Source organism: Pleurodeles waltl, chromosome 4_1, assembly GCF_031143425.1.
Source record: "Pleurodeles waltl isolate 20211129_DDA chromosome 4_1, aPleWal1.hap1.20221129, whole genome shotgun sequence".
NCBI classification, from domain to species: Eukaryota; Metazoa; Chordata; class Amphibia; order Caudata; family Salamandridae; genus Pleurodeles; species Pleurodeles waltl.
The window spans coordinates 368773446-369010255 of NC_090442.1; the positions used below are offsets into that span (position 1 = coordinate 368773446).

General features: G+C 44.7%; 1 protein-coding gene across 5 annotated transcripts; it reads left to right on the forward strand.

Annotated features, from left to right (window-relative positions):
- The first annotated feature begins 24005 nt into the window (after positions 1-24005).
- Positions 24006-183387, forward strand: PYROXD1 (pyridine nucleotide-disulphide oxidoreductase domain 1). Of its 5 annotated transcripts, none has more exons than XM_069228527.1 (13): positions 24006-24120; positions 44393-44473; positions 45960-46079; positions 51271-51399; positions 52811-52884; positions 77196-77356; positions 94549-94649; positions 108078-108216; positions 134099-134176; positions 141864-141976; positions 150598-150720; positions 166597-166734; positions 183122-183387. In XM_069228527.1, the coding sequence occupies exons 1-13, from the start codon at positions 24046-24048 to the stop codon at positions 183368-183370; spliced, it is 1581 nt and encodes a 526-aa protein (XP_069084628.1). In that variant the 5' UTR covers positions 24006-24045; the 3' UTR covers positions 183371-183387. The 5 variants fall into 5 exon arrangements, with proteins under 5 accessions (XP_069084628.1, XP_069084629.1, XP_069084630.1 ...); XM_069228528.1 differs by having other exon boundaries at positions 94552-94649; XM_069228529.1 differs by lacking the exon at positions 134099-134176.
- Positions 183388-236810: the final 53423 nt, after the last annotated feature.

Here is a 236810-nt window from a genome sequence, read left to right on the forward strand (position 1 = left end):
GTGCACAGTTGGGTAATTATATGTCAAGCACAAATTACTGCAGCAAACTTGGTAATAGAGGAATTTCGGAGAACCTGTTAAAAAATGGACATGAAGTATGAAAGAAATATGTTTTAAAAATGCTCCAGGAGAATCATGGCTGCTCGGACATAATCCAAACGGGCTTCGCTGAATTCACCTTTGTAAGAATGGTTATCACGTGCCCATAGATGGCAAAACAAAATTAATTGTGGGGCAGAAAATACAAGACAGTGAAAAGGTGCTCAGGGGAGCTATTTACACCCCGTAGTCACTGCAAACAACAAATAAATAACTGAAGCCCTATCCCACAGAAGCACAGTAAGACCTGGGCTCCAACCCCTTCTCCTGAAGCGACTGCCGTGCACCCAGAGACCTGCAGGGGACCCGTACACTATACCCACTGCCGAAAAGAAAGCAGTGACACCTCATGTATAGTGAGTGACCCTGCCCTGAGAGACTCCCCCAGTGTTGGCGATCGAGGGAGAGATGAAGCTCTTGGCCCTCAATGGCCCCAAATGACCACTGACGCTGCTCTCTACCTGCCAGCATTAAAACCTTATTGCTGATCCCCGCCAATTCCAGCCAGCCAAAGCTGAGACTCTCAGTGCCGTACCCCAAATACATAGCATGCTGAAGGCAGACCCGGCACGGAAACTTCTATCAAAACCTGTATGCGCGCTATCCCCGGCACTGTAGGCCCAGTTCCTCTGCCTGACCTAAACATGGCAGATGCGCCATGAGCTAATTAATCTGGTGAAGGTTTCCATCGCAGGCTCATCGATGGCACATTAAGAGAATGGAATACTGTTCATGACAGATCACAGGGGGCCACTGGGGGACTGTAGAAGACGTAGGAGCAATAAGATGCTGTAAACCTCTTGGAACTATAGCCAACAGACCCCACAGCACTTGCCTGTAGAGGAACATTCTATACCTGCCAGCTTTTCACCCCGAAATTTAGCATGAAGACCCCCTCAATGAGGTGATGGTTTCTTTTTCTCTTGTGGGGCACCCTTAGGATGCAGGAGAATCTCAGGCAAGTGCTATCCCAAAGCAGTGACTACAGGTGGCATTTTTACTTCTATGGCTACTAGTGGCCCTTGCAATAGAATCTGCTACTGAAGTGGCACTGCCAAACTGGGGAGAGGGCTGATACTGTATGGACTGCCTAACGCACTGCTTTTAAAGGACCACCTTCCTCATTTAAAGCACTTTACAACCAGCCCCTTATGTAGCGCTTCTTGGTTAAGGCTCCACCCATGGTGCTTCCATGAGCCGACAGGGAGTATTAAGTGAAGTTGCTGATGGGCTTTGAAATCTCTGCCTGCACGTCTTTGGTCCCCACTAGGAGGGCTCCAGGGAAAACTGAAGTTATTACCTCCCCGGGTACAAACCCACTTGTCTCCTACATGCCTCCAAAACAAATCACAGCCCGATAGAGTGTTGAGTTTTCATTTAAGTGAGGCATGAGACCTGCACATGCCTGCAAACGCAAACAGAGAAATGCCATTAAGAAAGGAAGATTTGCTCTCCTCTCTTCGAAACTTTAAAAAAGAATTGTGTGAAGCACTCAAAACAGCCCATGACACCTTCTTGGAAACACTACGCTTGGACCTTAACTCTAAGCTAGCAACACTACAGCAAGATGTGGACACGGTTTGTAATCACAAGCTTGATCCTGAAGCTAAATGTCAAACCCTTGAACACCAGGTGACCAAATTAGAAAGCTCCTCCACTAACAATAGGACCCATCTTCAAGCCACAATGTTTAAATGTGAGGATCTGGAAAATCGTTCACAACGCAACAATATTTGCCAGTGGAACCTAGAGGAGAGGCGGAAGGCCTGGCTTTGGAGGCCATTGTGGTGGGCTTGTTCTCAGAACTTCTAGGAGACAGTGGTATTATTAAGTTTAAGCTAGAGCAAGTCCATCAGGTTAGCCCTATGCTGCAGAGAGAGGAGAGGCGTTCCAGGAATGCACTGGTTAAGCTGCACTCCTATTGAGTGAAAGAGGCGATTCTACATGCGGCAAGGAAAGTGGAGGAGGTAACCTTCCATGGGTCAACATGCTCTCTATTCCAAGACGTAGCACCAGCTACCCTGGCCCGCAGAATGCAATTTAGGCATGTGACTGGCAAACTACACCAGAATTGCATCAGGTACAGATGGACATATCCCTTTGGCCTAGCCTTTGAATAACAAAATAAAATAAAACACTTCACTGGCCTGGAGGAGCCGGCATAACTGCTAGGTATAGCGCTACCAGCACCAGCCCACCCTGAAGAGACTCCTGATGACCCATCTGCGGCCCATAAGGCAAATATGGACGAAGGACAATGGCTTCCATAACGACGACTCAGACGATGTGGGAGGTGGGGATCCCCACGCTTAAACTCATGCCCCTAATGTGAGGACCAACAAGCTGTTCTTACCCATTCATTATTATATTCACTTTGGCCTTATATATCACCCCACAAGCCACAACCTAATGAGAGGGCACATGGGCTTCAATCTATTCAATTGGAGAGATTTTATTTTGTAAGGATCAACTAAGTAAGCCGTCCACCTGGCGGACTTACTCTCTGCTACAGTCCTTAGATATCGTGTTTATTGCTTTTCATAGCGTGAATGCAAAAGTGGTCTACGACTTGAATACATATAGTTATGCGACTCAATATTAACACATCGCAAAGGTTTGGGGACTACATTCACCAATGTTATTGTTTTAATGTTCAGTATTTGTTACCCTATGAGTGTCATGAGATTGCTGAGCAAGGGAGGACCCAGGCAGGATAAGGTAGTGAGAGGGGAAGGACCCTAGAGGGGGTTAGCACAAATTACGGTTTGGTGACTAAGATCTTGTGAGGCACATGTTGACCAAATTGTAACATGGTTTTGACCACGTTAACGTTGAATGTCAAGGGACCCAATTCCCCGGCTAAGCGCCACAAACTGTGGAAGTATCTATTTAATAGATGATACAATATAGTTGCCATGCAGGAAACACATTTCAAATGCAGTGAGGATCATAGGCTATGTCACAAATCATACCCCTTGATCTATCAAACCTACACATCGACAAAACATAATGGAGTTGCCCTCCTTTTTAATTTGTTCCTTAGGTTCGACCTTAAAGACAGTAAAGCAGACAAGGAGGGAACGATAATACTGGTCAAGTGAGAGATATTGTGTAGATTGTGTACAGTGGCTTTGCAGAAGGCAAGATTATTCTTATGGGAGACTTACACCTTAGATTGGACTCAGACTTAGATAGCACCCATCCACACCAATCAACCACTGGCAACTTTACCAAACCCATAAAACAATCAATTCAATCAATAGGCTTGATAAATGCCTAGAAAATGACACACCCCACTGTTTGAGATTACACCTTTTTCTCTTATCCTCAGGGCTCCTATTCGAGACTTGACTATGCATTTATAAGCTAAACCCTTGAGCACTCCATTCCGACTTCCACTTTCCACCCAATTGCAATCTCAGGCCATGTCCCCAGGGAGCTTACACTAGGTTGGGTATCTCCCATTCCCAAACTCTGCAGATGCTTCTTCCTGAGCTCTCTCACTAGGAATCACCTCTTTCAGGACGAGGTACGCACTACCATCAGAGAGTTTTTCCAGTTGAATGACCATCAAGATACTAATTTAGTGAATACATTGGATGCGTTCAAAGCAGTTGTTAGAGGGAGGTGTATTTCCCTACTGGCCAGGCTCACTAATCAGAAAAGCCACAATAGACTGGTACTTGAAGCGGAGCTCCAGGGGGCTGAGCGGGCTCATAACAATAATCCTATATTCGCATTACAAAGGAAGGTCACAGCTCCCAGCAGGAAATGGAATGCCAAATACATCAATAGGGTGGAGTTTAACTTGCTCTGCCTTAAACATGCAACATATGAATGAGGAAAAAATCTGGGTACTCATTTAGCACAACAATTATGAGTGAAACATGAAAAGGACAATATTGGCTACTTACTCAAAGATTCAGGAGACATGGCTACGACTAAAAAAGATAAAGGTAAAACTTTCCATGACCTTTATAGGAGCCTATACACATCTGAGACACCTAGTGAAATATTGCAAACAGAATACTTGGGAGGAGTCAAATTGCCTCAAGTGACGGCGGACCAAAACAGGGAGCTAGGTAGCCCAGTTAGGGATGAGGAGGTTCAACTTGCAATCTCATCTCTTAAATTGCACAAATCACTAGGACCCAATGGGTTTACAGCCCAATTCTATAAAACCTTTAGCTCTGACTTCATACCACACCTAACACATTTCTTCAACTATATGGCATCCATGCACATGATCACTTCCACTATGACTGAAGCCTTGATTACAGTCATTCCGAAACATGTAGAAGACCCCCATTGCTGTGCTTCATACAGACCAATTGCACTACTTAGATGCCAAACTATACACTAAAATCCTCGCCATTCAAATAGAAGGCATTTTGCCCGACCTGATCCACCCAGATCAGTCTGGCTTTATTAAAGGGAGGCAAACAGATGACAATAAGTGCAGAGTGGTCCACCTGGTCAAAAAGGCAACTAAAAAGAGAATTCCGGCAATACATCTGGTGCTAGACCGGGTGGACTGGTCCTTTCTTTTTCACACTCTCCACAAATTTGGCATTAGCAATCAAGCCATAGCCATGGTCCAAGCCAACTATGTGAATCCCCTCAAGGGTGCCAGTCAATAGAGTAGGATCAAACATCTTTAAGCTAGAACGTGGCACTCAATGGGGATGTCCACTTTCCCCACTTTTGCTTGTCCTCAGTATAGAACCCCTTGCAGGTAGAGTTTGGGCATCCCTTTTGGTCAGAAAGCCCAGAAGATTTCACTCTTCACTGATGATGTACTGCTCTCACTTCACTCACATCCTCCCCAGAAGCCCTACAGCAATAACTAGCTTGCTATGAAAGAGTGCCAGGCTACCATGTAAACCTCCACAAGGCATTCCTCCTTAACTTGACTCTACCCAAGGTGGGAGTGGAACAGCTGACAGACTCTACTCTCTTCACTTGGGTGAAGAAAGATTTCACTTACCTGGGAATCAGTCTAACCCTTAAAGTCTCTGACCTGTACAATGCAATCTCCCTCCACTCTTACGCCAATTGGAAGAGGACCTCAAAAGGTGGGCATCTATGTACCTATTTATGCTGGGTCGGAATAATGATGACGGTTTGTCCCAACTATTATATTTATTCCAAGGGCTCCCTATAAAGTTCAAAGAAAGGTTTTTCTCAGAGCTTTGCTCCCTCATACCGAGGCTGACTCCCTTACAAGCTCTTGAGACTACTGAAATAATCAGATGGACTATATCTGCCAGATTTTCTTTTACATTATAGGGTGGTGCAACTTAGGGTGATAGAGGAGCAGTCAGTGAGAGAATCAGACAAGCACTGGCTTCTTATGGACAGAGCGGTGGTAGGGTGACATATAAGGGATGTATTGTGGAAGCTGAAACCAGACCGAGTCCCAACAGCATACCTTAGCAGTCCCACAGGAACCATCCTTAAGGTATGGGATATTGTGAATCAAGCAACTGGGTGGGTGACCTTTCCCTCATCAACACTCCTATCAACTTCAACTTGCATCCCCACCGGCGCTCAAGCAGGGCACCTTTTATCAATGGAGGGTGGAGAAGTGCCTTACTATCTCGCATCTTTTCCACAGCTGTGATATCCTTACTTTTGAAAAATGCCAACAAGACTGGCCTACCAGCCTCACAGAGATACGGCTGTACACAATTAAAGCACGAGGACCTCCACCCGAACATGCGATGAGCAGCCCCTACTGAAACATTGCTCAACAGGCAACTGGGGCGAAGGGCATCATCTGCTTCCTATATGCTATTCTTTTGAATACCTCTCCTGCTACTCCACTGTGCAGCATCTTAGATAACCCCATATCCGATAAACAGTGGCAAAGGTTTTGGGGAGACTTAGCTAGATTGAACAACTCACTTGGAATGAGAGAAGCACTCTACAAACTACTGTACAACTGGTACCTCTACCCCACCGAACTTAAACTAATATAACCCAATACCTCAGGCCTATGCTGGTGGGGTTGCGGGCTACTTGGGGATTTTAAACATATATGGAGGGATTGTCCCCTCATTCGACCTTTCTGGTCCGAAATTTTTGCGCAGATCTAAACCATATTCGGATCCCTAATACAGGCTTTACCATATTGGGCTTATGAGATGGGACACTTAAAACACCAAACTTCAAGCGATTGTTCCATTCTGGGGTTGTGCTTAGGAGGGGCTAAGACCACCCTGGCGGCAAATTGGGAAAAACCCACAGCTCCATCTCTTTCCCAATGGCAAGCTAGACTCTGGCAAGGCCTAACAATGGAAAGACCGGCCAATATGTTATCGGACAACTACAAGAACTTTGAGTACAGATGGGGTCCCCTGATGAAATCCTCATCGGAGGCTTGTCCCTCATGGTGTTCCCCACTTGCACAAGGGCACCCCACCTTTTCCACCTCTAATCCCAGTTAGAGACTCATATGCAACATTTCTAGTCACCTACCCCATTTACAGATACTCCAGGCTTACTCATCTGGTGCCCACTCACTCTGCTACTTTGAAAGCTATTACATTCACATAGGGTTTTCTGGTTTGGTGGTGGGGGGTGTTAAAGTTAGGCGTAGTATCTAGGATGAAAACCTTGAGAATGTAACAAGAGATCTCATTGTTCTACTTTGTTCTGCTTTGGAGGTATCATGTTAAATGCAACTGAACATAATAATAGCTGTCAGTTTTAAGGGATTACTGTTTCTTTACTGCCAAAGAATCTCTGTATGACAATATGCCTGTTAAAAGTCAATAAACACAGTTTGACCAAAACATGCTCCAGAAGTAAGTAATGTTCAAATCAATTTGAACACAGATATGCATTTTCTGGTTACTTGGGTTTCATGTAGTGCTATTAGTTAGCAGCAACAATGTTGTAGTGACTAGACTGGGTTACATAATAATTCACTAAATGTACTCCACATCAGAGATCATAATGCCATTCTGGTTCTAACATAATGCAGCACTACTTCCATTAGTTACCCTTTTGTTCATGATTTAGTCAAAAATGTAGTTTTGCTCTAATCTCTACCCATTTTCTTTGACAAGCAACCTGAGTTACGGGAAGATAAAAGAATGTATTCAGGAATGCACATCATGCTTGGTCCAGTGACCAAGAAACATCACCTTCTGAATGGATACACATTGGCCTATTGTGCCCCGGTTGAAGCGGTAGTTCTGTAAGTGCCTATAAGAAATTAGATTTGTGATTGGGAGAAAGTCCCTATCAGGCAAAAACCACAATCCTTGTCAGGGTGAACCATAAAAGTCACTCAATTAACTTGTGCTTCACTTTCTAGAAGTTTGGCACAAAGCAGTCAAGCTTAACTTAGAAGCAATGTGTAAAGCATTTATGTAGCACACAAGCAGTAATAAGGTAGAAAAACACAGAAAAAATTGAGTCAATTTTAATCAATAAAATTATACTAGAATGACAAACAATTCAGTCAGTAGACCGGAAGATATGCAGTTTCAATGTTTTAGGTAGATATAGTGCCTAATAGCACAGACAGCCGCTCAAATTCATCTGGTTGTGCTAGCCCCGGGGAAAGTCACAAGTTCAGCCAGACTGCGAAGGAGCTTGAGCCAGATACAGGGACTAGGCTAATCAGGCTGAAAAAGTTATCTTTTCAAAGTCCAGGGCAGAGTTCTGTTTGTTGTGCAGGAGGATGGAAGGAACAGGGAGAACATCACAAATGGTAGTCACTGTAGCACAAAGAGAAGGCCTGGTGTATTGGATTGTTGTTGTTCTAGCATGAAGATCCTGTCAGGCATTGCAGATGGTCACAGCTGGAGCTTTGCTTTGGTAGTCAAGTCATCGCGGGCTGTTGTTGCTGTAGTGCGAAGTGCAGATCTTGCATTGCCATTTGTCGCTGGTGGTCGCTGTAACACAAAACATCAGGTTCACTGGAGCTTTGTGTTGGCAGTAGTCATGGGCAGCAGAGCCTCGACGTGAAAGGCTCATTCGCAGTTGGGAAGACCCCAAAACTTTCAGATTTCACCTTTTGTCACAGGAGGAGCTCAACAAAGGCCAACCCAAGGTCCAAGACCTGGGGAAGCACCTCTCAGGGATCAGGGACTAAATCCAGCAGAGGCCAGCAGGGCTCCAGTAGGTCCAGCTGCAATTCCAGTGCAGTAGGTCAGTGCCACACGGATGTCTCTGGAGCATCTTGTGAACCTGTAGCTCACACAGGAGGTCAGCCAACCTACCCTTTGAGTCACTCGGGTTGGCCTGAGATGAAGGGAGCAGGTCAAGCCTTCCTTCAAAGAGAGGAGGGCAGTTCTTAAGCAACAGGACAATCCTCTGGTAGCAGGGCTGTCCCCTGAGGGACAAGGCAGTCCATCTTCTGTAATGTCTACAGGTCCAGTAGTGTAGTTAAGAGTGGCTCTGGAGATTCAATATTTATACCATGTGTCAGCCTTTAAAGGGGGAGATTCCCAAAACTGCCTCCACATCTGGTTCTTAAAAGTTCTTTCCTTCCCCTGTCAAGGCTCCAAGAAGTCTGGGGGAACAAAGGACTAGTGTAGATTATTTTGTGTGTGTTGGAGGCATGCCCTTTGAAGTGTAAGGCAGGCAAGGTACAGCTCCTCCCCAACCATCGTAGCAAAAGGCTCATCCTGCTCAAACCTAGTTCCCTTTGTGTCATTGTCTGAGATGAATATACAAACGCTAACAGCAGACTTATTTATAGTCATGTGACTGGCAGAAGGCACAAATTGTTAGGACAAAATATGCCAAATTCTTAAAAGGTTTACTTTACCAGGTCAAAATGACAGTTTGAAATTGCACTACACTTTGTTTAATTGAGGAAGTACCCCTGTTTGATGAAAAGTCAACTCTTTTTCTGTAGAGTTGTTTTTCTTTGCATGACATTCGATTATAAACCATGAATTCCACTTCTACTTCACAGAAGTATTAAATTGGTGAAAACAATATATTTCAGATTGTAGCATATTGGCTTTTGCAGTGCTTGTTAAATGGTGTCACATATACAGATGCAAACCATTTAGATAGTGAATGAGAGTGCCAAGTCTTCGTCATTTAAAGTCCTTAAACAGGTTGTGGTGATGTCCAGCAATCTCAGATGTAAATTATTCATGCCTGTATGTTAAATCTTACAATCTACTATAAACACACTCCTGCCAAGTGCCACAGATCATGTTTTACTCTGAAGCAAATAAATGTCCATATGACCTAATTTACTTTGATTAGTTCTGTATATCAAATTTCAGATGACAACACCTTGAATGATATTCTGCAAGTAATGCAATACACATCTGTCAAAGTGACTAATGGCATCAATTAATGCTGATAAAGATCTCGCTGGCTTTCTCCTGCTGCCTGTACACTCCTGCATGGACGTTTATCTCCAATTTACTGGTGCTTTTCCCAGTTTGGCCAGCCAGGATACCTGCTGGGCAAGTTGCCTTTCACATTTTCTTTCACAGTCTTCGGTCCATAGTGCAGACACTGACACCTAAGAAGAATAAAATAAGCATCGCTCTTTGTTAGAAATGGGGTCTCTTGTTGGCAGTCAGTTTGCACTCTGTCCAAGCAGGGGCCCTCATTCTAGTCACAGTAGGGAGATGCACACCTAAGATAACCCCTGCTCCACCCCCCCATGGTAGCTCGGCACAAGCAGTCAGACTTACCACAGAGGCAATGTGTAAAGTATTTGTATCAACACACACAGTAATACAGTGAAAACACTACAAAAGGGACATAACACCAGTTTAGATACTTATCTAAATCAAACAAGACCAAAATGACAAAAATCCAACATACACAAGTAAAGATATGAATTTTTAAATTTGAAAGAGTCTTAATCCATAGAAATCAATGGACGCATGGTTTTTACACAAAGTACCTGGTATGCGTCAAAAATAAAGCTGCACAGACGAGCGTGCATCAGAAAAGGAAGTGATGCTTCGATTCCTGACTTGCAAGTGAGGCTGCGCATCGATTCTTCTCCAGTCAGATAGGCGATGCGTCATTTCTCTCTCCCGCAGAAGAGCAATGCGTCGATTTCCAGATGGGCAATCTCGGATCCGTGCAGGTTCACTGTGGTTTTGACGCCAAGCGACGATGCATGCAAAATCCTGGTGCATGGTGAAGAGCTGCGCTGCGTGGGGGATGCATCAATTTAGGCAGCTGCAAGCAGGTGTTGCGGCAACTTTTCAGCCGTGAAGCAGATGCTGTGGCAATTTTTCTCCCGCTTGGCTCTTGTGTGTGGATTTCAGTCTTGATTCCACCAGCTTCTCCTTTCAAGGGCCCACAGACTGGATTGGATACCACTTGGCAAGGTAGGAGCCTCATCAAGAGAGTCCAGGTGCTGGCAGAGGAAGTCCTTGATGGCCCGGAGACTTCAGAAAAGGGTGCAAGTTCAGTCCAAACACTTGGTGACACTTCACAATTAGGAAAATACAGCAAAGTCCAGTCTTTGTCGTCTCAAAGGCGGAAGCAGCAACTGCAGGCCAACCCAGCAAAGCACACTCAGAGGCAAAGGGGCAGTACTGCCCTTCCAGCTCTTCTCATTGGCAAAGGTTCCTCTTAATCCTGAAGCAATCTATAAGTCTGGGGTTTTGGGTCCACTACATATACCCACTTCTGTCTTTGAATTACGCAAACTTCAAAGGAAAGTCTCTGTTGTTGACAAGATCCTGCCTTGCCCAGACCTGGCCCCAAACATGAAAGACAGGCACAAGTCCTTTACAGGTGTAAGTGTCAGCTCCTCCCTCCCCACTCTAGCCCAGGAGACTCATTAGGATATGGAGGGCACTCCTCAGCTCCCTTTGTGTCACTGTCTAGAGGGAATTCATAAACAGCCCAACTGTCAGTCTGACCCAGATGTTGATTCCACAGACAGGCAGGGACACAGAATGGTTAAGCAAGACAATTCCCACTTTCTACAAATGGCATTTTCAAACTGACAATCTGTAAACCAACTGTACAAAAAGATGTATCTTAAATTGTGAGTTCAGAGACCCCAAACTCCACATCTCTATCTGCTCCCAATTGGAAACTGAACTTAAAAGATGTTAAAAGGCAGGCCCATGTTAATCTGTGGGAGAGATAGGCCTTGCAATAGTGAAAACTAAATTTGGCAGTATTTCACTATCAGGACATGTAAAACGCACCAGTACATGTCCTACCTTTTAAATACACTGCATCCTGCCCATGGGACATCTTAGGGCCTACCTTATGGGTGCTTAAACACGTACAAAAAGGGAAGTTTTGGGCCTGGAAAGAGGGTACACTGGCCAGATCGAATTGCCAGTTTGCAACTGCACACGCAAACACTGCAGTGGCAGGTCTGAGCCCTGTTAACAGGGCTACTCATGTGGGTAGCACAATCAGTGCTGTAGGCCCACTAGTAGCATTTGATTTACAGGTCCTGGGCACCTCTAGTTCACTTTACTACGGACTTACTAGTAAATCAAATACGCCAATTATGGACAAGCCAATTACACATACAGTTTAAACAGAGAGCACTTGCACTTTAGCACTTGTCAGCAGTCGTAAAGTGCCCAGAGTACCAAAACCAGCAAAAACGAAGTCCAGCACACAATCAAAAATACACATGGTGCAAAGGATTGCTGCAATAAAATGCTGGGCTCTTGCGCTATCAGGTCACAGACAGAACATCACAGAAAAACAACAGTGTCGAACCATGTATCACTTTCGACAAAACATATTTGAACTAAATTAGAGGTAGTGATTATTCCTATCTGTTAGAAAGACTACATATATTATATACACATCATCAAACAATTGTATCTGCATTGAACTTATTTTAAATGTGCACTATCGCAGCAGTGTTTGCGATCTTTGTACTTTAGGAGACGAGGAGATTGCCGCGAGATTGCCTGACTTCCGGTCCGCCTGTCTTCCGGTCGGAGCACCGAAGCCAGGTCCGCGCGTTCCGGAGCGGCGACACCCGCGGCACCCCCGACCAGGGGACAACGCACCCGCAGCCCACAATCGCTGGCCACCACGGACCACGGACTTCAAGACTCGCCGAGAGTCGGGGGTGCCGGGCAGGAGGAGCTGCCGCTGGACTAGGCTCAGCTCCCCGCAGCAGCCTTTCTCACACCTGCGCCGCGCAGACCCCGGGGCTGCAATCAATGTACTGTCTTCCCAGTAAGGAACTGACCACCACTGGCCCCCGCCCCCGCCCTGCGCTGCCCTAGAACCCGCTCCCACCCCAGCCAGGGGTGCCTGGGACTATTCTAAAGGCTGGGCTGTTTGGGGCTTCTTTCCTGAGGCACGCGGCTCCTTCTCACTGCGAGAGTCGGCAGTGTTGCTCGGTGCCTCTGCGTGAATTGTGCTCCGAGCGTGGCCCGCCGAGCCTGCCCCTTCCTCCAGCACCCGGGGACCGATCGTGGTACAGGATCACAGAGAGGCAGGGCTGTGGGGATCTGCTGGTTCCGCCGCATCCCTCTGTGGGGGACACGAAGCGCAGCCCAAGAAATCCACAAACTGCTACCAGCGAGGAGCAGAATCGCACAAGCTACCTGCTGCCCGAAGTCCCTTTCTCCCCCGGAATTTCCCGCTAGTTAGGAGTTATCTGACTCCACTCAGCTCTCTTTCTCGCCAAGCAAATTCGTGCAACTAGGATTGGATTGAAGTGGGGAAGGAGAGGCTTTTTGCACGATTAGCACACAGATAATCTAAAATCAATCACCAGTCGAAAGCACTCAGATATTGTCTGTCAACCCAGGGGTGGCAGCAAGGATGACATTAACACGTGGAAGGAAAAAAGCAGCAAAGAGACAAAGGCTAGGCTCACCAGGGGAAGGTCAGCACGAGCAAAAAAAAATTATCTACCGAAAGGAAAGCACCCCCAAACCCGGCACAAACTAAGAAATCGCCCTGCAAATCTCCAAGCAAGGGAAAAAAAGCAGGAAATAAGATCACAGATTTCTTGCTCACTAAGAAGGAATCAAATACCACCAGTGCCTTAATGGATAGCTCCTGCCAACGACTCCGAGACAACATGTGTGTAGGAGGCTGGACTGGCTTGTAGTGAGTACCAAGGGGTACTTGCACCTTGCACCAGGCCCAGTTATCCCTTATTAGTGTATAGGGTGTCTAGCAGCTTAGGCTGATAGATAATGGTAGCTTAGCAGAGCAGCTTAGGCTGAACTAGGAGACGTGTGAAGCTACTACAGTACCACAAGTGTCACTTGCACAATATCATAAGAAAACACAATACACAGTTATACTAAAAATAAAGGTACTTTATTTTTATGACAATATGCCAAAGTATCTTAGAGTGTACCCTCAGTGAGAGGATAGGAAATATACACAAGATATATGTACACAATACCAAAAATATGCAGTATAGTCTTAGAAAACAGTGCAAACAATGTATAGTTACAATAGGATGCAATGGGGACACATAGGGATAGGGGCAACACAAACCATATACTCCAAAAGTGGAATGCGAACCACGAATGGACCCCAAACCTATGTGACCTTGTAGAGGGTCGCTGGGACTATTAGAAAATAGTGAGAGTTAGAAAATTAGCCCTCCCCAAGACCCTGAAAAGTGAGTGCAAAGTGCACTAAAGTTCCCCCAAAGACAAAGAAGTCGTGATAGAGGAATAATGCAGGAAAGACACAAACCAACAATGCAGCAACTGTGGATTTCCATTCTAGGGTACCTGTGGAACAAGGGGACCAAGTCCAAAAGTCACAAGCAAGTCGGAGATGGGCATATGCCCAGGAAATGCCAGCTGTGGGTGCAAAGAAGCTTCTACTGGACAGAAGAAGCTGAGGTTTCTGCAGGAACGAAAAGGGCTAGAGACTTCCCCTTTGGTGGACGGATCCCTCTCGCCGTGGAGAGTCGTGCAGAAGTGTTTTCCCGCCGAAAGAACGCCAACAAGCCTTGCTAGCTGCAAATCGTGCGGTTAGCGTTTTTGGATGCTGCTGTGGCCCAGGAGGTCGCAAATTGGACCAGGAGAGAGAGGGGACGTCGAGCAAGACAAGGAGCCCTCTCAGCAGCAGGTAGCACCCGGAGAAGTGCCAGAAACAGGCACTACGAGGATGCGTGAAACGGTGCTCACCCGAAGTTACACAAAGGAGTCCCACGTCGCCGGAGACCAACTTAGAAAGTCGTGCAATGCAGGTTAGAGTGCCGTGGACCCAGGCTTGGCTGTGCACAAAGGATTTCCGCCGTAAGTGCACAGGGGCCGGAGTAGCTGCAAAAGTCGCGGTTCCCAGCAATGCAGCCCAGCGAGGTGAGGCAAGGACTTACCTCCACCAAACTTGGACTGAAGAGTCACTGGACTGTGGGAGTCACTTGGACAGAGTTGCTGGATTCGAGGGACCTCGCTCGTCGTGCTGAGAGGAGACCCAAGGGACCGTAATGCAGCTTTTTGGTGCCTGCGGTTGCAGGGGGAAGATTCCGTCGACCCACGGGAGATTTCTTCGGAGCTTCTAGTGCAGAGAGGAGGCAGACTACCCCCACAGCATGCACCACCAGGAAAACAGTCGAGGAGGCGGCAGGATCAGCGTTACAGAGTTGAAGTAGTCGTCTTTGCTACTTTGTTGCAGTGTTGCAGGCTTCCAGCGCGGTCAGCAGTCGATTCCTTGGCAGAAGGTGAAGAGAGAGATGCAGAGGAACTCTGATGAGCTCTTGCATTTGTTATCTAAAGTTTCCCCAGAGACAGAGACCCTAAATAGCCAGAAAAGAGGGTTTGGCTACTTAGGAGAGAGGATAGGCTACTAACACCTGAAGGAGCCTATCAGAAGGAGTCTCTGACGTCACCTGGTGGCACTGGCCACTCAGAGCAGTCCAGTGTGCCAGCAGCACCTCTGTTTCCAAGATGGCAGAGGTCTGGAGCACACTGGAGGAGCTCTGGACACCTCCCAGGGGAGGTGCAGGTCAGGGGAGTGGTCACTCCCCTTTCCTTTGTCCAGTTTCGCGCCAGAGCAGGGGCTAAGGGGTCCCTGAACCGGTGTAGACTGGCTTATGCAGAATTGGGCACATCTGTGCCCAAGAAAGCATTTCCAGAGGCTGGGGGAGGCTACTCCTCCCCTGCCTTCACACCATTTTCCAAAGGGAGAGGGTGTAACACCCTCTCTCAGAGGAAGTCCTTTGTTCTGCCATCCTGGGACAAACCTGGCTTGACCCCAGGGGGGCAGAAACCTGTCTGAGGGGTTGGCAGCAGCAGCAGCTGCAGTGAAACCCCAGGAAAGGCAGTTTGGCAGTACCAGGGTCTGTGCTACAGACCACTGGGATCATCGAATTGTGCCAACAATGCCAGGATGGCATAGAGGGGGCAATTCCATGATCTTAGACATGTTACATGGCCATATTCGGAGTTACCATTGTGAAGCTACATATAGGTATTGACCTATATGTAGTGCACACGTGTAATGGTGTCCCCGCACTCACAAAGTTCAGGGAATTGGCTCTGAACAATGTGGGGGCACCTTGGCTAGTGCCAGGGTGCCCTCACACTAAGTAACTTTGCACCTAACCTTTACCAGGTAAAGGTTAGACATATAGGTGACTTATAAGTTACTTAAGTGCAGTGTAAAATGGCTGTGAAATAACGTGGACGTTATTTCACTCAGGCTGCAGTGGCAGGCCTGTGTAAGAATTGTCAGAGCTCCCTATGGGTGGCAAAAGAAATGCTGCAGCCCATATGGATCTCCTGGAACCCCAATACCCTGGGTACCTTAGTACCATATACTAGGGAATTATAAGGGTGTAAGCCAATGTAAATTGGTAAAATTGGTCACTAGCCTGTTAGTGACAATTTGAAAGAAATGAGAGAGCATAACCACTGAGGTTCTGGTTAGCAGAGCCTCAGTGAGACAGTTAGGCACCACACAGGGAACACATACATATAGGCCACAAACTTATGAGCACTGGGGTCCTGACTAGCAGGGTCCCAGTGACACATAACAAACATACTGAAAACATAGGGTTTTCACTATGAGCACTGGGCCCTGGCTAGCAGGGTCCCAGTGAGACAGTGAAAACACCCTGACATACACTCACAAACAGGCCAAAAGTGGGGGTAACAAGACTAGAAAGAGGCTACTTTCTCACAATGTGCAGCTGACGTGAAGACCGCGCAGGACATCGAAAGGACCTGCGCGGACCTGGGAAAAATCAACACACCAATTCCCCAGCCAAATAAAACCGGCTGAACGATCAGCGCAGAAATTCACAGATGTTATCTAGATGATACTTTTTCCACTTTAAACCTCAGTAACTGGAACAACTGGGGTGAGAGTCTGTGCTACACTCCTTTTTCCCTCGCAAGTAGAGAACAACACAGACTGTATCATAATTGAGGAATTTCTGCTGATAGACCTTTCAGATACCTGCTCAGATACACCTCAGGGCACTCAGTTTGCAAACAACAAACAACAAAACAAAACAAAAATGAGATCTACCTGTATTACAAGCTCACCACGAAAATACCTCCCATCTTGTAATACATCAACTACAACAACAACATTCGACATGCATGCATTCCCAGCTGTCATGGCAATGGAGCAACCAAAGCAACTAGAGGAACTTGAAGACTCACTAGATCACACAACAGGAGCTAAAGCAAATGTAGAACCATCAACACCTGAAGACTCGTGGAAGTCCTTGCTAGCAACAATGGACGCGATATCATCAGCCATTCAATTTCAAGCAGATAAGCAAGACACTCAGGTAGATTTACTCAACATCCTGGCCATCCACATTGTGAGCATCGACAACAAGCTACAATCTTTGAATGATCTGATAAAGAGGGCTCAAACCCACTCATACACTCAGCAGGTGACATGTCAGTGCTCCATCACAGGCGATAACTCACATAGATCCCTGGATATCTTAAATGACATCTTGAAAGAGGTATAAATCCAGACCCTTAGAACTGAAGAGCATCTTAGTAGTTGTGGCGAGAAGACCCCCAAAAACCAAATGAAGAAGGATAACCCACAAAACGCAAAGATATCCCATGAGGAAAGCAATAATATCAAGGATAATTATTTATCCGAACAGGTAATGTCTCAGAGCAACATAGAGGGCAGATCATGCCTTAGCACACAAGAAATGGCACCCCTCAAGGGTGGATCGAAGGATTCAATTCCCAACAATTCAATAGTGGAGGAATCATCCCCTACAAAACGGGAAAAGAAACGAAAAATGAAGGCACGGAAAAACACAAAGGGGGTCCAGCAAAGCTGTATATGGAAATCGTTTGTTAAATCAAATGGCACGCAGTCCAAGGAATCAGAAAGCACTGAAAATAGAAACAAGATCTGCCAATCTAGACAGATCAGGGCAGAACAGCCAGCCAGTGAGGATTCCACGGGCGAACCAAGCACATTTGTTACTCAATCAACATCACAGCAACAATCTCCGAAAAAAAACCATTCCAGCAACAAGCAGGGTAGCAGCCTTTTGCAAGGAGAGACAGCCTTAAGAGAATTCCAGGGAAATGGAACTATCATCAGGCAGTGTCCAGAACAGGGAACTCAGCGGTCTTCTGACAGGCAGGAAATTGGCAAAACCTGGGAACTTAACCCTCAATGCACAAGCTCCTCACACAACATGACCATAATAAATCAACCCGCAGGCAAGAACAAACAGATATTAGATCATGGTTATCATCCTTGGTCAGATGATTGCACAAAAAGCGAGGCACAAAATAGAATCCCAGGACACCAGACAATGCAGGGCAATACGGCCCCAGAGGAAAATAAATGACTTTTCATCCCTTGCTATAACTGGAAGTGGGCATTTGCCCCTGGCTCACATTTCAACAACAGAGTTGATGACCGTGGAATTTACTCCACATTCAAACAATAAAGATAAAGAGGCAACGCTGACATCCTGGGCCACGTCGGCCATTATTGATCAAATTCTAGCACATCAAGACACGTCTAGCGCATGGGGCATCGCCCTGCAAAAACTAGAACCACCCAGATACCCTAACCTTTTGGTACCGCAACAAAAGAAGGGCAGCTCAATCTTAAAAGGAGCCGTGGGAGTAGAAACCTCCCTAAGCAGTTGGGACCACATTACAATTGTAAAGCACCAAAGCACGTCCCATCCTGGTGTGCACCAACAGATCTTCATTGGTACTCCCTCAACAGTCAAACAGGCTGGAAGGCAAAATTTAAATGACAACAATTACAAATGGTCCTGACAAAAACCCAGAATATATCCATATTTGCTCCTGGAACACTCACGGTTTTAAAAATCTGGTTACCAACAGGGCGGCTCTGAGTTTCCTTCAGCAGTTTGAAATCATCATGTTGCAGTAAACATGGTGCATGGAGCCGATACAAATTTTGGGTTATTCTGGGATAGACGTCTCTGCAAAACAACCTCAAAAACATTGACACCCCAAGGGGGGCCTCACAACGTATTGCTCCACAAAAATCAACTGGGTGATCAGACAGATCGACCTGGGAATTGACTGGCGGCTACTAATAAAATTGGAACATCAGGCGCCATCAGGCAACAACAGAACTTTACTATTGATCAACGTATACTTACACCGTAACAAAAATCCAAAACAGTGGAAACATTGAAACATTGACCAATATTCTAAAAATGCAGCAGAAACAAAATAAGGACGCAATCCTCATTTTATCTGGCGATTTCAACCTTGATTTGAGAAAAGGCAGCACAAAACACCCTAACGGAACACGCACATATATAAAATTTGAAACCCTGGGATTGAGCTGCCTGACGCCTCTCCCAGAGGACGCCTCATCCGCGCAAGTAACCTTTTCAAGCGCCACGAAAAAATCCAACAACGACTTTACATTAATAAACGAAAGCGCATTGCCACTGGTTTCAGCATATAGGATTCAACAACGCACCAAGAGCGATCACTTTCCACAACTTATTAAGATCCGGAATGAATGGAATCGGATCCCCACTGCTAATATCATAAGCCCCAGTGACTTATGATACAAAAAAACTGAAATGGAAGGGGCCGGGCCTCGACAAAGTAATAGAAGTAGTGTACCACAGTGCAGGCGCAACTAAAGAGCTCAAAGAATCACTAAGAGTACAGGCACTAGAAGACCACCCCCAAGGAGAATGAGTGATCGCTTGGAAGCATTTGTGTGATTCTTTAATAAATACATTTTCCATCAAAAAACGTCTCCCAATTGCGATCATAGAGTCAAAAAACAAAGTCAAGAGTCGCAAAGAAGAAAAGCCATGGTTCAACAGGACATTGCGCAATTTGAAAAATCAAGTCTCTAGAGAATCAAAAAAAGTCCTGAAGGACGTACACTGGGGGAGGAAATCTGATGACACAAGGCTTTCTGAATTAAGAGCCAAATATAAGAAAAACTGCTGGATGGCAAAACAGAGTTATCACGAGATTTGTGGACCAAGCTGCTCATATCCAACAAACAGAAAAATAACAAAAGGTTCTGGGAACTAATAAACGGACTAACTAAGGGACATAATCGACATACAAATGCAGGTATCGATGCAGCCACATGAGAAGCCCACGTACAGATAATGTTCTCACTCCCAGAGCACCACGCGAAGGAGGAGGCCTCACAGATAGCCAATGACTCAAGCAAGATTAATTTTGGCTTCAGAGTAACAACGCAAACAGACTTAACTCTAAACGGAAACGAAGGAAAGCATGCACTAATGACCATTGACATAGAAATGCTGACAAGCCTTATTAAGAAACTAAAAATGGAAGGGGCAGCTGGTCAGAACGGCATCCCAAATGCCTTGTTTAGAGGAGACCCTTCATTCTGGGCATATTATTTGGCGCTGCTTTTTAACGAGCTCCAAGGCACTACGGGTCTCCCAGATGCATGGAAAGGCAGCATTATTCACCCTATATACAAAGCAGGTAACCCCGCAAATCCTTCAAACTACAGGCTAATAGCATTGATAGACGTGGAAGCAAAACTCTACGCATCCTTCCTACTGCAACAGGCAGAATGGATTCATGACAGACAGTTAATTCCACAATGCCAGACAGGTTTCAGAGCTGGTATGGATGCTTCCACCAACCTGGCAACCCTGGCCCTGCTGGGAAACAAAGCCAGGCTTAAGAAAAAAAGGCTACTAGCGTGCTTTATTGATCTTAAGGCAGCTTTTGATTGTGTACCAAGAACCCGCCTATGGGAGAAATTGAAAGGGTGGGGCTTACCATGTAGCCTCCTTGGCGCAATGATGGACTTGTACACAGGTACTTGGGTGCAAGTAAAAATTGAAGAGGGCAGCCACCTCACCAACAGAATATTAACAGCAAAAGGAGGGTGTGTATTGGCTCCCACGCTGTTTAACTTATATCTTGCAGACCTAGCCGAGGCTCTAGCTCCCATAAATAGCCACCCGCCAGCATTGGCCAAGAAAGGAATTGCATGGCTACAGTACGCAGACGACATAGTTCTACTCAGCCAAACACCTGTTGGGCTACAACATAGCATCAATGCATTTTACACATACATCACAATGCAAGGCCTAGAATTGAATTTGAGTAAAACTAAGGTTGTCCGCCTAGTTGACAGGAAGTTTAAATCTGCTTCATGGTTCATAAACGGATCCCGGGTGGAGGTTGCACCCACATATAAGTACTTGGGATTCACTATGGACCGCCTCCTGACTTACAAGCCGTAGCTTTCCGTCGCTCAAGCAAAAGCCCTCTCATTGACCTATGGTTTTAAAGTTCTAAAACAAAAACTGAGCTGCCCTTTATACTCCCACCTGCTTTCTGTTATGGCAGTGTGGCTAATGACCACCATCACTTATGGCACCGAAATGATGCTGGGGAAGGAGGCACTTTTTTCAATCAAGTCCAGACGAAGGCCTACAAAACAGTTTTTCGGATACCACGCCCAGCATCTCCAGCTCAGGTTAGTTTAGAATTGGGTCTGAAAAACTATGAATTTCAGAGTAGATGTGCCTTCATTAAACTATGCTGGAGGTTGCGTGCCGCTGAGACTGGTACTCTAAACAACCTATGTTGGATGGAAATTGAGGAGCAACAGCGACACAATGATAAAAGCACCTGGGGTCATCGCTTAAATAACTGCATTAAAGCACTAGGTTTGCTAGAAGCCTGGGACCAGAACCCGGACAAAAAGGAGTTTTTTCAGAAGGCAAACGCTGTCACTAAGAAGAAATCTTTAAATTCTGATAAACAAAAACTGGCAAGCAGACAGCACACTTGGACTATAATAACATCGTACAAAACTTTACGGGCACAGGAATACCTAGCAGCAACCTATAACCAGTCGCTGAAACATCGGTTCATGCTTTTCCGCTTTGGGTTGATGGAATCGAAGGATATGCTGCCTTCATGCATACAGCAGGATCTGACACATTCCTGTCGACTGTGTGGGTACAGACAAGAGTCACTAGAATACATTTTTTGTGCGTGCCCGGCTTTGCTAGGCCCTCAGGATATTATATCTAAAAAACATTTTTAAGACACTGAACATAGGCTCATGCAGACCAGCCATTATAAGCTGGCTTAGCGGACTTTCAATCCCGTTTTCCTGTCGAGGTACCAAATTCAAGGTACAGAATAAAGTTGAAGCCGAGTGTGCAAGGGCCATTATTTTATGATTAGTAAAGCTCCGAAAGTTTAATTCCAGCCACGAAACAGCCCTAGGTACTACTTAGGATTCTCACTCAGCTTCACTCATTTACTATTTTAGTGTTTGTAAGGGAGTAAGAAAGTCCTAAAGTTAAGTTCTAGACCAAGGTTGGAATTAAGTGGAGAACATTTTAGCTATGCACAACTCTTTACCATGATATATTTTAGTTTCAAATAAGCTTTTATGTTTTTATTATGGGTTTCTATTAACATAATGAGTAGGCAAAGTATCTTTATTATTAATATGAATTTTGGAATTGCAATGGTTTTAATTAACCGAGTCAATAAACTTAAACTTGAACTTATTTTATAAAAATATATGCAGAGGAGACATTGAGAAAGATTAAAAATCTTAACATAATGAATATCAAAGGTCTACAAAAGAGATGGTGCTCTATAGAGTGAGTGAGCACGCGGTGCAGGTGGAAAACAACACCCAAAAGACCTGATAAAGTGTGATCAATAAAAAATTGCAAAAGACAAGAAAGACCAGCATGTCCAGTTATGAAGCAAGCCCAAAAGAGCATGCAGGGATAAAATTCTAAATAATTCAATGCTCCTTTAGTCAATATGATTCCAAAAAGTATTTTTGCCAAGGACTGTCAACAGCGTTCGAACCCTATTGGAGCTCCAGGGTCAACATCATGACGTAAACATTTCGTAGCACAGCATAGAGCCTAAGGCAGATACTTATAGGTGAGAATGCAGGAAAATTAGACACCAATCCTACTGCTTGGAAAATGATGGAAGACATTTTGCATTGCAGACAGTGCACATTCCAATGGTGCTGGTGTGCTACGATATTGGCCTCGGCTCCCCTAAAGGAGCCGAGACCCATATCATAGCACTGTTTCTGCCGGGCTGACTGGCGGGAACGAGTAGTACAACGTTCCCGCCAGTCAGCCCGGCTGGAACATTATAATATGCTTGGGGGGGGTACTCCCCTCGAGTTTGGTGGTTGGCTCGTCTGACTGCCAAACTCGTAATCAGGCCCCTAAAAGGTAAGATATGGATGATTCATGAGAGGGCTAGGAAGGAGTCGGGAAGTTTGTATAAACAGCCAGTACCAAACCAATCGATTCAAGAGCCCCGCCCACTCCTGTTGGCACATTTTGCTTAGAAGCAGGGAGGAAGACAAGGCAGGGAGCGATGATCTCAGTTGGGAGCACATGGACTTCTAATTATTTTTTTCCTAATATGAACAGCTTCTCTTAGGTCAAATGTTTGCAAGTACAGAATTAATGTTAGATGTTTATGAATAGTTTATTACGTTTTTCAGTTTCTCGTTGCATTCTACTACTTGCAGTTTTTTAGTCCCTGCTACAAATGCAAGACTACAGGTACCAGGATGCAAAATAAAAAGGTATTTGAAAAGGCGGTGCAGTCAAAAGTTTGCGCTTTGAATATATTTATTTAGCAAGTTGTAGGCTACAGCTACCACAAAATGCGGACAATGAATGAAGAGCCAAATTTGATTCATGCCCGGGCGCGATCTTAGCAAGGTCGGCTCTGCATGCAAACTAAAAATGGACACTTAAAAACGTGTCTGAAAGGCTGCGCTGGTGCTAAATGTGTGATACATTGGGTTTATTTTGTTTGCCTCTGTCATAAATGCCAGTTAACCCGATTCGGGCGGGATACTCCCGATTTTTTAAGCACAAAATGGCTTCATACCCCGATTAAATTGCCTTATTTGAACATAAATCAATGGATCCATTGTCCCGATTTTGTTTTAGATCTCCCACTTTCCGATTCTAAAATGTAGGCATATTTGCTCTGTGCTTTAAACAAGCATCAGAATCTGGCATACGCGAAAAGCCTCTCTACCAAGAGAACCTAGCCTATAAAACCGTCATTTTTTGAGTCAGAAAACTGAAGGATTTTATTTTTTTATGTACAAAAAATACAGTACTTCAACTAAATCGGGATTTACTGTCGTGTATGTTTCTTTTGAAGCGTAGGCTCGCCAATTGGCCCTACCCACCCTACCTACTACAAAATGAAGCGAAACCTGCGACCGCCGAAAGGAGAAAAGCACACAGTTAGTAAAGGGGGCACGCGCCTAAGTAATCTAGACTATTATGGACTCGCTAGATGTACCACCACTATTGAACGTTCTTAAAAAACGGGGAAGAGACTGAAGCTTCTTCCTGATCAAAGAGGGCGGAGCTAACAGAGAACTCTACGGACGCACGAGCGTCGAGCCAGAGAGCCAATCATACGCGAAGACAGTGGAGTCCGGAAAGGCAGCGATAATAATTCAAGAACGCATGCTCGGTTCTTTGGTTTCTATTTACACCCATCTACCCCCAACATGGCCGCCTTGTGCAATGCCGGGAGATTTTTGGTGGTGGGAGGGGGCATTGCTGGTGTTACCTGTGCAGAGCAGGTAAGACCGCGTGATTGTTGAAGTATTTGACGCAGAATCTGCGAGTTAAACGCACAATTAAGGACTGTATAACAGAGTTATGATTACGGGCACTTGCTATTCAAATCAGTTCGATACAAACTTTATCAGAAAAGTAATTGTGCAGGTCCTAAAGTGAAAGGCAGCAGTGGCTCATGAATGTACTCGGTGCTTGTATCCAATGCCTCGAAATGTTGCTTCTCTGTGTGTTTTTCTTCAGTATTTTGGACACTGTGTTCTGGAACTCTACTTGATGGTTAATCCTAGCGCACAAGCCGAAAAAAAGTGGGGGGTCTAAACAAGTTAGGCAGTATGCAAGTGACATCACGGTGCGTGACATCGGCCGTGGATTCACAGGAAATGGCATCACAACCCATCACCTCTAAGGAACTGATATCACGAGAAGTGACATCAGATCTTAAGACCTCACACATATGTTTAGCAGGTCTAAGATGAGTACATTTGAGCACATGACAATACTTGACAAATGAGATTTTGCGTCAGGGTCACAACCCAAACGCAAAATCTGGGGGCTCAATTTATACACATATTTTTTACAACTCTCCAAAAAAGAAATTGGAAACATGGAGAAACATAGCAGTACATCTGTTCTGCATAACTGGTTGCAAAGTGTGCATTTTAAAATGTATTATGGGGCTGCTGCAGAGATGTTTGTGTGCCAGCTAAATCTCAGGGAAGAATATTTAATAATGGTAAGATAACTCTAGAGGTTAATGTATTTGCTGGAGAAATCTGTGTTTTGTCTAGTGCTCGTTTTAAATCAGAGTAGCATAGTGGGTTAATATGTCCCTCAAAGCCCATTATGTAACATGCAGATAACAGATTTTTTTTATATGTTAATCAGTAATTGGGTTACTGCTTTTAACACTTAGATCCTTTTGTTATTTGCAGATCATAAATTGTAAGTCCCAGTGAGCTACAAAGGACATGTCACTCCTACAACTTGTAACCCTCACTGTCCTGTGTAACGCATCCTGTACATTGATTTACACACACGATTTAATGTTAATGCATAATATGTATGTGAGATGTAAAGTGCTCTTTCACCCTCCATTGGGATGAGTAGCGCTAAAGCGCTATAAACAAAATAAAACAAAATAGTGGTATTTAAATCTTTATTTGTATCAATACAGGGACAGACCAATGCATCTGAAGTTCGTACAGTGCATGCTTATGTCTTATATACAGGTGCTTCACAAAGCCCAAAACATCACTCTCAAGTACCTGTGAAGAGATAAGCCTTGTGCCTTTGTTTCCCCTCCATTGCTTTGAGGTGTGAGGTTCCTGATAGCTCCCAGCCAGGGTACTTCAACAAAAGGAGGCCTGATGGCCCATTAACTCTGGCCTTTGTTATGGGCCCAGCTGGAATCTGATAAACCCCTTCCCTGCCTGCACGTCTCTGCTCGGAATTAAAGCAGACAACGTGCAGGCACTGCTGAATGGGTCCTGGTGTCTACAAGTTACACCAGGACAAACTTAGCATATTTTTGTGGGTCCCACATTCTTTGCAGGGTAGACAGAGTCCACCCTCTGAAAAAATAGGGGTAGACACCATCTACCCATGTCTATTCTCGACTCGGGCCCTGGAAAATCCCTTGTGTATCGCCCCTTTAAGTTTATTTAAGTCTAGTGTTAGCAAGACCTTTTCATTTTACTAAGATCATATGCAGTGGGTAAGCCTAATTCAACCACTGGCTAGCTTCACTTTGAATGACTGCATTTTACTCTTTCACAAGGAGCACATCCACACACAAAGTAGTTCCATTCAGTGCCAGTGCCAGTGTTTGTGTTTTTTACTTTATACTACATCGGATTCTGTAATCCCTATATAAACGGCAGTTACACATTTCTTTATAATAATTAGCGACTTGTGGAGCACCAGGTCACCGATCATAAAAAATAAAAAAAGTACATCAGAAGTCGACTATTACAAACTTAGTACAGTTGAGTTCTGACATCACAATGCCTGCTGCCAGCACCAGCAGCTGAAGTGACAGTCCGTGGCAAAACACATTTCTCACTTACAGATTGACTTTGCGAAAATTCAAATCATACGAGATTTCACTTACTAGGGAAATGACGATATCAGCGGTCATTCATTCACGGATCTCACAAAACTGCTTAGCAGTCTTAATTTTACTCAACATGTGTTTTTACCAACCCATAATAAAGGCCATACACTGGATCAGGTCTGGACCTCTAACTTATCAGTATCAACTATATCTGTACTGCCCTGCGCATGGTCAGACCACTTTTTTTAATTAAATTTTCCCTCACTGATGTGGTCCTTTCTAAACCTATACCTGGCAGTTTTTAAAATAAATTTGTCCCAAGTCAACATTGATTCCTTTTGCAGCTCACTGGCATCCTCATTGCCTGACACAAATTCTAGCTTAGACCGACATTAGGAAAAGGTCATAAAATGGCTGACAGAAGTAAGCGGCATGTACGCTCTGCTCTGAAAGCTAGACCACCTAGGCGTCCCAACACAGGCTACTTCAGGTTAGTTTTGAAAGGAACACGCCAGAATTGGCCAAGATCCCAAGGTGCTCTCTCTTAAAACAAAACCGTTCCTTGCCGTACCAAAAACATCATCCTAGTACATTCTCATCAGCCTAAGTTGTTGGTGAGAAAGATTACGAAGACACGCAGAATAAAAACATGAGCAAAAAGCACATTGCATAACATGGACATGGAAAAATACTTGCAGCCTCTGCATTTCTAACATCTGCACCTCTTACGTGGAGGTGGCTAATGCTAAAATAAAGTCAATATGCAAAAATAAAGTTGGTGGTCACTAAAGTGACGGTGTGCTGCTAAGCAAAGTGCAACGTGGAGTCAGTGGTCAAAACACAAATATAATTACACCTACGTGAGGCAGCTGGCAAGGATACTATCCAAGCGCTGGTACTTCTTGATCTCTTGGCGTCCTTTGACATGGTTGACCATGAGATTCTGGTGGACCATGTCAAGGCTGCAGGTCTCCAGAGTCCTTCTCAGGAGTGGATTATTTTGTTCCTGAAGGACCCTGTCTGCATCAGTCGGGCTTTCTTTTCTTTGCTCTCCCAAGATTAAGTTAACTTGTGCATCCTCCTTATCCCCCTACCTTTTTAATTGAGATATACGTCCTTTAGTGTACTGCTTGAATAAAATGAAGGTTGAAGTTTACAATTACGCGGGCACATGCAATTTATTTTTACCCTCGACAGTTCATTGCCATCCTAAACATTTGTTCAAAGCACAATGTTATTTATCTGTGACTGGATGAATGATAATCAACTGAAACTAAATTCTGATAAGACTGAGATTGTCATAATTGGAAGCAAATTTGACTTCTGGAATTCCATATTTTGGCCTGTCACAGTGGGCTTCCCTCTGTAGCTCAAGAAGTCAGTTGAGAGCCTCGGAGTTGTGATTGATACAAATTTGTCTATGAAACCCCAATTAGGGTTGTAATCTCATCTAGCCTCTTACAACTTTGTAAAATCACAAAGATTGGTAAACTTCTTTTCTTTGAGGCTCTTCCTCATTTCAGCATTGCACTGGTCATCTCAAGGTTAGACTATCCTAACTCTCTTTACTTGGGCCTACTGCTCAAGGGCTTGAATCACAGACTCCAATTAGTACAAAATCAAGCAGCCAGTGTTCTGTACCAGCAACCATAGAATTGCCACATCACCCACCGATCAGCAAATTGCACTGGCTGCCATTAGAACAGTGTTCAATCTTTAAGGCCGGTTGCATCCTTTTTAAATCACTATGGAGTAGTAGTCTTGCTTTCATCTCAGTTCGTATTGAAAAGCATATTCTTACTATTCCCTCATTTAAAAAAAGACACATGGCTGCTCCAGATTCTCGGTACTAGCCCCCCACATTTGGAACGCCCTCCCACCTGACATTAGATCCGCCCCCTACATTTCTAAATTCAGGAAACTTTCCCAGACTTGGCTTTTCAGACTAGCATATGATTAAACAGTATGCTGTGAACAATGTTTCTGTTACCTCATCGCCATGAGACCTTTTGATGTGCTTGCGCGCTACAAATAAGTGTAGCATAACATAATGCTGCTGTATAGTCCTTTTGGCGTGGTCTTTTTATCTCATTGCTACTATTTTAGAAAATACCACATTATGTCCATTTGAATCTATTATTATTCATAAAGGTATTCTCTTTTTAGTATGTTTGCAATGAAGTGCATTTCTAACTGCACTAATATGTATTTTTATTGAGAACTAATGTTATACTTGTAAATCAGTTTAGTCTGTATGTCCTACCTCCATGGATATCCAGTTTGTTTTCAGAGCTCTTTTATGTTGTTCTCATATAGACATTTAACTATCATTTTATGAATTGAAGTTGTGCTGTTTATTCCTATCTATCTATCTATCTATCTATCTATCTATCTATCTATCTATCTATCTTTGCAAACCTCTCTATTTATCTTTTCAGCCCTCTCTATTTGTAATAAAGATTTATGAAAACATTACAAAAAAGCGTTAGCAACGATGAGGCTGGCAGCCAAAGGCAGACAGGTTGGCTTTTTTAGGGCAGGTGTTAGCCAAGACTTTTTGATATTACTAAAATTTTGTGTATCATAGTTTTGGAGCTTTTCAGACAGACTTCATCCATTAGTTTGTTGTTGTGTCATGCACATTTGTATTCCTCCTACTTCAGCATGCATCGTTGAGCAGTTGGTCAGCCCACTTCAGCCATTGGCTGACTTCACTGTGAGTTGTGGTATGCTGCCCTTTCACAAATAGCACATCCTCACACAAAGTAGTTTCATTCAGTGGCAGACACTACAACAGTAATGTGTGCTTTTTTTGGAGCCAAAAATAATTTTGCCTTTAGCCAATGTTTATTTTTCATTCAGGAAGGGCCTGGCAGCTTCCCTAACAATAATGTTTTGCAAAAACCAAGAGAGAACAAAATAGGAATTGCCAAAGCCAAACGGCTAGCAGCCACCTTCAGACAAATTGGCTTTGCACATGCTATTTGCCTTTACTTTTCTTGCACTGCTCGCTTGAAGCATTTTATGTTTATGTTGTTTCCCTGTTCTTTAAAGAAAGTATATGATACTGACTATGTCAGTCTGTGTAGTTTCGTTAGGACCAATACTATTGGACAGGGTAATGACATCAAAGCATAACTCAGATTTTGTTTTTCTTCATAACGTGCTTACAGTAGTTCTTGATTCCTTGACCTAACCTGGTCAGCTTAATAAAATCTTCCAAGTGGCAATGTGAAAGGGATTTTGTGCTGCAAGTACACCTTCTCTTACACTTCCTGAGTGAGTACCATCACTATTTTATCTTGGAATCACCTTGTCTCTTCAGTCAGGAAGAGTTGTGATCCAAAGTATAAGCCCTATTGAATTATTTTTATGAAGTATATTTTCATGCTTGTCAACATCTTGAATAAAAATGCAGGTGAAGTTAAACACTGAATAGGGTAATCTCATTAAGTGAATGTCCATGAAAAAAAGTGGGTTACATCCGCCAAATGTGAATGAGTCGACAGTTATATGATGGAGGTGCACCACCAGCACCTGTGATAAACTCCATTCAAAGTACACTGCAACCCACCTTTGGAGCCTAAGTAAAATGAGTGCACATTCTCACAGTGGTTGCTATGATTGGGACTTGGTCTATTCAAAATGTATTTTGTTTTTCTCCTCTTATCATTGATGTGTATTTTCTGTGAGTCTTGTATAGGTACGGAACCTGCATGCTTTCTCTTTTCAACACACTTTTCATTGCGATTCTGGGCGTTTGCCCTTTTTCATCCAACTATTATTTATAAGTAGAACACTCCTAATACTAAATCCTTCCCCCTCGTTTGTTAGGTCGAGCATACACATACAGCTAACACATGGTACCAAAGTAAGAGGAGCAGCAAATCATAGGGCACAAAAGTGGAGCAAGGTCCATCACTTCCTCCTCTCAGAATTCACTGGTGTGATGGCTTTGACAGTCCACTCACAGCTACCTCGACCTTGCAGATGCCACTTCCGGAAGCGCTGTCTAAAACAGCGCTCAGATAGCACTGCTTCCTATTTGAAGAGGTCCCACCTCGAGTACCCCCCACAGTCGCTGCCACATGCGCATAGTGATTCCCCATCACCCTCTGGAATCCTTTGTATAATATCACAGCCAGTCTGTAGGAAAGTGGCAAAATCACTCCCAAGATGGCGACCTTGTTGTGACCTCTCTCCTGCAGCGACAGGCCTGGGATGGTTGCTTTGGCACCTGGCATACATCCACTACACTCCAAACCCCCAAAAATATGTAAAAGACATTGTCATTTACAACGCCAATAGCTCTAATTCTCACAAATTTGAGACCTATTGCATTGCAAATGCTTGTTTATGTTGTGCAACTGACTTCATCCTAACAATTTCAGTTGGATTTTAAATACATATTTTGGCCAAAGCTTCCTAAGTTAAGTGTGCACCCAGTTACAAAGCGTCATTACATCTTTCGCGTCTTTGGTGTTTTCTTACCTGTAGGAGGCTGGCTTGATTTGTAGTGGGTACCTATGGTACTTACACCATATACCAGCTCCAATTATCCCTTGTTAGTGAAATGTAGGCAGTGTCTAGCAGTTAGGCTCTCTAGAGGTAGCTGTAGCTGAGCAGCCAAAGCTTATCTAGGAGACATGCAAAGCCCATGCAATACCACCGTAGTCACACAGTACTTACATACATGAAAGAATATACTCAGTGTTTCAAAAATAAAGTTACTTTATTTTGGTGACGCAAATGTCAAAAATACCATAGAGACTATACTCCATTAGGAGGTAAGTAATACACAAATTATATACACTAGTATGCAAAAACAGGTGTAAAAACAGTTAGAAAACAATGCAAATAGTGAAAATCACAATAGTTAGAAATGGGCCTGGGGGAACACAAACCATATACTAAGAAAGTGGAATGAGAATGTTGTTTTCCCACCCATGCAAGTGTAGTGTGTAGAGGGGCGCTGGGAGTATTAGAAAACACCAAAGGTAAGTAATAGAACCCACTCCAGAGCCCAGGAAAGCAGGAGGAAATCACAGTAACTTCCCTAGAGCATAACAGAACACAAGATAGAAGATAATGCAAGAACCAGAAGAGACCGCAAGACACCAGCAGTGGATTCCTGGACCTGAAGATGTGTGGAAGAAAGGGACCAAGTCCAAGAAGCACAGAAGAGTTCAGGGAGAACAAGAGCCCCTGCTAACCCGGAAGAAGGTGCAAAGAAGAACCACCGGTGAAGAACAACAGTCAGTACTGCACCCTAGAAGACGGATGCAGGTTCCTGGTTGGTGCAGATGATGTCCCACGTCGGATGGAAGATTACTCTCTTGTTTGCATCGCTGGACTCCACCAACAAGCCTTGGCACAAACAAAACTCGCGGTTAGCGAAAAATGGCACTGCCCGGGACCAGGAGGGACCTTGTGGACTCTACCCAGGAGGAGGAGTGAGAGGGGGCTCTCAGTAACACAGAGAGCCCACTGAAGACCAGGCAGCGTGCACAAGAGTCCCACAGCATAGGGACAAAGAAGGTGCAAAAGGAGGCCCGCGCAGAACTATAACAAAGGATCCCACTCCACTGGAGAACCACTGAGGAAGCTGTGCATTGCAGGATCGAGTGCTGGGGGCCAGGGCTGCACGGTCCACAAAGAACTTCGTGGAAGGATACCAACAAGCCTTGGCAACTGCAAAAGATACAGTGCATGGGGATACTGTCTTGCGTGGGCAGGCAAGCTCCTACCTCCACCAAAGTTGGACAGTAGTACGTCAGGACTATTGGGACCACTTCTGCCCATCACCCGTGATGCAGGATCCACAGAGCTTGTCAGGAGAGGGGACCCACGCAGTCGGTCGTCGTTGCAGAGAGGTGCCTGCTGAAGCTGGGGAGTGACTCCTTTACTCCAATGGAGATTCCTTAATTCTTCTGGTGCAGGCTTAAGACATGCTGTCCTCTGAGGATGCATGACCGGGAAACAGTTGCAGTTGCTGTCAGGAGCTGAAGATACAATGTTGCAGAAGTCGTCTTTACATCTTTGTTGCAGTTTGTAGAGTTCCTGAAGGGTTCAGATGCAGTTGCTTCAGTAAGAAGGTGAAGTAAAGGATGCAGAGGATTCCTTCTGGAGTCTTGCAATCTGAATCTGAAGAACCACCCAAGAGAGAGACCCTAAATAGCCCTGAAAGGGGCATTGGTCAGCTAAACAGGTAAGCATCTATCATGGGAGGGCTCTGATGACACCTGCTGGCACTGGCCACTCGGATGCTCCCAGAGTTCCCTGCTAACTTGGAATCCAAGATGGCAAAACCCAAAGACCCTCTGGAGGAGCTCTGAGCACCACCTCTGGGGTGGTGATGGACGGGGGAGTGGTCACTCCCCTTTTCTTTGTCCAGTTTTGCACCAGAGCAGGGACTGGGGGTCCTGGGGGGGGGGTGACTGGGGGTCCCTTAAATGGGGTAGACTGGATTATACAAGGAGGGCACTAAATGTGCCCTTCAAAGCATTTCCAGTGGCTTGGGGATGCTACCCCTCCCAAGCCTGTAACACCTATTTCCGAAGGGAGAGGGTGTAACACCCCTCCCCCAAAGGCAATCCTTTGTTCTGCCTTCCTATGCTTGAGCTGCTCATGCAACAGGAGGGCAGAAATCTGTCTGAGAGGTGGCAGCAGCTGGGGCTGCCTGGAAAACCTCAGAAGGCTGGAATGGCAATACTGGGGCCCCTCTATGGAGCCCCCAGAGTGCATGGAATCATACGACCAATGCTTGCAGAAGCATTGGGGTATGATTCCAACAAGTTTGATACCAAACATGCCTATGTTCAAAGTTACTATTATGTAGCTGGACATAGGTCGTGACCTATTTCCAGTACACGCGTAAAATGGCATCCCCGCAATCAAGACGTCTAGGGAAAATGGTCCTGGAGGTTGTGGGGGCACCTCTGATAGTATAGGAGTGCCCTCACGCACAGGTACTCTGCACCCTGCCCTCAGGGCTATAGGGCCTCCTATAGGGGTGACTTATAAGTGACCTGGTACAGTGTAAATGGCAGTGAATGGGTGCATTCCCCATTTTCTCGCAGGCTGCCATGGCAGTCCTGCAGAAGCCTTTGCATGTGCTCCGTGTGGGTGGCAAAAGAAATGCTGCAGCCCATAGGGATCCCCTGGAACTACAATGCCCTGGGTACCTAAGTACCATATACTAGGGACTTATAAGGGGGCACCACTATGCCAATTGTGGGTGAAATACTGGGCTACTAGTATGTAACAACCATAATTTAAGGGAGAGAGCATAACTACTGGGGTCCTAATTAGCAGGATCCCAGTAGACACAGTCAAACACACTGAAAAACAGGCCAAAAGTGGGGGTAACAAAGCTAGAAAGAGGCTACTTTTCTACATTTCCTTAGAAAGGCCGCTATAGAATCATGTTCCCCAACTTGTACTCTGCTGACCCTTGTGGATTAAAGTATTGCAGTGTTACATTCTTGTCTACCTTTCAACACAAAAATTAGGGTGATACTTGGTGAGGTTGAATATGCCCTCAGCGAGTGGTGGATGTAATAGCAGAGGTTGTTTCCATGGTGGTGCATTTCTTCATTCAGAAGTAGTATAACTTAAAGATTGCCTAGAACAGTGTCCACCAAAAGGGTTCTGGCAATGTTATGGGAATTGGGGCATTTTAACATAAAACAACCAAAAACATAAGGCATGAGTCACCACAGTGTCATTACTTAAGAAAGTTTCACAAACCCTCTGAAGACAGGTGGCTGTACATGTAGTGCCTAACCTCGCTTCTGGTGAAAAGAACTTTCATTGTCATAGTTCAGCTTGTAGTCGAGTCTGGTATCGTGTGTCATGGACTGCAGTGCAACTGGGCTAGGTCCCCCTACTAAGGTTGTCTTTTTATCTGGGAAATCTGGGATACCGTCTGTATTTTTATCATTGAGCAAGCAGTTTTTGTATGCAAGCCTGTCTCTCTCAGGGGTACTGGGGTTAAATTATTCATTATTTTAAAACAACATCTAACTGTGAATGGAAAAATCTAATTTTCTAGGTTTATTGATATTTAACTGCTTAGCAGGGTCATTTACATGGCCAAGTCAGGGATATTAATGTGGAAAAAAACAATAGGCTATATATAGAGATTTATTTATTTTCTTTTAAAAACTTTACACACAAAAACCTTGGGGTAGCAACCGTTTGCCATAGACATACACAAACCCGACCATTTCTTCATCATTTTAATTTCACCAGATAAAGGCAAATGAAGGAAATGAGAAGCAGAGATGTGGCCAAGTACCTAATTTGTAGACTTCGGCTTAAGAAGTGGTCTGAATCCTGGCCTCTCCGTATGACAAAATTGTGTGATCCTGAAAACATCTCACTATCCCCTTTTGCCTCTGACTCATTAGCGCATTGGAAGCCCCCTGGGGATGCTCAGCCTTTGTTTGTAGTAAGCAATAATATTTTCTGAGCGATCAATCTTTAGGCTGTGTAGCAGACATGAAGATAAAAAGATCCAAGGGAAGCAATGCTCCTTTCCATCTCTCACTGTACCCACCAGTGACTGCATATATTAGAACATGAGAGCCAGTGGTGGAAGTAGGGAAGGGGGAAATGAGATAAAAGAGAAAACCAAGTCAAGAGATCTGGTCTACATAGGCAGCAGGTTGTAGTGGTACTCTACAAAATCACCAAAAACACCCCAAATAACTTGTCAGTTACATACCAAGCATGGCTGGCAATTATGAAATGATATGACTTAGGTATTCAGAGATATTACTATCTCTGTATGCCTTAACCAGGTACTGGGAATCCTTAAAAGCTAAACATAGGGAGACTTGAACCTCTCTGTATGAATCAGAAGCCTTACCTTTGCTGAAAGGTTCTCAGCATAGGCAATCTCCGGGTACGTCTTCCTTGCACATACACCTGACATGACATTAACCAGTACTGCCAGACCCACATTGTGAAAGGGCTCCCACCACTCCTTAGAGTCTCCAGGCATATGAGGATATCTTCAATAGGAATCTAGCAGCTTCCGTAGAGCATGAAGATAGATAGCAAGAAGGTTTCCATGTTATTACAACAGGACTAAACCCTTTCCAATCCACCAGATATTGAGATTGTGGTGCGTGCCCTATTATGAAAAAGGACTGTGCGTTTGGTATGAAAAAGGACTGCAAGTTTGGTACAGCAGAACTTCATAATATGGAGACTGAGTCCTTCCACACCATTAGAAACTGTTGGCCAGGTTCCTGGCTAGTTCGCAGTGCCTCACCTGAACCCCTAACCTTACAGGGAGAAAGTGACTTGTGGCAACCTGAAACATGGCACTCTAACTCCCCCGGGAAGCCGTGGAAACAGATTTCATCCTTTCGTCATGTTACTTATTCATGACAAGGTGAAAACAAAAGAAAGATACATGCTGAGATTTCAATATATTTATTAAAACTAACGCAATCTTACATAAAGCGAATAAGCTGTGATATTTACGCAGACGGAACAGAGCAAAATAAACAGCATTGTGAACAGGGTAAAAACAATGAACATCCCCTCCATGGTTAAATGATTGTAGAAATTGTAAGTGATTCCTACTCTGCCATACTAACCTAAAGAGAGCATATTTGGGTGTACCTTCTGCCTGCCCATACCTGAAACTGGTGTCAGGAGTCTGCCTGTGTGATGAATGGCAATCCTCGTCAGAAGGCTGGTGGATCAATGCCAGTAAAGCTGCATTGTAGAGCACAGGGGTCCCAAGATGGTCGTGACTGGAATGCCTCCCTGACCCTTCCAGTCAGCGGATTGCTTGTGTAATAAAACTGCACTGTGTTAGAAGATGCAGCTCTGATGTGATGCTTTGTATCTTGGTATTAGAAGCTATTGCCAAAACTGACAACACAGCACCCGTTACATCTCGTTCTACATGTGGCCTTGGTCGGAGAGTTCCTGATTGTGTCTCATGAAAACCAACTTGAGACAAGCGTAATATACCCTGCCTTTTCAGAATAATATCATGCAAGCTTGCACATAAAAACGAATACTTCTAAAATGCGAAGTTTGTACAACGTGCAAAATGTGTAATGTGAAAAGCTAAAAACCAGGGGAAACCAACTCGGTCCAAGACTGACATCACTACAGTAGTTCCGTCTTACAAATGTGTTCAAAATTTTCGGTGCCTCATACTAATCAACTAAATTAAACTCATGAGGCATTAGACATGAAGCAAGACTTGTTTTTTCAGAACAAGGATTTAGCAGAGATATACAAAAAACTGGATATATTTTCATAGATTGGTAATTTCAAACTCACAGTAAATTTATTTACAGTTTGCCCATTACATTGGTCCCCAAAATGTAGGCTGTAATTTAGAGGTTCCTTTCAAATGCAAGTTCTTTGCAAGCGAGCACAATTTTCAACAAAATACTGAGTTACAGAACTTCTCATCTGCTCTGCAAAAAACTGAGAAGTGTATTGCCTTTTTTGAAGACCTTGTGTGCAGATTTCCGGATCTCAATTAACTAATTTGTTCTTGCACAGGTCGAGCTGAGACTGACATAGACATATCCAGTGGAAATTTGTGAGGATAATGTAATAAAGTCAAGGTGGGATCCCAGTAGATTAATGCTCTGAGATATTGTATGTTATCTCTGCCAGTCCCATGTTGCAGAATCATCCTGTGCTTTTGCATAATATAGTAAATATACTGCCACACCGTGATTCAATCTTTGAGTCTCTCCATCCTTCAGAGGATGCTAACTGGTGTACAGACAAACTTCCATAACCAACTTTTTAGAAATGACAGACCAAAACTTTGAAATGACCTGAGATTCTAAGTTGGTAATTAATATTTGTGGAACACTGTGTAAACGCAGTATATGATCCACTACCACTAGAATCAACTCAGGCAATTCTACAATAAATCCACTGACCATGTATGTATGCTAAGGTCCACTTGGAACACGTAAAAGTCTCAACAATCCTACTGTCTACTCTGCAAACTCTTGACTTCGGCACAAAGTGAACATGTTTACACATAGGGTTAATAAGTAGCATGTACCACCAAAACCATCTAACTGCTGCCAAAGTTTTAGCAGTTCCAGGTTGGCCCAATACTTTTAAATCATAAGCACACGTACAGCTAGTTGTCGTAGCTGATTAGATGATAAATACTTCACTGTTCCAGGACACTACAATCCATCTTTTTTGTTTCTATTTTCTTGTTCTTTTAACCAAACGTCTTTATCTGTAAATTGACCCTCAGTACATACTTTAACCAAAACTAAATCTGCAGTGTTTAATGCAATAGAATTATCACTCTGTCGATCTGGAGACCAAATCAGTGGTGGATTTCCAGTCACTACATTTTCATTATGTAGCTGATCTTGTCTCAATAAGGCACCTTCCTTCCTGATTCTTAAAACCTGATCTATAAATGATCACAGCCACTTGTGTGGCTAGGCTTAATGCATGGTCCCTGGATCAATCTGGTCTTTTAGCATGCGCAAGGCTGAATCACACAAGTGAGGTACCATTTTTATCGGGTGTGAGAACGCTAAGTTGGAGGAAGCATGTGAATCAGCACAGATTCCAGAATGATCACCCACAGAAATGTGAGGAAAATGTGTCAATTTAGGTAAATGTTGAGGTATGCTGGGAATTGTGAATAAGAAAATGTAGTAGGATCCATGTAAGGTACACCACACTGGTCTCCTTTGCTCTTCTATGTTTCAGAATTTCCTGGATTTGGTAGGTTTTCCTGGGTCACAGACGAGCCCAAGCCCCAACAGTGCAGCCATTCCCCATGGCAAGTAAGAGGACATTTGGCTTTACCCCAAATCTATTGGTATATATGTCAAAACAAAATCCTAATTGCCCCTGACTTGCCATGATGATGTGGATGCTCTGTGCCTCAGGGTGGCAGAAAGATTGTTAGGGCTTTAGGGGTGAAGGATAACACACCGTATCTTTTTTCCAGAAACAAAGAAAATCTCTCTGGTGTCTATTGGGCTTTTTGCCCACCTTGAGAGCACAACTGTGGTAAAACCCGCAATCAACCCATAGGGCTGGGGTGGGTGAATGAGTGTTGGGACTTTTCTAGGGTGATGGCACAAATTGATGCTATGGTGGGTCACTCTCGCTCTGTCTTTTACTTTTTTGGGTATTTTTTCCATGGTGTTTAATTGGATTTCTGCACTCTGCAGGGGAGAGGGGTTTGGGAAGTTGGGGTAAATTTCCCTGATCTGCTCCCGACAGGGGCATAAAGAATTTTGAGCCCAAGCTGAGGGAACAGCCTGATTCCTTGGTGGGCAGACACCCCCCTGTTTTTCTTCTCTCTGGTCTAGTAGGCAGATTTGGCATTAAACACCTGGATCTACTCCTGGGGGGTAGAAAGACCTTTGGATTGAGTCCCAGCCCTAATTTTTCCAGCCTTTTTTCCTTGGTGTCTAGTGGGCTTTCTTTCACCAAGGGGGGTAGATTGGGGTAAACAACTTCTATCTGCCCACCAGGAGGGTCAGGAAGACTTTAATGCCCAAGGAGCCACTCCCCAAGAGAGTGAATAATGATATTCTATATCTTTATTTACCCTCTACTGGGGGTCAAATTGGGGTAAAGAAGCCTATCCGCTTCCCTGAGGGGACAGAGAGACTACCATGGCCAACATCAGGGGTGGTGGGGCAAGGGCCCATGCCAGGGGGCCCCCCCAAACCATACAGTAAAATATTGCCGGGTGGCCTAATGGCCTTTCTGCCACTCCCTTGGAGCAGAATGGTAGCAAACACCCCTATATCCCCCTGGGGGGTGTAGAAAAGATGACCATGCCCAAAAGGAAATGCTCCTGGTGTCTAGTTGGGTTGATCTCTACTTCGGGATCACATGCACAGTGCAACCCACAAGCAAGGATCCACTAGGGAGAGAAAGTGTTGGAAAGGGTTATGCCACCTGGCACTGATCAGTAGTGAAATCAGGCCATGCCTTTAGAGCAGTCTGCTTTCACTTGTTTTGCTGTGATTCCAGCACACTGTGTGTGCTGGTGTTACAGCTAAATAAAAACAATCAATCTGAGGACATCCCAACTTTCTGTTGAAAATTTATAAAAATAAATGTTTGTGGTGTTTTCATCTGAAACACTTTCTTTTCAAATACGGCGGATGACCTGTTGGTGTCCTCTGCACCATAAAGGTGGTGAGGAGACATCAATGTGTTGTCCTCCACACTAAAGTGGTTAAGCAGAGGAGCATATAAAAAACAAAATAAACCTCCTCTTAATGATTTCCAAGATAAATCATTTGCTTATGGAACTTAACTAAGCCTGGGGATAAATTGGGACCATCCAATGTATTTACCATCCACAGAAAGGTGTTTCCTAATGACTTGAATTTGTGAAAATTGTGCGAACTTATCCATATAATTCCCAGAAGTTCCAGGATACAAAACCTTTGACACCACTTTTTACTCACCATCAGACAAAAATATCTTTGTGGGACTTACAGGCCTCAAAAAATCTACTTGCCCACTCGCTATGGCGAGTCATATTGTGTATCAGGTTGAGCTATTTTTAGGACTTACTTGCAACTTCTGGCGAGCTGACAAAGAACAGGTATTCTGCTCAGACAGAAAGTGAAAAAGATGCTTTTAAATCTTGTTCTTGTTACAATTGCTCTGTGTTCTGAGACAGAGGTCAAAAGTCAGTTTGTCTTTTCAAATTCTGACTGCAGAGTTCCAGGATTTTGTAAGGTGACTTGTCTGATCTGCTGTAAAAACTGTGAAATGAAAGGCTGTGTGGGTTTTTGCTAAAACACACAACATCTAAATAACTAAGTCAAATGTACAAACATTTCAAAATGCATGTGAGTAGCTGTGAAAGACCATTTTTTGTTCTTTAGTATAAGTTAGTGGGAAGGTTTGTGGACATTGTTTGGAAATTTACTGTCTGTAAATGACAGTGTGCTACCACATCATGCTTGAGTAATACATTTATTAAAAGTGAGTGTTTAAATATAAACTGTGAAATACTTCTGCCTTGATGGCAGTGCTATTAGTAAACTAAGACAAATCACAGATCATATGTAGACTATATGTGGGCTACATTCTTATTATACATGGAGCAAACGTTTAGTCTATTTGATCAAACAAAATAGTTTTTTGGTACAGCAGAAATGCTGAACTCACATATTTGAAGGTGCACTCATAAGGATAATGGAAAAGGTGACTGAAATAAAATGTTTGCCAAGCATCACACAATTTGAGACCCGTTTATGGGTCAGGTATATTACAGTTAGGTCAAGTAGATCATTCAAGTTACTCGGCCTGCAGGTCTTGCAACAATTTTATGATTTTTTTGAGGCCTGACGTATATGCACCACAGCTGACTGAATAGTATTCACAACACATCTGGAAAAAGACTTAAGTTCCTCACTCAACAAGGCAGGTCCTTTCATTTGATTGTTGGGGAGTCTGGTTTTCTGCTGGATGTAATTCATTTGTTGACAGCACTGCAGCCACCTGACGCTTAACAATCTTAACTTAATTTTGAAATCTTTTACAAAATGTTCTGACCTTCCAGAATATGAACACAAATCATTTTGAATGCCTTCTGTCTTTCTCTCTTCTAGATATTGGGTCTCTGCACCACCCATTCACATTATGTCTCAGATGAATTTACCTTACTGCTCTCTGCTTTCTGAGACTGTAGTACTGATAGTCTTGTCTTTTCTATTTTTTTTGTTCAGTCAAATGATCCAGTTGTACCACTAACTCAATAAGCTCATCACATTTGTTAGCTGGATTAGCCACCTGTGCTAAAACATCCTTTAATTCTCTCTGAAGACCTTGATAAAACAAAAATGCACTTTTGCTTCTGGCCAACTTTCAACTGATTAAATGTAGTAATATAACAATTCTTGTTTCACTGTTTTACATTTATTAAATCTGGGCCTGATTTACAAAAGTAACTTGCGCTTTTGAGTAAGTTCATACTTTTAGGCGCAATGTGGTCTGACTGCTATATGTCTAGCTACCAGAGGGTTAAGCACAAGTGAATTTTGTGGTTCACCCTGGCAAAGATTATGGTTGTTGCCTGAGTGGGTCTCTAACCAATCAATAGCCCTTCTTACAGCGTAGGCACTCCTGCAGCGTAGACACCCCTATGGATGTACCATTTTCCTAGGAAGTCTCTATGAAGTTGGATAGGCATTTGACGAGGTACCACTGAGGGCATTGGGTTTGGCAGGAAAAGCTCAGAGCAGGAGAAACTCAGTTTTCACAACCCAGTAAGTCCTCTCGCTGGTTGGATACTTTTAACAATTTCGCCTTGTCTAGATTTTTACCTTCAGAGTTACTCTGTTTTTTGAAGCTTTGAATCCTTCAGTGGGGCAGGACTGTGGCTGTATCAAACACTGAGTTCCACAGGGCTGGATACCTTCTCATAGAGGATCTGCTGAATTGGATTTGCTGCTGCATAAATGCTCCAAGTGGGAGAAGTCTGTTTTCTTAGCTCAGCGAGGTCACGCCTTGATCGGGTGGCCTGGTGTGGCTTGTCCTGATCTTCTGAAGCCTGGAAGTCCAAAAGTATTACAAGTCCCAGGTTTTTAGTGACAATAGGTCTCAGGACCTCAAGAAGAGTACTTGGGGGTCAAGGCGTACTCAAGCAGAGGCCACCAGTAGGATCCAGGTCATGTCCAGGTTGTACTGGTCAGCCGGGAACGTCAGGAAAAAGGCCTTGTGCACGTGTAGCTTTTTGTAGCCATTTATCCACACAGAATGTCAACCAAATTAACCTTGGTATCTTCTTCTTTGTCCTGGATACAAAAGGGAGCAGGTCTAGTCTTTCATGGCCCCTCTCATGTCACAGAGAATATGTCCATTCCTCTTCTGTTCTTCCACAGGTCCAGAAAGTGTTCTAAAGAGGGTGCCTTTGGGTGTCACATTTATGCTTTGCAGTAATTAGTGGATTAGGGTGACTCCTGACCCCTTCCTCTAGACAATAGAGTAAAGGTTTACAGTGGTTACCCTGCCTACTTTTACAGTAGTTCCTGCCCTCCTAAAATCCAAGATGGGGAAATGTTTCACCCCTTGTGCAGAGCTTGTGTGCCCACCCAGAGGTGTGGTCTAGGTAGGCAGCAGTCCCCTCCTCTGTGCTTTCTTCAAAACTGTTCTGGGCAACTTTCCACCCCACTGGGTTTGGTGCCTGCCTGACTAGGAGGTTAGAAGTTGGGGCCTTTCCAGATGTCACCCAACATCCTTCTTGTGACAGGTTAGGCCTTTTGAAGTAAATTAGGTTCCTGGGTGCATCCGAACTGGTTTTCCTGAAAGGGGAAGAGAAAACAACTCCCTTCCAAAGTCATTGTCTCGGCTCAGCAGTTCTCACACCTCATCAGGCCTAATCACCCACTTGACTACTGTGGAAAAGCAAATGCAGATTAGCCTCTAGGACCTTCAAACCCAGAATAGATAACTTTCTAAGCGTTACTTTTCCTTAATATTTATTCAAACCCAGCTTCCTCTTTAAGTTGAACTTTTAATAAATGTTAAAAACAGTGGTGTAATCATATTTCTACCTGTTCACAATCCAGCAATTGAAGAATTAACACTTAATCCTGCTTCCCAAATTTTTCTGTGGCTAGCCATATTCCTCTTACAGTGAAAATAGCTATTGGGTGCTAGTTACTGTAAGATCAGGTTAACCTTAAATTTCTACATGTCCTACTTTTAAATATCATGTAGCCTGACGTATGGACTGCAAGGTGTACAAAGGGGTGACAGTATTTAAAAAGAAGATTTTCTCTAGTCAAAAGGCTTATTTTTATAAGTCCCTTTTGATAGGACCCATTACAGGTTTTACACTAGTAGTCAGGCTACATAGAGTAGGCCTGAAGTCATGTTTGCTGTGCCACTGTAGTGGATAGCACTATAGGTGCTGCAGACCAAAAGTGGCATTTAACGTCCAGGCCCTGGGAGCACTTCCTTCACCATATAATAGGGATGTATAAGCATGTTAAGTGTGCCAATTAGAAATAAGCCGTTTCAACCATGTTTAGAGGGGGGCACAGGCACTTTACTACTGGTTAGCAGGTTTAAAATGCAAAGAGTTCTAAAGCCAGCAAAGCAGATAGGGCAAAATATCCTGGAGTGGCAATGTATGGTCATTTCCAAAACCGACCTTCTGGGACAAAGGTGTTCTTGAAATCACCTGCTCCTCAAGAACATTTCTTTACAATTAAATGAAGTCCACTTATCAGTAAATAGGACTCATGCCATATCCTGTAGTTACGCTTATATGTTTGTATTGTCTTTGATATATGAGGTCAGAAATGTTTTAAATTAGACTAAGCAGTTCTGAATGTATACTAGTATAGTGTGTGAGGGGCCCTCCAGAGTTCTCTATCGGCAGAGATGGTGAGCATATGGATTAATTTGAGGACTTCCTCCAGATGAAAATGAAAGTGTGGGAACAAATGTGCAGCTGCCATGAATTACGCTACAGTCTGTTCATCTGTATTTTCTACTCTATAAACGATCTTATTTTGCTTCTTACAAATACTCTTAAACATCTGTCAGATTAAGGAAGGAAGAAAACTTTAACTGTTTCTTAGTAAGGTTCCCATATTTTGTAACTTTTTCTTGGTACTACCAGATTGCTCAAGGGCTTGAGTACCTTATTGGCAAATGCGTGATTCATACTGCAGCTAGGCAAAAAATTTAATCTGTGTCATTACTTTGCTTCCTTATTAGCATAAACATGTTGTGAGGAGCTATTGATTAACGTTTTTGCATCTATCTCCTCCTGACTCATAGTTACCTAGTTGGAAGCTCCATCGTCTACGTTTTCTCTGTTCAGCCCGTCTTTACCTCCTCTTTTCATTAGACTTACATAAAATTCTACATCTTCTGATATTGTTTACACAACAAGTAGTTTCTACTGTGTTATGGAAACGAACATGCAAATATGTTAATAATTACATATACTTTGGTACTTTTGAAAGGCCAGTAGATGTGAGGAAGATACTCTCTCTTATCAGGGACTGAATGAAATCTGACTGACGCTTCTACATGTTTCATGGTCTACATGAGGTGAATACAGATGTTTGTTGTTAACCAAGTTAATATTCTATTTGTATGTCTTCAAAGTTCCATATCGGCCATACATACCTCTTTGTGAGTAGATTTCTGTATCACTCATGTATAAATTATCCCATTAATCGTGTTGTCTTTTTTTCAAGCTTGCACTGCAGTTTCCATCAGATGAAGTGATTTTGGTAACATCATCTCCTCTTATTAAAGCAGTAACACACTTCAAACAGGTAAGATATAATCATATTTACAGCTGGTCAATCTCAGAAAGTGTTTTTAAGTTTCATTATGTGTATTTTCATTTTATTATGTGCATTTGCTTGGTGTGCCGTAGCCCTAATAGCTGTTTTGTTGTCCCGGGCCTGCTTTCACTGCGTCTTCTTCTCATTTGCAGAGCTGTACCTTATGCATCCCTAAACATTTTTTCACGAATGCAGCACTTCCATATTTTGTAGTGTGTAAACAGTTTCATTTATTTTAGACTTGGAAGATGTGACTCTCAGTTACACTTGAATTAATTTGTTTTTGCCATAACTGGTGCAAAAGCTGCATGCACATAAAGGTTAGTTGGTATGTTTTGACGAGCAACAAAGTTCTATATTTGTATAGCTAAGCCGAAACACTAATGGGCTGAACGGTCATTTCTTTTTAAATTTTTTAAACGCCTTCCAAGGGAAGCTAAAAATAACTTGTACTGCATGACAAACTAAACAAATGTACAATGTTTTGCCTATTTGCTTTCAGGCTTAGGACACTGTGCTAGGAAGGCACACTCTACCCGCTTCTGTTCTATAGTACTGAATGCGCCTGTACCCTGTTAGATAGCCTCTTTCACTATTTCTCTGAGACATCTTTCTCCAGTATTTGCCTAGGTAGCAGATCCTTCAGTTACACGCCATAATCATGCTCTGCCACTGAACCCAGAACTTAGTTTGAGCCATGGCAAAATGCCTCATTTTACATTATTTTAAAGTCATCCCAAGCAGCACAAACATTGGTGCATCCTAATAATTCACAATATGTGGATCTGGGATGTGTTTTAAGGGGCACTTAAGTGGGAGGCTCAATCAGTACTGCAGGCCCACTAGTAGCATTTAATTTACAGACCCTGGGTATATGGTATACCACTCTACAAGGAACCTATAAATACATTAAATGTCAATCAGATGTAAACCAGTCTAACCATATTTAGGAGAGTGAGTGCAAGTACCTTAACACTGGTCATCAGTGGTAAAGGGCACAGAGTCCCACATCCAACAAAACAAATTTCAGCAGAAAAATGGAGGTAAGTAGGCACAAAGTGTGGTAGAAGACCACCCTAACGCTGATAGGTCTAAGATTTACTGCATCATGTACTAAAGTAAATATGTCTGCTCTTGCAAGGCTCCTCCCTTCTCACGTAGATCTTCTGCTCCTTTTGTTTGATTTGGAAAGCCCATTTCTTTCTCTTACCCTGACTCTTGTGTTTGCAAGATATGGAGATTTTTCAAATATGCTGATCACTGTAGTTTTAAGTATGAGCTTTTTATCTGAAACTAAAAGGACAATTACCTGTGTTGCTTATGGAAGGGGTAGAAGAAAGGTTGATTTTTGTGTTTGAAACTAGAAATGGACTCTGAAGGTTGTTGTTTTAGAACATAGAATGACAAATGCTTGACATTGAATATATTGTTAGAATTAAATAAAAATAAACTGTTTTTCTTCATTTTAATTCAGATTTCCAAAACTTTAGAGGAATTTGAAGTAGAAGAACAACCAATAACAATCCTTGAAAACAAATTTCCTAATATTAGGGTGATACAGTCGGCTGTGAAGAGGCTGGAAAGTGCACAACATGTATGTAAACTCAGTGATCATTGTGGAATATAAGGGTTGAATTTATTGCTATTTGTGATGAGAGTTTTCACCCATAAAGTCTCAACACTATTAGACAAATGATCTTCCACGAAACCATGTGTTCTAGGAACTACATCTTTCAATGGAAAGGCTAAATCTAGAGATATGATTGAGCCAGTTTGTCTTTGGAGCACTTTGTGGGGAACAGGTGGGTCTTTAAACATAATTTTAAAGCAAGAGAGGTTTTCAATTTGGCAGACACTAAATGACCTTATCTTCCAGATTTGGAGAGCTTGGCCAGAAAAAGATCTACAACCCATACACACTTTTGTAACTCAATTTACTTACAGAACATTCCAGTAGCCCACCTCCTGAATTTAGAGATCAATAGGAGATTTGCACATGTGGGACAGGGTTCTTGAGCAGAGCAGTTATGACTTTGATTTATCTCTTGAGAGACACAAGCAGTGAAAACCTACACAAAGATCTCTGCAGCAATCAGCCAACCTCAAATTCATTAGCTTAGTGTATTTTAAGAGCTGAATGTATCAACAAAATAAACCTTTTATTTTTTTTTAAATTAATTTTGTGTGTTCGGTATTATAGTTAAAGTGATCGTTAACTTTTATATTTTTCACTGTATGATGATTTTTATTCCTGAACCTTTTCGCCTAATCTGTGTCACAATACAGAATGTCACTTTTGTGGTAATAGGCTACTTTAAGGTCCATGCTCAATGTGATTGCAAAAAAGTCAGGGTATGATCAGCATTGCAGATGCTTCTACTCTCTGCCTACTCGTGCAACTGGCAGTCGTAAAGTTCAAACACAAAAAAGATGCCACCTCCATTAAAAGATGTAGACTTTGTTGGAAGATAAGATGAAGATGATGATGATGACAATAGTGAAGCTGATTGTAATGTCTACCTTTGTGATGATGACCTCTTTCCTTAGGTACAACTTTGAATTTACCACCAATCAGTTTCTGCCACATGACTGAAATTTTGTTTCCAACCTTTTGAATAGAGTTGATTCATTTTCTATCCACCTTTCTTCACTGGCCCCCGCTTTTGAAAGGTATGGTCAATACTTCTTGCAGCTGGAATGCAACTGTAGCCACCAAACCATTGCCTATTCCATTTGCTCGTTTGTGCTATTCACTTTCTTCCATGTTGTCAAGGTCAGGGATTATCCACCTCTGAATGGAACATACTATTGTGGTACTACAAGTTTTGGGGGCATCTGTTCAGAATTACACAATGAGGAGCTACCTACATCTGTATGAGAACCATTCATTTGAATTTATTTTTTCTGAATGAAATTTTACACGTACAACTGTTGGGTCAACACATTTTGACAAAATCATGATGAAGACAGAGATGTGGAATTGAATGCCATAATAAAAGCAACAACAGTCTTGTAGTTTGTGTCCATAGTATTTATTCCCATTACACCAAGTAAATTAAAAGTGTGCAAAACAGAGATAAGAAACCAAAAAAGGTCTGTTATGGTGGATGAAAGTATAGTGGTGGAGCCAAAATTGTTTGTAGTCTAATGTCCAAAATACAAATGTCCTCAGAAAAGGTAATTGTGTCCCAGTAATAGTCCACACAGTGAATGGTAAAAACACAGAGGAGATAATTTGGTACGGTGTCTCTTGATGGTGGTGGTGGAGGTCTTGCCCTCCTCTCCTGGCAGGCTGTCTGCCCCTTCATGGGAGGAGGGGGGGCACAGGTGCAGGGACTCCGTAGGGGTAGCACGTCCCTCATCTGGCAGGGTCTCCCTATCTGTGTCTTGCAGTGGTGTAGTTGGGTCAGAGGTAGAGGGACCACAGACAGAGGTTGATGGAATTGGGAAAGCCCTGTTCATGGGGTGGTAAATGTCAAATAACACCCCAGTTAGGGATCTCATTTTGTCGTTGTGTTTACGTATTTCCAACATGAGCTCCCTCTGCATGTCCTTGATCTCCTTGAGCTCAGTTACTACCCTGCTCATCACATCTTGGGACTGTTGTACTGCTCCCAAGATTCGGTCGATGGTGGTCTGGCTGACAAAGACCCCAGTGTCCTCTTGTTGATGGCACATGAATTCCCTCCCACGACCCCTACCCCTACTACACTGTGCCCTTTGAGCAGTGTGCCTCATCCCACTGTGTCCTGGCAGAATTTGAGGCAGAGTGGCTGATTGAACAACATCTGCCAGGACTGGGGAAGGCAGAAAATGGGTGTTGGGTTCCTTGGTACATAGGAAGTGGAGATGTCCTTCTACATTGATGGTGTTTCAGATGGGGTGGAAGGTGTAGGTGTGGGCAGAGTGTGGCTCACTGGGGCAGTCTGGCCTGACAGACCAGATGGACCCGCTGTCTCCAGATCATCCGGACTTGCAGGAGTGTAGTCCTCACCGAAGGCCTATTCCTGGTCTGAAGTGGAGGTGTCTTGGATGACAAATGGTCCACTGGTCCGGGGGGTTGGACGTGAGAAGAATGCAGAGAATATTTAAATAATATCTAGTTTGTGTATCCTATGGGTTTTGATTACAAATGAGGCAACCTAAAAAAGACAATTCATAGTAATAAAATGATTAGGGATTTGTGTGCTTTTCATGGTTTTTCACATTGAGGCTGATTTACACAGATTCAAACTCCAGTGATGATGTGGTAGAGATGTCCTGGAATGGAAAATGTTTTTTCTGAGTGAAACATTACAGGTATCATACATTCAAGCCAACACAGTGGTGAGTATGTTAGAGTACTAGACCATTCCAAGGCGTAGCAGGCTGAAAAACATTATACAAACTGTGGTTCAACTTAATATTCTGACTGGCCTTGGTCATCATATGGACAGTGTTTAAGTATGTTGTGTTTGGATATCATTTCTATTCAGCATGCCACACTACTGTACAGGTTAGTAAATCTGGGATGACATATATGTACATCAATTCAGTGTAGCTATGAGAAGGGGTAACCATGGTTTAGGGACACTACAACTGACATTTTCATCCATGGCATAATATTGTGACTGTCAAAAGCACATTTATTGGAGATGTGTGCACATATGCAAGTAAAGGATTGTGGAGTAATGTTGCCTCGAACTGTTGTTTTGCAGGTGCCACAAAAGGGGACCATGGTAGTTGTAGTCATCTGTTGACACCATAGACAATAGTTTTTAGGTGATTTGCACATATCTTTTTCGATGACTACAGTGGAGATGAACACACATTTACAACATGGACACACATATGGGTATGATGTGAATCAGGGAAATAACCTACTTACAAGCAGTATACCTTCATGTGCAAATGGATGGAGTTTTGTACCTGTTTTTTGTGCAGCATACATTGATATACAGCAAGGGACTTAGCAAATGCAAGGGATGATCCATGGGGAACAACACACAATCTAACTTGACGGATTGCACATTGTTCCAAAAGGGAGACAGCCATGATGCTAGTAATTGGTATGACACAAGATATTTTATGGCATCACGTTTAGGTATATCAGTTTTGATGAGGGTCTAGACCCATTCTAAAAGTCTATCTTAAGGGCAGAACTCCATTTGTGATTGATGAGATGTTACTAAGTTCAACTTACCAGACTCCACTCCACCAGGGATTCCAGTCAAGCCTTCAGGATGTAGGATCTGCAAGACCACCTCCCCCCCAGGGAAAGAGTTGGGGGGGCTGGGAGAACCACCAGCAGTCCTCAGGGTCTCCAGGTTAATCTTGGAGGCCAGGGGATTGGCTCTCCCCTGCAGGTCTTTCCACCTCTTCCTAATCTCCTTCTGTGTGAGCAGGTTGTTAGCTACAAAATTCACTCTGTCAACTATTCTGGCCCACCTTTGCCTTTTCTGAGATATTGTGGTATTTTGGAAGTGTGCTTCAATCAATTGCGGCTCTACCCTAATGATTTCATCCACCATGACAGACAAGTCTCCCTCTGACAAAAGTGGATTTCTCCTCCCTGCCATTGTGAAAATAGTGAAAATTGGAATAGTGAGCAGATTGGGTTGGAAAAATAAAAATAAATCTGGGGAAAAAATAACGGAAGAGAGCAACACAGAATTGTGGTTGGGGAGGACCCTGTGTCCTTGTTGTAAGGCTCAAGTTCAAAATGCTCTGCTGCAGTGGAATGGAAAAGGTTCATGCTCTGAAATGGAGTGTGTTTTGTAGGTGTTCACAATTGTCCAATATACAACAGGTGTGGGCTACTAGCAGGCAACCAATAACCACAGTCATTGTACTATACTGAACGGGTGCAGCAATGGACTCTTGCCGTCATGGGCCCGCTGCTGAGACACCTCCAGCAAGACTGTGTGATCTAAATATGCTCTGCGAGATCCCACTGTCAAGATAGCGAGTTCTCCGTGTTGACTGCCAACTGCAGCTTGCGCGAGAGAGTGGACTCTGTTGTGGCGGTATTGGGCTCAGCGGGCTAAAGAATCTCCACTTGACAGTCTTTTTATGGGGCTGCACCCGAAGCGACTTGGCTGTGCAACCGCCAAGATCTAAATCAGGCCATAAGTCACTGAACTAAGCCATGTGTCTGAAGCTAGTTAGTTTCTCGATGGCCTAATCCTGACAAAGTTAATTTCTCTTGCGTGCTGCGCGGTTTGGGAAATGAGGTGTAGAGTGCCCTATTTGCTTGCACTCTTGCTGTTAGTTTCTTGTATAAGAGGTCACCATATTTAATAAATGTAGACCCAACATTAATTTTATGTATGACCCCAAGTAAACAGACAAGATCAGAAAGGTTGAAGGCTCTAATGAGACCTGATAGTGATCTCTACAGTAGTTGGTCAGCTAAAAGAACATAGAAGTGTGTTCTTAAAATATAAAGTTGTTGTGAAAACCTGAAAAAGTATCAAATGAATAGTAAAATATGAGAATCAGACCTTTCAGCTCTGAGGCTAGAGCTGTTGCTCTAAACACTGTTTGTCTGATCTCCATTCTCTCTGTTCTCTGAAAACAACTGAATATTATTGATAGCAAAAGAGTTCCAGTGCATTGACAATCCCTTTAGAAAATGCCATTAAATATGATGGGGTTTAAAAATATAATTTTTAAGTGCGCTCTGGAATCGTCCCAGACATCTCTAAAGTTTATAAAGCATGTTAATCTATGAATTAATCCATGTTTCAGTAGTAATGAGCCCCATGTAGTCTGTTAACTATTTTATTTCATCAATCTTATTACAGATAGTTGTGACAGAAGATGGTAAGCAATATATATATGAAAAGCTTTGTATATGTGCTGGAGCCAAACCCAAGCTCATATTTGAAGGAAATCCATATGTATTGGGCATTCGTGATACGGACAGTGCAAAGGTAATATTTCCATTCACATGGTGAATTTATTTTGAAGGTACCACATTAGTAATTGTTAAATATATTATGATTGTTATTTATCAGTGTACATTTCAACTGGAAAAATCTTATTTGTCCAGTCTATGAACATATCGACCTGACAGATGTGTAGTGATAAAATTTAGTTTTTCACAGTTGTTCCAGGCCTCAATCCCACTCTACAGTATTTAAGGAGCAGGAAATCCTTTACCATGAATAATTTAAGTGTACTGTTTTAAAACATTTGGGGCTACATGTACGTACCATTTTGCACATCGCAAACGGCGCATCGGGGCGTTTGCGACGTGCAAAATGCACTTTGCCATGTACCAACCCATTTTGGGGATTCTGTAAACTATTTACCGAATCACAAAAAGGGATTGTGAGTCGCAATTAGGAAGGGGTGTTCCTTTCCTAATTATGACTCGCAGTCCCACGTATGATTGTTTTGTGACCGCGAATGCGGTTGCAAAACAAACGCAGTTAGCACCAGTGTCACACTGGTGCTAACCTATGCGCAAATGGTAAGGGGTCCCCATGGGGCGCCTTTCCCTTTGTGAATGTCTGTAAAAAACTATTTTTCGGAGCAGGTAGTGATCCTACGGACCACTGCCTGCTCTGAAAAAATGAAACAAAAATGTTTAATTTTTTGTTTTTGAAATGCATCTCATTTTCCTTTAAGGAAAACGGGCTGCAATAAAAAAACTGCTTTATTTAAAAGCGGTCACAGACATGGTGGTCTGCTGTCTCCAGCAGGCCACCATCCCTGTGTGGGCCGCCATTTCCAAGGGGGGTCACAAATTGCGAACTACCTCATGAATAGTCATGAGGTAGGCATTTGTGACCCCCTTGCGAGTCGCAAATAGTGTCATTGACACTATACAACATTCGGTTTTGCGACTCGCAAATTGCGAGTTGCAAAACCAAAGTTCGATACATGTAGCCTTTGGTCCTGCTTCACAGACGTTTTATATGTGTACAATGATATGAGAGTTTTTGGAAAGGTCCCAGGAAGCCTCCTGTAGCTACTGTAAAGGCACAGTGCAAAATAACAACAGAAGTAGGTGACAGGTGTAATGTTAAACCGAGGTTTAGGGAAGTGGGAGTCTTCATATAATAATTTTTGTTTGTAACATTAAAACATGGTGAAAGAAAACCCCGGTTCAACGGGACACTGACGAAAGCAATCCTGTAACCCATATTTTGTAGTTCACACTTATCCTACAGAACAGAGTTTACGGTTAGCTTACTTTGACTATTATGCATTGAAGTTGTATTTTAATTAACACATTTATAGGGAAAGTGTTACTGTTTGACCTACCCTGCTGATTTAAGATGTAAGTATAGGTACTTAGAAGTGGCCACCCTAACGTTTTTGTCCCTTTTAATGCAGGAATTTCAGAAACAACTGAAACAAGCCAAAAGGATAGCAATTGTTGGAAACGGGGGGATAGCTCTTGAGTTGGTGTAAGTATGTTTTTGTGTACGATATTTTGGGAAAGGATTGTACCGTTTGTGCTTTTGATAGTTGTCTTACATATTTTAGAGGTCCTTTCTAATTGTCAGAATGTTGTGAGTTAGATTAATACATGCTTTACAAAACATACCTTTTCATGGGGTCAGCCTAATTTATGTGTAAAGATCTCACTGCACCCTAGTTACCACAGGTGCATTCTTCCTATATGCTTAATATGCTGACCTGCACTGTCACTATATCAGAGGAAAAGTCCCTCTACACACTAGAACTGTAATTGGGAAGTCCTCATCACGTACACAAGGAAACATGCATGGAACCTTCATAAGTTTAAAATAAACTTCATTCTATTTCTATAGTAACTTGATTGTGTGGTAGTGACAACAGGATACTGACAGCACTGAGCTATCCAACTGCATCTTCTAACAAGATATTTTATTTAAAAAAATTATTGAAATTGGGGGCTATGATGATTTGTGCAAAGTATAGTTGGCAACAGAAATTGACAATGGAGAGCTAGGGATGCTTTCTAGCATGCCTGTGCACCACTAAGCATATTCAAGGAATAGAAATTAAGAAATTCTTCAGACAACCTTGATTTATGTCTTGAGACTTCAGAGTGCGCATTTGTAGTCCCAAATATGCAGTATGCAGTGCTAAACACCACATGAAACACAAAAAGAGAGTTATGGGAGTGATACCATCCCACACATACTCCCAAACTAAGTCTACATATCCGTCAACCACTGAAGGTGTGGGGTGGTAAAGGTCGAGGGTGGAACTTGATCAGTATGCCCTCAATTGTTGATACCGGCTAGGTGGGGGTTCGTGCTGTGAGAAATGTGTGATGAGTGTCTCTATCAGGGTGGTTGTATTCAGCAAAGGGGAGTTCCTTTTACGGACTAGGTGGTCTCACACACATAATAGTGTCATGCTTCATCCTTTGACCACCTAGCCCCACCCAGGTAATATTGTACTACCTGGGTGAACTCAACCTCTTTGTTAAAAGAACAAGAGGGAGTGCTGAAATGAATCTTACTGGATAAGTCTCAGGGATCCAGATAGGGTTAGAATAACATTACCATGCGTGTCACCTATTTCAATTGATCAAATTTAATAAAGGTGCATGCAGGTAAGGATAAAAATGGGGGAGAGACTCAATAGAGTATTATGTCTCTTAGGGTCTAAAAAATAACCATGACCAACATGTTTCTGCCCTCTCTATGTGCTGGAAGGTCAGGGGCATTCGTCAGGGTCTAGGATCCCTAGAGGACAGCTGCTAATGGGTGTGCTCACTAAGTGAAATAAAGGAGGTATGAAGGCCTACCCGAACAGTTGGTTCATTATTTGGGTAGGTCTGTGCGGAAGATTGAGAAACTAATAATTACAATCAAATAAAACAAGGTGGCACACCACAGCACACAACACAGCACACACGGTGGTGACACACAAGGTTAAAGATAAAAACACTCAAAAACACATGTAGTGGTGACTTACCCTAGAAATAGGGGCGATTAGCCTCAGGTCTGGGTCATTCTGGGGGAAGAGGGGGGTCCCTTGTAGTCACACTCTTGGGGGGAAGGGGAGGAAAGAAAAAGGGAGCCAGGAGCGTCAGATAAAGAGGAGGGGGGAGAGGTGAGAGGGAAAGGGAAAGGGTGAAAAACAAGAGAAAAACAGACAGAAAAGGAGAAAAAAAGGGGAGAGAAAAAAGGGGAAGAAAAGGGCTGGGACAAGCCCAGCAGTATCAAGATAGTGGCTCCATTGGTGATGTGCAATGGGGGTTGCCACAGAGCCGGGGATGGGGGGAGGATTCAACCTCCTGCCAGAAAACAACTGGAATCCATAAAGCAGGCAGTGGCCTGAATAAAGACTTACCACTCCAAAGGGAATACCGGGTGGGAGTACCTACATGCCGGTGCCCAACGGCTCTGCTATCGAGCTGTGAGTGGGCCCGGTATTTGTGGTAACTGGTGAAGAAGAAAACGTATTGCATGCTGGGCCGGCGGTGTCCGGCATCCAAGAAACGTATTCAGCGCTCCCGTAAGTACGTCAAGGAAAGGGAGCCATGGTCAAGGAATGTGCCGTGCCCAAAAGGCGCGTCTGTAGTGAACCTGGGGGTGCCGGGATCACTAGAATGGGAGCGCTACAGCCCCATACAGCTACAGTCAGAGACACGGGAGGGCGCATGCGGATGCCGCGTCGCGAGGTTCGCGGCGCGTCAACAGGCTCCCCAGGACGATGGGAGTTGTAGTCTCGTGGGAGCGTGGCTCCGTACGTGCCGTAGGCCTCACAGAAAAGATGCGCTGCGTCGGTCGCGGCGCGTCAAAGAGCTCCATGGGACGAGGGGAGATGTAGTCCCCCTGGAGCTGTGAAAAGAAAAAAGCCCGTAAGAGGAGAAAGGGAGGGTGAGGGTGTAAGTGTAGGGGCGAGGGGGGAGAGAGAGAAAAAGAGAAGACAAACAGGAGGGGGGAAGGGGAAAAGGAGCATATAAGCGGGGGAAAAAAAGAAAGAAAGATAGAGGGGGAGGGGCAAAAGGGGGGAGAGAGAGAGAAAAAGAGAAGACAAACAGGAGGGGGAAGGGGAAAAGGAGCATTTAAGCGGGGGAAAAGAGAAATAAATTATTATTTTTAGGACAGGGCCAGCCCTAGGGAGGAGGTGGTCCCCAGGGCCGAAAATGGCCCAACAGTGGGACACACAGCCTCCTCCCTAAAATTAAAATTGGCCATGTCCCGGGGAGATGGTGGTCCCTGAGGATGAATTTGGCCCGGAAGGGGGGCCCACTCCCCCTTTTACAAATACTGCCCCACAGGGAGGTGGTGGTTCGCAGGGCAACTTCTAATTGAGGAGGGGGGGGGCACGCAGTCCCCCTCTTATTACCAGGCCAAACCCTGGGGAAATGGCTGTCCCTGGGGCCGAGAAAGGCCTACATAGGGGGGTTGTGCAGCCCTTCTCCTCTTAATTCACACTGGCCAGGCCCCAGGGAGGTGATGGTCCCCGGGGCCCATGCTGATCATGGGGAGGGGAGACGCATGTGCCCCCTCACCATAATTTATACTCATATATGCTCCCGAGACCTGGCCCACCTGGGGGCTGAAATAGAAACAAGCGCATGAAACTGCACATTCCTTTTTTGTACATTTTTTGCAGGGATTCGCAGATCCTGCAAAAACTTTTCCAAAAATGCTTTTTGGCCCAGACTGGGTGCCTGCAAATATTACATTGTTATTAGCAATTATGTTATCAAAGATGTCATTAAGTGCTGTAATTTGTGGGTTAATTAGCAGAGTTATAGTTAATTGAGGGAACTCTAACTATAACTATGAATTTCTATTGTTTTGTACGTTTAAAATGTGAGCATAAATATAACGTACGTGTAACCTTTGGTTTTAAAGTGCAGTTCTATGTTTTAAAAAAAATCTTTTTCCTAGTTATAAAGTCCCTGTAACCTTTGTTTTTATCAGTGAATTTCTATGTTTTTTAAAAAAATATAGTAATTTTCATTACTATATGTTAATCCACCTTCACCTTCGGCCATGGGTGGCAGAGATTGGCTCAACCCCCTATAACACCCTAGTGTTGCACCGTGCACGGCCTTCACCCATGCACAGCAAAGGTTGCCTGCAAGACCTGGCCTGCAGCCAGACCCTGCGGCCAACCCCTCTAATCATCCAACCCCATACTCTGCATGGCCCTTTAGGCAGGCGTGGCAGGAGCTGGCCGCCACCTCTCTGGATGTGAGAATAGATGTGAGAGGGTGTATGTGGGGGGTAAGAGTGGCTCTGAGAGCATCTGGGTGTGAGAGTTCATTTATCGGTGTTTCAGTGGGTGCATCAGTGTGTGCGTGGGTCTGACTGGGAGCATGAGGGTGTCAATGGGTCTGAGTGTGTGTGTAACTATCTGAGTGGGTCTGTGAGTGGGTGCGTGAGGGTCTGACTGGGGCTGTGAGTGAGTGCAATCTGAACTGCCATGCAGGGTCCTCCTTGAACCAGAACACAAGCAACCTAGGACCAGTTTCTCCCTACATGGGGCTCTTCAGCCAGGTATAGCCCTAGGATTCTGACATTTGAAATTACATTATTTCTCAGAATGCAGTGCATAGTAAAGTGACAAAACCCTTTGGAGCGTGAAGCGTAGCATTGGCCTTCGGGCCCCTGAGACCCCTTCACTGAGGCCAGAACATGTATATTAAGAGTAGGGAGGCGTGCAGCCCCCCCTGTCTGAGCCTTAATTGGTCCCACTGAACCCATCGCCCTGGCCAAGTTCCAATAAAAAAGTGGAGGGGCAGCATGGTCCCCAAGCTTTACTAGGCACTGGAGACCCCATCTCCGTGGGGAGCAAATACAATATATAAAGAGGAGGAGGCCACGTGCCTCCCCTCCCTGAGCCTTCTGGGGCCCATTGAGCCCCCCTTGGGCCTAAATCTAAGGAGATAGATCATGCATCCCCCCTCTCTGAGCCTTAATTGGCCCTTGGGACTCCATCCTTTGGGGCCAAATACAATAAAAAAGATAATGGGGGCCACCGCCCTGAGCTTTACTGGTCCCCGGTATTCCCATCCCCTGGCGCCCTTCATTGCTATGGCCCTACTCCTTGAGTTTATTAGGAACTGGGGACCCCATCTCTTGGGGCTGAGTAATTAATAAGGGGAAAGGGCATGCGGCCTCCTTCCCAGAGCCTAATTAGGCCCTGGGGACTCCAACCTCCAGGGCCAAAATATAAATAAAAGAGGATAGGGGCCACATGCCCCCACCTTCTCAAGCCGCTATGCGCCCTAGGACCCCATCAGCCAGGGCCATACTTTTTTTAAATGGGAGCGTGGCCTCCCCTGCCCGAGCTGTTTTCGGCTTCAGGGATGCATCCCCTGGGCCCATGCATTTATTATGGCGAGGCCCCTCCTGATCAGGCTTATTTTGGCCCCAGGAACCCCATCCCCCATAGCAGTCTGTTTTTTTAAAGGGGGAAGGAGGCTGCATGGCCCCCTTTCTGAAGTCTATTTTGGCCCCGATGTAGGAGCCTGGCCTGGCTTAAAGTGGGTACCTGATGGTAATTACACCTTGTGCCAGGTCCAGTTATCCCTTATTAGTAGATTAGTAGTGTTCTAGCAGCATAGGCCGATAGAGGTAGCTATAGCAGAGCAGCTTAGGCTGAACTAGGAGACATGCAAAGCTCCTGCTATACCACTTATATCATATAGCACTATATCATAAGAAACACAATACTCAAAGTTACTAAAAATAAAGGTACTTTATTTTAGTGACAATATGCCAAAAGTATCTCAGAGGATATACTCCCTTAGGAGGAAAGTAAAGTACACAAAATATACACACAAACCAAAATCAGGTAAGTAAACAGTTAGAAAAATAGTGCAAACACTATAGAACACAATAGGATGAAATAGGCCTGGGGCAACACAAACTATATACTCCAAAAGTGGAATGCGAACCACAAATGGACCCTAGGCCTAGTGTAGTGTGTACAGGGTCACTGGGACTGTAAGAAAACATTAAGGGTGTCCAAGATACCCCACCCCAAGATCCTGAAAAGTAGGAGTAAAGTTACCCTTTCACCCCAGAAAGACAGTAAAGTCAAGATAGGGGATTCTGCAAAGGTAACAACTGACTACAAAGCACTGAAGACGGATTCCTTGACCTGAGGACCTGTAAAGGAAGGAGACCAAGTCCAAGAGTCACGCAAGTGTCCAGGGGGGGCAGGAACCCACTAAACCCCGGATGAAGGTGCAAAAGGGGCTGCCTCTGGGTGGAAGAAGCCGGGGATTCTGCAACAACGGAAGGTGCCAGGAACTTCTCCTTTGGTCAGAAGATGTCCCACAGCGTGCTGCAGGATGCAGAGTTGTTTCCACGTAGAAAGATTGCAAACAAGCCTTGCTAGCTGCAAGAGTTGCGGTTGAAGATAATGGGTGCTGCCCGGGTCCAAAAAGGACCAGGAGGTCGCCCCTTGGATGAGGAGACATAGGAGGCGCTCAGCAACAAAGAGAGCCCACGCAGAAGCAGTCAGCACCCGCAGAAGCACTTGAACAGACGTTCAAGAAATCTGAGCACAGCGGTCGTCTCAACACAACAAAAGAGGGTCCCACGAAGCTGGTGGTCAACTCAGCGAGTTGAGCAATGCAGGACAGAGTGCTGGGGACCTGGGCTGTGCTGTGCACAAAGGTATCCTTGCAAAAGTGCACAGTAGCCCTAGAAGCTGCAGATCACGCAGTACACAGGATTACTGTTTGGCATGGGGAGGCAAGGACTTACCTCCACCAAATTTGGACAGAAGGACCACTGGACTGTCGGGTCACTTGGCTCCAGCTCCTGTGTTCCAGGGACCACACTTGTCAAGATGAGAGGGGACCCAGAGGACCGGTGATGCAGAAGTTTGGTGCCTGCGTTAGCAGGGGGAAGATTCTGTCGACCCCTCCACTGGAGATTTCTTCTTGGTTTCCAGTGCAGGGTGAAGGCAGACAGCCCTCAGAGCATGCACCACCAGGAAACAGTCGAGAAAGCTGGCAGGATTAGGCGCTACAATGTTGCTGGTAGTCTTCGTGCTACTTTGTTGCAGTTTTGCAGGCGTCCTGGAGCAGTCAGCGGTCGATCCTTGGCAGAAGTCGAAGAGTGAGATGCAGAGGAACTCTGGTGAGCTCTTGCATTCATTATCTGAAGAGGATTGGCTACCTAACCAGGTAAGAGCCTATCAGGAGGGGTCTCTGACGTCACCTGCTGGCACTGGCCACTCGGAGGCCTCCATCGTGCCCTCACACCTCTGCATTCAAGATGGCAGAGGTCTGGGACACACTGGGGGAGCACTGGGCACCACCCCTGGGATGGTGATGGACAGGGGAGTGGTCACTCTCCTTTCCTTTTTCCAGTTTCGCATCAGAGCAGGGGCTGGCAGATCCCTGTACCGGTGTAGACTGGTTTATGCAAGGAGGGCACCATCTGTGCCCTTCAAAGCATTCCCAGAGGCCAGGAGAGGCTACTCCTCTCAGTCCCTTAACACCTATTTCCAAAGGGAGAGGGTGTAACACCCTCTCTCAGAGGAAATCCTTTGTTCTGCCTTCCTGGGACTGGGCTGCCCAGACCCCAGGAGGGCAGAAACCTGTCTGAGGGTTGGCAGCAGCGGTAGCTTCAGAGAAAACAGCAGAGAGTTAGTTTGGCAGTACCCGGGGTCCATGCTGGAGCCCCGGGGATGCATGGGATTGACACCCCAATACCGGATTTTGCATGGGGGGACAATTCCATAATCTTAGACATGTTACATGGCCATATTTGGAGTTACCATTGTGAAGCTACATAGGTATTGACCTATATGTAGTGCACGCGTGTAATGGTGTCCCCGCACTCACAAAGACCGGAGAAATTGCCCTGAACAATGTGGGGGCACCTTGGCTAGTGCCAGGGTGCCCTCACACTTAGTAACTTTGCACCTAACCTTCACCAAGTGAGGGTTAGACATATAGGTGACTTATAAGTTACTTAGGTCAGTGTAAAATGGCTGTGAAATAACGTGGACGTTATTTCACTCAGGCTGCAGTGGCAGTCCTGTGTAAGAATTGTCTGAGCTCCCTATGGGTGGCAAAAGAAATGCTGCAGCTCATGGGGATGTCCTTGAACCCCAATACCCTGGGTACCTAGGTACCATATACTAGGGAATTATAAGGGTGTTCCAGTGTGCCAATCAGAATTGGTGAAAATGGTCACTAGCCTGCAGTGACAATTTTAAAAGCAGAGAGAGCAAGAACACTGAGGTTCTGGTTAGCAGAGCCTCAGTGATACAGTTAGGCACCACACAGGGAACACATATAGGCCACAAACTATGAGCACTGGGGTCCTGGCTAGCAGGATCCCAGTGACACAGGCAAAAACAAACTGACACACAAATAAAAATGGGGGTAACATGCCAGGCAAAATGGTACTTTCCTACACCCGGGGACCCCATTCCCTGGACCTGCCATTGTTTATAGGTGGACGCCCACCAAGCAGAGCGTTGGGGGTGTACAGGGAAGGCCCAGGACCTCTGTGGCCCCAAGCAGCTCCCTGTATGGTGTAGGAGACGGCATTGCTCCTACCCGGCGGGAGCAGCTATTTATGCTGCACCTTCCAGACAGGAACATCAGTGCCAACAGGGAAACAGAACACAAGTCTGCTCCCAGCCAGCAGAGACATTTTTAAAGCTTAGCAAACACATATTTCCCTGCCTGCTTTAGTGCGGGCAAGGAAACTACTGTGTCCCGGGGATGGACTCCCTGGGACACTGTAAATGATCTGGCCCTGGGGAATTAGGTCGCCGGGCCATTAAAAGAGCAGGCGTTGGGGCACCTGGCCCCCTTCTTTTTTGTTTAAAATGACAGCCTTGGGGAGTGGGGTCCCCAGGGCCATTTTACGACTCGGAGAGGGAGTGGGGTCCCCAGGGCCATTTTACGGCTCAGAGGGGCAGACAACCTCGCCCCTTAGTAAATACATTGGGCCCGGGGATGGGGTCCACAATGCCAAAACCATCGGACACATATGCCCCTTCCCCTTATATACATTTGGGCCCCATTCGCTGAGGTCCTTTGGTCGAAAATGTCTCGGGATGGAGCCTGCATGCCCCCATTCCCTTTATAAATATATTGGGTCCCTGGGATAGGGTCCCTGGGGCTGAAAACAGCTCAGGGAGAGGGGTTGTGCACTCTTTCCCAGTAAATGTTCCAGGCCCTGGAGATGGGGTCCTTGGGGTCCGAAAACGGCTTGTGGGAGGTAGGGGGGGAGTTCACCCCCTCTCCTTAAATATACCCAGCCCCAGGTCCTTGGGTCCATGGGAACCTAAATGGGGGCCCCTACTGATGCCTCCTCCCCATATATATATATATATATATATATATATATATAATAAAATGGCTGCCACCATTTTTTTATTTTTTTTATTTGCCATGATCCCTCATGACTCTTGCGGGGTCACTGCAAAATTTGTTGTTATTTGTTTTTCATTTGGCCTTCTGGGTCCCCATGGGTCCAGCGGGGGCATGCTATCCCTACGCTGCCCCCTTATATAATTTTTTATTTTTAATTCATAACAGGGGACAAAGTCACTGAGTCCTGTAATGGCTGCCAGCAACATTTTTCTCATGTTGCTGGCAGCTAGTCAGGGGACTTGCTGCTACGGGAGTGTGACTCCTGCAGGAGCAAAATGGCCTAAGGGGAAAAAAGCTCCTTAGGCCAATAAAAAGCCTGTATTTTTTAATTGGTTCTCTCTGTGGGACTCTTGTGGATGCAGCCATCCAGATAAAGAAATCGTTTTGTATGCTTATTTTCCAAAAACTACTGACCGAATTGACACCAAATCACAAAAAACACGATCTTCGGACCAAGATCTAGCTTCCTGACAATTTTGGTGCAGTTCTTAAGCGCTGCTTAAATAGAAAATGCATGGGGAAATTTGTTTTTGGAATCCTCCCTTTTTCTCAGCCCCCATTTGACGGATCACTCCAAAACTTTCCAGAAAAAAGCTGGGGTGAATTCACTTTAAAAAAAAAAAAATGTTTCATGAAGATTCATCAAACAGCACCAAGGCTAATAGCAAACCAAAGACATTTATTTTCTGTGAAAAGCAATCCTAACTATAACTACCCAGTGACAACCGCCACTCGGTAATATATCTAGCCACTCTGTAATTTAGTTAGGGTGACTAGAGAGAGGTTTTTTTTGCATTCGTTTGACTAATGGGCATGACACTTTACAGATCTGCTACCCTTGTTTTGTTTTGGGAGGAATAACAGTTTTGCAGCATTTGTCCAAGGGGATGCAAAGAAAAAAACAGGGCGTTCCCAAACAGGCTTCAAATCCAGTGCACTTTCCATAGACTTTTGTATTTTGCATATCGCAAAACACATCAGCTGGATTTTTATTAAATTTACCATTATTACATATTATGGGGCACAGATATTTCTGTGGGGTGCTGCAGGTAACTAGAGTAAGTGAATGTTAAGTTATGAGGTTTTTCAACTTAGTGATATCTTGGAGCACAGTGCTACTGAAAGTAGAAAGGCAGCCCAAAAAATAAACTAGACTGCATATATAAATTTTCAGATTTACTACACGAACAACTAAAAAGCACATTTATAGTCATATGGTTATGTAAACCAATAAACAAAATACATAACAAATAAAATAGATAAAAATGAAGGAAATCACATTTAATCTGATTGCCACTCTGTAGTTATAGTTAGTATTCCCAAAGATAGGATTTACTCTGATATTAGCTCCTTAATAACTTTCCATCCATTTGAGAAATCACCACAAAATGTGCCAGAAATATAGCATTTTCCTCATTTTGAGACTATGTACATTTTTGTTATGATTTGTTAAGGGGTTGCAAAGATAAAAGGGGGTCCCAAACCGCATTTTCCACTGATGCATTATCCATAGCCTATTCCACTTGACATAGGACGAAAATGGCTGAATTGATTTACATGACATTTAGCGGGGTTATACATTATGGTGCAGAAGTGAAGTTTTTTGGCTACTGCAGTTAAATAGAGTAAGCATTTTTAAGTTATAAGGCATTTAAACTTAGTGATATCTGTAACCACTCTACTTTCACAGAATTTCACAAATTGTTGTGAAACTACAGAGGTGCATGGCCATAAGTGTACCTATATCCAATGTCCTAACTGAACACAGCCAAAATATAGTAAAAACAATATGGCTGCCTTTTCATTCTCTGAAAACAGCCATTACCCAATCATATACTGGCTTGTCATCGCCATCACCACAGTATACCGCAAAGTTATCATGGTATAAATGGCCCAAACTATAACTAAGGCCTAGCTGTATTGTTGAATTGGGGTACCCTTGCTTCACTGTAGGTGTTGCATGGGCAATGAAATACTTGTATCAGGTTTACAAAAGAACGCAAGGCCATCTTGCGTGGCTCTGCGTTGATTGGTAAATCTGGAGAAGTGCAGGGCAGCACAGTTTGCTGTTTTGTGTTACTCTGCACACCATAATCAACAGTGCTGCTAAATTTCACATACTCCTCTGGACTCTACTCCACTATATGCTATTCTACTCTTTGCCAATGTAAGAGGACGGTTCTGACTATCTGGTCCGCCCTGATTTTTTTGCTTTTGGATCAACAGTTTTTTTACCTTTTACTGTGAGGGAGCCTCATAGTTTGGAAGTCACCCACATTAAACTTATTGTAAAATGGACTGCACACATTTACCGCCAGTTCTGCCTTGTTAAGCAAAGGCTGCTGTGACACAGCAAGGGTAGGAAGCCTAGGGCTGGTTACACGTGATCACGTGCTCATCCGTGAGAGGGCAGTGTGGGGAGAATTTCTGGTGTGCGCAGCCCAAGAACTGCACTTAGGTAGCCTGGGGCAGAAGGGACCATGCAGAGTAGATGGTGACCTGAAGTAGGCCTTATGAGATAGGTATACACATGTGAGGATAGTCAGTGTGCTGTACTGTTTTCACTCTAGTGTAGTGTAGGCCAATGGGGAAGGCTGCCCTAGAGCGCAACTCCAGCTCCCTGGGGTCCACAGACTCCAGAGATGCACCAATGTACACTGTAACCAGTATGAAAAGAATAATGCAGTAGGTTACAAAAGCATATTTGTACAGCTTATTGGTCATCCAGGAATGTCATCTTTTTCTGACTCAGCTCAGGATTAGGGACAATTACTGCTCTGTCCAGCTGCCTGAGCAGGCCTTGCATCAATCTGTCATTCCGTGCCAGGCCTTGCATCAATCTGTCATTCCGTGCCAGGAACCGGAACTGAGAGGCACAGGAAGGAATGTCAGGGAGGAGGAGCTGAGCCTCTCTGAGCACATGTGGCAACTAACTCTTGGATGATGCCATTTTGAGCTATCCCAGAACACAGTGCAGGAAGGTTGGGACGGGAGGAGAAATGATGTGGCACATCTGGATAGGCCAGAGGTGCAGCCCTGCTGGACACTTCCGTCCCAACTTAAAATGTCTTACACAGGGGAGGGTTTTCTCTCTTGGCTATGCCTCCCTGCAGGACACTGGGACTGAAGACGAGCTTCATGGACAGCTGGAAAGAAGAACCCACTGACTGCCAACTGGGGCAAGGACCCTGCCCCTGACTGACTTCAGACCCAGAGAGGCACTTGCCAGAGCCAGGTTAGCTACCCTCTTATACCCCGTGAGTATCAGTTGGGGGAAAGACTGGGCCCTGGCACAAAGATGGTGCGCTGCCCAGAAGAAAAGAAGGCACCTGGAAGGATGCCTGGCTCCCTAACCCAGTTGGGTGTCTTGAGCCCAGGAGGCCTGAAGATAGTGCTCCCGGTGGCAAGGGCTCTCTACCAGGAGCAAAATGACACCAAGATTGTCCAAAACAGTCCACAGGGTTCGGAGTTATGGCTTCCAGAAGGTCTACGTCCTTTGACTTTTCTGGAGCGAGCGGTAAAGTGTGTGGGGCTCCAGTGCTGCTCTGAAGGGGGCCCTGAACCTTTTCCTGAGGCCGAATATGGCCGAAGAATGCCGGGGAGCACCATTGCGCTCCCCGTAAAGGTGTGGATGGGGCTGCCGGCCGAAGCAAAGCCGGGGAGCACCATTATGCTCCCCGTGAAGATGGAAGAGGAGCCCTGGACCCCATCCCGGGGCCCCGCAAAGAAGAGCGAACCCCCCCTGCAAAGATGAGATGCCCACCAGCTGTGGGTGGGGTTGGAGGCTGAAGTAAAGCCGGGCAGCGTTGTTGTGCTCCGGTGAAGATCCTGGCAGAGGAGGGGGCCAGGACCCATCCCTGGCCCCCAGAGTAACAAGAAGGATGGGGGGATTGCTGCCACACTCCCCGTGTGGCCCACCTCCTCCTGCTCCCAGTGCGGGGAGGGTGGGGCTGCTGCACACGTCTGCCTGTAGGAGCAGGCAGACTGGACTGAGGTTGTCGGCTCCGTGGCAGCCTGTGAGCATTGTGTGCCTGAACAGCCAGCGAGGGCAGCCGGGGGTGGGCTCCCTGAGCTGCCCTCCAACGAGGCAGCACCACGTGGGTTGTCTGGGTGGGACACAACACCCCAAGCAAAAGCAGGATGCGGCACAAGACCGCATGAAAACGAAAATAAAAACAAAAGCTAAGCGGCTCCCCCTGTCTCAGCCAGCCGCTAATTAAAGATGCACGCTCTAGAGAGAACACCCCATAATGGCTTGCAAAGCACATTGCTTTTGGCCCTTTCTCAGTTTGTGGTAGCCCCAGGAAGAAGGGGTCACCACTAACAGAAAGTGAATGGATATGGGGAGCTACTGGAGCAGGGCAACCTTTTTGCAACTGAAAGGTTTGTGTCCCCACCCTAGGTTGGGTGGGACTTTAAAATGAGAAACCCCCACAGGTTACAACATGTTTTTATCCAAGTCCCAGATGGAACTTTTGTTTCAGGGTGATGGAACTGCGCCCTCTAGGGGCGAAGATCATGGCTGCATTCTTTTTGTCCTGAATGGTGAAAACAACAGAAGTATTATAATGGTAAACACCCTCTAGAGGTGAAAGGCTGTAATTTTTTAGTGTTCTTACAGTAATGGAGTCCCTTAGGCACTATATCTAAATTGGTAGCATGTTATGCTACATGTGTTTCAAAATGTGACAACATCCTTTAGGGGTGGAAGGTGGTATTACATTCTGATTAACAACCAAGTGATGTTCTTTAGGGACTGTGTCAACTGTGCATCATTTTTATGTTGAATAATTTAATGTGGATTATAATGATCCTTGGCCCACATCCCTTAAGGGGTGGGTAGACTGCGTAGATGATGCTGAGAGTAATCCTAGCAATGTACACCACTCCAGCCTTCTCAGATATGTTCTTTGTAGATGCTTTTTAAGTAATGAGTCTGTCAGCCACCTGTGATCAAAGTAGATGTACTTTATTACCAGTATCGGGGGCTCTCATTCTCTGGTTACAGTCAAATATTGCATTGGACTACAAGTGAAGGTTCTGCCATGTAGGTTGTTGGTTTATATCTCCTCTTGGGAGAGACAAGAATGATTACTCAATGTTAGCCAAAAGTAATTCTGTCAACTTGTGTATATTTGTAAGTTGTTGCATAGTATTGAGTAGTGTGTGTGTAATAATTGTAATTTTACTGTATCAAAAGCCAATCCACTCTACACTATTACACAGTATGCAACTCTACACCTCTTCGGTATACGCCACTTCACTGTATGCCATTCCTCTATAGGCTACTCCAGTATATACTATTCCTCTCAAGGCCATTCCACTGTATGCCACTCCACTGTACCCTATTCCATTCTATGCCACTCCACTCTTCCACACTCCACTGTATAGTATTCCACTGTTCACTATTCCACTATATGGTACAGTAATCCACTCTACGCCACTACAGTGTATGCCGCCCCACTCTACGCCACTCTATTGTGTGACTCTCCTCCACTCTGTATAATTCCACGCTATAAAAGTCTACCACACTTAACTTTGCAACATTCTACTCCATTCTGTCCCTGTACACTCTATGCCACTACGACACTTTGCACCTGTCTACACCTCTTCACTCCACTGTATAACACTGTACTATTCTGTAAGCCAATGTACAACATTCTACACCACTCCATGATACTCTAGTCACCTATACAACAATGTACACAACTCTGTGTGTGCCACTGCACCCAACTTTACTCCAATCTACTGACACAGTATTCCACTCTACTTCACTACTCCAGCGTTCGCCACTTCATTCTGCGCCACTCAATGCCATTGTACTCTGTACCACTGTATGCCAATCCACTGTACCACACTCTACAACACTATACTGTACACCAGTCCACTCCACAAAAATCAACTAGACTTTATTCCACTCTACTCTACTGTAGTCTACATTACTTTCCAATACTGTACAACACTCCACTGTATAACACGGTACTCCAAATTATGACACTTTACTCAACTGTATACTATGCCACTCCTCTCTACTGCACTCCATATCACTGTAGTCTTCAACACATATCTACACTCTGACACTTTGCTTCACTGTATACCACCTGACTTCAGTGTACACCTCTCTGCTACACTTTATCCCAGTCTGCGTCATTGTACTATACTCCGCTCCACTGTCCGACACTCTACTCCACTGTAGGCACCTCCTCAACACTGTACTACACTCTATGCCCAGCCACTCCAAGCCACTGTACTTCACTGTATGACTCAACTTCTCTCCACGATACGCCACTCCACTATAAGATATGGCACTCCTTATGACACTCTCCTCCACTGTACTTTACGGCACTACACTTGACCATATTCCATTCCATGACACCCTACTTCTCCCTACTCAACTCTAAAAAAAACTCTAGTCCACTCTGTAACACCCTACTCTACTATTCGACACACCATTCCACTGTACAACTTGCTGCTTCAGTCTACAATACTTGACTCCACCATATGAGACACCATGCCACTACACTATATAACTTTGCTACTTTGTACGATAAGTTAATACATGCTACTTTACTCCGTTCCAATCTACAATACTCCAGTCTTTGACAATATACTTTACAGCACTCTCGTCTACTGTACTGTACAACATGCCACATAACTACTCTCCACTTGCTACACTGGACGCTATGTTTTGAAACACGTTTATATTAAAAATTGTAAAAAAGAAATCCTTGAAATACAATTTAAAAACAAAATAAGTTTAAAGCTTAGTTATAGTTAGAAAAACTTATTGTCCATATACATACCAAGTTTAAACTACTGATTGTCCATATACAGACCAAGTGTAAACTACACAAACTTTACATATTTTAAAGTTATGACTTTCATTTACAATTTATCCACCACTTTCAAATTATTATATACAGCTGACTTTGTTACATACTCTTTTCAGCTCTCTGACAAGCCCAAGTCCTGTAACTGCTTCCACAACATGTTGTCCATGCATGTTATGACCAGCCATTCATGATGGGTACCCCGCACATTGACCTGGGGTGTGCTCACCTTTATTTTTTTCAATTAATTTTTAGAATGCAGGGAGCATGTTTGGAGTCCTGTGATAGCTGCCAGAACATATTGTTCATGTTTTTACCAGCCAGTCACTATTGAATAGTCCTTTTTAAACTGGCCAGTCAGAGCATATCTGGTCACCAACAGTCCAGATATACCTACCTTTTTAGCCTCTCAATGGCCAATCCAAAACCCTCTTTAAATGCTAATTTCTCAAAAATGGCTCAACAGATTTGACATCAAATCACAAAACTCAGGCTTCATGAGTAAAGTTCTAACCTTTTGCCAAATTTGGTGTAATTCCACCATATTTTCTGTATCAGAGAACAAAGTTTTCTTTTGGAATTAACATGGGTAATCGTAGTTTAGGGACCCTCCCTTTTTCTTTGCCCCGCTTGACGGATCAGAGTGACACTTTCCATGATGAAGTCAAGATAGGGGGCCTTTTTCTTTTTGGATACTTTTGTACAGGTTTGTCAATCTGTGCCAAAGATATTAGCTAAAAAAAAAAACCTCTCTACCTATAGAAATTCTGACCCAACTATATCTATACAGTGGCGATCGCCACTATGCAATATAAATCAATATTTAGACTAATACATTAGTTGATCTGATATCTAGGAAGCGTGCTAATTGTTTTAAAGGTTCTGCTGACTTGGGTAGATCGATAATTTCATGTCACTAAATCAGAAACACATTAGTTTTAAAATGGATGATGCTTTTCTGTATCCTGATGGTCTACCTGTGTGTTGGAAAAGAAGTGCAATTAAGTTAAGCAGAGGCATTTTTTTCTCACAACGTGTGAGTGAGCTAGACTGATCAGACACACTGACTTTGATGAACTGACAATATTTTCATGTATGATATGAGTCCATTATGAAGAGCTAGTAATACATGACACTTCTCTCTTTCTTACTTTGACCATGCAGATGTATTTTGCCAGTTTGTAGACTGGCTTAATCTAGTAGCATGTGGTTATTTGGCTCTTGGCACATATGATTTTCAACATTTGTCTTAATTTGTCTACTATAATCTTATTGTACTCAATGCTGTGACTCCATACCATTCATCTTTCACTACCTGCAGTATGGTTTCTGGTTGACAACTAACCACCATATGATAAAACTAGTGTTATGTGATAAAACACATATTATTGAAGTATTTCTTAAGCCACTCACCCTGTATTTCAGGCAAGGTTCACATTTTTTTTTTTTTTTTTTAGCATTACAAACCCAGGCTTGGTGAGAGGGCAGTAAGGGTTGAATGCAACGCTAAATTGGAATACGTTTAATTTTAGTTTTTTTTTTGTTACTCCTTAATCAGCTAACACACCATTGTAGCTGTTGAGAATAGATAATGTTGAGATTGCTGATCAGGAGTCCAATACTCAAATATATGAAATATAGCTAAAAATAACTAGTTCCACAAATTTTGACTGGCTTGATGGTCAAGAAGATATACATAAAGTATTGAGCAACTAGTGTAAAATTAGCTATTGAGCATAGGCGCAAGATTTCTTGGTTACAAAAAAGCATAAGTATAATTCATTTCCTGCATGGATAGTACCTAATGTGTCTTCCTATTAGAAATTGGGCTTTCAGTGGATAGGGGTACTCAAAAAATGGACAAGTGAGCTGTATGTAGTATGTAGGTCGCACAGTACAACGCGCCTCACAAAGGAAAATAGGTACCAGTAAGAAATGCAATACAATTCAATTTATGATAAGAAATTGTTAACCATAATTAAACCTTTATAAGAAATGCTTTCTTTTACTGCATTGTCCTGCAAAAGCAAAATACGTATTTTCTGATATCTCTATGTTTCAGTGAAATGCAGCCATTTTTAAAATAACATACAATGAATGTAGAACAAATTCATCATTGACAAGAAGAAAGCAAACTAGAAAATACAGCAATCTCTTAACATTGTGTTCATTGTCTCAGTAGTGAGGTACAACTTGTAAGGAGGTAAAACCTCTAGCTGTCTGGAACCTTCAGAGGACTTCACTAAACAGCACTTTGCCATCAATGGCTTCACTGTGCAGACGGGCTTTTGATGTATTTAGCTTTTGCCTTTTTTTGGTCCTGATACCTAATTAGGAAGTAGTACTGACAGAGCAATGCTCTCAGGAGACATTAATATCTCCCATGTCCTATTTGATCTGGTAGAACTCAGCCTAAGAAGTTCAGCAAACGTGTTGAGTAGCTAATGCCCACCTTCTGCAGACATGCACTGAAAGCACAGTCATCAGAGAGTATTGATATGCTAGTGGAGAGAAGCAAGCAACGGAATGTCTGAAGAGAACCTCCTTACAAGGTAGGGCATGCATTTCCTCATCCGGCTGCTCTTTTTCAGGTGGATATCAGTACTGAGAGTATTTTCCAAAGTTCTTTTTCTACTTGTTTTTGTTCTACATGACAAAAAAAGAGTGGTTTAAGTTGTCCTGTCCGAGTAGAGAAGCATATCCTGTGCTAGTTTTATTTTCTCCATTCTCCTATCTGCAATTCTGATTAATTAGTGCAAATTTAGTGCAAGTTAGGGTGTTCAATTTATCAGCTCTGTTCTGACACCAGTGGGAGTAGCATGGACCTTCTCGCCACAGGGATGAGGGGAGGGTGGTTAGAAATAAGCTTGTAGTTTCAAATCTCTACCCAATCATGGATGGATTCCACTTCAGGTGCACACTCGCTGTCCTGTGGCCCTGACTGTTCCTCAAACCTTTGGTCTGTTAGCCTCTACGTCACTAGTATCTGATTCCCATGCTCCTCATTCCTGTTAGAATGATTGTACAGCTTGGCATAATGGGTTGCTCGTGAGAATGTCTCTGTCAGGTTTTTATAGATGAAACAATCCCTCATGTCATAATAACAGCTGGCATTTTTAATGGATAGGGAACCCCCTGAAATTGCAGTATGCTCAGTATTTTTTCTTATCTGGATATTGATTGCTCGTCAAACGTAAGTGAACTACCCGCAGTCTGGAAGTTGTACCAGCTATCACCCCCACTGATATCCGTCTTTCCAGTGATAGTTTTGACATGCAAGTGGCCACCACCTACATCATCTGACAGAACAGAAGATGTCAGGCCCTTGAAAATTTAACCCAGCAGATTTACTTTCTTTCTCAAAAGTCTTGCATACCCTGCACAAGATGAACAACTCAGTAAGTACTCTTAGATCACTGAGAAAACCCTTAGTATCTGGGTGACACAAACAGATGGTTTTTCACCAGAGAAATGTGCTGTAGATTTACCCAGCACAAAAAAAGCACAATGAAATTCCCAGATAAATTTAGAAAAATCAAGAAAAGGCTAATAAACTGTAAAAATTGGATTAGGAAACCTGAGATATGAATCTTTAAAGATTTAAGGCAAAAAATACCATGAAACTGCAGTGTGCCAATTAAAGTCAGTATTTGTCATTGACCAGGACCTATGTGCATTTTCAGGCACACTGCTTTGGGGCGGGTGTCAGGTAAGCTTTGGAGGTCATATTGCTTAAAAGTTTCAGCTTTCAACATAGGGCCTTTTTTAGAGTATGGCAGACTGAATCATGTCAAAACATGGCAGATAGCAAGTCTGTCCTATTAAAAGTGCTATATGCTACAGTGCTCTTTAATATGGTGGATGGTGCTCTGCCACGTTTATGACTGAATATCCTGTCTTCCAAGGTCTAAATAAGTCTGTAAGTAGTCTTTTTCTGGTAGTCCAAATTCTTTAACAAGACAAGACAGCTGCTGACAGCCCCTCATACACAGCTGAAGTCATGTACGCTGAGTCAGACTGTTGTTGAAGTCTTCCGTTTTTGACTCCAAAAGTTACGAGACAAAGCTTTATTCTGTAGCTGCTGAGGTTGCTTCAACTCTGATGCATCTTTATCACCTCACCCTGGCCCCAAAACCAATATTTGACCTTTGTCACATTTTTTGTTCTCTTGAATCTCCAGTGGGGCCGGAGAGGAGGCCGTAGCTCTTGATGGCTTCACAGGATTGAACACTTCTTTTTGGCAGTCTTAATGCAACCTAAATCTTCTCTGGTAAAAGCTCTAAGTAGGTCTAACAAACATTTAGTGGCTGACTATGGTATGTCTTTCTTGCAGCAATTTGGTCTTTGTCCAAGTTCTATAGTGGCCTAAAAATAGAAAGCTCCCTCTTTTCTGAAGAATATTGGAAAGTCAGCTAAGGTCTCCCACAGCTCCCTGGCTTCCAGAATAGATTCCTAGGTTCCAGGTCTCTCACAAATCAACGCTCCTACAAGGTCCATTGTAGTCCACTCCCAACTGCCCAGATTGTTCTCTTGCATTGGATGGAGCCCAATTTCAGCTTGTAGTGTAAGTGGAGGCAATACCCTTGGAGATCACCTCCCGATATTGGTACAAGTGGAGACCAGAATGCACCTTAGTCTTCTTTATGGTGGACGGTCAAGTAGAATCTTCCTCTTTTGAATTTTCACTAGGTCCATTTCTGATGAGCAGGTGGTCAGTTGCCATCCTTATCTTGTTCGTTAGTCAGTAAGTTATGACATTCTATGACCTAATCCCTGTAGCATTCCTATCAGATAACTATTGCACCTTTACAGCATATTCCAATTTCCTGCCTTCAAACTATTCCAGATGACTTTGTAGAAAATAGGAGTCGTCAGGCTGAACTGTCCAGAGCTCCTAATCTTCTCACACATCCTGTGGTATGTAAATCAGGATCCCTGCCGACTTAAAATTCTGGAACAGCGTTTTCCTCTTTGGGATCAGGGACGAATGTTTGAGGGATCCATGGTTCAAAGGCTTCTTCCTCATGATCCACTTGCTGATACAGCCTTGTCAACATCCATGACTCAGATTTTGCAGACTTCCATATTCCCAGATAATTAACCAGTGATCATTTCTTCCCAGTGTTCCTGTTCTCAGAAGCAGCCCTGATATTTCACTTGCAGAGAACATCTTCACACTTTATCCATGCTTAATCACAGTCAGGTGGCCACTCCGTAGATCTGAATTAATCTCTGTTAAAGCTGTCATGCTTCACAGTGTATAATTTTATAAAGTCGCCCATTCAATATACTTGCCAGAAATCTACCATTTCAATTGGAATAGATTACTGATAAATATGGTAAATGCAGTCATACTGTGTGGATAGTTCTGTTGTTTCTATGAGCAGCGAATGTGAAGTTAGGATATGAGCTCGTCGTTAATTACTCTTCTCTTGTATCCATAGCAGATAATTTGAGTATGTGTACGAATACGGAATGTGGAATGTAGAATTGTAGGCTTTGTGAATGGTGCTTGGTGAAAAATGTAAATGTCATGCACGACAAGTAAAGTTGAGCTATTAGACGATGTTTGTCATTTAATCATGCGGTTGGTGCAGCTTTTAAGCAAAGTTGTGCCCACATCATATCTGTGTAAGGGTAAAGTACTGGTATAATTGCTTGCTTTTCAAAACAACTGTGCCTTACATATGTACACAGTGGTGTGAAGCCATTATCTTATAATCTATTTATCCATCCATTCTCCCACAGATCCATCCATCAGCCCATTCGCACATCATTCCAATCGTGTGTACATTTGTTCATCAATTCATTTACTCATCCTTCCTTCAAGCCACCTACTCACTCACATCTACTCATACCGTTCCATTTACCAATTCCTCAGTCAAATCACATCAGTGCATTTATCTCAACATTCATCTGCACTATTCATTTGATAATCCACCACACCTATGTGTTTGTCTATTCAGAAATGAACCAGCATTCAGATCTCCATCTTTCCCTCCATTTAGATCTATATGCCCTTCTATCCATTCATCAGTATAGGCACCAAGACTTATGCATCCCAACCAACCATGCATCATTCCACCCTCAGTTATGAGACTGGCACTCTGTTGGTATTAGATTGATTGGATGTTTGTCTCCCGGTCCTTTTTGACTTATGCACAGGCTTTAGTAGACCAGAGTGTCTTGAGGAACACAGTGGTTTCAGTGTCAGAGTACTGGAGAGGTTCACCTCCTTCAGTAGTTTATTATTGAGTAAGTGGGGCTTTTCTAACTTGCCATGCAACTTAGAACCCTCCTGCATTCCAACTTGGTAAATTTGTTGCATAATTTCTGCGTAGCACCATAGGGGACTTAATTTAACAGTTTGTCATCCCCATAATTGGAAGACAACTAGTTATATCTGTAGGACTATGCAGTAGTGGACATTATGTAGTTCAGACACGCTACAAAGTAAGTGAGAGAAAGAACAGGATGACAAGGCACTTTATGAGACCATAACCCTGAGTGACAAATTTGCTGTTACTTTCTTCCCCAGAAGTAAACATCTCTCTTTCTGAATGGACCTTTTTCAGTCACCTCTTCCAACATTTTTAAATTCTTTGGTTTCACCCTTCTCTAAACATACAACAAAAAGAAAGGTGAAATGATTGGGTTAATCTCAGCTATTGATAGTAGGGGACCTGGTAGTTTGAGTTGAATTGTTCCTTTTAAAGAAGCACCCAGTCGGATTTGGAAATGATGTGTGTCTGTCTAGATCTGAATACGGGACAGACAAAACACAATGGACTGAAATGTGGCCATGGGCAGTTGCCAGTGGCTGAGATAAACTCAAAAATACCACGTATTACCTTTTGCTTTTCTACATGAGGTGCCCTAAGTGTGATGGGTATGTCAAAACCTAGGTCTAGAGCCAACTGTGCCATTGGACTCAAGCTGTACCTCACTGGCGATGTCTAAACAGGCTACAATACCTGCAACCATGTAATAGGAACCTAGCCTGGCAGTTCAGGCTGTACTGTTCCATTGAGAGCAGGACCAACTCTGATTTGTATATTTGGTCTCTGTTCAATGTGGGCAAAAATGATGGACTAGAATGTAGCCTGGAGTAATTAACCATGGCTCAGATTAATTCTAGCATTCATGTTAAAAGAAACCTGAACTATCGAAACATTCGTACATTATAATGAGAGTGATCTACATTTCATTTGTAGCAGTAACAAACACCAGGACTGCTACTCTAGCAAATATGACACTTAATGTCTGGCTTTAGCCAAGGCGATTTGATTTTACTAAAATTACATATATATCATTTCTGCTTGCCAGAATATACATTTCAGGTGTTGTTGTATGAACTACTCACATTTCCAATCAACCTCCTTTTTAAGGTAATATGTCAGAGTGGCATGTGAAATAAAGTAGGTATTTTCCTATGTAGTTTGGGTCCTCTTAAGTATTAAAACAGTGTGTCTGCAAATGATGGTCGCAAGCCACACTAGACATCTGCTTATTTCTTGCCTGATCAACCTTAGACTTGTAGGAAGCTTTGGCAAACTCAGTTTTCTAATTGGGTACACTATTAAAAGTCCCTAACAAGGTTAGTCTTATCCCTACTGGATGATCAGCAAACTCTTCTCAATAGTAATGTTCTTTAAGATTTTTAAGCTATTTAAAAGTTGACATTTGTGGCATGTCTCTCTCATATTAGTACGTTTTAAGTCAGGTAGTTTTATAAATGTATTCTGTTGAATTCATTATGTTTATGGATATCAGATGTATTAGATTCCACCTGCTTCAGCCCATCCCTGTTGAGTTTGTCAATAGAGTGGAAACCTTGATTTCTCGTACTGTCACTAAGCGTTGTCTTCTCTGCTCTTTGCTCAAATGAAAATGTGCTGTCTCCTGAAGCATAACTGCTTTGCTTATGGTCCTCCTTGTCTGGTTAGCTGGATCTCGATGAACAACCAACTTCACTTAACTCCATGTTTTTATGACCCTGCTATCTTTTTTTGGGTTCTGATAAATTGCCTAATTTCTACTAATTCCAAGTGTGTTATACCTTTACGATCCTTAGTTATCTACATTATTCCTGACACCAGGAGACTTTATGGGATGTGCCATTTTTGCAGGACGTGCTTCGCATGAAGATGCTTGGTGTGCTATCTCTTTTTGAATATCATACCTATCTGTTATGATTGTGTGAAGGGGTTTCAGGAGACAAGCAACAAACTATCCAAGGGTAGTCTGAGGGCCTAAATCTCTCTCATTCAAGTTCTGCTCCGTCATTTTGTCATTTCCTTACTGAGAATCTGTTTCAGGTGCTTGTTGTATTTGGCCCACTCCTCTTCTTCCATCATTTGCAGTGTTTATCTAGTTTTCCTACTCTTCATGTTTTTGCAGACTGGTGCTTTGATTGCCACCTACTCGTGGGCTCTGATAAGCTCCCAAATGTTTCCCAGAATAAGGAACTTTCTACTTGTATGATGCTTTTTGCTATGGGTATGTTAGATTTGGTCAGTAACTGGTTATCTCCATTACATCAGAATTGTACCTGGTAATTGTGCTTTTTTCTTTGTAGCTATGAAATTGAAGGGTGTGAAGTGATATGGGCCATAAAGGACAAAGCTATTGGCAATACTTTCTTTGATCCTGGGGCAGCTGAATTCCTTATTCCTCAGCTAAGGACTGAAAAGCCAGAGGCTCCAATGCCTTTGAAAAGAACAAAATATACCACTGAAGGTAATGCATTTTTGAAAACAGCTTTTCCCTTTGTTTGCTTCTGATTAACTTGAATGCCTGATTGTTCAATACATAGGCCCTCATTCTGACCCTGGCGGTCTTTGACCGCCAGGGCGGAGGACCGCGGGAGCACCGCCGACAAGCCGGCGGTGCTTCAATGGGGATTCCGACCGCGGCGGTAAAGCCGCGGTCGGACCGGCACCACTGGCGGGGTCCCGCCAGTGTACCGCGGCCCCATTGAATCCTCCGCGGCGGCGCAGCTTGCTGCACCGCCGCGGGGATTCTGACCCCCCCTACCGCCATCCAGATCCCGGCGGTCGGACCGCCGAGATCCGGATGGCGGTAGGGGGGGTCGCGGGGCCCCTGGGGGCCCCTGCAGTGCCCATGCCACTGGCATGGGCATTGCAGGGGCCCCCGTAAGAGGGCCCCTACAAGTATTTCACTGTCTGCTGCGCAGACAGTGAAATACGCGACGGGTGCAACTGCACCCGTCGCACAGCTTCCACTCCGCCGGCTCGATTCCGAGCCGGCTTCATCGTGGAAGCGTCTTTCCCGCTGGGCTGGCTGGCGGTCTGAACGAGACCGCCCGCCAGCCCAGCGGGAAAGTCAGAATTACCGCCGCGGTCTTTCGACCGCGGAACGGTAACCTGACGGCGGGACTTTGGCGGTCGGCCTCCGCCGCCCGCCAAGGTCAGAATGAGGCCCATAGTCACTTACTATTAGTTGAGATCCTTATTTCTTAGGTAAATAAGCTTACAAATATGACAACCTCCTCGCAGTCTACTTACAATGCTGATATCCTGGAAACTGCTGAAAAGGGGATTATGCCTCTTGGCCCATGCTACCTGTCTGTGTGACCTTATTTATATACTTGTATACAGTTCTCCATAAGAGACTTTGGGGCCAATTTAGAGTTTGGCAAGGAGGGTACTCCATTGCAAAGGCGACGAGGTACACTTTCTGCCAAACTGAAGGTCCGCCTGCCTGATTTACAGTCTAGTGAACCCTCAGTATGTAGAAGGTGGAAATGTACCCTGTCTCTGCTGCCTACATACCCCTCTAATGGCCCAGCAGAGTAAGGGCCGTTGGAGGTTTGGCCATGCGTCCACCCACTTCATTTTGTGGGCAGGCACATGGCCAGTTTTTACTTTTACTTAACGCCACCCAAAACATGGTGGATAACTAAAAGTGAAAACTTTTCGATGACCACCACTCCTTGGGAGAAAACTCCCATGGTGATGGAGGGTCATTGTTTTTTTATTTTCAAAAAGAAAATTATGCTTTGGGATTTTATTTGTGAAAATAAAAAGAGAAATTGAAAGTGTACAGTGCGACGCGGTCATGTTGAAAGACACGCAATGCACACTTTCAATGCATTCACAAGAACTGCTGTGAGTGTGTGCATTAGATGCACTGGGCGGCGGACTACATTTGACAGGCGGAGTTTCATTGCCATGGCAGGAGTAATATACTCTGCTTTGGCAACTGAACTAACTCTGTCTACCAAACTCTAAATCAGGCCAATAGAGTGTTACTGGATCTCCACCCTAGAGACAACAAATATATCTGTGTAATAAACATGATTTCCAGGGTAAGATTGGAGAAGGAACAACCCCATTTTCATGTTTATTGAGAGTTTATGGCAACTTATTTCTCCACAGACAATTAGTTTTGTGTTGGGGGGAGGGAGTGTGCATGTGGAAATCTTCACCTCCAGCAACCATGTCAAATACAGCCACGTCACTAAATTCACTTGGAGCGATCACTCCATCATCCACTTCAGCATCTCCAGCACCTGCACAACCAGTGCCCCAAACCGGAGGTGGAACAAAATTTCAGAGACCAGCTGAACAGACGCCCTCAACACCTCCAACACCGCCACCAACCTCGAACAGAGAGTTAACGACTTCAATGCCTGGATCACCAGTTGCACCTACAGAATCATCCCCATCAACATCCAGAAAAACCCTTCCAAACATGCCTCCTGGTACACCCAAGAACTCAGAACAGCGAAACAAGGCAGCAAACAGCTGGAGAGGAGATGGTGCAACAGCAAGGCCGTGTACATCAAAAAATATACACAGTTCCATTACCAGAATGTGTGCCACTAATTCATAGGTCCCTGAGAATTCATATATTTGGAGCAAGAGCCCTCACTCACCATCCAGTGACATGCTTCATCATAGGGCTTTGCTCCTCGCCAGGCCGGCACTGCAATGCCTGACTGGCCCCACAAGGGGGCTCTTTGCCGGAGATCTTTAGAAGTGGTAACCAGCCGGTCAAAAAAATATACTAGTACAGGATTGGTATAGAAAAGAAAAGATGCTGTTAAAAATGGCCAGAGGTAAAATGCAATTTTATTACGATATCCAACCTCTGTCATGATTAAAAACAAGAGTGTGGGTGGCTTCGGGCGTCAAGATGGCGGTCGCACTCTGAGAGTGCTCTGGACCCCTCCGTCATCAGCCCCAAGAAGCGATTGCCACAGCACACTAAAAATCACCCTGGGTGCTCCCACGGGCTCCGGAACTCTCAGTAGCCCTCTGGGGCTGGCGGAGATGCACTCCGAGCCGCGAGAGCTGAACGCGACCGGAGTGGCAGAGGCAAAGTGAAAACCAAGATGGCGGGTCAGCTCGGGACGCCCGGCCAGGCCCGGGACTGAGGACTGGCGTGGCGGCAGGATCACCGAGGGCGGAGCTGCTGTGTGTGGCTCGGTGGGCGATGGGGCCGGGACTGAGCCCCCCACGTGGAGGAGCGGTGCGGAAGAGACGGGCACCGTGGATCGGACAGCCACAAGTGCAGCGAGGATTGCCTGGGCCGGGCTCTGGTGCCCGAGCCCCCCAGGCTCGATAACAGCACCACCGGCGGGGGGGCGCTTCCCGACGACCTGCGCCCCGTGAGTCAGGTGGGCGCGGGCCTGGGGGAGAAGCACACCGCTCCAGTGGGGATTCCCTCGCCTGGGTTGCGGCGCCTACCGGGCCCGCAACTAAGGACTGGCTTGCCGGCGCGACTGCCGTGGGCGGAGCCGCTACGTGTGGATCGGTGGAGGCCGAGGCCGGGACTGAGCCCCTAGACGGAGGAGCGGTGCAGACGAGGCGAGCACCATGAAACCGAGCCCCCCAGGCTCGACAACAACACCACCAGCGAGCGGGAACCTCCCGGCGCCCCGCGCCCCGTGAGTCAGGTAGGCGCGGACCTGGAAGAAGAAACACACCACTCCGGTGGGGATTCCCTCGTCTGAATTGGGACGGAGGCAAGCAGGCACTGGGGTGAAACGGGCGGTGGGACCCGGCACTGAGGGAGCTCCCCCCCCCCGGAAGAGAGGCACTGAGCAAAATAAAACATTGACTGGCCCAGATGGAATAGTGGGGAAGGGGACGATTCCGGTCCCCCCCCTGTCAAAGAGACCGCACACAAAACTTTAATAAGCAAGACCCCATTAACGTCGATGCTAAATGCTGGGGAAGGACTCCTCTGAATACTTGAACTTATCGTAATTATATCAGCCAATCTGGCCAATGCGACAGGCCGATGAGGGACAGGAACAACCATAAGGAGAATTAACAGAAACTTCATGTTCTGGGTTAAGGGGCTAACGACTGCAGGAAGCCGGGGAAGAAACTGAGATGAAGACCACACGTAGGACCTAAAAGGTATCGCACCCGTAAAACTCCATCCGAGCCTCCCCCCCTGTGAAAGCGCTAAGGCTGCAGAACCTAGGTGAGGTAACGGTAAAAGCCGGAGAAGATACCTCCAACCCCCTGAGACAAAATGGGGAAAGACAGAACGAACAAACAACCCCCTTCCTCCCAGCAGCAAAAGATTGACCAATTTACAACACCAGCAGGCCCTAAGGGAGAAAGGGAGACAACCACTGGAGGCCCAGCACTAGATGGAGTAAGTGCTATTCTCCAAGCCATTCAATCATCGCAGTCAGCCGTAGAGATCAAAATTGGGGAAGTGCGTGAGGATGTGGGCCTCATCAGGCAAGATCTCAGAAATGCAGTGAGTAGAATCACTGAAGTAGAGAACCGAGTTTCCCAAACCGAAGACGAATTGGCTGATCTTTGAACCAAAGTGGCCCAGCTGCAAACACGAACATCCGAGCTACACCGTCGTGCGGAGGATGCAGAAAGTCGATCGCGACGTAACAACCTGCGCCTTGTCGGATTCCCTGAGGGAGTAGAAGGAGATAAAGCTTTGGACTTCCTGGAGCATTGGATTAGGACCTGGATGCCAGACCAAACCCTTTCGCCCTGGTTTGCGGTGGAACGCGCCCATAGAGCCCTGGCCCGCGTCCCCCACCGGGCGGCCCCAGGCGCCCGATGATTGCACGCATCCTCAACTTCAGAGATCGGGACAACATCCTTAAAGAGGCGTACCGAGGATCTTCAATGGGAAAACCACAGAATTTTAATATTCCCAGACTACACCCGGGAGGTCCAGATCCGTCGGCGCTCATACGAACAGGTTAAACAAAAATTGAGAGCCATGCCACTTTCATACATGCTTTTATTCCCTGCGAAACTCAGTCATCATGGCGGGCAAGACGTTCTTCTTCGAATCCCCGGAGGAGGCATGGGACTGGCTCACTGAAGAGGGCCTAGGGGCCCGCAAGAGACTTACAGCGCGAGAGGGAGTACCCTCCCACGACGATCCTCTGCCTACGGGGGTGCCCCGGAGGAGCCATAAACGTACTAGATCCCGTAAGGGAAGGAAAAATTACCTGGACGCCTCCGTGGAGGGGGGAGCAGCGGGGGGGGCCTGACCCCGAGAGGAGGGAACGCCCGACGAGCCCCTGGAATCGCGGGGCCAGGTGCGGACTGGGGACGATGACCGCTTGAGCCTGTCTCCAGTACTCGGCTGAGGTGCCGCGCGAAGCTCCGATGGGAGTGCCGGGGAGAACAAGGGGGTCCAGGTCGCCCCGTGGGGCCCCCCTTTGGGGGGCTTCGCCGGTGATCCGACTCCTCTCTTCTCCGAGGTTTGCCAAATATGGCCTGACTTCTTATGAACAATTGTAAGAGATCCGACTAACTGGAGGTGTCCACCACTCCACTCCTATGACAGCCTTACTGGCTGTTTTGTTCAGGTTCGGGATTGGGGCGACAGATGCTTCCGGGGAGGGAGTATGGGGTGGGGGGGGGTTGGGGGGTAAGAAGTTTGAGTTGGGGATAGATAGCCACAGTTTGCTGGCTGGTTTTCACGATTTTAGTAATACACTGTTACGGTTAGAATGGTCATCCCTGTGTCCGCTGGCATACACCTGACAACGTAAGACTCCCACACAGTTCACGCAGGGTCCTCCTTGACACAAATCATCTCCTGGAATGTGAACGGTCTATTGGATAAGATCAAGAGATCCGCAGTAATCAATACTCTCCGTAGGTACTCCCCCTCAGTGGTCCTACTGCAAGAAACCCACCTTCTGGGAACCAAATGCCCTATGCTTGCACGAGGAGGATTCGATCGAGTTTACCACGCAGGCTTCTCCAGAGGCTGTAGAGGTGTGGCCATCCTGCTCCACCGCTCACTGCCTATGGTGATCACATATACGTTGTCTGACCCGCAGGGCAGATTTGTAGTTGTTTCGTGGCTGCTTCGTGGCTCACCCTTAAATCTCGTATGCGTATATGCCCCCCCAGCAGGGCTTGACTCCTTTTTACTCTCACTTCGTCAGGTACTAGCGAGACTCCCCCAGGGAACCACGTTGATAGGAGGAGACTTCAACGCGGTCCTAGACCCCAGACTAGATGTATCCGGAGACATTACTGTGGGCAGGTCCTCCCGAGCCACACACCTTAATGACTGGGCTGAAAGCCTTGGCCTGTGTGAAGTGTGGAGAACTTGGCACCCCAAAGAACGTCAATATACACACACATCGGCCGCTCACCGGGCGCATTCTAGAATTGATCTGGTATTTATGCCGGCCCTTGACATCACCGGCGCCACGGGTGCAGAGATACTGCCCCGAGGGTTGTCGGACCACGCACCGGTACGTATCCGGCTGGGCGGAGTGGACCCCACTAGGCGCCCAGTGTGGCGTCTGAACGCATGGTTCCTGCAAGACACTGATTATACTCTTGAAATTAGGAAACACCTCGCACAATATTTTGAATTAAATGTAGGATCGGTGCAGTCCCCGGGCACGTTATGGGCCGCCTGTAAGGCTACCCTGAGAGGACAAGCTAAATACCTCATACGGGAGCGTGAGCGTGCTCGCGATTCACGAGTGACCGAGTTGGAAACTGAAGCACTAAAGCTGGAGCGCCAACAAACAACCTCATCTGAGGCCTCTACAATGAGACAATTGATTAGAGTTCGAGATGAAATCAAGCACTTAGTACTGGAGTCAGGGAAGCATATGTGGAGGGCATCATCCGCACGAATATACGGGTGGGGAGACAAAAATGGGAAGCTCCTCCATTGGCTGGCCACTCGCACCCTAGTTAACAGAACAATTCCCGAAATCAGGGATGACTCAGGTACCCTCTCTAAGACACCTTTTGAGATTGCCCAGAGCTTTGCTTCCTGCTATGCACGCCTCTACACAGGGCACTCTCGGCCCACTATGGAAAAAGAATCCCCCCTTCTGAATGACATAACTCTTGCCAGGGTTTCCCAGGAGACCAAGGCAAGGATGGATGAGGCAATTAGTATTACAGAAATACCTAGTGCGATCGCCAGCCTTGCCACAGGCAAGACTCCGGGGCCAGATGGATTCCCAGCGGAAATATACAAGAAATGTAGCGACATTCTGGCTCCATATCTATTTAAGATGTATGAGGAAGCTGAGCAGGAGGGTCACTTCCCTCCCGGGATTGACCTAGCTACAATTGCAGTGATCCCTAAAACCCAACCTCCATCACAAAACTGCTCGGCATACCGGCCCATCTCACTCCTGAATATTGAGATTAAAGTACTGGCCTCAATCCTAGCCTCTAGACTAAAAGACACAATGTCCACCCTGATACACCCTGATCAGTGTGGCTTCATGCCTGCCCGCAGCACTAGGCACTGCATTAGACGGTTACATTTGGCTCTGGCACACCGAGGGACTCTGACACACACCCCACTGGTATTGCTTTTACTTGACTTCGAAAAAGCATTTGATACAGTGGATTGGTCCTACCTTAAACAACTGTTAATAAAGAACGGATTTGGACCCAGATTCCAGGGCCTGGTGGGACTACTCTATTCTAATCCAACGGCCCAGGTCCAGGTAAACGGAGTAGTCTCAGATACATTCCCTATTAGCCGGGGCACTAGACAGGGCTGTCCGTTATCCCCCCTGTTCTTTGCGTTAACAAAAGAACCCTTGGCTAAACTGCTACGAGAAGACCCTCTGATAGAGGGCTGGCCGTGGCCGATGTGCCCAGAGGACCGAATGGCGCTATACGCGGACGATGTCCTGTTATACATCTCCAACCCGGCCAAGAGTGGCCCACGCATTCTGCAAATTCTAAATCTCTTTTCGGAGGCTTCAGGACTGACTCTCAACCCCAATAAATCCCTGCTGGTTCCCCTCCATCAGTCACGTGAATGTGTGGACTGGCAGCAAAACATACCGGTGCGAAGAAATAGCTTCAAATACCTAGGGGTACATGTTTCAATGCTCCCTGAATTAACATGGGAGCTCAATATTACTCCATTAACCAAAAAAATCAAAAACGATCTCCAACGTTGGAGGGATCTCCCTCTTAACCTACTTGGTAGAATCGCTCTATATAAAATAATGGTCCTTCCCAGGCTCCTTTATCTCTTCAAGAACTTCCCACATCCTATCCCCATGAAATGGTTTAAAGATATGGACTCGCTGGCTCGCCAGTTCCTATGGAGCGGTGCCCGACCCTGTCTAGCGCTTAAAACTTGTCAGAGAGATGTGTATGAAGGGGGTCTGGGAATGTCCAACACTCACTACTACCACCTGGCAGCGCAGCTGTTAGTGATCAATGACTGGATGGGGGGGGATGGACAGATCCGGCATACCGTCTGGAACTCCAGACACTGAGTTATACTAGGATTTTTGATGCCCTGTACGGCGGCCCGATTTCACGAGGGGTCCCAGAGGTAACCGGGGTGGTACTACAGGGATGGCGGACAGCCCAGAAGGTGTCGGGATGGTGGGGGCGACTTACCCAACAGACCCCACTGTGGCAGGGGACATACTTAAAAGAGGTAGCCGGCCTGGAGGGATTCCAGAGATGGGATAATATAGGTATCTCCACGCTTGGAGATGTATGGGAGAGTTCACACATGCGCTCCTTTCAGAGCCTGCAGGCAACCTATTTGCTAAACAAGACACAATTTCATAAATATCTCCAGGTCCGCCATGCCCTACTGATGCAGATACAGACCGGGGATAGCATTCCAGAGAGTAGCCCTATGGAGAGAAGGGCATTGATGGGGAACTTGGGTAAGGGAGGCATCTCACAGATATATCGTACATTGATTACTGCCACTGCATGCTCCTTGGAGGGACTGCGTCGGAAATGGGAGGGATGGGTGGGTCCTTTGGAGCAGACGAACTGGAATGAAGCGCTGGCAGCTCCTCATGCCCTAACGATGACGACTCGTCTCCGACTAATACAGACCTATTATCTCCATGCAGCCTACCCTACACCCGCCAAACTATACAAAGCGGGCCTCCGACCCACAGATGATTGCCCCCGATGTATGAGTCCAGACGCTGATGTGGTGTGGGTTTGCCCAGTGATTAAAACATATTGGGGGACTATATCGCGAGAGATTTCAGCGGTCTTGCAGGTAGATACGGAGTTGACACCATTGACATTCCTACTAGGCATCATGGAGGACTCGGGGTTGAGGAGACCGGATCGAACCTTCCTGGGGGTGGCATGCCTAGTGGCCAAAAGGGACATTATGGCTGACTGGAAGGCCAAGAAAGCACCATCTCTGGCGAAGTGGAAACGGGGGGTGGACTGGTGTGCGCAGTGTGAAAAGCTAGTATACGAGGCTAGGGGTTCCCCCCGGAAATATGACAAGATATGGGGGGAAGTGGGAAGCCATGATAGATTACCCTGCCACCACAAACTGAATGACGCACCAAGAGGGTGAGCCGGAACATACAGCTCCTTCCTCCTCTCCCATGCGGGACGAGTTAGTTATTTACGAAATACACTAACGTAGAGATGCACAATCTAAGTGTACGGGGGTTGTCTGGGACATTGGGATTGACCACTGTTTAGTGCCCGTTGGCACCAATTTATCAACATGTATAAATGTTTTATTTGTTTTTCAAATTTTGCAAAATCAATAAAATTTCTTTATCAAAAAAAAAAAACAAGCGTGTGGGGAGAAAATAAAATAAGGTCTAAACTCCCCCCCCCCATAAAAATTTTTTTTACAGGTTGTCACTAAATCCCTTAATCTTGGAATATAGCGATTGTAAGAACAGGATTCTCTGCACTTATTGGTAAATCATGGTCAACATGTTTCTCGCTAGTAGTCTAAATGATCTGGCGTGATTCGTCAGGACCAGTGCACCTACCTAATCCTTAAAGTGCCACCCATATTCCGGTAAATCATAAGTAGCGGGAACCCAGAATATAGGACAAAGTAGACATAATTTGTAAATAAGTATCACAACATTCAATTGTGTGCACGGTGCACACACATCAACGCCACATACTAGTGAGATCTCCCTTCCGTCATATGAATAAACAAAGGCAAATACACCGTACGTGCTTACCCTCCTCATATTAGTGGATAGACCCTATCGGGGAAAGCACGAAGCTTGCGTGGTCCAATATGGTCTAAGTATGTGAGCATGAAACAAAGTGTTATTAGATAAGGTGTAACTCTCATATCAATTACAGGTCGAGCTAGTAGTATCCTGGAGAAAATATTTATACTGTTGTGAGTAAATTGTACCTTCCAAGAACTTCAATAAAGTAAATCAACACTAAACAATATGGTCTTTGTCAATAAACTATAACTATAACAGATACAGCCTACCTTAAAAGACTAGACAATATGTTAAAAAAGTGTTACACAATGTGTATGTAAGTGTATGGTAGCTATCCCTAAAGGAAAGCCCAGGAAGAATCACTGGTAAAGTTGAGAGAAGAATCTCCCCAATTCAGACAAGAAAACAACTGCAAAGGCAGACTGGCACACTAAGCGGTCAAAATATCCACACTGCGTCAAACGAGCATGTGGAAATAGGTAAATCTGTGAACCGATGAGAAAAAGGAAGAAGACAATGCTCGTATAGCAAAATATTTTCATCATACATAATGCATTAAATTATGTTCACGAGGCCTCGTAGGGAGGTAATGCAGTAGGGATAGATATGTGTAAATTACAGCAGCGCGTCATAATGATGACCACAGGACCGCGGGTCACGGTCCCGAAAGCGCGCGTAATCCAACAGCCAAGCCGGTTGAGAGGAACCGGCTGTCTAAAACACTTAGAATCAAACAATGAAAAAAGGGTATGGTGTTACTTACAGAGAATGGTCCACGGTGTATTACTACACCTACAAACAGCTCGTTGCTCCCGGTACTACGGGGCTCGGTTGGTAGGCTGAGCTTAAGAGGCGGAAACCATGGACAGCGAGGAAGGACAAAAATAGTCTCAATCTACTGAAAAAGTGATAAAAACAGAAGAAGGACAATAAAAAGATAATCAATGCAAAAAGCAGAGGCCATGTTGGAAGAAGGGTAGCCCTAGTGTTCTGATGGTAACAAAAAGAGGCAAGAATCCAAAATGTATTGAAAGAGGCATAGCAATCACCCTTATCCCACAGAAATATGTTAAACTATTTATAGTTGGAATAATATCACTGATACCAGAGAGAAACACACAGGCATCTCCATGTAAGCCTCATTCCTGTGAAACTCTAAACCATGTTTTGTGTATTAATAGTCAATTAAAACAACCAGGGAATGGACCTATCTGTGGATGAAATTGGTCCAGGGAATATCATCACTAAGCCCCACCTGGTGTGTTCTCAATCTTAAAACCCAGCGCTGTTCCTTCTCCAAAAGCTGGGTGTCACAATCTCTATAGTCATTAATGGTTTCCAAGATGATCCATCTCGGGTAATTGGGAGTATGGTTCTTTTCAATATAGTGATTTGTCAGTTTTGTAGAGGACCTCAAGCGCCTGATGGTGCTGCGATGTTCGTTAATTGTATTTTGACCATGGTCGCGCCAATGTATCGTAAGTTGCAAGGACACATGATCATATATATACAGTTCTTAGTGCGGCAGTTAGTATGTTTTCTCAACTGCCAATTACTTGACTCACCTAAGTCCAATTCTTGAGTACTGGTAGTCAAAGAGCAAACATTGCATCCACCACAAGGGTGATGACCCCTGACTCGCAGCCACTGTTGTGTATTAGTGGTAATAGGGTACCCATGAGGCACTGGTCTAGTGTGTACCACCAGATCCTTGATGTTTTGGGTTCTTTTGAAAGCAAAAAGGGGGCATTTTAAGGACTCCCCAGCACTTTTAAGAATAGGCCAGTGTCTCTGAATGATCTTCTTGATACGATCACTCAAAGGAGTAAAAGTCGTCACACACGTCAGTTTAGACTGTTGATCATGCGTCCTATTTGTTAGTGAAGTCTCTCTGGGAATATTGCTAGCTCGTTTCCTGGCCCATCTGATGATAGGTTTAGGATAGTTACGTTCCATCAATTTACAACATAGAACGTCTACTTGTGAATGAAAGTCAGCTAGCTCTGAGCAGTTTTGTCTAATTCTCAGAAATTGACCGAAAGGAAGATTCGTTCTCAAGGCCTTGGGGTGATGGCTCTCATAAATTAAGAGGCTATTCCTATCCGTCGGTTTATGGAACACTGATGAGTGTAAGGCCCCATCTGTAAGAGTGATGCGTAAATCAAGGAAAGACAACTCTGTTTCAGAGAAGTTGGCACTAAAACGTAGATGGATATCTAAAGTGTTCACCCACTGTGTGAAAGCTAATGCCTGTTCTGCATCACCCTTCCATACAACTAGGATATCATCTATATAGCGCCGCTACAGTCTGATATTGGGAAAAAAAGGTTGTGTAGGGATCAATATATAGCGCTGCTCAAAGGTGTACATGTATAGGCAGGCTAGACTCGGCGCAAAAGTGCTTCCCATGGAAGTGCCTTGTATTTGGTGATAAAATTGATCTTCAAATTGGAAAAAGTTCTCTTTAAGAGCCAGGCTCCCACACTGCATAATGAAAATGATAGGTGTGTTGAAGGTCCAGGTTCCAGAATGAAGAATCTCCTCTACTGCAGTTAACGTGGCGTCCTGTGGTATGTTAGTATACAGTGCTTCAACATCAAGGCATATCAACATATCAGTGGTGCCTGTGTTGTTAATGTCATCTAATAATATCAAGGTGTCTTTGGTGTCTTTCAAAAAAGTAGAGGTCTTTTGAACAATAGGTTGGAAGAAGAAATCACAAAATTTGGAAAGGGGTTCCAAAAGGGATCCTGTCCCTGATACAATTGGACGACCAGGAGGAGGAGTGCCTTTATGAATCTTTGGGAGACAGTAAAAGTAGGGTACCTTAGGATTATTAGTATCTAAGAACTCTGCTTCTTGCTGGGTAATCCAACCAGCTAACTCTGCGTCAGTGATCATCCCATGAATCGTGCGTTGCAAATGACAGGTGGGGTCAGTAGATATGGGTTCATAGTACTTGATGTCACTGAGTAATCTGAGACACTCTTGTCTATAAAAGGCGGTGTTGAGTACTACAATTGCCCAACCTTGGTCTGCGGGCTTGATGGTAATATCTGGATTGTTGAATAAAGAACGGATCGCTACCCTTTCCAGTCTTGCTATATTCTGGAAAGGATGTGAGGATCCCAAAAGTTTGACTTCATGACGCACCGCCTTCTCAAAAGTGAGTACTTCTATCGGTACCGCTGTGGGGGGAGGCATAAAAGTAGATGGATTCCTCAGATTGGTGTCTCCCCTCAGGTCAGGTGGAGGGCGGTCTTTGAAAAAAAAAGTGTAACTGGACTTTCCGGAACAAAGCTGTAATCTCACAGTTCAATCGGAATTGATCCTCCTTGGGAGTCGGTACAAAGCCCAATCCTTTCTCGGGAACTGATAATTCTGATGGGGAGAGTACCTGATAGGTTGACCTCATTCAGCCTCTACCACTGCCTGCTGAGGGCAACAAAGAAGACAGCCGTAGCAGCAAGCATTGAAACCAGCACCAACAACAAAAAGGAACTTTTTAACATTAAGGAATTCTCCAACTTGGTCACCAGGGAAAACATCACACCATCACAGGAGCTGTGCGACAACCTCACCGACTTTGTCCAAGACAAGATCGCAACCATATACAGAAACTTCAAACCCCAAACCACATCTATGGACTTCATTAACAGATACGCCACCACCACATCTGACACAAACCACAGATTGACCACCTGGATCCTCCTCTCCACCAAAAACACACCCTCCACCATGAAATCCACCTATTCATGAGCCCCCCAGACCCATGCCCGCACCACATCTTCGAACTCAGTAACCAAAGGATCGGCCAGGAACTCGCCACCCTGCTCAACAACTCTCACCATTGCAACATTTCCCAACGTTGGAAACACGCTCAAGTCAAACTACTACTCCCCACTACCACAGCATAGTCAAAAACTACTGGCCAATCTCCCTGCTCCCATTCCATGCAAAGGTACTCGAAAAGATCATCAACAAGCAGATCATGAAACACCTGGAGCAGAACCAGCTTTTCTCTATGCCTCCGAATCCAGCTCTGAAGCAATCACAGCAGTGAGACTGCCCTGATCTCAGCCACCGATTACATCTGGACCCTCCTGGACTGAGGAGAAACAGCAGCTCTGATCCTCCTTGACCTTTCTGCAGACCTCAACACCATATCCCACCACACGCTGATCGAAAGATTCCACCATATTTGGGGCTCGCTCAGATGGATCATCTTCTTTCTCACAGGAAAAACCCAGAATATCCATCTCCCACCTTTCATCTCGGAACCCAAGGAAATTTTACTGGTGGTACCTAGGAAAGGAAAACATACATTAGGAACCACCAGTTAATCACTGGATGGTTTTGGATATTTCTTTACGTTATTTTGCTACACCAGCACATACACCTAAAAGCAGAAGCATTCATTACTAGGTCCTGAAGAAAGCCACAACACCTCGATGGAGAGTCAATTGGCTGAAACATGTTGACCTTTACTGACATTAACAGCGGGCACATTTTTTCCCCGCAGTGCCCTGTTTTTATACATGGTCCAAGGGTGTGTGAATAAAGGGAATAGCGCACCCTGTAGCTAATTTCAGCTCTCACTTTCACTTTTTCGCTATGCTGTCCACATCACCTAGTATTCAGCATTTTTGAATACATATCACTATAACAAAAACCTCCCTGAGTTCCTCCCTCTCAGAGAGGGGGTTTGTAGCCCGTAGCGTGACTAAGCATCATGATACGAGGAGATTCCCAACAATGAAGCTTGCCACCTTTGGTTGGTGAGGAAAATCGTCCTTTTAAATGGATATTCCCTCTTAATTAAGTCTCCTTTGGCAAGATCTATCCTTATAGACCCAAGGGTTCTTTATTTTGGTTGTTCAGATGAGCTGCTGGGATCTGCAAGTGCCTGGATACCCTGTTGGGTGATTAGCTGTGCTTTATAAATCACAATTGATGTACAAATGCACATTTGGTTTGCATTTCTGCATGGAGAAGTTTCTGCCCAGTGCAGCGTCTGCAGGCAGAAATGTTGCTTATTTGGATTGTTAGAAGAAATTAATCTAAATTTGTGTCAACATACGATAACCTTTTGGGAACGTTATTTCCTACTTTCTCACAGTGCCCTTTGTGAATTTGGCCCTCAGAATCATTTAAGAACATAAACCATGCAAAAGACTGGAAATGCCAGTGAAGGCCTGCTCTGCCCTGTGCTTTGTAATCCACCCCTATATATAATGGAATACAGTCTGAGGCTACGAATGAAAGCAACACATCAGACAAAGGACCACTTAATGAGCAACCTCACAGTGCCATTTCTAAGTAAACTGCTCCAGCTGGAGTATAGACACAAAGTATGTGATTGAGAGAATTATTATTCATCCTCCATTTGGATACCCAAGTGACAAAGACATTAAACATCAACCCTTATAAGAGGGTCAACTCAAGGGAAAGTATGAGAGAGTCTGTTAAGGAATACAACTGGTGATTTGTGGCATTTATAATGGATGGAATACCTTTTAAATGAGATGAAATGCCAAAAGTGCCTCAGTCTAGCTGTAGGCTTCAAAGGAGAGAATATGCTCTAAACGTAGCATCAACCATTTTTTTTTCTTCTATTTAGGGTTTTTGTGAATTTTTATACACGATGCATAACGTCATGGGAGCGGAGTGAATTACATGCGTTCAGAAATGATACATGGGATGTATAAATAGTAAACAATCTAATAAAGAATACGGCATGGAACTTATTATGGACAAGGCCTAATGGATTAAAGTATATGGATGGTCAGCCACCAAGCTGCTTACTGTCTTTTGCAATTAGGGAAGACTCTGGGGAATTGTTATTAGAGTACAAGCCTGCAAATATGGATTCATATCTGTGTGATACCAGCTTCTGATACAGTTGAGAACATTCTTCTGCCCCACATTGAAGTTTGGTATCTATTAGCATCTGGTTCACGACCAATCACCACTGGAAGTGTTGCGTGAAGTAGGATTTTGCAGTCTTTTTAAAGAGGGAAAATGAGGGATGGGTTTTTATGGCTGGGGATGGTTTGTTTTTGGAGAAAACACCTGGAAGGGTAGTTTCAGAGGGATTGGTTTGTTTTCTGCAGTAGGTAGTCTGCTGCCCTGCCCGGCAAGGCCTGGTGTACTATACAGGGCAGATCCGGTGCATTTCTGGCTTCAAATGGGAACCACTTTTGAGTAATAAGTATAGGGTAAATTTGATCTGATTTTCAGGAGCCGAATACTAGCCAAGGGTCCACAGTTAGGCCTGTTTTATAGAGCCCAAAGGATTTTGGTTATGCCTGTCAGTAGGGCAATGCCATATTGGAGCTTCAAAAAGGCATAGTGATTGTACTATAATTGCACTACAGTGTAGATGTCTTCTATTTGCAAGGAGTGACATGATTTCTCAGTGTAGTCTCACTTTGGAACTGGGCACCTTTTGCCAAGGTGCTGATGTGTTTATGAAAATTCAAGTCCTTGTCCAGAACAAAACCAAGGCTTTAGTGCTTTCACTAATGGCTTCCTTGCAGCCAGTTATATTTGCTGTATCAAACCAAGCTTGTACCAGCAATTTCTTGAGGTTGGAATGGTGGAGTACCATCCATGACTGAAGGTCTTCGAGGGTCTTTGTAAGGTCAGTTATGTGCTCTACCGAGTAAACTTTCAGCTGAATTGCAAAGAGATGTTTTATTGTCTCTGGAGCGATTTGAGAGGTTTCATGTACTGGTTAAGTAGTTCGGAGAAAGGATGTAACTGGTGGAACTGCTTATTAAAGAGATTAGAAACTGAGAGTGTTTAACAGTTTTATTCTCTGGCTGTGATACGGATCATCTTAGAACTGTACCTCTTATTGCCAGCCGTCGTTCCAAGATTTGTAAAAGGGAAGCATAGTTGACCATGGGAAACAATGCTGGCATGTCGATAAGTACTTGAATGTATAGTTTGCCATTGTCTAATATGCACACTGGGATGTGACATGTGCCCACTGTGTTTACCACGCAGGTAAGTGACTTTAATGGGTTTTTATCTTAACCCCCCATCCTTTACCATGCTGTACTTTAATGTGCAGATAAGCTTTTTTAATGACATTATGTTAATTTTATTTACTTAAAAGGGGGTTAAGGTGCAGGCAGAGGTGAAGGGAAGTAAGGGTAGCTTTGGGGTTACAGGGTTGGGTAGCAGTAAATGGAGGGAATTATGATTTTAGGGTTAAGGGGTGGGAAGAGGTAAATGGGGGCAAGGGGTGATATTAGGGTCAAGGGGTGGGTAGATGTAAAGAGGATAAGGGTGATTTTAGGGTTAAAGGATGGTAGAGGTAGAGGAGGTAGGGGTACATTTATGGTTTAGGGGTGCGTAGTGAAGTTACCCCATGCCACCTCAGTGTTGCGCCATAATATGCAACTTACATACATGAAGTCAATGTTGCTAATACAGACTGAGAGATGATGATACATTACGTGTACTTAACTGGTTTCAGAAGGTGATCCAGGTGAAGGAAGCAGCAGACGACCTGCAGAACCTGGAAGTGCCTTGGGCCCAGACTGGCACGGAGGCTTAGATCTGAAAGCAACCAAAGATGTAGGTTATACGTGATCCGATACATATTATTCGAATTTAGTTAGGTTTTGCATGTCATAGTAAGTTTTTTAAAAAGCCTTCATGAAAAATGGAGAACTGCTTCTCTCTGGATGACATATTCGTCAGTGTACTGCTATTACTATTAATTTGTGTCACAAACATTTTCTGCATTTTCTGAAATACCCTTTATTATTGGTTTAGAACTTTGCATATCATAGCATTTCTCGGTTGAACTATGGCTGGTCTAGCACTGAACTCAGTAAATGCAAAGGGACAGTGGAGACAGACGAGCAAAATACCTTTCAGGTAAAGAAAAAAAGAGTTGGGAGTGTACTGAAGCGAGATTGCTTTCAGGTGAATTCCGTGTTTAAAGAAAAAAGTAAAAGCAAATTACTCAGCAATTCCCACCTGACAGAACATGTTATCACTAAACTGTAAACAAAAAAATTGACATGAAGTGATTCTATGTCTTCATTTTCACATTTTACTATAGCTCCGATCTGATCACCAAGGTATATTTGTGGGGTGACCGGGAATATAAAAGCGAATTTAACTTTAGGGAGCTCGCGCACACATGCAAACCATAATAAGTCTGTTGTGACATTTGCAGTCACGTGATCAAAATCCTGTGCTCCTCTTGCTAAGCTGTACCTAATCATTCACAGGGCCTCCCCTCTTAACGCCTTAGCACTTTCCAATTCTTCTCTGTGTGACTTTCTATCTATTCTTAGAACGGTTGAATTTGAGGCACAGAAGTACATACGTTTGGTAGTAAGCAGATTTAAGAACATTCTGCTGCTAAGGTAAAACACAGGATTACCGGGGGATTTAATGTCTTGTCTTTCTAGCGGACTAAGGGCGGCAGTGCAGCTGCTGATCAGCGGCGTAGTTTCGGGGTGGATGCATTTGAGGGGTGGCGGGAGGGGTGTTTGGAGTGTGGCATTCACCCAAATTAATGCATTCCTGGCCTGCTAGTTGAATCAGAGGAACCTAAGTCGGATCTGTATAGGTTTTCGTTGTGTGTCAGGAATAAAAGACAAAACAGTGACCTGAGCTGTAAAACAGGAGAGCGCACGAGACAAATATACATCCCTTCTGAATTACAAAATATGAAACCAGATAATCTGGAATCAATACCGCCTTCCCTGCTTGTCCACGTTGTGTGATCCTAGCAAATATTTTATTTCGGAGCCTCCTTTTACTTATTATCACATACGAGACCACCTTTAAATACTTGAGTTCAAGATCTTCGCTGTAAAAGCACCTCTACACTATAATATAGCTCCATCTTTAATAGGAAGCTAGGCCACTTTAGGGTTTACGTGACTTATTTAGAGTTTACTTGAAGGGTCTGAGAGCTATTCAAAAACAACATTGCTAAAGTACTACTGTTTTTCCTGTAGTACTTTAGAAGCGCAGTTTGTGAGTAGTATTTTGTGTTATGTTTGTAGTGCTATTGTAGTGCTACAAAAAAGCACTACGAAATTAACTTTGTGAATAACCCCCAGGGACTCTAATTTGGTGGAAATATGTCAGTTAGGTAAATTTACACTTGAATTTTGTAAATAGCTAAACAATAATAAACTTATTTAAAAGTGTAAATTACTCAAAGGTGTAAGTTACCATGGTGAATCAGACCCATGTAGTGCCTAGTTAACCAAAAATATTAAATCTGCACCCACAGAAGTACTCCTTCAGTGGGTGCAAATGTACTCCTTTTTGGAATTCACAAACATTGGCACTAGTAGATTTGGAAAGCTACATAAGTATGAGGTTTCTAGCGATACTACTGGCAATCAAACCCCCGAAAGGTGATGGGATGAATACTTGCAAATAGTCAAACACTTGGAAAATGCTTTTCACCCTCTGTGCCACTATAGACAGAGGTCCACCGTATGGAAATCAGTATTGACCTTGTTCCTCATGGAACAGTCCATCCCAAATCTTGGTCATCTCACCCCTCCACCCTGTAGCACGCTGACATTTTAGTTTGGAAATTTGATATTGACACCCCCTGAATCTCAATGACTAAGCTACAAGCCTGCTGCCAATGATAGTTCTTATATAGATGACACCTAATTACTGCCTGTATATGTTATCTCATCATCATAAATGTTTATTTTGGAATATCAAAATCTGTAAAACATCATGCATTAAAATACAAATATGAAAATAAGGGCTGTGTAAAATCATTAAAATAAAACTAAGAAACAAGCAGCCAACCATGGCTCATACTACAATCATAAAATAACATAAATTCATGCATACAAGAACAAGGCATGGATAATAAAGTTAACTGCAAAGTAAACAGGGAGGGCCTTTAAAAGTGCGATTAAAAGGTACCATAAAAATAAGGCAGTAAAAAAGGCCTCAACAGCCACTTCAAAGACGTCAGTGCTGCATTCCACGTTTGTGGAAGAGCTAGGCAGCGTGCAGAAACTTGGTCATTGCGACCACAATCACCTCTCTTGCATCAAAGGGAAAACGCATAGTGCAGGTGTATATTGCCTGAAACCCAAAAGATTTCACAATGGTTTTAGCTAATGCTTGCGTGGCCTAGCATACGCAGGGCAAAAAAGGCAAAATGATGGAGAATTTCTTCTGCAGCATTGCAAAGTGAGCATCTACTCAAACTGCAATACTTCTCACCCCACTTTGTACAGAAACTGCTTACCGGGAGGATCCCATATCACCATTTTAAATAGAGTTGTAATGGGGTAACACCAGGCAGAGAGTCAAAAAATGGTTCATAAGCAGGACTGATCTTTGTGCCCAAGAATAGATCTGTTAAACCCCCTGTCTTAACGCATTTGAGTTCCCTCAGCCACAGATTCTCTTTTATGCAAACTTTTATCAATTGACGGGGGACTGACTTAGCTGAACCCAAAGAGGTGCACAAAGGGGACAACCCCATATCATGCAGAGAGGACTTGATATGAGCATGCCAGGAGATCTGCTCACACTCTGGAGAAATTAAAAAAAAAGTGCCTTTATCCAACTCTATAGGTTTCCAATTCTTCTGAAGACCAAATTCTGTGCCAGTACAAGGTGGTGCGTTTAATTGGGTAAAAACCCAAGTCTAATAGCTGAGGAAGACAAGGGGCACTTTGCGGTAGATTAAGAATGTTCTGCACAAACCTATTTTTTACTTTGCAGAGCTCAAGCAAGCCGGTAAACCCTCATAATTCTGCACCATAAGTTTCTGAGTTTCTCGCTTTTAGATTATAAATCTCAACCACTGGAGCAAGAGAGCTAGTATGGGTCCTCCTACTAATTTTAGACACCGCCCCTGCCACAGATTGGAATTTTAATGCACATTTACTAATGTGGGCGGACCAACTCATTTTGTGATTTAAGCATACTCCTAGATAAACAAACTCCTGCACTCTGAACCATGATCTTAGCCCTGGCAGATTGGTAGGGGTTTAACACCATAAATTTAGTTTTGTTAATGTTAAATTCAAGACCCTGATAAGTTATCTGCAGAAGCAGATGTGCAAGCTGGGTGTACCTTGAATCTCACCTTTTTTGCAAATTTACCTTATAGAAAGTACGTCCTACTATCAGCTGAAACGCACACGGGCAGTGCTGCCCTTCTTTTCATTCTTGGTTGTGGTCAATAGTTGCAGCACGTGAATGGCTCATTGATTATGGCCAGGCTAAGTTTTATGTTCAAAATATTAGTTAAACACATACCTCTGGCCTAATTCTCTGGACTTATGGGAGAGCGTTAGAGTGGCCATTAAATATAAAGACAAGACGGTCTGTACAGGAGATTGTCTCCCCTTTGATCAGTGTTAGAAATGGGATCTCTAGTAGGCAGACAGTTTACACCTTGTCCTATTTGGGACCCTCACCCAGTCAGGGTAAGGGAGTCCCACACCTAAGCTAACCCCTGCTCACCCCCTTGGTAGCTTGGCACAAACAGTCAGGCTTATCTCAGAGGCAATGTGTAAACTATTTGCACCAGTGCATACAGTAACACAGTAAAAACACCACAAAAGGACTCCACACCAGTTTAGAAAAATAGCCAAAATGTATCTAAATCAAACAAGGCCAAAACGACAAAAATCCAACATACACAAACAAAGATGTGAATTTTTTAAAGTAAAAAGAGTCTTAATCAATAGAAATCAATGGATGAATTGTTTTAGCACAAAGTACTTGGTGTGCATCAAAAATTAAGCCGCACAGACGAGCATGCATCGGAAAATCAAATGCTGTGTCAATTCGTCACTCGCAAGTGAGGCCATGGATCAATTCTTTCTCCGCCAGGTAAGCAATGCAACGATTTCCGGACAAGCAGCCTCGGGTCCTTGGGGTGATGTTGAAGATTTTGACACCCAGGGACTATGCGTGGAAAATCCATGCGCACAGCAGTGATGAATCCACGCTGAGCTGGCGATGCATCAATTTCTCCGGAGCTGTGTCAATTTTTCAGCAGCGGTGCAGGCGCTGCATTGATTTTTCTGCCGCTCGGCTCTGGCTCCGGTGCGTGGATTTCCACTCTTGTTCTGCCAGCTTCTTCTTCCAGGGTACCAAGGACTGGATGGGACTTGGCAAGTCAGGGGGTTTCATCAAGAGAGCCCAGGTACTGGCAGATGAAGTCTTTGATGTCCTTGAGACTTCGTAGAAGGAGGCAAGCTCAGTCCAAGTCCTTGGAGAATCTTCACAAGCCAGATAAACAGCAAAGTCCAGTCTTTTCACTCCCAGAGCAGAAGTAGCTGCAGCAGACCAGCACAGCAAAGCAACAAGCAAAGTGGCAGGTCCTCCTCAAGCATCCAGCTCTTCTCCCAGGCAGAGGTTCCTCTTGTTCCAGAAGTGTTTTAAAGTTGTGTGGTCAGCAGTCTAATACGTATACTCATTCTGCCTATGAAGCAGTCAAACTTCAAAGGAAGGTCTTTGTAATGCATAAGAACCTGCCTCTTCTTTGCCCTGCCCCAGACATACTCTTGGGGGTTGGAGACTGTATTGTGTGACACAGCCCTTACAAATGCAGGTGTCAGCTCCTCCCTCCCACTCTATCCCAGGGAGACTCATCAGGAAATGCAGGACACACCTCAGCTCCCTTTGTGTCACTGTCTAGAGTGAATTAGCAAACAGCCCAACTGTCAGTCTGACCCAGACGTGGATTCAGCAGCCAAGCAGAAGCACAGAATGGCTAAGCAAGAAAATGGCCACTTTCTAAAAGTGGCATTTTCAAGCAGGCAATCTAAAAACCAACTTCACTAACAGATGTATTTTTAAATTGTAAGTTCAAAGACCCCAAACACCATATCTCTATCTGCTCACAATGGGAAATTACACTTAGAAGGTATTTCTAGGCAATCTCCATGTTAACCTGTGAGAGAGATAGGCCTTGCAGTGGTGAAAAGCAAATTAAGCAGTATTTCACTATCAGGACATGTAAAACACACCAGTACAAGTCCCACCTTTTAAATACACTGCACCCTGCCCATGGGACTCCCTTGGGCCTTATTTAGGGGTGACTTACATGTAGTAAGAGGGAAGGTTTGGGCCTGGCAAGTGTGTACACTTGCCAGGTCGAACTGGCAGTTAAAAACTGCACCGAAAGTGGCAGGTCTGGGACATATTTACAGGGCTACTCAGGGGGGTGGCACAATCAGTGCGGCAAGCCCACTAGTAGCATTTGATTTACAGGTCCTGGGTACCTCTAGTGCATTTTACTAGGGACTTACCAATAAATCATATGGATGATACCAATATATATATATGGATAAACCAATATAATTTAGACAGAGAACACTTGCAGTTTAACACTGGTTAGCAGTGGTAAAGTGCCCAGAGTATCCAGCTGAAAGTGGGGAGAACTACCTAACCCCTTGAGAGTTCTCCTGACTAAGGCAGAAAAACCTGGAAAGACCATCAGCGTTGGCATGATCTGTTCCAGGCTGGTGTTCCACCATAAAGTCGATTCCCTATAGGGATATGGACCACCTTAACAGTTTAGGATTCTCATCCCTCATCTGCATTAGACATCAGACTGGCCTGTGGTCTGTCTCAACCCGGAAGGGAATTTCAAATAAGTAGGGTCTTAGCTTCTTCAGCGCCCAGACCACAGCAAATGCTTCCCTTTCTATTGTTCTCCACTTCTGTTCCCTGGGAAGTAACCTTCCACTGATGAATGCTACAGGTTGATCTAGGCCCTCTTCGTTCAGCTGTGAGCGCACAGCTCCCACACCATGCTCTGAAGCATCTGCCTGCCCCAGATACTAATTGGAAATGTCAGGAGCCTTGAGCACAGGTGCTGTGCGCATGGCCTCCTTCAAGTTGTCAAAAGCAGTCTGGCACATCTCTGTCCAGATCACCTGACGTGGCTGATTCTTGGAAGTCAGCTATGTCAAGAGGGCAACAATGGTGCCATTCCCCTTGACAAATCTCCTGTAATACCCAGTGTGTCCTAAAATGTCCAAAAAAGGCCCTCACCTCAATCTGGGTCTTGGGGTTGCCCAAGCCAGACTGGTGTCAAGTTTTGCTTGTAGGGGCGCCACCTGTCTGCTTCCTACTTGGTGTCCCAAGTACACCACAGGCCCCTGCCCTATCTGGCAGTTACTGGCCTTGATAGTGAATCCTACACTTTGCAGGGCCCTCAGTACTTCCTGGAGGTGGTGCAAGTAGTCCTTCAAGCTGGAGCTGAAGACAGCAGTGGTGTCTAAGTAGGTAACACTGAAGTACTTCAACCTAGCCAGGACCTGGTTGACCAGCCTCTGGAAAGTGCCAGGAGCTTTCGTCAACCCAAAGGGCATGACATGAAACTGGTAGTGTCTCTCTGGTGTTGATAATGCAGACCTCTCTTTTGCCCCAATGATTAAGGCAGTCTACCTGTACCAGACGTCAGATCAAATGTGCTGATGAACTTGGCAGCTTCCAACCAGTCATTTAGCTCATCAGCTCTGGGGATGGGGTGTGTGTCAGTCCTGGTGATGGCATTGAGCCCCCGGTAGTCAACACAGAACCTAAGTTTAGGTGTGACCCCAGGTGGTGGAATCCTTGGGGACCTGGACCACTGGGCTGCACCAAGGACTGTTGTGAGTGCTCAATCACATGTAACACCAGCATCTTGAAGACTTCCTCCTTGATGTTGTTTCTCACTCTGCCAGTTAACTTGTAAGACTTGTGCTTACAAGGCAGGCTGTCCCTAGTATCAATGTCATGGGTTCACCAGTGGGTGACCCCAGGGGTAAGCGAGATAGGGAGGCAAACTGCCCCAGCAACTGGAAACAGTCCATCTGCTGATCTAGGGTAAGAGTAGGGGAGAGGTTAACATTCTGCATTGATTCATCCTGCTCTTTAGAAGACAGGAGGTTGGGGAGTGGTTCATTCTTCTCTTCCACCCTATCATCGGTGACCAGGAGCATGGTCAACTCAGACGTCTCAAAGTGTGGTTTGAGGCGGTTCACGTGCAGGACCCTCAAAGGGTTCCTCGGATTCTGTCTATCCACCAAGTAGGGGACATTACTTTTGCGTTCCTTCACCTCAAATGACCCAGACCTATGGTCTTGGAGAGAACGGGGCTGTACAGGGGCCATTACCCACACTTTCTGTCCAGGCTGAAACTCAACCAGAGTGGTATTCTGGTCATACCATTGTTTGATGTCCTTCTTGCTAGCCTCCTCATTCTCTGAGGCGAGTTTCCAGAAGTGGGCTCTCTGGTTCCTGAATGCCAGCATGTAACTGAATACATACTGGGGTGTCTTCGTGGGAGCTTGCTCCCAGCCCTCCTTCATCAAACTGGGAGGCCCTCTCACAGTCTGCCCATACAGAAGTACAAAAGGGCAGAAGCCAACTCCCTTCAGTGGTGCCTCCCTGTAAGCAAACAACCGGCATGGTAACAAAATGTCCCACTTACACCTCATGGGTTCAGAGATGCCCATAATCATTCCCTTCAGGGTACAGTTGAATCTCTCAACCAACCCATTGCTTTGGGAGTGGTCCACATGACCTACATGTACAGTGACATGAAATTAGTACCCAGGTCAGATACCACCTCCTTGGGGAAACCCACACGGGTAAGGATCCCCATAAGTGCCCTGGCCCCTGTGGGTGCAGTCATTGTCCTCAGGGGGATAGCTTCTGTGTACCGGGTGGCATGTCCATCAAGACCAGGATAAACCTGTTGCTCATGGCTGTCTTGGGATCTAGAAACCCCACAATGTCAATGCCCACCCGCTCAAAAAGGGTGCCCACGACAGGAACGGGTTGAAGAGGAGCCCAAACCTCTTTACAGATTTGCCACTTGCATGGCAGGTCTGACAGGTCCTGCAGAACGCATCTGAGGGATTCTTCCTTTGGGGCCAATAAAAGTGGGTGAAAAGCCTGTCAAAGGTCTTGTCCTGCCCCAGATGACCTGTCAGTGGGACATCATGAGCCAGACCCAGTAGGAAGGCTCTGAAACACTGGGGCTCCACCAGCCCACAGGCTCACTATAAAAGAGATCATTCTCCTGGTAAATCAGGTGAGATCCAGAGGTACCACCAGCTGCCTGAGCCTCTGCCTGTTTTCGAAGTCCCTCAAGGGTGGAGCATGCTTTTGGTGCTGTGCAGAACACTTCCCTGGAGGGGCCTCCTTGCTGCTGCCAGTGGGTCCCCTCAGGCAGGTCCCCCAGTGTCTCTCAGAGCCTCCATCCTCCTCCTATTGATGGTCACCCACTGCCTGTACTTCTTTGTATTATCAGGCAAGAAGGTTCCCTGGACCACCTCACCTTTACCCAGGGAGACTAGGATTAACTCAGCTGGCTTCCCACAACCAACTGGGGCCAACTCCTCCCCAGGCGCTACACTGGCTACCCCAAGTGACTGCCAACCAGTGGGAGGCTGAACCCGCTTAGGACACTTGGGACTCCTTCTGATGTGCCCTTCCTGGCTACAGGCAAAGAACGTTATGGGTCCTTTCCCTGCAGGTTTTCCTGAAGGGAACCAGCCCTTTTTTTCAACAGGGGGCTGGGAATTATTTTCCGATGGAACTAGTTAGGGGCACTTTAGCGAACTCCTTACTATTATCCTTGTCCCCCCACCTCTCCTTCTTCTGTTGGGGACCCTGCCCACCCTTGGCTGAGTCTGCCACATTCACCTTCTTTTGGACCCTGGTGCTCAGCCAGTGGTCCGCCTTGGCAAGCTTCGTGGGGTCAGTAAGCTTGTCAGTCAAGTGCTGGTGCAGCTCTGGAAAATAACGACTAGACAAGTACTCCTATGCTATCATATTGTACCCCTGGTAGTCTGTTACCTTGCGGCCCTTCACCCAACCATCTAGTATTCTGCAGAAAGAATCCACATACTCCACCCAAGTTTGTGACCCAAGTTTGGAGCTCTTCCTACACTTGACCCTGTAGCTGTCTGGGGTGAGACCATACCTCCTGGTCAGGGCGTCCTTCATGGCAGGGTACCTTATCTGATCCTCTACAACTAAGGCCAACAAGGTGTCCCTCCCCTCCACTGAAAAATACTTCCACAGGCCTGCCCCCAATCTCTCTGGGACCCTCTTCATCCTCAGTGCCACCTCATAATCTTGGAACCACTGCTTTATTTCATCACCCACAACAAAATACTTCACCACATCCTTGGGTATATGTACCTTCCCCCTCAGGTTGCACTGGAGACGTGTTGCCACCATCTGTGTTAGACCTGCTCTTTAGATGCAACTCCTTCAAACTCCGCTCTTGAGCAAAGATTAGTTCTTCTCTATGGCAAGTTTGTCTTTTTCTTCTTCTCTTCTCATTCTAGCCAAGTACAGCTCCCTCTCTTGTGGGAGTCTGAGCACCTCCATTTCTAGTTGATGCCTACTGTTTTCCCGCCTTTCCTCCAGTTCCTCCTGGGTCAGGCCTTTTGAAGACACAGCTGCCTGCCCTGGAGGCCCCTTCCTCCAGGCTGGTCACGGTTATCCAACAAAACATCGTCTGTGCTCTGTACCTCCTCATCCACAGCAATAATCTCCTCTGCTGTGTGCTCCTTAGCCTCTTTTTCTGCCAATCAGGTCCTCTGCGCCTTTGCAGCTCCTCCTTCTTTATGGAGCTTTTAATTGGACTCTTGAACTCCTTGCAAAACTGCTTGAGCTGGGCTACTGTGTAATCTTCCATTTTCTCCAGCTCAAACACCACATTTGTAGCAACTACTGATGGCTCCCCAGACTGAGAAATGCTTGTGGATAAGGCTCAACAAAGGTGCAGAGTTTCAAAAGGCAAGGTAAATCCAAAAAAGAAAAAAAAATGCAAAAAATCCAGAGAAAAAAACAGTATGTGGTTGTATAACGGTCTGCATGAAACAGTATTGTACACCGGTCACTGTATGTCAAGTAAAAATACAAGTCTTATCCTCACGGCTGATCACCAGTGTTACAAATAGGATCTCTTGCTGGCAGTCAGTTTACACCCTGTCCAAGTAGAGACCCTCACTCTAGTCAGGGTAAGTGAGTCACACAATTAAGATAACCCCTGCTCACCCCCTTGGTAGCTTGGCACAAGAAGTCAGGCCTATCTCAGTGGCAATGTGTAAAGTATTTGCACTAACACATACAGTAACACAGTGAAAACACATTGAAAACACCATAAAAGGACTCTACGCCAGTTTAGAAAAATAGCCAATATTTATCTAAATCAAACAAGGCCAAAACAACACAAATCCAACGTACACAAGCAAAGATAGGATTTTTTTTAAGTAAAAAGAGTCCCAATCCATAGAAATCAATGGATGCGTTATTTTAGCACAAAGTACCTGGTGTGTATCAAAAATAAAGCTGCACGACTGTGTGTGTCGGAAAAGCACAATGCGTTGATTCCTTACTCGCAAGTGAGGCCTTGCGTCAATTCTTTCTTCGCCAGGTGAGCAATGCGTCAATTTCCATAGAAGCAGCCTTGGGTCAGTGCAGTGATGTTGGAGATTTTGACACCCAGGGACAATGCGTGGAAAGTCCAGACACACGGTAGCGATGAATCCGCGCTGAGCTGGTGATGCATCGATTTTCCTGGCGCTACATCAATTTTTCAGCTGCGGTACAGGCGCTGTTGATTTTTCTGCCACTCTGCTCCGGTGCATGGATTTCCACTCAGATTCTGCCAGCTTCTCTTTCTAGGGGTCCAGGGTGTGACACAACTTGGCAAGTCAGGGGTTCTCAGCAAGAGAGCTTAGGTGCTGGCAGATGAAGTCTTTGATGTCCTTGATACTTCTTAACAGGAGGCAAGCTCAGTTCATGCCCTTGGAGAACCGTCACAAGCAGGATACACAGCAACATCCAGTTTTTTCACTCCAGGGCAGAAGTAGCAGCAGCAGGCCAGCACAGCAAAGCAACAGGCAGAGTGGCAGGTTCTCCTCAAGCATCCAGCTCTTCTCTCTGGAAGAGGTTCCTCTTGTTCCTGAAGTGTTCTAAAATTGTGGAGTCAGTCTAATACTTATACTCATTTCTACCTTTGAAGTAGGCAAACTTCACAGAAAAGTCTTAGTAGTGCACAAGACCCTGCCTCTTTCTTGCCCTGCCCCAGGCACACTCTAGGGGGTTGGAGACTGTATTGTGTAAGGGCAGGCACAGCCCTCTCAAGTGCATGTGTCAGCTCCTCCCTCCCACTCTAGCCCAGGAAGACTCATCAGGATATGCAGGACACACCTCAGCTCCCTTTGTGTCACTGTCTAGAGTGAATTCACAAACATCCCAACTAACAGTCTGACCCAGACGTAAATTCAGCAGCCAAGCAGAGGCACTGAATGGCTAAGCAAGAAAATGCCCACTTTCTAAAAGTGCCATTTTCAAACAATCTAAAAAACAAATTCACTAAAAGATATATTTTTAAATTGTGTGTCCAGAGATCCCAAACTCCAAGTCTCTATCTGCTCCCAGTGGGAAATTACACTTAAAAGGTGTTTCTAGGCAATCCCCATGTTAACCTATGGGAGAGATAGGCCGTGCAATAGTGAGATACAACTTAAGAAGTATTCCACTATTAGGACATGTAAAACACACCAGTACATGTCCTACCTTTTAAATACACTGCTCACTGCCCATGGGGCTACCTGGGACCTACCATAGGGGTGACTTGGTAGTAAAAGGGAAGATTTGGGCCTGGCAAGTGTGCACACTTGCCAGGTCGAACTGGCAGTTAAAAACTGCACACACAGACACAGCATTGGTAGGTCTGAGACATGTTTACAGGGCTACTCAGGTGGGTGGCACAATCAGTGCAGCAGGCCCACTAGTCGCATTTGATTTACAGGCCCTGGGCACCTCAAGTGCATTTTACTAGGGGCTTACTAGTAAATGATAAAGGCCAGTCATGGATAAACCAATTACCAATATCATTTAGACTGAGAGCATTTGCACATTTGCACTGGTTAGCAGTGGTAAAGTGCCCAGAGTATCAAAATCAGCAAAAACGAATTACAGCACAGGCTCTAAAAACAGGAGGTCAGAAGCATAAAGTACAGGGAAACCACAACAAGAGCTGCCAGGTCTAACAATCTGCTTCCTATGTGATGTGCAGAAGTAGATGTGCACTCAGCAGGCATTGACCAGCTAGACAGTGTTGTGCTCATTCAGTACACCATGCTGATATGTTTGCCAAGAATTTCACCTGTCCACTTTACCGCCATTGAGTCTAAGGTTTTCATTCTAAATTGTGAGCTAAATCTGGATTCTGAGTGTTCTTTGCACAGTTCCCTGTATGTGTAAGGAAGGGATTTATTCTGGGAAAAGGGTTTGGACAGTGGGAAAATATACAGAAATTGGGTGCAGTAACACTGAAGAGTCCTCATGTTATGCCTCATTCTGCCCTCTAAAACCTGGAATCAAATGATAATATTGCCCCATTGAAAGACTGCAGTGGTTGGATTTGGAATTTCACCGGGATGTAATTCTGACAATCTTAGAACAAGGTCTTTTAGTAGTTCTGCAGATACAGGTTTTTGGGGTTCTCTGTCGATTTCTATTATCACTTGTCAGCACTATTGTCAGTAGCCTCTTCATAACTGTGTCCTTTTCTTTGCTATAGAGGTATTTCTACACTGGTAAGGGGGGGAATTTGAGTTCATTGAAATTTAGGCAAGAGGCTACAATACATAAAGGGGGTTATTCTAACTTTGGAGGAGGTGTTAATCCGTCCCAAAAGTGACGGAAAAGTGACGGATTTACCACCAGCCGTATTACGAGTCCATTATATCCTATGGAACTCGTAATACGGCTGGTGGTATATCCGTCACTTTACCGTCACTTTTGGGACGGATTAACACTCCTCCAAAGTTAGAATAACCCCCAAAATGTTTTAGCTCTTGGTCTCCGTTTGAATTCAAGACATCCAAACCTAAAATGGATGAACAAAATATTGTGTTATGTGAGGCTTTCTAAATCCAGTCTAATTTAAATGTTATATCTCTTAAAATTGTATTTACCTTTATTGCATATTTTGTAATTATATTATTTTTGATTCAGTTCTCTCATCGAGTACACATTGAGACCTCGTGTGAAATAAAGAATGTATATCTTCAGGATGATTTTAAGAAGCTGCAGATAATATCACTGAATTTTCCAAAACCTGAGCAGGATGACCAAGATTCTAAATCAGATACAGGTAAGTTGCAGAAAACTTTAACAAGCTCTTTAGTTCCCAAATAAAACAAAATATTTTAAAAGGTGAATTGCGATGTACCTGGGCATGACACCTGGGACAAAAATGATACATGTGTGCAAGAAATGGAAAAGCTCTGCCTTGCTAAATTTTGCATATTTATAAACCTTTGCTCTGTCAGAGGAGACCTGTACTTTGTTCGACAAATCTGAGAACGCTAATGTCGTGTTCATTCAGTAGCAGTAAATCGGTAGAAAGGGTAGTTTTCAAATTAACTATTGTTTACTTAACAGGATATCACAAGATTGAATTAACTATATTAAGAATTACTCATCAGAGATCTAAATTGAGCCTTCCTTGTAAAGAATACACGTTTATGCAAGCCCTCCTCTATTTGACTATTGGGAGTGGTATCTAACAGCTCTGCAGCTGCGGGTGGACATCTAAACAGAAGGCTCTTCTTCTTTTCCTGGACCAGCAGAAAACGTGGTAGGTCTCAGCAGCCTTTCACAGCTGGCCATAGACTACTGCATCATCGCCCACATGACTTTAGATCATCTAGTGGGCCAGTCTCAATGTGCCCTCCTTCTTGCAGCACTAGGAGAAGGTGTTGGACCTCGTTCACCACATGACTATCTGCTGCTGGATTCCAGACTCTGGCAAGGTCAGCTAGGAGGCATGGGATGTTGTGTGGGAGCATGGGGAGAACAGTGAAGCGGACGAAACCGGCAGGGAGTGTCAAGCAGAAGGTGGAGAGGGAAACAGAAGTTTACTGAAGTGATGGCTCTGCTGAGCACTCTGATGTGGGGACTCTAGCTCTGCGAAGAAGGGGTTCCTATGGGCTAACCGTGCATCTCCCTGCCTTGTGGCAAGCACTTTTGCCCATATATTCGAAGACTAGAGTAAAAATAATACAAGAAGTTCCTGGCTACCATTGCAGAGGTAAGTGCATAATCTTTGCCTGTTAGTCGAATAAACGTCTCTTTTGCACGTGCGCCTGGGCAAAGGTCGATAGTCTTGCTCGCCTCCTGAAGTAAAAGTAGAACAAAGGCAAAATATCAATGTTACCAACTTAAGCAGTAAAGGGCAGCCTATGATTTTTACAAGGGGCTTACTGTGTAAGCGCGGAAAGATAAACATTAAGGGCGCGAAGTTTCCATTTATTATTTTGCAGTTTTAAAATATAACAAAGACTCTTCTCGGCACGCTGTTGTCTTCTGCTATACGACGACATGTACTCACCACTTGTCTGTAGATGGCTGGTTGGCTATCCTTTCTTCCTACAGATCAGACTATTTTCACCTTCACATCACCACTTTGCATGTTTTGTGTTGCATTTTTTTGTTCGTATATGTTTTATTTATTACACTCTAACCGTATTCATCCTCTTTCTCACATTCAAACTATTTTTTGCAAAAAATAATTCTACCTTAATCGGTGTAAAGCCGAATCAGGCGTTTCTAAAATGAATCATTGGGGGTCGTCTGGAAACGTTACAGTGGCTGTTCGACTTAATTTTGGGCGGCCTAAAGTCGAGCGCAGTGACATTCAGAAGAGGTAGTTAAGTTGTTTTATAGATCTTTGGTGACATCTAGTGGTATTTTGAATACGTCAGTCGTTTTCTACATTTCCTTACAAGATGCTGAAACCGAAATAAAGCAACTAAGATGCAAAAAGAATTTTAAGGTGGAGCAATCAGTTTTTGATGTTAGTCAGTAAAACATGTATTGCCCCTCAGACACGGATGTAGCTCCAAAAAGAACCATGTTGATGATTATGGTAGTGCATTTGAGTTTTGTGAGTAAAAAAACTGAAAACCCCCTTGCTTCAAGTCTGAAGTGACCGCTAGGTAGGAGAAATTGAAGTGTGCCAATGAGGAATTCTGAATGTAGATCTATACGACTTCTACAGGGGTTGTACTTGTTATTCTGGAAACATCTTGTAGGTTATATGAAAAGGCATTCCTGTCCCGCCATTGGCCTAAAGTGTAACCTCAGTTGCGATCTTACTTTCGTTTTACTTGCTGAGCTATAAATTGAGAACTACAAAGTAGGGGACTATGTTTAAGTTGAATTTTAAGTGTAATTCTCGCCACTCTCGCGCGTTTGAGGTATTTATATATATAGATATGCAGTACCTTTATCTTGCGTGCACCACAGAGTTAATCTTCTGTTAGGGCTGAACATTTATTTCAGCTTGTGTTTTCCAGGCATAAAGAACTTACGCGAGAGATAGATGGAACTCATTCTCCTAGCCTTACAAGTTGCCGGCTTAGACACCGCAGGCCTTGAAATAGGGTGTCTCTTGTTCTTATCTGCTTCTTCTTCACCCACGTGGAACTGTTAAATGCTCCTTCATTGTCTTAAAGCATTTGAAGCTCTGTTTGGTGTGGGGTGTGGCCATATAATGGAATTCTTAATTCATTAAACTCTGAAACCCCTCACATGTAGGTGTTTTTATATATCACTTCTGAGTTTTTTTTGAACATGTGAGCACCAGTGCCGTACTGTCTCGTCAAGCATGTTATGTAGAAACACACGTAACATCTAAGTTCCCCTATGAATGCTGCATCTGTTGTCCCACTCCCCATTTGACTTTTTAAAATGTTGTTATTGTTATCATTATTATTATATATTATGTTTTACAAGGGCAAAGTGTAACCAGGCTGCTCACTTCCTTTGTTGCCGCCGCCATCCACTTTGTTTTGCACTTTTTTAGCTTAATTTACCGTTCTAAAACGGCCGTCGGGCCTCAAGATTCTGTACGTTTTGTCAGAATTCCATGTTAATCAGGAGATGGTGCTTCCTTGGTTCTCCCCAGAATCTGCGTGTTCCTGTAGTCAGCTGTTGCATTTCTTTCCTGAGCAACATATTATCCTGTCCATGTTCATTCTGAAAATTCCTAATTTCTCATTCGATACTTAAGAAGTTTTCAAAGTTTCAACTTTATTATCCATTCTTTATCTATAAGACCAGATAGTTTTTTTAGTTGTGACCCAGGACGAGTTTGTAATGCCCACACCAGTATTTTAATTATTATCACAGTTATCTGATTACAGCCTAAATATTTTAAGAATGTATTTGCATGAGCCGTCACATGCTTCAGGTTCTATGGTGTCTCTCACTTCCCCATGCCGTTTTTGCTTATTATATGAGGAAATAAAATGCAGACTCGATCCTACATAGAGTTCAGACTATCAAAAATTGTGCTTTCTTAAAATAGGCATGAAATGCAAGAAAACGTGTTAGATTCTGTGGACGAGTCTTTCTTGACTTCTTTGAAAGAAACCTTGCACGATTTGCATATTTGGGGTCTCTTTTGCATGCTTTGCTTTTCAATACAAACTCTAAGGCTTAGGGGGCCTTGTATTTGGGTATCAGACCCTATTCACCAACTTGGTAGTTAATCATCTTTCTTTACATATGAAAAGTTGTGAAAAATGTACTATAATTCTCTCAGTATCCAACTCTATTGCCACCAACCTAAATGAGATTTAAAGCACTTCACGGGCTATGGTAACATTTTTCATTGTTTTCTATAGCATCTATGTCGTCTTTTGCACAGTTCAGAGCTCGTGTTGGAGCAAGGAAACACATCTGCATGGAGTTAGAATCCCAGCACATCAGACTCTTGCCGTCAACCATCTACTTGTGTCCTATGGAGTCTTGGGGTCATTCGAGGAGGAGAGTCAGACACACTGTGTGGGAAGTGCCCACGCTGAACTTACGTCCAGAACTAGGGTGGTTTGCAGTGGATCTCCCTTAGGGATTGCTGATCAAAGCAGATCATGCTCCAAGGGCCCTTAACTAAGAGTGTGTCAACTCTTTTAAATTTTTCGCAAAATGACATGAAACGTCAGGGAAATCATGCAAAAAGAACACAGAGATAACGAGAGTGAAATTCGAATGCCAGGGCATATTTTCACCATGTTTGAGAAGGCCATGTGGCCTTGGAAGGTCAGCATCTATGGTGGGTGAAGGGCCTTGAGCCTGTCACCATGAATCCAACTGTAAAGGTGTGTGGCTTAGAGCCCAGCAGTGCTTGATCAGATTCTCACAAAAAACAATAACAAAGGCTTCTGTGGCTGCTGCTGATGTCCTGTCGAGGTTACAAGCCCCTGATGAAGTTGGCTGTGCAGACTCCACACAGATGGGCTAGAAACGTGCTCCCAGCTCACCTTGTGTTGCAGTATGTGATAATAGCTCTTTAGCGGGAGACCATGTGAAGACAGCTTAAACCATGTGGCAAAACGTGGCACCGTCTGAATTGATGGATCTGCTATGTCGATTAACTTGCACACTAGTGAAAAAACTAAAATTATTGCTTTGTTTAAAAAATGTATTGATGAGACAAACAATGTATTGTGTGATGAGTCAGTGCACTTCTGAGTTTATAAAAAAGTCACTCCTGGATTGCATTTCACTCACTGATCAGGAGGCAGAATGAGCACCTGTTCCTAGTTTTCAGGAAAATAAGGCTTAATATGCAGAATTGTTTCTTTAATACACTGAGGGGGTCATTACAACATTGGCGGTAAATGCCGCTTACCGCCGTGGAGAAGACCGCCAACACACTCCAGCAGCCGCGGAATTCCGCCACAGCTATTATGACCCACAGCTCGGAATCCGCCAAAATTTAGACACCCACACAAGTCCGCCACATCAAAGGTCAGTGATAAACTGGCAATAACAAAACCTCCACCGTCACGCCAACAGGAATACGCCCACACTATCACGACCCATTAATCCACGCGGCGGTCTTTCAACCGCAGTATTCCATTGGCGGTACACACCGCCGCGCTCAAAATACACACACATTTACAAAACTCATCCACATTGGACAAGTCGAAATACACACACCTGAGACACATACACACACCACTCCCACACATCCAATACAATATAAAACACACACCCACAAACCCTTACGACCACAATTGCGACTGAAAGCCAGAGAGAAACACCACCATCTACAAACTAGCATCCACAGGCACTCAACACCATCACTCACACAACATCCACACACAAAACACCACACACCCCTAACATCACCCCACACATCACAACACACACCACTCCACACATCACCCACACCACCCCATGGCACCGCAAAGACACCCCAGGTTCTCTGAGGAGGAGCTCAGCGTCATGGTGGAGGAAATCATCCGGGTAGAGCCACAGCTATTCGGATCACAGGTGCAGCACACCACCATAGCTAGGAAGATGGAGCTATGGCCCAGAATCGTGGACAGGGTCAACACAGTGGGACAGCACCCAAGAACACGGGATGACATCAGGAAGAGGTGGAACGACCTACGGAGGAAGGTGCGTTCCGTGGTCTCATGACACCACATCGCGGTTCAGAGGACTGACGACAGACCCCCACCTCCTCCCCCACAACTAACAACATGGGAGGAGCCGGTCTTGGCTATACTGCATCCTGGGGGCCTCGCAGGAGTAGCTGGAGGAATGGACTCTGGTAAGTCAAATCTTAACTATTACATCCCCCACCCTACCTGCATGCTATCACATACCCCCACTCTCACCCTTACCCCCATCACCCCAACTCCTCACATATGTCCCACTATTACAACCCACCCATCCCAACACCAAGCCCTGCATTCAACACCAAAGCATGGACACCCATCACCAATGCATGACCACTGCACATACTCACACACACCCCTAACCAATTATCACACAAGGTCCCACACAAGAATGCAAGCACTGGGGTACAGGGTCACCCACCCATTGCACACCATGGCACACACAGATGCAATAATAATGCCTTTAGACCCCTGCAGGACCCCTACCCAACGTCACCGAACAGGAGACAGGACAGGACATGTCCACTCCACCCACAGAAGAGGCCCACAGTGGTGACAGCAGCTCTGTCCAACTGGACCTAGATGACCAGCCCGGCCCATCTGGGACCTCAGGACAGTCTGTTCCCCTCACACTGGCACAAGCAACAACAGAGCCTCCCCCCTCTGGAAACACCAGCACAGCACCCACCCAGCGGGCCCATACCTTTGTCCCCAGGACACGTCAAGCAGCAGTGTGTCCACCACTGCAGGGAACCCAGGCTAACCCACCACCCCAACAACACCAGGGACCTGGGGGCAGTGGTAGTGGGCACACAGTTCAGGGGACAGAGGCCCAGGAACACAGGGGAACTGGGAGGGCTGCTGTGCAACAGGGGGAGGACAGGCCCAGGGAACGCAGTCTCCACGAGGCCCTCTCAAACATCATGGGAGCCTACCACCATTCCCAGGAGACAATGGCAACGGTACTGGCCAAGTGTCAGGAGACCCAGCGGCTGCAGGAGGAACAGTATTTGGGGTTCAGGGAGGAACTCCAATCCATCAACACCACCCTGGACATCATTGTGCGGGTGCTGAAGGAACTCGTCAACACCAGGAGGGACACTGTGGCACAACAAGGGACCTCTGACACTAGCCTCGATGATGAACTGCCCACCACCTCTGCCAGCGCTAGTGGACAGGAGGCATCGCCACAGGACCACGACACCAGCACCCCACCCCCTGCAGATGGAGAACGACCCCGCAAGCGGTCCCTGAGATCCAGGACAAAGACAGAGAACAATGCCAAGACCCCCGCCAAGAAATGAGACCACCCTGATTGTCATCCTTCTGTCCCACTTTGTCACCCTGTCCATCCTTAAACTGCCCCAGCTCCACTTCCCATGCCCCTTTGGACAATGCACCTGTGAGACTAATAAACTGGACTCTGCCATGGACATTCCTCCACCATCACCCCTGACCATTTTACAACACCCTCCAATATTTAGTACTTCAATAAATACCCTTAAAGCGCAAAACAATCTGGAGTCCATCTGTGCTTTCGAAAATGTGTATTTGCAATAACTGTGCAAAAATGCTATATCCATTGTATTGTCAACATACCTATGTCACACAGCCCTAGTCCATGCGGAAACAAAGCAGATGTCACACAGTGGGACCCACATCTGTGAAATTGAAAGGGAAAGTAACAACTCAGGGTCCATACACTGGGTGAAAATGACAGACAGATGAGAGGTAGAAGAATTAAATCAGATGTAGCAGGCAGTGATGTCTTCTTACCTGTGTCTCACTGGAAGTATTGATGAATCACTGTGTTTCTGTTGTCGAAGTCCTCTTCTTCTGCTTCCTCTTCTTCACTGTCCACAGGCTCCACAGCTGCAACAACACCTCCATCTGGACCAGCCTCCTTCAGAAAAGGCACCTATCGTCGCAAAGCCAAGTTGTGAAGCATACAGCAGGCCACGATGATCTGGCACACCTTCTTTGGTGAGTAGAATAGGGAACCACCTGTCAGATAGAGGCACCTAAACCTAGCCTTCAGGAGGCTGAAGGTCAACTCCGTAACCCTCCTAGTTCGCCCATGGGCCTCATTGTAGCGTTCCTCTGCCCTTGTCCTGGGATTCCTCACTGGGGTCAGTAGCCATGACAGGTTGGAGTAGCCAGAGTCACCTGCAAATGTCGAGGGAAATCTGTTAGACACACACTAACTCTTAGGGACATCCCCAGACTCAAACACCGAGTAACACTGTATAGGGTCCATGTCCTCACCTAATAGCCACACACGGTGCCTCTGGAGTTGCCCCATCACATAAGGGATGCTGCTATTCCCCAAAATGTAAGCGTCATGCACTGAGCCAGGAAACTTGACGTTCACATGGGAGATGTACTGGTCGGCCAAACAAACCATCTGCACATTCATTGAATGGTAACTCTTCCGGGTTCTGTACACCTGTTCACTCCTGCAGGTGGGGGGACCAAGGCCACATGTGTCTCATCAATGGCACCTATGATGTTGGGGATATGTCCCAGGGCATAGAAGTCACCTTTCACTGTTGGCTAATCCTCCACCTGAGGGAAAACGATGTAGCTGCGCATGTGTTTCAGCAGGGCAGGCAACACTCTGGACAACACGTTGGAAAACATAGGCTGGGACATCCCTGATGCTATGCCACTGTCGTCTGAAAAGACCCACATGCCAGGAAATAGAGTACTGACAGCACCTGCACTAGAGGGGGGGGATACCTGTGGGATGGCGGATAGCTGACATCAGGTCTGGCTCCAACTGGGCACACAGTCCCAGGATTGTGGTACAATCAAGTCTGTAGGTGACAATTACATGCCGCTCCTCCATTGTCGACAGGTCCACCAGCGGTCTGTACACCGGAGGATGCCGCCACCTCCTCATCTGCCCCAGCGGACGTGCTCTATGGAGGAGAACAGCGAGCAGAGAGTCAACCAACACTGAGGTACTTTAGCACAACTTTATTCCTCAATTTTTTAAAACCGCTATGTGCCTGTATTAGTGTGTATGCAAGGCCTAGATATGTGTGACACATTTAAAATGAATGCCATGTGCGTCTGCCTGACCTGTAATGTGGGACAAGGGGATATGAGGTAACTGCGCTGGCGTTGTACACCGTCGCGGTAGGCGGTCAAAGACCGCGGCGCAATTTTGCATTGGTTAACATTGGACCATATGGGTCCGAGGAGCCAATGACGATGTACGCCGGCAGTGACGGTACGCACCACCGCGTACGTGACTGCCATTTTCTCTCTGCTCAATCACTTGATACCTGATCTTCGACAGGAGAGGACCTACACTGCAAGTGCTGCTGTGACCTCAGTCTGGAAGAGACAATGGCTCATGTGTCTGGGGAAAGGGCCCCTGCCTTCAGCACGGAAGAGTTGGAGAAACTAGTGGTTGGAGTCCTCACCCAGTACACGCTACTCTATGGTCCTCCAGACAAACAGGTAAGTACACTGTGAGCATGCTGAATGGGCAATGCCTGTGTGGAGTGGTGTGGATGGAAGATAGAGGGGGGGAGAACGAGGCGTGCATGAAACGACGGTGAGTGCATGTGCGTCATGGCAAGGGTAGGGATGCGGGCCAATGACTGTGACGGTGCGGACGGTTATATCTTCTCCTTTTCCCCTGTACTATTCCTGTAGGTCAGTGCCCACCAGAAGAAGGATATTTGGCGTGCCATCGCCAAGGAAGTCTGGGCCCTGGTGGTCCACCACAGACGGAGCACCCACTGCTGTAAAAGATAGGAGGACATTCGCCGCTGGAGCAAGAAGACAGCGGAGGCCCAGCTGGGATGGCCTCCCAACATGGGGGGGGGGTGCCCGTCGCACCATGACCCCCCTGATGTTCCGGATCCTGGTGGTGGCGTATCCGAAGTTGGATGGGCGCTTGAGGGCATCACAGCAGCCACAAGGGGGTGAGTACACTCTCATTCAGCTGATTCTGCGCGCAGTGGAGGTGTCTGGGTGGGGGAGGTGGGCTGTGAGTTCCCCTAGGCCAGGGTAAGTTTAGTAGGCAAGGTCCCGTCGTAAGGTAGGCCGTGTGGCACCCCACCCGTGTTCAGAGCCAACTACACCTAGTCAGGCTCCTGTGACTTCCATGTGTGCAGCAATTGGGTATAGGCCTTGTAACCCATGTCCCTGTGATTAATTAGGGAACTCAAAGTGCACGGAGTAGTGCAGGGGGCTTCTGTGTCTGTAGTGTCCGCCAACAGTAGCTGTATTGCATGCACTCAACATGTCTTTCTTCTGTCTACACCACCCCCCCTTTTTGTGGTCTCCCTGTTCTTGTGTGCATTAGCATCATCAGGCGGAGGAGCAGAGGCACGGAGCAGGAGGAAGCTGCATCCCACATGGTCCTGGAGGGCGAGACAACTGAGTCTGAAGCCACCAGTGGGACGGAAGGCGAGGGGAGCTCCATGTTGGGGACAGGAGCTGAGACCAGCGACACGGACTCCTCCTCTGATGGGAGCTCCCTTGCGGTGGCGGGCCCCTCTGTGCCCACCGCATCTACAGGTACAGCCGCCACTTCCCTACCAGCACCACCCTCCCAGCAGCCCCTCAGCGTGTGCCCCGTGGCCGCTCACCCAGGAGGGTGGGCATCTCCTTTGCCCCAGGCACCTCAGCCCCTGCCCAGTCAGCCCTGCTGCCCTCAGTGAGGAGGCCATTGACCTCCTCAGGTCCCTCACTGTTGGGCAGTCTACCATTTTGAATGCCATCCAGGGTGTAGGGGGGCAGTTGCAACAAACCAATGCATACCTGGAGGGCATTAATTCTGGTCAGGCAGCCCAACAGCGAGCTTTTCAGACTCTGGCCTCAGCACTGATGACAGCCATTGTCCCTGTGTCCAGCCTCCCCCCTCCAACTTCCTCTACCCAGACCCAAACCCCTGTTCCTCAGCCTATCCCAAGCACACCATCAGACCAGCATGCACACACCTCAACACACAAGGGAAGCTCTGGCAAACATAAGCACCACACATCCCACAGGCACTCACACAAGCATCATACCCATGAACACATACCAACATCCACTGCCTCCACTGTGTCCCCCTCCTCCACGTCTCCCTCCTCCCTCCCTGTCTCGTCTCCACTCACACCTGCATGCACTACATCTTCATCCACTACGTCCATCACCAGCACACCCATCACCACAACCCGCTCACTTGCACTCACCACCCCCACTACCATTCACACATCCCCTGTGTCCTCTCCCAGTGTGTCTGTGAGTCCATCTCTCAAGGTACAGAAACGCAGCCATACACCCACCCAACAGCCATCCACCTCACGACAGCCTCCAGCCCATGCACCTTCACCCAAAGTCAGCAAACGTACACCTCCTACAACCACTACCTCTTCCTCCACTCCCAAACTCCCTCCATCTACCCGTCCCAGTGTGTCCAAAAAACTTTTCCTGTCCAACCTTGACCTCTTCCCCTCACCTCTCCCACCCCTTCAGTCCCCTAGGGCCCGCCTTTCCAGGTCCCAACCCAGCACCTCAGCCACAACATTAGCGGGAACAGTGGTGCCAGCAGTAACCGTCTTCTGGAGTGCGCCAAGCAGCAGGGCAGCCAGTGTGCCAAGGAGACAGACCACGGACAGTCCCCCACCTCAAAAGCATAAAAAGTTGGCCAGTGCCCGGCGGGAGAAAGCCAAAACATCTACCACCAAAGCCTCTCCCAGGAGTACAGTTGGGAGTGGGAAGACAGCTGCGCCACCATCCAAGATGGGGAAGGGGCACAGAAAAACAGGCAAGTCGCCGAAAACCTGCACAGCGGACAAGACCGCCACCAGCACCGCTGGCAAGGACACCGCCGCCACCAGCACCACTGCCAAGTACACCACCGCCACCAGCACTGCAGGCTAATGAGCGGCAAAAGCTCTGACGCTACTGGGGCCGCCACGAGCAGGATGAAGCACTATGGGCACCAAGCCCCTCCAGAACCAATGGAGAGATACATCCACTACCTCCGTCCTTGGCAGGATGAAGCACTCTGGGTACCAAGCCCCCTCCAGAACCTGTGGAGTATCCCATCCACTACCTCAGTCCTTCTCAGGATGAAGCACTCTGGGCACCAAGGCCCCTCCAGAACCAGTGGAGAGATACATCCACTACCTCAGTCCTTGGCAGGATAAAGCACTCTGGGCACCAAGCCCCCTCCAGAACCAGTGGAATATCCCATCTACTACCTCAGTCCTTGGCAGGTTGAAGCACTCTGGGCACCAAGCCCCCTCCAGAACCAGTGGAGAGATACATCCACTACCTCAGTCCTTGGCAGGATGAAGCACTCTGGGCACCAAGCCCCCTCCAGAACCAGTGGAGACTGTTATCCACTTGTGAGACTGTGGCTTTGCACTACCCAGGGTAAAGCAGTGCGCTAACCACCCACTGGAGAGACTTGTGAGACTGCGGCTTTGCACTCCCCAGGATACATCAATGGGCATGGAGCCCCCTCGTGGATCTGGCGTTGTGCACTCATCCGGCTGAGGTGCCCCCCCTTCCCTTCCCCCTGAGGTGCCTGTTGTATTTTGAACTGATGCCCCAGCAGTGTTCTCTCCGTTTTGATCAGGTATCTTGTGTGGGCCTCGCCCATGCCTTTTGGGCCTAGTGGTCCACGGACTTTAATGGTGGAATATCTTGGACTTGTGTTCTTGGTGTATATATTTGTTTATAGTGTGTGTGTGTGTGTATATATATATATATATATATATATATATATATATATATATATATATATGAGTACTGGATTTTAATAGATTACAAACGTTCAAATCATTTCCTTTTGTCTTTACGTTCTTCCGGGGGGATTGGGGGGTGTAACTGTAATGTATCATGATGTATTAGTGTGTGTGATGTCGTGGGTGAGGGTGGGGGTGGTGCGTGTCACTCCTTTTTCCCTCCCCTGTGTCATAGGTGCAGTACTCACTGTGGTCTTCGCCGCGGCGTTCGTGCTCCTGGTAGAGGAGCAGGAAGACAAAGGCAGGGAGTATCTGGAGTTCCGGTTCCATGGCGTCCTGGTTCCTCGTGGGGTGTGTAGAGGTGAGCGTTTTCCCTTCCAAGTCCTGTTTCCACCGTGTTTTTGTTCGTGGTGAATCTGCCCCGGAAAAGGTGGCGGATTAGACTGTTGTAATAGTGTGGGCGGTACATTGTCTTCCGCCTGTCTGTTGGCGGTTACCGCTGCAGTGTTTGTTTGTACCGCCGTGGCGGTCTGAGTGTTAAAGTGGCTGTTTATGTTGGCGGTTTCCGCCACAGTCGTGATTCAATTTTTTTTTTTTACCTCCGGTCTGTTGGCGGTTTTACTGCCGCTTTAACACCGACCACCAGGGTTGTAATGGCCACCTGAGTAACTTATATTTTGCCTTTTCTACCTGCATTTTACCCTACTGAACTTTAACAGGTTTGAATTGCCCAAATCTGTCAGGGGAAAACTGCGAGGGTGTCACAATTAACACACATCAGCCCAGGTCGATCCATGGAGCAGAAGGACCCGCTTCCCAAGAGACGGGAGTGGCACCGAATGGTTTCAGGAGACTAGAGGTACATGCCGAAGGGCTCCTTCCAATGAGCAGTGGAGGCAAGGGAGGGCTTCCAGACATCTCTCCACAAGCGCTCTGACTGGGGGGTGTCTGTTAGACTCGCTGGAGGTCACAGCTGGGGTCACGGGCCTGGGTTCATCTCTCGGCGGTCATTGTTGGGCAGGGTCTCTCGTTCCTGATCGGCCTTTCGGAGGGTTGGATATTGCCCAAATGGCATTGCAGGCCTGATGTGGAGCCAACGGGCTTAAGGGGAGGGCCTGGCCTGGTGAGGGCTTCCTAAACTACTGGTCCACTGAATGCTGACACTGCCCCAGACACACAGGTGTGTTCGGCGCCACGCAGACAGTGAGGACACGGAAATCTTTTGCCATTGCACAGCTTGTTCGGGGGTTGTCTCTAAACCCACAAGAGCCTGCGGTGAGGTGGGCCGGGCTGTTTTTGACACATCGCGGGACATGGAAGACCCCCTTCATTATTCATGACAAGAGCCCACCATTGTGGGCGGGGCACAAATCTCTGAGCTGATCATAATATACTGGAAGGCTTGATACTCCATTCTTGCACATGACTCCTATGAATTAATGCATCATTGCTCACAGGAGGGCCCCTGATTCCTAGGAAGGGTGGAAACGCAATTTGAATGAGGCTGGAACTACTAAGCTGCCTACCGAGGCACAGGCACTGTGTGGGTGCTATGAAGTTCCAGCACTCCCTGTCATACCTGGTCAGCCTCTACTGTCTGACACCTTTGCTCCTCATTGTTGCCCTTGGTCTGCGGCACAATTGAGCCACGCAGCACCTATAACCCCACCCCTGTACATGCCAGGCACCCATGAAGCAAGCCACAGTATAATCTTGAGGAGGCATGTGTGACTGTTTACCCCTCCTCCTAGTGGAGTGCCATACTGTAGTTGGGTGTGGCTCTGTGTCCTGGATTGGTTGCCCCCTTGCAGCGGACCCTGAGAAATGGTGGGGGTCCACATTGTCCAGGACTGACAGGGTGCATTGAGAGGCAGCAACTATACAGAGGGGAAGGCGGACTCACACAGGAGACAGTAATATCCATAACAGCAGCCGCCCTTGACCCTAAGACACTGGACAGTAGACTTTCACCCCAACTAATTGACTTCCCACTATGGCACGAGACAAACCCTCTGTCCCTACGGCACAGCAAAAGATAGATAAATACACTAAACACACAGCGTTGTCCAGTGAGGCTGGTTCGATGGGATGGGGAGAAATTAGGTCAGAAGGGCTCCAAAGAAGGGTTCCAAATGGCCTCTATAGTACAAGCCATTCAAGACCTAAAGGAAACTAAAAAAGGCAAAATGTTTGAACTGACAGTGGACTTATCCTTGATTCAGCAAGACATTCATAATACAGTGGATAGAGTTAATGAAGTGGAGGGTAGAGTCTCTGAAACCGAAGACACAGTCAAAACACAGGAGTCTCGAATCATCTCATTGCAAAGAATGGTTAGTAACACCCCTGTCCAAGTAGAGACCACAATCCTAGCCCGGGTAAGTCACAACACAATCCTAATTATCCTGTGCTCACCCTCTGGTAGTGTTGGACAGAGTAGACAGGCTTAACTTAGAAAGCAATATGTAAAGTAGTTATGCAATACCTCTTACAGTAACACAGTGAAAACACCAAAAAAGTACTCCAAACCAGTTTAGAAAAATAGATAATATTTATCTTAATAAAATAAGATCAAAATGACAAAAAATCCAATATCCACAAGTCAAGATATAACTTATTAAAGGTTTGAATGAGTCTCAATCCTTAAGAATTAGTGGTTATATCCTTGTAACACACAGTACCTGGGATGCATCAAAAATAACGATGCACGGGGTCACACAGGAGGAGAGGTGTAGAAAAATAAGGTGTTGCGTCAGATTTTCCAGCGCGGCACAGACAATGCTTTGTTTCGTTCCATGCTACAAGGTGAAGCATCGATTTACAGGAGCCTTGCCTTGGTTCCGAGGAGATGCTTTGAAAAAATAATGTGCAATGTCGGATTTTCAGGTGCGACACAGACGATGTGTTGTTTCTTTCCAAGCTGCAAGGGGATGCATCGATTTCCAGGAGCCGAACCTTGGTTCCTGTGAAGGGCCGTTGCGAATAGCAATAGACCCGCCTGATGTCTTGGCCCTGGCTGACCCTGCCACTGCCGACCCGGAAGGGGAAGGTGTGTCATCCAATCCCCTAAAACATCCGGGAGCGGAAGGGCAGAGTCAGCGGCTTCGCACCCTTCCCTGTTTAAAGTCGGAGAGGGTAGGAGGCATCGAGGGAAGCATCACCGGGAGCCCAGGAGATGCCGCGGAGAGGACGACGAAGGAGAACACAATGGAGAGACTCACCGGGAGCCGAAGAGATGCCACTAACGACGGAGGAGCCGGAGTACCACACACGGGTCCGAAGACCAGCACCAGCGGCGCGGGAGGTGCCCAGCGAGAATTCCGGCCACACTTAGGGAAAAGCGTGGCCTTTCCAGGTGCGTGGCAAAACTAAGCTGGGGAAAGGAAGGGGTGGACGGGAGGGGACTGCCAAACTACAGTATTTGTTTGCTTTATGTTAACCTTTTGGTTTGTTTAGGGGTATTCAGAGTGTAGGGTGTGTGGTGGAGGGGGCAGCACAGAGAAAGGGAGTAACAAACAGGGATTGGGGTGAGGGGACGGTACAAAACCAAAGAAGCCACAGAAGGGAAGAAGAGGGAGGAAACAAGACCCTGAGAACAGACACAGAAGTAGAAAAAGAAACAGGAGGCGAACAATAGTAATAAGAAAAGAAAAGGAAAACCCAGGAAACAGAGAGGCCCTAGCAAGAGGAAAAGGAACAACAAGGAAACCGGAGACAGTGAAAGTGAACCCAAGAAAAGAGAGAAAACACCAAAAGCCAAAGAGAGCTAGAGAAAGGGCAGAGAGGAGACAGAAAGGGAAAAGGGGAAGGAAGGAAAGGAAATAAGAAGAAAAAGATAAAACCCGTAACTAAGGACAGCCTACTTACCGGTTCTTTATCTTGTGTTTCCCACATGTGCCTCCTGGGAGCCCTGGAATGAGAAGACAAGAAGAGGAAAGACTGAAACAGACATCATAGATGCAGGACACATAACACTACTGGAATCATATCTTGAACTGTAAAATAAAACTCACCATAACATTCGACCACTGACTCCGTGTACTCATTGTGCCGCCCGGCCACAGTTCCTCACTGTGATGGGGGGATATTTTGATGCCCATTGAGGATGCATTGAAAATCTTTGAGGTGCTGGTAAGAAAGAGCAAGGGCTGTGTTGATCCAGTAGGCGATGCAGTGATTTTTCAGCCTTGAGGCAGGCGCTGCATGAATTTCTGCAGGAGCTGTATCGATTTTCTGAGACTCTGGGATTTTCTTCTCTTTGATGACGTCTTTGTGGCCGTGAGACTTGAGAACAGGAGGCAAGCTCAATGGAAGCCCTTGGAGAGTACTTGTGGGAATGCAGAATCCTTCCAGCAGAGTCAGGGCCAGTAGGCAGCAGGGCAACAAGCAGGGCAGCAGTCCTTCTCAGCAAAGCAGTCTAGATGAGTCCTTTGGGCAGCCAGGCAGTCCCTCTGACACAGTCCAGGTGTTAGTCTAGAAGTTTCTCATTTGGTGGGGTCAAAGACCCAGTACATATACCCAAAAATGTATTTAAAGTGAGGGAAACTTAAGAGTGGCTTTTAGGTGCACAAGTTCCCCTTTCAGCCCAGTCTTGTCTGCGAAGATCCTTGTAGGGGGTTATCAGTCCTTTGTGTGGAGGCAGGCCACTGGCCTTTGAACTGTAAGTGAGAGCCTCTCCATCCTTCCTGACAAAAGTGACTTAGTGTCCTGTGTTTATGGCTGTCAAGGTGGAATGCACAGACAAACCTGTCAACTAGCACAGCCCAGGCGTGGATTGGAGACAGGCGGTAAGTGCAGATAAATTGCCACTTTCTAGTGGCATTTCTAAAATAGTAATATTAAATCCAACTTCGCCAGTGAGCAGGATTTTCTATTACCATTCTGGCCATACTAAACATGACAGGGCTACTCTTTTTAGATCAGAATCTACCACTTAAAATTATAAAATGGCAGTTCTAATGCTGGCCTATGAGAGGAGCAGGCCTCATACTAGTGAGAAACAAATTTGTGAGTTTTTCACTACCATGACATGCAAAAGACATAAGTACACGTACACCTTTTACTTACATAGCACCCTGCCCTATGGGTTATCTAGGGCTCACCTTACGGGTGGCCTATATATAGAAAAATGGGAGATTAAGGCTTGGCTCGTAGTTTTAACTGCCAACTTGGAATGGCATTGACAGTGTACACTCAGGTCTTGCAATGGCAGACCTGAGACATGGTTAAGTGGCTATTTATTTGCATGCACAATCAGTGCTGTGGGCCCACTAGTAGCATTTAATTTACAGGCCCTGGGCACATATAGTGCACTTTACTAGGGACTTACACGTAAATTAGATATGCCAATTGGGTATGAGCCAATGTTACTGTGTTTTTAGGGAGAAAGCACATGCAGTTTAGCACTGGTTAGCAGTCGTAAAGTATCCAGAGTCCTAAAGTCAACAAAGCTGAGGTTAGAAAAAGAGGAGGAGGAAGGCAAAATGTTTTGGGTGACCGTTCATAGAGGGCCAATTTCCAACACTGTTATATACCTACCTCCAGGCAAGCGTATGGTTTGGCAATGCTGTGTCTCAATGGTTCAAGATTTGGAGGGGTACCCGGCAGAGGTGCTTGCTCTCCCCCTTACTCTTTGCCTTGGTGATAGAGCCTTTGGTGGCCTGAGTGAGGGTTGACACAGTGTTCTGAGGCTTTCAGTTGTCCCCAATAGTTGATGACAAGATCTTCTTGAATACGGACAACGTTACTGAGTCGGGCCGTCAGGCTCTGCACATTATTTATTCCGTTATTTCTATTTATAAAGCGCAACCATTATCCCCGTAGGGACATCCCGGTGCTAGACCAAACACACAGGAGCTCTGCAAACTGCATGCCACCAAAGAGGGTAAAGCCAGGTCTTCAAGCATTTACGAAATGCAAGGAGGTCCTCCATGAGGTGAATTTCCAGAGGTAGGGAATTTCATTGGAGTGCCACTAGATGAATAAATGAGCAACCACCCGTTCTGGCTTTCCTGACTCGTGTACTGCTAATCAAGGCTTGAGAGGAGCTCAGCACTCTAATAAGTTTGCTGAAAGAATCTTTGTTACGCAGTATCACTGGCCCTGACTTATGGATGGACTTATGGGCATAGCAAAGTCATTCAAAACTAACTCTTTTCGGCACTGGGAGCCAGTGCAGTTGATTGAGACAGACTGCAGCTGAACTTCTTTTGGTGCTATTACAGATCAGTCTGGCAACCTTATTCCGTATGAGCTGCAGACTTCTAAACAGATAGTCAGCCATCCCTATTTATAGGTCATTACCATAATCTAGTCTGCTCAAAATAAGAACCTGGGTAATTGTTTTGCGCCAGGCTATAGAGATCCATCTGAATAGCTTGTTCAAAATGTGTAGGAGTCCAAAACATCTCCCACATACCAAATTCACCTGATCTTGCATCGTGAGAGAATCCCCTAACACGAATTGCAGCTTCTTAGCAGCTCTTTTGGGTGTCAGGGCCACACCAAGAGAATTGGGCAACAAGGAGTCATTCTACACTTTTATCAGTCCCTCCAGGCAGCAGGACTTCAGTTTTCTCTCCATTCGGCTTCAGGCAATGTGATTGCATCCATCTAGCTACATCAGAAAGGCAGCCCAGTAAATTCTTGCGAGTTCCTGACTGGAGATGATATGCAGGGTGTCATGCGCATTAAGAGATTATCTTGAAGCCCCAGAACTTAACAATGCTCATCAAGGGAGCTGTTGTGTAGCCATTTTAGTTATAGCTTCATACATGTTATTTTAGCAAACTAGGCTAACTTAGACACATTTTATTCAGCTTCATTGTACTATTTTAACAGTAGCCACATTCGCGGTCTTGTTTTATTTTCTTTGTCTAGCTGTTCTTTGCCTAAGCCAGCACTACATTCTTAAACAAGACATTTCTTTCACTTTGTGCATTTCTCAAGGCTGCAGTAAGATAGTTTGCCGGTAAACGTGGTTACGCATTGTCTCTAGTGTTCATGAAAACATACACAGTCTTACGTAGGGATCCTTTCGTAGAACATCATCTGTTTTATTATAAAAACACTTCTCTGTCCCATATACATTAGAGGGAGATTCCAGCCAGATGACCACAACTGTATGTGTACTGCTGAATGCTTCGCTACAGCTGCTTATGTAGACTACAGGCCTCTTGCTCAGGTATGAGGGATGATGTCTTCCCAGGGGAACCTGAAGGGCAAAACTAGAGCTTAACATGCTGTGCTCTAACATAGCCTAGTTAGGAATTACTTTATTGATTCTAGTGACAATATGGTGGCATTATTTTTATGCCTTACTCTCCTCGTCATTATTTTAATCCTGTCATGCTTCATCGTCCTAGTTATTACAGTACATTCTTTATTATCTAAGATGCAGTTGCTTCATTAAAACCTTATTGAAACATATACTGCCTCTGATTGTCCTGGTAAATGTGAGACTAATGTAAATGAGAGAACGGATGCGATCTGAGTGACCACGATTTCCCTGAGGAATCAATTGTGCCATGCGCTCGGCTGCCCAATCATCCCTGCTCTTGGGTAGGGATGAGGCACTGCTAGTTAGCCGGAGCAAAACCCGGATTAGGCCGACAGGTGTCACCTGTGGTGGGTTCAGACTCAGTCCGCCACAGCGCAAGTGATTTTGCCATCCAAATCCAGTAGTCTCATTAGAATAATGAGAGCCTACGCGACATGTCTCCACCAATGTTTGGTCAGGCTCTAATTTTCGGGTCCTCCTGAGTATCTCTGCCTCACTAAATACAAAGCCACCTCTGTAATATACACAGAGACGTCTGTGGTATTGAGGATTTTCCTCCTCGCTAAAAAGGGAGTACCTAGCTAATGCTGTAGGTTGTTCAAGTTGGACCATTAAAAGGATAATCCCAATTTGGTGTACTTATCTCTGAACAAAATTAACCACTCATCATGGCGATTCTGCAATGGGTAGGAATTGCAGCCAATATGCGACCACCCCTTACTGCACATTTACAGGCACATGGCCTAACTCCCTGGGGGGTCCAGTTACATTTGTTGTTGAGGCTCATCCAGCCTATAGAACAGAATTTTTTTATTCTTTGGTCACATTTCCAGCAGCTGATAAGAACAAAAATACATTTCATCACTATATACCTGCAAATATACCTGCACAATACAGAGCATATGCATATCTAGAAATAACTACATCTTATCAAGAACATAATAATTGGCTTGATGGCGCCCTACCCTATACAGTTCAACATGTTAGGTCCTCTAATGATGGTCCTACCTGCCTTCTATTGGCCACATATACACCTCACCCCGCTGCAATGAACTTAACGGCAGCTGAAGTCCATCGCTTATATGCTGAGCTGACGGCAATATACAGACGATTAGTACAGTTTGTAATGCAAATATTGAATACAAACCCAGCAAATGCAGTAACGCCAGGTACTAATCAGGCGACAGTACAGTCCATCATGGGTAAAGTACCCGCCAAACGAGAAGAAATTCTGTTTTGGTTTGCTCAAAAAATAAATGCACTGGAAGCAGTATTTCCCCATACAGGACCTCAGGATAAGCATAGAATATTAACTATATGCTTGCCATTTGGTATGGTTCCCACAGTAGATAACTGTAATACTTGGAGCACGGTATTTGCCACGCTCTATACTACCGCACATGGTACACCGACACTTGCCAATTTACCGGAAGTGTTGAAACAAATTCAAGATGAATACGGGGCTGCCACGGCCCTGGACTTGGAGATGCAACTAATGTGCAATTTTGCCACTGTATCTTCAATGATATTAATTAACCTTAAAGGGAAAGCGGTCGCACTAGCTGTGCGCATGCGGCTCCGGGATGTTCCTTCACAGGATCAAGAATGTGAGTTTCCAAAGATTATCGCAAAGCCCTACTCTAGCATTGGTCGAGATAGTCTGGGAGCCAGATCCACAAAACATAAATTCCAGGGTAAATCTAATAAATATTTTACCAAGCAAGCTCCTGAGGGTACTAAGAAACATTGGGATAAAAAACAACAAACACCTAAAAAAACAGCGGGGAGAATCTCTGCATACGGAGACCCCACAGAATAGATATAATCTCAGAAATAGAGATAACATAAAAACGCCTGACATATATCAGTATACTGATGCATGCCAATCTCGTTTCTTTCAGGACTCAACGGAAAAAAGCAGTGAGAGAGGTGGGTGGTCATAGCGCAGAACGGAGTATGTGAAACTGAGACTGGAATCATGACGCTCAACTGAAGTTTCTGTTAAAAAAGAAGAAAAACTTCCTCAACAAAAAACCCAGTTCCAAAAGAAAAAAGTGGCAGCAGTTGCAGTTCGACACTCAAAAAGAGGGCTCGATTGAAGAATGAGAAGTGGGCATTAGCACTATTAGACAGCCCAACTGAGGTCACAATAGCTCACCGGAATCTTCTAGAGCATCTGGAGGTAAAAGCAACTGACGACTTCTTACAAGTTGAAACTGCGGACATGCCTGATAGGGTGTACAAAGTAAAGTTACAGTTTGAAGGAGACATTGAACGCACATATTTTCCATATTTAATTTAACGTGACAATAAACAACTAATGGCTAAGAAAGAAGCGACTTATGTCATGTTAAATATTGAAAAGTTAGAAAAGTTGCTTTTTACTGTGGCTGAAATACCATCTGCTGAGTGGTTAATACACGGGGTCATTAATCTGCCTATTTCAACACTTAAATTCACGTCCTGCTTAGAACACATTCCAATAGGCAGATATGAAAGGCTTGGAGATAGTTACATCCATGAGGATGTGGGTGCTGCCCTTCTCGTACAAATGTCTCAGTGGCACGAAAGAGGTCTTTCTTAGCGGTAGTGAATGCAAGACTTCTGTCAGCCATTCGATGGTTTGTAAACAGCTGTCCCTGCACAGACGTGTAATGCTTCGGCAGCAAACTTGGCTTGTTATCTGAAGGGAGTTCCAGTCCCCTTGATTAGACCTACATTCCAGGTGCTCTCAGATGGCAGCTATGTCCTCCTCAATAGTGAAAACTGTTGTGGGATGCGAGCCGGAAACGATTATGTTGTTTTGGTCTCTAAGATTGTTACATGCTGCGGGAACTTACTTTTTCCTCCTACACGACAGAAGGAAGTAGCTGAGATTTGGCCCCATATTGCTGCTTCAAACGTGAATTTTGACAAGTTGAGCAAACTCAGGGCTTTATTGTTTCAAAAACATGTGGTGCTCACATCTGCACGCAAGATCTATGCGCTTCAGGTGGCAAGGTCATCAGTAGAGATACAGTTCCTTTTAATTACCAACTTTCCGCAACACTTTGAGCTTGTGGGATGAATATTTAATGCACCCAGTACTACGGGAATTGCACATTTCTTTAGGGCTGTTGGTTCTGGTTTCGTTCAGACCTTCTCCTCTATATTTGGTTTAATATCATCAGCCATCCACTCAATGTTCTCCAGTATTTTCGGGGAATTTCCGATAACTTTGGCTATAATAGGTGGCATCTTGCTATTGCTACTGCGTAATGGCTGTCCCGCCGCAATGAGGAGGACTGAAAGCGCTCCCACCAGCACAGCTGTGTTTTGAACACATGATGCAGTACTTTGGAGCAAATCTCCTGGAGCACTTGGAATGTGACTGGTCTCTGTTATTCAGCCTGGTTTTACCTTGTGTGCAGCCTGTGTTTCGACACCTCTGGTGCTCGTTCAAACATGCACTGAAAGTTTGTCTTTCTACGCAGCGCTTGCTTTCATTGGACGCTGATCTGTTGATGTTCTCGCTGAGGGCTCATTACCAGACATGCGCATTGAGGGTACTGCAGTAAGATAGGTTGCCAGTAAATGTGGTAACGCCTTGTCTGTAGTGTTCATAGAAACATACACACTCTTACGTAGGGATCCTTTCTTAGAACATCAGCTGTTTTATTATAAAAACACTTCTCTGTCCCACACGTTAGAGGGAGATTCCAGCCAGAGAACCACGACTGCATGCTGACTGCTGAACGCTTCGCTACAGCTGCTTGTGCGTTGCCCTTTGTGGAGGATGCAGCTCTAAACTCATTGTTGGGCACCCCACGGAACACTGCTGCCTTAGCTGGACCTCAGGCTATGGAACACGAATGTTCCTTGGTTTTCCTTGGCGATGAACTTCCGACTTTACCATCTGCCGAAGTGGAAGATTTCCTGTCTTCAGTAATCCAGGATTCGATTGGCAACTTCTAAAATGACTCTGACTCTCGAAATTTGTCCTTCTTACACCACAGTTCACATTTTTAAATTGTCCTTTCTACACATGCTCGTTTCTTTTTAACTGGTCATCATTGACATTGTTATACAAGTGCCCTAGGTTGAATTTTAGTAGCTTTTATACATAATTAGGCTTTGAACCACCTTTGATCCGGCAGGGGGAGGGTGTTGTGTAGCCATTTTAGTTATAGCCCCATACATATTATCTGAATGACCACGATTTCCCTCGAGAAATCAATGGTGCCATGCGCTCGGCTGCCCAATCATCCCTGCTCTTGGGTAGGGATGAGGCACTGCTAGTTAGCCGAAGCAAAACCCCGATTAGGCCGACAGGTGTCACCTGTAGAGGGTTCAGACTCAGTCCCCCACAGCGCAAGTGATTCTGACGTCCAAATCCGGTAGTCTCATTAGAATAATGAGAGCGTCTACGCGTTAGAGCGACATAGATATTAAACAATGACAGGCTTAGGGAGAACCCCTATGAGACCCCACAATTAGACCGAAGGGGAGTAGATATAAACAGAGCCAAATTAACAGAATGAGATCTGTTGGACAAAAAAAGCTATAAACCACTGTAAAGTTGTAGAGTATAGTCCTGCTTTGTGTAACCTGTGCACTAATTGGGAGTGTGAAACAGTGTTGAAGGCAGGGAACAGATCTAATAAGATCATGGCCACTGCCTTATCTTGGTCAGCCTCTGATTTAAATCTGTACACTACTGTCAACAAGGTAGATTCAGTGCAGTTGTTGGCTCTGATAACTGTTTGAGACACATCCAGAATGTATTATTTTCCAGGAACTGTGAATGCTTAGCATTGACTTGTCTTTCCAACACTTTCGCCATATATGGCAAGAGTGATATGGGGCGGTAGTTGGAAAGTACAGCAACTTCCGCTCCAGCTCTTTAGTAACGGCAGCACTAAAACATATTTTCAGGTAGATGGAAAATTGGTGTTTTTCAAGGGAGACTTGAACAGCTAGATGATATAAGGGCTTAGAACTGAGGCTAACCTTGAAAAAAGTTAAATGCTTGCAAGGATCCAAAGGTGAACCCAATTTTACCTCCTTCGTGATTGTCTCCACCATTTCTGGTGTAAGTTCCTGAAACTCACCCAATGGGTGGACGTTCAGGGATGCGGGTTAGCCTTTTTAGAAAAATACTTTACCAAATACTAAACACATCAGGCCTTCTCATGAATAAGGTTAAGCCCTTTATACCCCATTGCCCAATGGCCCGTGGTCATGCCATGCGCCCGGAGTTGCGGATGATCCCGACCAGATTCAAATATCAGGGGGTGTTCATAAGCGAAAACAGAACCTTGACGTATGAAGTCAAGCTTCATTATCAGTTGATGGGATTGGCCAGGAATGTTAGGTTTTGGACCTACCTTCCATTGCCCCTGCTTGGCTGCTTGGCCATCTTTAAAATGGTCCTCCTCCCAAGACTTTTGTATCAACGTAGAAATGTACATTTTCCAGTAAAGAGAGGCTTCTTCACCATGGCTAAGTGACCTCCTGTGGAGCAGGGGTAGCCCAAATTGCCCTCGTAAAGTGGTAAGGCCTACCTTTGAGGGTGGAATACCCACCCCGATCTGACATTATATGATAGAACAGCACATCTTTTGGTGCTCAACGACTAGTTGATCGAGAGGTTCGGGGACCCAGCCTTCAGGTTTGGATAATGGGTTAACTGCCACTCACATTTGCTGTATTGCGGCGACTTACCGCAGTCTCTACCCTCTTCAACTTGAGTGGTGTTGACCACTTGGAGAGTACATACAAAAGCTGCTGGTTAACACTGGAGACCTTGCTATGAAAGGGACCAGACTCTTTCAGATGTCTGCACTCCGGGGCTTTGCTAAATGGGATAGAAAGGCATACCAACACTGGGAGACGTGATTAAACTTGGGTCCATGGTGCTGCATGAAGAATCTAAAATTCATCATACCCGTTTTTTTTGCTACCTTCAGATTCAGCATTTGGTTACACCATACTTACCGTCGGATATCGAAATCCTGGAGTACTCACCCCTGGAAGTGAAAATCTTACTTAGAGACATCAAAGCCCATAAACTGTTGATTCTGTACCAGACATTACTCTGCTCCTAATCAGATCCATTGACTTGGAGGTGCGCAGAGGCCCCTTCCCTGAACGGTTGGGCAAAGGGCATGGATTACTGCATGGGCCTAGAGCGCCCAGTGTACCAGGCCAGTGGGTGCCCACAAAAGCACTATAAAATTTGGAAGTATTGGGTTGGACACCAAGGGATACATATTGAACCATGTCAGTCCAAGCCATGGCCCATAGGCAGTGATATATGCATCTTTGAAGCCACATTACACTGAGACCCCGGGGGTGCTTACTGCTTGTTCTAAAGTGTATCTGTACTACACATTGTGCAAAATTATGTTGTGACTGCAGCAGCTTCTGTGTACTGTAATGAGTGCTTATGTGCCAGGCTTGGTTTGCGTTATTGATAAACCCTCAATAAAAAGTTAAAAAGAAATCACACATCTAATTCTGATTCCTAATTTAGCTCTTAACTTGTACTGAGGGTTGTAGTATATTTTGTAGGATTAGTAACAGTAAGCCTTGCTCTTGCAGATAGCAGCTTGGTCAAACAAGAAGTAATAGGAGGAAAACCGCACTCTGCTACCTCTCAAGACCTTCGCCTCTGTGCAGGTAGTCCTTTTACAGAGACTTGATTTGAAGTGCCTATGCTGACAGGACACAAAAAGGGAACAAGCATTTGCAATGCAATGGGTCTTGTGTTTGCTCGAGTTAGAGTTATTAGCGTTGTAAATATCTAACTGGAACTTTTTTGCCACACCGACTGAAAATAAAAAGTAAAACAGTTGGCATAAGCGCACCGATTCAAAGTGCCGCTGTGAGTGCGAAGAGAGAGACAAAAGGTAAAATACGTTTTCGCGCAGTCAAAGTTATTGGCAGAAGTGTAATTATCAATGTAAACGGGTTGATGGCCAAGGCGTTAACTAAACCTCCCTAAGCAGGGACAAACGTAAAGTATTTACCAATAATAACAAAGAATACATAGTAACACGTCAGAAAAGCAGCGCTTGCACGCTGCTATGCTCGACCTGAAAAAGTGTGAACAGATAACAAAAAAACTGTTCCCATTGGAGCAGGGCCAGGACTGATTTTCATAGAGCTGGGTCATGGTGTTCAAAATTACGATGGACTGTAATACTGCCCTTAATTACCAGTGGCTGAGATTAATCCAAGTATTACATCCATCACTTGTTTGTGTACTTTTCCTGGAGGGGGTTCGAACTAAAGTTTTATGTCACCCGGAAGGACGGTGTTATGTAACTTTAACATTATTTGACTTACAGCTGCTATAATTTTGCATAGAAACGCAAAGGAGCTCTTGGCAGGTCAATACACTGAAAGGAAATAGTGTGAACCATTGTGATTTTTCCCAGGTGAATGCAAGAGATTTTGCGTCAGGCGTAAGTGGGAGTGAGGTTTATTTGTTTCCTGATGATTTGGGCACTGTCATTTTGTTGTGGTGAAAAAATAATACATTATGATATTTTTTAATCCTGCATAACACACAGAGCTACCTGTCGCTGCATGTCCGGTGTGAATATTTCGTGGAACGTATGGTACTGTGTATGGTTACCATAGTATCTTTGGGGAACTGTACCTTCCGGTTTTGGAGAGCGCTAGGTGCGCGTGCGCTGTTGTATATAGGCTGCATACTCGCCACCTTAGAAAAACCCCACAGGCTCAGAGAAGTGAGGGACTGGTTATGCGTGCACACACTCATGAAGGCACATGCTTATTCACTTTCCTCCCAAAACTCAGGACACATTTGCCAATGCAGACGTTTTGTAGAAAGTTACGAGCAAGTCAAACCTAATGCACCTGCGAAAGCCTCTTCGTCTAACTTTAGGGTACTTTTACTGAGGGTACATACGCGGCAGCACAACTAAGCTTTACTTATTTATCGGATGAGGAATGAAGTAAATATGAAAAATAATACTTATGATGCACTTCAATGAAAAATTTCCTAGCTAACGAGAAGGAAAGTTTCAATTCTATTAAGGAAACGGAGGAGAGGATTATGCATAACTTTCTTCAAATTATTTCAACAGCAGATTCAAAGAACGTAATAAAAGTAAAACATATGCAAAGACTACAAATCCCATGAGTCTTATAGTGTTGAGTCTGTAATAGTCCTGTGGAATCGCATTTTACAGTTCTTAGGTATGCTATGCCTAGTGGCCCCTGTGATACACAATGACAATCTCTGCACAGGCCTATCATTAAGTAAAGAGGCCTACAAATATAATTCGCTACTGCTAGGAACGCATTATGTTGCAAGGCTTGCTCTCTGAACAGCCATCATGAAATATCATCGTCATTGCATGCTAGCTGAAGCAGTCTCCCTTCTGGAAAGTACCAGTCTGAGTACGTGATGTTCTCAAGTTCTGTCACAAGATGGACCATGTGATATTAGGCACGTAGGCAACCTTGTGTAAAATCCTTTTCTATGCTTTTTGTTACTATATATGGTATGATAGGAAAAACTACCTTCAGCCATAATGGAGAAGTAGTCATACGTCAATCATACGTCAATGCCAAAGAACCAATAAGACGTTGAATTATGTTTGTGGTTTAATACTATAAAAGATCGTGTATTACTTCCTTGTATTAGGCTGTTCGTGTACACTAGTACAGAGCATCCTCCATGTACATGTCTTTCTATTCTATCCCTAATAAATTCTTTATGTTTATCTAGAAAGAGCTGGCTAACCGTTGTTTGTATCCTGAATGGGTGCTGAATAATTAGGCTTCTACAATCCAATCACAACACAGCACAGTGTATAAATAGGTATGATGTCCCTTCCTGTTCCTCTTCTTCACTCGAGGAAGTTAAAGATGAAAATAGATTAGTCCATTCCTTGATTATTGCCTGTGTAAATACAATAATTATAAACATGTTATCCAATTCTTTTTACAACATTGATTGATAAGAGAAAGCACAATGCTGAAAGAAAGATAATGCGTTCATAATGAGAAAAATGTAAAGATTAATTTGTATGCTACAATTAAGAATTTAAAACATTAACAGCATTGCAATAAAAGGTTACTTACTGGAGTAAGAGAAATAACAGTACCAGGGAGGGAAAAGGCTATGAAGATCAAATGCCTGGGTGGGATAATCCTTGCCTCCGTGTCCTTAATAGAACTGAAACTTTCCTTCTCGTTAGGTAGGAAAGTTTTCATTCTATGTCAGGACCGGAGGCAAGGATTATGCAAGTTTAAAGCTTACTTACAACCAGAGATGCGGGTTCTAAAATAGGTTTAAAATCGAACTTTTTGAAGGTGGATTCCGAAGACCAATCTGCTGCATTCATGATGTCTTCAAGTCTACCACCTACCTGTTTGGCTTTAGAAGCCATTGCTCCTCTGGTGCAATGAGCTCCAAATCTATGGATGTCAATACCTGCCTTCCGCCATGATCCATCTAAACCACCTAGCAATAGTAGGAGATGAAACTGCTTTAAAGGGTTTCTGTAAGGCAATGAGAAGTTGATTCTCACCAGCAGGTCTGACGTCCAGGATAATGTCCTTATATGCTTTGATACAATTTACTACACATAATTTTTGATGATCCGGAAAAGCCGGATAAGAAACCACTCTGATATTGGTTTTGGTTCTCCTAGAGATAGTAAAAGTTACACCTTCTGGGGTAAAGGCTCTAGCGGAGAGATCTAAGGCTCTAACATCAGATTCTCTTTTACAGGAAATGAGACAGAGTAGAATCGCCAATTTAGCCAAGATTTGTTTACGAGATAAGAGATGATTATTGTGCTATTGGGAGAGGAAATTTAAAATTATGTTAACGTCCCATAAACCTGAATATCTGGGCTCAGGGGGCTTAGAAGGACGAATGCCTTTCATTAATTTACATACCCATGGATGTTCACCTACTGGTTTGTTGTTAATGGATATATGCCCTGCAGATATGGCTAACCTAAAGGTGTTAATGGTATGATAATCCAGACCAGAGTGAGCAAGTTCTGCCAAGAAGTTTAGGATATAGGTAAGTTGTGCCCCCAAGGGATCAATATGTTTAACCACACACCAACGATTCCATCGGTTCCAGGCCAATCTGTATGTTTTGGTAGTACTAGTGGACCAGGCCTATTGGATGAAGTTATTAGCTTCTTTTGAAAGGAGTCTATTTTTCCAACGTCCCCGGAAATCCTCCAGGCCATGAGAAAAAGATGACCTTGGAAAACCAATGGGTGAGGAGACCCTTGGTGATCGAGAAGTGTCAAAGGGAATAATGGTAAACTGATCAGATGATCCCAAGACAACTCCATGAGAGTCGGGAACCATGCTTGAGATTTCCAAATCGGAGTCACTAGAATCAAGGACGCCATTTGACATCTTACCTGAGCTGCAACTCATGGAATCATTATGAAGGGCGGGAAAGCATATGGAAGGTCTTTTGACCAATCTTGAAGAAAAGCATCTATCGCTACCGCTCGCGGATCCGGTCTCCAACTGACATATCTCGTCAGTTGGTGATTGAGACGGGATGTGAAAAGGTCCAGATTGCAAGGTACCCGCCTTTCCATCAGGGCTAGAAAAGTTTGCCAATCCAATTTCCATTCGGTGCTGTCTGTGAAGTTCCTGGAGTTCTGTTCTGCTACCGTGTTCTTGATCCCTGGAAGATACTCTGCCCCTACAGAGATCTGTTTCTGAAGGCAATAATGCCAGAAATCTTTCGCTAGTTCTGAGAGGGCCTTCGATCGAGTGCCTCCCAGTCAATTGATACACTGGACCACTGATATGTTGTCCATCCTCAGAAGAATGGAGCAACACACCTTGTCCTTTGTGAGGGACTTTATTGTAAAAGATCCTGCCATGAGTTCTAGATAATTGATATGGAGAGAGAGTTCCTCTTCTGACCATCTGCCTCCCATGGCAATTTCCCCACAACTGGCTCCCCATCCCAGACAACCGGCGTCTGATTCTATAGTCATGTCCGGTGCAGTACCAAAAATCGCTGTTCTATTCCAGGCTTCCATGTGGTCTATCCACCATTGTAGTTCCGTTTTGGCTTCTGGAGATAAGGAAATCATTTCCGAATAAGTTAGACCCTTTCTCAGATGAGAAGCTTTTAATCTTTGTAATGCACGGTAGTGAAGAGAACGTGGGAAGATGGCTTGGATTGAAGAGAATAGAAGTCCCACAATTCTGGCCAATTGACAACGTGAAATTCTCTCCATTCTGAGAACCTTGTTGAGTTCTTTCCGAATCTTGGAAAGCTTTAATAATGGAAGGCTGAGAGAAGTTGCGACAGAATTTATGAGGAAACCTAGAAAGACTATTTTTTGGGTTGGAATTAGTTCTGATTTGGATTCGTTCATCACAAATCCAAGATTCTGGAGGAGAGCAATAGTCATGCTCAGATTGGATTTGAGCTGAATTAGGGAGTGGCCCATCAGAAGAATATCGTCCAGATAAATGATCATCCTTATTCCCCTGGTACCTAGGAATTCTACTACCGGCCTCATGAGTTTGGTAAAACACCATGGAGCTGAGGATAGGTCGAAAGGGAGAGTTTGGAACTCGTATATATGTCCTTTCCATGAGAAGTGAAGAAATCTCCAGTGAGGAGGTAAAATGGAGACTGAAAGATATGCAGCTTTGAGGTCCAGTCTGATCATCCAATCGTTTGGAAGTAGAATGTCCCTCAATAGATGAATGCCTTCCATTTTGAAGTGCCCATAAACTATCTATTTGTTGAAATCTCTCAAGTTTATTACAGGACGAAAACCTTTTTTTTCCGCCAGAAATATGTTGCTTAAAAACCCATTCGGATGAAGGGTAGATCTGCAAATGGCTTTTCTTCTGCCTCTGGATCTATGAGATTCATCTCCTGAGATGGGAAAACTAAAGGTCTGCGCTGAGAGTGCTGTATTGGAGTGCTGTAGAATTCTATGTGAAAACCATGAACTGTTTGAAGGATCCAAGGATCCTTTGTTATTGTCTTCCAATTTTGAGCAAATCTCAGAAGCCTACCCCCAGTCCTAGAGGGAAAGAAGGGGTAATGGTTACCAGAAACTCCTCATGGTGGGTTAGCTCCTCCTCTGATGCAGTTGCCTTTGGCTCTGCCGGAACCTCGAAAGGGATAGAATGTTCCTTGACTACCATAATTCCATCCGTTGTTCCTCTTTTGGTATCCTCTAGAGGGGCCTTGATGGTAAAGATGACCGGAGGAGCGACCCCTTCCTTGTCTGGCCCCAGCAAAAACCTTAGTAGGGAAAATCGTCTGGATAGAATTTTGGGCTTTGTCAAGAGCCGGAAAGATTGCTACAAATGTGCTTAGTTCCTTGACAAAGGGTTCCCCAAAGAGATTTCCCTGGGCTATAGCTCCTGCCTCAGAAGTGGCTAACTCGCCAAGTTTGGGGTAAATTTTAATAAAAAGGGATCGCCTGCGTTCTGCAGCAAGAGCACAGTTGGCATTCCCTAAGAGACAAATAGCTCTTTGAGCCCAACCAGCAATAACCTCCACCCAGAGTGGGGTACCAGATTGCTTAGGTTGCTCCGCTAATTGAATAATCTGGGTTAGCAGCCCAACTACATCCAGGAGTTGGTCTTGGCAATTTCTCCAAGATCTGTCAATACCCTTCTTAGGGTCTTTAATGTATTTACTAAAAAATGTGCATAACTTTGGGTTGATATTGGGAGTGACTGCTACTTTTCCCTGGTAAAGAGGGTCTGGGACATTCTGCCCTAAGTTTAGCTCTGACCTCCCTCTCTAGGGGTTGGCGTATTTCATCAGCCACATAATCGGCTACCTTAGGCTCAGGAACCCATTCAGAAGTCATAGGATGATACATTACTGAAGGGTTAAACATATCTGAATCTTCTTCAGGAGAATCTGGGAAAACCGAGTTAGGACGCCAAGGTCGACTCAATTCTTGTTCCTCATCTGAGGAAAAATCAGCATCTGAAACACCCTCCCCTCCAATGGGGACCCCAAATAAAGGGTCTGGATTTTTTGTGACAAAGACGCTCATTTATCTACTATTATCTTCCTCCCGGTAGGGTAAATGTTTAAGCATGCGTGCACTCTTATGGAAGGTTTTGGGAAGTTTATCAAAACCTTCCAGGTGCCCCGCGTCATGCTTTGAGGCCATTTTACCCCCTGATCTAACCCCACTAGGGCCCCGATTGGGTTGAACAGTATCAGTAAAAAACCCCGGTATGCTCTTCGCAAGCTTATCGACCTGTTCCCTAAGAGGTGCAATTACATTGGAAATAGCCATAGAAAGTGCTTGACTCACTTCTGGGGGAAAGTGTTGGGAAGGCCATTCTTGTGCATCCTGAAAGGAAGCGTTTTCGTGACCAATAGATTGGTACATTATAAGGGTGAAAGCACCAAACTCACAGAGTATAACAGAAAAAATTTATAATTATGTTTTGTTTTTTTTGTTTTTTTAATAGATTAGGACAAAATGTCTTAAAAGATATATACACCCAAGGAATAACAGGGCAGCACCCTCGCTGGTGCTCAAATTATTCTGAGCAGAAAAATATATATTATATAATGGAATAAAAAGAATAATAAATTGGCCACTATATGGGGCAATTTGCTTAAAAAAGCAGTTAGTTCAGGGAAAACGAACGTGTGACAAGAATTCAAAGAATTTCCTGTCAGCATTGCTCTGAAGCTTGAGTCGTGGTCAGCTGAGGCGCTCTGTAAGACCTGCTTCAGGAAACAGCTAACTCGCCTGACAGTTTGATGGAAAGCAAGCGCCCGCCTCTGTCGAACTGCGAATAAATGTCACAGAGTAAGCGCTCGGGCCAAAAGCCTACTGCACTTAAAGAGCAATAAAAACAAATATATACAATACACACAGTTAAGGAATTTTTTTTATTGAGATTGTATTTAAGTGAATATCATTGAAGAAAGAGGAACAGGAAGGGATGCCATACCTATTTATACACTGTGCTGTGTTGGTATTGGACTATTACAGACCATACACTATAAGACTCATGGGACTTGTGGTCTCTGCATATTTTTTACTTTTATTACGTTCTTTGAATCTGCTGTTGAAATAAAGTGAAGAAAGTTATGCATAATCCTCCCCTCCGGTCCTGACAGAATTTACGATTGATGGTTTATATTTAAAGGCGACAACCTTCATTTAATTAGACTAATATATGGATGACATGGCTGAGGTCTGCTCTGTGTTTTCCTAAAGAGCACAAAAACTACAACAATTTTTTGTTTTATGTAACACGTTTTTTCCCCCCTAAAAGCTGATTACTTCATTATTTAACTTACCCATTCAGACTGACGTTTAACTTTAATTCCCAGAGTCGTGGCCGGTGTACATCGAATTGACCAATGGAAAAATATATGGCTGTGATTTTATTGTCAGTGCAACTGGAGTTGTACCAAATGTTGAGCCTTTTCTCTGTGGTAATAGTGTAAGTATGCTCGTTCTATCCCATTTCAGAACTCATTTTGGTGAATGATACTCTAAAAACACAAAAGAACTCGGAAAATGTGATGAAATGTTTTCTGCTAACTAACACATAAAACGAAGTGGCTTGGTTTTGTAAATGCCTATTTGTACATAAAAAGAGATGGGCATCAGAGAAAATCAAGGTAAAACAGTTAGTGGCACAGTTCAAAGGTTTGCTGAAAATAGGGGCCCGATGTAGCAAAACAGCAAATTGCGACTTGCAATTTTCGAGTCCGTGCGACTCGCAAATTGCAAGTCGCAATTTGCTATGCAGAAAGGTGTCTCAGACACCCCATTGCGAGTATGGGCACTCATGGGGATGGTGGCCTGCTGGAGTCAGCAGACCACCATGTCCGTGACTGCTTTTTAATAAAGCAGTTTTTTTTTTTTCCATCTGCAGCCCGTTTTCCTTAAAGGAAAACGAGCTGCACTTGGAAAAAAAAAAAAAAAACCTTTAGTTTCGGGTTTTTTTCAGGGCAGGCAGTGGTCCATTGGCTGCTCTGAAAAAATATATATTTTTTTCCATTCCCTGGGGACCCCTTCCCGTTTGCGACTGGGTTAGCATCCACTTCAAGTGGATGGTAACTGCGATTTCATTTGCGACCGCTTTCTCGGTCGCAAATGAAATTGAATAGCATTGCGAGTCGCAAATAGGAAGGGAACACCCCTTCCTATTTGCGAGTCAGAAATGCATTTTGCGAGTCGGATCCGACTCGCAAAATGCATTTCTGCATCGCAAAGAGGCTTTTGCGCCTCGCAAACGGCGTTTTTTGCCGTTTGCGTCTCGCAAACCCTTTGCTACATCTGGCCCTAAATGATTTGTTTGTCTCGAGGATATGTTTGTAAGGAAGAATGGATGAGTGTTAGAATTACCGAAAGAAGGGCGAATTAAAACATGGGTGGACAAGTGAGTGCCTGAATACATTAAATATTTAAACAGTGAATTTATTTAATTGTAGGTGCAAATACATATAAATAGTTTAGACAGTGCATGGTTTGGAGATTACTTAAGTTGTATAGATAGATGTATGGGTAAATTGATGGATGAGTGCAGGGATGGATTTATGGGGAACATTTTTTACATAGTATTGGGGTGTGACTGGCCATCACAAGAGTAAAATATAATTAGTATATAGTTCATCAAACCATAAAATATTATTTAAATCTGTAATTCTCAGTTATACTTGCATGTAACAGGTGGTGTAAGCAAATGGGAGTTTGGCAAGATTTATGACCATAATGCAAGTGCCAACCGTGTGCCTGACTTCAATATCAAGCAGTGAATGCGAGGGAGAGCAATATGATAGGGATATATACGACCTATGATACTAAGAATGATCACAACATGGCAGGAATGTGCCAGCACCAGCATTAGTTAAGTGTGTGCCATTATGCCACGAATGCCCAAATTATGCCAGGATTTTTCACCAATATGCCAGCCTATAATATGATATGAGTGGGCATTATTATTAAATGGGTTGCCTTAGTATAATGAAAATGATCACCATTGTGACTGAACGAATAGTACATCAGTTTTGAGTGTTATGATACCATGGCATCCACAGTGTTTCGATGAATTAGTATAGTTATGTATGAGTAGCTGGGTTTTTTAAAACATAACTTAATGTGTAATGGGCAGAAGAAAGCCTAACTTACACAATTTTTCATAGAGATTTGTTTGATGATCTCTAGCCACCTTCTATATAACCAGTCTCCACTGTGCAGGGCATTTGGCCATTCGTAGTGCCCCCATCTGCCATTTACCGAGCCCTCAATGTACAATACCTCTGGCTGGACGCAGCTAGGTTTACTGCAAGGCCTGTTTTTTTCTTAAGTACTTAGACCAACCTCATGTGCATCAAAATCTGTGCTCAGCTGGAGGATCTGGCCTTTCTGTATGGCACTACTCTCAATCTTCAGTCATTAGCAGCATACTCTGGGCACAGGACCTATCCTCTAGTCAAATACTTTACCATCCTGTTTCCCATCTAGACCGATGCGCTGGGCTCACGTTGAGTTCAGGACAACCCAAACCAACTGTTCAGTGCTTCTGACTGTGGCCTGTAGGAATGCCCGGTCTCACCAAAACTATCTGCGCACAGCAGGTGCAGCTGACATTAGGCACATAGCTTGGCTTATGCCCAGGCCTTGTGCAAGTGTTATTGCCTGTGCCCTCTACTCAACAGATGTGTTTGCAGTGTTCTGTGTTCAAGTCATTTACATTCTTCCACTATGTATTTCCTTTTAGGTTTTATTTTCAGGAATGGTTAATCTACTGACAATCCTTGAGACACAAATTTGCCACAGGTTTGCTATTTGTGTGATTGGTACAGTTTGATTTGCATATCCTTTGCACCTGCAAGACCAGTGTAAGACATCAGTTTGCATGACTACCAAATGTGCTGTTGGATGAGCAAATCCTGGTGTACACAAAAATATTTTTTTTTTGGGGGCAGTAATTGTCCCACTGGAATATAACTACATCTTTCCTGGGGTCAGGGTATGCACTCACTGCTCCCTTATGTATGCACTGATACATTTTTCAGAACACAGGCTTCACTGCCTCACATCTTCTAATGGCCACACAGCAAAAACTTTAATTTGCAGAGAGCCCAACCACATTGTGCTACGGACTTGGCACTGTTAAGGTCCTTCTTGGTTCCTTCTTTATTGCCCTGGGGAGGGGCAACTTTTCTCAGTAGCCACTGTGCCACCCAGTTAGGAGGAAAAAGACAAAAAGGCTGTTAAAATCCTCCAGTGAACTGCTGGTAATGCTTGATTGTAGCAGGTAGCTGGTGTCGAATTTGAAAAGCAAGGCTCCCAAACAACCCTGAAATCACTGTTGAGAAATTGTTCTTTGTAAGTTCTTCCAGAAGAGAGAATCCCAAAGAAACCCTGCTTCTGATAATAAACGCCAGAAATTGAGGACAAAATGGTAAATGAGTGAATGAAAGTGATGGAAAATCAGGGGAACAAATGCCATACAACACATCCTTCTTTCGCCGAAGCCTCCTTTATATGATCTAGACAGGAAATTATATCCCTAGAAAAAAGGCTCACACCATATTAGGTTGAAAACTTCAGGCAGCAAGTATTGGTGAGTGAACATCTTGGATAGGCATAGATATACGTCTTGCTAGTCATGCTTATTCTTCTAAGAGAATGTAATTTTCCCGAAATTGTAGTTAAAATAAACATATTTAACATCCCTCATACTTTTAAACTATGCCAACTTCTTTCTACACCCATACCTCTGCAGAAGATGTGGGACACCTGCTGAGTGGCCAAGGTGATAGCGGTGCTGGCCGGAGTGAAGGGAAATCAAGAATGAACTTCAGATTGTTGAGAATATACAAAGCCTCTTGGGTTCAGTCAACTCATTGCATAGATGAGTACCCTGTTTCTGTTGGTGCACTTTCTAAACTTCAATTGTATTAATTATAAGCTATCCTCAAGCACTCTTGCTCCCAAATTAACCTGCAGCAAAATGTAGTGAAAGTTGCCTTTTAGCCATTACAATCATGTATGCTCTCCTATTGGTCTAAGGTGAGGAGAGCTCAATTTTTTAGTAAGAGGTCCTTCTCTTACTCAATCATTTGTTTTTGTCTTGTCAAATACATCATTGCATTCTTAATAACAGGAGGTGAAATACTCAATCCTGCAAGCACATTAGAAAGAAGACTAGATTATATCGCCTCATACTACCAGTTTGACAATAATCTGAGTTCAGTTGTATTGATCTTGCTGCCTAGTCAATACACTGATTATGCAAGGTCATCAAAGGCATCTCCAAGAACATTTTGAACTGAGGGTATCAAAAAATCTTTTCATGATGGTTTCCAAAACATGCCAAAGAAATTGTGCATATGAAATCTTACTGGACCGGATAACGGAATAACACAGTCCACTGACTTGACATCTTCAGAAATCTTTCTCTTAATTACAGGTATTTACAAAAACTGTCTATCTTATTCCCTGAAGCTTTGGAATTTAAAGCGCAAAACTGCCCCCTCCTGATTTTCTAACAAAATCCTCTTCAAATTAACTAATATATGAGCCACAGCTAACTGGCTAGTATTCATTGCATAGCATTCACAACCCACCTTAATTGTTGGGATTCTAGTTTTCCCTTTGCTTCATGGACAACTTAACTGATGCTTGATATTTAAAGATACTAGGTTTGCTTTTTCAGTGATTTGTTAAAATGACCCGAGCCACCACAATACAGGCATAATTTATGTATGTTGTTATCTTATTTAGAAATAGATCCTATTATATATAAGCCCTAATATACTACCTAATTGCAAAGGTTTTTGTAATGGTAGTTGCAGTGGGTTTTGGGGTGTGGGTCATCTGGCACCTTTCTGAAAACTAGGAACCTGGGGTAATCCAGGGTGGGGTGGCGTGCATTGCTCTCATCAGGTTATTTTACCCATAATCCCTTGCAAACATCACGTTCTCACAAAAAAACATTTTCCTTAAATAGTTCTGTGATGGAAATTTTTGGAATATGCAAGAAGTCACACACTTCCTGCCACCAAGCATTCCCTCAAGTCTCCTGGTAAAAATGGTACCTCACTTGTATGGGTGTGCCTTGTGTCTGCAACAGGAAATGCTCCAAAAACCAACATAGACACATCACACTTTTCCACAGAAAAAGGACAGTTTTTTGCAGTGTGGATAGCTGAGGATTTTGGCGGCCTAGGCAGCCAGCACTTACGGAAATCTAGCACCCCTGTACTTCTCTTAAACCTATACAACCCAGGGATGTCAAAGAGTGTGACCCAGAAACCCTTGCTAACCGCATACTCTGTATAATAAAAAAACAAATTTTCCTCACATTTTTGTGATGGAACCTTTTGGAATCTGGGAAGAGCCACAAACGTCATTCTACCTAGCATTCCCCTAAGTATCCCAATCAAAATGGTACCTCACTGCTGTGGGTAGACCTGGTGCCCACAACACGAAATGTTTGCTGAGTGTCTATGTTGGGTTTTGGGACAAAACACAGCATAGACACATCACATTGTTATACTGTAAATGAACCCTTTGTTTGCAAGTTGGGCAACTGTGGATTTTGGGCCCTAGCTCAGCCTGCACCTTGGCAAAGCTATCAAACCTGCACATTTTTTAAAGCTAGACAACCACGGGAGTCCAGGGCTGCATAATTTCATGACTCTAACCAGATAATTTTACCTAGTAGCCCTTGCAAACATCAACATTAGTAAGAAACACAGATTTTCCTCACAGTTCTGTGAGGAAAACCTCTTGAGTCTGCAGGGAGCCACACATTTCCTACCACCGTGAGTTTCCATATGTCTCCTGATAAGAATTGTACCCCACTTGTGTGGGTGGGTCAAAAGACCACGAAATAAAAGGCCCTAATGCGCTAAGTTGAGAGATAAGCAATAGATGTAGCTGCTTGTATTTGTCGCTGTGCTGTGGCACCACCCATACAAGCCTACGAACAACAGACATTTTTCAGAACTAGACAAGCAGGGGATTTCAGGGTGGTGTGCCTTGCATGTATCCCACAGGCTTCTCTTACCCACAGTGCCCTGCAAACCTCAAACTTTGCCTGGAATCTACAGGAATCCACAAAATTCCTACCACCCTGCATTACGCCACGTGTGCTGATAAAAACAGTGCTCCATTTGTGTGGCTGTGCCTAGTACCCACATCAGAAACAGATCAAACCAAGGTCAATGGGTGTCCAGTGCCAAGGGCCGACCTTGGGTTGATCTGTTCCTATAGCGGGCACAAGAGCTGTGGATGAAGAGCAAGTGAAGCTGTTTGAGGTGCAGGGTGTGTGAGTGTTGGGATGTTGAGTAAAGAGGCTGCCTGCTGCATTCTGTATGGTGTGGAGTCATTGGATTAGTTGAGTGAGGAAGTAATTCAGTATTGGGTGAATGTGGCGCCAATGGGTTTGAGTCCATAGGTGAAGATGAAGTGATGGCAGATGTATCTTTACTACATTGACTATCTGCGTTCTACCGATGTGATAGCTCTGTGAAAGTACACTTAGCCTAAGCTTTTTCTACCCATTCATGTATCTGTCCTCTGACTAATCCTGTGTACCTGCCCAGTGAACCTTTACTAACGCCTTCCATTGCTAGCTACTTGAACATGTCTTTCATGCTTCTTCAGCACACTCACTGGGCTAAATTCAGCTCCATGAGGTTTCTGGATGCAAGTTGGGGGGTATACGAGAGTGCCTTCCAAGGCCTACATTCCTCGAACTGAGTGTTCATATCTACCTCTGAAATTAAGGCAAACATTGGAGGGAACACTTCCTAAGCTCCCTAAAGTGATAAACCAAACAAATGTCTCTTGGGACTCATTCACCGACACTTTTAATTTTGCTTTGGAAGTCTGAAAACTCAATTAGTAACTTGTATCTTAATCAATGTTATTGAAAAGTGGATAGGATACAATATCTTGTATAATGATGATTTTCACATTTTTAGTGCAAGGACAATATACATTTCATTATATATCAAAATTAAAGCAGATGAATCAGTGCTCAGACAGTGAATATATATACTACAACATAGAACAAGACACTGAACAGATCTAAAAGTTGCATAAGATTTTATGTCAAACAAACATAAGCGGAGATTCTGTCTGTTCATATATGGTATCTCCTGGTACAGCATAACATGTTTTGAATGCAACTTGGGGGGGTGTTGAAGTTTTGAATTGTTATTAGTCTTTGATTCTCAACAGGACAAAAGTTGTTTGACTAATGTTCTCTGGAATTTTGAGCAACCTGTAGTGGTCTGGATGGTTCCGGGGAAATGCAGCAGAATTGTCATTTAAATGCAGCGTACACCGCTGGAGCAAAAAACGATCTCTGCTCATGTATGGTGTGGAGATGGGTGTTACCCAAACTATTCGAGTAGACCAGTAGGACTACAAGCTTGGTTTGTGCACTAACCCCATTTTGAGCATAAGGCCCAAAAATATATTCAGCTCCTCAAATTAAGTGGGGAGTCCACTGGTGTGCCCTAGAATGAGGCCCCAGAGTGCCTCCAAGCTCCCTGAGAAATTGTTTTTTACGCAAATTTGTTCGCTGCTAAATTTCTCAAGGAAGTCAGCATCCAAAAATAGATGGATTTAGGTATCGGCAAATAAATGGCTGTATTAGATGTACATTCAGTGTTGCCAGTGAACAGCTGAATATGGGGCTGAACTAAATTGAGGGTTGCCAAGAGAGCAGTCCATCTGTTCCTGCCAGCGCACAGACCATGCCTGCGAAGGGACAGCACGACTGACATCATCATGTCCCTCATAATTGCCGGAGGATGAGTCAGATAAAACTCTGCCAACTGAAAAATCACTTCCAGATTCTGCTTCATTTTCCTCTCCTTCAGGTGCCGTCTCATCTGCTGTCTAAGTCTCTGATCCTGCCTCAGAGCTGACCTCCATAACCTGAGTTGGGGCCTGGGCAGTAGTCATCCACTGAGATGCTATCTTTGCTGACTTTTTAACACCTTCCATCTAAAACACTGTCCTATTTAGATTGGCGAAGTATTGTTGTAAATCAGTTGGTGGTTGTGTGTGTTTGTGAGATGTGTGCAACAGTAAATGAACAAAAAAGATGTCTCTTCTATGGTGAATCTGCAAGTTCTCCAAGGACACTAAGAAGACAAAAAAAGACACAGTAGTATTTCGCCTTGCCACGTACCCAATACCACAGCATACGTATGTCATGCCCTATGTAAAATTGTATTGTTGGGGGAGCTGCCGGGCCATAGCCAATATAAAAGTAATTTCCCAAAGCTACAAATCTACTTTTGATCTCAAGTAGCACACATACACATAGTAGCCCCTGCAATTTTTTGCGCAGGCCTGCTTTTTGTGAGAACTCTGTGGTTTCACCAGGATCAATTTAATTATACAGCTGGAGAGCACCAAATTATGACAGGAAAGGGTGGCTAAATTATGCAGCAAGAAAAAAAAATTATGCGGCTTAATGTGGCACTTTTTTGATAGTATGATTTCATTAATTCATGATTTGCAAACATGGTAATAATGTGTGGGCAACCATTTTACCTTATTAGTACCAGTTTAGCAACCAAATGCAGAAACAAGCAACTGAAAGATGACTATTCAACCTTCACACATGCCATTCCACTGCATGCAAACACATTGATCCCTTTGTGTTACAGTATACTGCATAAGCACCTACATTTTGCCATCTACTGCATAAACTGAAGATGGTAGATTTCTGTGGCACATGCAGTATACTTTTTTTTGTATTGTGTGTTTTCTCCTGGTGGGGCACAATCTGCCCCACATCCTCCAGGGAAAACCCCCATCCTTTACTTTTAAGAAAGGAATCCTCCCAGAGGATCCTTTTCAGCCCTCCCCAGGATTGGCCAGTGGCCGACAGGTGCACTGGGAAGGGGGTGCGGGTGCCTACCTAGTTTGCTGACAGGCAAGTGGGTGGGTGGTTGAACAAAATCATAAAATGCCAAAAAAAAACACAAATTATTTGTATTTTTGTAAACCTATATCTTTACATCATGTCTTACTGTTCAAACTGGTTATTTAAGGTTCTTTTATATTTGCCATTTTTAGTTTGATGTTGCTGTAGATGGCGGTCTGAAGGTAGATGATCATATGCGAACCTCACTGCCTGATGTCTATGCGGCAGGAGATATCTGTACTGCATCTTGGGAACATAGCTCACTGTGGCAACAGGTAATCTGCATGCTTACTTTACTCATTGCACCAATCTTTTGAAAATATATTTAGTATTCTCACTTTGAAACATGTGTGTCTCATTCTTTCACTATTGTTTTAATGTTATTCTCCTTAGGTGAATGTATTGACAGGCTAATAGAAGTATAGTGGAGGAAGAGTTTTCTAATAGAAATGAGGCTCCTTCTCTGTGGAAGCTTTATACATCGATCTATATCTTTTTCAAGAAAGCAAGAGAACATAATGAGTCTTGAAAAACCTCATAAGATAGGTTGTAGTTAAACAGAGCAGCTACTCTCTAAAATATCTAATAGGTTGTAGTTAAACAGAGCAACCACTCTCTATAATATCAAATTGTGCAGGAGAGCAAAAACAGAAACATATCCCATTTGGTCTTCCTTTCTAGCTCTGGAAAAAACATTCTCACTGTCTGTTCAACAAATTAGATGGTATACTCATGAGTTAGTAAATGATTGCAGGGTTTACCTATACTTGGTTTCTACAGCCAAAGACCACTAATCACTCCGCGCTCAATCTTTGGGACACTGTCTCATCACACTGCACTGTATTCTAAGGACCCTAACCCACTATGCTATACTGAATACATCAAGTGGATACTAACCCTCCATGCTACACTGAATCCTAAAGACAGTAACCCATCAACTGGCAGTGCTTCATAGGGACACCAACCCCACTGCACTGCACCTATTGACAGTATCCCCACTATATTGCATTGCACACTGAATACATTAACAAACAACTCTGTGGTGCGCTTCTGATGGATTCTTCATTCTGCAGATTCCTTACTGTTTGAATCTCCCCAAGTGCCAGATTGGAACCAGAAACACTTGCCTCAACCCCTGTGTGTAAATGGGTGCACCATTGGACTCTGTCTTCAATCCATTCACCCAGGACATACCACCACAGAGCCACACGTAGGACCAGCCCTAAAGATTGAAGTTTCTTAGTTCCTTTTTTTCCATTACCCTTTTACACTGGTCTGGCTCTCCCTTCAAACAAATAGCAACAGTTTCATTAAACCCAATTCATGGTACCCAATTCCATTGTAGAGTTCCTCTTCTGAGTCCATTCTGTAGGCAAAACAGCCTTTGCCCTGCCTCAGTAGGAACAGTCCAGCTTGGACAGCCAAGCTAGTGCTTCTCTGTACCAGAACACCTCCTGTTGGAACACCACGTGGTGACCCCCCAATCTTGGGGCCCTCCCACTGCCAGTCCAGAAAGACTGGTTTCACCCTTTTTGGGGTTGGGTGCAACTTGGCTCGAGTGGCACAATGAGCAAGGGACCCACATCTGGGCACACCTGCTGCATTTAGGGCATCACATTGAAGTAAACAAAAAAGTTATTAGTGAATGCTTGAATTAATCTCAGCCACTAGTAATTACTTGGGTCAACATCCAAGTCTATAATTTTATTTGTTCACCATGCCACCTCAGATTAGGCCCATCCATATGCAGATCTGCCTTGGTCTAGTCTAATAGGAACAGTTCAGCCCAAAATGCCAAGCCTGTTTATCTTTGAACCAGAACACAAGCAACCCAAGACCTTTTAACCCTTACAGGGGCTTTTCAGTCAAGTCCAGCGGCACAGTAAGCATGGTCTCCACATTTGGGCATACTCATTGTACTTCCGGTATCGCACTGAAGTGAATAAAACAAGACACTTGTGAACTCCGAAGCAAACAGCAGCCTTTAAAGACACCATGTTGGAAATCTTCAACTTTGCTCCATTTCCTTCTGAAGTGCCTCTTGGCCCCATGGAACTGACAGCACCACCAGTCATGGCTCCACCAGCAGGCACACCCTGGCACCTACTGACACAGCTCGGCATCTGACCACTCAACCACCGAGCCGTTGTGCTGCCTGTCCTTTCCCAAAGGCCTAGTTGGATGCTGCACCATCGGTGGGCCACCGTATCCAGTAATCACTGGCACTGGTCCCTGATTCGGATCATTTGTTATTGAGAGTTCACCCCATGTCACACTAAATAATCATTAAAGGGCAGCCCTATCATCAACATGTACTCTACTTCTTCACTTCCTCAACACTAGTATTTTTGGGAAAGGGTGCTTATTTGATAGGTTGGAAACTCTGCTATTGATTTTACTAAAAAGCATCCAAAAGAAAATCTGTGTGAGAAATTCAGTATGGTGCAGGGAGTTCCTGCTTGACTGGTGTCTTTGACTTTTGGAATGCTTTTCTCCTGGGAACCTTCCATGGCCACTGTTGCCAATTGTTAAGGAGGTTGTTCTCAGTCCTTCAGCCTCTGCGCTATTGCTTCCTCCTGGCAACATCACCTTCACTGTTTTGGCTTTGTATGAGCTACAGGTGAGCCACCTTCAGCCTTTGCTCATGTTGAAGTGTCATTCATGTTTTGGTTCAGCACACAGTTAACATACAACTTTGTCGTCAGTGTCATTTATTTCTTTGGCTAGTCTGCAGATTAGTCACTGGGTGTTTGAAGCATCATGCAGTGACAATGATGGCATTTTACTTGTGAGTGCACATTAGGAAGGAGCCAGCCAACATTGTTTTAGGCTCCTAGCGACCATTCCTGCTCTGCTTTCTCCTCCACCTGTGTTTATTATACCCAACTTCAATCAGTGAGTCTTGTGCCCATCCCATTTATCCAACGCTGAACCATACCAGCTTCTTGTAATGCCTGGGGCCTTAGGACATTGTCTGGGAATCTGCAACTTGTTTTCCCTTTTTGCCTTGAAAATGGATAGCTTTTAATTTTCACATTTGCTACCTCACTGACTCTATTGGTGATCACAGAAGCAGAAGAGGCTGCATCAGCATCAGGTAAGTGTATCTTAGCTTGGGATCTTTTCTTATCAGGATCCGAGGTGGTAATTTGCCTAATTTCCAGACAGCCCTATTGTTGGAAATGGCCCTTTCTGCAGGGTCATCCCAGACGTTTTGCCTTCCTCCTCCCCTTCTTGAATTCATTTTTGTTGGCCTTATAATTCTGTGTACTTAATTATTGCCAACCAGTGCTAAAGTGCTTGTGCTTGATCCTTAAAACAAGGTAACATTAGCATATATCCAATGCTTATTTAATTTACATCTAAGCCTCTAGTAAAGTGCACTACATGTGCCCAGGGCCTGTAAATGAAATGCTACTAGTCAGCCTGTAGCACTGATTGTGCCACTTACTTAAATAGCCCTTTAAACATGTCTCAGCCCTGCCATTGCAGAGCCTTTGTGTAGTTTTGAACTGCCATTTTGGCCTGGCAAAATAACCCTTTTGCCAGGCCCAAACCTTCCTTTTTAATACATACGTCACCCCTAGGTCAGGCCCTGGGCAGCCCAGAGGGCAGGGTGCACTGTATTTAAAAGGTAGGGCCTATACTATTTAATTTTACATGTCCTAGTGGTGAACAATTCTTAAATTCATTTTTCAACACTGTAAGATCTCTCTCTCTCGTAAATTAACTTTGGAATTTCCTTATTACACTTTATAAGAGTAAATTCCAACTAGGAAGAGATAACCCCTTCAAGTTCAGTGTCTCTGGAATCACAATTTAAAATCCTAACATATGGTGAAGTCAGATTTTAAATTGCAATTCTGAAAATGCCACTTTTAGAAAGTAGGCATTTTCTTGCCTTAGCAATTTGATGCCTGCACTACGTCTCTAGTCACATGGCTGGGTGTAGTTGGCAATTGGGCTTTGTGTATTCAACCTAGACAGCCGCACACAATGGTAGCTTAGGTGTGACTTAATTGGCCATCTATGACTTGATAGACCATCCTGAGCAGGATAGGAGGGAGGAGCTGGACACAGCCTCACTTACACCTGAATAGACTGTGTCCTGTCCCCACACAAAGGGCAAAATACCCTCTGTAGTTGGTCTGGAGCCAGAGCAGAGAGAGCAGGGCATCTGTACACTTCAAAGGCATGTCTTTGAAGTCCCTCCCACGTCAAAGACACCACTGAGTATAAGAACTGGACCTCAGACACCACTACTTCACTACCCTTCTGTACCTGTGGATACTCTGCCAGGAAAAAAGACTGCTGTGCTGCTGAAAGGTCTGCCGCTCTGCAGGACTGCCACTCTGAAGTAGCTGCTGCCTTGCTTTGCTGACCTGCTGCCCTCTTGCCTAAAAGAACTGGACCTGGATCCCATCTTGAACCCAGGACCTCAGAGTGACTCAAAGAGCTAGTCTTCTAGCCTCCTGATCTGAGGGACATAACTGGCTCCCCACAGCTCCTACACTCTTCTTCAACGAGCTCCTGACCTTCAAGAGGCACTTCTCAGGTCCTGGGCCATTGGAAGATGTTTTTAGGCTCTCAAAGGCAAGCTTTTGGGCTCTTCGTGAACACAAATGGGCCTGTTCGCTCCAGAACCTCATCACTCACTGCAGCACCCAGTGCACGCAGCCACAAGTTCGTCTCCCTGCAAAGCAAGCATGCCTGCGTGGATCGCCACCATGAGGCTCCAGTCGTCTGTTGGCAATGCCTGGCCTGCTCCTCACTCCCCACTGACCATCACCAGCGACTCTATCCTTGCTCCCGGCGCACTTCTTCTGTGCAAACGGGACTCTTGGCACAATTCTTGATACAGGAAAACTTCAGCTGGACTAATCTGGGAATGTATCCGACCCACACTCCATCGCAGTAAGCTTGAATGTTTGACTTTGAACTAGTCCAGCTTGACTATATTGCCATGGTTGGCACTTTCTGCTTTAGGTGCTATATTGCAGTGTATTCTTTGTAAATTCATAACTCCGGTTCTACTAATTTGATTTGTATTGCTTTGTCTATTTTTCTAACCTGGTGTGGGATCTTTTAGTGTTGTCTTTTCACTGTTTTACTCTTTGAAGTGTTGCACTAATACTTTACACATTGCCATCAAGTTGAGCCTAACTGCTGTATGCCAAGCTACCAAGGATCAATACAGGTTGATTTGGGGTTTGTTTGTGCCTTACCCTGACAAGAATTGTGGTTATTGATTAACCAGGGCTCACACCACAGTCAACCAACAACCCAGTGTCTAAAACCTATATAATGCTCTTGAGGCTAACCATGCCTACGAATACCAGAGTCTAGTCAGCGGTATGTACGAGGCCTAAACCCACCTCAGCATACACTGAGGTGGCCCCTTTGGCTACATCACTGGAGATTTTTCTCCTGAGGGACTAAACCTGAGGTATTTGTTCAACCTAATTTCTCAAGGGCACTCTTTTACCAGGTTTCTCACTAACTTAACAAAGAATGTGCGGATGGACCACCATGATCTAACTGTAAATGAGTCTGAAAAGACAGACAATTGATAAATTCCCAACACTCACTGGTCCAAAAAGTCAAATAACGATTTTATGAGAAAGGACATAGGTTTTATAGTCTTCCCCAGTTTTGTTTTGCTTGCCTTAGGGCTATCTGTGCAATGACACCTCTAAACAGTGTTACATTGTGTGCTTTCCTCCGAAACCATTTACTGTACATTGGTTTCACGTAAATGTTTTTAATTTTTTTTTAGAATAAGCCCGTGGTAGATGACACAGAAAATGTCAGTTGCATGAAATCATGAATGTCATATGTGGGTTACAGCGTGTATTTGTACTAACCTAATGTGTGTCAAAGGTGTGGTGCTCCAGTGAGCACCATTGTTCTCGACTGTGGTTTATAAACATTGGCATGTTATATGGCAAGGAAAAGTTATATATTATCTCAGTAACTCCTAAAGTGTGTGTTTTGTAAGCCCACTGGTCTAGGTGTTTAATATATAACAAAAGGATATTAAAGAAAAGTATGTTCCCAATGTGAATAGTTGCCAAAAAAAATTGTTTGTCCCTTGTAGGTAAGGCGTCTTATATTTAAGTTAGGATTGGAAAATACTAAAATGGACAATCAAAGTAATTATCTGCTTGCCATTAAAAATCATATTTATTGACGAAAGGTGGTTTATGATGAGAAGGTGGAGACATTGTTTTGCTGAAGACTTAGTTAAGGTGCTGAAGCTTCTCCATCTACATAGAAGGTGCACATCCAGTAGGCCATTAATCCAGGTGTGCCCCACTGCAAGCTTTTTGCTGCAAAAAAAAGGGCTTCAGAGGGACCTCACTGTAAAGGTATCCGGCCTTGTGGCACAATGCCCAGCTGCAACTTCCAGCTAAATACTCTGAAGGTAAAACCTTGGACCTGGGAGTAAGAGAGCTAATCTACCCAAACAGCTACAGCATCCTACTCTGCTCTGGTTGGAGCTTTTGGCACCAAAATTGAAGGCTTCAGTGGGAGCGCTCTGGTAATATATTTGACTCCTATGGACCTTTGCCAACTTTAGCCTCCTGATTTGACCCACTAGAGTACTTTGAGGCAAAAAACATCTTGTTTCCCTTATTGGATTTTTAATATTTTAATGTGTTTTTGTTCATTAATTTTTTCTTGAATTTTCTAAATGTATTTGGGTGTTAATAACCCATTTTCTCCGTCACAAACTCAAGGCGTTACTGTGTGATCCACACATTAGTAACCAGTCCTAGGTCCCTGGTTCTTGGCTCCTACGACAATGGCTCCCCTTTGAGTGTGGTTAGTACACAACAAGAAGTTGAGGGAAAAGTCTTTTGGTTCGGGTAATCACTAGAAATTCATGAACTGTCCCTCGATAGTGCTCCAGGTCATAGCTGTTGAAAAATACCAGGTAGCAATCCGAGCTCTCTCATGAAGCTTAAGAGCTTCATACTTAAGATGGCGGCCGGAGCGGACGCTTGAGCACAGAGCTCCGCTCACGCCCCACCATAATCAGCAATTATCCTGTCCCTGCGCGGCCCTAGAGACGGGATTGTGGTGCAAGGAGCCCCCATTAGATGCTGGGGGACTCGGATGCCCGAAAAAGAAACAGAACAAATAAAACAAAGAGGGTGAAAACACGGCACCGAAGAGACGGCGCGGCCAGCGACCTGTGTCCGAGCGGCCCTCGCTAGACGGAGCCAAGGTGAACGCCGAGGTCGCTGCCGGGCGTGGACCAGAGAGACTCTTGGGCTGTTCGGCCGAGCGTGGCCCCTGCGCCGCAACATGTCGGCCGAGATCGGGCCCTCGCAGTGACTTGCACCAAGAATCGCGCCGACACCGGAGCCGCGATAGGTGAGATGGGCAGGCGCGGTCCCAAGTGTCTAGCGTGCGGAGACAGTAGGGGCACCGGGACGCGGGGAAAATAGATATTACAGCCCCAGGAGAACGGCTGAAGCGGTAAAAGAAACAAAGAAGGCGACCCTGGCCAATTAAGAAATAAAGTGAAAAAAAAAAGTGAGGAAAAAAGAAAAACGCTAAGAAATGAGGAATAAGAAGGGTCGCACCAGATCTCCCTGCACACCCCTTCCGGTCACTGCGAGACCTGCCCTGAATGCGCACTCAAAAGGCCACAGAGGTACAAACGAAGACCAACAAGGACTTTTCCCCACAAGTAGGAACCAGCTTGGGTACTGTGCTGAACCATCGCGCAGGTGAAATCCGAGCCGGGAAGCCTAAATGTAGAAGTCACGCTAGAACACAATCTGAGGGCACTTACAACAACTCCTCAAGGCGGCTGGGAACGTGCAAATGGAAAAGTCTGAGTCCCTTCGGACACTTGGAGAAGCGGTCTCCACAGCGCGCAGGCGTTTCAAGATCCTACCAAAGTAATAGTACTCTCACAGCACGGTCTCAGTGGGCGAAAAGCACCGATGGTCGACCCAGCATTGGGACACACGTGGGGTGGTGTCGGGCTGGAGCCCTAAAGATCACGACAGAGGAACAATTAAGGAAACATCCGAGAGTCCCCGCATTTGGAGTGTCATTCGGAAGCAGGAAATTTGGACCCATTAACAGGTACTTTGACCCAAGATAATCCCAATAGTATAAAGAACCACAGGATAGTTCAATAGCAATCGTCACGAAAGATCACAATGGTTAAACAGAAACAACCTAGGGCGGCGACCCACATGGACGGTGGAATCCCGCCCGCCGCGAACAATCCAGACACGCAGATCACAACGCTACTACAAGTGAGTGAAACGCTGCGCACACATTCTCTACAATTTGATAAATTATTACAAGCAGTAATGGACACTAAGGCCTCGCTCGAAGGAAAGATCGACGCTGTTGTCATGAAGGTCACACTACTCCAAGCGGATCACCGCAAACTAACAGATAGGGTCGTCAATACAGAGCTGGCACTGGAAGCTGTCCAACCAGAGGTCGCAAGCATGAAAACTAAAATCCAGCAGATGGAAACCGAAATGGCACAATTACATCGCAGAGCCGAAGACGCGGAGGGTTGCTCCAGGCGCAACAATGTCAGATTTCAAGGTGTCCCAGAAAGAATAGAATCAACAAAAGCTGAGGAGTTCTTAGAGGACTGGCTGAAAGATATAATGAAAATACAAGACACCACTAAAGTACCAGTAGTAGAAAGAGCACACAGAATCCCTGGCAGACCACTCCGACCTGGAGCCCCACCCCGACCACTGATAGCGCGTTTCCTAAATTACATGGACAGGGTCCAAGTCCTGCAATACTTCAGATCCTCAGGAACAGTTAATCTGGAGAATTGCAACATCACGGCCTACCCAGATTACACAATGGAAGTGCAACGCAAAAGAGCATCGTTCGTCAAAATCAAGCAGTTACTCCGTGAACATAAAATTACTTACTCACTTATGTTCCCAGCTCGCCTCCGAGTAGTAACCGATGAAAAGACCCTAATGTTCCCGACTCCGGAAGACGCATGGACATGGATACATGCCAAGGGCCTAGTAGAATCATTCAAAGAAGATATGGCTCAGGAAGAAGGGATTACACCCAGCCTCCGCAGAAAGAAAAAGAAAAGCTCAACGGCACGCCCAACAAAATCACAGGTAGCGGTCGACCAGGCGCAGGCCTTTCAGGAAGCCAGCACATTCGCACGCTCACAAATGGACGCTAGAAGTGAAGCAGAACTCAAAGATAACAGCCCGCTACGCAGCGGATCCAGCTCACCCCTCTCTCCACTGATTGGAGGCCCGGACCTCACACTACGGATGGCGGACGACATATGAAGCCCCCCCGGTGACGTCTTTGGCCCGAGACACTCGCTACAGACTTGAAAGTCTAAAAAAAATGGCCTAGATGAAAAAATTATTGCAAGGGTGCCGGACCCGGGACAGTTGAGAGCAATCCTCTGGGTCGCGGAAATGGGCACACATGAACACCGCTTGGCTGGACCCGGTCCGGCGGCGACCCTGGAAGCCGGAGAAACGCCGGCCGCGGCTCTCGCAACTTCATTCATGGCTGTGCAGGGTAACAACAACATGGAGGTTGGTCACGTAACGACCTCTACCACCACTAACCTACGCCACCAACACCTGAACGGTCCCTGAATGGAACAGACTTGTGTAAACACTTGTTTAGGCACCAGTTGTGCCAAATTGTTCAAAGTTGGGCCTCACCCAATTCGTCTTTTCATTTACCTTAGATGTTCTTCTAGCTTCTTATCTCTATTGGAGGAGTACACCTCACTCATCTTTTGTCACTGCCATCCTACACAAAAGACTGAGGTGAGACGGCGGGGTGCATGGGGGCACATGCGTGGGGGGCGCCAGGTGGGGGGGAGAGGTACGGAACCCCCGGCCCCTGTGCAGAACTGGAGCGGGAGAGATGTTATACCAAAACATGTCACACAAAGAGTCCGCATATAACATACTAACTTGGAACGTGAAGGGAATGGCGGGCACCAACAAATGAAACAGAATACACGCATATTTAAAGCTCCATCACATACACATAGCTATACTACAAGAAACGCATCTCACTCCAGAAGATCTTAAAACGATGGAAAGGAGATGGACGGGACTAGTATACGGTACTGGGACATCAACTTATGCGAGGGGAGTCCTGATTTGGATAGCTCCAGGGGTTCCCTACATAGTGACGCGCACCACAAAAGACGTAGAAGGCAGGTTTATCCAGCTTGAAGGCTGGCTCGACGGGGAACCGTTGGCGATCATAGGGCTGTATGCCCCAAATGTCAAACAGGGTGAATTCCTACAGTATACTATCCCTCGCCTGTCAAATATACCAACCCTACCTAGTGTTTGGGAGGGGACCTGAACTGCGCACCACAGGTAGAGATGGACAGATCACACACCCCATTGGTCGCTGCCCCAGTTAGGAAAAACTCACATATCCTGCAATCCTGGATGTCGGAACGCCGACTAATAGACGTTTGGAGGCACTCACACCCACTAGATAGGGAGTATTCTTATTACTCTGCTGTGCACCTCCTACACACCCGCATAGATCTGATACTCAGCTCGCAAGATCTGATACACAAGTTCACAGGCGCTGCATACACGGCAAGAGTAATCTCAGATCATTGTCCACTCATAGCGCACATTCAATGGGGCAGACCACGTGCTCGCATTTCAACATGGCGCCTCCAACCAAACTTACTACAGGATCCTCCATTCAGAAAAGAACTAGCCACCCATATCACTTCTTACTTCACCCTAAATAGCGGGACAGCGAGCTCTAGCGCAACTGAATGGGATGCACATAAGGTGGTAATGCGGGGCACATGCATATCGGTGGCTGGGGGTGTACGACAGACATTAACCCAAGACCTCCGTAAATATGAACAAGAAGTACGCACTGCGGAGTGTAAACTTGCAGAAGGTACAACAACAGTTGCGGAGCTCGGGAGACTGCGAACACAGTGGAAGGAGGCAGATAATCACCTCAGACAATATGATTACCGCCACTACTTAGCCCGAACACATTCAGAGGGGGACAGACCAGGGAGGCTGCTGGCATGGCTTCTAAAGAACGAACAACGCAATACTCCCATAGGCGCCATCCGCCTCGACACAGGGGTAATAATAAACACTCAGGTGGAAATAAACTACGCCTTTAGAGAATATTATAGCATGCTATATAAAGCCCACCCACCCCCCACACCAGAACAAATAAGTGAGTTCTTCAAAGAGACACAATTAAATCGCCTCACGAAAACACAGATAGGAGCTCTGGAGAGCCTGATCGACCTCGAAGAGATACAGCAGGCATTGCAACAGTTGGCACATGGTAAAGCACCTGGTAGCGATGGCCTTCCTGTAGAGTACTACAGCACTTTCTCGGCACAAACATTAGCACCATACCTAGACATGTTGGGCGAGGCTCTTGAGCGAGGTCAACTGCCAGAAACTCAACGCGAGGCAATAATAGCAGTACTATCTAAACCGGGACGCGACCCTTTGGATGTTCGTTCATACCGACCGCTCTCACTGCTGAATACAGACTGCAAACTGCTCGGTAAAGTATTAGCAAATCTCCTGCTCCCTTTGTGGCCAGACCTGGTGCACCAAGACCAGTCTGGATTTATACCTGGCCATAACATCTTTATCAATATACAGAACCTGCGCCTGATGGCAAACACACCGGAGGGCGATTACAAGCAAGTGGCAGTATCATTAGATATTGAAAAAGCGTTCGATACTCTGGGATGGCCCTTTATGATGGAGACACTCATTCGAATGGGATTCGGTAAGACATACATAAGATGGGTTAGGGTCTTATACTCGGCACCATCGGCGAGGGTCAAGACAGGTGACACTATATCTGAGAAGTTCAATATTGAAAGAGGCACCAGACAGGGCTGCCCATTGTCCCCATTACTGTTCGCCCTTGCTATTGAACCATTAGCTGCCCGGCTACACGCACTTGCCCCGGAGTGGGGCATCCTGGATGGTCGCGCACATCGCATAGTGTCGCTATATGCAGATGATGCACTAATATCCCTCCGAAACCACACTGAATCCCTCCCTGCCCTACTTGGCCTGCTGGATCAGTTTGGGGTAGTCTCTGAATTAAAAGTGAATTGGTCAAAATCCTGCTTATTGCAGATGCGAGCAGTGCCAGAGATGCATCGTTTAGTCCCCACGCTCTGCGACCTAAAATGGTGTTACACCACTTTTAAATACTTAGGGATAAATGTGTACCATGACCCCCTGGATCTCAAAGAGGGCAACCTAGGAAAGGCGATTAGGTTCTTCAGGGGCTCCCTGCCCTTCTGGTGCTCACTCCCACTCTCTCCCATGGGAAGAGTGGCCATAGCAAAGATGATCGTGCTACCGCGATTATTATATTTTTTCATGGCACTCCCACTGTCACTCCCTAATTCCTTCTTCAAAAACTTGACCAGTATACTGATTGACCTGGTGTGGGGCAACGGACGCCGACGGGTTGCACTAGCGAAAATACACCAACCACTTACGCAGGGAGGGCTGGGGGCACCACGATTTGAGCTGTATTACGCATCCGCCCAATTACAGTGGGTGATGAAATGGCTCTGCAATCCCACGAGCGCTGAGGCACAGACGGTGCACACTAACATACTAAGCTGGCTGCTGACCCGAGAAGGCCCACGATACACACATAACACTCTATTAAACAATGCCCGCTGGGTTTGGAATCAATTCGTATCAACTGGGAATAAAAATCTACAGTACTCCCCCAAGATTCCACTGTTGGCCATCCCAAAAATCGGAAAGATAGCAGCACAGCTAGGCCTGACAACATGGCCCGAGAAAGGCATACAAACAGTAGGGGACATATATGGCGACGGTCACCTCTTAACCTATGCGACACTGGCCAGCGCCCATGATCTGGGACAGGGGGGCTTCATAGCGTATGGAGCATTGCAACAATTAGTACGATCCGCATGGAACTGTGGAAATGACGAACCCAAGGCGGCCCCTATCCTACATGACTTACTAGATAATTCAGACACCCCGATAAATATATCGAGATTATATGGAATCCTAACCGCACATACTGAACATAGACATGAACAAGCAAAAAATAGATGGGACCAGGTTCTTGCTACACCACTCTCACAGCATGCATGGAGCCAAGCCATGACAATGACTTACGCTGTGTCACGCAATCCCCGGCTTAGATACACACAGTTTAACTACCTACACCAAACATATTTATCAACATATCGACTTGCACGTATGTTACCACATACACCGCAGGGGTGCCCCAGATGCGGAGTTGTTGCGACCACCTTTTTCAACATGATATGGGAATGCGCCCCAATTATGAAGACATGGAATGAAATAGTATCTTCGATAACCGAATGACTGGACCCCCTTTTGTCCCCCACGCCGGAGTTATGCCTATTGGGAATCAGAGATAGACCTAAAGGACGGAAGCAGACAGACAGATGCATTGACTTAGCGCTTGTGCTATATAGGCGACTGATAGCAATGCATTGAAAGGCACCTAGTGCACCAGTTCCCCATCAGTGGCAGGAAGATCACTACGATGGGCAAAGCCAGAAGCACACACACTGCAATCAAATGCAAGACAGAGGGGTCCGGGTCAAGGGCATAGACACCTGCGACTCCTTTGTAACTAAATTGGAAAGCAAAGACGACAAACGACCCCCTTGAGCGAATGGGTTCGACAAAACAATAAGACAATGCTGATAGGGGAGCACATGCAAATAGAGGCACTGAATGGGCATCCCAAGATAAGCAGTAATGAATGAACTTAGCAGTGAGCAACTGAAACAACAGTGGTACAAGGTAGCGGACACAGGGAGCAACAGAACGCAAATATACCAGGCCAAGTCAAGTCAAACTCACAACATGGAACATGTCGCAACAGATCACCGAGGATCGCCCCCCCATTCCCTATATCCATTTTTCTCCCCCCCCCCCCCCTCGTGACCGGTGTATCGCCTACGCGGCCCTACCGCTCGAACCATTGTGGGAACATATAGAACACTACATCCCCCGCCCGATATGGGGCTCTCATAATAGTAAGCGCGGACAACCCCCGAACAGCTCCTCCTAGCACGATCTCTCATTTCGCTTCTTTCCTCCTTTCTCTATCCTCTCTTCCTTTACAAATTGTTTTTTCATGTTAACAATGTTTCTAAATAATTTCAGTTAAAATTATAAATAGTAATCACATGGCCAAGAATGCAAAAGATATGCAAATGTAATTAGATTCGGAGCACGAAAAATAAGTGTGTAACAGTGATTATATGGAACATAATTGTATTTTCTTACTGACTGAAACAATAAAATAGATTTTTTTTTTTAAAAGAGCTTCATACTTTGTATGCTGACTTTGAGGAAGGTTAGGAGACGGGCCCATGCCCTGTGCTTGTGTAGAACTGCGAACCAAACACCAGTGCCACAGAGGTCACACTGAGCTACTCATGCTTATCCAGTCAGTTGGTTTCTCCCTCTTTAGGAATTCCATCTGGATTTCTTGAGCCCAGTACTTGTTTCTGGTGTCACCTGGTCCTCAGTCATCAGGTGATTCTTGTACCCAGGGTTTTCAGTGTTGACTGAACCTCAGTTTCTATCGGCCACCTGTTCCTGTCTCTCATTCCCACTGGCATTGTCAACAAAGGCAAAGAATGTCCTGTGAAACTGTGTAGTGTGAAAAAACCCCTGGAGTAGTAAGTTATACTACTTCATGCAACAGTACTGAAATAGAAAAACTGGTGTAATGCAGCAGCCCTCTATTTGATAACATAGACCAGTTTTTTATTTTTTTAGATTTTAGACTGTATCCATTTGGGCTTGTCAAAGGTGAATCTTGCTGTTGGGCAAGCTAGCAGAAGAGATCCACCCAGACTCCGTATTATAGCATATGTTTGGGAACCTGCCACTGTGCCTTGGCTAAGAATATCAATCATCATTTTGCAGGTTTCTGTTTTTTTCCAAACACGTTCTACACGCATTGCTCTGTAACTGATAATTTCAGGGAAATGGTCAAGCTGTAGGAGTTTTGATTTGAAACGTATTTGCGGCAGTCAACACGCCTCTGGTACAGCCACCATTATTCATGGGTTAGGGACACATGCTAGCTGTGCCCTTTGGAGACACACTTAAGATGCCAATGATGGTACTTCTCCAGAGCTCTGAGCTCTAACGAGAACTAAGTCATGGGGTTGAGAAAAAGGGTGAGTATTGTTTTGGTAACAGTACTCAAGGAGAGGGGTGGTCTTCAGAAGGTAGGTCAAAGAGAACATGTGTGTGAGAAGTGTCCGTGAGTGGTATAGAGGGCTTGCAGTCTTGGTTAGTTAGGTAGTCTCTCGGGCACAAGGATTTGGCGGGGGGAGGGAAAAAACTTGGGGTTGTAACCGAGAAGAGATCTGTTGTTGTAGGTCCATTGAAGCCTGGAATACTCCAGTGCTCTCTTAATATTTGGCATATATCTGCCTTATGTCCCCACACTGTGACTGAACCCTAAAGCCCAGCTCTTGGTACGCCAGCTTCAGACAATTTTCCACCCAGTAAGGGACACAGCATATCAACCTGGGCCCATCTGCTTCTAGGGCTGAACCCTGTGGCATACTCTGTGCTAGGAATAACCAACCTTTCACCACTATTCTGATCATAGGCAAGCCATATTATCTACTGTTTTGCTCTTTTGAGTAAAGAGAGGATGGGCACCCTTGAAAACCTTAAATGTGTTTTTATTGTAAAAAAAATATATATATTTTAGGGGAAGACTGTTTGGTACACGAGCAGACCCTTTCAATCCATTTTCTTGTAGTTTGGACAATGTCTTTCATTTCAGTTACACTAGTGAACTCATACAGGTCCTGTAAGTGCATTGGCAGGCAGATTAAGATATATAGACACAAACAATTGTTCTATGGAGGAACAATATGGCGCTTTATGTTTAGCACGGATTAGGAAGGCATAATCCCATTATTTCTTGAAATGTTCTCAATAACTGTAAATGGTTTATTTTCTTTCATGTGTCAGTAAATGGGGCATCCGTTACCACACTTGATTCCTAAATTCACATTTATTTTTACACTAAAATGATATTACTACCTGGAGCATGAAATTTGCACCTATGTTTTTCAGATGAGGCTGTGGACCCAGGCTCGACAGATGGGATGGTATGCAGGCAAGTGCATAGCAGCTGACATACTTGAAGAATCTGTTGAAATGGATTTCTGCTTTGAGCTGTTTGCTCATGTCACTCGATTTTTTAACTACAAGGTAAGTTAATCAATTCCAAGAAATAGTTTTATGTGCTCTGTGGTTAATAACAGTATGTTTAAAAAAAAAAAACTGAAGTGTTGGTTTAGATGTTCATGTTAATCTAAATAAGGGTGTCTATTGCAGTTGGACCTCCGGTGTTTGAGGTCTCATACATCTGAATATATAAATAATGAGACCAATTCAATGAAATACTTTTGCCCATTCATATTGTAGCTCAGTTTGAGCTAAAAGTGTGGCTGTCATATTCAGTGTTGCCATTTGAGCAATTTATGATTATTAAGTGCCCCTGGTGATGCTAGGGGACAGTGGTCTGGTCTCAGTACATCTTATTTCTAACTATGCTTTAAACCCAAAAGCGCTGTTAAGTAATTTGTAGGAGACAATGTAACCTCGTGTTGTAGTCATTAGTTGTGTTGAGGAGTGCATGTTGATTTATGTCTTGTCAATCTAAAATACATTGTTATTTCATGTTATTAATACCATAGAAACATAAAATGGGTACAGGTTGTGCTGAGCAACTGTACTTACTTATTTATGGTCCCACAGGAAGCCTATATAGTGTATAACCTAATGGAAATATTATGAAGAGAATATCAATGTCTAATCTCAAAATATATTTTTTCATAATTTATAATTACTTTACTGCTTATTACAAAAGTAAAGTATGATCAGTAGTTTCTCTCTCTCTCTCCCTCTCTCATATATATATATATATATATATATATATATATATATATATATGTTCGATGGCATGTGTAGCTGCAGACACACATGCTATGCATAGCTCTTCGACATCTAGTGTTGGGCTTAGAGTGTTACAAGTTGTTTTTCTTTGAAGAAGTCTTTTTGGAGTCACGGGATCGAGTGACTCCTCCTCTCGGTTTCAGTGCGCATGGGCATTGACTCCATTGTTAGATTGTTTTCTTTCTGTGGTCGGGTTCAGACGTGTTTCCTCTCGCTCCAAGATTTCGATTCGGAAAACCTCTGAAAACCTTTTTATTCGTCAGTATTGTTTTGGTCGCGTTTACCATCTAGGATCGAACCGGTAGTACCAGCAGAACCTTAATTTCGCCCTTTGGGGCGCGTGCGCCCAACTCGCGCCTGTTCGGGCCTACCACCTGGAAAGCCTGATGGATCGGACTCCATTCCGTTTCTGCCCTTGGTGCCACGCGAAGTACCCCTATGTAGACCAACACTTGGTTTGTAATTTGTGCCTTTCTCCAGACCATGGGGAGGAAGATTGTGAGGCCTGTCAATCATTTCGACCCTGAGAGATTGCAGAGCCCGAAGACTCGAAAAGCAGCGAACATCTCGACTTCATAGAGGAAGAGTAGGCGCAGACAGCAGTCTCCATCCGAGACACAGACTCCGAACAGGAATCGGAAGACTACAGACCCATCACAGCAGGCCAGCATCTGAATACGTCTGCCCCTGCACCCCTGCAGCAAAAACATTCATAGGCCTTGGGTATACCACTGCCTGAAGGCCATGGTTCAGCCCGAAAAAAGACTGCTTGCGACCAGTCCTCCGTCCACCTCGGAGTCGAGCAAATCCATTAAAAGCACCACTTCAGACTCCAGTAAGAGACCTCATTCCTTGGAGTCGAAAATTCGGCAATCGGTTTCGGTGCCAAGACATCCGACTACTTTTTCAGGACCAAAAAAGATACACACCTCGGAGCTGAAAAAATCCTCATATACAGAGGAACAAGGACTTTCCAAAAAATTAAAACAGATTGCAAAGCCAATCATGGAATCTCATAAGACTTCTGAAGAAGACACTGAGATTGAACCAATATTACAGGTTATGGATGTGAGACAGTCCAGAATCCATAGTCATAAGGAGACAGGAAGAATCATCACTGCACCTCCTTTAAAAACCAAAAGGAAGCTGGCTTTCCAAGAGTAATTAGACTCTGTGCAACCCCCACCGAAGGTGCAAAAACAAAAAGAGAAGCCACTACCTCTCCATACTTCTCCTCCTCAATGTCCACAGCTCTCTTTCTCACCTCAGAATAGCCCACCACCACTGCCTTCTCCAAACACATTCTATATACTCACATAGAGACACAGCAGACCCATGGGATCTCTATGACCCTAATCCCATCCTGGACAATGATCCAGACATTTACCCATCAAAACCTTCTCCTTCAGAAGACACCACTGCATACACCCAAGTAATATCTAGGGCTGGAGCTTATCATTGAGTAGCCATGCTTTCTGAGCCATTAGAAGAATACTTTTTTGTTTAATACACTGTCTTCTACTCATTCCAGAAACCAGTGTCTCCCAATGTTACCAGGGATGGTTAAACATGCAGACCAAATTTTTTATGAACCAGTCAAAGCTAGGATCATCACCATAGAATTGATAAAAAAGTATAAGCCTGCCCCTACTGACCCAGATTACATAACTCATCAGGTCCCTCCAGACTCAGTAGTAGTCAGTGCGGTAAGAAAAAGGGCAAACAGCCGGTCATCAGGAAACGTACCTCCTCCTGATAAGGAGAGTAGAAAATGTGATGCGACTGGGAACAGAGTTGCCACACAAGCAGCAAACCAGTGGAGAATTGCAAATTCTCAGGCACTTCTAGCCAGGTATGGCAGGGCCCATTGGGATGAAATGCAAGATCTTATACAGCATCTCCCAAAGGAGCATCAAATAAGAGCACAACAAGTGGTGGAAGAGGGACAAGCTGTAAGTAAATGCCTCCTTGGCATGGTAGCATCAGCAAAGGCAAAAAGTCAGGGGGCAAAGTTTAGATTGAAAGTGTGCTGGGACCCTGCTAACCAGGCCCCAGCACCAGTGTTCTTTCCCTAAACTGTACCTTTGTTTCCACAATTGGCACAACCCTGGCACTCAGATAAGTCCCTTGTAACTGGTACCCCTGGTACCAAGGGCCCTGATGCCAGGGAAGTATGTAAGGGCAGCATGTCTTATGCCACCCTGGGGACCCCTCACTCAGCACATGCACACTGCCTCACAGCTTGTGTGTGCTGGTGGGGAGAAAAAGACTAAGTCGACATGGCATTCTCCTCAGAGTGCCATGCCAACCTCACATTGCCTGTGGCATAGGTAAGTCACCCCTCTAGCAGGCCTCACGGCCCTAAGGCAGTGTGCACTATACCACAGGTGAGGGCATATGTGCATGAGCACTATGCCCCTACAGTGTCTAAGCAAAACCTTAGACATTGTAAGTGCAGGGTAGCCATAAGAGTATATGGTCTGGGAGTTTGTCAAACACGAACTTCTGAGTTCCATAATGGCTACACTTCAATCTGGGAAGTTTGGTATCAGACTTCTCAGCACATGCACACTGATGCCAGTGTGGAATTTATTGTAAAATTCACCCAGAGGGCATCTTAGAGATGCCCCCTGAATACCAGTCCGACTACTAGTGTTAGACTGACCAGTTCATTCCAGCCTGCCACAAACCAGACGAGTTGCTGGCCACATGGGGAGAGTGCCTTTGTCACTCTGTGGCCAGGGACAAAGCCTGTATTGGGTGGAGGTGCTCCTTAACTCCCCCTGCAGGAACTGCAACACCTGGTGGGGAGCCTCAAAGGCTCACCCCTTTTGTTACAGTGCCCCAGGGCATCCCAGCACTTTTGGCGACAAGGCTGGAGGAGATCATGAGAAAAACAAGGAGGAGTCACCCACCAGTCAGGACAGCCCCTAAGGTGTCCTGAGCTGAGGTGACTCTTACTTTTAGAAATCCTCCATCTTGTACAAGGAGGATTCCCCCAATAGGATTAGTGATGTGCCCCCTCACCCCACAGGGAGGAGGCCCAAAGAGGGTGTAGCCACCCTCAAGGACAGTAGCCATTGGCTACTGCCCTCCCAGACCTAAACACACCCCTAAATTTAGTATTTAGGGGCACCCAAGAACCCAGGAAATCAGATTCCTGCAACCTGAACTACAAAGAAGGACTGCTGACCTACAAGCCTGCAGAGACGACAGACGATGACAACTGCTTTGGCCCAGCCCTACCGGCCTGTCTCCAGAGTCGAAAACCTGCAACCAGCGACGCATTGAACAGGGACCAGCGACTTCTGAAACCTCAGAGGACTGCCCTGACCCCCAGGACCAAGAAACTCCCGTGAGCAGCGGCTCTGCCCAGCAACAGCAACATCTTTGCAACAAAGAAGCAACTTTTAAAGAACTCACTCTTCCAGCCGAAAGCTTGGGACTTCACACTCTGCACCTGACGCCCCCGGCTCGAGATTCAGAGAACCAACACCACAGGGAGGACTCCCCGGCGACTGCAACCCCGTGAGTAGCCCGAGACGACCCCCTGGATCCCCACAGCGACACCTGCAGAGAGAATCCAGAGGCTCCCCCTGACCGCGACTGCCTGTAACAAGGGACCCAACGCCTGGACCAAGCACTGCACCTGCAGCTCCCCGGACCTGAAGGAACTGAACCTCAGTGCAAGAGTGATCCCCAGGTGACCCTCTGCCTAGCCCAGGTGGTGGCTGTCCCGAGAAGCCCCCCCTGTGCCTGTCTGCACCGCTATAGTGACCCCGGGTCCCTCCATTGTTCCCTATCTAAAACTTGACAGCTGCTTTGCACACTGCACCCGGCCGCCCCTGTGCCACTGAGGGTGTGTTTTGTGTGCCTACTTGTGTCCCCCCCAGTGCTCTACAAACCCCCCCTGGTCTGCCCCCGAGGACACGGGTACTTAACTGCTGGCAGACTGGAACTGGAGCAACCCTGTTCTCCATAGTCGCCTATGTGTTTTGGGCACCTCTTTGACCTCTGCACCTGACTGGCCCTTAGCTGCTGGTGTGGTAACTTTGGGGTTGCCTTGAACCCCTAACGGTGGGCTGCCTATGCCCAGGAACTGAGACTTGTAAGTGTTTTACTTACCTCACAATCTAACCAATACTTACCTCCCCCAGGAACTGTTGATTTTTGCACTGTCTACTTTTAAAATAGCTTATTGCCATTTTAACAAAAACTGTATATGTTATTGCTCTAATTCAAAGTTCCTAACTTACCTGTGTGGAGTACCTTGCATTTTATGTATTTTCTTCAAATCGTGAACTTGTGGCTCTAAAAATAAATTAAGAAAATATATTTTTCTATATAAAAACCTATTGGCCTGGAGTAAGTCTTTGAGTGTGTGTTCCTCATTTATTGCCTGTGTGTGTACAACAAATGCTTAACACTACCCTCTGATAAGCCTACTGCTCGACCACACTACCACAAAATAGAGCATTAGAATTATCTAATTTTGCCACTGTCTTACCTGTAAGGGGAACCCTTGGACTCTTACTTGAAATAGTACATACAGAGCCAACTTCCTACATTGGTGGATCAGGGGTGGGGTCTAAGACTTTGCATTTGCTGGACTACTTAGCAAATACCTGATGACATGACTAAATTCCAAAAATTGTCATTAGAAACTGATTTTTGAAATTTGAACTATTTTTCAAAAAATTTTAAAGTCCTGCTAGGGCCTTGTGTAAGTCCCTGTTAGCATTTCGATTGGAGTTTTAAAGTTTGTAAAAGTTTGGATTTAAGTTCTAGAAGTAGTTTTTAGGTTCTTAAAATGTTATCCCAACTTTTAGAGAAATATTGTCTAGCTCAGATGAGATGGTGGTGGAACTCAACCTCACCCCTTACCTGCATCTAGGGATGTCAGAGTTAAGGACTCTCTGTAAGCCAAAACATATAAAGACTGGGTCCAACCCTACCAAATTAAAGCTCCAGGAGCTTTTGGCAGAGTTTGCAAAGGACCACCCCTCTGAGGATAATCCTACAGAGGGGGAAGCTAGTGACCAGGAGGATGATTCCCTCCCTTCTGTCCTAGTTAGGGAAAACAGGGTCCCTCAAACCCTGATTCCACAAGTGATAGTCAGAGATACTGGTTCTTCCACAGGGGGAACCAGTAACTCTGGAAGCATTGAGGGCAGCCTCAATGAAGATGACCTCCTGTTAGCCAGGATGTTCAGAAGATTGGCTTTGGAGAGACAACTCCTAGCCATAGAGAGGGAAAGACAAGAGATGGCTTTAGCTCCCATCAATGGTGACAGCAACATAAATAGGGTCAGAGAAAATACTGACATGCTAAAAAATCCCCAAAGGGATTGTAACAAAATGTGAAGTTGGTGATGATATCACCAAATGGTTCACAGCTTTTGAGAGGGCTCGTGCAACCAGAAAAGTAAACAAATCTCACTGGGGTGCTCCCCCTTGGGAAATGTTCACTGGAAAGTGTAGGGATAGACTCCTCACACTCTCTGGTAAGGATGCAGAATCCTATGACCTCATGAAGGCTACCATGATTGAGGGCTTTGGATTCTCAACTGAGGAGTACAGGATTAGGTTCAGGGGGCCTCAAAAATCCTCGAGCCAGACCTGGGTTGATTTTGTTGACTTCTCAGTCAAAACACTAGATGGTTGGATTAATGGCAGTGGTGTAAATGATTATGATGGGCTGTATTACTTGTTTATGAAAGAACATCTTTTAAGTAATTGTTTCAATGATAAACTGCATCAACATCTGGTAGACCTAGGTCCAATTTCTCCCCAAGAATTGGGAAAGAAGGCAGACCATTGGGTAAAGGCTACGGTGACCAAAACTTCCACAGGAGGTGACCAAAAGAAAGAAGAGTGTTGAGATATCCAAGGGAAAAAGTAAAGAGTCTTCTACAGGGCCCCAAAAACCTGCTCAGGAGGGTCAGTCCAAAACCTCTTCACAATCCTCATTTGGGTATAAGGGTAAAAACATTGATCCCAAAAAGGCCTGGTGTTGCATCTATACTCAGCATGGACACCAAACTGGAGACAAGGCCTGTCCCAAGAAAGGTTAGCACTGGAATAGCCAGTCTCCAGGTGGGATCAACAGTGTGCCCAGAGCAAATCAGGATTCACACTGAAGCTACATTAGTCTCAGAGGGTGGGCTGGACCTAGCCACACTTGCTGCTTGCCGCCTAACATGCAAAAATACAGGCAGCAGCTCTTAATCAATGGGACTAGAGTAGAAGCCCTGAGGGATACAGGTGCCAGTGTCTCTATGGTGACAGACAAACTGGTTTTCCCAGGACAGTACCTGGCTGGTCAGACATATACAGTCACCAATGCTGACAATCAGTCTAAAGTCCATCCCATGGCAATGGTACCTTTAGAATTGGGAGGGGTCACTGGCCTGAAACAGGTGGTAGTCTCTTCTGCTATACCAGTAGAATGTCTGCTTGGAAATGAGCTGGAGTCCTCAGCATGGGCAGAGGTAGATCTCAAAGCCCATAAAGCCATGCTGGGTATCCCTGAGCTGGTGTGTGTCAAGACAAGGGCACAGTGCAGGGCTCAGGGTGAAAAAGAAGTGTTGGAGTCTGGAATAATGGCCCAACCTTCCAAGAGAAAAAGAAAGAAGACTGGGGAACCAGCTTCAACACAGCACAAGAGGGAGCTGAGTCCATGGCTCTGGAACCTTATCAGGTTGAGCTCTTGGACCCAGGGGGACCCTCAAGGGAACAGCTGTGTAAGGGACAAGAAACGTGTCCCTCTCTTGAAGGCCTAAGACGGCAAGCAGCTGAACAAGAAAAAGGAATTGTCAGTGGAACACACAGGGTCTATTGGGAAGATGGATATCCTGTTTGAACATTTTCACATGGTAACTCTGCAGGATGTCATTTCACTACTACAAAAACAGGATTACATGGCTGCTTTAGATCTCAAGAATGTGTATTTCCATATACCCATCCATCCAGCTCACAGAAAATACCTCAGGTTCGTCATAGCAGGAAAACATTACCAGTTCAAAGTGTTGCCATTTGGCATTACAACAGCTCCAAGAGTGTTCACAAAATGTCTAGCAGTAGTAGCAGCCTACTTAAGAAGACAACACATCCACGTCTTTCCATATCTAGATGACTGGCTAATAAAATCAAGCAATTTTACACAATGCCAACAACACACTCATTACGTCATCGAAATCCTGCATACACTAGGGTTCACTCTCAATTACCAAAAATCACACCTTCAACTAGCACAGGTACAACCTTACCTAAGTGCTATCCTAAACACTCAAAAAGCTGTAGCTTATCCAAATACACAAAGGATACAAGCTTTTCAAAATCTCATACCACACTTACAGCCAAATCAACAATATACTGTAAAATTTATCACGAAGATTCTAGGGAATGATGGCATCTTGCATAGCCATAGTTTCACATGCACAACTAAACAGAGGCCCTTACAACAGTGCCTCTCACAACAGTGGTCTCAGGCACACGGTCAACTTCAAGATCTAGTGTTGATGAACCAGCAACACATATGTCCCTTCAATGGTGGAATCTCAGCAATCCAATGAAGGGGCGGTCATTTCAAGACCCTGTGCCTCAGACCATCATCACAACAGACGCATCAATCATAGGTTGGGAAGCTCACCTCAACAATCAGACCATTCAAGGGTAATGGGATGCCAAACAGAAACAGCTTCACATAAACCTCCTAGAAATATTACCTGTATTTCTTGCCCTAAAAGCGTTTCAACCGCTTCTCAAACAGAAGACTGTTCTAATAAAAACAGACAACATGACAACCATGTATTACCTCACCAAACAGGGTGGCACACATTCATCTCAACTGTCCCTACTAGCCCAACCAATATGGAAATGGGCAATTCACAATCACATTCATCTATTAGCACAATACATTTCAGGGTTAGACAATCAGCTGGCAGATCTCCTATGCAGAAATCACCAACAAACTCACGAATGGGAGATTCACTCCCAAGTACTTCAAAAGTACTTTCAAAAGTGGGGAACACCAGCAATAGATCCATTTGCAACAAGCGAAAACGCAAAATGCCAAAACTTTGCATCCAGACACCCACATCCCCTATCCAAGGGCAATGCTCTATGGATCAATTGGTCAGGGATATTTGCTTATGCCTTTCCCCCTCTCCCACTCCTTCCCTTTCTGGTCAGCAAACTACGTCAAACATCACTCACCATGATACTCATGGCACCAACATGAGCATTGATACACAACACTTGTAGATCTGTCTGTAGTACCTCATTACAAACTCCCAAACAGACCAGATTTGTTAACACGAACAAAGGCCAAATCAGGCATCCAAACCCCAATGCTCTCAATCTAGCGATTTGGCTCCAGTAGTCATAGAATTTGGTTACCTAACCTTCCACCAGAATGTATGGAAGTAATTAAACAAACATGTAAACCTACTACTAGACAATGTTACGCAAACAAGTGGAAAAAATTTGACTACTACTGTCAATCTAAAAATACTGACCCACTTACAGCATCTATACAAGATATTGTATGCTATTTACTTCATTTGCAAAAATCAAATTTAGCTTTCTCATCCATCAAGATACACCTTACTGCAATATCTGCGTACTTACAAACTGTTCAACATACTTCTCTATTCAGAGTTCCTGTTATTAAAGCCTTCATGGTAGGATTAAAACGCATTATTCCACCTACAACACCACCTGTTCCATCGTGGAATTTAAATATCATGGGAGCACCTTTTGAACCCATGCACTCTTGTCAAATTAAATTTGTAACATGGAAAAGTCGTCTTCCTTGTAGCTATTACTTCTTTAAGAAGAGTTAGTGAAATACAAGCATTCACTTTTGAAGAACTTTTTTTCCAAGTGCACAAACATAAAGATATACTTGGAACAAATCCAAAATTTCTACCAAAAGTAGTATCTCCTTTTCACATCAATCAAACAGTGGAATTGCCAGTCTTCTTTCCACAGCCAGACTCTGTGGCAGAAAGAGCTCTTCAGACCCTACATCTCAAAGGAGATCTTATGTACTATATACACAGAACTAAAGATTTTAGGAAAACAAAGCAATTTTTTGTTGCTTTCCAACAACCACATAAAGGCAATCCTATATCAAAACAAGGTTTAGCAAGATGGATTGTTAGATGCATACAAACATGCCATATCAAAGCAAAAGACAACTTTTGATCACTCCTAGAGCACATTCTACAAGAAAGAAAGGTGCGTCAATGGCATTTTTAGGAAACATACCAATGGTTAATAGATGTAAAGCAACCACATGATCAACACCTCATCATTTACAAAACACTACTGTGTAGATGTTTTTTCACAGCAACAAGCCACTGTAGGTTAAGCTGTCTTAAGAACACTATTTCAAACGACTTCAACTCCTACAGGCTAGCCACCGCTTTTTTGGGAGGACTAACTCCTTTGTAGTCAATGCATAGCATGTGTATCTGCAGCTACACATGCCATCGAACGGAAAATGTCACTTACCTAGTGTACATATGTTCCTGGCATGTGTAGCTGCAGATACACATTCACCCTCCCTCCTCCCCAGAAGCCTGTAGTTGTTTAAGTTTAACATTTGTATATATGTATATACATTTACATTTGCATGGACATTTCTTTGTATTCTTATACTCTGTCACTCCTTCCTTCACCCTTTGCGGGAAAACAATCTAACAATGGAGTCGATGCCCATGCGCACTGTAACCGAGAGGAGGAGTCATTAGATCCTGTGACTTCGAAAAGACTTCTTCGAAGAAAAAAAACTTGTAACACTCCGAGCCCAACACTAGATGTCAGAAGAGCTATGCATAGCATGTGAATCTGCAGCACTACATGCCATGAACAGATGTACACTAAATAAGTGACATTTTCCATATTCACTTTGAAAACAAAGGTTACAGGTGTTTTACAGTTTGGTTCTAAACTTACACGCACAAAACCATTGAAATTCTGCAGTTATGGTTATCTCAATGACTTGTGCTCTAACGTATCTATAACTCGCGCCCCTATGCAGAGTTATCTCACCAATATTTTCACTGTTAATGTTACTTTGATATTATTAATGATGCTTTAAAAGGTATCATGATTGCTGTAATATCTAAGATAATTAGCAAGGCATGGTGAGGGCGCGAGTTACCTTAGGGCATAAGGCCAGGCCCTGCAGCCAACTCCCTTTAAGCACCCAACCCTTCATGGCCTTTGGCCGTGCGTGATGGAGGTTGGCTGCAGGGCCTGGCTTGCGGCCAGGCCCTGCGGGCAAAATCCCATTAAGCAGTCGCCTCCATGCCATGCACATCGTTGGGAAACGAAAGAAAAGGGAGCAGGGTACTAGTACCCTAACCCCCTGGACTTTGCACTGGCGTCCCCCCGGAACTCCACAAGGGCAAAAAACGTTTAAAAAAGCAAAGGTTGCTGCAAATTAGTGGATTAGTGAATGCGCTGAAAAAAAACCCTATGTGGGCCTGGTCCCGGTGGCTTCAGGGTAGTTGTAAGCATGCTGGAGAGGAGTACACGGGCCCCACCAAGGGCTCTTTTTCTGCCCCGGGAACACCCACCTCCCTAGGGCTTTATTAAATAAAGGAGGAGGCTTGCGCAGACCTCCCTGCTAGGGCTTACTGATGCCACAGGGACCGCCTTCCCGGGGCAAAATAATTAGTAGTGAGTGGGCGACCGGACATATCCCCAACACTCCTCCCCCCCGGTGGGCCACAACTCAGAATTTAAACTGGGAGGGGGATGTGCAGGCTCCCTCCCTGGATGGATTTTGGCTCTGGGGACCCCATCCCCCAGGGCCCGACCACATCCTGCTGGGGACCCTTGCCCCACCCAGGGCACCCAGTTTACAATGATGGGGACTGTGGGGAGCTGCAAGGCTCCCACGGTCCCAACCAGCTCCCCACCTCCTGCGGGAGCCAGCATTGCTCCTGCAAACAAAGAGTGACTAAATATGCAGTTCCCTGCGTGCAGGAGCAATCCTTCATCTGTTCCCTGCCCTCATCTAGCGGATGGGGGAACAGATGAAAACTCCACTCTCAGCAAGCGGGAGCAGTTTTCATGCTCCTCCTTGCTGGGAGCAGAGTTAGCGTTTGCTTGACAGGAGTTGTGATAGCTGTTTGCTTTTGCTTGGCAGGAGCAATCTCCTGAAGGTGGGCACCTCGGGAGATAGCAAGAGCCAGCCCGGGGGGTTGGCAGTCCCTAGGGCCATTAATGGCTGCAGGAGGAGGTACGCACTGTCCCCTTCAATTGTCACGGCCCGGCCCCGGGGAGGTCGTGGTCCCCAGGACCGTATATGGTCTTGGAGGGGGGCCTTGTGGCCCACCCCTTCAAAAAATGTAAATTACCCGGGGAGTTGGTGGTCCCTGGGGGTTGGGTGTCCGTGTGCCCCCCTGGACTAATTTTTATTTAGCCCCATGATGGTGGTGGGCCCCAGGGCTTCAGCCAGCACCAGGAGGGTGGTTTGCGCAGCCCCACTCCATTAATTCAAAAAAGCCCCAGGGAGGTGCTGTTCCCTGGGGCTCATTTGAGCCTGTGGAGGGGGAGGGTCCCATGACCCCCCTCCTAAATTATTATTGAGCCCCAGGGTGGTGATGATCATCCCCAGAGCTACTAAAAGCCCTAGGAGGGATGCCCTGCGTGCTCCCCTCCTTTTCATTTAGAGATATATGGGAATGGCCCCGGGACCTGGCCCACTCAGGGCCTTTCTTTGAAAACAAGCCTGTGCTTGGCTTTTTTAGAAATGCTTTTTTGCCTTGGCAGGGTTCAAGAGGGACTCTAGCATCAAGGCTAGGGGCTCAGGGTATTTATAACTGCCCCTCTTTTCTTCATTTGTTATGTTTTTGTTTGGGACTCGGCTGAAATGGCTGCCAACATTTCCTGGTTGAAGTGTTGGCAGCCAATCCGATCTCTGGACGAGATCGGGAGAATTTGCAAATTATTTACGCACTAGGATACATAAATTTGAATTTTCTTTAAAATGTCAACAACTATTGAATGGATTCACACCAAATAACAAAAAGCGAGCTTTCTGAACCATCAGCCACCTTGCTTCCAAATTTGGTGTAATTTCGTTTAGCGGTTCGGTTTGCAGTTGTGTCTAAAATAACAATAGAAATTAACATGGGAAACAGACTTTTTTTTACGCCCCCCCATTTTTTCTCACCCCGCTTGACAGATCGTCCCAAAGCTTCCCTTGCACAACTAGAATCAGCAGCACACTTTTTGGGGAAAATTTTGTGAAGATTAGTCATACAATACCAAAGAGGTAGGCAATTCATAAAAACGCTTTTCCTATGGAAACTAGGTCCTAACTATACCTACTGGTGACCGCCAGTAGGTAATAAACAATATAATAAATGTGTGACAGAGTTGGAGTAGTCACTCTTAAGTTATAGTTGCGAATCCCAAGTCTAGGAATTGCTCAGAATATGATTCCCATTTATAGGAATTCCTCAGAATGTTTGTCACTAGTTTTGCCCCTGTTTTTCCACAAAACCTTTTAGACCTATAGTTTGTTCCTCATTGGCAAAGAATGGAAAGGTTTGCAGTGATTGGTAAAGTGGTGGAGGTGCAAAGATAAAAAGAGGGATACCAAGACATGTATTTCCACCAATGCATTTTCTATAGATTTTTGTATCACATGTAGTGCAAAAACCGCTGAATGAATTTCCTTAAAATTTGTCAAGGCTTGTACATAATGGTGTGCAGATGGTCCTTTTAGGTACTACAGGTAAGTAAGTTAATTTCTAAGGCATTTAAACGTAGTCATACCTGTTGTTGCTGTAGTTTCGCTCAATTTTACGGTATTTCGCAAAACTACCACACTACATAACAATGACAAGTCATTATATGATTGGCTAAAGACTACCTTTCAAAATTTAAACACAGCAAAGTTGTTTTCAGTGCAGTGTGGCTGTGTTTTGCAGTACTCCCTTAGATATAGGTAAGTATTAGTTGTTTTTTTGCCTACCTATTGCAACTTTATTAAAGTGGAGTTAGGTAGGGAAAATTATTTAAGTTTCTATATTTTTGGTTTTGCAAATGTACAGAGTACTACTGTACTTAAAAAAAGAATTAAAAATAAATATGTTAAAATTTGAAAACACACTATTACTCAGTAGTTTACAAATACTGGTCCTGATTTAGAGTTGGGTGAAAGGATTACTCCATCACAAATGTGACGAATATTCCGTCTGCCATGTTACAATCTCTGTCATTTGTGACAGAGTAGCCCCCTCTGACAAGTTCTAAATCAGGCCCATGGTGTACAATAGTGTATTTACATTTTTACATATTTAATTCTGTACAAACAAATCTACGGATTACCATGGTAATAACCTAAAAATAACTGCATTAAACATTAAATGCATGGTTCTCCTTACAGTGCTTTAAAAATATATAGAAAAACATAAATACACTCTGTTACCACCTCAATACAGTGCTAATAGGTAGGGAACAACAATAAAAATACTACTTACCTATATCTAAGGCCTTTTCTCCTGAATGCAGTGATATGTGGAACGCAGCAAAAGTTTGCTGAAAACGAAATCACTGCCTTTTATGTTTTGTAAAGAAGAGATTAGCAAATTACACAATGCCTTCTCATTGGCATGTACCGTGCTATATCATAAACCTACCATGGTACAATATATAACTTAGCATTTTAACATTTATAACTTTTACCATTTAGACATGCTACCAACAATTACCATTTACACCTCACTATCTATATTTCTGCATCATAACATCTACATCTGATCACCCACTTTCATGCTACATCTGTTACAAGTACCCCACGCCACTCTACGCCACTCCACTCTACGCTATTACACTTTATGCTTCTCCACTCTATGCCATTCCTCTGTATGCCCCTCTAGTGTTCACCTCTTTCCTCTACTCTGTTCCACTGTACGCCACCCCAGTCAGTGTCAATCCACTGTGCGCTATCACTCTGTACTCCACTCCACTGTATGACACTCCACTCTACCCCACTTCATAACACTCCACTGGACACTATTCCACTGTATGCCACTCCACTGTACCATACTCCACTCTACAAAACTATAAGCTATGACAGTACGCTATATGACACTCTACACTTTATGAAACACCACCCGACGACATTAAACTCTACACAACTCTACAAAATAAAAAATAATTAAACCTTTTTTATAGTTAGGAAAACTTTATTCTTTTTATACAAGCCAAACTTAAAATACTAAAACATTGCAAATTCTAAAGATATAAAGTTATCACTTACGCACCACTTCTAAAGCAATATGACTTTATTTATTCTTAATCTACAAACCAAATGTAAACTACAGACATATTTAATATTCTAAACTTATACCTTTGATTTGTCTTTAATTTACAATTTACGCAACACCTTCAAATTATTATAACTTGCATGCCTCCATATGCAGTGTATTCAACTCTGTAGCCATACTACATTATCTATTACTCGGCACTCTACCATGCACTGTGTTCTCACAAAAGATGTGTTTTGCGATGTCAAAACTGTTATTGTAAATACTACTATTTTAGATGGTAAAAGTGATATAATTATAAAAGGGTATAATCAGTGTATGGAAAAGGTGCGAGTAATAGCTATTGTAGTGTGATTATGGCTACTGAGTTGAATATACTGTTATGGAGGTGCGCAGGTTATAATAATTTGAAGGTGTTGTGAAAATTCTAAATTAAAGGTATAATTATAAGTTTACAATTCTAAATTTGTTTATAATTTACATTGTTTGATGTGTAAATTATAAGTTTAAGGTATAACTATAACTATAACATTTGAATTTGTAATGTATGTGTATTAAAAGCTTGGTTTGTATACAAAGAATAAATGTGGTTTACCTAACGAAAGACAAAGGTTTAAACTTTGGTCTTTTCATTGAAAGAAAAAAAATCACACACACATACACCTATAGAAAAGGTCTTTTTTTGCTTAAATATTTCTTGCATCTTTAGCAGCCCCTTCTCTGTGACAACAAAGCTGGCTCCCGCAGGAGGCAGGGGACCGGCTGGGACCATGGGGGCTTTCAGGCTTCCCCTGTGACCTGATTTTACACAGCAGGAGCCTTGTGGGGCACCCAGCACAGATGGCCTGTATTTCAACCAAGTAACTCACATTACTAATGCTTGGATTTAAAGGGGCAGAGCTGTATTGTTAGGACACATTCTACCACCCTGCATACCAATGCTACGTAGATCGGTACTGTATGTCAGTAGAATGCCAAGTACTTAATTAATATTTCCCTTCATTATACAAATACTTTTAAAAATTAAATAAGACATAAACACATGCAATCATACTTGGTCATGCAGGCGTAATAGAAAGTCATGGTCTTTTCTCCCAGGCATTTTACAACTGATGTGGTACTTGAGTATATAATATTTTGTTAAGCAAAATGTGCTGAGTTGCATGGCTGCAGCATACTATTTAGTGAATAGTGAGCATTCTGGTATTCAATTGGTGATGTTAGCATTAGGTCCTTTTAGATGTTACAGAACAACCACTTGTTAATTATGTCCTATTTTGACTGTGCTTTACAATACTTAATCATGATTTGCAGGCTTACTCAGCTTTTTCCTTCTTTTTCAGGTCGTACTACTAGGAAAATACAATGCACAGGGACTTGGTTCAGACCATGAGTTATTGTTGCGGTGCACCAAAGGACATGAGTATGTGAAAGCAGTGATGCAGAATGGACGAATGATGGGCGCTGTACTCATTGGTGAAACAGATTTAGATGAAACTTTTGAAAACTTGATATTAAATCAAATGGACCTCTCGATGTATGGAGAAAACCTTTTGGATCCAAATGTAGATATTGAAGACTATTTCGATTAAAATGACTATGAAATACATGGATTCTAGTACCTTCCCTAGCATGTAGTAATTATAGCCATGATCACAGAAAAAACATAAGTGAAAATGTTTCTGAAAGTTCGGAAACTAACAGTGTTGTGAACAGAAATTACCTCTTGTATACAGTGGCATTACATCAGTGCCAAACTGCAGATTCATGCTTGAATAACCTGCTGCCATTAACAATTTCTGTGTTTTAGCAGTGGATTGCACCACATATGGCAGGTGAAGATGTATTACAGCGATTAGTGTTACCTGCATTTCACAGAAAGAGCTTCTACCAAACAAGTACAAAAGTGAATCTTCAGTTCTTGAGCTACGTAAAAGGGCCATGTATCTCTGTTCTGATTTCCAAATGTAAAGCTGACAATCCGGGTAGTTTTTCACAAACATATTCCAACCCATTTTACTAGGCAAAGAGGTCTACAGAAGAAAACACCTTGTTACGGCATAACCTGTTTCTGCCCAAATCAAGATGTCTCTGACTCTCATGATGACAGTCTAAGTGACTAGGCACATGAAGTAGCACTCAGGGCCTTTGTAGTCTCAAGGGAAAATTTATTTTTAAAGTTAGTAATAATAAGAACAAACCACAATCCAAAACTCCCCTTCCATTTTGCCTTCATCATTCCACCAATATTTACATTTCTAGGGGCTAACAGGAAACCTTAACCACCTATTTTTCCAAGCAAGATAAAGTTGTTGATGAGCTATTAGTTTCCATAATAGGAGGGGAGGGACCATAGTGGCCATAGGGGACTATAGAACATTGGTTTTTTTGTAGCTTCAAGGTCTTGTGTTAGGGCATGATTTCTTATCATACGTCATAGATCAAACATCATAGCACAATTTTTCACAAGCAACATCCATAACATGGTAAACCTTGGGACTTTGACCTTTACAGGATCTAATGGCGCATCATTGTTAGCTGATTATTCAAAACATTGCTTAGAAAAAGAATTACAAGCTTGTTAATTTCAAGTAGCCAAAGTCAAAAATAACTTTATTTCGGCCACAAGTGCTATAAAAGTATATATAAAACACATAAAATACATATTAAATAGATTAAAACCATCCACATTAAAAAATTATTCAAACCTAGTTTGAAAACTCGTGTCGGTAACAGATAGAGGTAAACAGAGGCATGATTGAGAAGGGACCATACGGTTGCGAGCACAGCAGCAAGTAAAAAATACAGTTTAGAAATGTATATCAAGAACCAAAGGCAATGGCTGGACAAAAATCCCCCTAGCAATAAGCAAAGCACCATAATATGAAGCAAGACCAAGAAATCAGCCAAAAAAGATCAGCTCTTTCTCTTCTGGAGGGAAAGAACCTTCCTTCTTGGCAGCCACATTGTGCACAGGCGTATAAAGGTCGCCAGTCAGTTCTGAGAATTCAAAAAGCAGTGGAATGCCTGCAAGTGCGCAGCTGCCTGCAGATTGTAACTAGCCAGAAGTGACGTGGACGTACATAGGTAGGGCATGCAAAGAAGATGTGAGGAACAGTTTGCTTAGATTACACGCTGGACAGCCAGAAGATGCCATAGCTGACCACTTTGAAGTAAATGATTTCAGAGTTAATGCACCCACTCTAAATTGAAAGTATAGCATCATGTCCATTGGTATGGTAATAAAATCCCAGAACAGCTCAAGGCCTGCAGGTAGAAGTAAAATTAAGAAATTCTCGCAAGAAGGTGCCACGGGAGGCTTTACAGGTGTCTTCGGCCAATGTAATGAGCCATTACTGCTGTTGCAAAGAATCTTTGGAAGGAAAGCGGCCAGCAGCTGGAGTCTTCCATTAATCAGCCATTCCAAGAGAAAACAACAACTTTTTAATGTGCAAAACCCAAGAAATTTTGTTAGAGCGGTCTTCCTTAGTAACATCCTGCAGTGCAGCAGCATAGTCGGCAAGCTTGGGAGTGGGTGGACCAAATTCTCCTCCAACACAGAACGGGATGCAGCTTAGCTTTGACATCTACCCCCCTTTAAACCCAAGTCCAAAGATAAAAGGTACGAGGGAGTTTTAGGAGGCAGAAATGCAATGATTTGCAAGACTTTGTTCTCAAATTTAACCATCTCTAATAATGTTAGAAAAGCCCCAAAGCTCTGCCACGTGAAGGGCTGAACACAAGGCCTTGGCTTTGTAATTTTGGAAAGCAGGTTTTAAAGGCTTGGTGAAGGACGCTCGATGTTCTTTAAGAATTGCACCCACAATCTATCTGTGCTTTATAAAGGCCTTATTGATGTGAGGCTTCCATATCATGCCAGAGGAAAGTGTGACACCCAAATAAGCAAATTACTCCACCTTCTCCAGTGGAACACCCCCCCACTCCCAGAGCTAGACCCCTTTGTAAGATTTATGTGTATTAAAAGACACTAGTTTTGTTTTGATTGTATTGAGCTCCAGACCGCAAGCGCAGCAGAACTCGTCATAGCAAGTCAGAAGTTTCTGAAGCCCATTCGAGGTCTTGCAGATCAGTGAAGTGTTGTTGGCAAATAAGAGCATGGGGTGTTTGACATTTGCATGTAAGGGGGCGTCAGTGTGAACCAAGAATAAGAAGTAAAAAGTGCACAATTTTGTTTGCGTGTAACGAAAACGTTTGTGCCATACAGAACCCTGTTGAACGCCTTTGGAGACTGGTGCCCTCCCACTGAGCTGGCCCTGTGCTTCCATTCGAATTCTAGCAAAATTGCCCTTATGTAAATGTACTACAAGAGACAGGATGTCTGAGGTAATGCCTATAACTTTGAGGACCTGCCATAACCTGAGGGGGAACTAAATCAAAGGCAGATTTGAAATCTACAAAGGCAAAATAAATATTGCCTCTGTTGATTACTACATTCTTCCAGTAAATTAACAGGGAGCGAAAAGCCTGATCAAGTGGAAATCTTCCTCCAACTCTGCATGAAAGGGATGATATAGATCGTATTCGTAGATCCAATCCTGGATTTTAGATCAGACACAACAGCAAAAGACCTTTTGAACAAAATCTATTAAACTTATGGGCCTATAGTTGCCTGGCTGTGACCTATCACCCATTTTTTAGATTGGAAGCACTTCAACACCATGCCACGAATCCGGGATAAGCGCACTACCAGCAGTAGCGTTGGCAAGGATGAACTAGTATTTGGACCATGCCTCGGTGTCATACAAAAATATATTAGCTGATATGCCATCTGTCTCGGCAGCCCTGCCACTCACAATGGCTCCAAAGTATTCTAAAATGTCAGAGATGTCAAAACATAGTGGTAGCATTGCTCAAAGATGGTGTAAAGAACAAGACCCCCACCCCAGTTGGATCTGGAGTATCATCATGATATAAGTTCTTGAAATGCTCGTACCAATCGAATGGTGAAATATAGTTGGTGGCTTCATGCTCTGAATAGCTACTACCTAACGATACCAATGATCAAAATTTAGTACAGTCTTTCACAGCACAAGCATCATTAGGATCCTGCCATTTCTGCTCATCCCAATTCTTTGGTGCTTTAGGTAAAGACTTCTTAAAATCTTTCCTAATAGCAGGTATGTGTACAACAGCCATAGCTTTAGTCACAAGTACCAAGGTACGTTTATGAAAATGGCAATCCCTGTTGAACCAGGAACTGGGGGTAGTGCCACACTTCTTGCGAAGCCCCTCAGGAATTTTGAAGTGAGACAAAATAAATTAAAAAAAAAAAAACTTTGGGCACGTCACTGAAAGATACCAAGTCTGAATCGCTCATAGGGCCTCTCTCAGCTTGGAGGTTTTGAAGGTCTTGACTTATAGCAGATAAAATACCCGCCCAGACTGCCACTGGATGCCGTTTAGGTACTGCATGTCAGTTGAGAGCTCAAGATCCCTTGTATAAGTAGGTGGGGAATAATTATCTCAGAGAGCCAACATAGTAAGGGACATTGGGCTGTGGTCACTCTCCAACTTTTCTATGATGGTCATATCATCAACTGTGGCCCAGAGCCTTAAATCGACTAAAATTTTGTCAATACCGCTTGAGTTATTTGGTTTAACTGTTGGGGCCCCTTTTGAATCCGATCTAGTTCGGCCATCAGTGGCCCCAGCCCATCTTTGACAGAAAGATCCTTTAGCTGAAGAGCGGCCTGTGTCCATCTATTTATAGGAGAAATATCCAAGTGTGGAGCAGCCCATGTTTCGTCCTCTTCTCAAGTTAACTGGACATCATCCAAAGTTGGTAATACAATTCCCTGCCAGGATGAGGCAGTGTTGAAAAGGGCACCTTACCAGATAGTCCTCAAGAATTTGCAAGGGTTGGGGAGCGACATCCCCTGACATGTCTGATCCAACGTATTACTTTGTTTTTTAGGGAGTCCTCCCTTTCGTGCCTAATATGAGGAGTTGAGTCATTTGTCATCAAGATGGAATTTGCAAGAGTATGCAGCGTATTAGTAAAATATAAAGGTGGGTTGGGGCCGCAACCACATGATGCCCTATTGGAAGAAGGGGGCTATTAGATGAAATATGACCAGCTTGGACACTAGAAAACTAAGGACTGTGGAAATTGCCTGATAATCTATTGCATCTAGGGTTTCGGATAGGCTCATGCCTTGTCACTTGCTTACTAAGATCTCTAGAGTGACCCCTCCCAAAAACAGATTTGGGACCCAATAGTAGACTAGATGGTGAAGCAGGAGAATGGATTGCTGGTGGACCTGAGGTTTTTTGACCAGTAGAAATATTAGTGCCCCTTTAGGCTAAAAGCTGGTTCAGAGTGGTAGAGAAAAGGAGTATGATTGATTTTAACTCCCCAACCTCACCTTTAAGTCTGTGATAAACAAGATGTAATATGCTAGTTCGGTACTAGGGGAGACAGACAAAACGGGGCAGTGGCTGTGGTAGTGAGAGCATCAGATGTAGCCGGCACCTGCAACAGACCATGGCATGGGTGCAAAGTAATTGCCACAGACGGACATCTTCAAAAGGAAGTGAGTGTTGTGAGCCAAGGATAACTGGGACGTGAGGTCTGTCAGAGTTGTCGGGACATGTGGGTATTGCAGACTGTTTCAACGTTTTTTCAAAGATACTTGGGATACTCTTTTGTTTGAGCTGATGATTTAGGGAGGGAGAGTTTGGTGTAGGAGCGGTTGAGGAAATCGAAGTCTAGGCGGGACTAATGTTCCCTTTTCTCATTCGACAAGCAGGTTATCTATCCTGTCAATGACACAGTTACCTCCAGCAATTTTAAATGGTTTTGTTTTAGATTTTTTGGTTTTAGTAGGCTTGTTACCTCCCTCTAAAGCCTTCCTTTTGCCCATGCTATATAGTGAGTTTAGCAGTTAAGAAAGAGAAATACAGACAACCCCTACCCCCAGCAGACACGTGTACTAAATATGTAAAAGAGTAACAATAAGAAATAAGGCAGTAACAAAAGTTGGACCCTTATAGGCAGCACTTGGGGCAAAAGAAGGCAACAGCTGGCCAAACTAAAGTCGATAGTCTGTTCCAGTGAGATCAAGGATTGTACAATGGAGTCCTAAAAAAACCCTCAAAGAAGCAGTCCTATGGGGCAACTAGCTAGTGCAAGAATTAAGACAAACGCTAACAGTACCTAGAGAAAGAGATGTTAGGAGGATGGCCCAGCACAGCCTCCTCCAGGAGCAAGATGGTGGAACCCTTGGCCCGGGCTCCTCCTGCACTGCGGGATTCAAGTAGTGCTCTTACAGCGTTGGAGGAGGCCCTGCCCCCTGTGAAGCCGCTATCTGCAGGTGCACCTCCTTGCGCAATGCAAAATCGGGATGAATACTTAATGAACAATGTGGCACCAAAATGACACAAATTAAACAAGGGGAACTGGAGATAAGAGTTTAAAATGAAAATATTGTCAAAAGGTTTTAAGCCTTAACCACGGTCGTCTGGTTGTTCTCGATCGGTACTGAGGCACAATTTATGTCTGACTCCAATGCAGCATGCGCCAGATACAAAAATGTCACTTTCTGATTTAGTCTCTGAAACCAAAGTAAAAAATCATTAGCAGTGCAATGAAATGGGCTCCACGAGGATGGATAGCCATCTGATGAAGTTGTTGACTTTTGGTGTGAAAGCTGAGAGCAGGAGAAATTCAAAATTCACACCAAAGTGAGGTCCCTCACCACGTGGATATTTTTTGCGCCTTCGCCTGGTGATGATTTCTGCCTTTGAACTTAGTCAATTTTTTGGAGCTCTGACTCCTCTAGCGTGGCATGGCAGAAAGTTGCAGCTGAATAAGGCTCTCCAAGGCAAGATCATTTCTACACAACATCCCAATGAAACATATTTGCTGCTGTGGAAAATCTTTGAGCTGGAGCAACCTGAATATTTGGCCCAGCAATAATGCACTTTTGTCAGATGGACTTTGTATGTTTGTCCCGGTCCTCCGCTGGTCTTTGGAGCCAAAAACTAGTACCAGGTTTTTCAGGATGTTAAGAGGAGTACACTTTGACACAGTCAAGCATCCCAGGACCCCAGGAGTAGCACTTGGGGGGAAGCATGAGAGGAGGTGGAGACTCCAGAGAAGCCAACAGCAGAGTCCAGGGCAGGTCCAGCTGAAACCGGTCAGCTGGGCTGTTCAGGAAAGAGGCCTCTAGCAGCTTGTCATGTCTCTATAGCTTAACAGGAGTTTAGAAAACTGACCCTTAGTGTCCATTTCATTGTCCTGGGTACAAGTGGATACAGGTCTAGCCTTTCAGGTCTTCCCACAGGTCTCAATAGCAGGTACAGTCTTTCTTCTGTCTTCATAATGTTCTGAAGGGGGTCCCCAGGGGTGATGCATTTATGCCTGACACTAGCCTGTGGGTGGGGGTGACTCCAGACCACTCCCTAACCAATGGGAAAAAAGTTCCTACTGTAACCCTAACCACTTCTTCAGTAGTTCCCGAGTGCCCTGCAGCAAACAATCCTTCATAGCCCTCTAACTAATTCCAACATGTTAACATAGTAGGCCTCTTTGAAGTTAATTATATTCTTGGGCACTGCCGAGATGGCCATCCTGTCAGAGAAACAGAACAGCTCCCCACACCCAAGGCCTTTGTCTCAGCTTTGAGAGAAAGTTCACACCTCATCAGAGCGGCTATTTATCTTCAGGTTTTATGCAGCTTCATATAGTGAGAACGTGATCCCAGGACATTAAATCGCTTTGCATCAGTATTAGATTGTTACACATTTTTTTTAAACAACTGGCCATTTAGTGATTTGCCCATAATTCAAACTTTGTTAGGCAACATCTCCTCTACTAGTTGTTTTATGGGTTTATTGTATTTTTATTTTTGTGACAAGTTAAGCATACACAAAGGAAAATACAGTGTTGCACACAGTAAGATCCATAATGAAAATGTACAATTCAGTAAGCAGTCGAGTTTGGTTTAGATAATTCCACCAGTCAAGCAATTCAGTTACTTGTCTCAGGTGCTCTCGAATTGTTTTTCTTTTATAGTTCTTTCATAAATCGTTCGTTATTGTGTGTAACCACAATAAAAGCACATCAAAACACTACAGATACCATAAAACCAATAAAAAAGACAATAAGATAAATATATGAAACTACATAAAATTCAGACAATAGCAGCACAAAATGCAAGGTTCAGTCATGCACCTGGTGCAGCAGAATAATTAAGATTTACAAAAAATAAACAGCACCAGAGACCTGATTCAGTCATATCTAAAATAGTGGGACCGCTTCGCAATATATGCCAGCCACATCACATTTATTCCTAGTTCTAAAACAAAAGCTATTTTATGACAGCATCGTTCCAGGGGCTAGTTTTTTTGCCTGATCCTCCAGATGTTCAGAAAGAAACAGGAGACGTAAATACAATAGGTTGGCTAGATTTGCTTCTCATAATGCTAATTGCGATCTGTAATCCCTAAACCCCAAATTAAAACAAAGAGGAAAGATCCATTTCCTTCTGTACCCGTGATAAGGCAGACAGAAAATTACAACATGATTGATAGATGCTATCACCTGGTGACAGAAGAGGCAAAACACATCCGATTCTAAAAAGGTGTGCTGCCACTTAGCTATAACTAGACAGAGTGACAGGGCCCCAAGCCCAAATTTCATGTACAATGCTTTGGCAAGATTTTGAACTCATCTAGGTAACCTCCCGTGATGTAATCATCTTTAAACTCAAGAAAAGCTGCAGCAAGTGATCCCACCCTCCCATTCCTAAAAAGCAAAGCATCAAAAAACTGCTGATGAAGCACTTTGAGTTGATTTCGAAGTCCCACAGGCAGTCTTAAGAGTAGACTAGAGATTCCCACACCCTATCTCAGTCAGCCGGCAATTAATAAACCAGAACCATGGGATTCTAAAAGCTCTGTGTAATTTCAGTACATCTTACACACCCAACCGGTATGGCGTGAGTTCTGGGTACGCCCAGATCCTCCGTCGATACTGGTCTAAAACGCACTTTGTTAGTAAAGGATCTGTGGTCCAAGTCTAACCAGAGGGAGTAAATGGAGTGCTGAAAGGGAGACTAGGAAGAAGGCGCAGGAAACAATTCTCTATTAGCTACAATCCACTTACGTTCTCATGGCCTTAAAGCTCCCCTCCATATATTGACACCCCAAGGGTCTGCTGATTCTAATTTTGTAGAGCTGGGGATAATGGATGAAATTTAGAACCTTTGTAGAGACCTCACCACGTCCCTTGAATATTGTTCTAACTTGAGTCTACATTTCTGGATATGGGAAGACCAGTCAAACTGCTCTGTAAGAGTAACCCCCAAGTAATCAAATGTAGAGACTCTTTCCAGGGGGATGCCATTTAAAGTCAGATGGGAGCGAGCTGATGGACAAGAATTAAATCGTACTATAAATAGTTTTAGTAAGATTAATCTCTATGCCTCTCTGGTTGCTGAAAATGGAAAACTAGTCCAGAAGCTTTTGGATCCCCATTAGGAATTTTGAAATTAGGAGTTTCATCTGCAAACAGAAGAGCGGGAACCCTCTAGGAAGACTCAAGGCATCATTATTGCACAGCCCCAGCTGGGGCACCAAATTATTGATATAAAAGATAAAAAAGGGTCAGGGATAAGAGAGAAAGGGTCCGGGTCTCCTACTATAGAGAATAGTCTCTGGGCGTATGTCCTGGTTATGCCATTGTAGGACATTTTTTGGTTGTATAGTGGGAACTTGGCTCAAGGACATTAGATCACTTTGCAGCAGTACTAGATTGTGTTACACATTTTTTTTTTTAAATGACTGGACATTCGGCGATTTGCCCATAATTCCAAACTTGTTAGGACACATCTCCTCTACATGTTGTTTTATGAGTTTATTTTATTTTATTTTTGTGAACACTTAAGCATTCACAAAGAAAAATACAGTGGTGCACACAGTAGAATCCATAATGAATATTTATATATCAGTAAGCAGCTGAGATTGTTTTAGATAATTGGACCAGTCGGGCAATCAGTTACTTATCTCAGGTCCTCTCAAATTGTTCTTCTTTTATATTATTTCAGGGAACGTTATATTAGACTTTTCAGGTAAGCAGATTTCAGATGCCTAGCTCACCTTGTTTTCAGCATTGTAGAACCTTTTTTCGCTTTTACAGTGGCCTTTTTCAGCCCAAAATAGCTGAAAAACATCAAAGAGCATGAATGCAAATTGAAACTAAAGGTGGCGTCTGTCGAAGTCTCTGTTAGTCAAAGATCTCATTGTATAACTATTTGATAGAGCTGCAAAACCAACTCTAATGAATCTAACGCCCTTTTTCCATACCGCATTTGAGGTATTTTTCTCTGCTAACATTTTTTTAGCTGGTTAGGTTTTACTAGAAACAACTGAATTGTAAAATACAGCTTTTGCTGAGGTATTCTGCTTGATAAATCAATATATGTATATACACTCAGTGCTTAATTTGTAAGATAAGAAGTGCCAGGGCCCTTGTCAGGACGCCGCTGCCCCTTACACCACCTGTTGCCCCAGCTGACGCTGCCAGTGACAGTACCAACACACCTACTAACCGTCACAATCCTACAAGTTTGACAATTCAAACTATTTCAGGCCCCCATAGCTGTACGAATAGCTTGGGTGGCAGGCATTAGTCATTTTTAATGCATGTTGTAGTGCCCATCTCTAAATAAAGCAAAGAACCCCCCCTTGTGGTGACTGTCATAAGAGCCAGTGTTAGCAATTAAGTGCCTGTGCTGAGAACTGGAAACCACCGGCTCAAATTAAGCACTGTATATACTTGAAATATCAGACAGTGTTTCTTTTTATAGGGACACATTTATGTTGCTTTCCAGGTCTGTAATCGTGTCTGTGTGCTGTCTTCAAACTAAAAAATATGCAAATCTTTGCTCATTCTTTTCAGCCAAGAGCTCAAAATTAAATTTCCAAGTAAGATCAGCTGTACTCTCTTGTCCAGTGAAAAGAACAGCCTGGTTCCCACCAAGTGAAATGTGCATCCTTTACTTCCTTGTACTCAAATACTTTGTGTTGAATATCCTGGGAGTTATATTTGTCACCTGACTGTTTACATGGCTTTGTTGGCACAAATCTCACACAGTTACAAGATCTGCAGTCAATTGAAGGCTGACTACATCCAGCGTGACATCAAGTGAGACAAAGGAGTGGCACCTGTGTTTCCAAGGATTGAAGAACATGAATCTCTTCTCCCAAAATACAACCAATAGACAATCAACACTTCTGTCCCAGAGGAATGCTTGGGATCACCTGATGCTGTTGTTCATGTACCACAATGCAAGAATGGAGGAATCCTTTAGATTTGCCAAGACGAGGGGGGACAGTAATCATTGATTTCTCCTTTTACAAGGTGCACAAACTACCTACTAACAAGCATTGTCAAAGCCAATTGGTCCCACCTACACAAGAGCTATTGACTTTGCCAATTAGTTTTACCCCATGTTTTTCACAAGCGTGGCTGCTGTTCAGCCTGGATAAAAGTTAGTGGTGTTGAGTGTCGCAGAGTGGAATGGTGAAGAGTGGATTAGAGTGTTGTGGAGTGGCAAAAAGTGTTGTGTATTGGATTGGCATAGCGTGGAGTCAACTGGAGTGGCATACACTAGTGTGGCGTAGAGTGGACTGGTATATAATTCATTGGTGTAGAGTGTTGCAGAGTATAGTGGCATAGAGTGCAGTGGCATTGAGTGCAATTGAATTCTGTAGCGTACAATGCAGCATCCTAGAATACAGGGGGATAGATTAGAGTGGGGCAGAGTGGCGTGGTGCAGAGTAGAGTGGCATAGAGTTCAGTGGCATTGAGTGATGCAGAGGGCAGTGGCACAGAGTAGACGAGTGGCATAGAGGTGTAGAGTAGCATAGAGTGGTGCTGAGTACACTATAGTTGCATAGAGTGCAGTGATGTAGATTGGAGTAGAGTGTCAGAGTTCAGTGGCGGAGAGTGCAGTGTTGTAGAATAAAGTGTCATACTACAGTGGTGTAGAGTGGCATAGAGAGCAGTGATGCAAAGTAGAGCGCAGTGGCATGGAGTGGAGTGGCGTAAAGTTGAGGGTTGCAGGGTAGAGTGCAGTTGCATAGAGTGAAGTAGTATAGAATGCAGTGATGCAGAGTAGATTGCAGGGGCATAGAGTTGAGTTTTACACAGGGTAAAGTGCATTGGCATAGAGTGTATTGGCACAGAGTGGCATAGAGTACAGTGCCATAGAGTGGAGTCGTGTAGAGTAGATTTGTGTGGCGTAGACTGGAATGGTGCAGAGCAGAGTGATGAAGAGTGCATTGGCATAGAGTAGAGTGGTACATGGTAGAATAGTAAGGCATAGCGTGAAGTGGCATTGACTGCAGGGGAGTGGTGTAAAGTGGAGTGGTGCAGAGTAGAGCACAGTGATGTGGAGTGGTGCACAGTAGAGTTCAGTTGAGTGGGGTAGGCTAAAGTGCAGTTGTGTAGAGTGGTGTAGTATGTAATCGCATAGAGTAAAGTGGTATAGATAGCAGTGGTGCAGAGTAGAAATGCAGGGGCATAGAGTTGAGTGTTACAGAGTGAAGTGCATTAGTGCAGAGTATATTGGCACAGAGAGCAGTGTTGCAGAGTGACAGAGTACAGTGGCATAGAGTGGAGTTGTGCTGAATAATTTGGTGTGGCCTAGATTGGAGTGGTGTAGAGTGGTACATGGTAGAAAAGAGAGGCGTAGCATGAAGTGGCGTAGAGTGCAGTGGTGCAGAGTATAGTGGAGTAGCATAGAGTGGTGTATTCATTGTGCAGTGGCACACTGCTGTTACAGACAACACGTTTTCAATTGAAATGACCATTACATTTGCACAGGCATTCAGTTTTAAAAAATAAAACTATACAGTGCACAGACGAAAATATGTGGAAATTGCATCACCTTGTTTAATGATTAGATTTGAGCATATTAAAATATTTGTTTCCAACACACTTCAGAAATAACAAAAAAATTGCTTAATGTGTGTGTCTTTCCTACCTCAAGTAACCAGCAAGATTGTCACATAAATCTTCTCACTTTGAAGACAGAGAAAGAAATGTAAACAAGTGCCCTTGGAAGACTGCACCTGACATTTGATCTTGGTCTTAGGATGCCACGCAAATGTGACGAGATAAGAACAAGATTTAAAGGCCTGTTAACAGAAAGCAAGTTTGTAGAAGGATACAGAAAACATGGTTTAGGCAATGGGAGGGACAAACTGAACCTGGAGAGCCTAAAACAAATAAAGCCTGCAAATGGAAAGCCAGAAGGTTTGAGTTGCAAGCCACAACGTCAATGGTAATCAATGAGGGAAATGCATTTCTAGGTCAACTTTCTGAAAGTACCCAAGGTGTTTTTAGCAAACCAGACAGCTGCGCTGTTTGGTAGGATGCGGCTTAAAACATGCAGCCCAATGATTCCCTTCCTTGTACCGCCAAAAGGGAGATGTGTAGAACTGCATGACAATCCTCAAGATTCCCCATAGCAACAGATGACTTGCATTCTGCAGGGACCCTCATGACAAGGATTACTTGAGTGCTATGAGGTGCAAGAAAGAAGGTGGGTTCTAACAGGTAATGTCTGACTGACCATTGTACCCCAATTCCCTTTCTCTTTATCCTTGCTTTCTGGCCAAGCCAAAATTGGAAAGTAAGGAAAGACACCCTATTTTGATATGGTATGTGTTGTACAGGCTCCTGGTTAAGGTGGGGATTTCACCATGTGTTCTGTGGCATGCTGCATCTCTCTCTACACCTTGTAATTGGCAGCTGTTGGTAGAGTGCTACACCTGCTGTTATTAAAAACAAAGCTCTGCATGACTTTGCGTATTATCACGTCTGCCAAGATATTATCCAAAGTCCCTCAACATGGGGACTACTTTTAACTGTGATTAAAGTGTAGATTCCCTTTGGGAGCGGATAGACATGTGGAGTTTGGGGGTCTCTGAGCTCACAATTTAAAAATACATCTTTTAGTAAAGTTGATTTTAAGATTGTGTCTTTGAAAATGCCACATTTAGAACGTGGGCATTTTCTTGCTAAAGCATTTCCGTGACTTTGCCTGTTTGTGTTTTCCCTGTCTGGGTCAGTTTGACAGTTGGGCTGGTTGCACCTCCCACTAGACAGTGACACAAAGGGAGCTGATGTAGTCTGCATTTCCTGATGAGCCATCTGTGCTAGGAGGAGGGGGAGGAGTGGTCACTCACACCTGAAAGGGCAGTGCCTGCCCTAACACAATGCAGTCTCCAACCCCCTTGTGTGTGTCTGGGGCCTGGCCTGGGCAAGGCAGGATTTCACAATCAAGAGAGACTTTCCTTTGAAGTAGGCCTACTTCAAAGGGAAAAATGGGTATAAGAAGGGCACCCAAAACAACAGATTTTAGAACACTTCTGGGAACAAGAGGAACCTCTACCTGGAGAAGAGCTGAGGAAGAAGAGCTGCCCTGCCTGTGACTGTGCTTTGTGGAGCTACCCTGCAGTTGCTGCTTCTGCCAGAGTAAGAGGGCAATGACTGGACTTTGTGTGCCTTCCATCTTGAGAAGAACTCTCCAAGGGCTTGATTTAGAGCTTTCCTCCTGTTGTTTGAAGTCTCAGGGACAGCAAAGACTTCTCTCTGCCAGCACCTGGAGTCTCTGGAGAGACTCCTACTCTGCCAAGTGGTGCCCATCCAGTTCCTGGGACCCTGAAAGGAGAAGCTGGCAGCCCAAGAGTGAGAAATCCACGCACAGACTGCCGTGCGGGGAAAAGATCGATGCAACTCTAATCTGCGGCTGAAAAATCGACGCACTGCTGGCTTTGCGGCTGAAAATCAACGCTTGCCTACAACACGATTGGAAGATTGATGCCCAGAGCTGGAGAAACGACGCGCAGCATCGCTGACTGAGGCTCGTGAGATCACAACCCGCGCTGCTTGGTTTTCGGATCATCGTGCGGCTGAATTTCTGACACAAACACTGCTGGGTGTGTAAAAACGATGCAAGGCCTGCCCGGATCCGAGAGTGCTGACCGGATCGACACATTGCTCTCCTGCACAGAGAAGAAACAACGGACGCTTACCCGACTAAAGGAGAAACTATGCAAGGTCTCGCTCGTGAGTGAAGTTGACGCATCGCTTGCCCCTTTTGACGCACACTCGCCCGTGCAGGGTTATTTTTGACGTGCCCAAGGTACATTTTCAAGCTAACAGCATTAATGTGTGTTTAAAATTACATGAAGACTCTTTTTGGTTTTTAATTGATAACTTGACTTGCATATAATGGATTTTTGTCTTGTTTTGTTTAGATAAATATTTGCTATTTTTCTAAACCTGTGTAGTGTCATTTTGTAGTGTTTTCATTAAGTTAGTGTGTTGGTACAATTACTTTAAACCTAGCACTCTGCTCGTGCCAAGCTACCAAGGGGGTAAGCAGGGGTTAGCTGAGGGTGATTCTCTATTACCCTGACTAGAGTGAGGGTCCTAGCTTGGACAGAGGGTAATCTGACTGTCAACCAAAGACCCCATTTATAACATGCCTGTATGATCGTGAGTGAAGCACTGATTGAAGGACAAAGCTGGATGTTTTATGCACAGGGATCTTTGTGGGTTTTTGTTTCATTTGTGCTTAATGGCTCCTGGTATTATAAAGAGCAGTGAATGTGCCTGTGAATTATTAAGAGGACTACACCTGAATTAATATTTTTGGAGCACATCTAGGAGTTTGTTTATGGGCAGAGCTTACAGGTGACTATGGGTGTTGCCTAGCGCTGCAGCAGTCTCAGTGACTTTCGTTATTATCAAGAGCAGTCCTGTGAGTGGCTAGGTATGAAGAACATCACAGCTGATGCATATTATTTTTTAAACAATAAGAATCAACAGTACAAGAAACAAGTCATTTTGTCTGAAACAGCATGGATGAATTTAGCTGTTATGTAAAAAAAAGAAAAAGATACAGAAGTAACTCGAATATATCAACATAATTTGTTGGTGTTTATTGTCTCTCATTGCTTTCTACCAATTTGTCAGCCTTCAGTATCCCTCACACCTTCTACAGTAAACTGAAATTCAGCAGCTTTGCCTAATAAATATTTTATATACTATGCTATAATTTGAGGACAAGTTCTGATAGTAGTATGTAATCCTTAAATTAGGAACATGGGTCCTTCAAGGTATCAATTGAAGAATCATTTGAGAAAAATCATTTATTGTAAATTAATCCAATCAACTAAGCCAATAAATGTCAACAACGTTTTGGGGACCTAAATGTATCCTGTATACGCCATAAAAAAATAACTTAACCTACAAGCATGTGCAAAGGGATCTACAGCAAACTGTTGATCCTGGCCCTTTCTGCAGGGTCATCCCCAGACTTTTTGCTTTCCCTCTCCACTTTTTGCTGTATTTGTTTTCATTAGCTTTAGTGCCCTGAGCACTTTGCCACTGTTGACCAGTGTTAAAGTGTAGGTGCTGTGTACTTTAAACATGGTAACATTGGTCTATTTACAACTGGCCTATTAAATTTACGTACAGGACCCTGGTAAAGTGTACTATTTGAGCCTAGGGCCTATAAATTCAATGCTACTAGTGGGTCTGCACCACTGACTGTGCCACCCACTACAGCAGCTCTGTAAACATGCCTCAGGCCTGCCACTGCAGAGCCTGTGTGTGCACTTATAAACTGCCATTTATTACATGTACGTCACCACTAAAGTAGGCCCTAGTTAACCCAAAGGGGAGGGTGCAATGTATTTAAAGAGTTGGACATGCACTTTTAAGTTTAACATGTCCTTGCTGTGAAATATTTGTTTTTAATTACTACAAGGCCTATCTCTCCCATAAATTAACACTGGGAGCACATTAAAGCATCTTTTAAGTGTAATTTCCAATTAGGGCAAGAAAGAAATGTGGAGTTTGGCGTCTCTGGACTTACAATTTAAAATCACAACTTATGTAGAAGTTGAAGTTTAAATTGGAAGTCTGAAAATGACACTTTCAGAAAGTTGCATTTTCTTACTTTAACCATTATGTGCCTCTGCCTGTCTCTGAATACACGTCTGGGGTGGATGAAGATTGGGCTTTGTGCAGTCACTCTAGACAGTCACACACTAAGGGGTGGGGTGTGACGTTCCCATCCTGATGGGTCTTCTGGGGCTAGATGGGAGGGAGGAGATGACACACCTGAATAGGGCTGTGCCTTCCCCATGTCAGAGACTCAACTGGGTATAAGTACTAGACCCCAAACCCCACCAAATCAGAACTCTTTTGTAAAAAAGAACCGATGCATTGTCACCACTGCACTAGTCAGAACTGACGCATCACCCTTAGATGCCAATGCAGATGCTTTTCTACGACAGCGGATTCACAGCTTGTGCTACCTGATGACGACGCATTACATTCAACTCAACAGAGCCCGACAATGATGCAGTGACCTGACTGAGTGGAAAATATCAGTGCATCACCTTCACAGTTGCTCCTCGACGTCGACACTTGCTCCAGCCAAGGTACTGTTCATCGGAGCCTGTCTGGGTTCTGTTGCCGGCCTACCCTCCATTGCCAGAGAAGGAGGGGCAGGTATCTTGGGCACTTCAAAGGCCTCTCTTTGAAGTATTCCCCACGTCAAAGGCTCAACTGGGTATAGGTACTGGACCCGAAACCTCACCAAATCAGAACTCTTCTGGTACCAAGGGACATTCTGCCAGGAAGAGGACTGTACTGCCAGGAGCGACTGATACTCTGGTAACTGCATTGTTGTGTTGGTTTACTGCTTGCAGTGTTGTAGGAGGGACTGCCACTTTGATAATTGCTTTGCTGGCCTGCTGCTTCTTGCCTTGGGTGAGAAGGACTGGACCTGTTCTCTACATCCTTGAATTCAAAATTGTCCAAGGACTTGTTGACCTGTCTCTTGTTCTCCTGCGGTTCTTTGGAAATCAAAGACTGCATGCAGCTTTCTAGATGCCCCTGAACTCTGCCATCTAGCAGTCCTAACCTTGTCAAAGTTTCCCCCCTCCAGTCAAGGGCCTCAGAAGTGGGTTCTGCAGCGCCTTTCTGCAAAAACAGATGCACCGTCACCACAGCTCCAGTCAGAACCAACGCACCGCCCTTAGACACCAATCCAGAGGCTGTTTGACAGTGGATTCACAGCCTGCATGGCCTGACAATGATGTACTACATTCAATGCGACGGAGCCTGACAATGAGGCAGTGACCTGAGTGAAAAATATCAACGCATGACCTTTGCAGTTGCTCCTCTACATTGACGCTTGCTGCAGCCAAGGTACTATTTTGCCGAGCCTGCGTGGGTTCTGTTGCAGGCTTACCCTCCATCGCGACTGGTCAGAACTTTCGATTTGTACTGGTCCCTCACAACCTCAAGTAACCTTTTGACCACTAGTAACTTCTAAGCACTGTTTTTATATTTATTCTTGAATTAATTCTACTTATTGGATTTTTATTGAATTGTTACACTGGTGTGGAGACTTTGTGGTGTCTTTCACTGAACAACTGTAAATTACGTGTTAAACAAATACTTTACAAATTGCCTCCCAAGTTAAGCCTGACTTCTCTTTGCCAAGCTACTAGAGGGTGAGCACAGGTTAATTTATGTTGTGTATCTGACTTAACCCTGACTAGGAATGTAGTCCCTACTTGAACAAGGTGCTTACCTCTGCCAATTAGCGACTCAATTTCTAACACTGGTGATCAGCAGTGATGACAGGACCTGTGTTTGTGCAGTGCCTTACAGTAATTCGGTGTACACTACTACACACATCTAAGACAAATTTTAATCCATTGTCTCCGATACCCATTGGCATTTTTTCCTGCTCTCTTTAAATTGGCATTTAAAAAATGTTCAATTCTCTCTGGTGGGTCTTTTTGCTTTTTATTCCAAATCATGTCTCTGATTGGAGATCCCATAACTGTGCCTGCAAACCTGGAGTTTGAGCTGTCCAAATTGTAGAACACAGTTCAATAACAACTTAAGCACTTTTACAAGGATTTTGTGGTTTCTACTAAGGGCTTCACCAAGAAGGTGCGGCTGCAAAAGGTGCTGAGGGCCTGGTTAAATCAAGTGATGCAGCATATGTGCCAAGGAGGAAATAGAGGACGATGACGAGTTGGACCAGTTCTCAATGGAGAACCTGGGGCTGCCTCTGGGCCAGAGGGCAACCAGCTTGCAAGGAGTGATTGGCCCACCCAGGACAGAAGAGAAAACATAAGTTGCATAGTGGAGAGCCAAAAGAGATTGGCTATTGAGGAGAAAAAATGATATTGGCTCAGGAGCTGAGTCTACGAGAGCTGGACATCAAGACCAGGCAGGTGGAGTCAAGCAGTGATGGTGGCAGTAATTCTACTGTGCCCTCTGGAGGGTCTTGATACTCATGGGTCTGGTGTCTGACTTTGTGGTGGGAGACGACAGAGACAGATGTTTTAGGGCCTATGAAATTGCTATAGATGCAGAGCGTCCCTGAGGAGCTAATCTGTGGAGGCATATTCCTAGTAAGGGGAGGGTCGATCTACTGGCCCTAGAAGGGAGATATAGGATGAGGTATCTCCCCATGAAAGAGGCCCTAATCCGGAAGTTTGGTCTGTCCCCAAAAAAGTACAGACAAAAGTTAAGGGACAGTCAAGCTATCCCAATAGACCTGGGTGGATTGTGTGGATTCCTTTTGCAAGGCACTGGATGGTTGAGTGAAGGGCAGTGAGAGATAAAGGATTACCAAGGGTTGTACAATTTGTTTGCAACAGAGCACCTTTTCTTTGATTTCCAGATCTATGCCAACACTTTGTTGATAGTAAGCTCTCTGACCCCAGGGAGCTTGCTAAGGATGGGAACCACTGGGGCAGCACCAGGGTCCACAGGGAGTGCCTGGGAGTGACCCCAAGAAGGGTGCTTCAGGTTCCACCCAGCAGACTGAGGGGGAGGTCAAGGGAGACCCAGGAAGGTCCAAGGGTAAGGGAAAAGGAAAGGGTTACCATGTCTGAGAAGAATGAGGGAGGTTCTGGTAGGCAGTGGCCCAGGGCACCCCATTTCCAACCCTGCTGCTTTGATTGTTCTCAGCTAGGACACAAGCAGGGAGACTCTGTCTGTACAAATAAATCACCCACTGGTGGTAACTCTACATCAGTGGCCAGTGTGGCCTTTGGTAGACCCAAGGGGCAGGCCAAAGACCCTGCTGTGATCTCTTAGTTGGGAGGTGGACTCAGAGGGCAAGTTGGTGATCCTTAAGGTGGCAAGTGACAGTGAATGGGGTCCCAGTCTTCTAAGAATTGTTTTTACATTTAAAAATTAATATCTTGAGTTCAACTTATTGGATTTTTGTTATTTTGGTCTTGTTTTACTCAGATAAATATTCTCAATTTGTACCAGACTGGTGTGGAGTCTTTTTGTGGTGTCTTTCACTGTATTACCATAATTTAAATGTTGCACAAATACTTTGCACATTGCTTTTTAAGTCTGACTGCTGTGTGCCAAGCTTCCAGAGGGTGAGCACAGGTTAATTTAGGTTGTGTATCTTACTTACCCTGACTAGGATTGTGGTTCCTACTTAAACAGGGTACACAACTCTAGAGACCCAATTTCTAACAAAATCAAATTGAGTGCTCTGTGAAACGATGTGATGACATAGTGAAAGTTAGTGCAGTGATTAAAAAAACATGATTGAAGTGTCGTCTGTAGACAATATGGCAGTCAAAGGGCTAATACCTCAAATGACTAATCATTAACAATGGTGGAATCCAATACCATGTGTAAACCGCTCCAAACAGACCATCCTTTTAGTCAAATGACAAAAGAACTTTGGATAGATCCTATAAAAGAAATAACGCATATCCTATATAGAAACCTAAGTAAGCCAAAAACGCTCAAGGACTTATCATTTGTGAAGGTCACCTCAAAGGATTATAATTACCCAGGTCACTTGCAAGAGGTGTCCTTAAATAAATAAATAAGAGACGACATTCAGAATTTAATATAAAAGCCAGTATGAGGATAATGTGGACAATGGTGCAGGGCACACTCCATGCAACTTAAAAAAGAATGACCCAGCAAGATTCTTCGGCCCGTATTTATACTTTTTTTGCGCCGCATTTGTGTCGTTTTTTGACGCAAAAACGGCGCAAACTTGCAAAATGCCATTGTATTTTGTAGGTTTGCGCCGTTTTGCGTCAAAAAGCGGCGCAAATGCGGCGCTAAAAAAAGTATAAATACGGGCCTTAATCTGCAAAGATATGGAAAATGTAGACATATAGGGCCCTATTATGAGTTTGGCGGTCTGAGAACCACCAAACCCCGGGTGGCAGTTGGACTGCTGCAGGCCAGATGGTCGAACCTCCAAATTATGACCCTGGTGGTTGGACAGCCAGGGGACCGCTGTAACCGGCAGGAACGTGGTTCCTGATGGGCTGACGGCAGTCTGAGTTGTACTGAGCCATGGTGGCACTGAACTCAGCTTCACCTGGCTGATTACAATCAATCAATCATTGTATTTATAAAGCGCTCTACTTACCCCGTGAGGGTCTCAAGGCGCTGGTGGGGGGGGAGGGTGTTCCAGGTCTTGGCGGCGAGGTAGAAGAAGGCTCTGCCTCTGGAGGTCTTACGTTGGATGCGGGGAACGACGGCGAGGGCGAGGTTTGCAGAGCAGAGCTGTCGGGTGGGGGTGTAGAAGCTGAGTCGGTTGTTCAGGTAGGCTGGTCCGGTGTTCTGGTGTGCTTTGTGTGCATGGGTGAGGAGCTTGAAGGTGATCCTCTTGTCGACGGGGAGCCAGTGAAGGTCTCTCAGGTGGGGGGTGATGTGGCTGTGGAGGGGCATGTTGAGGATTAGTCGGGCGGAGGCGTTTTGGATGTGTTGTAGGCATTGCAGGTGCTTGGCCAGTATGCCTGCATAGAGTGCTTTGCCGTAGTCTAGCCTGCTGCTAACGAGGGCCTGTGTCACTGTTCTTCTTCTTTCGTTCGGGATCCACTTGTAGATCCTGTGGAGCATGCAGAGGGTGTTGTAGCAGGAGGAGGAGATAGCGTTGACCTGTTTAGACATGGAAAGGGAGGAGTCGAGGACGAATCCAAGGTTGCATGTGTGGTTGGTCGGTGGGGTTCCCAGCGAGGTTGGCCACCATGAGCCTTCCCAAGCGGAGGGGGTGGGCCCAAGGATGAGGACCTCCGTCTTGTCCGAGTTCAGTTTCAGACAGCTGCTTCTCATCCAGTCGGCGACAGCCTTCATTCCCTCGTGGAGGTTGGTTTTGGCGGTGTGCGGCTCCTTGGTTAGGGAGAGGATTAGCTGAGTGTCGTCGGCGTAGGAGATTATGTTGAGGTTGTGTTGGCGGGCCACTTGTACAAGGGGGGCCATGTAGATATTGAACAGCGTCGGGCTGGGGGAAGAGGCCTGGGGTACGCCGCAGATGATTTCAGTGGCTTCGGATTGGTAGGGGGGGAGGCGGACTCTCTGGGTTCTGCCAGAGAGGAAGGATGTGGTCCAGTTGACGGCCTTTTCTTGGGTACCGGCTTGATGGAGGTGTGTTTTCAGAGTGCAGTGGCAGACCGTGTCGAAGTCGGCTGACAGGTCCAGAAGGATGAGGGCAGATGTTTTGCCGTTGTCGAGTTGGTGTCTGATGTCGTCTGTGGCGGCGAGGAGGGCGGTCTTGGTGCTGTGGTTTTGTCTGAATTCGGACTGGGAAGGGTCCAGGATGTCGTTGGCTTCAAGGTGGCGAGTCAGTTGCGTGTTGATGATTTTCTCTATGACCTTCGCCGGGAACGGGAGTAGGGAGATGGGCCGGAAGTTCTTGAGGTCCTTGGGGTCGGCCTTGGGCTTCTTGGGGAGGGAGTTGATTTCGGCATGCTTCCAGCTTTCCGGGAAAGTCACTGTTTCGAAGGAGATGTTGATAACCGTCCGTAGATGGGGTGTGATGGTCGCATTGGCTTTGTTGTATACGTGGTGCGGGCATGGGTCTGACGGTGATCCTGAGTGGATGGAGTTAATGATCTTGCGTGTTTCGTCGTCGTTGACGTTGGTCCATGAGGTTAGGCGGTTGGTACGGGTGGTGTTCTCGGAGGTGGGGTCTGCTGTGGTGGGGTGGACGTGGTGTTGAAGCTGTCGTGGATGTTGGTGATCTTCCGGTGGAAGAAAGTGCCAGTTAGTCGCACAGTTCTTGAGAGGGTGGAATTTAGTTGATGTTGGCGCTGGGGTTGGAGAGTTCCTTCACGATGCTGAAGAGCTCTTTGCTGTCATTCGCATTGTTATCCAGGCGGTCTTTGAAGGAGGATCTCTTGGCTTGTCTGATGAGCTGGTGATACCTGCGGGTGGCGTCCTTGTGCGTTCGTGGAGCCATATCTTCTTTAGTTTCCGGCAGTTGCGCTTGGAGTTCGTCGGTGAACCAGGTTGCTTTTTTGCTGGCTTGGTTGTTGGTGGGCTTCTTGAGTGGTGCAAGGAGGTTGGCGCAGTCCTTGATCCACTGTCTGAGGTTGTGAGCAGCGTTGTACAGCTCAGCTTTACGCCAGCCTTTCCATGGTGTGGACCCTGCCATGGAAAGGCTGGTGGAAAGGCAGGGCCGTGGTCCACAGGGGGGCCCCTGCACTGCCCATGCCATGAGCATTGCAGGAGCTCCCCTGCCCAGCACCATCGGAATGCGCACTGTCAAGCAGACAGTGCGCATTCCGATGGTGCTGGTGTACTAAAATATTGGCCTCTGCTCCCTTAAAGGGGCTGAGATCAATATTGTAGCATTGTTCCCACTGATCATCCCCACAGGAACACGTAATACAATGTTCCTGCTGGTCACCCCAGTATGACAGTGGCATCCTCCCAACTAGTTTGGTGATCGGCTCATCCGAACGCCAAACTGGTAATTGGGCCCCAAATTCCTAGAAAAGTTTGTCTGGAAATGGAAGTAAGTTATAGTGCCCACTACTCAAACAAAAACACACAGTGTGTTTAGTATATAGTCCTTTGTCATGGTCTGTTTCCACTATGTTAAGGAACAATTGTTCAATGTCAAAGTGTTCTCTGGGGTGTTATTTATTCAGCACACTACTGTGGAGCAATATTTCAAGGGGGTGCACAGTATTTCTAATGTTGCGTTTTTTCCTGCTGCAATTTTTATGATGACCATTATTTAGCTGTGGCTCGATATTTCACATGAGCAACATTTAGGCTCTTACACAAATATTTTCCTCTACCGAATTTAGAGTTCCAGCTGGGCACAGTTTGTATCTGATGGCAATATGTAGGTTTCTGGAGGTGAAGAGGAATAATGCCTATGGGTCGTTGCTGATCAAATGTGAAGTATCCAATTCATTCATGAGGATTTTATCAGCTGTATATTCAAAACAGACTATTGTAATATGCAACAAGTGATTAGGTCCTGGTGCTTTCCTAAGTGAGACTCTAATGCATTTGCTTGTTGCATGCTTCTGTTCATTTATGGTCCCTAAGTCATATGTGTTAGTAGTACTCCTTTACTACTACTTCATATATTTGTAAATGCAATTCACAAAAGTACATTTGGCGAGGTCTGCCTGCACCTACACTATCTCATTTTCAGAGATTAACACTGTGAGTGAAGAGAATAACATACATGTAAATCTACTGCTTATTCCTAAATGTAAATATGGTAAGGAGGTATCACTGGAATGGGGGAATATCTATTACAGATGGGAGTGGCTAGGGGAAAATATAGCAGGAACAGAAGTATGGCAATGGAGAATACAAAAACACATCTACAAAACTGTTAGTTGCAAATCTAAACAAATAACACCCTGACGTCTATTCAAGCAGTACTACCATCCAAACAGGCTCAAATTTGCTGCTGCCCCACTTTAGGGTAAGTCACACAACACAAGTGGCATAGCACTGCGAAACAATTACACAATGCTACCAGCTCAAAGGCAAACACTAACAACTTTACAGACACCTGCACACAACACATTGACTAATATGAACAAAGCCACACATTGAAAGATTTGGACAACTAATTTGTTGCATCCGTCACAACATACACAGAATGACATATAATGACACATTGTATGTCCAGAAAGCACACACACATTCTCAATACCACAACAATGAAACAAAAGATGAAAGTAACGTCTCCCCTCCAAAATAAATAAAATATTCCTTCACATTAAAACCCTCAAGTTGGACCTGGCCCTCTCTGCATGATCATCCCCAAATGTTTTGCCTTCACCTTTCCTTTTTTTCTGAATTCGTTTTTGTTGGCCTTAGGACTGCACACTTTACAGCTGCTAACCAAGTATAAGGTGCTTGTGCTCACTCCCTAAACATGGTAAACTTGGCTTACACCTGATTTGACTGTTTAATTAACTTATTAGTCCCTACTGAGGTTGTATACCATATAATCAGGGCCTGTAAATTCAATGCAAAGAGTGGGCTTGCAGCATTTCTTGTGTCACCCACTTAAGTAGCCCTTTAAAACAGCTCAGGTCTGCCAGCAGTTTTAAAATGACAGTTTGACTTCCCAATATAACCCCCTTGGTTTTTATTACATATAAATTACACCTAAGGTAGGCCACAAACAGAGTGCACTGTAATTTAAATGTTGGACACATACTTATACGTTTTACATGTCCTGGTAGTGAAGAACACACAAATTCGTTTTTCATTACTGTGAAGCCAACTTCTCCCATAGGATATGATTGGATTACCTTATTACATTTAATAAACGATAAATGTTTAATTGAGGCGACAAATGCAAAGAGAACAGACAATGGACAGAACGCTGAACAATGTCAAACATTCACCCAGAGATCTGGGCCTAAATCCATTGTTTTATTTTTGCTCTCCATGACAATTCAGTTTGAACTCAGTCATATACAAATCTGTCCTGGCACTGCTTCTCATGGAAATAGTCCAGCCCGAACTGACAGGCCAGGTCCTCCTTGGGCTGGAGAAACAAGCATCCCAGGACCGATTTCGGGGTATCACCCCTCATTAGCCAGACTAGCTTGAATCTAGTGGCATGGCAAGCATTGTACCCAAGTCTGGGCAAACAAGTCCCACAACAAATGTAAAAAGAACAGATGGATAAAATGATCAAATGCAGAAAAAAGTCAAACATTCACCCCCAGTCACAGATCTGGGCCTAAATCCATTGTTTTCTTGCTCACCATGCCATTTCAATTTGGACCCAGCCATTTGCAAGTGAGTCTTGTCCCTGCTCCCCATGGGAACAGTCCAGCCCGAACTTTCCAAGCCAAGTCCTCACTGTACTGGACTGGACCGGAAACAAGCATCCTTTGACAGGTTTCAGGTTATCACCCCTCATCAGCCATGCTGGCTTGAATCTGGTGGCCTAGGGAGCACGGGACCCACATCTGGGAATACCCTTCCCACGGTTCACTGACAGAATATCTACACCACAAAATATTGTGGTATAAAAATATTGAGTTCAAAATGTCCAACCCAAACATATTGTTATCCTATACTTATACTGTAAATGACAAACTGTTGGTATGCACTAATATAGATAAAAATAGGCAAAAGTATCATAATTTAAAATATATATAGTTCAAAGTAGTAAACATTAAATATATAAATACAACTAAGAGTAACTTAATGTAAATTAAATATATTTAAATCATAAAAAATATATAAATATGTATATATGTATGTTTATTTACACATATATAATTTAAAACTATTCAAATACAATTTATGATTTATTTTATATTTCACAATTTGTTTCATTTAAAAAAATATATACGTGTGTTTTTATATATACATATATATATATATATATATACACAATATATTAAAAACAAATAAAATGGAACAAATATGAAACACATACAAATGTAATTACACATAAAAAATAAACAACATGTAAAAAGTACATTTTAGTAACCGTAATATATATTTAGACAAAATAAACCAAAATTTAAATTTCTAAAAATAATACATACACTATTGCCACTCAAGTCTGTGCAACAGTAGGGAATGTGTTGGACTCAGAAGGATTAACATTTACTATTCCCACTCCATTCAGTGCAACAGTAAAGAAAGCGTTGGACTCTGGAGGGGTAAAAAATAATATTCCCACTCCAGTGAGTGCTACACTAAGGAAAATATTGGACTCAGGAGGGGTAATATTTACTATTCCCACTCCAGTCTGTGCAACAGTAGAGGAAGCGTTGGTCTCAGGAGTGATACAGTTTACTATTCCCACTGCAATTAGTACAATAGTAGGGAAATATTTGGATTCAGACAGGTTAAATTTACTATTCCCACTCCACTCAGTGCAACAGTAAAGAAAACATTGGACTCCAGAGAGGTGAAATGTAATATTCCCCCTCCAGTCAGCACAATAGTACGGAAAGTGTTGGACTGAGAAGGAGTAGCATTTACTATTTCATCTCCAGTTAGTGCAACAGTAAGGACAGCACTGGACTCAGAAGGGGTAAACTGTTCTATTCCCACTTCAGTCAGTGCAACAGTAGAGAAAGCATTGGACTCAGAAAGGGGAAACTTACTACTCCCACTCCAGTCTCTACAACAGTAGGGAAGGTGTTGGACTCGGGAGAAGTAAAATGTACTATTCTCACCCCATTCTCTGCAGCTGTAGAGAAAGAGTTGGAATCAGGAGAGATACAATTTACTATTCCCACTCCAATGGGTGCAACAGTAGGGAAAGCACTGGACACAGGAGGTGTACAATTTACTATTCCCACTCCAGTCAGTGCAACAGTAGGGAAAGAGTTGGACTCAGGAGGAGTAAAATTTACTATTCCCACTACAGTCTTTGCAGCAGTAGGGAAAGCGGTGAACCTACAAGGAGCAAAATTTACTATTCCCACTCCTGTCTGTGCAAGAGTAGGGAAAACATTGGACTCAGAAGGGATAAAATTTACTATTACCACTCCAATCAATGCAACAGTGGGGAAAGCGTTAGACTCACGAGAGCTAAAATGTAATATTCCCATTTCAGTCTGCGGAACAGTAAGGAAATCACTTCCAACACATACCTTATTTTAATACAGTTATTCATTTCATAAAATTATAAAACTATTGAAATAAAATTTAATGAATACCTTAAAAACAATTAAACATTTAAAGTATTTTTAATTTTTTTAAATAAAATTTAAAAAAGTTATTTAGTAAATGTTTAAATTATCACACGTATCAAACATTTAACATACATGTAAATTAATGCATTATATTAATTACACAACTTACAGAATTATCAATTAAATAATTGATTTATAAAAAATTAATAATAAATTATTTAAATAAACTTCTCACCCTGTACTCCTATAAATCCACACCCTGCACCTACAATAGAAATTAAAAAAATATTTACACAATTTACATACTTAATATGAGAATAAATATTTGTAATTTTTTATTTTTTTTAATTTATTTATTGATTTTATATATTCGAAACACATTACATGTAGAACAATTAACGTCCGCAGGATTCCGATTGACTGCTTAACAACAAACAACTAACAACCCCAACCCTCCCACATCAAACACGTGTCGGAACACTCTTTATCCTTCAGTATCTTTATATGCTGCATTAGCTGGAATCCTCAGCGCCCACTCAGTAGCCGCTAAGGGGTCGCGTGTATGGTTGGTGTGGGTCCTCTTGTTGCAGGACCTGTATTGCCCAACGCATTTTTTGGGCTCTCTGTGGGCCCTGCAAGTATGAATGCTACCGGAAATTAGATGTTGGCCCTATGTATTATAATTGTGCATATGCCCGTGGATTGGTATACTGCCAGTGTGCCTATGGGGGAGTGTGCAAGTCCGCTCAGTGTTGATATGTTGCGCGTTTAGTTGTGCTCGTGTGATGGGTGCACTAAGGAATGTAAGCTGGTTATTCAGGCCTTTCCTTACTCGGTTCATGGGGGTTTATCAGCATTTTTTGCCTCGAGTTTGGCTACCAGTGTTTCCCAGGCAGTACACCCTGTGTGCTGTTGTCCCTCCTGCTTCAGCTTCTTTAATACCTGGTATTCCGTGCGGGCCCAGCGCAGTGTTAGGGTGCTCCATGCTTTTCGGACGGGCGCTGTGGGCGCCTTCCAGTGCATGGCTATTAGTCTTTTGTACATTAAGCAGGCTAGGTCTGCAAATTTATGCAAGTGTCTTTGTTTTTTAGATCTTGACCTAAGCCCCAGCAAGCAGGATTTGGGTTCTGCCGTCAATGCCAGCCCCGTTAGTTCAGAGATCTCCTGTACCACCTCCATCCAAGCTTTTTGTATGTTAGGGCACTCCCAGACCATGTGATAAAAGTGTGCTAGCGGAGCTTTACATCTAGGGCAAACTGGTCGGAGTCTGGGAACATGCATTTTATCCTAGCAGGTGACAAGTATGTTTGATGCATGTAGTTAAACTGGGTATATCTGAATCTGGGATTCCTTGATACTCCACGGGCATGTTGCAGGACATTCTGCCACTCGGCTAGTGCGATCGGAGCAGGGAGAACGGCGTTCTCCCTGGCTTTCTCCGCATGAGGCTCGGGGGGTTTGTTTAGGATTTTGTATAGGTTTGATATTACTTTTGATTGGGCATCATATTGTAATATATGGTGAACTACAGGGGAAGATTCTGGTTCAGTGGTGCCTGTCCCCCATGCTTCTTTAATTGCGTGGCCTATGGCGTGATATGTCAGGAATTGACCAGGATTTATGTCGGATAGGGCCTGTAAGGCCTCGAATGACATTAGCTTCCCGTCCTCAAACAGTCCGGGCAGAATCAGCATGTTCGCGATTGCCACCTTCCCCGGCGGAGAGAGCGGCAGTTTATTCCAGAACTGCAGCCATCCTTTTATAGCGGCCAACGCTCTACCCAGGTTCCCATCTCTGAGATCCTCTGTGTTGTGGTATATGTTTATTCCGAGGTACTTGAACGTTTCAAAGCACCATTTCAGGCACCCCAACGAAGGGGCCCCTTGTCTTTCGAGTGGCCGCTTTACAAGCGGGAATGCACATGACTTTTCCCAATTCACCACCAAACCCGACAGGGCACCAAATTCAGCAAAAAGGGATATTACTGATGGGACAAGCACGTGGCCTTTCCTGATATATATTAACGCATCATCTGCATAAAGTGAGATTGTATGATGGGCCCCTCCCCTGACTATACCCCAGCGTTGTTCCATAGAGCGTACTCTTGCCGCTAATGGCTCCATTGCTATTGCAAACAATAGCGGTGATAGCGGGCATCCCTGTCTCGTGCCCCTAGAGATCGAGAAGCTGTCGGAGATCATCCCCCTGTCTTCACCCTGGCTTGTGGGCCAGTGTACAATGTCCGAACCCAGCGTATATAGTTGGGGCCTAACCCTAATCCGTTCATTGTAGAGAACAGATAATCCCACTCTAGCGTATCGAACGCCTTTTCAATATCCAGCGAGAGTACCATTTCTTTGTGCGCGTCTGAGGGGGTGTCCCCATTATACCCAATAATCTGCAAATATTTAGGAAGGTGTTGCGCCTTGGTATAAAGCCATTTTGATCATCATGTATTATGGTGTGCGTGACAGGGGCTAGTCTATTTGCCAAAATTTTGCCCAGTATTTTGCAATCTAAATTTAGGAGCGACAGTGGTCTATAGGATTTAACATCTGTGGGATCGCAGCCCTGTTTGTGGAGCACCACTATCATTGCTTCTCTCTGTGATGTGGGTAGGCATTAGTTAGCCCACGCTTCCTCGAACACCTTCAGGAGATGAGGTCCTAGGCAGGGCAAGTATGCAGTGTAGTACTCTACTGGAAGGCCATCTGTTCCAGGCACTTTATTCCTGGGCATCTGTGCTAGGGCTAATTCTATTTCCCTCATTCACAGGGGGGCTTCTATTGTTTCCCTATCGGTCTGTGCGAGCTGTGGTAGGTGGGATTCGGCGAGAAAGGACTTGAGTTCCGTGGGTGTGCAAGAGGTGCGTTTGGTGTATAAGTTTGAGTAATAATCTCTGAACGTTCTGTTTATCTCCGCCTGTGTGGTAACCATGCCTTGTGCGTCAGTTCGGATGGCCCCAATTGGGGATTGCTGTCTATCCTCGCGCAACAACCACGCCAGCATTCTACTCGATCTGTCTCCTTCTGTCTGCAGGCGCAATAAATGGTAGTTATAATCATGGCAGGGGAGTCTGCTGTCCGCGTCATTATATTTTGCGCGCCTTTCTTTTAGGACTGTGTGGGGGATTTCTCCATGGGCTACCACAGTCTCCGTCGCCCTGAGCTCTTTTTCTCATTTGCCTATTTCCGCTTGCAAAGTGCGTCTTACTCCTCACGTGGAGGATATGCATAAACCCCGAATCACTACCTTGTGTGCATCCCACTCTATAGCTCGCGTCGTTGCTGTCATGGCATTTGCCTCCCAGTGCTGACTTAATGTGGATTTCAGTGTATCTGCAAATGCTTGGTCTCTCAAGGCTTCCACCTGCAAGTGGCAAGTTGGGATCGCCTGTCGCGTCCTGCCCCAGTTCAATGTTACTCTCAGTGGTGCATGATCGGACAGAGTTTTCAGTAAGTATTCTGACTCGCCGAGCAGTGCTCCCATATCCTGGGTGCCCCATATTATGTCTATTCTAGTGTGAGTTTTGTGTGGGGCAGAGTAAAATGAGTACTCCCTCTGGTGTGGATGCCCAAGGCGCCATAGATCGAATAGTCTCATGGCTCCTGCCCATTCCTGCAGTGGGCCTGGGGTTTTCCCACTTGCACCCGATCCCGTTTGAGCATGTGATCTATCTTGCGATGCAATTGGGGTACTATTAAAGTCTCCACCCCAGAGGGCTGGAGCCATAGGGTTTGTCAATAGTGTAGGTGTGAGAGAGCCCAGAAATCCTGCGATTCCTGTATTTGGAACGTATACTCCGACTACAACCAGCTGTCTGCCATCCAGACGGCCTTCCACTATCACGTATCTTCCTCCTTGGTCTATCTTGTGAGCTGAGAGGAAAAATGAGACCCCAGCTGCGATCCAGATCAGCACCCCCCTCGCGAAGGTCGAGTATGTAGTGCCTATAATCTGACCACCCCATCTCGCGCGCAACTCCCTTAGATCCGCCTCTATTATGTGTGTTTCTTGCAGGGTGGCAGTGTGCATGCACCCTGGCCCGTTTGCTCGGTGTACCCAGTCCCCTCACATTCCATGTCATAATGGTAAACTGATCTAATTATTCCTCCCACGTGTCGCCATTAGAGTTTTTGGGGTGTCCTTCTGTGGTTGGGTCCCGGTCCTTGATTTTGGCCTGCTTAGTTATTGTCCCTTTGGCATAGCTATTTGTTAGATAGGGCATGTGCAGTAATTTCCAATGTGTTTTGAGTGATTCTGGCGTGTGTGAATTTTCTAATCTACTAATCCCAACCCCTCTAACTGGATCCCCAACCCCCCTAACTACTAGTGCGCAACTCCTAAATCTATAAAAGTGCAAACAAACCCGTATCCGGTTGGATTTCAATGATGGAGTGATCATGTCTACCAGATGCGGCTCTTTTACAGGGCACACAATTTTTCCGCAGCTTGAGTCTGCCAATGCTGTTTGGACGCCCCCAGTGTTGTGTGCTGCAAGCCCCGCACCCACCCCCCCCCCCACATGTCGTCCTCCGCGTCGCCCAGCCATGCTTAATTGAACATTTGCGCCAAGGATACGCTCTGCTGATGGTGCAATCGCCTAATCCCCTGTCTCCGCCTCAGGGCCCCCTGTATCTCCATTTAACTGCTAATATTAGTGAGATCAGTCCATGTGAACGGGAGAGTTCGGCTAAAGTTCGTCCGCAGCTCTGGGGGTGATCTTCGGCCCCCCTAGCTTGCCCGTTATTGTGGATACGGAGCTGGCCGTGTCCGATTCCGTGTCCGTCTCGGGTATCTTCCTAACCAGCACGGAATTACTTTGCATGAGTAAGGGAGTCTCTTTCAGTGCTCTTGCTCTTTCTTCTGCTACTTGTTGGACGTTAGGGAGACCTCTAGCGCGCCTCTTGGTCCGCTTTCTCGAGGAAGATGTTTGCCAATCCAACTCCCCTTCCGCGTCTTCCCTTGGGCGGGCAAGGCCTTGGCATGCAGCCAGGTCCAAGCGTCCTCAGGCGTGGTGAAAATATGCGTGCGGTCATCCGATATCACCCTTAGTTTCGCAGGGAATAACAAGGCGTATTTTATATTGTGTTCCCGCAGTCGTGCTTTAATTTTGGCGAACGAGTTCCTTTGGTTCTGCACCTCCTGCGTGAAGTCAGGGTAGGCATTAATAATCAAATCCTCGTATTTGTAAGGGCCTTTATTGCGGAACTGTTGTAATATTGCGTCTCGATCCCTGTAATTAAGAAATCTGGCAATTAATGGCCTAGGTGATTGGCCTGGGGCCGGGGTCTGCCCGGAATCCTATACGCCCGTTCTACGGAGAAAAACTTGGTAGGGGTTCCATTCAACACCTCTTTAATGAGCCATTGTTCCAAAGCAATTTCCGCGTGGGGTTGTCGCATGGCTTCCGGAAACCCTAGAAAACGCACGTTGTTGCGATGCGCTCTACCCTCCATCTCCTCCAATCTCCTCCAGAGCACTCTCAATTCTGCGTCCATGCGCTGAATTTGCTTTCGGTTCTCATGAGCCATGGGGGTTAAATCGAACAGTCCTTCCTCAGTGGTTTTCACTCTGTCCACTAGATTGCGATGGTCCACTCGTAGGAGATTCAGGTCTTGTGAGACTGCATCTATCCTATTTTCCAATGAGGACTTAGTGTCCATAATCGCCTGTAAGACTTTCTCAAACTGTGCTGAGTGTGACGTGAGGGTATTCTCCAAGGACTGAAGGGACAGATTTGTCTGCTGGTCATTGGGTGTTGTTCCGGGAGTACTGCGGTCCAAGTTCCTGGATGACTTAGCCCTGCCAGCCATTGCAACTGAGTGGGGGTAGGCTAGTGGAGTATTATTGTGTGGGGGACATGGGGGAAGCAGCAAGAAACGGGATGTAGGGCCGGGCGAGCCTCCAATGCCAAAGCAAATATTTGGCTTCTGGGCGGGTTCCAAAAATCCCTGTTTAAACACTAGGATGCTCTAAAAGACCCCTGTACACCCTTTGTAGCATAATGTCTATATGGTCCCGGGTAGGTGTCCACTTTACTTGGCAATGTCCCTCATCCGGGGTAGGTCAGCCCTGTAGGGGGTTGGCAATTGTGCCTTTGCTATTATCAAAAGTCCCAGGATACCCCCTTGTTCCATGCGGCTTCCAGCGCCATTTTGAGGTCACGCCACGGCAGCCGAAGGAGCACGAAGAAGGAGGGGGGGGTTGGGGGTGCGAGGGGTAGAGTTAACAGTGGTTCCCCCCACTTAAGCTATGTTTAGCCCAATAACTCACCCCCTCACCTCCTTGTCGCAGCGTGGTAGTCTAAGCCTCTTGCCTGGGCTCCTCCTCCGGGCGAACTCCTCAGCGTGGGTAAACCACCCACAGACAGCCCTGCCTGGCTGCTGGCACATGGGTTGCTCCCTTCCACCACTGCTCGGAGCGTCCGTGCTCCTCGGGCCCCAACCGGGCCCATGAGATTCAGCCGCGCTGGCTCCCCAACTTTTCAACGGGAGCGCCGAGCGCTGCTCCCAGGGCTCCGCTACCGCCGTTCTGCGGGCGGAAGCCCTCGCTCTCCGGCCTCCAAAACGCTGAGGAGATCAGGCAAAGGGGGGCCAATCAATAAGTGTGGAGGCGCGCATCCAAGCTCCGGCTCGCCCGGAGCAGCCGGCGCGGCGCCGCCTCCTCCCTCACCGCAGCTCCGGCCGAGCGCCGCTCTCCTCACCGCGGCCTCTCCACACGCGCTCGGGTGCTGGCTCCGCAAACTTCATGCGGCCAGCGCGATGCCCCAGCAGACCGCCTCGGAGACCCCGGAGTGGTCCGCCCCGCACAGATCGGGTGTAAGAGCCCGGGGGGCGCCCTGCAGGATTTTAACAGGCTGGCCCTGGACGGAGCACTCGCTCAGACGTCCATCCCAGCCGCCATATCAATAAATAATAGTAATAAAAAATATATATACACTATAATGAATTTACTTCCCATCCTGTACCCCTACAAACATCACAACCTGCTACAACACTATACATTACTATTTTACAATTAAATAAAAAATAAATAACTTAAACCCCTTCTGTGCCACAGACGTAACAGTTATGTCCTGTGGCACAGGGCAGCTGTGCTACAGATGTAACTGTTTCATCCTGGGAATGACCCACTCCAACCGGCAGGCATGGCTTCCGCTGCCACCCAGACCCCCCCCACTATGACATCTGATGATGTCCGCACGCACCGCATAAGGGGAGCGGCCCCTTAGGCAAGGGTCACTTCCCATGGGGGCAAGTTACCTGGGGCCATTTCTGCCCCCTTTGGGGACTTTTTGCCTATTTTTATTAGGCTGATCTGCCCCCAAGGGCAGCAGAAACCACTAGGCACCAGGGATTGTTGTGTGTGTTTTGTTTGGGGGGGGGGGGGGGCTTGGACAAGGGTTGCTTTGCATTCCCTATGGGGGCATATTACTTTAGGCCATTTCTGCCCCTCTTGGAGTCACATTGGCCTATTTTTATTATTGTGTGTGTTTTGTTTGGGGGGTTACAGCCGCTTAGGCAAGGGTCGCTCCCCATGGGGACGCATTACTGATGGCAATTTCTGCTGCCTATTTTTGTAAGGTTCATCTGGCCCGCTAGACTCCAGGAAGGATTTAAAAAAAAGAAAAAAAGAGGGTTGGGGTATGGCAATACCCCCACGCCAAATAAATGGGGACACTGCACTGTTGTTTGCCCACTGGGAAGCTGATGCAGTAATTACCCCCGATCAGTCCCCTGGTGTGCAGAAAGCCTAGTAGATGCCAAGGAATAAAATAAAATGGGTTGGGGCTGCCAACCACTATGGGAATGGTAATGCCCCTCATCCCAACTGAAGGAGTTAATAGTCTTTCAGCCACCCCCAAACTAAAGCATCTCATCCCAATAGCAAGCAAGAGAACATTTGACTCTTTAGGGTTTTGGTTTTACAAATGGGCTAAGAGAGCTTGGCTAACTCCCAATATCTTCCCACTTGGAATGGTGAGCGACTGCACTTTTTGGAATTTGGTATGCCACTGCCTAGAACAACCTACCAGACCTAGACACATCTGAAAACTAAACATCTGGGTGAGTCCAGGGTGGTGTGCTTCACATGCACCCCACCCCACTTTCTTACCCACAATGCCCTGCAGAACTCCACCTTTGCTTGAAATCACACATTTTCCATACGCTTTTTTTGATGGAATCTTCTAGAATCTGCAGGAATCCACAAAATTCCAACCACACAGCACTGTTGCATCTATGCCGATGAAAATTATGCCTCACTTGTCAGCATAAAAACATTTGGAAAAAAACTGTCCTTTTGGACCCACTTTGGTTCCCCCTCAATTTCCACGTTTTTAGCCCTTCCCTTCCACAGGCACTTGGCCCACCTACACAAGTGAGGTATAATTTTTATCAGGAGACCGAGGGGAACTCTAGGTGATAGGAAATGTGTGCTGGTACAGTAATCCCACACAGAAATGTGAGGAAAATGTGATTATTATTTTTTTAGCTACATTTGACGTTTGCAGGGGATTCTGGGTGAGAAAACCCTGGGGGATTCACACCAGTCACATCTCCCTGGACTCCCTCGGGTGTTCAGTTTTCAGAAATGTCTGGGTTTGGTAGGTTTCCTTAGGTGGCTGCCAAGCCCAGGAGCAAAAAACACAGGTGCACCCTTGAAACACTGGTAGTTTTGTAATAAGTTTGATGTGTCTACGATGTGTTTTGGGCCCTTCCCTGTTGCAGGCACTAGGACTACCCACACAAGTGAGGTAACATTTTTATCAGGAGACATGGAGGGAATGCTAGGTGGAAGGAAGTTTCCCCTAGGTGTCTAGTTTCCCAAAACTTATGGGTTTGGTAGGTTTCCCTAGGTGCCGGCTGAGCTACAGTCCAAAATCCACAGCTAGGCACTTTGCAAAAACGCATCAATTTTCAATGGAAAAATGTGACGTGTCCATGTTGCATTTTGGAGCGTTTCCTGTTGTGGGCAGTAGGCCTATCCATACAAGTGAGGTACCATTTTTATCAGGAGATTTGGGGGAACATAAAACTAAAGAACAAGAGTTATTGCCAATTGTCTTTCTCTACATTTGTGCCTTCCAAATGTACGATTGTGTGTAAGAAAGACATCATTTTGAGAAATGCCCTGTAATTCACATGTGAGTATGGGGACCCCCCCCCCCCCGAATTCAGAGATGTGCTAATAGCCACTGCTTATAAACTCCTTATCTTGTGCCCATTTCGGAAATACATAGTTTTTTTTTTATACCTATTTTTCACTCTTTACATTTTATCAAAAGAATTGCTGTATACCCAGTATACAACAAAAAACATTGCAAGGTGCAGCTCAATTATTAGCTCTGGGTACCTTGGGTTCTTGATGAACCTACAAGCCATATATTTCCCCGCAACCAGAAGCGTCCATCAGAAATAACCGTATATTGCTTTCAAGAATCTGCCATAGTTGGAAAACTTACAGAAGAAAATGTAGACAGAAATGGCTGTTTTATTTCAGCTGTTACTTTGAATAGGAAACCCTACCTTGAAGGATCTACACAAATGACCCCTTACTGAATTCAGAATTTTGTCTACTTTTTAGAAATGTTTACCTGTCCAGGGTCCCCCATTGGTTTCACGCCCATTTCTGTCACTAACTGGAAGGAGGCTGAAAGCACCCAAAATAGGGTATGTCTGCCTTTTCCTGAAAGCTGTGAAGATGGTGATTTTAGCACCACAAATAATTTGTTGAAGCCATTTTTAGGATTAAAAACAGATGCTTTCGTTTGCAGCACATTTTTTTTAAAAACAACTACATTTTAGCTGTTTTGTGGCTAATTTCTTGGTCTCCTCCAGGGGAACCCAGAAATTCTGGGTACCTTTAGAAACCTCAGAATGTTGGAAAAAAAGACGCAAATTTGGCGTGGATAGCTTATGAGGACAAAACTTTATGAGGTCCCAAGCACGAACTACCCTAAGTAGCCAAAAAAAGGGCTTGGCACAGGAGGGGGAAAAGGCTTGGCAGCAAAGGGGTTAAAATTATAAGCTATGTTTAAAAACATTAACAAGTACACAAACAAAATAAAACATATACAATTAAAATAACATTTAAACATAAAGGGCCATATGTACGAACACTTTTTCCCATTGACACAGAATGGGTAAAAACCTTTGCTACATTTGGCCCAAAGAAACTTAAAAAATTATATATTTTTTTACCTTAAAGCAACATTTCTATCAACTATATTTTTGCTCAAAAAAATTCTGTGTATTGATATTAAAACTTGATATTTGTGTAACTCGATATTTATGACTCCATATTTTGTCCAAATACTCCTTCCGACTCAGTGCGACAAATATAAAAAAAAACTGAACAATGTGAAACATTCACCCTACATCACAGATCTGGCCCTAAACCCATCACTTGTTTGCTCGCCACGTAATTCCAGTTTGGACCCAGCCATTTGCAAATCAGTCTTGACCCTGCTCCCATTGGGAACAGTCCAGCCCGAACTTCCGGCCGAAATTGCCAGGCCAGGTCCTCCCTGGACCAGAAACAAGTATCCTGGGGCCGGTTTAGGGGTACCAACCCTCATCAGCCAGGCTTGCTTGAATCTGGTGGCATAGCGAATCTTTGCGCCAAATGCAAAAAAGAACAGATGATGGACGAGACCCATCTCCACCAACAACCCACATCTCATTAATCATATACCAGTAACTTTCCATCTGCACACACTTTACACGTCATTAGTTATGTTCAGAGAAATATGATTACCAAACATACATATAGACCTCCATATGTTTGCCGTTGGTCGCTTGCCAGTAAGTGATGTGTGGCATCATCCATACCAACAGGCCTGACCTCTCCCTTCCTTGTTATTTTTAAAGTACAATCTACATATCATAGTTGTACATCTACAGATCATAGTCTGTCAACTGCACATAGCTGTAAGTTCAAGAAGAGAAGAATCTGCCACTACCTTGCTGTTGAAATATGAATCCAAGCCCCCAAAGCGGCTGAGTATAGTAGAGACAGGGCCCACAACTTCACAGAGAAGAAATGTTGATTGTTATCAAGCGGGTCCTTTAACATTACATTCAGCTGTATGGCACCAATCACCTGCTACCAAATAGTGCACACCTGGCAATGTGGGAAAACATTCCCAGAAGGTGCACTGAAAGGTATGATACCACCTGCAGAACCTGGAAGTGCTGCAAGCGCTGGAAGGTCTCCAGTGTTTTACCTGGATTAAGGCACAGGACATCATGGGGCAGTCACCTGCAGCCCCACATCAAGCATCCTTGTCTCAATCTACTACAAAGAAAGGTCCTGCAAATGACCTGGTCAGATCTCAGACAGCTGCTCAAAGCTTCTTAGGAGCAGCAAAGTGGTAAGTAATGTTCATGCTTCTTGAACCTATGCTTGTAGATGACGAGCAATGTTGGAACTTCTGCTTGTAGATGACAGTCATTATTGGTTCGCAACTGTACCGTCCTGGCCAATGGTGCATTTGAAAAAATTCGCCTTTGCAGGGGAATACTGAAGTTGTCTATGGAGGTCTGACTTACAGTGCAACACAAACCAGTGTTAATATGAACATTGACTCATATGATGTAGTGACCTCATCCACTCACCCTTCTTTCCCTAATTCTTTGCAATTACCAATTGTAGGTGCTGAACATCAAGAGCTGGGGCAAGAATGATGCAGTACTTCAGCTGCATGGCAAGCACTGGCACGGTCTATTCTGGAACATTTAAACAAAATGATTCCAGGTGGAGGCCGCAAATTTGGAAGGAGTGGTCAATCTCCACTTTTCAGTAGGAGACCGATGATGTCTTTCTAGCTAGGAATAAGCTATGGCCTTCAAAGAACCAGCTGCATCGACACTAGGGCATGAGGGCACATCTCCTGTCCCTCCTCCTCCTCCTCCTGAGAGGGACTTTCCATTGGCCCGTCAGCTGCTGAGGGTGCGATTTGCATATGAACGTCAACTCTGTTGTGTTTCATCTCCCTTGTCCAATACATATGTACTTATGGTTGCACTTGAGGAATGCATTAAGTGGTTGAATGCTGGGTAGTAGACCATCATGCAGGTCTTGGAGCATTGATTAGATGAGGTTACATGTACACTAAAGAAGTTATGGTATCAGATACCAGGAGATAACTCGTTTGTTCTCCAGTAATTTAAAATATTCCTCCCCACCCACCATCCTATTCAGCCTTTCATCACCCAAAAGCAGTACGTCACACTCAGGTCACCACTAACATGTGGATCCAAATGTTGCTGTGGAAACGAAGTTGAACCCACCAGTCTCCTTCCCATTTGGCAGTCCTGAATACGCTCACCATTGCAGTCCATGCTGAGGGAAAAGAGGGAGAGGTAGGATAAGGATATTAGAGAAGGCACACAAGAGAAGTAGTAGGTTTGTAGCCACACAGCTCGACTTGCCAGATATAGATTCTCTTGGATTTTTCTGTAGTCTGTCATGAGTGATAGCTTTATTTATACTAAGTAAAACACAATACAGTTATTCTCTGCTTTTACATACACACATTGGTTTTCATTTGCATGGATTTCACATAAAGTTTACAATACCTTCCCTCCATGAGACATAGACAGGATTTACTGCAGTGTCTGATGGACAACATTTCAATGGCAAAGTACCTTTCTCTTGGTAGAGCCAAAAGAATCGCAAATCTTCCAATGTCCTATTGCAGTTGTAAATGTGCCACAACTTGAGACACAGAAATAAAGGGCCACACAATACCTGCATAAATCACTGCTGAGGCCAAAGAGACGGTCATTACAGCACAACTTTGAGGTTTGTTTACAGAATCCCTGTATGTAGGTGCAGGGGCCAGTACAGTGTCCCAAAAGGGGTCCCACAACCCAAACAAATCTTACTCTCCCTAGCTATCACTAACCTGAGGCCTCTGAAGACTGCACTAGTAAAGGTCAAATAATTCCAAGGATGCCAGGAAAGTCTTTGAGGTGATACTGCAGAAGGAATATCAAGACGCATCGCAAAAAGAACATTTCTTAGTGTCTGGTTTGAAGGTAATCTCAACTACAAAGTTAGGAACACAGGTGAAGAGCTTAGCCCAAGCAGAGGAGCACAATTGAAAATCAGAGCCCAAGCTGAGGCTCTGTCAGAATTAGCAATGTAGGCTCTTACTTGGTAAGGCCCATTATGTGGCTTCAGCGATAATGACCCCACCTCCTAGCCTCCAACCATCCCTACCTCAGACTTTAATGAACTGAACTTGGGAAGGGGCCTGTTCTGATGATTGTTTGATAGTGACAGCAGTCAACGCTGAAAGAAAGACAAGATTTTAGTATTCAATTTAATGGTGATGTGGGTCCGTAACCCCCTCCCCCGCTACCCTATGATTCCTTCCTGGTGTGAATGCTGGAACATCTACCTGTGAAGCAGCTGAAGAGAGGAGCATGTGCTAGGGTATAGCTGTGGATTGTCTCGGCTCTCTTGCTGAATGATTTTCAGTTATGAGGTTCTCAGTCTTCTTATTTGTTTAGACCTAAAATACACAGGCTGTGGTTAAGTAACACATGTTAACAACTGTTATTAGGGAACTCAAGCAATGACCACTTATAGCAGCTGCAATTACCTAGTAACCATTACTAGTGTCCAAGCTGGTTGTGTTATACAACAACTCTCAAAACACATACAGAGTCAGGGAGAGAACAAATAAAACAAAACTGAAGGAATCAACCCATACTTTCTCCCTATAACTAGAACCACAAACACAAAGAGTATGGGGTTCACTTATATCGAGGAGCTGCTGACGGGGGAATTTCCCTGGGGCTCCTTAAGCTCACTTTATGAGTTAGTTGTGTTAAGTGCTGTGGAGGGTTGTGTAGTGATGGTGGGGGTATTTCCTTTACGGACTAGGTGGTCTCACACACTATATAGTGTCAGTGCCACCTGGGCAGACTCAACCTCACCGTTAAAAAAACAGGAGGGAGTGCGTAAATTCAATCTGTCTGGAAAATGTGGGATCCAGCTATACTAGGGTAGATATAAAAACACCTAGACAGTCACCTGCGTAAGAGTACACTTTTGTTAGTGGTGTCTGCTGGTGTGATTAAGAACAAGGATGGGACACCTCTGTGAGAACAAGGACTCACTGGGTCACCTATCTAAAAGTTAATGGCCAACATGTTTCTGCCCTCTGCAAAGAGACAAGGAAGGTCTGGGGGCATTCTTCAGGGCCTGGGAGCCCTCATAGTAATGCAATGCAAGAAAAACATACTCCGCTCACTGAGAGTGTGGGTGATAATAATAAAAGAAGTGATATGGGGCCTACCTGTGAACAAGGAATTACCTTGTGGAGGCCTGAAGGAAACAAAAGCAAGAATATAGTATATACGTGAGGCAAAACACTGCACAGCAAAACACACGCAAAGGTTACACAGCAAGCAAAAGTCATGAAATGTATACGTGTGTAACACAAGTCTAGAGGGAAGGATGAATGTCTTACCCTATACCTGGAGGCTTCTGGCCCCAGGTCGCCGGGGGGGTGTCCCCTTATAGTCACACACTAAGGATAGGAGATATGGTAAAATAGGAAGGCAATAAGTATAGAATTATAATGTAAAAAATCATCAGGCAGGGACCACTGCATGGTCGCAGTCAGAGCTCACTGAAGCGTGAGCCGGCATTTATGTATGCCAGATGGCATAATCTGTAGTCCCAAGGAATAATTGGGGAAATTAACGGAGGAAATGGTCTATACCAAACATGTAGATAAACCAGACAGTTAATACAAATGACAAATTACTCAATCGTGCAGCCGGCTGGAATCAAGTTAAATAACCCCCGCGGGGGACCGGCTGGCCGCCGAAATGAGAGACCAAAAGAAAAAGATATTATCTGTGCCGTGGGAGGTAGCCACTGTGTGCCGAGGAGAAACTCTGACTCACAACTCCAAAGAAGGCGCTCGCTTTGCACCTAACCCATCCCCTCACTGGACCGCTTGAGGTACCCGATCCAGAGTGGGGGCGGTTTTTAAAGAAGTGGTGGAATAGAGAGCGGCACATGCGGATCGCGCGTCCACCGCCGCCGGCATGACTGGTTCTCGGGGCGTGGGCGGCGGCGCGACGTTAGCGTGAGATGGTCACGTGACGCCGCAACAGGATGCTGGGAAACGTAGTTCTCAGCCTGGGGGAACAAGAGAATGTCCCTCTCGCGAGTAGCGAGCGGGGCGCATGCAGGCAAGGGCGAAAATGCTAAGGGGAGAAGGAGTGGAAGGGGGGATGAAGAGAGAGGAGGGAAGGGGGCAGGGAGGGAGGGGGTTACTGTTGGAAAGAAGGGGAAAGGGACGGGGTTAGAGGAGAGAAATCAAGGAAAAAGACGAAAGGCATGGAGGTGGAGACAAAATAATAATACAAAAAGAGGAGGGGGAGAGAGAGAAACAAAGGAAAAGACAAAAGGCATGGAGATGAAAGGGTGGAGACAAATTACTACAAAAAAATGGAGAAGAAAAAAAGGAGTAGAAAGTGATGGAGTTAATGCTAATGAAAAAGAAAGAAAGGTGAAGAGAGGATGAGGGTCCAAAGAGACGGGGGGAGTGGCACCATGCGGAAGGTAAACAAAAAAGGGAGGGCAGCAGAAGAAAAAAAAAAAGCTAGACAGAACAAGGGGGGCAAAAAGGAGAAAAGGGTGGAGGGGGAGAGAAAAGAGAAGAAAAGAGGAAAAGAAGAGGGGAAGGGGAAAGTGAAAAGGGGTTTTGGATGGGTACTGGTGTACGTCATAATGTTGGTAGGTTAAGTCACTTGTCGAGTGATGACCACGGGATTTCGTCACTTAATCCATTGGTATCTGAGTGTAGTCTCCAGACCCATCGTTGCTCATAGTAAAACAGCTTCTGTGTCATGTTTGTTGTTGGAGGTAGTTGCTTTAGAACAGTCCATTTCAATTTGTCTGGGGAGTGGTTGTTTGCGATAAAGTGGCTTGTAAGTTTTGTGGCATTTCTTTTGCACCAGATGGTGCTCCTGTGTTCACAGATGCGGATGCCAACCTTCCTGGTTGCCATTCCGATATACTTAAGCTGGCAGGAATACTTTATCATATAAATTACATTCTTCCTGTTGCAATTTCTAAGTGATTTCAGTACCCACGGAGTTTTTTGACCAAGGTCTACCGTGGTGGATTTCTGTGTGAACCGGCATACGCTACAGTTGCCACACGGATGGTGGCCTGTTGGGGGTGGTAGATGCCAAAGTGTTGTCTGTTTGTTGAGAGGTTTCTTGGTGGGTCTTGTGTGCACCACCATATCGCGTATGTTGGTGGCCCTTTTGAAGGCATGCAAGGGTTGTTGAAAGGGAGGCCACCAGATGTCAGGATTTTCCAGTCATCTCTGATAATTTTCTGGATCTTTTTAGATAGTGGGTTGAACGTGGTCATGCATACTATCTGTTCTGTCTTGGGTTTGTTTTCACGGGGTTGCAACAATTGGTCTCTGTTGTTCTGTGCTCTTTTGTTTGCTCTCCTGATAAGATGTGTGGGGTAGTCTTTTTCTTGCAGTTTAATGGACAGCTTTTGAGTATGTTTTTTATAGTCTGGCAAATGTGAGCAGTTCCGTTGAAGACGTAAGAACTGACCCACCGGGAGGTTCTCCCTCAGGGACCTAGGTTGAAAGCTCTGAAGTTGGAGTAAATTGTTGCGATCTGTGGATTTGTAATAGACCTCTGTGGCCAGTGATCCATTTCTTTCATAGATTAGTAGATCCAGGAAAAGCAATTGATTATCGCCTATTGTCATAGTAAAATTAAAAAAAGGGTTTGCCATGCTGAGCCAGTTAGAGAAGGCAAGGGCCTCGTCTCTGGTTCTTGTCCAGATAAGTAAAATGTCATCTATGTAACGTTTCCATAGTTTGATCTGCCCCTGGAACGGGTTGTCATCATTGAAAACCACCTGTTTTTCGAAACTGTCTACATACAGACAGGCCAGACTAGGAGCAAAAGTAATGCCCATTGACGTCCTCTGAATATTGTAGATAAAAGGTATTTTCTAATTCTAAATAGTTCACTGTTAGTGCTAGGTGTGCTAGATCGAGTATGAATTCTGGGGGTGTACGTGAAGTACCTCTGTTCTCTTCAAGGAGATAACATATAACACCCAGGGTGGCTTCCTGGGGGATATTGGTGTAGAGTGATTCAACGTCCAGCGTGATTAAACGTTCTGTAGTTTTATCAAAGGACACAGAGTCTAACAGAACCAGGACATCAGTAGTGTCTTTTAAATAGGTTGGGATGTGTTTCACTAGAGGTTGTAAGAAGAAGTCACAGAACTAGGAAAGTGGATCCAGAATAGAACCAATTCCGGACACGATGGGCCTTCCAGGTGGGGGGATTTTCCCTTTGTGTACCTTACACACACACACACACACATAGTGGCTACCTCCCACGGCACAGATAAGATCTTTTTCTTTTGGTCTCTCATTACGGCGGCCAGCCGGTCCCCCGCGGAGGGTTATTAAACTTGATTCCAGCCGGCTGCATGATTGTGTAATTTGTATATACTGTCTGGTTTATCTACATGTTTGGTATAGACCCTTCCCTCCGTTATTTTCCCTAATTATTCCTTGGGACTACAGATTATACCATCTGGCATACATAAATGGTGGCTCACGCTTCAGTGAGCTCTGACTGCGACCATGCAGTGGTCCCTGCCTGATGATTTTTTACATTATAATTCTATACTTATTGCCTTTCTATTTACCATATCTCCTATCCTTAGTGTGTGACTATAAGGAGACACTCCCCCTCCTGGCGATCTAGGGCCAGTAGCCTCCAGGTATAGGGTACGACATTCATCCTTCCCTTTAGACTTGTGTTACACACATATACATTGCATGACTTTTGCTTGCTGTGTCACCTTTGCGTGTGTTTTGCTGTGCAGTGTTTTGCCTCACGTATATACTATATTCTTGCTTTTGTTTCCTTCAGGCCTCCACAAGGTGATTCCTTGTTCACAGGTAAGCCCCATATCACTTCTTTTATTATTATCACCCACACTCTCAGTGAGCGGAGTATGTTTTTCTTGCATTGCATGACTATGAGGGATCCCAGGCCCTGAAGAATGCCCCCAGACCTTCCTTGGCTCTTTGCAGAGGGCAGAAACATGTTGGCCATTAACTTTTAGATAGGTGACCCAGTGAATCCTTGTGCTCACAGAGGTGTCCCATCCTTGTTCTTAATCATACCAGCAGACACCACTAATAAAAGTGTACTCTTACACAGGTGACTGTCTAGGTGTTTTTATATCTACCCTAGTATAGCTGGATCCCACATTTTCCAGACAGATTGAATTTACACACTCCCTCCTGTTTTTTTAACGGTGAGGTAGAGTCCGCCCAGGTGGCACTGTCCTACCGGGGGGGGAGCTAGGTAGTCATATCACCATCAGTACACAACCCTCCACTGTACTTAACACAACTAACTCATAAAGTGAGCTTAAAGAGCCCCAGGGAAATTCCCCCTGTCAGCAACTCCTATACCCCATACTTTGTGTTTTTGTGTTATACAACACAACATGGAAGAAAGTAAATCAGGAATTCACACCAGCATGAATCACCAACAAAAAGTCTTGCCTTGCGTTGTGTGGTTCCTTGAATACTCAACAATGAGTGTTGCACGTGTTACAATGTCTGTGCCTTATTTGACGGTTCTATTTACAAAGACTTAAATCCTTAAAACAGGTAAATTCTGGGCTTAAAAGAAATAGATCAGGTATTTCTGTGCGTGAAAGAATGTTTGCTTACACCTCTGCGTTCTATGATCGTTAGGTGTATGATGCCTTAGAAGTAGCATTCTGAGTCTTAAGTTTTGTTTTGCTGGTTAGTGAGGATCAGGTGGATGCAGCGATGTCTTTCGCCCTGTGCGGCGTAGAGCGACTCCACAAGATGTGCGGGCAGCTTTCCAAAGGTAAGTAGGCGCTGTTGGCGAAGGTCCTCTCCGAGCAGGAACCACGAATGCGGTTGGCGCTGGGCGTGGTTTCAATAGAACAGCACCCAAAATGGCTGACATGATTTGGTGTCGTCTTGCAAGACTTCAGTACTTGGCAACGCGCTTAGCCCAAATGCCACATGGTAATCGCCATGTGAACAAGAACCATACAAAAGTGATAACACTGTATTACAGATACATGAATACATACTACCCGATGCTCAGGGGCTGAGATCTTGTACAATGCAGACATGAATACACAGCAGCTGGTGCTCGAGGGCTGAGATCTCGTATAATTTCAGTGGTGCTCAGGAGCTGTCTGGGAACAGTCAATAAGGGGCACCTGTTCTGGGAATTGCAATGAATGGCTGCCTGGGGATTGGTGATGAATGGCAGCAGGAGTTCGGCAGATTGTGACAGGCTTCCTCTCATCAGTAGGGAAAAAAACTTGGCTTGTGTTGTGAAGTCCAGCATCAAGGATGTGTCATACAGTGGTGGTTCCATAGGAACTGCGATATGGAGTGCGTTGTTGTCAAGGATGCCATCGGCGAGGGGCTTGCAGTAGGAAGGCCTGCATTGAGGATGCAATGCGCAGCAGCGGTTCCATAGACTGTGGGCTGCAATGCAAGATCCGACATATGAGATGCATCACCCTGTGTTGGTTCTGCTTACAGTACTACAGCTGGGCTGGGAGAGCACCTTCGGGCCCACTTCCAAGAGTCCAGGACTGGGATGGCACCACTTGGGAGAAGGGTACGACTTACAGCAAAGTTCAGGTGTTGGGTTCAAGGTGTGTGGAGCCTTCTCTGTCACTGAGTCTCTGATCAGGGGGTCAACTAGCCCTTGGAGTCACTCTGGTGGTCCTGGGGTCAAGATGCAGATCCAGTCCTTTTCATTCAGGCAGCAGAGAAGCAGTCCTACTTGCAGAGCAGCACAGCAGTCCTGAGTCTTACACAGGTCCAGAGGTGTACCAAAGATTTGACCTGTGGGTCCACTTTTTATACCTGGTGTCATGTTGAAGTAGGCAGACACACTAGAGGTTTCCACCCACAGAGGGGCTCGGAATGCCCTGCCTTCCTACCAGGGCCCCAGCTTCTTCTAGATCACAAAAGACTAGTGTTAAACACCCATTTGAGTGTGTTCAGGCAATGTCTTTGTGATGTACAAATGTTGCAGGTGACAGCGCCTCCCCTCTTCAAATCAGAGATGGCCTATCCTGCCAACACCTATTCTTCTTTGTTTCACTGCCTTGAAAATTTACATAAATACCAACTGCTAGATACAAGTAGTCATGTGACACGATGTAGGCACCATATGTTTAGGACAAGAAAATGCCACCTTTCTAAAAGTGGGATTTTCAAAATTGTGACTTAAAATCCAACTTTACCATTAAAGAGGGTTTTAAAATGCAATTCTTTATACATCAAACTCAACATTTGTACATGCTCCTAATTATATTTTGTCACTTATTAAACATAAGAAATTGACCCAATGTTATCTAATGGGAAAGGCAGGCTTTGCAATAGTAAAAAACTAATTTAAGAGTTGTTCACTACCAGAACATGCAAAAGTTCAAAGTACATCTCCAGCTTTTCAAATAAACTTCACCCCAACCCCATGGGCTGTTTAGGGACTAACTTAGGGGTGACACATATGTATATCTATTTAAAAAGTAAGTGTTAGACCTGGCAAAAGGTTTATTTTCAAATTACCTAAAAGTATCCTACTACCCTTCTTCTTTTGCCTTAGTGTACTTCTATCAAGCTTATCTGAAGAACAACACTTATGTTTATTCCTTATGGACCCTCACACACCCTAGTGTCATGCTGATCATCGGGTCACACCCGGCACCTGAAAAACAGGGTGGGCTCAACCAAATTTCCATGGAGCACTTTGGATATTGTTTCTAATCTAACAGGGACTATAAAAATATATTAAAAATACCTAGTTTGCACCCCTGTTTCCCCTTTATTGTTGGGTGTCACTGGTATGATTAGAAACTACAAGTCAGGAAATATCTTGGGGGTCTACTACCCCTATACCCAATTGCTGTGTCAGCATGTTTCAGCACTTCAAAACAGCTATATGTATATGTATATATATATATGGAAAATGTCACTTACCCAGTGTACATCTGTTCGTGGCATGAGACGCTGCAGATTCACATGATGTGCATTATCCTGCCATCTAGTGTTGGGCTCAGAGTGTTACAAGTTGTTTTTCTTCGAAGAAGTCTTTTCGAGTCACGAGACCCCTCCCCTTTCGGCTCCATTGCGCATGGGCGTCGACTCCATTTTAGATTGTTTTTCCCGCAGAGGGTGAGGTAGGAGTTGTGTATATAGTAAAGGTGCCCATGCAATGGAGTAAGTATGTATGTACATAATGTGTTTAAAAGTGATATATATTTACAAATTTACAAATGTACAAGTTTTATTAACATATAATATATAATTTTCATCAACTTATAACGGCTACAGGCTCCCGGGGAGGCGGGAGGGCACATGTGAATCTGCAGCGTCTCATGTCACGAACAGATGTACACTGGGTAAGTGACATTTTCCGTTCGATGGCATGTGTAGCTGCAGATACACATGCTGTGCATAGACTAGTAAGCAGTTATCTCCCCAAAAGCGGTGGTTTAGCCTGTAGGAGTTGAAGTTGTTTGAAATAATGTTCGTAATACTGCCTGTCCTACTGTGGCTTGTTGTGTTGTTAACACATCTACACAGTAATGTTTCATGAATGTATGAGGCGTAGACCATGTGGCTGCCTTACAGATTTCTGTCATAGGTATATTTCCTAAAAAGGCCATTGTGGCGCCTTTTTTTCCAGTGGAGTGTGCCTTTGGTGTAATAGGCAGGTCTCTCTTTGCTTTAACATAGCAAGTTTGAGTACATTTCACTATCCATCTGGCAATGCCTTGTTTGGATATTGGATTTCCTGCATGAGGTTTTTGGAAGGCTACAAACAATTGTTTTGTCTTGCGAAATTGTTTTGTCCTATCAATGTAATACATTAGTGCCCTTTTGATGTCTAATGTATGTAATGCTCTTTCGGCTACCAAGTCTGGTTGTGGAAAAAAGACTGGGAGTTCCACTGTTTGGTTTAGGTGGAACAGTGATATAACTTTTGGTAAAAATTTGGGATTTCTGCGTAGAACCACTTTATGTTTGTGTATTTGTAAAAAGGGTTCTTGTATAGTAAATGCCTGTATTTCACTTACTCTTCTAAGAGATGTGATAGCTATTAGGAAGGCTACTTTCCAGGTTAAGTATTGCATCTCACAAGAGTGCATGGGTTCAAATGGTGGACCCATGAGTCATGTTAATACAATATTGAGATTTCATGAGGGAACTGGTGGTGTTCTCGGGGGTATGATTCTCTTTCGACCCTCCATAAATGCTTTGATGACTGGGATTCTAAGGAGTGATGTTGAATGTGCCATCTGCAGATAGGCAGATATTGCTGTGATATGTATTTTAATGGATGAAAAAGCTAGCTTCGATTTTTGTAAGTGTAATAAGTAGCTTACAATGTTTTTTGCGGACACATGTAGTGGGTGAATTTGATTATTATGGCAGTAATAAACAAATCTTTTCCATTTATTTGCGTAACAATGTCATGTAGTAGGTTTCCTAGCTTGTTTAATGACCTCCATACATTCTTGTATAAGGTCTAAATGTCCAAATTCTAAGACCTCAGGAGCCAGATTGCTAGGTTGAGCGATGCTGGATTCGGGTGTCTGATCTGTTGTTTGTGTTGAGTTAACAGATCTGGTCTGTTTGATAGTTTGATATGAGGTACTACTGACAGATCTAGTAGTGTTGTGTACCATGGTTGGCGAGCCTAAGTTGGTGCTACTAGTATTAGTTTGAGTTTGTTTTGACTCAATTTGTTTACTAGATACGGAAGGAGTGGGAGAGTGGGAAAAGCGTAAGCAAATATCCCTGACCAACTCATCCATAACGCATTGCCCTTGGAGTGAGGGTGTGGATACTTGGACGCAAAGTTTTGGCATTTTGCGTTTTCTTTTGTTGCGAATAGGTCTATTTGTGGTGTTCCCCAGCTTCGAAAGTAAGTTTGTAGTATCTGGGGATGAATTTCCCATTCGTGGGTTTGTTGATGATCTCGACTGAGATTGTCGGCTACCTGGTTTTGAATTCCTGGGATGTACTGTGCTATTAGGCGAATGTGATTGTGAATCGCCCAATGCCAAATCTTTTGTGCTAAGAGACACAGCTGTGATGAGTGTGTCCCTCCCTGTTTGTTTAGGTAATACATTGTCGTCATGTTGTCTGTTTTGACAAGAATGTGTTTGTGGGCTATTAACGGTTGAAATGCTTTCAATGCTAGAAACACTGCTAGCAGTTCTAGATGATTTATATGAAGTTGGGTTTGTTGAGTGTCCCATTGTCCCTGTATGCTGTGCTGGTTGAGGTGTGCTCCCCACCCTACCATCGAAGCATCTGTTGTGATTACGGATTGAGGCACGGGGTCTTGGAATGGCCGCCCTCGGTTTAAAATTATAGGATTCCACCATTTAAGCGAGGTGTGTGTTTGGCGGTCTATCAACACTAGATCTTGAAGTTGACCCTGTGCTTGCATCCATTGTGTTGCTAGGCACTGTTGTAAGGGACGCATGTGTAGTCTTGCGTTTGGGACAATGGCTATGCATGAAGACATCATCCTTAGAAGTTTCATCACAGACCTCACTTGATAGTGTTGGTTTGGGTGCATCTTTTGTATTACATTTTGGAATGCTTGTACCCTTTGTGGACTTGGAGTGGCAATCCCTTTCTGTGTGTTGATTGTTGCTCCTAAGTATTGTTGTATTTGACACAGTTGCAGATGTGATTTTTGGTAATTTATAGAGAACCCTAGCTTGTGAAGGGTTTCTATGACGTATTTTGTGTGTTGAAGACACTGTTGCTGAGTGCTGGTTTTTATTAGCCGATCGTCTAAGTAAGGGAATACGTGCATGTGCTGCCTCCTGATATGAGCAGCTACTACCGCAAGGTATTTTGTGAATACTCTTGGTGCTGTTGTTATCCCAAACGGTAACACTTTGAATTGGTAATGCACGCCTTGGATTACAAACCTTAAGTATTTCCTGTAGGTAGGATGTATGGGTATGTGGAAGTAAGCATCCTTGAGATCTAATGTTGACATGTAGTCCTGTTGTTTGAGCAAGGGAATCACGTCTTGAAGTGTCACCATGTGAAAGTGATCTGATCTGATGTAAAGATTCAGTGTTCTGAGGTCTAATATGGGTCTCAGTGTTTTGTCCTTTTTTTGGAATTAGGAAATACAGGGAGTAAACACCTGTTACTTTTTGATGGTTGGGTACTAGTTCTATTGCTTCTTTTTGTAACTACGCTTGGACTTCTATTTGTAACAGATCCAAGTGTTGTTTGGACATGTTGTGTGCTCTTGGAGGCACATTTGGTGGTAATTGTCGGAATTCTATGCAATAACCATGTTGGATAATGGCTAGGACCCACGAGTCCGTAGTTATGTCTTGCCAATTTTGGTAATAATCTGTGAGTCTCCCCACCACAGGTGTTGTGTGTTGGGGGTTTGTGACGTTGGAGTCACTGTTTAGTTTGTGGGGTTTTTGAGCTTTGGAATTTCCCTCTTGGTTTAGGGAACTGTCCACCCCTATATTGTCCCCGAAAACCTCCTCTTTGGTATTGGCTCTGGTATGTGGGTCTGGCCTGTGAGGTGGAAGGTTCTGTGGCTTGGGCCCGAAACCCCCCTCTAAAGTGTGGCTTCCTAAAAGTGCCTCTGCTCTGTGGGGAGTAGAGCGCGCCCATGGCTTTGGCCGTGTCAGTGTCTTTCTTTAGTTTGTCTATAGCTGTATCCACCTCCGGCCCAAACAATTGTTGTCCATTAAAAAGCATATTTAGCACAGCCTGCTGGATCTCTGGCTTAAATCAGGAGGTGCGTAGCCATGCGTGTCTCCGAATGGTGACCGCCTTGTTTACTGTTCTGGCGGCTGTGTCTGCTGAGTCCATAGCCGATCTTATTTGGTTGTTGGAGATACTTTGGCCCTCCTCTACAACCTGTTGGGCACGCTTCTGAAACTCTTTGGGAAAGTGTTCAATGAAATGTTGCATTTCGTCCCAATGTGCCCTGTCGTATCTTGCCAGTAGAGTTTGCGAATTGGCAATTCACCATTGATTGGCTGCTTGTGCTGCCACCCTTTTGCCTGCTGCATCGAATTTCCGACTTTCTTTGTCGAGTGGTGGTGCGTCCCCAGAATTTGTGAGTTTGCCCTTTTCCGGGCTGATCCTACTACTACTGAATCAGGAGTTAGTTGTTGCGTAATGTAAACAGGGTCCGTAGGGGGAGGTTTATATTTCTTCTCCACCCTAGGTGTGATGGCTCTGCTCTTCACCGGGTCTTGAAACACCTGTTTGGAGTGTTTTAACATGCCTGGTAACATTGGCAAGCTTTGGTATTGGCTATGTGTTGATGACAGGGTATTGAACAAAAAATCATCTTCTATAGGTTCCGAATGTAATGCTACATTATGGAAAGTAGCTGCCCTGGAAACCACCTGCTTATAAGCAGTACTGTCCTCTGGTGGTGATGGCCTTGCCGGGTAACAGTCCGGACTATTATCAGAGACTGGTGCATCGTACAGATCCCATGCATCTGGGTCATCTTGGCACATTCCTGTGTGCGTTGGTGACTGCATCATTGGGGGTGTTGCTATTGGGGACAGATGTGGTGAGGGCGGTGGCGATGGCTGTGGAGAAAATTGTGGTGGTGTTTTTTCTTTAGCCACCTTTGCTTTTGGCTGCATTTCCGTTTCATGGAATGCGAGCTTCCGCTTCATTTTAATTGGGGGAAGAGTTCTTATTTTCCCCATGTCTTTTTGTATATGGAGCCTCCTCTGTGTATGGTCTGGCTCTCCCATCTCTAGTTCTTGTCCAAACTTGTGGCCTTGTAGTTGTGAGGAAAGGCCCTGTTCGTCCGTATAGGAGCTTTGTTTCGGCTCCGAGGATGGGTGTTTCGGCACCGAAACCTTCTCAGCAGTCTTTTTAGGCTCAGAAGAAACCTTTTTTGATTTCGGGGT

Coding starts and splice junctions, on each gene's coding strand:
- PYROXD1 (XM_069228527.1), top strand. CDS start 24,046: ATGGCCGCCTTGTGCAATGCCGGGAGATTTTTGGTGGTGGGAGGGGGC. Junction 77,357..94,548: donor AACAAAATATACCACTGAAG/GTAATGCATTTT, acceptor AACTGGTTTCAG/AAGGTGATCCAGGTGAAGGA. Junction 150,721..166,596: donor ATAGCTCACTGTGGCAACAG/GTAATCTGCATG, acceptor TATGTTTTTCAG/ATGAGGCTGTGGACCCAGGC.